This window comes from Schistocerca nitens, chromosome 6 (genome assembly GCF_023898315.1).
Source record: "Schistocerca nitens isolate TAMUIC-IGC-003100 chromosome 6, iqSchNite1.1, whole genome shotgun sequence".
In the NCBI taxonomy this organism is placed as follows: domain Eukaryota; kingdom Metazoa; phylum Arthropoda; class Insecta; order Orthoptera; family Acrididae; genus Schistocerca; species Schistocerca nitens.
This window is the reverse complement of record NC_064619.1, coordinates 539315718-539604075: the sequence shown is the minus strand read 5'-3', so window position 1 is coordinate 539604075 and position 288358 is coordinate 539315718. Positions and strand designations below refer to the sequence as shown.

Sequence of the window (288358 nt, the reverse complement as noted above, 5' to 3'; positions counted from 1 at the left end):
AGCACATCCGACAAGTAATTGTTTGTGGTCTCGCACATTGTAACTAACTATATTAGTGATTGTTAATAACATCATTCACATAATTATTTATCGAGGTTTGACTTGTTTTTTTCTAAGCATGTCCCTCATCCTTGAAAATTTAATTACAAGTTTACAAATAGTAAAAAGTCAAATAACACATGAAATTCACTACAACTTCATGAAAATGCACATGGGTTGTTTTTTCATTATATTATCCCTCAAATGACATACAAATTAAATAATGTGACCAGTGATGAAAAAAATACAGATTAAAAAGTAAGTGGTTGCAGGATTTGAGTTGTCACCTCGTACACAATCCGCTTGCAACGTGCATACACTAACCGCTTGACCACAGTGAATTGTAATGATTGGCGCCTTCGCACAGATACATCAGTTACATAATAGACGCGTAAAACTTCTCTTACTATTTGCACACTATGTTGTTTCAATTGTTCAATAAAGGTGTACAAAGTTTTAAGTAAAGTCGTGATCTCAACATTGTGGCCTCGTCTTGTTAAGAAGTAGTTAAAATGTAAATGTGAAACACACAAAAGTCATTTGTTGTATGACACACAGTTTTAATTATTTCATTTGCCATAGAGTCCTTAGAAGTTAACTACCCACACTATCATATTAAATAACATATTTTGTCAAAAATGACTGACTAGTCAAACAAACAGCAATTTCAAGTTTCAGGGAATCATTCATATAAGTCTTAAATTTGCTTCGGTTACTTACTTTACATCTGTAATTGTGCTTGTATGAGCAGGGAAACTACAAACACGGTGCAGATTACAGACATCATACAATACTAGTGAGTAGTCTGAGAGACCGAGTGCCACCGATTTTCCGGACCTGAAAAATTGTGAGTATTACATTTTTTTAATTATATGCAATGTGGAAATTTTCAGTTAACTGCATTGCAGATTTAAAGTAGGCACAAGGAAACAGCTAGTGGGAAAGTAATCAATGATAAGCTTTGTTGGTTACCTAGGAAACATACCATGATCAGATGAAACAAAGTCAATAAAATAACATTAGCAACAGAGCACATTTACAAAATTGAGACACTTTAACAAATTTATCAGTTGCTATTTGTTTGATATTTTTTTATATGCCCATAACATTTTGATTGATTCAGTCATTCATGCATCACATTCAGTAAATCCTATCATGTAGATGATTTTCCAGGGACTTTGAACAAATCTGATTATATGCTGAAGTCACAAAAATCATGGGATGCCTCCTAATATTGTGTCAGACCTCCTTTTGTCTGGCATGGTGCAACATCACAATGTGGCACGGTTTCAAGAAGTCGTTGGAAGTCTCTGCAGAAATACTGAGCCGTGCTGCCTGTATAGCCATCTATAATTGTGAAAGTGTTTCCAGTACAGAATTTTGTACACAAACTGGCCTCTCAATCATGTCCCATAAATGCTCAGTGGAATTCATGTTGGGGGATCTGGGTCACCAAATCATTCACTCAAATTGTCCAGAATGTTCTTCAAATCAATCATGTACAATTGTGGTGTGGTGATATGGGGCACTGTCATCCATAAAAATTCCATGAAGTCCATGAATGGCTGCAAATGGTCTCCAAGTAGCAGAAATAACAATTTCCAGTCAATGATTGGTTTAGTTGGACCAGAGGACCCAGTCCATTTCATGTAAGCACAGCCCACACCATTATGGAGCCACTACCAGCTTGCATAGTGCCTCAATGATGACCTGGGCCCATGGCTTCATGAGGTCTGCACCACAGCTGAATCCTACCATCAGATCTTACCACCAGAAATCAGGACTCATCTGACCAGGCCACAGTTTTGCAGTCATCTAGGGTCCAAGTGATTTGGTCACAGGCCCAAGAGAGGCACTGCAGGCGATGTCGTGCAGTTAGCAAAGACATTCGCATCGGTCGTCTGCTATCATAGCCCCTTAATGCCATACTTTGTCATACTGTCCTAACAGATATATTTGTTGCACATCCCACATTGATTTCTGCATTTATTTCATACGGTGTTGCTTCTCTGTTAGCACTGACAACTCCATGCAAATACCGCTGCTCTTGGTCATTAAGTGAAGGCTGTCAGCCACTGTGTTGTTCGTGGTTAGAGGTAATACCTGAAATTTGGTATTCTCAGCATGCTCTTGCCACTGTGGATCTTGGATTATTGAATTCCCAAATGATTTCAAAAATGGAATGTCCCATGCGTCTAACTTCAACTACCATTCCACATTCAAAGTCTGTTAATTCCTGACATGTGACCATAGTCTTGTTGGACACCTTTTCAGATGAATCACCTGCGTACAAATGACAGCTCCACTAACCTTGTGTAATCGATACTTCGCCAACTGTACATGTGCATATCGCTATCCCATGGCTATTGTCACCTCAGTGTACATTAACTGTCAGATTATTTCTGTTATCCTAACATCAAATTATGAGTAATGTAATTGGATAGATAAAAAACTACTAACCAAATGGCGGCAGAACATACACATGAAAGACAGTTATAATTAGGCAAGCTTTCGGAGCCAGTGGCTTCTTCTTCAGGCAAGAGGAGGACTGGAGAGATCTAGGAAAAGGGGTAGATTTCGGGAAAGTCACCCAGAACCACAGGTCAAGGGGGGGGGAGGGGGGGGGGTCAGAGTAGACTTACCAGATGGGATGAGAAGGAAAGACTGATTTCTCAGAACTCCGCAGGTATGAACTATTGCTACAACAGGTCTTTGGTTCTCACCAACCACCTGGGCTTAATTTATGTTAATTTCTTCCATCTCAGCAATTCTTCACAGTAACCATTCCTTTCTTCACTCCATTTTAGTTTTCTATATCTTTCATTTTCTTACTTGTCTATTTTCTGCTGCCCCCATTCCACCTCTGTTATGTACAACGCGCTTAGCTTTTCACAGTTACTAACGGGTGCATGATATTTAAGCAGTAATCTCTGTCTTGTATATTACCCTATCTTCCACCTTTAAGCTCTCAGGTTTTCAAATCTCATTCGGTGAAAATTTATGACTACCACCAAATCATAAGTTAGGATGAATGGGCATAGACAGAGGGTGTATATTGGCAACACCCAATATCCTGTTGCAAAGCATGCTCTACAACATGACAATCGTGACCTAGGTGCCTGTTTCACCACACGTGACATCTGGATTCTTCCCCCAGACACTAGCTTCTCAGAACTCCACAGGTGGGAACCATCGCTACGATGTGTATTTAGTTCTTGCCACCCGCCTGACCTTAATTTACATTAATTTCTTCTTTCTAAGCATTTCTTCGAGTAACAACTCCTTTCTTTGTTCTGTTTTAGTTTTCTACATTTTTCGTTTTCTTACTTGTCTATTTTTTGCTGCCCCCCCCCCCCCTCGTCCTACCTCTGTTACATACAATGCACTTAGCTTTTCACTCTTATTAACTGTTTGTCTGCTTAGCTGAGGGGTAAGTGTTTGCAGTGGGTCTGGGTTCAATTCCCGGGCGGGTTGGAGATTTCCTCCACTCGATCTCATCATCACCGGCACACAAGTCACCCAACGTGGTGTCACCTGAAATAAGACCTGCATTCAGTAACCGAACTCCCACCAGTTGGGGCCTCCAAACCAACAACGCCACACGATCACTTCTTCCCCCCCTCCCCTTATTAACTGGTGCACAATGTTTAAACAGTAATCTCTGTCTTGGATATTACCCTGTCTTCCACCTTTCAGTTCTCAGGTTTTCAAATCTTGTCCAGTGTAAATTAAAATACCAACAATCAGTCAGTCTTTCCTTCTCATCCCATCTGGTAAGTCTCCACTGACCCATGGTTCTGGGTGACTTTCCCGAAAGCAACCCCTTTTCCTAGATGTCACCAGTTCTTTTCCTTCACCATTCTTCCTTCCCTTTCAAACCTTCTACCTGAAGAAAGAGCCACTAGCTCGGAAAGCCTGCCTAATTATAACCTTCTTTTATGTGTGTGTTCTGCCACGATTTGGCGAGTAGATTTTTTTATCTATCAAATTCCATTATTTTGTCAAAAATTGATTCTTTTTGTGGTGTCACCGCCAGACACCACACTTGCTAGGTGGTAGCTTAAATCGGCCGCGGTCCATTAGTACATGTCGGTCCCGCGTGTCGCCACTGGCAGTGATCGCAGACCGAGCGCCACCACACGGCAGGTCTCAAGAGACTTACTAGCACTCGCCCAGTTGTACGACGACGTTGCTAGCGACTACACTGACGAAGCCTTTCTCTCATTTGCCGAGAGACAGTTAGAATAGCCTTCAGCTAAGTCCATGTCTACGACCTAGCAAGGCGCCATTAGCCTTAGATTGCTTGTATCTAAAGAGTCTCACTTGTATCGCCACAATCTCCAGATGTCTCATCAAGAACGATGTATACAAGGATGTATTAAAAGTTAAGTATTCAAGGAGCTACGTACTTTTCTTTATAACATTCATTATGTATCCTGTTTCAGACCTCACTCCATCCTTCGTGAGTTAGCGCGTGCATCTTGGCCGCCTCTTTCAATTAGTGTGCGTAGTGTTGGCAAGTCTGCCGACACTATAATTTTGGTGCCGAGAGTAAAAAGGGTCTTGTTCTTTCTAATTGCTTACATTTCCTTGTGTCATGGCTTCGCCAGATGTACTGTCCGAATTTTATCGCTTGCAGAATCAGCAGACGCAGGCGTTATTGGATGCCCTTGGACAGCTCGTCCAGGGTCAACGTGCACTGCAAACCGATGCGGCCGCCGCCGCTTCACCGCTACCGCAGCCACAACATGCAGTTGCTCCCCCGTTTCGTAGCTCTGACCCAGCCACCGAAACCTGGACGGAGTGGTCACACCAATTTGGATTTCATCTCGCCGCCTACAGAATTCAAGGTAATGAGCGGCAGCGGTTTTTGCTTTCGTGTGTAGGTGTGTCCACCTACCGTGTGATAGTGAAATTGTTTCCCCGACGCGACGTAGCAACTCTGTCCTACGAAGAAATTTTGTCGGCGTTAGATGCCTATTTCAAGGAAAGAGTCAATGTTGTTGCAAAACGGTATACGTTCTTTCGTACGAAACATACGGCCGGTCGGACTAATAGGGAGTGGGTTGCAACATTGCAAGGACTTACTAGGGATTGTGCTTTTGAGTGTGAATGTGGACTCCCTTATTCAGATACTATGGTGCGTGATGCAATTGCACAGAACGTTTCCGATGTTCGTATACGAGAACAGATTTTGAAACTAGTCAATCCCTCCCTTCAACAAGTGATAGACATATTGGATCGGCAAGAGACACTTGACTTTGCACAAGACTCGTTTGAAACTTCGCCAGCCGTGTGTCACATTACCCGGCCCGCCGGGCGCGCTGCACGGACCGCTAAACAGCCCTCGCGCACGTCCGCGCAGCTGCGGCCTAGCTCTCACACACGTGTGCTGCGTAGGCAAGCAAATGCAGTGAAATCATGCCCGCGGTGTGCAACTAGACATTCGCGTGCCAATTGCCCGCCACGACAAGCTATTTGCTTTTACTGTCATAAGAAAGGACATGTTCAAAGTGTTTGCCAGAAAAAGCTCAGATCAGACAATCACAACCATTCCAGGCCCTTTGCTTCGCGCCGGAATCGAACCACGAATACTCAGGCTCGTGAACCTTCGCCCATGGATATCCATGTAGTTCATTCCACCCCGTCCAGTGCCACTCTCTCCAACAGTGACTGTGTTCGTCCCACAAACTGTGTGCGTCGACGTCGCCGGAAATCCCGTCAAGTCGCAAGTGCTTCTGCACCTGTCTCAGTTCAAATTGCACGTGAAAGTCGCTCTTGTCGTCAGCAGGACAATAAACTTTTTGTAGACTTGGACCTTGAAGGCAAAGTGATACCATTCCAGCTCGATACCGGAGCTGCAGTTTCATTGATCAATCACGACACGTACAAACAACTGGGCAAACCTCCGTTGCGTGCCACACATGTTAAGTTAAATAGTTATTCAGGACAGAATATCCCTGTGTTAGGACAGTGCACTCTTCTTGCAACGTACAAGGGACAAACAAAACTTGTGTCGTTTTACGTCCTTCGTTCTTCTTCTGCTGTGAACTTGTTTGGTTTAGATTTATTTCAGTTGTTTAACATGTCTATAGTAAATCAGGTCCTATCAGTGAACGAGACTGTGCCTTCCGCCAGTGTTTCTAGTCTATGTGAAGAATTTGCAGACATTTTTGCACCGGGCCTTGGTTGCGCTAAGCACTATGAAGCACCTTTGGAAATGAAAGTAGACGCGCAACCGAAATTATTCAGAGCGCGCAATGTTCCCCACGCATTGCGTGATGAGGTCGCCAACCGCTACGATATCTTGTATCGGTCCACTGCTAAGCACCGAAATGCTGATGCGTTGTCCCGTTTGCCTGTTGCTGAGGATAGAACATTCGATTCTTCCGAACTTGCTTGCATGTTCATTGATTCGGAAACCGATGACGTGGTTGAATCGTTTCCAATTGATTTTCGTCGTGTAGCTGCAGCCACAGCTGCTGACCCTGTCCTTGCTAATGTTTTGCGTTTTGTTGTTACGCAATGGCCCTTGTCAAAGTCACGGATCGAGGATCCGTTGGTTCGCCGATTTTTTGCTCACAAGGAGAGACTTTTTGTACGACGTGGTGTTTTGTTGTTGCGTTCTGATAATGATCAGTCCAGAGTAGTGGTCCCACGTTCGTTACAGTCCTCTGTCTTACGGCTTCTTCACCAAGGACATTGGGGTATAGTGCGAACGAAACAACTTGCTCGTCAGCACTGTACTTGGTTCGGAATCGATGCTGCGATTACGAATATGTGCTCTTCTTGCATGGCGTGTGCCGAACAACAATCCGCCCCGCCGCGGAAATTCTTTGCATGGCCAAAAGCCACTTCCCCTTGGCAACGCTTGCACATAGATTTTGCTGGCCCATTCTGGAATGCTCGATGGTTGGTTGTGGTCGATTCTTTCAGTAATTTTCCTTTTGTTGTCCGGATGTCTTCCACGACGTCATCTGCCACCGTCCAAGCGTTATCTGCTATTTTTTGCATTGAAGGTCTTCCGCAGACTATTGTTTCAGACAATGGCCCACAATTCATGTCCGCAGAATTTCAGTCATTCTGCACGGCCAATGGTATTCAACATCTGACGTCCGCGCCGTTTTCACCTCAGTCCAACGGTGCCGCTGAACGATTGGTCCGGACTTTCAAGTCACAGATGTTGAAATTGAAAGAGTCGCATTCTCGGGAGGACGCGTTATTGCTCTTTTTGTCTTCGTATCGCTCTCAGCCCCGAGATGGTCGCTCGCCGGCTGAGTTGCTCCACGGTCGTACTCAGCGAACCTTGATGTCTTTGCTGCATCCGCCGCATCAGGTACCTGTGCAGCGGCAGACTCCTGCTTTTGCTCCTGGCAACGTTGTCTTCTATCGCAACTCTCGAGGTTCACGGCGTTGGCTCGCAGGGCGCATTCTTCGCTGCCTCGGCCGCGCGATGTATTTGGTTTTGGGGGCCTCTGGTGAGGTGCGTCGGCATCTCAATCAGCTGCGCCTCTGTCGTCGCCCGGGTTCTGCCGCTCCCCGTCTGCTTTCAGCGACGGTGCCGTCCGGTCAGCGCCCTGGGGACCCATCTACTGGCTCGCCTCATCCCCAGGTGTTACCGACGATGCCTTCCATTTTGCCCCATGGCGACACGCCGTTGCCGCCGCCGCCGCCTGTTCTCCCGCCGGCACCGCCCGCAGTGGACGCTTCGCTGCAGCCGCCCAGCGCCTCCCTGGGTCACGCGCCGCCGGTCGCTTCCGGTGACCAGCTGTCCTCCACCGTGGAACTCTTGTCCGCTCCGGACCAGATGTCGTCTTCGCCCGTCGGGTGCCCCGACGCAATGGAGGTCGACCCTTCGGCCCCTCCTGTCTCTCTACGGGCGCATACACCGCATGTTGACGTGCACCCTGGACTAGGTTTTCAGGCGTTTCCTAGCTCCCCTCGGACCGAATGGCAGGGTGCGGGTGGCACAGCCTTGCCTGTTGTTAGGCTCCCCACCTCGTCGCATACGTCAACATGGGGTCCTCCCCACGGTGGGCGGAAGCCTTATCACACGACCGTCCGCCGATTTGCGGGGGAGGAATGTGGTGTCACCGCCAGACACCACACTTGCTAGGTGGTAGCTTAAATCGGCCACGGTCCATTAGTACATGTCGGACCCGCGTGTCGCCACTGGCAGTGATCGCAGACCGAGCGCCACCACACGGCAGGTCTCGAGAGACTTACTAGCACTCGCCCAGTTGTACGACGACGTTGCTAGCGACTACACTGACGAAGCCTTTCTCTCATTTGCCGAGAGACAGTTAGAATAGCCTTCAGCTAAGTCCATGTCTACGACCTAGCAAGGCGCCATTAGCCTTAGATTGCTTGTATCTAAAGAGTCTCACTTGTATCGCCACAATCTCCAAATGTCTCATCAAGAACGATGTATACAAGGATGTATTAAAAGTTAAGTATTCAAGGAGCTACGTACTTTTCTTTATAACATTCATTACGTATCCTGTTTCAGACCTCACTCCATCCTTCGTGAGTTAGCGCGTACATCTTGGCCGCCTCTTTCAATTAGTGTGCGTAGTGTTGGCAAGTCTGCCGACACTACACTTTTCATTGTTAAATTATGAGTAGTGATATTCTACTCAAATGGATAATTACTGGAATTACTAGTAGATTACTTTGTATATGTATACTGGAAGGAAAGCAACTAGTTTGATGAAAGCCACTGCTCCTTCTCTTATACAACTCAGCTGCTTTTTTTATTTAATACTGGCTACGTCAAGCTCTGTTTAATACAAACACTACAGTTACGTGAAATTTACGTCCCTGACAGATATTCTGACAAACTGTACAGCAGTGGTTCTCAGGCTTTCTGAGACCATTACCCTAAGGGTAATCAGACACTGGCTAGTAATCTCCCCCCCCCCCCCCCCCCCACACACACACACACAGATTATATCAACAACATTAGCACATTATTAAACCCCTTTAGAACGAAAAAGAATTTTCTGTGAACACTTATTTCTGAAATGACAAAAGATAAATTATTATTTAGCTTCTGTGGGTGTTTTATTAAATCACAAGCTAATGAGTCAGTGAGACAATTGGTGCTGCTTATTTCTAACAATCTTTTAATATAGAATGATTATGCAATTCTCAGCGCTACCTACAGCACCTCAGAAAGGAAAGCTAGCTGTCTATACTGAGACTAGACACTTATTACAAAATATACTTTCTTTGCACTACTCCTCCCCCTAGCAACACTTGCTTCATATATACCCCACACTCTCATTTAAAAGCAATAAAGTTAAAATGTGTGTACTATACTTATTGTTTGTACATCACTTTATAATTGCACTCCTTACTTCTGAACTGACTGAAATTGGAAGACTTCGGGCTACCCATGCTTTGTCTCTCACCACTGCCACTAACAGTAATAATAGTAATATTAATAATAATAATAATAATAATAACAACAACAACAACAATAATTCACTGTAAGCCCTACAGCAGTGTTGTAGCATTACATAGCTACTGTTGGGCTCACAACTAGTTTGTTTATCTGTTGCTGAGTGAATAATAGAACAACTTCAGGTCCATTGTAGGAACTAACTATGACTCGAAGTATGTATTTTCATGAGATATTTAATTACATGTAACATCTAAGTGTCAGTTTTACCATCAGAGATGCTCGAATGCTATTGTTTTCACCCCTCACAAAATTTCATTTTACCCATTGGAGGGTAAGTACCCACAGGTTAGGAACTGCTGTTGTGGAAGAAGTGACTAATAAGGTAATTTTTACATTGCTTTTTGAATAGTCAGGGATTTTCAATTATTGCCTGACATCTACTGGCACCTGCTCTATAACTTTACATCAGAGTACAAACTCCATTCAGAACTCTAGATAAGAATGCACAGTTTATCCGGAAACTATTTTTACTTCTACTATTGAGGTTAAATTCACTTTTGTTACTAAGCATGAGTACTATTAAGAAGTACATATATTGGCATGTAAGTATAAGAAACCTTAGGTCCCTGAAGAGACTTCTGCAAAACATTCGTTTATCAATGTGAATTAGGATAGAATCCTACTCACCACACACAAGAGGCACTGAGCAACAGATATGCACAAAATAATAAATAAATAAAAATATATGTGCAACAGTACTTTTCAATGCGCTTTTCTCCTGTTTTACACCTCCTCGTGCTGAGAACATTTTATCCTAATTCATATTGTTAATCCATCTCAGATTCCCCATGTTAGTATATGAACTTTGTGCTGTGGCAACACCCCTCCAAGCAGACTTCACAACAGATGAGCAATGCAGGAAAGCTACCTGCCTGTGAAATCCTGCTGCAAGTACTGGAAAATTCTGAGGCAACATGATGTAAGACAACAGTCAACCACAGTGGCGAGCTGAAGTATCTCATGTCATGGTTTGACGCTGAGCTGTGTCAGTCCCCTAAGTGATCAAGGTGAAGCCCAGTCATAGTAAAGCTGCACAAATTCACTATAAATACCTAGCATCTCAGACCTATCATCTGGTATGTGACTAATACCAATGCGAAGGCCTACTCCATGACAGCCCCATGTGAGCCAACTAGGTTGGTCCACATCTAGCAGCTTCATCCACTAGCCACCGGTCTACATACAGCTGCTTGACCTTGTGATTCCAAGGCTGAAGTCAGAGCCACCTTGAGGGTGCTACCTCCAGTATGACTTCATCCAGTTTCTGGACATCTCTAAGGGGTCTTGGGTTCAGTGCCTGAACTCCAGTGTATCTCGGGTTCAGTGCCTGAACTCCAGTGTATCTCATACCAGACCCACGGCCAGAGCTGACAGCTTTCTAGTGCACATGTGCCCTACTGCCACAAAAACATGTGACACCAATCCCATGCCTGCAAGGCTGCTGATGCTCTTACTTTCTTGAGGCTGTTTGCCTGGCTCGCACCTGTGCACCACTGCAGCTAAACACACCACTTTATGTTTTTTTGAGCCAGACTCTGATGCCCGGTATCAATGCATGCCTTGAAGTCACCATCACCAACCACTATATGACCAGCTGGCAAAATAAAGAAAGTATCTCCATCTGAGCTCTACTGATTCCACAACTGCCGAGTTCCTGCAATTACGCAACCCATCATCCTGCACCTGGGGTTAAAAGACGTCCATGCTGGCAACTAATCATGGTCCACGCTGCCATCCTGTTACAATGGTGTTAGAAGAGATAAAGTGACAACAAGTGATGTCACGTGTCAGTGTTCAGCAACGTCATCGCAAAGTGCTGAGTGATAACAAACTGTTTTTGACTGCTTTCCTTTCGAGTGATTGGCAATGACACAACAGTTGGATTGGAGGGTTGGTTTAAAGGTTTGATTCTTGAAATTGGACTCAGGCAATGATTTGGCTGAATTCATGGAGAACACAACACAGAACCGGTGGAGGTTTACACCTGGTTATGTGTAGGCAGTATAATTTGCTGGACCATAGTGCTCCACATGCCCAGTCATAAGTGTTGATATGTTTTAAATGTAGAAGGCCAGTGTATTATGCCAGAGACCTTAAAAAAATGTTTGTGGTTAACACTCAGGCATATGGACTAGGTGTATTTTTATTCAAGAGTGTGATGTAACTAGTATTAAGTTTTTTCTCTACAGTTCTTGTCAAGTGTCAGTTTTTCGTGAGGAGATTCCACCACAACGAAAAGTGCCTTTGTTTTAATGACACCCACCCCAAATCCTGTATCATTTCAGTGACACTCTCTCTCCTATTTCGCGATAATACAAAACATGCTATCCTTCAGTGAACTTTTTCAGTGTGCTCTGTCAGTCCGATCTGGTTAGGATCCCACACCATGCAGCAGTATTCTAAAAGAGGACGGACAAGAGTAATGCAGACAGTCTCTTTAGTAAGATCTGTTACATCTTCTAAGTGTCCCAACAATAAAACGCAGTCTTTCGTTAGCCTTCCCCACAATATTTTCTATGTGTTCTTTCCAATTTAAGTTGTTCGTAATTGTAATTCCTAGGTATTTAGTTGAATTTATGGCCTTTATATTTGACTGATTTTAGTGTAATCAAAGTTTAAGATTCCTTTTAGCACTCATGTGGATGACCTCACATGTTTCATTATTTAGGGTCAATTGCCAATTTTTAGACCATACAGATATCTTTTGTAAATCGTTTGGCAATTTGTTCTGATCTTCTGGTGACTTTACTAGTTGATGAATGACAGCATAATCTGCAAATAACCTAATACAGCTCCTCAGATTGTCTCCAAAATCATTTATATATATTAGGAACAACAGAGGTCCTATGACCTTGGGGAACACCAGAAATCACTTATGTTTTACTACATGACTTTTTGTCAATTACTATGAATGCTGACCTCTCAGACAGGAAACCATAAATCCAGTCACTTGACTGAGACGCTATTCCATAAGCACACAATTTCACTACAAGTCGTTTGTGTGGTAGTGTCAAAAGCCTTCTGGAAATCTAGAAATATGGAATCTATCTGAAATCCCTTGTCAATAGCACTCAACACTTCGTGTGAGCAAAGAGCTAGTTGTGTTTCACAAGAACGATGTTTTCTAAATCCGTGTTGACTGTGTCAATAGACCATTCTCTTTGAGGTAACTCATAATGTTCAAACACAATATATGTTCCAAAATCCTTATGCATATCAACATTAATGATATGGGCCTATAGTGAATTACTTCTACTACCCTTCTTGAATATTGGTGTGACTTGTGCAATTTTCCGGTCTTTGGGTATGGATCTTTCGTCGAGTGAACAGTTGCATATAACTGTTAAGCATGGAGCTACTATATCAGCATACTCTGAAAGGAACCTAACTGGTACTCAGTCTGGACCAGAAGCCTTTCTTTTATTAAGTGATTTAAGTTGCTTCACTACTTCGAGGATATCTACTTTTACGTTACTCATGTTGGCAGCTGTTCTTGATTTGAATTCTGGAATGTTTACTTCACCTTCTTGGGTGAATTAATTTTAGAAGGCTGTGTTTAGTAACACTGCTTTGGCAGCGCAGTTGCATATAGTATTTCCATTGCTATCATGCAGAGAAGGCTCTGATTGGTCTTGCCACTAGCATACTTCACGTACGACCACAAACTCTCTGAATTTTCTGACAGGTTTCAAGACAAAGTTTCATTTTGGAAACTATTATAAGTATCTCGAATTGAAGTCCACATTTAATTTCGAGCTTCTGTAAAAGATTGCCAATCTTGGAGATTTTGCGTCTGTTTAAATTTGGCATCTCCTTTCCATTGTTTCTGCAACAGTGTTCGGACCCGTTTTGTGTACCAAAGAGGATCAGCTCCTTCATTCGTTAATTGATTTGGTATAAATCTCTCAGTTGCTGCCGGTATTATTTCTTTGAATTCAAGCCACATCTGATCTACACTTACATTATTAATTTGGAAAGGTTGACGATTGTCTCTCAGGGAGGCGTCAAGTGAATTGGTGTTTGCTTTTTTGAATAGGTATATTTTTCGTTTATTTTTGGAGGATTTGGGGTTACAATATTCAATCTCCCTACAACAACCCTGTGTTCATTAATCCCTGTATGCATTTTTATGCTTGTTATTAGCTCAGGATTATTTGTTGCTAGGAGGTCAAGTATGTTTTCACAACCATTTACTATTCGTGTGGGCTCATGAACTAACTGCTTGAAATAATTTTCAGAGAATGCATTTAGCACAATTTTGGTTTATGTTTTAGACATACCTTCAGATTTAAACATGTATATTGCCAACATATTGAGGATAAATTAAAGTCACCACCAACTATAATACAATGAGTCAGGTACATGTTTGAAGTCAAACTCAAGTTTTCTTTGAACCTTTCAGCAATTGTATCATCTGAATTGGGAGGTCAGAAAAAGGATCCAATTATTATTTTATTCCGGTTGCCAATAATGACCTCTACCCATACTAACTCACAGGAACTATCTACTTAAATTTCACTACAAGATCCTTTCTGAACACCGTTAGGTTCTTCTCAAAAATTTGAGCTGAACTTATCTCTAGCTAGCTTTCAGCGCCTATAACAATTTGAGCATCAGTGCTTTCTATTAGCACTTGGAGCTCTGGTACTCAATTCAAAGGATTATGATTGAAGACTCTGATTCTTCTTCTTCTTCTTCTTCTTCTTCTTCTTCTTCAGAACCACTTTCCTTGCCATAGTCACTCTACACTTTATATCCTCTCTACTTTGACCACCATCAGTTATTTTGCTCCCCAAATAGCAAAACTCATCTACTACTTTAAGTGTCTCATTTTACGTAACTCTAATAAACAGGGAGACCACACGAAACTGGCCATAATGTCCGTATCTCAGAGCCGTAATTGACTGAGGCAATGTTCAAAATGAGCAGAGTGTGCGAACATGTTTACTCTTCCCCATATATTCACTGAGAATATGTGTTATACAATTTGTGTCGTTATCAGGAGAAGGAAAACTAGCATCCTACAGAACAGTGTGTGGAATGTCAGATCCCTTAATCTGGCAGGTAGGGTAGAAAATTTAAAAAGGAAATGGATAGGTTAAAGTTAGATATAGTCAGAATTAGTGATGTTCGGTGGCAGGAGGAATAAAAAAAATAGGAGTGCAGATAAGCTACTAAGAACAGCGTAGGGAAAGCATTATCATAGCCAAGATAGACATTAAGCCCATGCCTGCTACAGTAGTACAAGTTAATAAGCCAACTAACTCCGCAGATGATGAAGAGATTGAAGAAATTTATGATGTGATAAAAGAAATTATTCAGATAGTTAAGGGAGATGAAAATTCAGCAGTCATGGGGGAGTGACTGGAATTCGATAGTATGAAAAGGAAGAGAAGGAAAAGTAATAGGTAAATATGGACTGGGGGTAAGGAATGAAAGAGGAAGTCGACTGGTAGAATTTTGCACAGATCATAACTTAATCATAACTGTCCCTTGGTTTAAGAATCATGAAAGAAGGTCATATATGTGGAAGAGGCCTGGAGACACTGGAAGATTTTAGATAGATTACATAATGGAAGAGGTTTTAAATTGTGTGGACTTCGCTCACTATTTATTGGTTATGAACTGTAGATTACAACTGAAGAAACTGCATAAAGGTAGGAATTCAAGGAGATGGGACACAGATAAACTGAAAGAACCAGAGGTTGTAGAGAGCTTCAGACAGAGCATTAGGGAACGATAACAAGTACAGGGGAAAGAAGTACAATAGAAAAAGAATGGGTAGCTCTGAAGATGAAATAGTGAAGCCAGCAGAGGATCAAGTAGGTAAAAAGACAAGGGCTAGTAGAAATCCTCGGGTAACAGAAGAGATATTGAATTTAATAGATGAAAGCAGAAAATACAAAAATGCAGTAAACGAATCAGGCATAAAGGAATACAAAATGTCTCAAATATTAGATAGTGCAAAATGGCTAACCAAGAATGGCTTGAGGACAAATATAAGGATGTAGAGGCATGTATCACTAGGGGTAAGATAGAATACTGCCTACAGGAAAATTAAAGAGACCTTTGGAGAAAAGAGAACCACCTGTATGAATATCAACAGCTCAGATGGAAAACCAGTCCTAAGCAAAATGAGACACTTAAAGTAGTATATGAGTTTTTCTATTTGGGGAGCAAAATAACTAATAATGGTCGAAGTAGAGAGGATACAAACTGTAGATTGACTATGACAAGGAAAGCGTTTCTGAAGACAAGAAATTTGTTACCATTGAGTATAGATTTCAATATAAGGAAGTCTTCTCTGACAGTATTTGTATGTAATGCAGCCATGTATGGAAGTGAAAATGGGCAATAAATAGTTTAGACAGGAAGAGAATAGAAGCTTTCAAAATGTGGTGCTACAGAAGAACGCTGAAAATTATATAGGTAGATCACATAACTTATGGGGCAGCACTGAACAGAATTAGGGAGAAGAGGAATTTGTAGCACAACTTGACCAGAAGAAGGAATTAGTTGGTAGGACATGTTCTGAGGCACCAAGGAATCATCAATTTAGTACTGGAGGGAAGAGTAGAGGGTAAAAATCATAGAGGGAGACCATGAGGTGAACACACTAAGCAGATTCAGAAGGATGTAGGTTGCAGCAGTTACTCGGAGATGAAGAAGCTTGCATAGGATAGAGTAGCATGGAGAGCTGCAGCAAACCAGTCTCTGGACTGAAGACCGCAACAACATGTGTCGTGTGTTTTGCCAGCTAGTATATTAATAACTATGGGCCTTAGAGGAATGCCTTCCTTGTATGGCTCAGGAAGCACTTATATTCATGGTAGCACAGCTGCTCATGTTCCACGACATTTAATTACATTTCATGGCAAACATGATGCACTGAAAAGAGTTATCATCTACTTTTCAATTATATTCGGAGGTTCAAAAATCATCTCGTAGTGCACATGACATTCAGTCCACAGCACTGGCATCATTGGCTGCCAGTATTACAGTTGAAACTTCCTGGCAGACTATAACTGTGTGCCGGATCAAGACTCGAACTCGGGACCTTTGCCTTTCACGGGAAAGTGCTCTATCATCTGAGCTACCCAAGTACGACTCACAACCCATCCTCATAGCTCCAATTCCACCAGTACCTCGTCTCCTACCTTCCAAACTTTACAGAAGCTCTTCTGCAGAATTAGCACTCCTGGAGGAAAGAATATTGGTGTAACATGGCTTAGCAACAGCCTGGGGGATGTTTGGAAGGTAGGAGATGAGGTACTGGCAGAATTGAAGCTGTGAGGACAGGTTGTGAGTCATGTTTGGGTAGCTCAGATAATAGAGCACTTACCTGCAAAAGGCAAAGGTCCCAAGTTCGAGTCTCGGTCCGGTACAAAGTTTTAACCTACCAGGAAGTTTCATATCAGCACACACTCCACTGCAGGGTGAAAATCTCATTCTGGAAACATCCCCAGGCTGTGGCTCAGCCATGTCTCCACAATATCCTTTCTTCCAGGAGTGCTAATTCTGCAAGGTTTGCAAAAGTGCTTCTGTGAAGTTTGGAGGTAGGAGACAAGGTACTGGCAGAATTGAAACTGTGAGGAAGGGCCGTGAGTCTTGCTTGGGTAGCTCAGATGATAGAGCACTTGCCTGCGAAAGGCAAAGGTCCAGAGTTTGAGTCTCGGTCTGGTGTACAGCTTTAATTTGCCAGGAAGTTTCATATCAGCGCACGCTCCACTGCAGAGTGAAAATCTCATTCTAGAATTACAGTTTCTTTATCTACCTGGAGATTTCTCAGTGCTACTCATGCTTTAAAGGAAATGTTTGATCTAATTACTGATAAGCATTCTACAGGCCTCATGGTGATTCTCTTCAATTGTTTCCAGTGCAAACAAACTAGCAACCTGTTACACACAGCTAACATAATCTGCTATAAGTAGCATCTTTGGAGTACATGTAAAATTTAACCCTTTACCTAGGCTCTACATTGTATGTAGTTCGGTGTGAGATTAGTTATTTCTTGGCCCCAACATCTTGCCTTGGCTTTCTGAGTTAATAGAGAGAACAACAGACAGATTCCTGGATCACAGTGTGTATACAAACCCCACACTAACATCTTAACTCCACACCTCAAAGTCATCAGTATCCATCACAAAAAATTCCTTGGTAAAGACTCTTGTCCTTAGAGATTGGGTGTTGTCAGACAAGGAGAACTTCACTTAAGAATTAAGCCTATAAATAACATTCTGAAGGAATAGGTACTCAGACTGACAAACCGAGTAGACATTTCAGTCAACATCCAAAATTGGTAAATTCTCACCTAAACATGGTATACAATGTATTTTGCTTCAATCCACAAAGTTAAAAAAGTTAAAGATGACCTAGGTCTCCTAAAGCCGAGTGCGTACTGCATTCCACGGGAATGTGGCACAATTTATGTGGCACAGACTATGTGATCTGTCGATCAGAGGTGCAAGGAACGTCAATGATACACCTAACTAAAACAATCATACAAATCAACTGTTTCTGAGCTCTACCTCAAGCATAATCAAGAAATGAAATTTGATGAAAACAATAAAGTACAAACACTAAATCTTTGGGATGAGCATCAAAGAATACACACTTCACAGTCTGGATGGAGTACAGGCGGTGAATATACGTAACAACATCACTCACAAAACCTGAAGAAGAAACCAGGACCGTTTATTGAAATTTGTGCAGAATAATGGAGTCAACAACTTGGCAGTACACCTGAAAGCACGCAATTAATAAAGGTTAAGTATGGGTGGTGACAGGTGTCAACCTTACTGAATTATCTATTTAATAATTTGTAGCTGCAAAAAACAACATTCACACACATTTGGTACTGGCTGCGCACACTACAGTCAGCTTTTGACAAGTCAGATGAAGGTGCTTGCAATGCTACTTGCTCAGGCACAGCAGCATTTGCAGCAGGATAGTGCCGCAGATCTTATAAGTACAATGCAATGTGACAGTGACCAGGGCAAGCAACTCGATGGCAGGATGAGGCAAAGGACAATAACTACTCATGCTCTGAAGGTTGTTCTAGTACTCCTGAAGAGTTTCTACATCACATCAGAGACATTTTACATGAAAAAATGCCACTGAATCTACTTTCAAAGAAGTCAATCACTGAGCTTAATGCAGACTGTTAAATGGACTTTATTTCAAGCCAAACTTATGGGCAGATAATCTTTCCAAAACTAGCTCTCAGGTGTTAACAACACATGCTGAACCATTACAACAGGAAAACTACAATTTAAAGAAGGAAATGAGCAACATGGTGTCCACTTCTGCAGCAACAGTCACATCACGAATGTAGATGTCAACAGCAGCTGTTCAGATCCACCACTTGCTCACATTACAAACAAACAAACACTGTATTCATAAGATTAGTGGACAATAAAGACACCAGAGAAGTAAAATTTAAGAGACGCTATAGACCCCAGGGAAGACAAAACCAGAATTAAATCAATCAAAGCTGTTAACAGTGTCATCAATACTGAATTAGAAAATGAAGAGGATTGCAAGAAATTACACAAAAAAGCAAAACAGATAAAGATCTCAAATGCGAGCCTCCAAAAAATTGCAGGTCCCAACTCATCATATTGTCAAGAGACAACCAAAATCATGTCCAAATCCAGGAGCATGGTTGTCAATAGAATACAACACTTATTGCTGAAATCACATTTATTATGAACACCAATGGACAGCAAGAACAGAACTGACCTCCTGGATGTATATTGCCGCTACACACACAAACTTCGAATATTCCAAAATGCTGGTATTTATACATTTACTGAATATTCCAGAATATACAGATATTACAAATGTAACATATTTAAAGAATCTTCCAGAATTGATAAATGCTACATAACACACAAATGATGGTGGTCAGGTTTGAATTTGTGACTTGCACCACACCAGCTAGCGATGCTAACCACTGCACAACACTGCATTCACCACAGATCACAGCAATGTTCTCTCTCCTGGAGTAACAGCAACCTAGTGTTTCAGGAGTTCTCACTGGAGCTGACTACAACCACCATGGATCTAGATCTTGTAACTGGTCCTCTGTAAGGTGGCACTGGAGGATCCTCACACTCTGATAATCTTGTCACATACTTTTCACTATGATGAGCATTCTAGGTAGCACTTTCAATTACAGCTTCATGATCGTCAACTAGGTCTTCAGCATCATTGACCTTCCCATCATCAATGTGTACCTTTGGACTTTAGTAAGACTCATTTAGAGGACATTAGTGATGACTCCGTGATTTTGTCTTCTTGTTGAAAGGTAAGATCTTGGAATTTGTGTGTGTCATGTGGAAAGCAACGAAGGATACAATACGGCCCAAAGTAGCACTCAGAAGCTTTTACAACAGTCCCACTTTCTGCACAAATAATCCATGTTTCACATGGCCATTCTGAGTATCAGCTGGTTGAAATGGAAACAGCACATACTTTGTCGCTCCACCCTTACAACTGTGTTAGAATGAACAGTGTCTAATGTCTTGCATCACTGTGTTGTATTCAAATATCACCTGGGCAGTATCCTAGTTTCTCTGTACATCATCAATGTATGCCATGAGCACATTTGCCAGTGTCTTATTTAAGTGAATTGAGGCCATTCATCTGTGGATGGTAGGCAGTTGTCAATCTGTGGGTGATATCACAACATGAAATTACCTCTGATACTGGTCTCAATTGAAAAGCTTTTACAAGTTCAGAGAGCATCACATAAAGTGCTCCACACTTTTACATTATGTTTTCTACACATAACGTTGCAAGGGCTTCAGCAGTTAGCACAGTTTTGGTGACAACAGGTAGTCAGTGTGGACTATTATCCAGTGATTCTCATTTGTCAATTTTGAGAATCTGTCCAAGAGATTGATTCCAGTTCAGTGGAGTGACGCTGCTGCACATGGATTAGTACAAGATGCCCCAAGGTAATTACGGCACCTGCTTCCATTGTTGAAATTCCTTACTATTGTGTCTAATGGATCGACAGAGATTCGGCCAGAGTTGGACGGTAACTACATCTGATTCTGTCTAGAGTGTTCACGAATCACAGGTGACTGGACGTTGGAGTTTTGTGGAAATATCTCAGGACAGCTGGCTGTAAATGAGCTAGGATGATGAGCAACCATTTCCACACCATCAGATCATAGCTCCTCTTATACAATGCTCCAGTATTTAATTGGAATTCTTTGCTGGTCAGTTCCTTCTTCTTCACGGCTTTATAGTTTTCAGCAGCTCTTCCCTGTGTTCAGCAGTGATGTCATTTAGTGTGGCAACGACTGAGATTTCATCCTCACTGGTGTTTTGCTAAAGGATTCCTTGAAAGGCCAAGACATCCTTGTGTTTATGACCACTTCTGTAAACCACTGTGATGTTGTACTCCTGAAGTCTCCGTGCCTATCTTACCAGCTGACCCGACGGATCCTTCAGGCTAGTCAGCCAACAGAGAGGAAGGTGATCCATTACATCAGTGAATGGTTTGCCAAATAAATATGGCCAGAACTTTTTTTGTTGATGGCCCAAGTAAATACAAGGCACTCTTTCTTTATTGTACAGTAGTCTCTCTTGAAATAGCAGAGTACTCTGGAAGTACAAGGCTATCATCTATTAAGCACTTCCCTGAATTTGCACTAGAACTGTCGCTACCTCATAATTACTAGCATCAGAGTGAATTTGTATATCAAAATTCTCATCATGTGATTCTAGGACTGGAGAAGATGTTACCGCCTTCTTACGGACAAGGAAAGATCTTTCTTGCACCTCATTCCAGGAAAATTTGGTGTCTCCCTGCAACAATTCTTGCAAGGGATGTGCATTGGTATGGAAGTCCTTTAAGCATCACTGATACTACAAGCATATTCTGAGAAAACTTCTCACATTAAACATGTGCTCAGGACAGACTCATCACCATTCATTAAATGCCCCAAGGCTTTTAATTCTTGGGTTGTGAAAAAACATTTTTTTTAGATTCAGATGGGTGCTTGTATTCTGAATACACTTCAACATGGTTGTCAGAGAGTTTAGACATTCATCAAATGTGTTTGAAAAAAAAAAAAAAAGACAATGTTATCCACATAGCAAATACACATCGTCCGCTTTAGGTGTTGAAGCAGGTTGTCCATCATATGTTTGAGGCTGACTGGTGCATTAAATGGTCCACAAGGCACAATTTCAAACTCATAGAGACCGTCAGGAGTTATGAAGGCAGTATTTCCCATGTGAGCGTTGTTATTCTGGATTTACTAGTAGCCTGTCTACATCTCTGTAGCTGAGAAATATTTTGCTGCTTTCCAGCTGCCTAAGGTCTCACTGATGGCAATGAATACACATCTTTTATCATGATCATTTTCAGTTTTCAATAGTCAAGGCAGAAACACATTGCGCCACCCGTCGTGTTCACAAGGATTACAGGAGAGGCACAGGACTCTCTGAAGGTTCAATGATATCATCTTTCAGCTTCTTATTTACTTCCTCCTGGACTATCCATCATTCAGCTAACAACATTCTATACACGAGCTGGCTAATTGGTGGATGCTCCCCAGTGTTTTACCATAGGCCACTTCTTGTCTTTTCTCCACTCTGGATCTGAAAGCAAGCAAAAATTGGCACTTAAAAGGTTTTCACTCACCAACATTTTTCCTTGGTCAGAGCACATACCTTTGGATATGAGTTGTGGTTGCTCGAGGCAATTAGAGATCCAAAGTTCTCCTTAACCACCTACAATGCTTATGATCATCACTGGCATGTATATTTCTTTTGTGAGCCTGAGTAGCTTTTTGTAATCGAAAAAAGCTTCACAGTTTAACAGATCATCTAAAATCATGTCTGGAACACATCTCGTTGATGGTTACAAGATATCAATGTCTTTAATGGCAAAGAACAGCCCAGACAGAACTTTGTTATTTGTGCTATGTCAATCTGGTGCTCTCATCTGTTTTAGGACCATTTGTGATGCCTGCAAGACTTTCCTCCAAGAATAACATCATGACTATATTCTGTTAAAATAAGATATTCAAAGGGCTGTGATCTGTCACTGTTAAGTTATTCTTGCAATACATGTTCCTGTTGGCTGTATGTCTTTCCCTATTATGATTTTTGTCACAATTGCTTTTGTACCAAGGAACAAGTCTTCTTTAGCTGGCAACAATTAGCATTCCATACTACAATAAAAAAGCTACACCCCCCCCCCCCCCCCCCTCACACAGAGTCAGTTAGCTCCCAGACAGGTTGGTCACTGAAGAGATTTTCCTCTCACCTTAGTAACTGTCATCCATGGAGGACTTTCACCTGTGGCAGCCTCTACTTCACAGATGGTCTCCTCATTTATCTTTCCTGAATTCCAGCTGGATGGTACAGCTATACAGGAATGAGGAATGGCTATGGCATGTTAGGAAGTACCCTCATCCAGTATATAGTGATGAGCTTCATCTCGAAGTCAACACTAATCATCTGCATTTACTGGTGGGAATAGGACTGTTGTGATGGTCGAAGTCTTGGAGCACAATAGTCTTCTTTGTCTGTGGTAGTGCTTTCGACTATAGTTTACTATCTACCTGAACCCCTAGAAATTTGAACTGTTCAGTTTCACTAATCATACGCCCATTCTGTGAAATTTAAACATCAGGTTTTGTTGAATTGAGTGTTAGAAACTGTAAAAACTGAGTCCTACTGTGATTTAGTGATAGTTTATTTTCTACAAGCCATGAAATTATGTCATGAACTGTTCTATTTGAAACTGGGCCAATGTTGCACACAACATCCTTTACTAACAAGCTAGTGTCACCAGCAAACAGAAATATTTTAGAGTTACCCGTAATACCAGACGGCATATCATTTACATAAATAAGGAACAGGAGTGGCCCCAACACTGATACCTGGGGCACCCCCCACTTGACTGTACGCCACTCAGATCCCACCTCACAGCCATTCTCAACATTGTGAATAATGACCTTTTGCTGTCTGTTGCTAAAGTAAGAGGTGAACCAGTTGTGAGCTACTCCCTGTATTCCATAATGGTCCAACTTCTCGAGCAATATTTTGTAATCAACACAATCAAATGCCTTAGTTAAATAAAAAAATACGCATAGTGTTCGAAACCTTTTGTTTAACCCATCCAGTACCTCACAGAGAATAGAGAATATAGCATTTTCAGTTGTTAAATGGCTTCTAAAGCCAAAATGTATATTTGATGGCAAATCATGTGATAAAAAATGATCAATTTTCCTTGCATACACAACCTTTTCAATAACTTTAGTAAACACTGATGGCATAGAATAGGTCTAAAATTGGCTTTACTACTGAGTACTTTAATCATTCAGGAAACTGATCCATCCTAAAGGAAAAATTACAAATATGGCTAAATACAGGGCTAACATGTGCAGCACAGTACTTTAATATTCTGCTAGACACTCCATCATATCCATGAGAGTCCTTAGTCTTCAGTGATTTAATTATTGACTCAATCTCCCCCTTGTCCGTATCACAGACATCAATCTCAGAAAGGCATTTGCCAAGAAAGTTATATGATTCCCTGTAGAAACTAAATTTTTATTTAATTCACCAGCAATTCTCATCATTTATGATGGATGTTTGTTTACTCTACCAAATTACTATACACGTGTAACCCCACCCCTGATTCTTTAAAGAATAAACTCCCATGAATAAAACATTATCAAACACAGGATGTGTGTAGTTGGGATAATTTGCGCTTCATTTTAAGAAAACTGGTTTTTAATGCTTCCCAATGCTTATGACATCATATCTCCTGAAATACATGTCATACAGTGATATAATTGGATACTGTCTGGAAAATGTGTTACAAGTAGAGGTAGCAGTAAAGAAAAACTAAATTAAAATGGTATGTCTGATGTTGAAGTTTCGCTGCATGAACAATAAAAAATATAGTAAGTGCTAAACTATTTCAAAAATGTGGTATGTGATAAACTACTTTCCTTTCACAAATTTGTGGATGGCAGGGTATGGAAGAGTGGGGGTGGGGACTGTCATCATCATCATCATCATCATTTAAGACTGATTATGCCTTTCAGCGTTCAGTCTGGAGCATAGCCCCCCTTATACAGTTCCTCCATGATCCCCTATTCAGTGCTAACATTGGTGCCTCTTCTGATGTTAAACCTATTACTTCAAAATCATTCCTAACCGAATCCAGGTACCTTCTCCTCGGTCTGCCCCGACTCCTCCTACCCTCTACTGCTGAATCCATGAGTCTCTTGGGTAACCTTGCTTCTCCCATGCGTGTAACATGACCCCACCATCTAAGCCTGTTCGCCCTGACTGCTACATCTATAGAGTTCATTCCCAGTTTTTCTTTGATTTCCTCATTATGGACACCCTCCTGCCATTGTTCCCATCTACTAGTACCTGCAATCATCCTAGCTACTTTCATATCCGTAACCTCAACCTTGTTGATAAGGTAACCTGAATCCACCCAGCTTTCGCTCCCATACAACAAAGTTGGTCGAAAGATTGAACGGTGCACAGATAACTTAGTCTTGGTACTGACTTCCTTCTTGCAGAAGAGAGTAGATCGTAGCTGACCGCTCACTGCGTTAGCTTTGCTACACCTCGCTTCCAGTTCTTTCACTATGTTGCCATCCTGTGAGAATATGCATCCTAAGTACTTGAAACCGTCCACCTGTTCTAACTTTGTTCCTCCTATTTGGCACTCAATCCGTTTATATTTCTTTCCCACTGACATTACTTTCGTTTTGGAGATGCTAATCTTCATACCATAGTCCTTACATTTCTGATCTAGCTCTGAAATATTACTTTGCAAACTTTCAATCGAATCTGCCATCACAACTAAGTCATCCGCATATGCAAGACTGCTTATTTTGTGTTCACATATCTTAATCTCACCCAGCCAGTCTATTGTTTTCAACATATGATCCATAAATAATATGAACAACAGTGGAGACAGGTTGCAGCCTTGTCTTACCCCTGAAACTACTCTGAACCATGAACTCAATTTACCGTCAACTCTAACTGCTGCCTGACTATCCATGTAAAGACCTTTAATTGCTTGCAAAAGTTTGCCTCCTATTCCATAATCTTGTAGAACAGACAATAACTTCCTCCTAGGAACCCGGTCATATGCCTTTTCTAGATCTATAAAGCATAGATACAATTCCCTGTTCCACTCATAACACTTCTCCATTATTTGCCGTAAGCTAAAGATCTGGTCCTGACAACCTCTAAGAGGCCTAAACCCACACTGATTTTCGTCCAATTGGTCCTCAACTAATACTCGCACTTTCCTTTCAACAATACCTGAGAATATTTTACCCACAACGCTGATTAAAGAGATACCTCTATAGTTGTTACAATCTTTTCTGTTTCCATGTTTAAAGATTGGTGTGATTACTGCTTTTGTCCAGTCTGATGGAACCTGTCCCGACTCCCAGGCCATTTCAATTATCCTGTGTAGCCATTTAAGACCTGACATTCCACTGTATTTGATGAGTTCCGACTTAATTTCATCCACCCCAGCCGCTTTATTGCACTGCAATCTATTGACCATTTTTTCCACTTCCTCAAATGTGATCCTATTTCCATCATCATTCCTATCCCATTATACCTCGAAATCTGAAACATTACTGATCGCATTTTCACCTACAGTGAGCAACTCTTCAAAATATTCCCTCCACCTGCCCAAGGCATCCACAGGATTCACCAGCAGTTTTCCTGACCTGTCCAAAATACTTGTCATTTCGTTCTTACCTCCCTTTCGAAGACTGCTAATTACACTCCAGAATGGTTTTCCAGCAGCTTGACCCATAGTCTCCAACCTGTTTCCAAAGTCTTCCCACGATTTTTTCTTGGATGCTGCAATTATCTGCTTGGCTTTGTTTCTTTCTTCAACATAACTTTCTCTGTCTACCTGGGTTCTGGTTTGTAGCCATTTTTGATACGCCTTCTTTTTCCTTTTACAGGCTGCCTTGACTGTATCATTCCACCAAGCTGTTTGCTTCATCCTACTTTTACACACTACTGTTCCAAGACATTCTTTAGCCACTTCTAGTACTGTGTCCCTGTACCTTGTCCATTCCTTTTCCAATGACTGTAATTGACTACATTCAACTAACTGGTACCTTTCTGAGATCGCTGTTATGTACTTGTGCCTGATTTCCTTATCCTGAAGTTTCTCCACTCTTATCCTCCTACATATGGACCTGACCTCCTGCACTTTCGGCCTCAGAATCCCAATTTCACTGCAGATTAAATAATGATCAGTGTCATCAAAGAATCCCCTGAATACACGTGTGTCCCTCACAGCCTTCCTGAATTCCTGATCTGTTATTATATAGTCAATGACAGATCTGGCTCCCCTGCCTTCCCAAGTATACCGGTGAATATTCTTATGTTTAAAAAAGGAGTTTGTGATTACTAAGCCCATACTGGCACAGAAATCCAAGAGTTGTTTCCCGTTCCTGTTGGCCTCCATATCCTCTCCAAATTTACCCATAACCTTTTCATACCCTTCTGTTCGATTTCCAATCCTGGCGTTAAAATCACCCATGAGCAGAACACTGTCCTTGTCCTTTACTCTAACAACTACATCACTGAGTGCCTCATAAAAGTGACTGTCAGTGAGAAAAAATTTCAGAAAGGTTTGAAATTGTGAGTTCAAGGTAGTCACTTATGACACAAAAGCTGTGGCTCATTAGTTCATCTTCATCCTTATAATAGCATACAAATGGATGAACTGTGGCCTTTTTGTTTACCCAGTGGTGCCCTTGTACTTCATCTTGAACAACAAAGGAATAATTTTCTGAAAAGCCAACAAGAACTAAGCATTCATCAGCTGCCAAGGTTTGCTTTTTTGTCTTTCAAAAATTTACTTTGAGCTATTGCAAAAAAAATTATGCATTTTCAGATTTTCAAAGTTAAACACCAACACTTCAAAAAACTCTTCTCGTGATTTTATGACTGTCACCATTTCAGTTCTGTCTTGTGTCACCCATCGTTTGTATTTTATACTGTCAGACATCAAATTGTCTTCTTCAGATTCTTCAAACATGTCAAATAAGGCTTGTTTGCCTGGACAATCTTCACATTTTCCCTTGATCATACAATCGACAAATAATCGTTAGCTAGTTAATGTGGTGTGTTACATTACGCAATTGGTATACTTTATTTGATTAGCCTACCAGATATCGCAGGTGTTGAAAAATGTATTTTTGACTCATATTTGTAATCTTTTTTCCATAACTTCCAATTGAATCTCAAAGTTGAAATTTATACTGAAGTTTGATATCATAAAGGTCTATGAACTGTGAAATTTTCAGATTTTTATCTGGTCCCCCAACAAAGATATTGCAGGCCACAAATGGTAAAATTAAAAAAAAAATCCATTTTTTAAAACAGTGTATTTTTTTTAAGTGTAAGCTGTTCACCATTGACACTCTATGAAAAGTAACTACACCATATACAGTGTAATAGTAGGAAAAATATTAAAGCTGAGATATTAATCTTTCTTTGTAAAACTACTGTTCAAAAATTGAGTTTTTTTTAATTTGCGGCTGGTAACTTTGAACTATTCAAATATATTAAAGAACACATTCAGCTAAGTGACAATGATGTTCATTTGTAGCCCAGAGTATGTTGAACTAAATGTATTTTATCTGAGAGGCTTAGGACAATCCACTACTGAATAATTGTAAAAAATGTAGACGCTACATAATCTCATATGCCCCAAATCAAGATGGCGTTTATCAAATGCTGTTTTCTCCAACCATCCAATTCATCATTAGTAATGTTCCCTTCCCACCATTCAAAGTGCCAAAAGTTAATAACTGCAACCTGTGTGAACAGTTACCAATTGCAGTATGCAACAGAAAAACTGCCAACACTGAAAATGCCATTTTACTTACAATGACTTGAATATCTAAGATAAAAACACGGAACAAACCTCAAAATCATAAAGGTAGCTACGTACATACCACAGGTCACAGGTAGAACGACAGTGGTACCAGACCAATAATTATTAATCTGACAAAAGACTTCTCCCATGACTCGTCTCCCTGTCTTCCACACAAATTGCTGACAAATTCTAAGTAAGCCTACTAGGTAGTACTAGGTAGATTATGAGCAGGGTACTATAATTAAAGCCCTTAAAATGCAATAAGGGTTGCACACTTGCGGTATAAATGTGGTTTTCATTAAGCTAAGAATAAGATAGTAATAAACATACCTTTGGCCACAAATATGGAGAATACACTTCTGTTCCAAGGAAACAGCAACTTCATCAAGTAGCTTATAGGAATTTGTCACTACATTATCATCAGTGTTCATGGGGTTCTCAGTTCCTTCCCTTCCCTCCACTTTCATTCCAGTCATACCTATTAATAAAATATACATATTTCAATGCACATCTAATCAATTCAGTGTCAATTCAACATTTTTAATTGTTACACTGCAATCATATCATGATCATTTAAGGAAATGTACAATTCTCCACATATTTTTGTAATTTCATAATTTAATATAATATTTTCAGAAGTCTTCTGTAAGAGAAATTATACAATTGTCAGATTATCAGAACTACTAACAATCCTAAAAACTGATAACATCATAAGATTGCCATCCACAACCTAACTTTTGGATTTGATTACATAAAATTACTTGTTTTAGTTCTTTGTGAAGAAAACATATGCTGCAAGTAATGCTCAGTGATTTGAACATTTTATAATTGGAAAATCTGAAATTATAAATGACTTCCCAAGAGATTTGATCTTACACCACCCAACCATACTGTGTAGGTCAATGAGCTCTCATTTTGTTTAAGGTGAGAGACTTGGTTTTTTTTCTGATAATACAAGAATTACTACAGTACATATACGATAAAATAGCTACAGAAACACATATGCATAAGCAGAGTTCAGAAGGCTCTCACTAGAAAATCATGTGTTTCTGATATAGTAGAAAGGAGCAGCACAAATTTCCTACTTTTAAGTAGCACTCCTGGGAGAGGTTAGCAGCTGCAGGAAAATTTAGGTAAAAATTACTACAGTCTCTGTCAGATGATACAATATAAATAGAATTTCCAATACAAATAGAACTTCCAAAACATTTGACACAGTATCGCACCAATGCATATTATTAAAAGTACAGTTTGTGTGGGGTATTAAGCAAAATATGTGACGAATGAAGACTTGTTTTAGTAGGGAGGACGCAACATGATACACGTACTCCACAAGCAACCATACAGCACATGGCATAGGGTACCCTGTACCACTACTTAGTCATTTTCTTTCCTGTTCGACTCACAAACAGAGCAAGAGAAAAATGACTGTCTATATGCCTCAATACGAGCCCTAATTTCTCATATCTTATCTTTGTGGTTATTTAACAAAATGTATGCTGGTGACAGTAGGATCGTTCTGCAGTCAGCTTTAAATGCCGGTTCCGTAAATTTTCTCAGTGTGCCTCCAAAACAATGTCGCTTTCCCACCTGGCATTCCCATTTGAGTTCCCAAACCATTTCCATAACACTTGTGTGTTGTTCCAACCTAGTAAAATATCAATGAGTCACAGTTGGAATTGGTCAACTCATACAAATATTTGGGTGTAAAAATTTGTAAGGATATGAAATGGAATAATGATAAGAAAGTGGCAAACTTCAGTTTATTGGTATAATTTGGGAAACACAATCAGTCCACAAAAGAGACTGTTTACAAATCAATGATGCAACCCATCCAAATTTTGCTTGAGTGTGTGGGACCTGCACCAAATAGGATTAACAGAAGGTATTGGACATGTACAGAGAAGGGCCAGTATGAATGGTAACATCCACAGGACAGTGTCATAGAGATGCTGGAGAAACGCAATTGACAGATACCTGAAGATAGCTGCAAACTACCCTGAAAAAGCGATTGATTACATATATAACTTAACATAAAACTCAACTCGCATAAGCACTCTTTGATTAACATCATTGGTATGTTATTGTAACTGCTAAAATACTTAGAATTTGACTATTTTGTGATGGATGCCACTTCTTTGGGAGATGTGAGTGTCATTTCCATTTTACTGAAGTTAATTGTAAAGGCTGGTCCCAGATACTCCATTGCACTGTTTACTGAACCTGATAACCCCAAGCTGTCAGTAACAGAAATAAAGTACTTGTTTAAGAGGTTTGCAACACCACATGCACCAATGTCTCATTTACTTTTAGTAATACCTGTATATCTCTGTTTCCAACCAAAAATCAATACACATTATCAACACTAGAAATAAGAACAATCTACATAATGACCTAAAATCACTTACCTTGGTCCAAATAGGGGTCTAATATTCAGGAATACACATTTTCATTAAATTGCCAGCGACAATTAAAAACTTGGTTTCATATAAATCACAGTTTCAACAGAGTTTGAAAGACTTTTTGACAGGCAACTCCTACTCTAGAGATCTCAAGGGCCAAAACTAACAATACGGTGTGGCACCGCGGGCTGCAGATTTCCAGATCTTTTTATTAACTGGTAAACCATGTAAATGGTGTGTTATGAACCTCCAACAGACTAGCTATAGAAAAGAAGCGAGAGGTCTACCACTGACTTTCTAGCACTTATCGTTAAAGTCAATACCATTCGGACCACTATCAAACTGTGGCCCGTGGGCCGCATGCAGCCCGGATCATGTTTTCATGTGGCCCGCAACCCTTCTCAGCTCTTTTAGTGCTATCTGTTCCTCTTCCTTTCTGGCCCCATCTGTCTCTGTCTTTACTATATCCCATACAGTTTTTTACTTTGTTGCCTGATGTAATTATCTTTTTCTCATAATAAAACTGCTTTGATTTCTGGATTACTGGCTTCAATATTTTGCAGTATTCTTTGCAATATATTATAATGTTAACATCAGTGCTGTTCCTAGATAGTAGGTACAGTCTCCTTTTTGTCCAACATATCTTTATCCCTTGTTTAATCCATGGTTTATTTTTAGACTTCTTTTTGATTTGAGATACCTTTAGGGGAAAACAATTTCCAAAAGAGGAAGTAACTTTATTAATCAATCCTTTGTATTTTCTATTTGAACCAAAAGCATTGTAAACATCTATCCAATTCATGTCTTTGAGCAATCTCCTAAAATTCCCAATTTTTTACTTATTTATTCCCCTCCTGTACTCAGATTTAATAATTTTTTTCATCCTGACAAATTGCAACGTTTAACACAAGATGTTGCATGCCATGATTAGATAGCCCATTTACTATTGGTTTTGTGATATTACCTTTTTTACTAGGTATGTCTACAAACATATTATCAACAGCAGTCTCAGAGCATTTACATACTCTAGGTGCAAAGTTTACAGTAGGAATTATATTGAATGACAGTGTCACTGAGTGCATTAATTCTTCACTGGCAGAGCTTTTCAATAAATCCACATTAAAATCACCAGCAGCCACTCTTTTCTTTTTATTTATTTATTTTTACTGTGAGATGGGACAACGGAGCTTCCAGATTTTTTTATGAAGATGTTAAACTTTCCTGAAGGTGCTCTGTAAGTACTTACTATTATAAAGGACTTGTTATGAAATACTACTTCTGTTGCACAAGCTTCTAAGTGGTGACTGAGCAAAGTTTATTAATGTCAATATTCTTTAAACAAAAAGTTTCCAACAATGCCAAATCCTGCTTTCTCCATATTTTCTCTACAGAAGAAAGAAGTTAACTTGAATACTGTAACACTACTTAACTACAAAACTTTCGTCTTCTTCACAACTTTTTTTGACTTCTTGTTTCTCAAACACTTTTTGAGAGTTTGTTGTGTCCTGTCTACTACTGCAACTACTTGTGGTTCATCAGTTTCCAACTGTGGAAACAGATCAAACCTGATTTCCACAGTGATGACACTGTCCGATTCCTGTTTCTTCCATACACTGTTGTCACTTCACACTTCTCTATTCCCTACTCTCCCCTTAACCTTTCCAGATCTTCCTTTGTTTCATGTGGTACTGCCCGAAGGGCAGCAATCTTCTCCTCCCGCACAACTATCTTCCTGTCTCTACAGCAAATCCTACACAACCAATGTGACACGTTTATTTCCACAATTCCCATGCCGCTACAGCCACCGACATGAAACAAACTGCGACAACCCGTACACCACATCCCGGAATTAACAGTCCTACGGCAAGTCATACAAACTCTCATGGCATACAAAATTTTAGCTTTAGTGTAAGTTAACAACAAATATAACTTCTTAGGGTACTCAATTAATGTATTAAATTTATTAGAAAGTTTAGGTCTAACGTTCGGATACTAATTCAAAACTTTAGGAGAAATAGAAACGATTAAACCTTTATTGTTTATGTGACGAAACAAAAGTAAACAAAGATCTGAGCCTACACAAAATAAACTTTCACTTGTTGTGAATCTTCAGGTGTGCGGCCGCAAGAATTCTTCTTCTCCTTCTTCTTCAGAAGGCTGCACACCCGAAAATTAATGGAACGAACTTTCACTTATTTACGATCTTTTCACTTAGGCTGCTTACTTGAGAATCAAATGGATAGCGTGTAAGAATACACTAACAACACAACCTGTACTTTATTGAAATAATCACGTACTTTACAGAATATGATAACATAAACAAACCTATTCCTAAATTGGCACCTATGACATCTTTTCTTTTTCCGGGAAATACCCCAAAAAATGTGAAAATTTCAATTGATAGCTTACAACAGATGTTAATTTATTTACTTATGACATAATATTGTCTTAATTAATAGTTGTTATTCAATTAATTAATTAAACACGGGACCTCTAAATGTACACAATACCAATAAACGCTGCCCCAAAATTATAATGCCTTTTCATAATTACTTATCTACTATTTAGATTAGTAAATACGTTTACGTACTTTCATAATATGCACCTTTATTGCGTCCAGATGAAAGTAAAAGAAGTTATGTTTTCACCACGTGAACTTCGTAAACATAAATACAACACAAACTGAAGTTCGTCAAAGATATTCGTTCTACGAAAATCCCAGTGATCTCAATACTAAATTTTAATTGAGCTCACTGGAAAATCCAGACCAACGAGGTTAAAGGCCCGTCCACACGCTACGATCTGTCTGCGCAAATGTCTGCGCACATCACATCTGCGCAGACAGATCGTTGCGTGTGGACAGAAGATTTGCACCAACCTGAGGTGTGTGCAAACCTGGAAGTTGGAGTTGGAGGTTTGAGCGAAACCTCTCAAATCTGTGGGTTCAAACCACATCTGCGCAGACAAGTTGGAGCGTGTGGACAGGAGATCGCCGCAAATCTGGCGCGAAACAGCTGTTTGCTCAGTCTAGTGTTTGTATTTAAGTGCATAGGGTATTAAAATGACTGATACTCGTCAGTGTTCTCGAGAGTTTGTAAGTGAATGCATTGAAATATATAGAAACCACCCATGTTTGTGGAAGATTAAAAGGCCCGTCCACACGCAACGATCTGTCTGCACAGACATTGGCGCAGATGTCTGTACATGCAAAAGATCGCTGCAAATGTGGTGTGTTCACACGACACAAACCCCAATCTACTACTCGCCCGCCACCTGTCGGTGTAGAAAAGAAATATCCGTGGCAAGCGACTACGCTCCCCGTAAACGTAAAAAATTTAATTCAGTTATTTTGAAATATAGAAATGGAGGAAGTTCTGTTGTGGTCTGTGTTCGCTACTTGTGTTGCAAAAAACATTCAGACCAACCACAGGAAACAGAGAAGGCGGTCAAAATGGTGTAGACAGTGGTTGCTAAGGCGAAAGCAGTTTTCTCACGTACATTTACTGCGAGGGATGCAGGGCGAACCTGTTTTGTTTTACATTACCTCGTGTTCCATTTCCTGGCACATTGACACTCCAATTTCATCTTCAGTTGTACTCCTGCTTCGTCTTGGCGTTTCTTGATCACTAAGAAATCCAAGCAGATCAAAATACCATAAAATTGGCTGGTATACTTGATCTACTCTTACCCCAGATCTTCTAGATTTCTGAACTTTGGGTAACTCTTTTCGGTAAACAGTTCGCTGACAGACTGAATTTACTTGACTTGCGTTCATGAACTCATCCTTCAGGACAGCGTAAGTAGCTTCACATGTGTTGGGTATTATTTTACTCAACGCTTGTTTCGATATTGCAATTGAAAATTCCAAATCCTTGTAGCTCCTTCCTGCTGCTAGGAATCTTAATGTTACCGCCAGCCGTTCATGAGGAAGAATTGCCCTTCTCATACGAGTATTTTTTCTCATAATACGAAGGGTTACAAGCTTTAAGAGATAATTATAAGTTTCGACATCCATCCGCAAATAATTTCGCCAGTTTGCAACGAATTTTTTTTTTATTACCGTTTCTCTGTTTGCCGAGGCGTCAACTGCCCGCAATTTTTCAATTAGAGCATTGTATGCTGCTGTCTTTTTGTCTCTGGCACTATATTCTTTACTTTTAATCTTCCACAAACATGGGTGGTTTCTATATATTTCAATGAATTCACTTACAAACTCTCGAGAACACTGACGAGTATCAGTCATTTTAATACCCTATGCACTCAAATACAAACACTAGACTGAGCAAACAGCTGTTTCGCGCCAGATTTGCGGCGATCTCCTGTCCACACGCTCCAACTTGTCTGCGCAGATGTGGTTTGAACCCACAGATTTGAGAGGTTTCGCTCAAACCTCCAACTCCAACTTCCAGGTTTGCACACACCTCAGGTTGGTGCAAATCTTCTGTCCACACGCAACGATCTGTCTGCGCAGATGTGATGTGCGCAGACATTAAGAATCTAGCTTCAAAGGGCCCTCACATTTCAGTAATATTGTCTACCCGTCAATATATTGGCTGTCTGAGGGCGTATGGATGCGTTGTAAAAATCAGAAATAATGTCGAGCAGTACTGATGTCCTTCAAAATATTCACAGTATTGTCAATAGAAAATGAACGTGTGAGATCAAGTGTTAACAGTGCTTCACGTATCAGCCAAACGTCGTTCGTGTGCACTGTTGGATTTCAATTCGACTTCGAGCTTTCGAATGACCTACATGTCGCCAGAAATCTTATAGTTAATCCCAATCTCTCGTTGACTGCGACTGCTTCGCTCATTAACGTACCGTCCTTCTCTGTTGTATCCCCTTTGAACATTAGTAACTTGATATAGCGGTACGGTACATGACTCCTCGAAAAAAAAAATGGAACTTTCAGGTGCATGATTCTATTTGTCAGTAAGTTAACATGTGGCCAGTAGCTCTTTTTTTTTTAACCTTTCTCAAACTCATTACCTCTTTTTCGCTATTTTCTGTTGCTTGCAAGCTATAGCTACCGTATTTGCAGCATACGCTTTCTTTTGGGTCTTCTACTCATTAGCCTTGTAAAACTGCGTTGTCAACTGATGATTTTTGTCATTATATAAAAGGTTTGACAAACTATTTTTGTCAACAAATATCGAACGTGGGCAGGGATCTTAACCTCCTTGAACCAGTCGAACCTCATTTATCCAATTATTGCACCACAGATACAACCAGCGGATTTAGTACACTGGGCGACGGATTTCTTTTTGGTAAAGGACAATTCATACTCCGCTCAAACTATCCGTCATGGCACTGTCACGTCTAGGTGTTTACACACTGTCCATTATGTCGCGGCACGTCAGATCAATTCAAGTCACATGATCTCAACTCGCATCGCTGTCCTCAACTGTTCTTCCGCGGGGACTGCGATCGTCACAAAATGATTTTAAACAGTTTTTAAGGCCGGAGTGCACTGTTCTTCCGCGGGAACTGCGATCGTCACAAAATGATTTTAAACAGTTTTTAAGGCCGGAGTGCACATACACAACGCGATGACTTATTTGCATATATTCTGGGGTCCACATTTTCACGAAAATGAAATTTATTGGACTTAAATAGTCCGCAGCTTGCAGGGATAACTTGCCTATTTGAGAGAGCTGACAGAAGTGCAAAACAACACCGAGAAAGTGCGGTGGCCCGAAAAAATGTCATCTCGTGTTACAGAAGAGGAATGTAACACACCATACAAGAAGTTTGTGAAAGAGGAATTCGCACGCTATATTTTGGAAAGTCGACACATCAGTTTTTCCATTTATTACCTTAAATTGCACCTAGAGCTACTTAAAGGAACACTGTCTTCCAGGTTGCCATCACATCTCATGAAAATCTAGTTTGCTTTAAAGTTAACTTTAACTGCTAGCCCAGTGCAAATTTTTATACAGTAGTCATGTTATCGTTAATAACTTTTCCTTCAAGATATATAACCTTTATTTACATGTTGTATTTGGATTTTAATAGTTCAAGTGAAGGAAACAAAAGAAAAATTTGGAGTAGGTATTAAAGTCCATGGAGAAGAAATAAAAACTTTGAGGTTCGCCAATGACATTGTAATTCTGTTAGAGACAGCAAAGGACTTGGAAGAGCAGTTGAACGGAATGGACAGTGTCTTGAAAGGAGGATATAAGATGAACATCAACAAAAGCAAAACAAGGATAATGGAATGGAGTCGAATTAAGTCAGGTGATGCTGAGGGAATTAGATTAGGAAATGAGAAACTTACAGTAGTAAAGGAATTTTGCTATTTGGGGAGCTAAATAACTGATGATGGTCGAAGTAGAGAGGATATAAAATGTAGACTGGCAATGGCAAGGAAAGCATTTCTGAAGAAGATAAATTTGTAAACATCGAGTATAGATTTAAGTGTCAGGAACTCGTTTATGAAAGTATTTGTATGGAGTGTAGCCAAGTATGGAAGTGAAACGTGGATGATAAATAGTTTAGACAAGAAGAGAATAGAAGCTTTCGAAATGTGGTGCTACAGAAGAATGCTGAAGATTAGATGGGTAGATCACATAACTAATGAGGAGGTATTGAATAGAATTGGGGAGAAGAGGAGTTTGTGGCACAACTTGACAAGAAGAAGGGACCGGTTGGTAGGACATATTCTGAGGCATCAAGGGATCACAAATTTAGCATTGGAGGGCAGTGTGGAGGGTAAAAATCGTAGAGGGAGACCAAGAGATGAATACATTAAACAGATTCAGAAGGATGCAGGTAGCAGTAGATACTGGGAGATGAAGAAACTTGCACAGGATAGAGTAGCATGGAGAGCTGCATCAAACCAGTCTCAGGACTGAAGACCACAAAAACAGCAACAGTTCAAGTGAATATCTGTACAGGGGTCAGCTAGTGGAACCACATAAATCTTGACCACTGATGTTGACAAAACTGTTTCACACTTAAGACAGAGAGCTACTTAACAATAAATAGGCCTGCCCACAAATACATATTTACACAAACAATTTGAAGTGTCTGCTGGTTTCATTGCATTTCTCTATGTAACACAGCAAATGGCTGACAACATATTAATAAATTCCAAATACTATTCAGTTTGATTCTACCGACAGTACTTTTTTCACTTCAAATGGAGACATGTTGCAATCCATTTCATTGTAAAATATTAAATACAGTCCTGGAATCCACATAAAAATGTAGTAGAGACAAGTAATTTAGTATGCTCACGTACAATTCAGATGGCTGTCTTACTGTTGCAAATAATCTCTCGTCATTTATTATAATTTTCAGCCAAAGAGACAATGAAATGAGACAATTTAAAGCAGCTAATGAACAATAAACAGCCGGCCAGGGTGGCCGAGCGGTTCTATGCGCTACAGTCTGGAACCGCCCGATCGCTACGGATGCAGGTTCGAATCCTGCTCAGGCATGGATGTGTGTGATGTCCTTAGGTTAGTTAGCTTTAAGTAGGTCTAAGTTCTAGGAAAGTGATGACCTCAGAAGTTTAGTCCCATATTGCTCAGATCCATTTGAACCATTTTTTGAACAATAAGCAACTGACATCAACCAAGCCAAAACGAAATATGGATATCTGTGCATGGCTGTTAGCTTGAGAAAATGAGTTCGTGGGTCATGTGATCAGCAACGAACAGATGATGTCAGCCAACAAAACTTTCCTCCAGAGAAACCTTGATGGTACTGCGACGCGTCGTGGCATGATGTGACGGGATGGCCAGTGTGAATTGGCCTTTAGACTATTAAGTCTGCATGTGTGCTATATTTCAAACTACAAACTTTATACTCTAAAGTATTTTTAAGGCAATTTGTTCAGCAAAATAGTGTCAAGCAAACGCTTATTCGGAGTAAACAGTGCTACGACAACCAACAGGAAATGTGAGGAAAAAGTTTTGCTCACACTTTATCTGCACCAACAGTGAGTGGTAACAGACTACTGAAACCAAAACAAACCCTGGTATTTTCGATCATGGTAAAACTGAAATTGAAACTTTACGTTACTAGCAAGGGTTGGGAGATACAGTCTGGTAATCAGATGCACAAAATTTTAAAGAAATGAAGTTTATGAAAGAATCAGTGCATTTCCAGACATGCTGAGAACGAATAATGTTTACAGAAAAAACTACTAAAGTCACATGTATATGAAATGCACCAGTGTTATTGATGAAAGAACATTTCGGATTAATCTGCAACAAAATTTCAATTCATTGTACACAACACTGCAGGGAGAAAATTAATTCTAGCGTATTATTGATGTATACAAATCATTTCACATGTCTGTATCAAATTTTAATTTGTTTCATATGGTCCAGATCTGAAAATAAAATAATGTTAATGTCAGTGGAAAACTGTGATTCAACATGTGTTTGTTATAATTTCCACATGCCCAAAAATATAGAATTGCAATAAAATCACCATGACCATCATTTATTAGATTAATGGTCCTTTAAGGCATACAGCAGAGAAAACAACAAAATAAATAACCACACTACAATGACAAAAAGAATATCAGTACACTACAAAAAGTTGTAAAAGAGCGAATTGCAAAAAACAATAAAAAGGAGGCAGTAAGTCACAAAAGAGGTGGTCTATAGCTTCATCTTCCACCACAACTGGCTCCATTTGTTTGAGGATCGTTAATATCCAGTCCTTCCATTGCGTTCTTCAACATCCCATTGGGCCTTTTCCAGCAGATTGGGATTGGAGGCCCCAGTTTGGGAGGGATCCATCAGCTTGAACGATGTGACTCGTCACTGTAGCCTGTTCTGCCTTAATATTTCACCAACATGTGGCCTTCCAAACTGATGGTACACGTCTTCTTTTATTCTTTGTTCCTGCTTGCCTCCCATGACATTGTAGATAGTTCAACGATCTTTTGAAGTACCTTCCTCTCAAAGGTACAGATTGTTTCTTCAGTTTTTACTGATGTTGTCCAGGTTTCACCACCATATAAAAGTACAAGTATTATTAGCATGATGTACAGCTGGATCATGTAACAATAAGCTACCAGTCATGAATTCAATGAATTCTTCAGACTAAAGAACATACAATTAAAGCTTATTATTCGTTGATCCACTTCTTTCATCACTTCACTTTCATTGGACAGTGTGGCCCCAGCTACTCACATTCTTGAACTTGTTCAAAGGCATGGCTGTCACCAACAATGGAACAAAGGAGAGCTTGACAGTGGAATACAACGAGATATTTGGTTTTATCATTGTTGACCATCAGCCTAATTGTCTTCGCATTGTGCAGAAATATCAGTACATAGTTGCTCTAGGGTGTTACCAATAATCACAACATCGTCAGAAAACACCAATATTATGACTGCTCCCACCATTCTCTATTTCTTTCATTAGACCAGTGCGACAGCTTACTTTTTCCATGGCTAAGTTGAATAGTATGGATCTCCAAGTCTGAATCCATTTCGAATACTGAATAATGGCGATAGATTGCTGCCAAAGTGTACTTGATAAGTTAACAAAGAGTAGCAAGCTGCAATTAGTCAGATGTATTTCGATGCAATGTCTAATTCCTCAAACATTTTCCTCAACATGGAATGGTCAATGGTGTCAAAAGGAATCTTTTGTCACCAGACACGTTCAGCTACAGTCATTGATGTAACATGCCCAAAATCTTTTATGCTTAAAATACTCAAAAATCAAATCATCTCATTTTAAAGATAACTTTTTTTAATTTTTATTTTTTAAAATTTTGTTGCACTGGTTTAGCAAATTGATGTCATCCAAATCCTATAAATATACATACAGAAAATCGAACAGGGCCACTCCATAAGGTCCACTTGTCAGATAAAACCTCGTACATGTGTGTACAGGCATGAGTCTATACAATCGTCTGTCTGGCCAGAATGCAAACACATACAGAGTGTGCAACAAATCCGGTACTAGCTCATATACATTGGTGTCATTTTCACAAATTCTGAAAAAAACTACTCAGTAACATCTACTGGCAGCACTAGATGCTTGATGTCCTTACATCATGAGCCACAACCCCAGAAATCGCAGGGTTTAAGGTCTAGTTCTTTCCTGTTGCCGCCCTTGTCTTTGTGTTTTTGTTGTTGTGTAACCTGTATCTTCTGTTGAGCATCAAACTTGTATTTCTGATGTATTAGTAAAGGGTATACTGTGGTGTATGCAGGACTGCACCCCAAACATATTCGGCCACGAAACGTACATATATGATTCGTAGACCAGGTGCTGCCTTTGCCTCACCCCAGAGGTTATTTGTCAACAGCAGAATTTTGAGCTGTTTACCATCAAGCGTTCTGCAGCCTCTCGCAGCGTCTGGGAGTGCAAGTCATGTCAATACATAGTGCTACAGTCATAGTAACCTATTTGAGACCCTTCGGTCTTGTACTTGATAGTTGTTGTATTTTCTGTATAGTTTTGGCCATCCATTCATGCAGTGTTACAACAGTCATTTTTGTAGTAATTGATGCTGTCGGTATGTTTTGTTTTCAGTAATTAATGTTTTGGTTCCAGCCGGCTGACACTGTATTTTTGCATGAGGTTTGACTACCCTTTTGAATTATCATGTCTATCCAACCGACGGAGCCGTCTTTGACTGAAGTCATTCAGTTATGGGGTCAGCAAGTTCAGAAACTGCTGCAAATCGTAACAGAGCTCACTCAGGTTTTGTCTATGAAGCAGCTATTTAACAGCCAGAAAGAGGACTGGACCATATATAGACCACAACTGGAGATGCACTTCTTAGCACACACCATATAGGGTATGCAGAGCAGTGCTCACTTTATTATTACCTTTATTACCAATTCTACGTCATTCACCAGCCACAGCTGGACAGATAGCGTCAAGATACAACATTATCAAAATACATGAATACAACTCTACTATGATAGTAATTTAATACCGCAAGATATATTTGAGTTATAAATTAGATTACAATAATATCACAACTATAAAATAGATACAAGTATATAATGAAATTAAATATAATGGTTGCAGTTGGAGTCATGGAACTGAGGTGCAGCTCAAGTAAATACTATGCTATTACTAGAGAAGAATTCTTTAATATTGTAGAAGGGTAGCTCTTCTAGATTACACAAAATAGTAGTTTTAAACTGCTCCCACGGTAAAGACTGAATTTGATCAGGTAGAGCATTAAACAATTTTAGGGCCACCATTGGGAAGCTCTTTTGTGTCTTTGCTAATCGCCACCTTGGCATGTCAATACTGTCTTTGTTGCGAGTGCTGTATTTGTGAACTTCATTTCTCTTTCTGTAAATATCATGGTTTCTCTGAGGCTGCATATCATCCTCTGAGTTTTTTCTTCATTAATTTTCATTTTGTTCATGATAAACCAGGCCTTACCTTCACTGAACAATACTTCTGCTTGTTGGACTCCCTGTTCGACATTCTCTCCTTTTGAGAACAAGGTTGTATCATCCGCAAACTGCAAGGTGTGCCCATTGGAGCCTATGTCGTTGATAAAGATAAGGAACATCAGGGGCCCTATTACCGATCCCTGTGGCGCACCATGCTGTAGCTTCTTCTCACCTGAATCAGCTCCTTGCACGGAGACAATCTATCATCTGTTTCTCAGGTAGGATTCAAGAGTTTTCAGGACAGATCCCACTATACATGTGTTTTTAGCTTTATGAGCAGGGCCTTATGTTGGATGCAGTCAAATGCCTTAGGTCATAGAGTACTAGTGCTATAGACTCTTGGTGTTCAAAACACTGACTTATGTTTGTAACTAAGTCAAGCATAGCTGTTGATGTTGACCTGTCCTTCCGAAAGCCATGTTGCGCATCATAAAAGAGACTATTTCCTTCAAAGTAACTAAATAGTTGTTCTTTCATTATCGATTCCATCACCTTCACTAGTACTGGTATTATAGATACGGGCCTGTAGCTTGACACTTCATGTGGACTGCCTTTTTTGTAAACAGACACTGTGTGTGCTACTTTCAAGAAGTCTGGAAATTCCCCTGCACGGTGGCTTTTATTTATTACTACTGCTAATGGCTGTGCAATTTCACTGATTATCGTTTTTTTAACGTAGTACAGGACATGCCATAAATATCAGGGCTCCCTGAAGATTTGTAGCTTTTTAAATTTTGTTTTATTTCTTTTGGATACACTCTCATCCACATTACCATGCTGCATTTATCCTCAAATTTCACAGCAGTTTCAGGATCTATTCCAAAGTCAGGAATTTCATCTACTCTGTTTTCCACTATTTTTTCCTTTGCTCATTAACCAGGTCCCATGCTGCTTTACAAGCATTGTGAGCTTCTTCAATAAATCTGGCAAGGCGTTCCTTCTTTGCTTTTTCTACTTCCTCTCTGTAGACCCTTTTGGTTTGTAAATACCTAGAGTTGAGTCTATCCTTAGTATCTATATCTTTAGCTGCTTTGACCTTGTCATTTTGTATTTGGACAATACATTTTATTTTTGCTAGTCTAGGAGTGTACCACCTCTTTACTTTGATAGTTTTTTGTCTACATTTTGATTTAGCATTTGAATATCTCTTGGGTTTTAATGGGAAATGTTCATCAAATTTCACTTTAAGGGTCTGGAACATGTGATTGAATGCAGAATTTGGTGGCAATTTATCAATTATTTGGTGCCAATCTATAGAAGACACTATAGTTTTGACATCATCTAAGCTTTTCTTTGTAATAACTCTATTTCTGAATACGTAATTTGAATGCCAGCTGGGAATTTGTTGAGTACTTACTGAGTTTGTCCATAACTTCATGAATGCTGCACGGTGATCTGATAGTATAGGGTGCACCACACTTACTTGTGTCAAGACAAATAGCTCCTCTTGTTGGTAGAGAGTTTCCTACGAATAGCCCATAGCTGCTTATTAAGTTCATGAAAGCTCTTTCTTTGTCATACTTTCTCCAATATAATGCTGAAGTCTCCACATAAGCAATTTTTGTCCCTAAGTGCACTAGGTGACACAGACAGCTTTCCAACTGGTTGAGGACATTTTCAAAATTTCCATCTGGGGAACGGTAGACAGAACCAACAATTAAGTTGGCATCTGACAGTCCCAAAGGAGCTTATTCTAGGTCTAGATCTACACAAAATTTACTTAAGTCAATTTTATTGGCACTGAGTTTGCTATTTACATAAACAGCCACACCAACATGCATATTAGTTTCTCTACACCATGCATTCACCATTTCTAAATGGTCAATGTTTCTGTAGTATTCTGTTTGCGATTGGGCTAGCCAGTGTTCACATACACATAATACATTAGGTCTCACTTCGTCAACAAATAGTGATAATGTATCAAGTTTTGTTCTGAGGCACTGCACATGTACACTCGCTATAACTAAGACAGCATTTTCTTCAATGATATCATTTCCTTTTTCACTGGAATGTTCTTTGTCTTGGGAGTTTATTTCACTGGTGCACTGGGCACCCTCTGGAATAAAAAACATTTTATCACAATGTTCTTTGGCCATATACTGTTGTCCATTATTATATCTTTTAGGTCGAAATTAACACCAATTTTGAAGCTATTATGTATTCCCTTTGTTTCTAGTTTTTCAATTGTAATATTGTTGTGGTTTGGGAAAGTGTTCTGTAAGAAGTTAGTTACAGTTTCAGCTGTGGTGCCACCTGTTAGTTTGCTTAGGTGGAACCAGGCTGTTTTGTCACCATACAGCATTCCTTTTTCATCGCCAATACCTATTATGGCTTTGCTTCTGGTTTTAGTACTGGCATTCACAAACATTTGTAGATTGGGCCTCAAACACTGTTCACCAGATTTTCCATTTTGTAGCACACTCTTGTAAGATGTTTCGTTTTCTTTTCCTCTGTCTTCAGTAGTTTTGGCCAGTTCATTTTCTTGTTTCGCTACAGTCGAATTTCTTCTGCCTCCTCGCTTGTTTTTCACTTCTTGCCAGTCTGTATTGGTGCCTTCCGAAGAGTTTTCGTCCTTCAGATTGTTTACGTCTGTATTTGGTTTGTTTCTAATGTGGGGTTGAGTTTCAGTGACACTCTCATTGTTTACATTTAAACTAGATGCCACTCTAGCAATGTTTGGGTCTTCAACGTTATTTCTCGTGGGAAAATTACTAAGTGACGAATTTGCAGGCTTTGTGCTGCTGTTTTGATTGGTGATAGTGGTAGGTGCTGCTTCTCTGACACACTCCAGACCAATATTTGAACTTTGCCTCAGATTAGCGATGTTTACCTCTTTATTTCCGCCTATAATACATGCATAGTGTTTTCTACATCCTCTGCACACTGACTTGCTGTGTTTCTCGATGATTGAAATGCTTCTTCACTTCGTGATACCAATATTTCTAACTTAGAGTTTGTGGCAATCACAGTGTCTAGTTCTTCTTTTATTTGTTTGTTACCGATGGTAAGTTTTTTCACAATTTGCGTAAGATTATTCACTGATGCAACTAGATCAACAGTGCATTGATGCTTAGAGTACAAGATTTGTTCATGTTTCGCTGTATTAATGTCTTCTGGAATTTCGTCAGCTAACCTCACTTCACAGTTGTCACAAATGTATTTTAAGCGACCTTTTGAGCAGTTTAGAATGCGATCTTCGCTGTTGGTGAGCCCCACACATTCCGTGTGAAACGATTTTCTACACCACAGTCCATACAAATCACTGAATTCCTTGTTTTTAACGTTTTTCTCGCACTTAGCACAAAGGATGCTTTCACTGGACGCCATCTTTCCCACTTTATTGCAGGCGCAGGTACACAGCTCTTACGGCTTTATTATCAGTTTTTCCAGACTCTCATCCATGTGATGTAGACTGTGATTGTTGGTTCTACAGTTAGATGTGCATTTTTAGTGACATTCGTCTCCAGTGGCTAGTCATAGTGCTCGAGTGATGTATTGGTACGTAGGAAAAGCCAAGGAAGCGCCCGCAAAAGATGTATTTTGCTACACCGGAAGGCGAGAACAAATGATAAACACCTCATTCAATTTTTTGTCACCTTGTGTCTTGAGGTCTCGTGGAGAGGGGACGTGTTTAGATATGCGATGCGTGTAGTAGCATTCATGGTATCTGAATAATAATTTTTCTCAGTGCAAAGATATTAAGCCTTTTTATTTTCTTCCACACACCACGAAAATGTCATGTCACACCTGCTGCCTGTATGTGAGGAAGAAGTCCGATAAATGAAAATTGCATTACCTACATGGTTAAGTTTCGCGGTGTCAGAAGAAGAAGCACCTAACAAAGTGTGCAGATTTCGACAATATGGAAGTAAGTTCAACTTAATATGGACTCAAAGGAGACAAGATATAAAGTTACAGAATTTGGCCATTATTTGTGGGTTGGGTTGTGTTGAGCAGGACACCAGACAGCGAGGTCATTGGTCTCATCGGATTAGGGAAGGATGTAGAAGAATGTCGGCCATGCCCTTTCAAAGGAACCATTGCGGCATTTGCCTGGAGCGATTTAGGGAAATCATGGAAAACCTTAATCAGGATGGCCGTACGTGGGATTGAACTGTTGTCCTCCTGAATGCGAGTACAGTGTGCTAACCACTGCACTACCTCACTCGGTCCATTAATTGTAAAACAAAATAATTGGCTTCTGATTACAAAAAAAATTAACTTCCTTATTTAGGTAATTCTATTATAATTACTACTAAAAAATGCACAACTGGCGACCTGGTGACATGACACTGAAAAGCCCATGAAACAAGTTGTGTAAATTATGCAACATTATTTACGACATTCTATGAAAAAATTATTCATGAACTAATAATTTTTTTTTAAATTTTCATGTCCAACATCACAATTGGTACAAAATAAGCAGAACCAAAAATTCTTGTGAAGAAAACAAATCCAAAAAGGAATCAAAGGAACCGGAATTTACGGTAAATTTTGGAAAATATGCTGTTTGTTTCATAGCAGTAAAGATAGGACTACTACGCAGCCGCTTGCTTAGCTATGCTTGGTAGCACCTCTGGCATAATAATTAGATATACCTTTCCTTAATTTCCCTTCCTAAATGCAATGTAGTGAATTTTTCTGAAATTTTTCGTAATGAGTAACAAGAGAAAAGTTTGAAGTTTTTTGTGTTACAACATTCGTGCATCATAAAAGTATAACACTTGACGACGCGTAAATCGTATGTTTAAATTCACAAATAATATATTTCAATTTTCTGTTTTCCAATAATTTTAATTTTAACATTCAATCAAATATGGCACAAAAATCAGTTTCCATTATTGTTAACAATGGCGAAAACGCTATGAACCTAGATGGCATACAATTTCAGAAAATAACATCTGAAGTATCAGCGCCATGTCTTTAAAAATTAGGCGTATTAAATAGTTCCGAGATAAACATGACTGAAATGACAAGTGCTAGTGAGCTTTCACAGAGCTCTAACTTTGATGATACGTTGATGACAATAGATGAAACTACATCACGTATCCTCGCGAACAACATTCTGTTTGCAGAGGAAAACATAGAAAGCGCAGATAACATGATTTTTGACATCCCTTTACTGTCACCCATCATACGAAGTTCAAATATTGATTTGCAGAGTACAGTTGTGAACAACCAAGGTACATTAAATAAAAACCAAAATGATGCACTTGATGTAATACTTCAAAAACTGGATAGTATGAACACCAATTACACCAATTTGCGTGCAGACATGCAAAATACAAACATCAGTTTTCATGCAAAAATTAAAAACATAAACACCAATTTGGAAACGGACATAAATACAAAATTTGACAGTTTGTCGCAAAACATTACGTTAGTAACACAAGACATAAACAAAATAAAGCAAGAGCAGAAACAAGTTTTAAAAGATTTTTAGCATACAGTCACACAGCAGATCAGTGATTTGACAAAGAATTTTGACCAGGAAATGATAGTAAAATTTAAAGACATGGAAAAACATCCGAAACAAGATGCACTTTCCAAAGTAAACTATGACATTACTGAAATAAAACAAAAATTACACACTCTTAATGAACATAACGATACAGTAGAGCGGCAAATAAAAACGATGAAAGACACACACACAAACCTGGAAGCTACACAAACACAATTAACTTCCATAGTAAAGAACATCTCTACTGTAGTAAACAAACTGCACAAGTATTACGAATATATACCAGCAGCAATAGATGAACTCACTTTAAAAGTAGCATCACTTGAAATCGAATCTATCTGTGCCAAAAGGGAAAGAGACAAAATTAATGAAAATTTATCTGATGTAATTTGACAAGCTGAAGCAGGTACTTTAGAAAAAACCTGTACTGCAGCGGAAAAGGTAGTGAAGGAACGTAAATTAATAATTATATAGTTGAAAGGCTTATCAATGGAAGGAAACTGATATTATCGACAAAGTAAACACCAATTTGCATGCTACAGAGCACAGGATACGCAACTACTTAGGTGAAACTGATACAGAGACAAAAGTTGTACCCGTAAATAAAGTGCCATCCACAGCAAGCCAAAGTAATGTAAGCACACAGATAATTGCAAACCCTACAAACAATGCCAATAGTAATGGCAGACCACAAAGTGTAAGTTTACTTGGCATGACACGAGAACCAGTAGCTACAAGATATGTTAACAATTATGACAGCTATGTAAACACAGCACATAGCGTAAACAGCTGCTCCACTATATTTGCTGAAAAAGGTCTATTAAGACACCATCAATTTCCGACATTTACGAACGAATGTAAGAAGATGAATCCTGTTGTATTTATTAGTACTTTTCGACATGTGTTTCCTAGAAATTGGAAGGAAGCGTAAAAGATCAAGTTTGTTGTAGGGTACACACAAGGTGGTGTACTTTTGTGGGCGACCGAGGTATCCGAGCGTTGTGCCACGTATTTACAATCTGACGGGCATTTCTTGACAGATACTGGTCAGAAGCCATACAGGAGAGACTTAGGCGAGAGATTTTTAACCCCGCCCCTTTTAATAGCAAATACAGTAGCTTGCGAGGGTATTTTAAGAAGTCTATCAATAAAACACGTTACTGGACGAATCCTATTTCTCATGTCGGTGTTGTAAAAATTTAAAAAGTCGTTTGCGTCACAAATCAGTGAAAAATTAATAACTACACCTGAGCACGGCACAGAATATTTTCTATCCATTTTAGATTCAACCGAATTAATATATGAAGAGAAAGTTGTAGTAAATAGGGTGTCAGACAGCCAAACGCCACAACAACATAACTTGAATGGTCAATACAAAAAGCAAGACACGAATACACAGCAAAGCTGGTACCCGCAACTGCAAGGATATGTTAACCATGGCAATGGATATGGGAATGGAAATGGTAGGAACAAGAGCTTAAAACAAAACTTTCCATATAACAGGAATGATTGCCATTCACAGGCTAATTTACATCCCTCCGCTTAAAATTATGCACCACGTGTAAACAAAAATAGTCAGACGTACCAGTGGCTGGCACAATAATAATGTACAACACGCCGTACTGCAACCGACCTTTGCGCAGCAAAATCACAATGCCGCAAAATTTCACAACAGGCATATGAACAGACAAGAAAGCATGTCGCGAATTGGAAATGATTCACACTGGAGAAACAATCACACAGTACAACTGACAGAAGTTGACCCATGTACCGAAGTAGATCAGACTACACCGCAGGCAAACCCGAATCAGTCGTCGTTGAGCCCCATACTATAGACCTTGTAAGTGATGGGGGCAATCCAAATTTTCAAACATGTTTCGCACGATTCCATGAACAAGGAGACATAAAATACCACCTATACCAACATGAACCGAAGTAGGTGAAAATACACTGGAAGAACAAGTGCAAGCAGTAATCAGATTGAAAATTTTTGGTATATAAACACAGTTAATACTTTATACAGGGTCCATGACTAATTTAATGTCTGAAGCATTTTTCATTGAATTAAAAAGACGGAGTATATTTCATGTTCTGCCAGTACAAAGCTCCAAAGTACAAACCATTAACGGCGGCAAAACCTAGTTAGTAAAACACCAAGCTCTTATCACCATGCACATTGAACAATTTTCTATGCAGTGTAATTTCTTAATAGTAGACAAACTTATAGTCAACTGCTTGATAGGTATGGACACATTTAGAAGCTACAAAACTCAAATAGACATAGGTAATGGTAAGTGCCATTTCCTTTCTATCAGCCTGCTTACCACACCAAAGAAGTATGACAAAGTAAACCCAGAACTGGATATCACTGTACAATATTCATATCATACCGCGTATTTTAATAACAAATGTGATAACGAACACTAGACTGACACTGAAGTTAATTAGGAATTAGTAGAACAAGAATTGAACGAATCAAATATTCTAGATACTACACAAAGACATGAGCTTTCTGACTTACTTTTTAAGTATGACAATGTTTTTAATAAGAATCCAGAAGTCATCCAAGATTAAGAACATTATCTTAATGTCTATCCTCACAAAACATTTTGTATTATGTCTTACCCTACACTGTGGAGAAAGGGTGAAGCAGTTAAGCAGGAAATCAGTAGAATGCGCAAATGGGATATCATACAGCCATCATTTTCACCATATTGCAGCCCAATACTATATATTAGCAAATGTGATGGATCAGTATGACTAGTTTTAGGTGCTAGAGGCATAAGCAAAATCCTAGTACCAGTAAGAGCAAAACCAGATAATTTAGATGAACAATTGATTATATATCATAACACCAAATATTTCAGCACACTCGACCGTGAAAAATCCCGTTGGCAAATAAAGTTACATGACGACAGCAGAAAATACACCGCATTTGTCTGCAATGGCAGGAGTTATGAATTTCAAGTTCTACCCTTTGGCTTAAACATTAGTGCAGCCGTATTTATATCAGCTTTGGACGGCGTATTAGGACCAGAATTGCTCAGTAAAGTTACCATTTATGTTGACAATACGTTAATAGCCACATCAGCTTGGGCAGAACACATCAGTATAATGGAAAGGGTATTTCAGAGATTTACAGAATATGAAGTAAGAGAAAATCTAAAGAAATTTAACTTTGGCAAAGAGCAAGTAAAATTTTTAGTACATATCATATCTTAACAGCTATATTACCAGACCCAAAGAAACTAGATGCCATATGTAGTGGCCCACCCCCAAGGAATAGAAAACAATTGAAAGCATATCTAGGACTAACTTCCTTTTTCCGTAAATTTATACCATGGCAGCTTATGAATAGCGATGCCCTACTTAACCTGTTGAGAAAGAATAATCCTTGGTTATGGGATGAGAGATGCCAGGAGGACTCTACCAAAATTAAAAATGCATTAATATTCGCAAACATTTTGAGTCATCCTAACATGTCTACCGACTTCTGTTTAAGCACCGAAGCCTTGTCTCAGGGACTGGGGCCATGCTTGTTCCAGATGCAAGAGGAAGAAGGAAAAATATTACACAAAGTCATCAGCTTAGCCACCAGAACTTTATGAGAGGCAGAAAGATCATATTCCATATCAGAACTGGAAATTAGCTGTAATTTGGGCGTTTAAGAAATTTAAGTATTTTCTTTAGGGCAAAAACACTAAAGTCTATTGTGATCACCAATCACTATCTTTTCTCTTAACATGTAAGCTGTTACACAGAAGACGAGCGAGATGGTGTTTGTACCTGCAGGAATTTAATTTTGAAATAATATACATAAAGGGCAGTTAGAATATTATCACAGATGCACTATCCATGCTGCCGCAGGTACTAGACGAGTTCAGAGAACTGTCTGAATACGATTCAGAAATCCAAACGTTATTGATGGAAAGTAGTATACAAAAATCAGACTACAAAACATTTTGTAAACAGATGGGAATAATACAACAGCAAGACAACAGGTGGGAAAAGGTAGTACAAAATATTATCCGAAATGCAAACCACAATGTAAGTAAATGGTATCAGTTATAAAAAGCCGTTTTGTTTCACCGGGAGCACGAAAATGCTAACCATTGGTGTGTATGCCTTCCAGAGGAGTATATCAATGAATTTATCAAACATACACACGAAGTTTGGGGACACTATGGAGTAACAAAATGTACAGATAAGATTTCCAAATTTTTTTATTTTCCTAATTTACGATGACGTGTTTGGCAAATATTAAGAAAGTGTGCTATTTGCCAAAGAACAAAACCATCCAATATATCGAAGTTTAGAGAACTGCACCCCATACTAACCAAAGCCCCACTGGAAATGGTTTCTCTAGATACCGCAGGACCATATCCCAGAGCAAAATGTGGTGTCAAATACATAATAGTTCTTTACAATATTTTCACAAAATACTTCAAATTTTATGCTATCAAAACCACTACAGCCAGTATTATCATAAGGAGAATTGAAGAGTATTGTTTATGATGACTGGCGAAACCAAAGTCATATTAACAGACAACACAGCCTATTTTGTGGGAAGAAAATGGAAACAATTCATGAATACACAGGGCATTAGACACATCGTGGTGAGGTTTTTCCACCCACAAGCAAGTCCCGTGGAAAGAGTGTTTAAGGAATTCAATAGATTTATAAGGACACATGCTCATAATAAGCATTCACGATGGATTGAATACGTGACTCCATTTATGCAAATAGTAAACAATCTCCCCCACTCTTCCACAGGTTTCACTCCTAATGAACTTATGTTTAACACAAAGCAAAATGACGAATGGGAAAACCCATACCAAAATTAACTACTATAGAGTTAACTTTACAGGATAAAATCAAACAAGCAGTAATTACACTAGAGAAAAGAGCAGAATACAGAAACAGAATCTACAACAAAAAGTTAAAACGAGCTACACAAATTTTTTGAAGGGCAATGAGTCCTCTTGAGAACACATTCCAAATCAAGAAAGATCGGTAAGTTAAACAAAAATGGCAGTTACTATACTCAGGACCCTATATTATTATAAAAATACCTTATTCTGGAACTTATAGATTAGTATATGAAAGAGTTAGGAGAGACAAAGGTTTCCTCCCTCACAATGACATAAAAGCTTTTCATGAGCAGTGACAATATCACAGCAGTTTTCTTGTCATAAAATAAATTTATAAGTAATGTCATAGTTTTGTATGTAAAAATTTTTATTATGTGTATTTTTGAATGGAATGTGGATAGACTCAAGCAATTTTCTTGTTTTATAAGCAAAAACTGACATTCAACAAGAGGGAAGTGTAAAAACACAGCTTCATGTGAAGAGAAATGCAAATGGGAGCAGGGTACAAATCAGTTGTGTGTGCTCTACAATGCATATTTACGTCACTACTAGGGAAGAGACATTGACCTTGTGCAAGCGCAACAGACTAACTCGCTGCGCATCCAGCTAGGAACACAAAGCTACACAAGTGTCAAACTCAGTTTCAAAATAACTATTAACACGTAACAACCATATTTTACTGTCAGGGAATGAAAGAATATAATGTTCTATCAATATGCAAAGTCACGTCAACACTAAAATATATACATTATAAGTAATAGTAAAAGAAATCATTACAACAAAACGAGATTTACGGTGTTATAGGTACCAAATGAAAAAACAGTCCACACCTCAAAGAAATGATTTATTTATTAGTATGTGTTTGGTCATCAAGCAAATGAAGAATAAGAATATACATCGTCGCAGTACAACCACGAAACTTTTTTCCTATACACACTGACTACAAAACGCACATAAAGACGGAGGCATATGATCTCAGATAAAACTAATCACCTTTTACTGTATCAAATATGGACATAAACAACGGCATTTCCCCATGATTGTAAGAGATAAGTATAAAGTTAAGCAAAAGCTTTTTCGTTACGAACTCAAAGATACACGTATAAATATATTTACCTGAGGCAGTAATGTGTTTCGTTTCCATGAATCAGGATTTCCTTTACAACTGATTTAAGAAAGAGCCAAAGCATAGTTAAGCCAGCTATGCAATATGTAGAAGCCTGATGTAAATGTTTTTCTCTGTTTCTCGCAAGGAAAATATTAATCTCTCATAACTGATGTATGCATGAACAGAAAATAAAATGTGGATTCATTAAATGCATATGTAGCAACAGAATCTAATGAAATGTGAATAAGTTATTTGTATTTATGTACAAAGGAATTTTTTATTTTGAGGTTAACTAACGAACTGTACTAACCAGTAACGATAACTGAAGAAGGACAATAGTAATGCTTTAGTATTTAAGAATTTTCTATGTTTGATGCAAATAACGGGCGGAATGTCAGTTACAGATGTAAACCATTGTAATATGCATTGTTATGTCCAAAATGTTTATGTGAATTTTTGTGTACGTCGAGTCATGTGTAAGGAAAAAAACATCAAGGACTAAAAGCGATTCTCACATCAAAGTGAACGACGAAACATGTAGTGGTACCCAAATGCGTGTGCAATAGTGGTGCGAATCAATTTTTCGTGATGTTATTCTACGCAACGTCTGATATACTAATCAGCAAACTACAAATGCCCAAGCGTCAATTACCGTGACGTCGGGTGTTGATTTGCAGCGTTCACCCCACTGAAAATGTGGATACGATGGAGAAGATTCTTCTCGGGCCATATGAAAGGTGAGTAGTCTCCCACAACGTCGGTTCTTGAAGAGTAAAAGCACATGCACCGCATTCATGATGGAAGACCACGCCACAGCAAGATATTCGGCGAATAGTACGACATTCAGTGTGAAAACGACACTAAAAGTACGAGTGGAAGCGCGGACAATAATTCGTGAAACATTAACGGCTCTTGCACAGCCAACAAACATATTTCGTGCACATGCGCACATAGACAAGCAATATTGCCAAAAGGACAAGTAACCGCTCTTGGAGCGCTCACATGTAAATACTTGGTAAATTATCATTCCGTATGTAAGTTGTGTATTTCCTGTAAGATAATGTGTAAGTAAGACAAGCTGACATCTCCAACCCAAATTACAAAGAAAAATACGCCGACAAATAAAGGTCGTTGTACCCCTTCTGGCTCAAACTTAAATTTAAGCTATACATGCAAAACACTGTGGCTTCGATTGCATGTCACTGCACAGTATGGGGGCAATTCTTTTGGTATGTAGGAAAAGCCAAGGATAACCGCTGTAAGTGCCCGCAAAAGATGTATTTTGCTACGGCGGAAGGCAAGAACAAATGATAAAGACCTCATTCAATTTTTTTGTCACCTTATGTCTTGAGTTCTAGTGGAGAGGGGACGTGTTTAGATATGAGATACGAGTAGTATCTTTCTCGGTATCTGAATAATAATTTCTCTCAGTGCAAGAATATGAAGCCTTTTTATTTTCTTTCGAACACCACGAAAATGTCATGTCACACCTGCTGCCTGTATGTGAGGAAGAAGTCCGATAAATGAAAATAACATTATGTACACGGTCAAGAATGAGAAGTTTTGTGGCCTCGGAAGAGGAAGCACCTAACAAAGTGTGTAGTTTCAACTTAATATGGACCCAAAGGAGAGAAGATATAAAGTTACAGAATTTGGCCATTAATTGTAAAACAAAAAAAATTGACTTCTGGTTACAAAAAAACTTTCTTATCTTGGAATTTTTAATTAATATTATAAAAAATTGCACAGGGAGTGTGATTGTGAACAGTGTCCATACTGGATGTCCAAGAATTTCGTGTATGGGAACTGCACCGTCTTCAGTCACATTGTTTGCTAGGTTGTCGTGCCATGTGGCACTCGATTTCTTGTACACAGAGTTATACAAAAATGCTCAAAGGGCTCTGAGCACTATGGGACTTAACTTCTAAGGTCATCAGTCCTCCAGAACTTAGAACTACTTAAACCTAACTAACCTAATCACATTACACACATCCACGCCAGAGGCAGGATTCGAACCTGTGACCGTAGTGGTAGGGCGGTTCCAGACTGTAGCGCCTAGAACCGCTCGGCCACACTGGCCAGCCAGAGTTATACAGTGGAAGTCCATCTGCTCTCAGCCCAGCACTTGCATGTGACGCCATCAGATGTCAACACTCCTGCATTTTTAGTATCATCGCCGACTTTTCTCTTGTCGCTGGTAATACTTTTTTGCCAATCTTGTCATCGCCAGCCCTCCTGCTGTCTGCAGCCACTGTCGTCGCCATCTCCACAGCCATCATTGCGGTCAGCCTGAATGTACCCGCTGGCACCTCCAGGGACACCCCAGCACCCAACCCACCATCGCGCCAGTCTTTCCATCCCCAATGGTGCCACCGATCCCATCATGTTATCTCCTGGGCCTTGGGTTGCACCTTCATAGAAATTTCACCACAAGCTCTGCCTGTGCCTGCCCCTATCCATTGCCTGTGGCAGCCAATTGCAGTTCCCCTGCACTGACACAGTGTGCTTGTTTTGAGGGTATTCTTCATAGGTTCAGTTCCTTATACTTACATGCCTAGCACTGAGCTTTCTGACGTTATTGTGAAATAGTTTTATATGATTTTACTATTTTTGTGTGTAAGATGTCAAGGTTATGCAACACATGCTCAGCACTGAGCGAAGTGGCGCAATGGTTAGCGTACTGGACTGACATTTGGGAGTACAACATTTCAAACTCGCATCCAGCCATCCTCATTTAGGTTTTTTGTGATTTCTCTAAATCGCATTAGGCAAATGCCTGTACGGTTTCTTTGAAAGAGCTCAGCCAACTACCTTCCCTATCCTTCCCTAATCCGATGGGATGCATGACCTTCTGTCCTTTCTGTTTGATCCCTTCCCCCAAATCAACCAACCAACATGCCAACAGTTTTATTCATTGTATCTAGCATTCTTATTAAGAGATTTGTGCAATTTCAGGGGTTCTTATGTACAGGGTGATTTTTGTCCACTGTGTACAAACTTTAGGGATTGATTGATGAGAGGATGTGGAATAAAAAACGTGTAATGAACTTATGTCCAGGAATGCATGGTTTCCGTGCTGGAGACAATTTATTGAGTCATATATTCTTACAGAGGTTGGTGTTTAATACACACTGTACCATGCAGCCACTGTTACAGTAGATGCTGGGAGGGTTCCTTGGAAAGGGCACATCTGACTCCCTTTTCCATTCTTCCCTAATCTGATGGGACCACCGACCTCACTGTAGAGTGCTTCAAAGCATGTGTCTATGCGCTGTAGAGTGTTCTGTCTCACACTTTCACATCAGTCTGGCTGCATTCGAACAGTGTCAAAAGCAGCATGAATTTACTGTTCCAGTGTTTCCACACAAGGAATGGGCTCTGCATACACGATAGTATAGAGATTGCCCCATAACCAGAAATCATACTGGGGTGAGATCCACTAAACGAGCAGGCCATGCAACGATTGAGATGCGTCTGGACATAAACAGCGAAGTACGCTGAGGCACCTTCATATAGCTGCTACATAAACCTTCGAATCTTCAATGGCACTTCTTCCAGCATGGGAGGCCAAGTCACCTGCAAGAAACCCCGATAGCTCTGGCGTGTTAAGCGACGTGTAAGGAAGTATGGTCCCAAAATACAGTCGCCAATTATTCTGGCCCACACTTTCCAGCTGCACTGATGCTGATGATTCGCTGTCATCATACCATGGCGGTTCTCCATACTATCACACAGATGACTGTTATGGAAGCTGAAGATACCACTCCACATAAATGTGGACTCCTCTGTAAATAGAATAGATGACACAAATCCTGGAATTGTGATTGTCTGGTGAAGAAACCAGTGGCAAAATCGCCTCTGATGTGGAAGTCTGTCGCACGGGTGTAAGTAGACTGCTTAGGTTTTTTTATTGGTAACGCCACCTCTGTATGATATATATATATATATATATATATATATATATATATATATATATATATATATATATATATATATATATATATATATATATGATGACTATTAAGGTAAATACAACGTTTGTTCTCTATTAATATCTTTCATTTGCTAACTATCCCTATCAGTAGTTAGTGCCTTCCATAGTTTAAATCTTTTATTTAGCTGGCAGTAGTGGCGCTAGCTGTATTGCAGTAGTGGGAGTAACCAAGATTTTTGTGAGGTAAGTGATTTGTGAAAAGTACAGGTTAATGTTAGTCAGGGCCATTTTTTTGGTAGGGATTTTTGAAAGTCAGATTGCGTTGCGCTAAAAATATTGTGTGTCAGGATAAGCACAGTCTTGTAAAATTGTTCAAAAGGGGACGTTTCATATGTCGACCCTTAGCCTAGGATACCTCACTGGAATCTTTTTTTTTTCTTGTAGTTTGTGTAATTAGTGTAGATTTTGTTTATTGCTAGCGCGTAATTGTAGAGAGAATCTCCTTTGTAGTTGCAGTCTTTCATTGTTGTACAGTAAAACAGGTGTGGCATGCATGTAGATTTGCACCAAGTATTTCGCAGCTGCAATTAACTAGATATTATTTTCAGTGTTATGTTAATGTGTTCTCTTATTTTTGCTCTTCAAATTGTGTTTTTCTGTGTTGTCGTGTGAAATACTGTGATAATAATGGCGTGTGAAAAACGTAATACTAGGCTCCAAAGTAAACTGAGAAATGACAGTGAAAACGAAAGCAGTGTGTTAGCGCCACCGAGTAATGAATTAACTGATGTTCAAAGTAGTAATTTGGTAATTGTGCATAGGGAAATGGAGCGGGCGGCAAACAATGGCGTAGACAGTGAAACAGTTAGTGAGCAGGGAAGCATTATCGATCGGTCGGTCGGCAACAGCTCGCCTCAGGAATCCGAAATGACAGGACACAATTTCGCAAATACTGTAGATTCAGGTTCTGGGTCATCACCGTTTACTCAAATGAGTCAAGACACATTTTCTGCTTGTCAAAATGTGAATGTTGCCGGTGAAAATGCACTACCAAAAAGCATAGAGAAACAGATTCCAGACACTAATACATTATTATTGCAATTAATGCAACAAATGGAACAAAATCAGAGACAGATGGGACAAAATCTCAAAAAGTTAGACACAGTGGAACAAAATCTCAAAAAGTTAGACATAATGGAACAAAATCAGAGACAAACACAGCAACAGTTAGACACAATGGAACAAAATCAGAGACAAACACAGCAAAAGCTTCAAAAGTTAGACTCATTGGAACAAACTCTTGAACAAACACGTGAAGATTTAACTACTGAGTTACATAACATTGAATCAAAATGTCAAAAAGTCTGTAATGACGTAAAAACACAAATTTGTGAGCATTTCCAACCTATTTTTTCGCGGCATGAAAATGCACTACAGAATCACGAAGCAGCCATAAAAGAACTGCAAACTACTGTTCACGAAAATAATGAGACCTTGCAAGCTAAATTTGACTCAGTTGCATCTACCGATTCGGTTACGCAACTTGCAAAAACTCAGGAAAACTTAAAGGACACAGTAGATACTCTGAAACTTGGTTAAGAAAAACACACTGAGGAAATGTGTTCACTATCGGAGAAAGTAGCCGAACTTTCGGATCAGTTCAAAAAGTGGCTCTGAGCACTATGGGACTTAACATCTATGGTCATCAGTCCCCTAGAACTTAGAACTACTTAAACCTAACTAACCTAAGGACATCACACAACACCCAGCCATCACGAGGCAGAGAAAATCCCTGACCCCGCCGGGAATCGAACCCGCGAGCCCGGGCGTGGGAAGCGAGAACGCTACCGCACGACCACGAGATGCGGGCTCGGATCAGTTCACTAACTTATCTACGAAGGTAGATGATAATCTGAATGACACAAAACCGGTAGTCTTTAATGACACAGAAGAGAGCGAACAAATTAGGAAACTGAAACAAAATCTGAATCAAATTAATACGCAACACCAAAGAGAAATCCGCGAAGTACAAGATCAGCTGACACAGGTAATACAAGAATTACGTATTTCAGAGGACACTCGTGCCCCAACACGGGAAGAGGGACTTAGAAACACGGAAAAGACGCAAAATAATAACACAGGGCATTTCGGAAGTTATGAAAGAAACTGGCAATGTGCACCGAATTTTGAGATGGAACGGCCGACACGAACTAACAATGACCGATATGCGACTCGCCGACATGATGATTTTGACTATAAGCTGTTCATTACTACACGTAAATTCAAAACATTTAAGAATTCTGGCAACGACATTCATCCACAAGCATGGCTCCATCAATTCTCTCATTGTTTTCCTCCCAACTGGTCATTAGAACACAGATTAGAATTTATGTGTGGCTACTTAGAGAATGAACCAGCTGTAAGAATGCGATCGGTCATTCACGATTGCCACAGTGAAGGAGAACTTTACCATGCCTTCCTCTCAGCATATTGGTCTCAAGCCACACAAGACCGAGTAAAATATAGCATCATAATGATGAAACGTTTCGAACAATCTGAATTTTCCAGTATTATGAAATATTTTGAAGACATGTTGCACAAGAATCAGTATCTTTCAAACCCATACAGCCCCTCAGAACTCATCCGCATTTGCTTACTCAAATTTCCTGAACATTTACGACATATTATTTTAGCAGGACGTTGCAAAGACGACATTGAAGCTTTCCAGGGACTCCTACAAGAATTAGAAATTGACACAGACAGTCGCCGGATGCGAAAACAGGAAAACAAACACTACAGGTCACATACGTCACAATTCCGTGACGACAGAAACAGTAACTGGACACGACAAGGCTATTCTTACAACGCAAATCGTGACCAAAACAGACATCACCCGTATGACAACCGTTGGCAGAATAATAGTTACAGAGAAAGATCGCATTTCCGTAGTAATGAATATGACAGAGATAACCACATAAACAGACAATACGGGAACCAAAACAATTATTATCAAGGGAGACAGAATAACTTCAGACGCAACAGTTCGGCGTACAGTTACGATTCAGGGAGAAATCCTCCACAATGTGACGGACAAGAAAGAAATTATGAAATCTACCGACATGAAGACAGACGAGATAATCATAACGACAGACCTGAATTTCATCAGAACTGGCGGGATTCAAACAGAGCAGGGCACTTTCGACAACGTGAATTTGTAGAAGCTAGGTCTCCTAATCCCAATAACGGCGCGCGCCAACAAAGAGACAGACAATGACTCGCACAGCAGGCAGCCGCGTGCGCCCGCTGGCTCAGGGAAAAATAACATAGACGCTAACCTTGAGAAAAATTCCAGTATTCTTTACCGACGTATACCACTTGACAATTGCGTTAAAGTTGAAACTCTGCATACTAGGAAGAGCAAAGGGTTACACCATATTTCACATGTAAAACCGTTTATTGAAAAATAATCTGCTTTTTAACTTTGACTTTGCCATAAAACTTTTCACTTCACATTTCTAGTATGCTTTGTCAGACTTAAGAAACTGTTAAATTGCAACAATGTTTGAAGTTAAATATTCAGTCAAGAACCAAGAGAACTTATTTCAACAGAAATTGCGAATGCATTGTTATAGTGAACAGACGACACAGTGTTATTGCGTGTGTGCATTCTTGCTTGTTTGTTGCACGATTACGTAACGACTATAAGGCTCACATACTTAGAACATTTACCAGTACTGTTAATGAGATTTTAATGCAACATTTTGGTTTATTTGAAAATACATTCTGAAATTAAAGTGCTTTCTGAGAGATACCAGATGACACAGAGGTTAGTTTATGTGACAGCTACACGATTTTATCACGACGCTACTAATGAGAGACAATTTACAATGTTGCTTTTGCGGTGTATCTGTTTTATATCTGCTATCTGTTTTATATCTGCACAGTTTTCTGAATTCTTCTGGAAAGAAAAACATGTTTTAGTAGTAACTTTTGTGGTATAGCTACAATGAGACAGCCTTTTCCGTAGCACAACAATACGTTCCATTATAGTACTTTCTTGATCACAATAAGGTACGTAATAGCTACGATATCTATACGCAAAGAATTTCACTTTCATTTATGATGAGGTAAGTACATTGACTTCTGCAGAACTTAGCTTTCGGAGGAGGATAACTACGACACTTCCACAGAGATTATCTTACAACAAGATGCACAGTTTAGCGCTACAGTACACGTATTTGAGTGATTAATTTCGCACTTAAAACATTTTTGTAAGATATTTGAAGTGCAATGATACAAGGGTTTTCCGTGATACATTTCATTCCATTGCTGTAATCTGTAACATCTGAGGGTATAATTACATTAATCCTCAGGGGGGTACACACTTACTTTGTGTATCATGTGTTTGGCAAGCACAAGGAGCCCTAGCTAATATGGTATTTGCTTATACAACTTTACACATCGGTACCATATTTCTCCAACACAGTATTACACAGCTATCAGATCATTTAACTGAGAGACAAACATTTTTTTTACTACGTCAGTGACAGATGTTTACGCAATTACACAGTTGGATACCTTCACACTTATGAAATTGTATTTTGTCTGTACTTTGTAAACTGTTCATATTTTTTCGGAACCATTGTGATACTATGAGAGCTTTGAATGATGTATTTGGTATGAGATCATGATTTTTAAGGTACGTTTGAGGTAGATGACACTATTGAAATGAGCAGAGAATATGTTTTAGGGTTTTGAAATTATTGCAGAAAGCTACGACGTTTTTGAGATTTGACTGAGGTGTTATGATGTTAGTTTTACGACGACGATGTGTATTATGCTGTTGAGGTATGTTTATGATCAATAAGCTGATGCTATATAAAGAATGTGATTACGTGTTTATATGTATATGAATAATGAATAGAAGTTAGGGACTATGGTTTGTGAAAAAGGTTGTTGGAAACCAAGAATCGTACTTTAAGAGTTATGAAATGTGTGTATATGCGTGAATGTATCACAATGCTGGCGAAAATTTTTTGGACGCTGTTACATTTATAGGATTTTGTTTCTACAGATTTGTAACCCAAATTATTGACCTGTGAAATATTTTATACGAGACTGCCACTGTAGCGGAAACTGTTGTTGTAAATATTTCGGTAAGAAAGGTAAGTGACCTTGACGTAATGCGCCTTGAGCGGCCACCTGTGCCAGCCGCCCGAAGAAAAAGCCATTAGGTGGAGAAAAAAAGAGGCCATTAACCTCGCTTCTGACATTCCTTTGTAGAGAGCGTCGCAAAAACGACACAGTCGAACTTGAAAACATAAGATTAGACTGTGGAGCTCTTAATTTATTATATTTACTTAAATGCCTAATGAAACGATGAGAAACATTTCACGGTTATTGTCTTGCAAATTGAGAGAAATGCCATATGGCTTGCTTTATGTAGATATTTGCTCATTTCGTTTAATATCTAGTTTCTAGCTGCACTGCAGCATTGGTTAAAATAAAATTTTATAGATGTACTAATACAAATATTTTCTGTCTACAGATCGAGTAAATAATAATTTTTTTTTTTTAAAAAAATGAGGGAGAACAAAAAGACATTTACCTTCACAGGAACTGCATACATAATTTTCTTTTCTAGTACTTAGTAATTTTTTGTATAATTAGCTTTTGTGGTGCACCACTTTAATTACATAGACATTAAGATGTGAATAGACATTTCCCTTATCTGCATTGTTGTCTTTAGTGTACTAGCTTGCGCTTTGTCATGTTTAGATATAATTTATTGTTTCTGCTGTTTGCCAGGCATAGTGCTACTGAATTTTAATTTGTGTTACTCTGTTAAGCCAGTTTTACTACTGATTTATTTTTCTTGTTTGCTGCTCATTGCCTTATATTAGTTGTAATTAATGCTGCTTGCTTCGCCATTTGTATTTTTGATCATTGCTGTTTGTGTTAATTGTTTTGTGCTGCTGCATTGCCTCATCCCTTAGTTTAGCATCTGAGCTCAGTAGCTTTAAGTTAGCTTAAGAGGGGGTAGACTATATAAGAGACTGCGTTGCGATGAATTGGAAGAAATGCATTGAGAAATCATACGAAAAAAGTACAGAAAGCAGGTATAGATAGCACTTTTTGAAATAATGAAGAACGATGGGAGATCTCCAAGTAGTAAAGAAAGTTTTGTTTGCAAAATACTGCAGTAAAACAAACCCTGTCCTTTCCTTTTGTGTTATCCAACTATGTGTTTGTGTACCCTTGTGTATTTGTTTTCTTCCATTCTTTGTGTAGTTGCATAGAATTTTTTCTTCTTCTACAGCTACATGAACTATGATGAGGAATACTGTTATCCTCAAATATAATTTGCATTAATAATATGTTATTTACTTTGTAAAGATGTTTAGACATTATTTATCTATTCTGTTTTGTTGTTCATGTGTGAAGTTGATGTTTCAAAAGTTATTCTGATCTTTTTTGCATGTACTTTTGTCATCATTCCTGTGACACTGATGTATATGTTATTTCGATTCTTTTGTAAAGCCCGTATTACTACAAATGTTATCTGTATTATTATGTTTTTAATGATGTATTTTGTGCCATTATTATTGTATTCTTATGGTATAAAATTGTAATTGACAGCAGTTCATCAAATTAAGTAACTTGTAAGTTACATTTCACTGCACATATTTCTGTTGGTCATAGTATATGGACAATATATGAGAAGTAGGGACTGTTAGTGTTTGCACGTGTGTTAATAATTCAGCAAGGGACTGGATAACAGCATTGCTGGTTCTAAGGACAATTCCAAAAACTTTGTGAGTGCACAAGTGGTGGTTATGGACTTGCTATATTAGCCGCAAGACTCTTCAATGGTGATTGTGCACCTGCACAGTCACAACAGATGGCTGCTGGCCATCTCTACAAGGACTACAGTGGGTCTACATCTTTGATGATCCATCAATACCATTATTTCTACAAGGACTGCAGTGGGTCTGCGCCTCTGGTGGCCCACCAATACCGTAATCTCTACCAGGACTGAAGTGGGTCTGCTCTGTGATGACCTACCTACCAATCTTCTTCAAAACGTCGAATGACTCTGCTGTGGGTTTGCTCTGTTGTGGCCCATTACCTGTCAGCATGTCAAGAGTCAGCACTGTCTTTCCGTTGGAAGGGCAACACTACTTCTTCAAGACTGCATGGAAATCCACTACGTCTATGTGCATTGTCTTTTACTGCTCAGATTTTGTGAAAAACACAGCAATTTTACTGTGATCAACGATCAGGACTGTCTTTATGGACTGTGAGAAAATTTTAGCTTTTGACCAACATTGTATCAATTGTATCATTGTATCAAATCATTTGATTTCTTTGTTATTGTAATTACGATTATGAAACATTTTAACAAATATGTATTGCCCAGTGCCCAAAACAATTTGAAAAATTTTTTTTGGGGAGCATGGGGGCTATGTAAGTAGACTGTTTAGGTTTTTTTATTGGTAACGCCACCTCTGTATGAAAATCACTGGCTGTGCTGTGTGCAGTCTGTGGCTGCTTTGCATTGTTGTAATACTCGCCATTGTAGTGTTAGGCAGCTGGCTGTGAACAGCGGGTAGCGTTGCGCAGTTGGAGGTGAGCCACCAGCAGTGGTGGATGTGGGGAGAGAGATGGCGGAGTTTTGAAATTTGTCATGAACTGCTATATATATATATATATATATATATATATATATATATATATGATGACTATTAAGGTAAATACAACGTTTGTTCTCTATTAATATCTTTCATTTGCTAACTATCTCTATCAGTAGTTAGTGCCTTCCATAGTTTAAATCTTTTATTTAGCTGGCAGTAGTGGCGCTAGCTGTATTGCAGTAGTGGGAGTAACCAAGATTTTTGTGAGGTAAGTGATTTGTGAAAAGTACAGGTTAATGTTAGTCAGGGCCATTTTTTTGGTAGGGATTTTTGAAAGTCAGATTGCGTTGCGCTAAAAATATTGTGTGTCAGGATAAGCACAGTCTTGTATAATTGTAAAAAGGGGAAGTTTCACGGGTACTAACAATTGTCATGGAAAATGTTCCACACGGACGTCTGGCTTAGCCTGTACTGACAGGCCAACTGCCTGGTACTGACATGGCAGTCACCTTCCACTGTATTAATCACATTTTCCTCCAAGTCTGGTGTTTAAACATTTCTAGTATGTCCTTCATAATTTCCTACTTCCTGAAACGACCCTGTCCCAGTCGAATGGAGAAACACTGTTGTAAACAATGTGGTTGCTGTCAGTGGGGATGGGTCTCCTGATACAACCTTGCTGCCCACTGCCAATTTCCATTTGCCTTTCCGTAAGTAAATACCTAGTCGACAAGCTCTCGATTCTAATATGGAACCATTGTGTAAAATGTTGTGTCACACCTACTACAAGGTGAGTCAGAAAGAGAAATGAATTAGACACAACATTGCCAATTACTATGACAGCAGAGAGCGTTAGGACAAGACATATGGGAACAGTACCTCCCTGTAGGATGAAACCATGCATATTGTAACTGTGGCTGCATAGTACAGTCTCTGTAACAAAATATGATTGAATAAATGGTCTCTACCATAGAAAGGATGCATTTCCGGATGTAAGTTCATTAGATCTTTTTTGTTCTGTATCCTCTCATCAATCAATTCCTAGAGTCTGTATATGGTGGAAAAAACCACACTGTTTAGTGTTTTGGTTCTGTTCAGGGCCTTTGAAATGCAACGTTGTTTTACAGTGACAGGTAATTTTTTGGTAATTCCTCAGGCACGTGTTCACGCATTCGCTGATTGTACTGTTGTTTTGTTTCAGTCGTTGGGACAGTTTTTGCTGTTGACTTTGTTGTGCTTTCATCCTTGGGTGCTGTGACTAACTGGGGTGGTTGCACCATCTCTTTTAAGGGGACAGGGGTGTAGTGTATGGAGGACTGAAACACTGTATATTTTGGCCAACAAACTTATGTATACGATCTGCAGGCAATGTATGGCCCCTGTCTCACCTCAGAGGTTATTTGTCAATAGAAGAGCCACTGAGCTGTTTACCATCAATACTCCAGCAACCACAACAGTGTTTGGGGGTGTAAGCCACACTGATACGTAGTGTTACAGTCACAAGTACATATTTAATCTGCATGGCCGTGTGTTCTTGTGAAACGTCACCCACAGTCTTCTGTAGATGCATTCTTGGGTCGTGCATCTGCCACTCGAGAGCCATTTGCATCCAGGCTCAAGCTAACAGCTGCCATTATACTCTGTTATGGACTCAACACTTACCTATGCTGTCGCCAACCAAGGTGTTGTCTCACCCTCGCTGAGAGCTCAATATGATGATGGACTTCCATCAGCTACTCCTGAGGGCACCTCTTTGCAGGATCTGCACGATGACTGCTGATAAGCTCACAGTCTCGTGGGACTGTGTGTATGGCGCCTTGCTGGTCAGCAGTTGATGCCAGTGAGCTCCCAGTGTTATGAATTCATGCCATTGTTTATCCTCCCTGCTCCTCCCACTGTGACGTATGGGTACTTCATCCCAACAGGCACTTGTTAGGCATCAGATCGACAGTTCAGTTGTTTTGTGAACATTCATCCTCAAAAGCTGTACTTAATTTAGTTTATGTGAATGAACAAACAGTTATTATTGGAAAGTGCTTATTTCAGTACTGTCAGTTATACCTCTTGGTCAAAGGATATCTCCATGTATTACTAATACTTCTCATCGACCAATAGAACTAATAATTTCAAATCAGTATATACCTTCACCTCACTAGTAAACTACAGACAATCACAGGTTAGTGGATGGCATCTTCAGTTTAATATTGGCTATAACGAAGCAAATGGAATCAGCAGGTGGTAAAAACATACAACAACAAGAGATCAGAAAAAAACATCTAATACCTTATAAAACAGAATAATGTTTAAAATTTTACATAGGAGGGCGTGATCAGTGGTATTCAAAATGGAAAATATGCTATGAGAATAACATTGAAAAGAAGTAAATGTTGCAGCACTGTCAGATGCATGGTTTAAGGCTACTTTATGTATAGTATTTCCTGCATGATACGTTATAAAAAAGGACAACACGGATGGGAGAGGAGGAGTAGCAATTCTTCTCTAGAGGAATCTTTATAGCACAATTTGATCTACACAACTACTACCTGACGAAGAGCTTCACATTGTAGCAGTTAGAATTCATTCACATATGAACAATTTTTAGCTAATCTCCAGATGTCGCTGGCCCAGAACCAGACTTCAGCAAATAATATGGATAAATATGTTGATCCAGTCGCAACCTTCATATCTAGTGTGTGATGACTTAAGTACATAATGTTTTGTGGTGATGTGGAGTTGCAGATGGCTTTGGAAGTAATGTGAAAAAGGTAACTGAAGACTGGATATTATCTAGTCTCGATAGATAACTGACAAAGGTACACCTGACCAAATGTTCACCAGAGTTGGCCACATTAACTCAATCGACAGTTCGGAGAGACACTCAGGATTCAGAGCACCTCCAAATTGATATTAAGCTAGGAATAACTCCTAAGATGCGCAATGAAGCAGAAATAAGTGGAAGATGGCGAATAAAACAAGCTCTGTGGTATGACATGGACTCAGGACCGAATTTCTCACCTGAAAACATACCACAGAGTAGAGGACGATAACAAAGAATTTATCGAACACATAAACAAAGCAGCTCTCGAAACAACGCCAATGAATAAAATATCGAAGAAACCAAAGAAAACTTCAACTACATGGTGGCATACTGACGGCTGAAGAGCAGTTGTAGCAAAAAGAAAAAAAAAACGCACCAAGGGAATTTCATGCAAACCAGTTACTAGATATTTTAATTAAAATATTAGAAAATAGATTCCCAAGTGATGCATGTTTTAAAGAAAAAGAAGAAGGAGAGCCGGTAAGCATTTTGTATCAAATTTCATAAAGATACTAATGCCATAGGTATAACAAGATGTATTAAGGTTCTTCAGCATAGGAACTAAGGAATTATCAATTTTAAAAGCATGTAAGTATCACGTACACACACATTCTTAGGCAAAATAGGTCATCCATCAGTACCATCAGAACCTCTGAGTACTCCCTGAACAATATTACATCATTCTCTATGCTCGTCGTTTCCAAAGAAAAAACTGTCAATTGTCTTAACCCACGCAGCAAATACAGCACCAGGAATGGACAATATTTATTGTACAATGCTATTGAATTTATCTGAATCTGAAAAGGAAGGCTGTTGGAAATTTACAATTGAGTCTGGTTATATGACTCATTTCTTGAAGACTTGACTTATCAGATCATTATATCAGTTCTGAAAAGGATCCAGAGGCTGCTGAATCCAACAGACCCATAGCATACTCATCATGCATTTTGAAAACCATAGAACAGATAATTAAAAAACCATCTTGAATGGTTACTAGAAAATAATACTATCAGAATGGTTTTCGGAAACGTTACACGGATTAGATAATTAGACACCTCAATTTAGATGTGTGAAAAGCATCTGAGAAAAGACAGTTTGTGGATACTGATATATTTGTGAATATGTCATAATTCTGTTATTATGGCTTAGAATCATAGAAACTGGACAGCTCTACAATTTCGTTTATGGTGTAAGCAAATATTTCCATAGAACGATTGTCCTCCGACGCCTAAACAATAAAACTTTAGGCCCACAGTGTGCCACTATTGGTCTTCCATATTAAGCTGTACTCTCTTTAATGTTTTCACAGGAGACATATGAACCATACTGCCAAGATCTAGTGAAGTACTTCAATATGCTGATGATATATCTACATGAACTTTAGATACCGGCCTTGAAGAAACAAGCAGAATAATGAGTTCAACAATGTCCCAGTTAGAAGCGATACTACAGTTTCTTGGTCAGAAGTATAATGCAAACTTCCTTTGGACATGCAAGCATTTTTGTAATTCCGTTATACTGCTGACGGTTGTCCATATTCGAACTGTGAATACATTTCAAGCAGTTGGAAACCTGGCTGCCATTGAGAGACTTAAAGCTTCCAGTTCTTAAGGTGACTATTGTTAATTTGGGAGGTGAAGGATTCCACAGGTACTAACACTTGTGGGATTAAATTATCAGATTTTCCCAGTGAAGAGCAAAACTAAATTTCTAGGAATGATAATGATCTCACAGCTATCATTTATGAAGCAATCTCATAGAGAAGATTTAGCCTCTTCTCAGTGTGTTGCGCTGAGTTATAAGAGTCATAACAGTTTACTGTTAATATACAGCAATCTAATAAAATGTACTAAGGTAGCACGACGTTTGCAGAGGTACCAGGAAATCAATTTAGAAACTGTAAAAAATTCCAGTTTACCTGCATCAAGACTTGCCTGGGATCTATGCATTCCACTCTAACAATTGCGTTTTAGTGGTAGTTACAGAAAGCGATGAAAATTAATGACGAAGACTTTTTGTAGTTGACCACCCTTTGATACTGAAACTCAACGTATTGTTCCAAGAAGGAATAAACAGACAGGGAACAACCACTGGCGTAAAAACACAATGCTATAAATCTTGATAGAATTTTTCCTAACTGAAAAATATTACAAAAGTCTCACTCAGATTACTAGTATAACGAAAGAATCATCAGCTGATGTTTTCTACTCCCCAAAACAAACAAACAAACAAACGCTAGAGCACATCAAAATCTGGAATGCTGATAATTTCCCTAAATATTCAAGATTTAGACTGGCAGCTTCAAAGCCCCAAATAATGGCAAAGTGGGTTGCATGTTCCTATGCCCAAGCACATGGTGCAGGGAATTGATTTCGCTTCCAAGTGAAACTTCTAGTTTTTCTGCAGAAGCTGCAGCTATACTCCCAGCTTTAAATTACTTGCCGAATCACGCAATAAAAATCATTCTTATTTTAACGTATTTAGAAGTTTAGTCTAATATATGCAGAGACTAGCCATTCTCAATAAAAGTAATCCATTGCTGTTGGACATCATCAAAGCTAACAAGTAAAACAAAAGTCTCAGAAATCAGATAAAATTTGTGTGGATTGGAGGAACACACTATCATCAAATATAGTAAAAAACTATTGCTCACAACAGATCGTTTAAAAATATATTAGTGTCGCCTTCACAACTGAAGACTACACAGTATACAACAACAAGTCATCAAAGGGAAGACAAATAACGATCACTGATATGCATGAAAGAGGAATGTTATGGACATTAACTCCCAAACATTCCTTTAAAGCCCTATTTCCACCCAATTAAGACGAATAAAAATTTTCTAAGTTCATGGATCATTCCCTAGCCTTCTTCATCAAACACATGTTCGAGATAATACTTATTCTGAATGTTATGGAACTTCTGTATATCTACCACTTCTTTTTCAAATGTATGTGCATATGTGGCTGACTTAAGTAGCACTATAATCACTGCAAACTTAGGAGGGATAAATCAGTAAATTGACTTATTTTGCATATTATCATTCAATAATGTCATATGGAATAATCTTCTGGGATAACTTATCTCCGAGAAAGAATGTCTTCATTTTTCAGAAATGTACTGTAAGAATAGTATATGGTGTTCTCCCATGGTCGTCTTGTAGACCTCTGGTTAAAGAGTTGAGCATTCTGCCTAGACCTTCACAGTATATTTATTTCCCTGTGAAGTTTACTGTATGTAATCCACTGTAATTCAAGAAGAATCAATGAGGTATCTAATTACAACACAAGAAGGAAACATGACATTCATCACACATTAAGGTTGTCTTTATCACAAAAGGGGGTGCATGATGCCACACCCAAAATTTTTTGATAACTTACCCAGTGATGTAAAATGTCTGACAGACAGTAAAGTAATATTTGAAAACAAACTGAAAGGGTTTTTCTTGAATACTCCTTCTTCTCTGTAGAAGAATTTCTGTCATTTGAATAGTGGCATATGAGTGGGGGGATGAAATAGTAGAAACTGATTAATAATTGCTGCTTGAATAATTAAAAAAATGATTGGAGGGGATAATTGAAAGAAACTAGAAGGTAATTTATAAATTTGTATACATATCTTGCGTGAACTTGATCTGGTACTAATATCAACAGAGCTTCAATGTCAATACATTTAAGATCAATATTTAGATTTTGAGTTACATACTGCTTCACATTAGTTCTACTGGGCATAGTGCTGATAATGACAATGCACATATAAGATCGCCCCTCTGCTGCTGGCACAAATTCCTCTTGCCTGCTTCGAACCTCCTGATACGGGATTCTCGGTGTAGGCGAAATGATGAATAGACAGGTATTATCGTTGTAAATATACGAATAAACTTGGCCTTCCTATTAACTTTTACAACACTGTTTAATATACAGTTGGAATACACGTTTTTAAACAATACTGGCACAATGGAGCAAGTCATATGTCCACCCTCTACCACTTACAGGAACACGCAGGCTGAGGTAGTGGAATTGATCAATTGAAGAGCGTATCTGTTTTCCTTTTTGTTTCAAAAGATTACCTTTGCCAAAAAAATAATTTCTTAGTTTAGCGTTGTGCATGCAACGTAACGTCTGTTATCGTCTCAGTTCGCACTCTCATGTTTAGTACAAAGCCAGGGTGTCTATGTCATATGTTTACAGTAGCTTTCACTGCACAAATTCGCGAAGCCCGAGTTCATAGGGATGATCCTTTGTGAAATCTTCGATGCTGTGACAACTAGTTTCCATATCAGTGGCACGGGGAATTTAGTTCACCTCTTTGATCTCACTTATTCAATGAGGACACCAGCCGTACATCTGACTTCCATCGACAGGGTAAGTTTCTTGCCGCTTTTACTACATTGTCAAGCACACAAAATTCATGTCACTCAAAGTATCGCCATCTTTAGATTATCACTCTCACACAAACGTGTATCACATGCATACTTAACACTTTTGTATGTTCTTGCGCTTTAATTTTTTTTGTCTTTCATATAGTTGCATTCTTTGAAATTTGTGTATTGTCCTTTCGACACACTATACATATAAGAAAAAAAATACAATTACAAATACACTTATTCTATTTATTTGCTGACACGCCTATATCGATGCCTATATACATTATAGTCTGCTTGTCGTTTTGTTTCAGTACATTTTGTTAAATTGCAATTTCGTTACATTTTTCGATTCCAATTATATGAGTACACTTTTTACTCTCATTTGGTTATACATTCTTCATATAACTTTGATACAAGAATAGATCCTGTTTTGCTTAATGGCTTACACTGACATGCATAACTTCTTGTCAGAGCATATTTATCAGTTCCAAAGAATTAAAGAAGTACACAATAGTCACGACAATAGACACTACACGCCGCTCATTTAACCACGCATGGCCTTGCCTCTTTAGTATTCTCCAAGAAGGATCTACATACTACAGGGTTGAGGAAATTCCACAGAAAGGCAATTATGTGCTCAGTTGCGTCTCGTTACTAGACTTAACTGTCATCCCAAGAACAAAATAGTTTGTTGTTCATAAACACAAGTCAAATCTGACGATACCAATCGTATCAAATACTTATTCAGTGTCTAAAAGCGCAACTCAATATTTACTTGTTATGTTCATTGTATAAAGTATAACCATGTCACATGCTGAGGTATACAGAGTTGTATCATCAATATGACATGTTATGTACAATGAGCATTAAAAAGTGTTTACATAAGTAACAAACATGCATAACAATTTCAGTGTAAATCAGGTGTTTGATGCTTTCATGGGTAGTCAACGCTCACAGTAGTTATGTTTCGACCCCTTGATTATGTGGTAGTGCTCAATCTTAGCTTAGCTTCATGATATGTGACGTACTGCAACTGCAACCTATAATTATATTTATCTTTCGGTGTAGTCCTTTCTTATTTTTATATAGTACCTAACACTCTACAAGAATTTATCTTTCTTCACTTTAGGATGTGTCAATGCGTCGTTACCTGGAAGAAAAGCTTAATACTACTTAAAACTAAATCTTCATAGATAAGTGTATAGTGGCTCAATGGCTGCTAATGTGTTTTTCATATATTCTGCCATGTATTCATTCACTTCAGTGTGCAGTCATGCTATCACAAAACTTACTTAATGTCATGTGTGTGTGATTCTACTTACCTCATAAATCTGAAAGATAAAGTGTATTATAGGCGTGGTGTGTACTCTTATTCAGTTTGCCACGTATCTCGCTTGTTTACCTGCAGCAAGACTTTTCTGGTCCATCAAATATAATTAGTGTGTGTACTTTCAATACTTAAATTTCTAAATATTATAGATATAATGTATATAGTAGCATTACTTAAGTAAATATCTCGTAGTTTAGGGTCCCTTTCCATGTATATTATCCCTTAGCTTATCTTTGTATTTGTGTATTGTGTAGATAGTCGTAGTTGTAGTGAAGACTCTCCATTATTTTCTATGTCCCTGTTTATGCAATAGGCTTTACAAATGCTAGCGCAGGCTGTAGTTCATAGGGTTTGTTTGTTTTGGGTGCTCCATCACTCTGAGCTGTATCTGTGTGGCGCACTAGCACTTGCCGTTTGTTGACCATTTTGCTCCCTAATGCACGTGCGCTGCGCCGCTCTGATACCACTTACATCACAGTGAGTTGTATATTGCACTGCGTGCTATCATGCGTTTCACAAGTTCGCTAATTTGCTTACAACTGAGTCTCGTGTGAGGTGAAGTGTTGTGTTTGGAGTATCGTCGTCTCTAGACATATGAGAGTAAAATTCTTCATTGTTACATACATTCATCTTATCGTTTACACATTTGACATACAAGAAAAACCACAAACGAAAATTTTCATTATCAAATAACAACATAAATTCTGGAATGCGATTTTCCAGCATCCTAAATCTAATATTATTATACATATATAAAACTTGAAGGGTATACATCTCTTCTTCAATATATAAATGTTTACAAGTCTTTGTGTGGATAGAGGCTCTTGTCTTTACCCATGTTCATGTGTACCAACCTGTATGCTCCTGGGTAGGAGATTTTAGTAATTATGTATGGTCCGGTGTATACTAGTTGCCACTTACGCTTCAGTTTTCCAATTTTTGCGGATTTGGGATGTGTTCTAAGTAACACCTTTTCTCCTATATATAACTGTGTTTTACATTTCAGTTTTGTGTCTTAAATTCTTTTCCTATATTTATCACAGGTTTCAACACTGATCACTGCTTGTCACATTTTATAATCCAGTGATAATACTGGCATCAGTGTCTTGGCAAAGGTCTTTCCCACTCGTTTACTTGTTTTCAATTGAATATCAGCTCATTTTGTGTAAATCCAGTTGATGTATGGGGAAGTTTGTTAACAAGTTGTAAGAAGAGAGTAACATATTCAATCCATTTGATATGTTTATGAGGTATTTAGGTCCTCACTAATCTTTTGAATTCCTTAATCACCCTTTCTAGAAGGAAAGCTCTAGGATGAAATTTGGATACTAAAATGTGTTTGATTTGTTTGGAATCTACAAACTTTTTCCATTTATATCCAACAAAATATGAGGCATTATCTGTTAACAAGACTTCTTGTTTTCCTACTCTTGCTAAATAATGCTCTTTGATTCATCTTATAATTGAACTGGATGTAATGTTCTGTACAGCATACAGTTCTGCACTTGTTGGAAATGTCATACATATATTTTACACCGCCCCCCCCCCCTTACCTACGGGATAGGGTCCAGCTGCATTTAAAAATTCCTTTCCTAGAATTTTTTTGCCACAGTGGGCTGTAGATGTATCTGTTTGGAGATGTTGGAGTGTTTTGCTTTCTGGCAAACAATATGCTTTCTTACCACCAATAGTGCTCTTCGTCTAAGTTTGGGGTAATAGCAATATTTACCTATTTTGTCAGTGCTTTCTACAGTGCCATAATGGCCCCAAATATTGTGTGTGTATAAGACAAAATTATGCACATATACCTCTGGCTAACACATGTGTCAGTTTTCTTGTTGGTTATGGTTCCTACGGAACAGAGGGACTTCGTGAATAGTGAAAACGTTTTTTAACTTTTCATCACTGTATTGCGTAAGTTTCGCTCTTACCTTACTCCAGCGTCTGCCTTCCTGCTGTAATTGCTCCATGTGTTTACACGTGTGGACATAGCATGATCAGAGTGTTTTGTCCTCCATCAACATAGCTCTTATTTCACTTTCCTGCTCTAAAACATTGTTGAATTCCTCTAAGCATTTTGGTAATCGAGAAAGAGCATCAGCTATTATTTTTTGATTTCCTTTTATACACACTATTTCAAAATCGAATTATTGAAGATACATACACCATCTGGCTATCCGTCGCTATAGTAATTTACAAGTTAACGAAAAAATAGGGACTGATGTCACAGTATGCTTTTGTGTGTTTATCCCAAAGTAAATATTCAAACTTTTTAAATGATCAAATTACAGCCAAACCCTCCAACTCTGTGACTGAATATGAACGTCCAGCTTCGGATAAGTTGCGGCAATTGAAGCTAATTACTTTAGGAGTGAGATTTCCCTCTTTTTCCACCATTTGAAAAAGGCATGCAACCAGACCTTGAGAAGACGTGTCGGTGCATAAACAGAAATCCTTCTTAATGTTTGGTTGTGATAAAATATTAGCATTTAATATGGCTTGCTTGAAGTTCTCGAAATCGGTTTGACATTGTTTGTCCCATACGCAAGGTCATTTTTCCAGAGAAGATTGACTAAAGCATCACAGTTCATAAGTTGGTTAGCGATGAATTTCCTGAAAATGAGACTAAGCCTAAGTGTGCCATTAATTGTCTCTTGTTTTGGGGGACAGGGCAGTTCCTAAAGACATCAAATCTTTTAGGATCTGGCATTATGCCTTCCAAAGAGTTTAAGTGCTCTAAAAATTTTAACTTTCCTTGTCTAAAATTAGATTTCTTGCGATAAGCTATTACTTCATGTGCGGAAAAGCGGCTCAATACTTGTTCAGTTAATCTCAAGCACTCTACCCAAGTGGATGTAGCAATTAAAAGGTCGTCTAAGTATACTGTTACCTCACTCAGAAGTTTGGGCCCTAGTACTCTGTTCAGTGCAGAGATAAATACACGCACACTTAAGTTCAATCCAAACTTCAAAAATTCGAAGCTCCTACCCCCACATTCGAAGGCGGTATACCTCTGACTTTCTTTGTGTAGTTTTATTTGGCAATATGAAGACTGGAAGTCGATTATAGTAAGAAATGTAGCATCGTGGAATTTCAGTTCCCTAAGTTCCGTTCGCTGCTCTTGAGACAAGCACCTTGATTCACTTACCTTTGTACTTATTGTGTCGATATTTACTCTTTCTGCTGCTGACTGTTAATTATTGTATATGTTGACAAACATAACTGTAGGAGTTACCAACTGAACTTCAGAGTTGTGAGTAACTTCGGTATTATGTCTATTAGTACTTCCTCTGATTAGGTCTATTACAAATAATTGGTCAATCTGCACTGGTTATATCCTAAATGTATCCCTAATGATTAAATAATCGTCTATTAATTTCTCGATTATCAAAAAATTGCATCCTACAGAACACTGTCCTAACTATACTTGAATTAAGGTTTATATTTTGACTCCTTTCGATTTCTGACCAGTGGCAGTTTGTACCTTGCAATTTTGCACTGGCAGTGTGGGTATACACCCACGTTTCTTCAGTTTTTGAAAGCTGCTCTGTGACGACGAATTAGTCGTAGCACCTGTGCCAAGTAACATGTGTACATCAAGGCCACATACTTTTGCTTTAATAGTAGCTTGTACTTTGCTCACTGTCAAATTTTCCTGTGTACCCTCATTACTTTGATACAGATCATCTTTCACATTCCTGTAATTTTGTATTCTGTTGTGTTATTAGTTGCATGAGTTGTTTGAAATTGTGTACACATCCAGTAACTATTTCGCCTAAATCTCTTTCAGTATCTGAAACTGTCTTTTTCAACTGTGAGATTCCATGTTGGCATTCGTTTTCGATCTCAGTTTTAAGACCGAAAACTTTTTCGTCTACTTTTGTTTCAACTAGAGGCTCTACTTTCTCTTGGATGTTGAGAATTTCAACATCAAAGCTACTGTTAATGTTGTCAATTTCCCCCTGCATAGTATTCATATTTTTATTAATTGCGTCAATTTCAGACTTCATAGTATTTACTGCAGAACTTAAATTACCCACTTTTTGTTCTACCTGTTCTATTTGTTTACTAATTTTAATTCCTTGTTCTTCGACCTGTGCTTTAAGCTGACCAACTTGTGTTTTAAGCTGCACGTCAACGTGTGTTTTAAGCTGATCATTCTGTGTTTTAAGCTGCTCACTCTGTCCTGCAATTTGTTTGGTTAATCGTTCAAATAAGTCGTTCATGCTTAAAATTTTCACACTGTTTTGTTCTACGGAATCGATGTATTCCGATCCTATTTCAAAATTTTCTTTCGGTTCTTTCTTTATCTGTGGTGAATCAAACATGTCAGTGGATTCGTTCACGTACCCACTATCATCTACAAAGTCATCCTCTACTTCCTGTTTTATTCCTTGCTGTGTTCGAGGCAATCTCGACATTTCAATCTGTTCGTTAACATGTTCGTGGTATTGTATGTACGCCAATTGTCTACCGCTAACGCCATCTGTTACCTGGCTGCGTAAACTTCTGTCATTGCCAGCCACATCTTCCATTACGCTCGGCGCATCTACTGTGGCTACGTTCTTGTCCATACTGAACGCAAATTACACCCCACTACCGTACTTGACGTTCACTGCTATTTACTTTACTAAATAATATTGCAATTCGTGCCGCTGAACATCCACTGTTCGGTATTCACGTTAATTTGTGACCGACAACAACTGGATGTCCTGTCACCGGGAGCCACTTGTAACGTGCGCGTGGGGCACACAATACTCATTAAAGCCTGTACTATGGTAAGTGAGTGGTGTTCACCTTACAAGACAGGATTTTCGTATAGATATTGACCGCGTGTCCCTGAATGGTGGCAAATCAGACTTACACCCACTCTATAATAACAATGATCCATCAAGTAAGTTCAAAATGCAATTACATGTCAGTATGTACCAAAAGTAACACTGAAGATGCTACCAATTTAATAATAATACGGTGGCCAGCCTAATTAGGCATTAACTGAGTTTCTTCCCTGTACAAGTTGGCAGATATTCCTGCAAAGCAAAAAGTAGTAACACTGCATAATATAGTAGAATTTTAGAACCAGAAAATATATTGAACTGATAGTTTCACGTTCTGTACTGATATGGAAAGACCATAAATACATAACACCACACTATAATGTATACTACCAAACTTCGTACGGTCTATTGATCTGATTAAAATCGTGCATAGGTTACCCTAGAAACAGCACTTTCGAGTCACACACACCATGTCAATTTTGATAAAGATAAAACACTGATAAATTTTGGCTTTTATATCGACTTTAACTTTTGCTGGTCAAATCAGTTTAGAACACTTCAGAATTCACATGAATAAAAAGGGGGGGGGAGACCCTGAAACTGTTATGATCACTGTATTAAAAAAATTGGTTATTGAAATTATTATGCGCTCCAGATTTCCAGTATATAAGTTACTACTCTTTTTATCTTATTTACTTCTCATTTAAATACCTTTATGTCTGTCTCGAAATAATTAAACTTTAGTACTATATAAATATTAAAGTTATCTTTCAACTTCGTTAGACCTTCGTTATTCGTTTACTGGTTCATTAACAAAACAGTTCTTTAAACACCATTCTAACATAGTTAGGTCTGCAAGTAATTATTATTAGCACAAAAATTCAATTTTTCATTTCAGGACACTCGGGTTGCACAACATTTGGAAAGGACCCTGTCTAGGTTAGTTGTGAGGATAATTAAATAAGGGGAAAGTTCTGGTAAAATTTAAGTTATTATTAGACAATTCATTCTATGGTCCATACGAATACAGTACTAAAAGTTTCAACTTGCTTGAATCGATGCGGCAGTTGGCAAGCGGCGAGATGGCGAAGCACAGAGCACACATACAACCACAGCTATGGCTCTTGACGTATCGGCACTTTAATTCTTCTTAGCGTCACAATACTTTTCCATTTAGTGCCTATGGAATTTTGCCATGCCGTGTGGGCGTTGGAACGGCATACCCTGAGGCTCAATGAAGCTACGTCTTCCAGGAGAGCCTCCTCGCTCCAGAAGGTGTTGCTCAGACCAATGCCAAACTCCAACTACTACTGCTGAGCCCGTTATGCCGTGCAGTGCCCGTGCGCATTTTCCCGCGCTTGCCTGCCATCCACCTTTTACCACTCCCTTACAGACAGGGTATTCACCCGAGGTTTTGCATTCTACACATCCTAACACATTGCCTACGTATGGACCAGACACACAGTTACAATTTTAAACATGTTACAACAGTTTCAACATTTGTTACATTTCAATTCTATTACAATATTACTTGACATTTGACATAAACATTAATATTCACAATGAAACTTATTTACAGTTTTCTTAACACAATGGCATGAAACAAAAAAGAAATGAAATCAGAACATCAATTACACTAATTTATCGAAAAATTAGAAGAAAAAAAATTTACTTATTTGTACAATAGTACAATGTTGTTGTTGTTACAGCACGAACCGGAACCAAATAATCATATGGCTTAGTAGCTTCCTAACTTTACCGTTGAAACTAGCATTCCTGGTGCGTCTCGTTTTTAGGCAGAATTTATTTTTAAATTGCTCCTTCAATGTTTTTCTTATTCCCAATCTCACATATATATAACAAACACAATCAAGGATGTATTAGTTTCTTCTGACAATAAAATGCATCATTTATCTTAATTTTTTTATCTCAACAAATGAAATGTCTGTTAATATTCTGCTCGGGGCCGCTCTTTAAACGATCGTCATTGAATAGTGGCATATGTGTGGGGGGACAAAATAATAGAAACTGATTAATAACTCGTGCTTGAATAATAAAAAAATGACTGGAAGGAATAATTGAAAAAAATTGAAGGTGATTTATAAATCTGTACTCATATCTTGGCTTGACTTTAACTGGTACAAATGTCAACAGACCTTCAATATCAATACATTTAAGATGAATATTCAGATTCTGAGTTACATACTGCTTCACGTTAGTTCCATTGTGCGTAGTGCTGATTATGACAATGCAGATACAGAATCGTCCTCCACTGCTGGCACAAATTCCTCCTGCCTGCTTCGAACCTCCTTTAGCAGAATTCTCAGCCTGGGCAAAATGATGAACAGAATGGTATCATCGATGTAAATATATGTAAAAATTTGGCCTTCCTAATAACTTTTTTAAGACTTTTTAATATATGGTTGGAATACACATTTTTAAATAATACTGGCTCAATGGAGCTAGTCATATGTCCTGCCTGCTACTTGATGGAGTAGAAGGAGTTGGCCAACAGGAAGTTCGCTATACAATCCAGTCTACTATACGAATAGTTTTCTCTTATTGTACTTATGTTCTTATTTTTGAATTTAACTAAGCATGGGCCTTCTACAACACGTAGCAAAGCAAAATAAGCACTTGTGGCTTAGCTGTTTGCTCTCACCGCCGCGTTCATCCTCAAACTCACGAAGGAAGAGAATGAAAGTGTGTCATAGTTTAAAAATTTTGCGTGATTCTGGCCATGGTACGGTCTTTCTACAGGTATAATGTATGAGTGTCTCTGCTTACGAAATGCAAACTATTCACACTAAATCTCAGTGCCCACAAATGGGTAAAGTGCCTTTCACATAAGGCTGGTTTTGACAGCTAAGGTGGCTCTGACGAATACAGTAATTAAATCCAAGTACACACATAATATTTGTGCGTAAAATACTTTTAAAAATTATATAGCAAACAGATCTTAGTAATTTAAGCAACTTCTATGGTAGTCCTTCAAATAAGCTGTTGGCAGCGCTGTTTGTCGTCACTGTACCAGAGTCTCTGACTGTACTCTAGTGTCTATGGGCGATGTAGTCGTTTGTCAGTTGTTGTTGTGTGTATATTTGTTGTTGTTTTGATTCAAGATATTTGTTATTGTTTAGACGTTAGAAAGCTACAGTGGGGTGTTAAGTTGGTACAACGCGAATGATGTAAGATGACATCTCAGCGGGAATATGCAGCTTGTCTTCATTTGTAAGGCGACGAAAGAGACGCATAATGTGATAACCCAATAGGAGTTCTGAGCTTTCAATTATGGAGGTACGAATTTAGAAAACAGTTCTTATGTCCTTCATGTAACTTATGAACTGTAGTTGTCTGGATAAGTTTTATCGCCATTCTTGAAGACAAAAATAATTTTCCCTCTCCACCAACTGTGTGTCAATTATAGCTGATGGAGTCTCTCTGGTGCACAGTAGCGGACAGCGAGACACAGGGAATTTTATGAGAGAAACTGCTATGAACAGTGCTGACAGCCTTCGAGCTGCCCTTTGCCGTCGTAAATGTAATATTATGGTCTTACGCGATTATGGTCAAACCTTCCAACTTCCTTGGAACATCACACTATTTTGCTGTTGTCAGTGAGGATCTCATCCATGGCAGTGTACATGCTTGCTACACTGTCAGCATGATAATTGATGACATAGCATGTGGAGGTCATGCATTTCCTAAACATGTGTATGTGACTGATGGTGCAACATCTCATTTTAAAAACCGCTTGAAGCTTTATGAACTTGGTACTGTAGTACAGGTATTAAGATAAAAAAATAGATATTTTCAGCAACAGGTCATGGAAAAACTGAATGTGATTGGGTACGAGGTTTTTGTAAACATATTGTAGCAAGATTTGATCTCCAGCATGAAGCTGTTGATGCCATAAGAGATGCTACGGGGTTTTTACGCACCATATCAACATTAGTAACAATCATGAAACTATTAATTCGAAATGAAAGCAGATGAAGAAAAAAAATGAACTCTTTTCATCAATGCAGCGTTGATTGTTACAGTGTAGGCAATTTAAATTCATGGAAAGTCATAAAGAAGTAAAATCGTGACACGAGACAACAATAATTTGTGAATAATATTGGCTATAAATATTCTGTTTCTCATTTTTGTTATAAAACGGTTTTGAACAAAATTATGAATTGTGTTCCCTCTAACTTATGATAATGTAAAGTACTTATTTTGATTCAGAAATACCAGTGTTGCATTAAGTTTACTTAAAATCAGGGAACAGTATAAATATTGAATTGCCCATGACTGTTTGGCCTTGAGACTAGAGCTAGGTCCACCTAAAAGATTTCTCATATTTTCTGTGGACAAGTATTGCCCACTCTGATTGTACCTTCCCTAAGTACAATGACCAACTAACATACTGTGAAATTATTAGAACATTTAGGATGGGGGTTATGGAGAAAATAATTTCTACACAACCAAAAAATTTCAGATTCTTTCATCTTTATGTACAAATATTTTGACAGTTTAAGAATTTCATGCAGATTATCTGACCATTTTGGCTGACCGGGACTAAACTGCTAAGGTCATCAATCCCCTCATGTGTCTCACAGCATCCAGAGCTGGTTTTGTGAGATCAAAGAAGAATTGTTGCATCTATCCTGGATACTAGATCTCAATGCTATGGAGCTTTTGTGATATACTTTGGAGAGCAGGGCGTGTGTCAGCAATCCACCTCCATCATCGTTCCTTAACATGCTCCTAATTTGCTGGAAGAATTTTATAAGATTCCCTTGACAACCATATAGGACCATATTGAGATGACAGGAAGCTGTTCTGAATGTCATTGGTTTTACTGCGGCGTAGTAGGAATGGTAATGTTGTTGTTTTTGTGGTGTTTCCATATTTTTGTTCATCTCCATGTACGTACAAATATGTAAGGTAATCTAGATGCAATTCCAATTTCAATTATCAGTAGTCATAATTTGTTGTAAATATGCTTTACAGGTGTAGCGTGCGGTCACTGTTTCTGCCTGTTACTGCAAAACTTGACTCATTCTACAAATTACATGGCAATATTCTAAGAAAAGATTTTGGGGAGGCAAGCAGTATGTCTAATTAGTCTGAAATTGATGCTTCCAATAATAGAGTAAGTCAACTGGATAGATAAAAAATCTACTTACCAAGCGGCGGCAGAACACACACATAAAAATTGGCAAGATTTTGTAGCCAATGGCTCCTCCTTCAGCAGAATGAAGAGGGGTGAAGGAAATGGGCTGGAGAGGTCTAGGAAAAGGGGAAGATTTGAAGAAAGACACACTGAACTGCGTGTCAGTTGAGACTTACCATAAGGGATGAGAAGGAACGACTCTTTCCTTTTCATCCCGTATGGTAAGTCTCCCCTGACCAACAGTTGTGGGGGCCTTTTCCGAAATCTACCCCTTTTCCTAGACCTCTGCATTCCGTTTCCTTCACTGCTCTTCCTTTCCCTCCAACCCTTCTGTCTGGCTCTAAAAGCTTGCCAGTTACAACTGTCTTTTATGTGTGTGTTCTGCCGCCGCTTCTCAAGTAGATTTTTTATCTATCCAGTTAAATAATTTTGTCAATAACTAATTGTTTTTGTCATTACAATAGTAAAATAAAGACCATACAAGATGCTGTATAATAAAAGGAGAAACAGAAAATTTAATAAGACATCAGTGAACTCAGACACAGTATATAAATATGAGCGAGGTTCCTACGGCTGCTGCCGCCTCTCGCATCCCAATCTCCATCGTTCATGGTCATTCCAGTCTCCTTCATTAAGACCTCTCACCGCCATTGCTTCGTTGACGTCGTCTTTCCAGCATCTCACAGGTCTACCGCGCTTTCTTCCTTGATGTGGAGTCCATTGCCATACCCGTTTTGGCCATCTTGTGCCTGGCATACGCTGTAAGTGGCCATACCAGAATAGGCACTTCCTTTCTATGTAGTCTAGGATTGTGCTTTTGATACATAACCTCTCTGATCCTATCATTTCTAATATGGTCAAGTCCGGAGTATCCACAACTCCGTCTCCAGGAATCCATCTCAACATCCAGCAGGCGATCTTTCTGCTTCTGAGTTAGTTCCCACAACTCTGCACTATATATTGTGATACTATCAATAATTGTGTGGTAGGTGGTAAGTTTTGTTCTGCGCATTATATTCTTGTTCCAGGGAATACCATTTAGTTGTTTTATGGCTCGCTTGCCCTGGCCTATTTTATTGTTTACATCATCCATACTTCTACCATTGGACGACAGTATCACTCCCAAGTACTTAAAATTATGACCCCTTTTACAGTATCAGAACTGAGCTGTAAGTCGTTAACAGTATTTCCTCCCACTTTCAGATATTCTGTTTTAGATACATTTGTGACAAGACCCCATTTTTCATATTCTTCTTTTAATTTGTGGAGCATGTAATTTGCATCTTCCTCATCTCCAGCCACTAACACTTGGTCGTCAGCAAAAAATAGAGTGAACAAGATCTCGTCGTGTATAGGGACACCAATTCCTTCGCATTTTCTTTCCCATGATTTTAGTGCCTCCTCTAGGTAGATTTTAAAGAGTGCAGGGGCAAATGTGCATCCCTGGGGTAGTCCCTTTGTCACCTCAAACTCTTGAGATAGTTAATTTCTCACTTTAACCATTGCCGTACAACCTTGGTAGAGGAGTCTGACAGCTTTCACATAGCTCGGTGACAGACCATTATCAATTAGACTTGTCCATAGCTTGTTCTGTGGAACTGTGTCATAAGCTTTCTGGAGGTCTACAAAGACAAGGTGGGTTGTAAGGCCCCTTGCTGCCCTTTTCTCCACCAGGTTTTTGAGGGTAAATACTCCATCAGTACAGGAGTGACCAGATCTGAATCCATTTTGTTCTTCAGATTCAGTTATTTCTTCTTCTATACTCTTTTTTTTTAGGATACGGCCATAGACTCTCGCCATGGATGGCATCACACTAGTACCACGATAGTTTGCACAATTCCTCCTGTTGCCCTTCTTAAATATTGATGTAATTGTTGCCTTTTTCCACTCCTTTGGGGCTTTGTAACCTCTAAGGCATTTGTCAAAAATCACTGCCAATATCTCAAAGAGTTTGATGGTGCTGCTTTAACCAGTTCTATATAAATTAATCCTGGACCTGGCGACTTTCTGTTTTTCATGGTGTTCATTTCATTTAGGACTCCCTTTGGGGTTATCGATGGTATATTATCATTACTGATTTCAATGCCTGGTGGGTTCTCAGTGAATGCAGCTCTGTTCTCAGTTAGTATTCCTTGGTAGTGTTGTACCCATTCCTGCATGCTAATGAGGTTTATATTTGCTTTATCTTTATTCTGTTTTCTCATTGTTTTTAATACCTTCCAGGCTTTATTTGCTCGTCTGTTCCCCATGCTTTTTTCTCTGTCTTCACTGGTTTTCTGCCAGGCTTCGTTTTTTGCCTTAATTATTGTTTTCTGTGCATCTTTTCTCCGCTCTCTGTATTCCAGCCAGTCATTGTCTGATCTTGAGTTCAACCATTTATTATAAGCTTTCTTCTTACTTTCTACCTTTTCTTGTACTGAGTGGTTCCACCACTCATCACGTATTCTATTACTCTATTGGATTTCTTTAGTTCCCAGTGCTTCATAAGCTGCATTATGGATGGCTTCTTTAACCAATCAGATGATTTTTAATAAAACTAGAGAAGTAGCAGAGAATTTCAACTATAATTTCCTGTCAAATGCATACCAAATTGGATGTAAGGGCTCTATTGATAACGCCATGGCTCTTAAGACACAGTTGTCTCAAGTGTTAACTAGATTCGGATGTCTCCTGTCACTGTAAATAAAATTGAAAGATCAGTTAGTAAAATGAAAAATAAAAAGTCCACTGATTGATGAAAGAATCATCATAATTGTTAAGCACTGTTGTTATCTTATAAATGGGATGCTGTGCCATATTTTTAATGTATCATTGTAACAAAGAACTGTCACAGATAGACTTAAGTATGCCATTATTAATCCTCTTTCTCTTCTCCTCTCTATATTTTATGGCCTTCACTCGACCACTCTAGCCAACTTAATACAAAGAATTTTTCAGTTTCCTGTCAGCCCAGTACTTCTTCATTCTTTCAGATCTCATCCTTCTTTCTTCGTCAGAAACAACCCTTTCTATTGTCTGTCTGTTGATTCTCGTTTGCGGTCTGGTTTGTTTGTCTGTGAGTTTCCTGATTTTGTCACTTTTGCTTCTTAGATCTTCCAATGTAATCTGTAGCTCATCCACATCTTCCTTGATTTCTGTAATCCACTTAATGTTGCGCTTACTATTCCACAATTTTTCTGTTATTCTCCTAATGATCCTGTTCTCTGGTGTTCTGATTAGATGTCCGAAAAATGAAATGCGTTTCTTCCTGATTGAACTCATTACCGGTTCTATATCCTTGTAGACTGTTTCATTTGTAACTACTCTCCAGTGTCCATCTTTCTGGTATGATTCGTTGATGCACATTCGGATGATTCTTCTCTCTATTTTGAGTATTTTGTTTATTTGTGCAATGTTAGTTGTTTTGAAGATGGTTTCACTTGCGTATGTTATTTCTGGTTGAGTGACTGTTTTGTAGTGTTTTAATTTTGTTGCTATTGACAGGTTCTCTTTGTTGTAGGTTTTCTTGGTGATATATTGTGCTCCAGTCAGTTTGTTTATTCTGTTATGCCATGTTGGCTTTTCATTGAGGTTATGTGTTATGATTTCTCCCAGATATTTAAATTTATCTACAATTTTGATTTCTTGGTTTCCTATGGCAATTTTGTAAGCGTAGGCTTCTGTGGCCGTTGTCTTCTTCAATAAAATTCTTCAGGGTATCAGACCGCATCATCATAATTTAAAATGCGCCAACGTTTCAGCCAGCGTTGCAGCTAGCCTTCATCAGGGCCTTACGTTAACTGCTAAATGAACACACTTGGTTCCTTAAATAGCTGCACGAGAAAACCGTGTCATTACTTGATTGGCTGTAAAAGGAGGAGGAGGAGGGGTGAAAGATATGCTTTATTGGTGTTTCCTTTATTATCTGTCATTGGCTGAAATAGCTGTTTTCTATTGGTCTTTATTTTAATCCACCCCATTGGAGGAGACGGACGAATAGCGAACAGGTGATGGCTGTGACGTCACACTGTTTCCATGCTGTCCAGAAGCCGGCTGCGGCGTGCCATTGCTTTGTGTGCTCGCGACCACTACTGCGGCTCTCCGCATGTCTGCATGGGCCGCCACGGCTCTGCCGCCGCTCCGTAGCCCTGCTATTGCAGGCAGCCAAGACCTCGGAAGCTTGTACCCGTCCTCTCTATTCATGTTGGCGGGTCTTTTGGCTATTTCTATCGCCTCTCTAATCTTTCTTTTGAAAGTGAGAGGCTGTTTCGCCAGGACGCGGGCTTCTTGAAAAAATATTGGTTTCCCGCACTCGTCTCTGTGTTCCGCCACTGCTGACTTAGTGTGTTGTTTCAGGCGGATATATCTTTCATGTTCCGAGAGCCTTCTGCTAATCGGACGTCCCGTCTCACCTATGTAGACTAATCCACACGCACAACCAAATTCATACACGCCAGCTGTGTGTAGTTTGTCAACTGCATCCTTGGTAGAACCGAGCATGTCTGATATTTTGTTTCTGCTTCGGAAAATTGGTTTGATGTCGGCTTTTCGTAGAATTTTGCCAATACGTTCGGTGACCCCTTGTACATATGGTAACACAGCAATGCTCTGTGCCTCCTTCTCCTCTTCCCTATTAGTCTTCTCCCTTGTCGACATGGTGCTGTCTATCATCTGCTTCCCATAGCCATTAGTTCCGAAGATGGACCTGAGGCGTTCAAGTTCTGTCTTCAGATGTTCTTCGTCGCTTATCCTGTACGCTCTCTTCGTTAGCGTGTGCAGGGCGAACTTCTTCTGCATGGGGTGACGGTGGGAGGAGGCGTGAAGGTACCTGTCCATATTGGTTGGTTTCCTGTACACTTTGTGGCCAAGTTTACCATCAGGTTTTCGATAAACTTCCACGTCGAGAAAAGGCAGCACCCCATTCTTCTCTGTTTCCATTGTAAACTGAATTTTCCTATGCTGTTGGTTAAGGTGCTTGTGGAAGTTCTGTAACTCCTCTTCTCCGTGGGGCCAGATGACGAAAGTATCATCGACATAGCGAAGCCAACAATTTGGACGTAATGGTGCGGACTGGAGGGCTGTTTCCTCAAATGCCTCCATGAAAATTTCTGCTGCGATAGGCGATAGGGGTGAGCCCATAGCTACACCGTCAGTTTGTTCATAAAATTGACCTCTCCACTTGAAATAGGTGGTTGTCAGACAGTGGCGCACAAGCTCACATATATCAGGTGCCACGCGTTCTTCTAGGATGTTCACAGTATCTGACACTGGGACATTCGTGAATAGGGATTTGACGTCGAAACTAACCATCAGATCTTGGTCCGTAACATGCATTTCCTTTAGGAGAGACACGAAGTGAGTGGAATCCTTAACGTGGGACTCGGTTTGATGCACTAGGTGTCGGAGCCTAGGTGCCAGTTCTCTCGTTAGGTAGTAGGTCGGCGAATTTATACTGTTTACTATGGGCCTTAAGGGGAAGTCGGTTTTGTGTACCTTTGGTACACCATATATCCTTGGTGCCTGTGTCACTTGCGGGATGAATCTTCTGGCCTTGTCGAAGTTGATTCTAGAGTGCTTGAGCAGTGCCTGCGCCGTTTTGATTACCTTGGCCGTCGGATCTCCCTGAAGTTTCTTGTAGATAGGTTCTACGAAAAGCCGACATCAAACCAATTTTCCGAAGCAGAAACAAAATATCAGACATGCTCGGTTCTACCAAGGATGCAGTTGACAAACTACACACAGCTGGCGTGTATGAAATTGGTTGTGCGTGTGGATTAGTCTATATAGGTGAGACGGGACGTGCGATTAGCACAAGGCTCTCGGAACATGAAAGATATATCCGCCTGAAACAACACACTAAGTCAGCAGTGGCGGAACACAGAGACGAGTGCGGGAAACCAATATTTTTTCAAGAAGCCCGCGTCCTGGCGCAACAGCCTCTCACTTTCAAAAGAAAGATTAGAGAGGCGATAGAAATAGCCAAAAGACCCGCCAACATGAATAGAGAGGACGGGTACAAGCTTCCGAGGTCTTGGCTGCCTGCAATAGCAGGGCTACGGAGCGGCAGCAGAGCCGTGGCGGCCCATGCAGACACGCGGAGAGCCGCAGTAGTGGTCGCGAGCACACAAAGCAATGGCACGCCGCAGCCGGCTTCTGGACAGCATGGAAACAGTGTGACGTCACAGCCATCACCTGTTCGCTATTCGTCCATCTCCTCCAATGGGGTGGATTAATACGAGGGTTGCCCAGTAAATAATGCCCCATATTTTTTTTCTCCAGAAGTATTTATTCCACAACAATCAAATTTACATATGTGAAAGACTGATGTTTTGTCTACTTGCTTTATTTTTCCACATAATCTCCTTCAAGTTCGACGGCATTTTCCAGCGAGACACAAGAGCGTGTATTCCCTGCCGGTAAAAATCTTTACTCTGCCTACGGAGCCAGGTTGTCACTTCGTGAATCACTTCTTCGTCATCGGCAAAACGTCTTCCACGAATGAAATTCTTCATTGGCCCAAACAAGTGAAAGTCTGAAGGAGCCAAATCGGGGCTGTAGGGTGGATGGGGTAACACTATCCAACCCAGTTTCGCGATGTGTTCACAAGTCCTCAAACTTGTGTGAGGACGAGCGTTATCATGCTGAATCAAAACATCCTGTGGGTTAACATGACGCCCAAGGCGCCGGAAGCGCTGCTTAAGTTTGTCTAATGTTTTGACATAAGCCTCTGAATTAATGGTACTGCCTTTTGGCATCACATCAATGAGAATTACGCCCTCGCAATCCCAAAACACAGTCATCATGACTTTTCCGGCTGAAGGACCTGTTTTGAATTTTTTCTTCTGTGGAGAATAAGCATGACGCCATTCCATCGATTGTCTTTTTGTTTCGGGCTCAAAATGATGCACCCAAGTTTCATCACCTGTCACAATCCGTGACAAAAAGGCCTCCCCGTCAACGTGAAAGCGTCGCAACAAATCGAAAGAAATGTCTTTTCTTTGGGATTTGTGATCGACAGTAAGACACCGAGGAACCCATCTTGCACACACTTTTGAGTATCCAAGCTGATTGATAATCACATCCACACTTCCTTTGCTTACTGACAACTCCAGTGCCAATTGTCGAGTCGTAATGCGTCGATCCCGTCGAATGAGAACATCAGCCCGCTGCAACATGTCAGGCGTGACAGCCGTGGGAGGCCTTCCCGACCGCGGCAAATCTCGGAGCTCCGCAGCACCGCCCTCTGATGCTTTCACCCTCTGTGCCCAGCGACCAACAGTACTCCTATCGACTGCAGATGTTCCGTAGACGTTGCACAAGCGTTTATGGATATTGCCCACGGTTTCTTCCTCTGCTACGAGAAATTCAATCACTGCACGTTGTTTCTGACGGATGTCACTTGCAGACGCCATTTTAGAACATTCCTACACCACCGCTCTCTGTCGGAGGAAATTGAAACTTTGCGTACACACGCGGGAAACTTCAAATAACTCGCACCTAAAGTTTCACATTTCTAATATTTTTTATTTCGGAGAAAAAAAATATGGGGCATTATTTACTGGGCAACCCTCGTATAAAGACCAATAGAAAACAGCTATTTCAGCCAATGACAGATAATAAAGGAAACACCAATAAAGCATATCTTTCACCCCTCCTCCTCCTCCTTTTACAGCCAATCAAGTAATGACACGGTTTTCTCGTGCAGCTATTTAAGGAACCAAGTGTGTTCATTTAGCAGTTAAAGTAAGGCCCTGATGAAGGCTAGCTGCAACGCTGGCTGAAACGTTGGCGCATTTTAAATTATGACGATGCGGTCTGATACCCTGAAGAATTTTATTGAAGATATGGCAATTTTGTTTATGAGTGGTGTGTCAGTTAACGTGATGACTGTTTTTTTCAAAGGATATCCCAAGACCAATTTTCTGTGATATTTCCTGTAGTGAGGTAACTTGTTGTTTGGTTTCCTGAATACTGTTGGACAAGTGAGCAAGGTCATCAGCAAAATCCTAGAAAATTTAAACTTATGTTGTCTTTGGGTCTTCCGATTTGGATGTTCTTTGGATTAGTCTTGTACTATTTCCCCCCCCCCCCCCCCCCCCTGAACTTGATACAGTGATGGTTAAGGTGAGTAATATCAGTTTGATTAATTTTGTATGGAGCTCGAAATGTCTTAAGATTTTTAACATTGAAGGTCTATGAATACAGTCATATGCTTTTTTAAAGTCCACGAAGGTTATTACAAGAGGTTTATTTCGTTTCTTGTAATATGATATGGCTAATTTTAAAGTGATGATCTGTTCTGCACGGCTTCTCCAAGGTCTGCAGCTTCCTTGGTATTCGCCTAATTCTTCCTCTAGTTGCTCTTTGATCCTCTTGTATAAGATTCTGGAGAAAATTTGTATGTGCAGTCTAAGAGAGAGAGAGAGATAGCTCTGTAATTACCTGGGTTGCCTTTATCTCCTTTTTTGTGGAGTGGGTGGATTATAGCTGTGGTCCAATGTTCGGGAAACTTTTCTGTTATCCAGATTTTTGTTAGGGCTATGTGCAAGGATTTTAAACTGTATCACTGGCACATTTTCACATTTCTGCAAAAACTTGGCCTTCTCTGCATGCCTTATAATTTTATCTTCTCTGCATGGATTATGATTTTTCATCTCTCTAAGTGCCGTTTCCACCTCTTGAATTGTTGGAGGATTTATGAGATCATGTGGAGTCTTGATGGGTGATTCTGTATTAATTGCTAAAAGTTCCTGGGGTTCTTCATAAATCAAAAGTTTACTAAATGCTTTTGCCATGATTTCGGCATTTTCCTTGTCATTATGTGCCATTTTTCCATCTTCCCTTTTCAGCTTTAACATGGGAGGGGCAAATTTTTGTAATTGTCTTCCAAACATTTTGTAAAAGTCTCCGGAATTGGTTTTATGGTAATTTTCTTCTGTTAAGTCGATTAGATCTTTCTGTGATTGTCTCTTGGTTTGCCTGATCATTTGTGTGAACGTTTTCCTGATATTTTTGAGTTTGGTTGCATTTTCTTCTGTTTTGTGCGTTTGAAATTTTAACCATGCATGGTGTCTTTCTTTATGAATTTTGTCACATTCTGAGTTCCACAAGACATGTCTTTTTCGGGGGCTCAATGGGGCTAAATTTTCTGCTTGTTGTCTGAGAATTTGAACCAGTTCTTCTAAATTATCTGTCGGCTTTATGTTTTGTGTGACTTGTCTATATTTATCATTTCTAATTAATTGGTGGGGATCAAAGTTCCTCTTTCGTTTATTGCACTTTGGTTTCTTTTCTTAGTGGTGTGAACTTAATTTTGATTTTGACAATGTAATGATCTTGAACCTGTAGGCCAAACACTCATTTCCATTAACATTGTAGATTTCTCTGTGGAAGAATTTGTTGATAAATACATGATCCAGTTGCCATTCTCCTTTTCTCCAATCAGGATGTTTCAAAGTTTTAAGTTTGTTTGGCCTCCTTTTGAAGTATATGGACTTTGAGATCAGTTTGTGTTCCCTACAGAGTTCAACAAGTCTTGACCATTATTTGTTTGTTTATGTGGAGCCCATTTCCCAGTGATAATCCGGTATTTCTTTTCTCTTCCGAGTTGGACATTGAAGTCCCCTAACAGGATCTTAACATTGTTAATATTTACTTGGTTTATTGTTTGGTCAAGGAGATCCCCAAACTTTTCCAATTCTTTCCTAGTCTGTCAGAAAATTCTTTTCATTAGTAGGGGCATGAGCATTAATGATGGTATAAATTTTATTGGATGCTTTTAAACTCAAAGTTGCGATTTTAGGGGAGATGTCTTGAAAATCGATAACTGAATCTTTTATTTTCACATTGACTATAAACCCAGTTCCAAATTGGGGACATTCTTCATAACCCTTATTCCAGGTTTCCCGTTGTAAATTCTGTAGCCTTGCGATTTGAATGGTTCTTCTGTAGTATTTCTCATTTCCTGGAGTCCTGGTACTAAAATTTTGTGTTTATCTAATTCATGCATCAAATTCTTTAGTTTTCCTGCTTTAAGTAGAGGATTAATATTATAAGTTGCAGTGTAGTTGAGCTTATCTTGTTTGATCCCGTTCTTATAAACTGGCATAAGAATTGGTGATCGCGAATTCTCCGACTCATTAACGCCTTCTAGGTGGCTACCCACTGAATCTGATGTAGCCATCTCCTGCATTCTTGGACAAGATGGTGGAAATTTTTTCCTAGAAGACCTTTCCATGGTTGACTTTCGAAGGTAGTTGACCTTGGGTGGAGCAAGCTCTGATTTACAACTACGGTTGTTAATCCTCTTTATAAAAAGGGTGATAAAGTAAAAGTAACTAATTACTATCCGATTTCCCGCCTAATGTGCTTCTCAAAAATTTATAGGAACTTGTTCAAAGAAGGCTAGTCAATCACCTCAACAGCCGCAACTTACAGAACAAAACTCAGTTTAGCTTCCAACAGGGTACATCAAGTAAACAGGATGTATTCTCATTTACCAACCAAGTCATAGAATCCGTCAATAGAAGAATGTGTCTCATTGAAATTTTTTGTCATCTGTCCAAAGCCTTCAGATGAGTCAAACATGATGACCTCTTATGAAAAAGTTTTATGTTTTAAGTTGGTCGCCTTGGATGTGGATTACATTCTAACTGAAGAACAGAAGACTGTTTTGTTGAATATCACAGAAGCAGTATCTGTGCATGTAAGTGGGGCACGGTGAACTATGGAGTCCCAAAACTCTAATGTGTGTCAGCTTTGAGTCACATTTTACCCTTTCTGCTGACACAAACATTTTGGTTAACAAAGTAGACAACAGTAATCTTGAAGGAACTGCAAATACTGTATTTATGGAAGTTCTAAAGTGATTTGTTTCAAATGGAGTCTCTCTGAAAGCAGACAAAACATGTTACATTTCTTCATATGTGAGCAAATAGTTTTAAAGTTAGGTTAATATTAAATTCTATGGTGTAATGAGTGTGGGATCTTGAAAGTTTTTGGGTCTGTAGACTGACAGTAATCTTAAGTGGAACTGATTGTATTCTTCACCATCAATGCAAGATTAGTTCAGCCTCTTTTGCTCCCATACTATTATTTCTCTTTGTGATACTGATGCTCTCAGTACTGCATACTGCGGCTACTGCCACACTCTACTATCTTATGGCATTATATTTTAGGTGAATGAGCCACAGAAAACAAAAATTTTCACCACTCAGAAAAAGACTGCTAAAAGTCATAATGCAGACACACTTTGCTTGAGAAATTGACTAGTGTCTGCGTATATGGCAGCAAGGGGGGAAAGACTTTTGAGCCAGTATCTAAAGAAATAGCATAACCCCATTAAGGAATAGACATCGGAAATACGGAAGCGTCCGATCCCGCCCGTCTGCTTTGACCCATGACATCACAAATATGGCGGAAACGACCATAAACCACGATTGCAATATGGCACATATAAAGTCGGTACGTACACAATATGAGGATGAAAATACATCGAAAAACAAACGCACCCACTTTCCACAAAAAGCCTAATGACACTAATGGGACAAGCGCAGGAAATGGGGTGTTTTTGGGTGGGGGCAAACTAAATATAAACAAATTTAGTCACCCCATCCCCATACAAAACCACACAAAACCAACATCACAAAACTCCCCAAATGCCACTAAACACAATATCTGGAATCGGGAACTTCCCTTGACCTATGTAGCTCAACAGCAGCTCCCGATCCCATAAATTAGGATCAAACACTTCCCTTGGCCTATATAGCTCAAAAAACATCTCCTGATACCAATAACATACACAGCCACACATTGGGATCAAACACTTCCCTTGACCTGCGCACTGTTAATTTTATTCGTCATATCTATTCCTGAACAAAAACAACAACCGATTAATTTTACTAAAATTACCACACAATGTACAGCGTACAACACTAAATTAACCTTCACACAAAATCGTTAACTCACTGAAACGAATTCCACTACAAACACAGCCGATACTCGAACAATTCTGGATAATGAGCAAAAGCAAACTGAGCCCATTACACTACACAAACGAAAACCCTGAACATACCACCAGAGAGCACAACAAACCACAACACGACGACATCTACAAACACGCCACACTCACAAACCAAACCCCGCACCGTCATGACGGCACACATGACAACACCCCTACGTCACTGGTCAAAGCTGACGTGTGGGATCGGACGCTACTGTCAACCCTAGACATCTTGTAATTCCAGATCAGGCGTGAACTGCGATAATTTGAGTAAAAATTTTCCACTCAGGTATTCATGACATAGATGTAGGGTAGGCCCATTTGCTTTAGCTAAAACCATGTTAGTTGGCATAAACTGCATATTGCACACTGACATTTGTATAACTGTCTTGGACATGTGTTTGGAGCTGACCCCGAAACAAAGAGAAGTGTAATCCATGTATGGGTGTGCCAAAGCATGATACAGTCTTAGTCCAATGTCTGCATCTGCTATCAACAACAGCTTCTGTAATATGTGTCTTCCATTGAAATTTGTGCTCTATATTGAGTACAAGGTATTTGACTACTGCCTTGGCTAGTAATTTGTATGGCCCAGGCTTCAGCATCACTATTGGAAGAACCCTGTGTCTGGTGAAGAGTAGAACCAAGACTTTGCTAGGTGATCAATCAAAACCATTCTTCACCATATACACATGTAGCCTAGACATAACTTGATCCACCTTCAGCAGGCCACTAGAAAGGGTCTCACTGTGAATATACAGGGTGAACATTAATAAAACCAACATACTGCAGGAACTGATTCCTGACTGGAAATGTAGGAAAAAAGGTCCTATGAACATGTGTCTGGAAATGCATTTGTGCCACGGTAGACGGTGCTGACAAATGACATTTCTTTTGACCACATGCTGTGTGTTCCTTGTGTGCTGCATGCTGTGTGATTTACGCAGAGTACTGTAAGCAGCAGAATGGCCCGGTATTCATGTCAGGAACAGGCCAAGCAGATAGGAATGGTTGAGAGTCCACATAGCTATATGAGAACAAGTACCCTCACAGACACCAACCACATCACACAACATTTCAAGCCCTTTCTTTGCATTTGTGTGATCAAGGGCCCTTTCAGACAGATGAACATGGAGGGAGGCGGTGGATTGTGGATACATCAGATTTGTAAGATCAGGTTCTACAGGATATTGAGATGAACCCTAGTACAAGCTCCAGGCAAATGGCTCGCCAACAGGTTGCAAACCAAAGTAAGATTATGTGTGTTCTGTATGACAACCGCTACTATCCATGTCACCTGTAACAAGTGCAATGATTATCAGCAGCAGATATCTCTCTGCAGGAAGGAATCTGTTTTTGCACCAGAGCATCACAATTATGGGATTTCTGTCATCAGTTCTGTTTTCTGATGAAGCAACCATTACCAGAACTGGCATCGTCAATCTGCATAATTGTCATCTGTGGGTGACAGACAACACATGTGGCCAGAGGGACTTTCATTCGTCAGTGCCATATACTGTGGCAGTGATGCATTTCCGGACATAGGACCTTTTTTCCTCCAGTCCCAGTCAGGAGTCGGTCCTTGCAGTTTGTTGGTTTTATTAATGCTCATCCTGCATATTCAAGTCATCAGCACCCTGTAAAACTTACATTTTGTGGCAAACAAGTGTGCAAGTCCAGTGTAAAAGGGTTGAAAAGCAGAGGGGGGAGGGAGAATTATTCCCTGGGGTGATCCATTGCTTATCATTCTCAGCCTGTTGTGTGGTGTCACCACCAGACACCACACTTGCTAGGTGGTAGCTTTAAATCGGCCGCGGTCCATTAGTACATGTCGGACCCGCGTGTCGCCACTTTCAAAGTGATAGCAGACCGAGCGCCACCACACGGCAGGTCTAGAGAGACGTACTAGCACTCGCCCCAGTTGTATGGACGACTTTGCTAGCGACTACACTGACGAAGCCGCACTCCTTTGCCGAGCAGATAGTTTGAATAGCCTTCAGCTAAGTCCATGGCTACGACCTAGCAAGGCGCCATTAGCCTTACATAGCAATTGATACTTATCGTATAAAGCATGTCTCATCAAGAACGATGTATCCAACAAGGATGGATTAAAGTTAAGTATTCCAAAAGCTACGTACTTTTCTTTATAGCATTCATTACGTATCCTGTTTCAGACCTCACGCCATCCTTCGTGTGTTTTTAGCGTGCATTGCGGTCCCCTCAAATCACACTGTGTCGGCACTTCTGTCGACACATCATGTTGAACTGTTAAAAATGTGTGTCCACCACTGCTCAGGTCCACCTGTCACATGGGGAAGTTTATTGGTCTTGTGAGCAGCTTTGCTGTTTCATGGGTGATTGGTGACAAGCGTCTCTCGGTTGTCACCTAAGTTGACTTCATTGATGGATTCATACATTTGGTTTTCAAAAGCGTTCAGGAGCTGAAGAGCACTATAAATGGCTTTGAAGTCCCTGTGTGGGACTACTGAAAAAACAATTCCAAGTGTTCAGTAGTTCCCTGCCATTTTCCATCACACATCTGCGGCAGGATGCACACATGAAAAATAGCTGAGATACACTGTTGTCACAAGAAAACGGAAATAATAACTCATAATCAGTTACAAGAACCTGAAGAGTGAATTTTTAGTGCAATCTGTGGTGATTGGTTGTTGCTAAGTAACTTTACATGTTCAAAGTTCCTAGACTTTCATGTAGAGACCTGTTTAGAACATTAGGTATTCTAACAACAATATATATACTAACTGTTTTTTTGTGTTGTATTTGGAAAAATCAGCCTCAGCAAATCAAATATCTCATGCAATAGTCACAATATGAGGAGAAATAGTGATCTATGGTGTGAACTAAAGAACCTTAGCATGTTGTGAGAATTATTGCACAATCAACTTAACAGCTTACGCATCCAAAAAGAATGAAAAAGGTGAGGATCTGTTAGAAGACAGTCAGTTTGGCTTTAGGAAAGGTAAATGCAGTAAGTAGATAGGCAGTCCTGACATTCTGCTTGATAATGTGGAAGTATGGGTGAAGAAAAATCAAGACTCATTTGTAGGTTTTGTCAACCTGGAAAAACCTTTCGACAATGTAAAATTGTGCAAGGTGTTCAAAATTCTGAGAAAAATAGGAATAGGCAATAGGAAAGAATGGGTAGTATGCAATATGTACAAGTACCAAGAGAGGACAATAAGATTGGAAGACGAAGAACGAAGTGCTCAGATTAAAAAGGATGTTGTAAGACAATTAAAAAGGATGTTGTAAGAAAAGAATGCAGTCTTTTGCCCCTACTGTTCAATGTGTTCTAGAAGAACCAATGATGGAAATGAAAGAAAGATTCAAGAGTGGGCACTGATGACACCAGTCAAGATGAAAAAGAATTACAGAATTTGTTGAGTGAATGGAATGAACAGTCTAACGAGTTCAGAATATGGATTGAGGGTAAACTGAAGAAAGATGAAAGTAATACGAAGTACCTGAAATGAGAATAGCAGGAAATTTAACATCAAAATTGGTGATCACAAAGTAAACAAAGTTAAGAAATACTGCTACCTTGGAAGCAAAATAATCCATGATGGACAAAGAAAGGAGAACATAAAAAGCAGAGTAGTACAGGCAAAGAGGGTGCCCCTGGCCAGAAGTAATGTATTAGTATCAAACATAGGCCTTAATTTCAGGAAGAAGTTTCTGAGAATGTATATTAGGAGAACGGGATTGTATGATAGTGAATCATGGACTATGGAAAAAACCAAAACAGAAGAGAACTGAACAGTTTGAGATGTGATGTTACAGAAGAGTGTTGAGAACCAGGTCGGCTGATAAGACAAAGAATAAGAAGGTTCTCCACAGAATTCGTGGAGGAAGGACATATCGAAAACATTGACAAGAAGAAGGGTCAGGATGATAAGACACATTTTAAGATATCAGGGAATAACTTCCATGGTGCTATTTGGAGCTGTAGAGGGTAAAAACTGTAGAGGAAGACAGAGATTGGAAAGCAGCCAACAAGTAGTTGAGGGTGTTGAGTGCAAGAGCTACTCTGAGATGACGAGTTCGGCACAGAAGAGGAATTTGTTACATGTCGCACCAGTTCAGTCAGAAGACTGAAAGCTCCAAAAAAAGTCTAATGTTATTTGGTGGAATCTATTAATAATTGATGAAGTATTGATGCTCACTGATGGTTCCTTACTTTTAAAAAGTCTCTGTTTTCCTTTCACTATCTGTTAACCTGCATTGTTTGTTTATGTTGCATACAATGGCTTTGTGTTAATTATCTTCTGTACTGTACTGTTGTTGATTAAACAGTTTCTTATTATCTTATTTCTTATATTCCATATACTATGTAATAGTATTTGAAGTAATGTTTGTGAAATGTACTTTGTGACTGACACTATGTCCAAGCAAATATCACCAGCTGAAAAACGGGATATGAAATCTGTATAAATGAAAGTGTAAAATCATAAATGTTTGAAAGTTCTTCAGCAATTGCTTTGAAATTTTGACCCAGCATTGCATTCAAATATGCATATGTTTTTATGTACCTTCTGGAGTGACGGGTACATACGCGCGCGCGCCCAAACACACACACACACACACACACACACACAAACACAAACACACCATATGGCATTCCAGAAGGTATGTAAAATACATGTGTAATTCGAAGGTGAAGAGTTTTGGGAGATTTAAGATTTGGAGTGAATGAAAATTTACATAATAGACAGGCACAACAAAAAGACTACTAAATGTGTGAGCTTCTGGCCAACACACACACACGCACACACACATATTCACACAAGCACAACTCGTGCAACACATGAGCACATGCATCTTCCATAGTTTGCCTGTTGTAGGATCACAGCTGTAAACTTCAGTCTCTCAGAAACTTGAGTGAATGAGACCAGAAACAAGGTGAGAGTGAGTAATGAGTTGGAATAGATGCTTCAGCCATGGTGTAAAAAGAAACATAAATTTCAACCTCAGAATTTGGGCCAAAACATAACTAATTCTATTTTTCAACTGAACAGTGAATAAAATGATACTATGAACATGAATACAGAACTAGAATGCAGCAGCTTCAGGTGAAGCTCAGCACTCAGAACAAAAGATAATGCATGGAATGAGATTGCTTTTACCTTTGGAAGAGACTAGTGATCCCGATATTTAAATAAATTATAGAATTCGCTGTATCACATTTTGTTTTATTTGCACAGATAAACAGTTTTGGCTCTGCAGCCATCATCAGATCTACAAGAAGCATATAAAACATGAACCTGTTAAATACAGAAATAAGTATGTTCTTTTTGCAAGTATTCTGAAAGAGTTCTTGTATCAATTGCTATACATTTCTCTCTCTATTTATAGTTTGTTAACAACTGTATCACACTTCCTGGCAGATTAAAACTGAATGCAGACCGAGATTTGAACTCAGGACCTTTGTCTTTCTTGGGCAAGTGCTCTACCATCTGAGCTATCCAAGCATGACCCACAACCTGTTCTCACTGCTTTAATTCTGACAGGACTGCGTGTCCTAATTTCCAGACTTCACAGAAGCTCTCCCACAAACCTTTCAGGACTAGTGCTCCTGGAAGAAAGGGTATTGTGGAGACAAGGATTAGCCACATTCTGGGATGTTTCTGGAAAGAAATTTTCACTTTGTGCTGGAGTGTGTGCTGATACGAAACTTCCAGGTAGATTAATACTGTGTTCCGGACCGAGACTCGAACACAGAAGAGCACTTGCTTGCAAGAGGCAAAGGTTCTGATTCGAGTCTCAGTTTGGCACACATTTTTAATCTGCCAGTAATTGTCATATCAGTGCACACTCTGCTGCAGAGTGAAAATTTCATTCTGGAAACAACACCCAGGTTGTAACTAAGCCAAGTCTCTGCAATATCTTTTCTTCAGGAGTGTTAGTGCTGCATGTTTTTGCAGGAGAGCTTCTGTGAAGTTTGTAAAATAGGAGACAAGGAACTGGTGGAATTAAAGCTGTGAGGACAGGTCGTGAGTCGTGCTTGGGTAGCTCAGTTATTAGAGCCCTCACCTGCGAGAGGCAAAGGTCCTGAGTTTGAGTCTTGGTCACACGGTGGGGATTTTCATACCAGCACACACTCTGCTGCAGAGTGAAAATGTCATTCTGGAAATATCCCTCAGGCTTTGGCTAAGCCATGTCTCCGCAGTGGCCTTTCTTCCAGGGTTGCTAGTGCTGCAAGTTTCACAGGAGAGCTTCTGTGAAGTTTGGAAGGTAGGAGACATGACACCACCGGAATTAAAGTTATGAGGATGAGTCGTGAGTCTTGCTTGGGTAGCTCAGTCGCTAGAGCACTTGCCTGCAAAAGGTTCTGAGTTCGAGTCTCGGTCCGGCATACAATTTTAATCTACCAGGAAGTTTCAAATCGGCGCACACTCCACTGTGTGAAAATTTCATTCTGGAAACACTATCACAGTATGCGAGCACAGCGTTTAAGTTATTGTTCAACAGCAACCAACATATACAGGATGCACACATGATGTTTTTGTGTAACTTACAAAAAGATAAGCACAAGGAGTAGTTATTGATATAGGTAATCACAAGAAAAGTTACTCTTTCCGTGTAGTTATAAACATAGTTTATTTAGTTTTTTCCCAGAGAATTAAAGTTACAAATTATAGTTTTTTAAATAGAACATTATTTTTTCTGTCATGTAGCCAAGGTATTTAAACCACTAGTGTGCAGATCAGTTTAAATCGAAGTTCTATCAATTTTACTGAGAAAACTAGAAATGTTTCATATTTTTGGTGATGGATGCAATATACTGTACATAATTGGTTGTGTTGAGATGGATGTTCTGGTGGTGGAATGTTTATTTAAGTGTTTGAATGAGAGTCCATTTTCCTGAATTAATAACGTAATGACTGATGGAGTTCTTTGACCAGGATAACCAAAAGGATGTACACCTTTGCCATGAGTTGATGATACCTTGGACTGTCTGATGATAGTGAAATATTTCTTCAGTATGAACATGCAAAATTGCTAGTCACAGATAGAGGTTGATGTGGCTGGCTAGATAAAGACTGCAGGAAATAAAAATCTTGAGGCATCTACTTAATGGAAATTGGGGCTATCCTGATTCAGAAAATGTAATTTTACCTACTCCTCGCCACATTTGTGTTGTGAGTGGCTCACTTGGAATGTGCCCCCTCTATAGGTGCTTCTATTCAATGCTCTATGTTTTGTAACATTGATCTAGTTAATTTTGATGTTGTTTCACTTTTTACTCAGTTACCTTTGGAGGAGTCTTTGTTGCTAATTGGTCAGCCTTGGATGATAAAACTACTGGGCTGTGCTGCCTTGTATTGAAGAAAACTTATTTTTTATGTAATGATACATTTTTTTGAACAAACTGATGGTTTGGCTGTGGGGAGTCCTCTTTCCCCTATTGTTGCCAGTCATTTCATGGAAGATTTTGAAGATACTGCACTCAGGGCTACTTCTCTTAAACCCACATTTTTTTTGGATTTGTGGATGATATTTTTATCATTTGGCCTCATGGAATGGAAGCTCCTCATTGATTTTGGATCATTTTAACTCCCTTCATCCATGCATCAAATTTTTGATGGAAATTAAAAAAGATGGCAAATGACATTTTTTGGATGTTTTAGTACATAAAAAAGAAAACAGAACTTTGGTACAGAGCGTATACTATAAACCTGCACCCTATGTTTACGGACCGGTGCCTCCATGCTACTGGTTATCATCCACCATGTCAACACATGAGAGTTTTACATACACTGGCCTAGAGATCCTATGCTATTACAGATTATGATAATTTGATGCAGAACTGGAGTATCTTAAGGAAGTTTTCATACAAAATAGATGTACTGGTCATCAGGTTGTTTGTGCTTTTCAATTTGGACCACCATGTGAACCAACAATGGACACTTTTAAAACTGTTGCTTTTTTACCCATTACAGGGAGTATTTCTTTGAAAAGTTGAAGAATCCTCAGAAAATATGATATTAAAAATTTCCTTTTGCTTTTGACTAAAACTAGAGCCATTCTTGGATCTGTTAAAGATTGGGATTGAGGAAGCCTGGGGTATATAAAATTCCTTGTCAGTGCGGAAAGGCTTATATTGGACAAACTATTTGTACGGTTCATGAATGTTGTAGGAACATCAACGTCACACTCATTCGCTCCAGCCTGAAAAATTTACTGTCACTGAACAATGTCTCAATGAAGGGTGTAATATCTTGTTTAAAGAGATGCAAATTATTGCTCTGTCTTCCCGATACTAGGATTGTGTACATCGAAATAAGATTATCCAATGACATTATTAACAGAGGTAAAGGTTTTCCTTTAAGCAAGATATGGCATCCTGTTTTATCAGATATAAAATAACAATGATCTGGTTTTCAGCCCGCTGTGTCTTAGTTAGCGATTTATCACTTTTGTTAGTTTCTACCGCTGGTGGCGCTGCAATTCCTTGCTTCTTGCGCATGCGCAGCAGCCTGTTTCTGTGGTGTAAAGGAGCTGCTGTATCTGATGTTGCCTCAGTTCTGTTGTGACTGTGCACCTGCAATCTCACCTGAAGATATCATGTCAGGACGATGCTATCCGGCTGCATACCCTTGTAAGAGCATTAACCATTTCCAACCCTGTTTGTACAATAGACCGCTCACTGACTGACCACCACCATGTATGGTTGCTGACAAAGCTGAAGGATCTGTCAGACAATTGGCAATACGGGCTCTAAAGCTTCAAGATTATATTTTTATAGAAGTATACAAAAATGGGTGCAACACAAAAATGGTGTGGGCTTTTTGTGGAATCCATTGGAAGAACATTACATTTCTGGTGATATCCCACTCATTGCTGCACTAACAAACATTCTAGCCGAGTGAAACAAAGATGTACTGTTAATGAAGACCATCTTAGATATGGAAGAAACTGTCGAAAGAATATTCAGAATAACAGATGAATAATTTCATCACAGGAATTATGACCTAATGTTACAGAAATGGTTGCTTGTCCTCCCAGTTTATTTACAAACAGGCCTACTAAAGTATTTGAATGACTATCGAACATCAGCCCATGTGGGATTGGCAAAGATCTTGGACAGGATCAGGAGCAGGCATCATTAGTAGTGAATCTGTAGTGATCTTTCAGATCAAGGCTCTTCCAATTGTTGAAGCTCTGGGAACCACCAGGTTTGTTATGGGAGACATAATTTTGAAGCATGGAGTAGCATGTATAATTATCTCTAACTGTGAAAGAGGGCCATTTTGTGTGATGAAATGGGACATTTACATAATATGTACAGTAACATGTTTCACATTCCAAAATGTTTTTGAAATTGAAACAGGACTCCCTGTCCGTGGCTATAAAATAGTATAGGCCTAAATATAATTTTTGCAAAATAAACTTATAGAAATTGTGTTTAATTCTGCGTAAATAAGTAAAAATAGATATGATTGTATAACTCCAGAGTGATTCATTAACGAATATTAGTTGGGACCATACACATATGTACCCACTTAACACTGCTGTTTTGGACAGACATTTTACTTGGTAAACATTGGTTGATTTGAAAATGGGCATAGCCTGAAACCAGTCATGGACTAAACATCCATGTCTAAAGTGCTCTGGACCTACTAGACAAACAGAATGAACTGTGTTTTAAAGGCTATATGTTTGCAGAATCTATATTTATTTTCTTAGAGGAGATTTTCATCCTCCAAATAATCACAATGGACATAAAACACGTCCCATAATTCTGCAGGTGATTGAGATCAAACAATGGAAAATCCAGGATGGACTGTAACAACATTATGAGAAAGAAAGTTGCTACTCACCATATAGTGGATATGCTGAGTTGTTGATAGGCACAACAAAAAGACTTCCACAATTAAAGCTTTTGGCCATTGATCTTTGTCAACAAGACACACACACACACACACACACACACACACACACACACAAATCACACACACAATGTACATATGTCTGACAGCCCTTCCAGAAAACAGGAGAGATGTGGGATTTTTCCCAATTGCTTTGTTGGTTCAGCAACCTGTGATAAACTGCTACTAGAAGGGGAGTAAATTCTTTCGTATAATGTATGGAGTATCTTACAAGTACAGGTCTATATGCCTTTCCACTAATGAGTGATTTTAGTTGATCTTCTGTTGCGCAATTACTTATATCAATATCTACCATTTTGGCATGTGTGCGATGAGAGAAATAAGGAACTTTACTACAATCTGCAGTAGTGAAACAATTTTGGAAGAAGGGTTTCAGTAGTTTGGACTTGTCCCTATTATCTTCTGTCTTGGTGCCATTTTGGTAACCCAGTGACCAAATAGATGATTTCGAACCACTTATAGAAGTCACGTAATACCAAACCACCTTAATATTTTTATTCAGGTTGATAGTCAAAATTTTGCTTTCAAAAGCATTAAATTCATGTTATATTGTTCTCCTTGCATTTATTTTGATCTTTTCCAACTTTTTAGTTTGTCAGCCAGGCTTGAGCTTCACTTAAGTCTGTGCTGCTTTCATAGCAATATTCTAATATGACTGCTGAATGATCATTCCCATCCTTCACAACCTTTTTTGGCATGTACTATATTAAGGTGTGTTGTACAGTGGTTTCATTCACATTTATTTGTGCCTCACATCTTTATCCTCAGTGCTGAATATTTGATGTTGATGCTCAGTTACTCTACAGTTTGCTTCCAGACACTCTTGCTATGCACAAATATTTTCTTACCTTTCTGAACATTCCTTGTAACATCTTTAGTATCTGATGCTGTAACAGCTGTATGGTCAGTGATTCTCACTGATACATTAACTGACTTAAAAATTCAGGTCTCTTCATTACTAGGAGCTCAAAGAATTTCCTCACACAGCCCCGTAACTTACTGTGCGAATTACTTTTTTTTTTTTAAAGACAACATTCAGAATGTTGTGCATACTCTGTCTCTCCTCCCTTAGTAGGTAAAGTTGTTACAATCCCCCGGCCTCAGTAAGTGTAATGTGCCAGGATGACAGAGAGATGGCTCAGGAGAGAGGGTGAATCGTGCGAGGGCATGTAGAGATACACAGACAAGTTTGGCATTGGCTTTTATTACTCCGAAGAATACACAATGCCACTGCTGATCCAGATGATGGCAGCATGGCATGTGTACAAGTGCCAGCGCAAATGCCAGCACCAGAATTTGCTGCCATGGCACCGTGGCACTCTGTTTGTGTGACGTAACGGCTCCTGCCCTTGCCTAAGCGGCATGGCCGGCAGTGTCTGTCATCCAAACCAGAAGTGCTGTGCCCATCCTCCAGAGTGTGGCTGGCTGACTATTCTCACAAGTACTACTTGTGGTCACCATATAGAGCATCAAAGGGTAACAGCCAGCAGCCGTCATTCGTCACTGTAGTACAGCCTTAGCAGCTCCCCCCCCCCCCCCCCCCCCAACACCACCCCCCAACCCCCCTCCAGGTGGCTTGGTCGGGGATTGAGGAAGCCTTGAACCTGGAAGGCCGTGAGATTGCACTCCATCTCTGCCCTTGCAGACAGTAGCTTGCAGTCTGTCTGATGACATCACCCAAAGTGCGGAAGCTCGCCGCTCCCATGCTCCTTGCACCATGCAGTGCCGAATTTCGAACCAGCTTCGCCATGACTGTGGCTTGTCCGTACTGTGGATCTTGGCAGTTGATTCAGTGGGCTGGATGGCTGTCGAAATCCATCACCAGGTGGTTGTCATGGTTGACCTGCAGCTTAAGCAATCGTCATTCTTTCTGGTTCCATCCGCAGGCAGAATGGTGACATGACTGCTTACCTTGACCCTCTGGGCTCCCTTATCTATACTCCTTTTCCTACGCCTCTGACGCGGACCCTCTGGAGCTTATTCTAGTTCATTGTGGCCCCCACATACAGGTTGCTAGGTGCTGTTGTAGCTGTAACATACATGTTTTTATAGCATGTTGGTGTCCTGTATTACACCTGATTACTCCACACCCATCTCCATACACGATTGTAGTGCCTGCCAGGCCATGGTTCCTCACTTGCAAACATTGTCATAAACCTGCCTCACAGAACCATTCCCCAAATATATGTGTGTACTTATTCATGGCACAGCAAATTGAAGTCTTTCTGTACTATATTCTTTGGCACTTCACATTCTGAGGAAATGGTCTACAAAAGCATCCAATTACCATGTTTACGAGATCCTTATGACAATAAATAGGCCAACACCGTTCTGCCTATCCTTGTGAGGTGTGTGTGTGTGTGTGTGTGTGTGTGTGTTTTTATATATGAGTTTGGTATTTTACTGGCACTCACTTCTGGTTTCAGCTAGGTTTCTCTCCCTAATACCATATGGACATTGTTCCCTTTAATAAGCAAGATCAATTCTGGGCCCTTGCCATGTATACTTTTGCAGTTTAGTAATAGCACACTGATATTTTTTTCTAATCAGTAAAGATTAAAATTCTTCTCTGAGAGTAATGTGGCTGAGCTATCGCTGTAATTCATCTCTGATGCTATTTAGGGGTGTCTCTAACCTAAAAAAAATTCCATTGGATGATACACATGCTCTGCTATGAAGCTGTGAACTTAGCCACTGAACAATTCAGAAATTGGGCTAAAATCAACAGATTAACTATCAACACCAAAAAGACAGCTTCCATGAACTTTCACACAACACAAAATGCAAATTCCTCTCAGCCATTTGTCACTGAAAATAACCAGCCAATAGATACCGACACTGTTTTCAAGTTCCTGGGTCTGTGGGTTCAAGATAACCTGAAATGGAATACACATACAGGAAAGGTAAATGCCAAGCAGAAAGGTGGAAGGAGTATATAGAGGGTCTACACAAGGGCGATGCACTTGAGGACAATATTATGGAAATGGAAGAGAATGTAGATGAAGATGAAATGGGAGATACGATACTGCGTGAAGAGTTTGACAGAGCACTGAAAGACCTAAGTCGAAACAAGGCCCCGGGAGTAGACAACATTCCATTAGAACTACTGACGGCCTTGGGAGAGCTAGTCCTGACAAAACTCTACCATCTGGTGAGCAAGATGTATGAGACAGGCGAAATACCCTCAGACTTCAAGAAGAATGTAATAATTCCAATCCCAAAGAAAGCAGGTGCTGACAGACGTGAAAATTACCGAACAATCAGTTTAATAAGTCACGGATGCAAAATACTAACGCGAATTCTTTACAGACGAATGGAAAAACTGGTAGAAGCCAACATCAGGGAAGATCAGTTTGGATTCTGTAGGAATATTGGAACACGTGAGGCAATACTGACCTTACGACTTATCTTAGAAGAAAGATTAAGGAAAGAAAAACCTACGTTTCTAGCATTTGTAGACTTAGAGAAAGCTTTTGACAATGTTGACTGGAATACTCTCTTTCAAATTCTAAAGGTGGCAAGGATAAAATACAGGGAGCGAAAGGCTATTTACAATTTGTACAGAAACCAGATGGCAGTTATAACAGTGGAGGGGCATGAAAGGGAAGCACTGGTTGGGAAGGGGGTGAGACAGGGTTGTAGCCTTTCCCCAATGTTATTCAATCTGTGTATTGAGCAAGCAGTAAAGGAAACAAAAGAAAAATTTGGAGTAGGTATTAAAGTCCATGGAGAAGAAATAAAAATTCTGTCAGAGACAACAAAGGACTTGGAAGAGCAGTTGAACGGAATGGACAGTGTCTTGAAAAGAGGATATAAGATGAACATCAACAAAAGCAAAACGAGGATCATGGAATGTAGTCGAATTAAGTCGGACGATGCTGAGGGAATTAGATTAGGACACTTAAAGTAGTAAAGGAGTTTTGCTTTTTGGGGAGCAAAATAACTGATGATGGTCAAAGTAGAGAAGATATAAAATGTAGACTGGCAATGGCAAGGAAAGCGTTTCTGAAGAAGAGAAATTTGTTAACATCGAGTATAGATTTAAGTGTCAGGAAGTCGTTTCTGAAAGTATTTGTATGGAGTGTAGCCATGTATGGAAGTGAATCATGGACGATAAATAGTTTGGACAGGAAGAGAATAGAAGCTTTCAAAATGTGGTGCTACAGAAGAATGCTGAAGATTAGATGGGTAGATCACATAACTAATGAGGAGATATTGAATAGAATTGGGGAGAAGAGGAGTTAGTGGCACAACTTGACAAGAAGAAGGGACCGGTTGGTAGGACATGTTCTGAGACATCAAGGGATCACAAATTTATCATTGGAGGGCAGCGTAGAGGGTAAAAATCGTAGAGGGAGGCCAAGAGATGAATACACTAAGCAGATTCAGAAGGATGTACGTTGCAGTAGGTACTGGGAGATGAAGAAACTTGCACAGGATAGGGTAGCATGGAGAGCTGCATCAAACCAGTCTCAGGACTGAAGACCACAACAACAACAACATACTGAAAACATGTGCTAGCCTGAAAACAGTAACCAGCGCGTACTACGCTTACATACAAGCCCACCTAAAATATGGTGTGATATTCTGGGGAAATTCTCCAACTGCTCTGAGCACATTCAGAATCCAGAAGAGAGCAATGAGGATTATTACTGGGAGCAAACCCAGAGACTTCTGCAAACCCATCTTCAGAAAGTTGGAAATCCTTACACTGCCTTGCCTATACATTCTCGAGACTCTAAAATTTTTCAGAACCCACATAGTGCCAACTCACACCAGAGTCGTAAAAAATAATGAAATAAATGAATCTGCATGTTTTACGTACAAACACTCAACTGTGTAAAAAGGGAGCTTTCCACATGGGCCTCCAACTGTTCAACAATCTTCCCACTAGTATTAAGTCCATCAAAGACAACATAAAATTTAGCAAAGCCATGAAGTCATATTTGTTGTGCCACTGTTTTTACTCTGTAAATGAATACTTAGAACAGTAATCTTGCTATTTGTGTTAAATTGAAAACATTGAGGAATATAATACATTAAGATACTATAGGCCTATGTTAATATATGTTAACAATGTTAACTGATATATTCTGACATCTGCAACACACTGTGTACCATCAGATCACATGGAATAAATAAATAAATAAATAAATAAATAAATAAAACCATTTCCTTTGTGTAGTGGATGCTTCACCTATTTAGAGAGCTGCCAGATTGAGAAATATATCTCTGAGATCATTGTAATATCATCTGAGCCTCTTGTTTAGATGGTCCATTCAAATTGTAGTCAGACAAATGCAAACATTTCTGAATGCTATGCTGCAGATAGTGACCTTTGCTTCCTCCCTTTTGTGAGATTAGCTGCCTTACCCAATTCAGCTGACTATCACAAGGAAACAAGGACAACCAAAGAACCAAGTGTCATTCATGCTGGCATGAGATAAGATGTGAAAGTAATTACACCAAATGTGTTAAATAGCAGTCAGCTGAACCTCTTCCACATCTTGAACAAGACTTCTCAGAGAACATACTAGTGCACACTGACTGTTGATGGTGGTGGTGGTGGTGGTGGTGGTGGTGGTGGTGGTTAGTGTTTAACGTCCCGTCAACAACGAGGTCATTAGAGACGGAGCGCAAGCTCGGTTTAGGGAAGGATTGGGAAGGAAATCGGCCGTGCCCTTTCAAAGGAACCATCCCGGCATTTGCCTGAAACGATTTAGGGAAATCACGGAAAACCTAAATCAGGATGGCTGGAGACGGGATTGAACCGTCGTCCTCCCGAATGCGAGTCCAGTGTGCTAACCACTGCGCCACCTCGCTCGGTACTGACTGTTGAGCACACAATGACTAATATACAGGGAGTTACAAAAAGGTATGGCCAAACTTTCAGGAAACATTCCTCACATACAAAGAAAGAAAATATGTTATATGGACATGTGTCCGGAAACGCTTACTTTCCATGTTAAAGCTCATTTTGTTACTTCTCTTCAAATCACATTAATCATGGAATGGAAACACACAGCAACAGAACGTACCAGCGTGACTTCAAACACTTTGTTACAGGAAATGTTCAGAATGTCCTCCGTTAGCGAGGATACATGCATCCACCCTCCGTCGCATGGAATCCCTGATGCACTGATGCAGCCCTGGAGAATGGCGTATTGTATCACAGCCGTCCACAATACGAGCACGAAGAGTCTCTACATTTGGTACCGGGGTTGTGTAGACAAGAGCTTTCAAATGCCCCCATAAATGAAAGTCAAGAGGGTTGACGTCAGGAGAGCGTGGAGGCCATGGAATTGGTCCGTCTCTACCAATCCATTGGTCACCGAATCTGTTGTTGAGAAGCGTACGAACACTTCGACTGAAATGTGCAGGAGCTCCATCGTGCATGAACCACATGTTGTGTCGTACTTGTAAAGGCACATGTTCTAGCAGCACAGGTAGAGTATCCTGTATGAAATCATGATAATGTGCTCCATTGAGCGTAGGTGGACGACGAAACTAAAATGAGCTCTAACATGGAAATTAAGCGTTTCCAGACACATGTCCACATAACATCTTTTCTTTATTTGTGTGTGAGGAATGTTTTCTGAAAGTTTGCCCATACCTTTTTGTAACACCCTGTATTAATTTTTTGATTTTTGTCTACACTCTGCAAGAAATCAACCACTGGCCAGTAGACAACAAGTCCCATGCTGACTCAGATGTGTTATCAGCACTGGACAGCATTCATCTCTGTTGTGTAAGGGGACAGCCGTACAGCCAATACAAACATTCACGTTCTGCCCAAAGGTACAGGATACCAGTGCTGTCTGCTGCTCACCCTTGAATGAGGACAAATCAGCCATATTTGTTGGAAGGTGTAGTAGCACTGGGGTTTTCAGCTTTTATCACATACAACCCAATGCTGTTGCAGCTTAGGGCAGCAGCGTAATTTGGTTCGAACAGGGAGTTATAAACCAACAGTGGACACAGCTCACTATTTGCCACACCAAAATGGGGTTTATTGTGTGGCTTCACTCCCTGTCATTGTAGCAGGGCCAACCAGTACCCTGAAAGAGCAGTAAAAGAGCCTTTACTAATTCTTAGTTAAACACAGTTTCTTCAGAACTTGATAACCTAATTTTCTGTGCCTTTAATCTCCTATGCTTCACATTTGAAGATTTGGTTGGGTGCAGTTTCATCACACTCACCGCACATTCTACACTTAGGGGCTTTTTTCTCTGTACCCATTGCGCGTAGATGTTTCCTAAAATTCCCATGGCCTGTCATTAGTTCTACCATGAGTTTATCTGTCTCTTGTTTAAACCCAGGATTACAGATTGTTTCTTAAAACATGGCTTTGGCACCATTAGTGTGCCACATTTTCGTTTTTGGATCATAGTCCAATATTCTAAGTCCTGCTTTCGCATCCATCCTCGTAGTTTTGTTTTAGCCGTCACCTTAGTTCTGATCCAATAAATGGAGCCATCACACATTTCTGACCAATCTATCAGCTTGTTCATTGCCACTGATTCCTAAGTGACCAGAGATCAACAGCAGGTTTACCCTGTTGCTTTCCCCTAGTTTCACAAGGGCTCATTGCAGGGGCTGATAAAGGTTTCAGAGCTGCTTGGATGTATGAGTAAATACAAGTGTTATGATCTTAGTATTGGAGGGCAGCATGGAGGGTAAAAACCATAGAGGGAGACCAAGAGGTGAATACACTAAGAAAATTCAGAAGGATGTAGGTTGCAATAGGTACTGGGAGATGAAGAAGCTTGCACAGGATAGGGTAGCATGGAGAGCTGCATCAAACCAGTCTCAGGACTGAAGACCACAACAACAACAACAACAACAACATGATCTTTGTAGCACCTACGCAAATTCTCCTCCATGCACACCCTAATAGTGAATATTTTTTCCTGAAATACCATAGCCAGCTTCCATAGAGATATTTCACTCTTAGTCTTGGCTGTATTTTGTATATCCTGGCTCCATGGATCCAGTGCCTCTGTATGTCTTTTTTTATCCATCAGTAAAGCAGACTATTCTCTTGCACAGTGTCATGGTTTATTCTTCCACTGTTCCTTACTTCCAATTGTTACATTGAAAGGTTTGTTGAAGCAGCTGGAAGTTACTGTATAATTGACCGTTCCTATATTTGCAAGATTCCCTGTATTGGTGTGGAATTCTGGATATCCTAAAGGTATCCAATTATTTCCAGGTTTTAACCTGATGATGCCCTTGGTGCTGCATTCACTTTAGCCCAAAAGTGTAATGAGGGCATGTCCAGCATGGTCTCCATCCCAGCAGTGGATGTGCTGCTAATACTGCCTGTTATGGCTAAGCAGGCCACTCTTTGTACCTTTGCCAAGCTCCTTAAAAGCCACCTTCAGTTCTACTTTGTTCCACCATATTGCAGCCCTATAAATTATCATAGGTCTTATTACTGTGATGTATATCCAATATGTACTCTTGTGGTGTAGACCTAAGTTTTTCCATAGGCTTTTCTGGTGTTCATCAGAGTACCTTTCACCTTGGAATATGTACTCCTTTTGTAAAGGATCTGTGGCAATTTTACATACAGGGTTACTCCTAAATATTTCACAACCCCCCCTACAGATAGAATTTCATGGAAAAGCTTAAAATTCCTGTGTATGGGATAGACGTCCTTCCTCATAAATGGTGCTACAACCAATTTTTTTAAAGTCTGGACCTTAGATCCTGTTTTCTGCACCAGTTCTGCACAATGTTCAGTGACATAATGCCATTGTTATAACAGTGCAAGCAAATTTGCCAAGTATTACTGCGACTAAGTCATCTGGGTATCCTTGGCAAAAGTAGCTTCTAGTGTTTAACTCTTCAATGAGTTCATTCATCTCTAGGTTGCATAGTAGTGGGTACAGAACCTCTCCTTGCGGACACACTCTGGTGATATTGATCACCATTTGTTCGTTCTTTGTGGTGGCTTCACCCTTTCTTCTGTTTAACATGATCCTAATCCACCTACATATGGTAATCTCAATGCCATGCTCTTCTGTAATTATAACCATGGGTTCAAAGGTTGTATAGCTAAAAGCCCCATCAATATCCAGGAAGATGCAGAGAGGAAGTTCTTGAAAATGTAAGATTTTTCCACCTTCCCAACAGGTTCGTTAGTTGCTGTTTTACATGCTGTGCCTGGTTGATATGCATGTTGGTTTATATGTAAAGGAACCTGTGTTAGCCTCCTTTCCTTAATGTGCACATTAAGAAGTTTTTATAATATCTTTAAAAGGAATGATAGACTGATCGATCTCATATCCATCGCTTTGGTATGATCAGTTCTCTCGGGTTTCGGAATGAAAACAATCTTCACTGTATTCCAAGCATTAGTAATGATTCCTACTGGTACGCTAACCCTAAACAGCCTGCATAGGAATCTAGTTAAACTCTATCCTGCTTGTTGCAGTGGAGTGGAAAGGCAGCAGCTTACATACAATTAATTGTGGCCAACACAGCTTCTAGCTGTTTCTGGATGGCAGCTATTTCCCCTTGTGTTGACACGCAAGAAGCACAGTCTGTACCCATTTCCTACTTTGCAAGACAGCATAATATTACAGAAACTCTAACCGTAGAAATCACAGACTAATTGAGAAATTACAGGGAGACTGATATACCAAGAGAACAAAGATTGTTTGTTCTTAGCCAGACATCTTTATATGTGTGCATACATGTCTCTATGTAGATGAAGCTTGGCTGTAAAATAAGGTCTCCATTTTTTTCCACATATGAAAGACATTTATTGGCAATGAATGTTACATTAGTGGAAAGATTGCACTTTCAGCTATTTTTTTGTTGTAGTCACCATTGTGATTGGTGCATATTTACATGTGCTGTGGCATTTTTTGTCTACCCTTGTCATAGAACTCGCCTGCCACATTGCGCACTTAGTACTTGACCTTGTTGGTCTGGAAATGCATTACAACCAGATGTGACTTCGACTCAGGAAACAGATGAAAGTCAGTAGTTGCTCTCTCTCTCTCTCTCTCTCTCTCTCTCTCTCTCTCTCTCTCTGTCTGTGTGTGTGTGTGTGTGTGTGTATATATATATTGGTGAGGATACCCCATCCAGACGGAGCCAGGAGATTAGCTGTTGCATGGGCAGTATGGGGTCATACATTGTCATGATGAAAACACACTCCCTTCGTCAGTATTTCCATCCTTCAATTCCAAGCGGCATGATACAGTTTTTTTAAACTCTCATAATAGTGATCAGCATTAATGGTTGTGCTGGTAGGCTTTAACTCACACAGCAATACACTTTTTCTATCCCAGAAAACACTGGCTATAACTTTGCCAGCAGACCGTGTTTGTTTGAACTTTCATGGCTTCGATGAACTCAAATGCCGCCACTGACGAGACTTTTCCTTACTTTCAGGTGTTGTGTAGTGTACCCAGATTTTGTCATCATTGATAATTGAATCCAAAAATTCCTCGTCCTGTTCTTCATTGTGCTCCAGGAATCCGTGGACCGCTCCAACATGTTGCCATTTATGATCTTCGATGAGCGTTTTGGGGATGCACCTGCACACCTTGCGATAGTGCAAATGTTTGGTCAAAATCTTGTCAGTCGTACTCTTACTGACTTCAGGGATCCATTTGCACAGCTCACAAACTGTCTCTCACTGATCTTCAAGCATTTCTACCTCCAAATTTGCAACTGTTTTGGCCAAAACTGGTGAAGGTGAACTAGGATGTTATTCGTCATGGATGTCTTTATGTCCATTCTTGAACTCTCTGACCCACTTCTGCATGTTTTTGACGTCCATACACTGTGGCCCATAGACTTTGCGTACTGACAATGAATGTCAATGGGGATAGTGTCCTTGGCACTCAAAAAACTTATTACTTCATACAACTTGCACCTGGCAGGAGAAGGGGAACTCCATCACAACGCTGCCCAGTTAATACTCAGTGTCACAGTAAGTTCATGTCGGTAGGGATTTGAATGGGGCGAGCCAAGCTACGTACCAGTGTTGCTGGAATTAACGTAAAAGCATTTTATCACAGCTCTAGCATCTTGGAGACCATATTTTATGAACACATCTCGTATGTTTGTTTTTGGTAACAGTTTCTCATAGTAATAGTTCACACGCTTTGTAAGTATGTGAACTTTATACATGTGCTTTCCAAATTGTCATAAGATTTGTATATAATATCTGTGTTGTCATGATTTGATAAGGTTTAAAAGTTTTTATGTTTTACAGGCTGAGAAAATCAGTCTTCGACCTCGACCAATTGCACCTAAACCAGTAATGTTCCTAATATCACCAGAGACTGCAGTAGCAGGCACAGATAGTACACAAGACAATCCGCCGTAAGTGCTTGCTTAAAATGCAAAATTTATAAGTTACATTCAGTAATTTATTTTTTGTTTTATTGAATTAGCATGAGTTCCATTTGGTACTATTTGTTGTTATTTATATCAAAGTAGTTATTGATGACCTGGGCGGCTGGCTGTGGCCATTACCAGACTGACCTCTGCTAACATCTCTGTCAGGCATGAAGATTGTGTAAATGTGCTCCAAGGTTTGGCTGGCTGTATGGGCAGGTGCTACATCCTATTGGATGTAACTGGAGGTCTTTTCCTCTTCTGTTAACGCATGCATTCATGTCCAGTCATATCTACTTGTCTGGGCCACTTTTATTTGCCTCACTCTGTAGTTTTATACCTTAACACATTTGATGAAGCCATGTTAATAGATACAGCTGAAATTTTCAGATTATGTGAGGCAGGATCCATAGTGGACATGTCACAAATATTTCCAGTGCACATTTGGACCTGCTCATACATGCACTGAAACTAGCAGATCAAGCTCATAACAGTTTCGTGTTGCTGTTGATTTGCTAACTCTGAGAGCTGTTGGAATAGATAAAAAAAGACACAAGTAATTTTGTATTACTGTTGTTGTCAACAGCTGATAGTGAGGCAGTGTTTTAGGGAACAAAGTTTTTTTGTAAAGATTACCTGCATCATTTTCCCTTATTTAGCTAAGTTAGAGAGTTTCAGTCATAATTTCAGCCTTGAGGATAATCCTCACACTTATTAACCTTTCATTTTAGTTATAGCTAAGGTATAATTAATGAATTAATTTAAAGTTAATTTAGATAATTCAATAATTTGATTCCTCATACTGAAACAAGCTTTAATACCCAACCACACTACAGAGCAACAATTTGACAAATGCAAGAAGCTACCTGTTGCCAGACAGATTTAGAATGTAGGTTAATCTTGCCTGTTTTATAATGTATTTTCCAGGATGGAAATGACAAACAGAAATAAGGAAAGACAGCTTTGTATGCCTGCTTCTTCAACAACACAGATTTTATTGAATACCCATTAAGTACAAATAAATCACAGCAAATACTAGATTCTGACTCTTTGTGAACTAAACAGAAACAAAGACTTCTAGACTTTATAATAAAAGTACTCCAGCAATTTACTGAATAATGCAAATGTTGTGCTGGAGAACATTGTAACTTTATCAAGTTGGGAAGCATTCTAATACAAATCACTCTCTCGGTGCATACATGTTGTTTGGTGCTCTTGTGGTAGCCACAACATGCAGAGGATGAAGGAAACTGGACTGTATTAGGAAAATAGATATATCTGTGTGAAGGCCAAACATCAATAGGTGGAAATAACAAGAGTCCCAAATTGTCCAGAAAGTAGATAAGTATATGCAGCACTCTCATAAATAAGTTGTATGGAGAGCATATAGTACACATCAGCAACCTTAAACCAGTGAGACCCAGTCCGTCAGTTGCAGTCCTTAAATCTGCTGCTGCTGTTGTTTAGCCATGCAACTTTCTGCCAGCGGAGTTCTCTCTCCATTCTGCACATAGTGACCTCAAGAGACGTATGCATAGTTCAGTCAGTGTAAGAAGACACAGCAGTCAGTTGCAACTTGCATGTATTGCAGCAGATCCAGATTTTGGTCATGGAGTAACCATCTTCAACGCAGCAGATAAAGTTAATACATTTCAGCCATTATTTGACATAGTCCCTCTAGGACTATATACATCAAGAGTTAACAAATTGAGTGCAGTTTGAACTCTTGATGTGTGTACTCCAACAGAGACTATGTCAGATTATGGCTGAAATGTGTTAACATTATCTGCTGCATTGGAGATAGTCACTCAGTGACCAAAGTCTAGATCTGCAACAATAAACACAAGTTGCAACTGAATGCTGTACCTTCTTTCACTAGTTGAAAGAAGTACAGTCACTGAGTGCTTCCAGGTACCAGATGGAGTAAATTTAGTATGTATAATTACATTGATTGATCCGTCAATACATCTGCCAGTACTACAAGAATAACTACTTACCATCAGGTGATTTATATGTGGACTGTAGATACATGTATGTCCGAATTTCTGGTCTGTTTTGTATATGTAAGCGCCACGCAGCAATCATCATCAGGTCAGTGGTTTCCTTGACTCATTTTAATGTGTAATTTAATTTAAATATTTCTACTGTAGGTTAAAATTAATCATGTAAGAACTCTGTCAGCTGGAAGTAAACAAAACTGTCACCCCTCCCCATAAGGGATTTTACACAAGAACATACTTACTGAGGTCTACAGTTAATCCCACTTTAAAAAGACTACTATGCATACAGTTCTATGTAATGAATCTGGGAGTAGACTGACATATGCATTACATTTTCTTTGATGTTAACACCCAAAGTGTTGTATCAAGATTGTTTCAATACAGCTTTCTGTATTACATATTCCAATCAAGTTGCAAGACATACACCTACCTAGCTGATTTATATCAGCAGATATGAACTTGATACATTGCAATTAAATTGTATTCTCAAGTTATTGATGTCAAGTTTACATTAACTTAAGGAAGTCAAAATTGTAGAAGTGAATGTTGCTCTGAAATGTTGTGTTAGGGGGACTGTAGTGAGACAATGCTCTACCAGGTGCTAGCTGATGTCCCAGTACACCTAACTACATCTACATCTACATATATACTCTGGCAGAGGGTATGTCCCATTGTACTGTTTATTAGGGTTTCTTCCCATTCCATACATGTATGGAATGTGGGGAGAATGATTGTTTGTATGCCTCTGTGGATATGTAATTATCCTGATCTTGTCCTCACAATGCCTATGTGAGTGATACATAGGAGACTGTAGTACATTCCTAAAGTCATCATTTAAGCCAGTTCTTGAAACTTTGTTGATAGACTTTCTCTGTTGATAGACTTTCTCTGTTGATAGACTTTCTCTGGGTAGTTTATGTCTATCATCGAGAGTCTTCCAGTTCAGTTCATTCATGATCTGTCCCACAAATCAAACATGTGACCATCCATCTCTGTATATGTTCAGTATGCCTTGTTAATCCTGTTTGGTCCCACACATTTGAATAATATTCTAGAACGGGTTATATGAGTGATTTTCAAGCAGTCTCCTTTGTATACTGATTGCACTTCCCCAGTGTTCTACCAGTAAACTGAAGTCTGTCACCTGCTTTCCCCATGACTGAGCTTATGTGATCATTCCATTTCATATCCCTAAAAAGTGTTACACCCAGTATTTGTATGTGTTGGCCAGTTCCAACAGTGACTCATTGATGTTCTAGGATATTATGTTTTTTTTCATTTTGTTAAGTGCAGAATTTTACATTTCTCAACATTTAAAGCAAGTTGGGAATTGTTGCACCATTTTGAAGTCTTATAAAGATTTGACTGAATATTTATGCAGCTTCTTTCAGATAGTACTTCATTATAGGTAACTGCACCATCTGCAAAAAGTCTAAGGTTTCTATTAATATTGTCTGCAAGTTCATTAATATACAATGTGAACAACAAGGATCCCAACACACTTCACTGTGACACACCTGAAGTTACTTCTACATCTGACAATGACTTTCCATGCAAGATAACATGCATCATCCTCCCTACCAAGAAGTCCTCAATACAGTCACAAATTCCACTTGATACTGCATATGATTGTACAGGTGTGATACTGAGTCAAATGCTTTTTGAAAATCAAGGAATACTGCGTATACCCGGTTGCCTTGATCCAAAGCTTTCAGTATGTCATGTGAGAAAAGTGCGAGTTGGGTTTCACATGACTGACATTTTCGAAATCTGTGCTGGTTGGAATTGAGGAGGTCATTCAGTTCAAGATGCATCAGTATGTTTGAACTCAGAATATGTCCTGAGATTCTACAACAAATCAGTGTCAAGGATATTGGATGATAGTTTTTGAGTTACTTCTACTACCCTTCTTGTAGATGGGGGTGACCTGTGCCTTTTTCCAAGAACCGGGTAAGGTTTTTTGTTTGAGGGATCTACAATACATTATAGTTAGAAGAGGGACTAACTCGGCTGCAGATTCAGTGTGGAATCTGACAGGGATTCCATCGGGGACCGGAGCTCTGTTCAATTTTAATGATTTCCACTGTTCCTCAGCACAACTGATACTAATACTTGTTTCATTCATCTTTTCCATGGTATCAGGATTAAATTGGAGCAATCCTCCTGGGCTTTCCTTTATAAAGGAACATTTGAAAATTGAGTTAAGCATTTCAGCTTCAGCTTTTGCTCTGCAACCCTCAGCCTTATTTCCTGTCTCATTCATTAGGGACTGGACTCTAACTTTGGTGCCATTAATAACCTTTGCATATGACCAGAATTTCTTGGGGTTTTATAAAAGATCACCTGACAATATTCTGCTACAATAGTCATTGAAAGCATCGTGCATTTCTCCCTTGACAGCTAAATGCATTTTATTCAGCATCTCTTTATCTATAGCCCTAAGCTTTGTTTTACGCCTACTATGCAGTAATCTCTGTTTCTTTAGAAGTTTCTTTGCAGTGACTGTATACCATGGAGGTTCCCTCCCATTATGAACTGTTTGACTGAGTACATGTCTATCCAGTGCATGTTCAACTATCTTTTAAACTTGAGCCATAGTTCCTTATATGCTCCTGCCCTGTGTTGAAAGTTTCGAGTTCCTATTGAGATATGGAATTACGGATTTTTTAAATCTAGTTTACTGAACATATGTACCTTTCTGCTTGTTTTAGTTGTCTTTGTACCTTGGTAATCATTGTTGCCACAACTGTGCCATGGTCGCTGATGCCAGTTTTGGTGCGAACACCTCAAAGAAGTCAGGTCTTTTTGTTGCCATTAGCTCCAGCATATTTCTATCATGTACAGGGTTCCTATCTGTACTAGGTAGTTTCCAGAGAATGCATTTAGTAATGTTTCACAAGATCTGTTATCCACCGCTAACAAAACTGTAATTTTTCCAATTAATTGTGGGATAATTAAAGTCACCACCAATGATTAAAGTATGATTGAGGAACTTACATACAATGAACTGAGGCTTTCAGTTGCATCGAGAAGGATCCAGTTATCATTTTATTTCCACCCCTGATACTGAGATATGTGCCCAAACAGTCTCAGGTGCGGCTTCAATTTCTTTCTTGGTGGATTTGTGTTTCTTGTCTACTGCGGCAAATACACCGCGTCCATTTCCCATTTGCGTATCCTTTTGAAATGTGCTTAAATTTTCCTCAAAAATTTCTGTACCTAGTATTATGTGAGCTTCACTGCTTTTCATGAGAGCTCCAAACTCTGTCACTTTATTGCGATCTTACAATGATACTGGATTTCCGAAGCTGTTGTTTTCTGGATTGGATGGAGACTCACCTAATCTAAGAAACCATTGTGTGCACCCCACACACAGTCAATTACTTGAGTTGCAGCCTCTGATGTGTAGGGCACACCTGACCCATTTAGGGGGACCCTACAGGTCTCAACCACGTGGTGCAAGTCCAGGAAGTCTTCAGCCTAGCTTGTCGCAGAACCTTTGAAGTCTCTATTTCAGTCTTTCCACTCGGCTGAGAACCAAAGAGCCTTGATCAGTTTTGGGGACAATACTGCAAATTGTGAGCTTTGTTGAAACTCAGTGCACAAGGCTGGTCTTCTCAAACTTCTCTGGCAGTTGGTGGACTGACCCAAGACAACAGGCATCATTTGTTCCAGCGTGCACCACAATCAGCAGTTGACTGCATACTGTTCCATCAATGGCTGCAGGAATAGCCTCTTCAACATGTTGAATGAGGCCCGCAGGCACACACACTGAGTACATGTGGTGTCCTCTCCTGTCCCTTGCTGCCATTTCCCTAAGGGGTACCATCATTCACCATATGTTGTAACTGCTGATGATTAATAGGCCCCTACCCTTTTGCGTTTGCCTGCTCTTAACACCAGACAAACAGGTGTTCCCGGTCTCCCCCCCCCCCCCCCCCCCCTCCGTCCCGACAAAAATCCACCATGGATCCTTGCTCCTTACATTTGCGTCAATACACAAAAGTTTCCTTCTCTAGCCAGATACCAGTCCCATATACTGTTCCTGTGTTGTTGCTTGGCTCATGAAATCCCTCCCAATGGCCTTACCATCAAATTACCCATCTCTGTCTCTGGTTGCCACCCCTCCTTTGACAATGACCTCCACCTGTTCAGATTCCGCCAATCCTTAGCCCTCACCAACATAGTCCTGCAAAACCATATCAACCAATCCCAATTTTCCTTGCAGTGCCTTCACTCCAACTGCAAAATTCTCCTGCTATGTAATCCCAAATTCCTGGAACCCATAACACACATTGAAACTCTTGCCCTGCAGGAACTTGAGCAACATGCACAACGTCACCTCAAAAAGCTCTCCATCCTACTCACTTCCTACTCCCGCCTCGGAGTACCACTGTCCACCACTTCTACAACAACCTCCAAACCTCCCCCACACCCCCTCATAGCTGACAAACCCTGTCTCGCAGACCTACTACACTTACCCACCATCCAAAACTCCCTCCCACCACCACACAGAACCCAAAACCTAAACAGACCCGCGACACAGTTATTGACCTTTCCTCCAGAAGCCTAAGTCCCACAGAAATATCAGTCCTTTCCAAAGGCCTCACCTTTTGCCCCACTCCCAAATCCAACCATGCCGGACTAGTTAAGGACCTTCTCTCCTTCTCTCGGTTCCTACAGTGGAAACACTTTTTCGCCACCAACCCGACCAGTCAGACTCAACCAAAGACCAATATTGAACCTTGCCTAACGCAGTTCACTCCTCCATCCAACCGTGATCCACCCCCACTGCACCGAGCGAGGTGGCGCAGTGCTTAAACACTGGACTCGCATTCAGGAGGACGACGGTTCAATCCCGCGTCCGGCCATCCTGATTTAGGTTTTCCGTGATTTCCCTAAATCGCTCCAGGCAAATGCTGGGATGGTTCCTTTCAAAGGGCACGGCCGACTTCCTTCCCTGTCCTTCCCTAATCTGATGAGACCAATGACCTCGCTGTCTGGTCTCCTTCCCCAAAACAACAACAACAACATCCACCCCCACTGCCTCCAGACCACCCCCTGTTAACTTTCCAGAATTTCTTAACCTCGAACCTTGCCTCAACATCATTCCCCAAATCCCTCAACATTCAAACTAACCTTACGTCCACAGAAAGAACCGCAGTCCACCATCTAAAAACTGATCCCGACCTTATAATCCTACCTGCTGACAAAGGCTCCACCACTGTTGTTTTGAACCGCAAGGATTACATGGCAGAAGGACTCTGTCAGCTGTCAGATACTTCCACCTACAAACCATGCCACACTGATCCCATTCCAGTAATCCTGCAGGATCTCCACTCACTACTCAAATCCTTAGGCTCATCCCAGAACTCCTCCCCAGAGTCCATCTCTCTACTTACCCCTACCACTCCCCACACTCCCACCTTCTACATGCTTCCTAAAGTCCATAAACCCAAACACTCAGGACACCCCATTGTGGCCGGTTACTGTGCCCCCACTGAGAGAATCTCTGCTTTCGCAGACTAACACTTTCAACCTGTTACTCGGAACCAATCCTCCTATATAAAAGATACCAACCATTTCCTCAACCGACTCTCCACAGTTCCTTTCCCTTTACCACACGGTGCCCTGCTCGTCACTGCTGATGCAACCTCCCTGTACACTTAACATTTCTAATGCCCATGGCCTTACTGCTATCGAACACTACCTTTCTAGACGCCCTATGCATTCCAAACCAACAAACTCCTTCCTAGTCTCCATGACCAACTATATCCTTACCCACAATTACTTCTCCTTTGAAGGCATTACCTACAAACAAATCCGCAGTACGGCTATGGACACCCACATGGCACCATCCTATGCAAACCTATTCATGGGCCATCTAAAGGAATCCTTCCCAAAATCCCAGAATCCTAAACCCCTTACCTGGTTCAGATTCATTGATGACATCTTTGCTGTCTGGATTGAAGGTGGGAACACCTTATTCACTTTCCTTCAGAACCTCAACAACTTCTCCCCCATTTGCTTCACCTGGTCCTACTCAACTGAACAAGCCACCTTCCTAAATGTTGACCTTCACCTCAGAATGGCTACATCAGTACCTCCGTCCATATCAAACCACCAGCAGTACCTCCACTTCGACAACTGCGACCCATTCCATACGAAGAAGTCCCTTCCGTGCAGCCTAGCCTCGCTCATCACATCTGCTGTGACGAGCGGTCCCTCTCAAAATATACTGAGGGTCTCACTGAAGCCTTCACTGACCTTAATTAACCTCCCATCCTTGTACAAAAACAAATCTCTCATGTCTTATCTTTCCAGTCTCCCACCACCTCCCGAAGTCCCACAGTCCGGCCACAGAGGAGCATTCCCCTCATAACTCAGTGCCATCCGGGACTGGAGCAACTGAATTACATTCTGTGCCAGGGTTTCAATTACCTCTCGCCGTGCCCTGAAATGAGAAATGTCCTGCCCACTATACTTCCCACCCCTCCTACCTTGGTATTCCGCCGTCCACTGAACATACACAATATACTCGTCCATCCTTACACAACCCCTCCTCCCAATCCCTTACCTCATGGCTCATACCCCTGTAATAGACCTAGATGCAAGACCTGTCCCATACATCCTCCTACCACCACCTCTCCAGTCCAGTCACTAACATCACCTAGCCCATCAAAGGCAGGGCTACCTGTGAAACCAGTCATGTGATTTACAAGCTAAGCTGCAACCACTGTGCTGCAGTATATGTAGGCATGACAACCAACAAGCTGTCTGTCCACATGAATTGCCACCAACAAACTGTGGCCAAAAAACAAGTGGACCACCAAGTTGCTGAACACACTGCCAAACATGATATCCCTCATCTCAATGACTGCTTCACAGCCCGTGCCATATAAATCCTCCCAACCAACACCAGCGTTTCTGAATTGCGGAGGTGGGAACTTTCCCTGCAATACATCCTACGTTCCCGTAACCCTTCTGGCCTTAACCTTCGTTAGTCACTGTCCTCACCCATCCAGCCCCCTCCCAGTTCCCATTCCAGCACTACACAGCCGTCATTTCACCGCCACACCCAGTCTTTTAATTTCTTTTAATTTCTTTTTATTTCTCTCCTTTCTGCTACTTACCCCCTCCCCCCCGTGCACCTTCTCTCCTGCCCTCCGTATAAACTGCAACACTTCACTGTCTGCCCCTCCAACCATACTATCCCTCCCCCTCCCCACCCTAGCCTCCTCCTTACCCCCACCCAGTCGCCACTCCCATCATGCACTGGTGCTGCTGCTTGCAGTGTGGTTTCAGCTCTCTGGGACTGCAGACGTGTGTTAAAGTTGCATTTGTGTGTGTGTGTGTGTGTGTGTGTGTGTGTGTCTACTGCTGACAAAGGCCTTAATGGCCGAAAGCTATAATTGTGTGAATCTCTTTGTTGTGTCTATCACGACTCAGCAGTTCCACTATATGGTGAGTAGCAACTTTCCTTCTCTAGTATTGTTGCTTTTTCCTTTTGTATGATAGCACAATGAGCTCACACAAATTAGTTGGACAATTTGTCCTGTTTATCCTATTTGAACATTCTCATCTATTACTTCTATTGTATAAGACACATGAATGTTAACACAGGGCTGGAGGATGAAATTGGTAATAACTTCCTAAACATTCTGAACAATTTTAGTGGGGACACAAATGATAAACACTGCATCAGTGAAAACTGCATAATTCCTAGTCCTAGTATGAGGGCTTGTTGAAAAGTTATGCCTCTGGTTTTTATTAATGTTCTACATCTTTATTCTTAATGTCTGCATATTTATTTCTGAACATAGTCACCCTGGTGATGAACAAATTTCTCCCAAGTAGAGACCAGTTTGTGGATACTGTCACTGTAAAATGTTTCACTTTGTTGACGGAGTCACAACCTCACTTCTGCTTGCACAACTTCATCACTATCAAAGTGAAGTCTTCAAAGGTGTTCTTTAAGTTTTGGAAACAGATTAGAATTGGTCGAGGCTAAGTCAGAACTGTACATAGGATGATTGATGACCCAGAGCATCCAATAGCTGCAAGTGTCACAGTGTCATGTGTGAACAGACTCTTCAAATTCATGCTTTCAAGTTACTGAGGGTCTCTCATACACCGACATAGTTATGTTACACACTGCCACGTTACATGCTACAATTTGGAGCCTTCTAACAACAGAATGTTGCAATTTGTGTCAGTGAAATGGGGTAGTCAACCGAATAAAATGCAATACCTCAACCGATATTCAGAACAAAACAAAAAATTTGGAGGCATTACTTTTTAGCATGCCCTCGTACTTTACAGTTCTCGATGGGAAAATTGTGAAGTATTTATAAAAGTTCTTAACCTCTCTGATCATTACTTTTAGATTATAAAGCTAAAGTTAGTATTGGTAAAACCATAATCTAACATGACAGTCACAATACTCCTGCTCATTTTTATTATACATCATTACAGCAGTGCTTCTGAATACGATATCAGGTGAATGCGAATGGTATTATTTATATTGATTTGTAACATAGCTTTTACAATGGGTGTTTTAAGTAATGCCATAAAAATCTTCAGTAACTGAAAACTGACGCCACATTTGTCTTTCTTCAGTTTCCAGAAACACTGAGATACAGTAAATTGTACATTACAGAACTGTCTATTATTATTCTTGTGTAATATAAAGATACTTATTGAAGAATGTCACTTTCTTGTCAGCAACAGTACACTTGACCTTGTGCAGAAAGATATCATGTATCTGCTCAACAGTGTGAAGTTTTCTTCATTACACTTCCAGCCAAATCAGTGAATGTGGAACATCGTACACTTGAATGGAATACCATTCCTACATTATTCAACATACCAAATAAGGTACGGTAACTGTAACTGAAGAGAAAGCCACACAGCCCCGACAATAAAATGTCAAAAGCAATAAAACTGTATCTCAACATAAAAGGAACTAATTCCACAATTGTTGCTACATCCAGTCCACAAATGGCAAAAATTTTCAACACATTCACTTTTGAAGCAAAAGTAATTACGTACACAAATATATTTGTGGATTAGAAACTCGAGTGAGGTGTAAGAATATGTGAATCGTTAGACTCCATGCAAAACTGTTACACATCAAGGAAGTTGCCTATCATAGGAACAAAAGGAAAAATATATACTTCTCATGCATGAAATATGTGTTTATGTTCTCTTACTTTTAGCAGAGTAAGCTGCAGTTATTATACGCATATCTGAAAATATTTTTACTTGAATAAGTTATAGTTTGCCACTGTATCAGTGAGATTTGGCTAGTTTCACATTTATTTCATGATCATTCATGTGTGTTGATAGTTTACAGATTTTTGGAATGCAAAAGTATAGTAACCATTTGCTAATTAAGTAGAGAAATAATTAAAGACAAACATTAATCTTATGGCTTTCTTTCTCACTGCTAGGAGTGCTACTGTCATCCCAAGTGTGAGAGGGTAAGAAATTCCACAGCAGTGAGTGTCGTGACTTGTGTATGGCAGCCTGTTGCAAAACCCATAAAACTGTAGGCCTACAAAAGGATTTCCTGGGAACATAAAATACATACTGTTTCTAGTGCATTGCAAATCAGACCTGGGATGAGGCATAGATGGGAACCATTGTAGATGCTAAGTTTTCTAAATTATGTACAATGTTTAAATTAATTTTTGAGGAGACTTCCAAAAGTAACCACTTGTCAGTAGCAGCTAAGGAAAATGTATCGATAACAGCAGATTTTAGAAAATCCTCCCAGATGCTTAAGTTCCTTACAAAAGTACTACAGTACTCCATAGTTCCTATATTACTATCACGGTATAAAATATATACAGGAGGGTGCTGCTTGCTACAGTAAAATCATTCAGAACAAAAAATATATAAGGCAGAATGTAAAAGTGAAGTGTTATGGGATGTCATAAAACATGAAACTGAAAAAGGCAAACAGTAGTGTAATAATGTAAAAATCAAAAATCTACATCTACATCTACATCTACATTCATACTCCGCAAGCCACCCAACGGTGTGTGGCGGAGGGCACTTTACGTGCCACTGTCATTACCTCCCTTTCCTGTTCCAGTCGCGTATGGTTCGCGGGAAGAACGACTGTCTGAAAGCCTCTGTGCGTGCTCTAATCTCTCTAATTTTACATTCGTGATCTCCTCGGGAGGTATAAGTAGGGGGAAGCAATATACTCGATACCTCATCCAGAAACGCACCCTCTCGAAACCTGGCGAGCAAGCTACACCGCGATGCAGAGCGCCTCTCTTGCAGAGTCTGCCACTTGAGTTTATTAAACATCTCCGTAACGCTATCACGGTTACCAAATAACCCTGTGACGAAACGCGCCGCTCTTCTTTGGATCTTCTCTATCTCCTCTGTCAACCCGATCTGGTACGGATTCCACACTGATGAGCAATACTCAAGTATAGGTCAAACGAGTGTTTTGTAAGCCACCTCCTTTGTTGCTGGACTACATTTTCTAAGCACTCTCCCAATGAATCTCAACCTGGTACCCGCCTTACCAACAATTAATTTTATATGATCATTCCACTTCAAATCGTTCCGCACGCATACTCCCAGATATTTTACAGAAGTAACTGCTACCAGTGTTTGTTCCGCTATCATATAATCATACAATAAAGGATCCTTCTTTCTATGTATTCGCAATACATTACATTTGTCTATGTTAAGGGACAGTTGCCACTCCCTGCACCAAGTGCCATCTGCTGCAGATCTTCCTGCATTTCGCTACAATTTTCTAATGCTGCAACTTCTCTGTATACTACAGCATCATCCGCGAAAAGCCGCATGGAACTTCCGACACTATCTACTAGGTCATTTATATATATTGTGAAAAGCAATGGTCCCATAACACTCCCCTGTGGCACGCCAGAGGTTACCGTAACGTCTGTAGACGTCTCTCCATTGATAACAACATGCTGTGTTCTGTTTGCTAAAAAATCTTCAATCCAGCCACACAGCTGGTCTGATATTCCGTAGGCTCTTACTTTGTTTATCAGGCGACAGTGCGGAACTGTATCGAACGCCTTCCGGAAGTCAAGAAAAATAGCATCTACCTGGGAGCCTGTATCTAATATTTTCTGGGTCTCATGAACAAATAACGCGAGTTGGGTCTCACACGATCGCTGTTTCCGGAATCCATGTTGATTCCTACATAGTAGATTCTGGGTTTCCAAAAACGATATGATACTCGAGCAAAAAACATGTTCTAAAATTCTACAACAGATCGACATCAGAGATATAGGTCTATAGTTTTGCGCATCTGCTCGACGACCCTTCTTGAAGACTGGGACTACCTGTGCTCTTTTCCAATCATTTGGAACCCTCCGTTCCTCTAGAGACTTGCGGTACACGGCTGTTAGAAGGGGGGCAAGTTCTTTCGCGTACTCTGTGTAGAATCGAATTGGTATCCCGTCAGGTCCAGTGGACTTTCCTCTGTTGAGTGATTTCAGTTGCTTTTCTATTCCTTGGACACTTATTTCGATGTCAGCCATTTTTTCGTTTGTGCGAGGATTTAGAGAAGGAACTGCAGTGCGGTCTTCCTCTGTGAAACAGCTTTGGAAAAAGGTGTTTAGTATTTCAGCTTTACGCGTGTCATCCTCTGTTTCAATGCCATCATCATCCCGGAGTGTCTGGATATGCTGTTTCGAGCCACTTACTGATTTAACGTAAGACCAGAACTTCCTAGGATTTTCTGTCAAGTCTGTACATAGAATTTTACTTTCGAATTCACTGAACGCTCCTCGCATAGCCCTCCTTACGCTAACTTTGACATCGCTTAGCTTCTGTTTGTCTGAGAGGTTTTGGCTGCGTTTAACCTTGGAGTGAAGCTCTCTTTGCTTTCGCAGTAGTTTCCTAACTTTGTTGTTGTACCACGGTGGGTTTTTCCCGTCCCTCACAGTTTTACTCGGCACGTACCTGTCTAAAACGCATTTTACGATTGCCTTGAACTTTTTCCATAAACACTCAACATTGTCAGTGTCGGAACAGAAATTTTCGTTTTGATCTGTTAGGTGGTCTGAAATCTGCCTTCTATTACTCTTGCTAAACAGATAAACCTTCCTCCCTTTTTTTATATTCCTATTAACTTCCATATTCAGGGATGCTACAACGGCCTTATGATCACTGATTCCCTGTTCTGCACTTACGGAGTCGAAAAGTTCGGGTCTATTTGTTATCAGTAGGTCCAAGATGTTATCTCCACGAGTCGGTTCTCTGTTTAATTGCTCGAGGTAATTTTCGGATAGTGCACTCAGTATAATGTCACTCGATGCTCTGTCCCTACCACCCGTCCTAAACATCTGAGTGTCCCAGTCTATATCTGGTAAATTGAAATCTCCACCTAAGACTATAACATGCTGAGAAAATTTATGTGAAATGTATTCCAAATTTTCTCTCAGTTGTTCTGCCACTAACGCTGCTGAGTCGGGAGGTCGGTAAAAGGAGCCAGTTATTAACCCAGCTCGGTTGTTGAGTGTAACCTCCACCCACAATAATTCACAGGAACTATCCACTTCTACTTCACTACAGGATAAACTACTACTAACAGCGACAAACACTCCACCACCGGTTGCATGCAATCTATCCTTCCTAAACACCGTCTGTACCTCTGTAAAAATTTCGGCAGAATTTATCTCTGGCTTAAGCCAGCTCTCTGTACCTATAACGATTTCAGCTTCGGTGCTTTCTATCAGCGCTTGAAGTTCCGGTACTTTACCAACGCAGCTTCGACAGTTTACAATTACAATACCGATTGCTGCTTGGTCCCCGCATGTCCTGACTTTGCTCCGCACCCTTTGAGACTGTTGCCCTTTCTGTACTTGCCCGAGGCCATCTAACCTAAAAAAACCGCCCAGTCCACGCCACACAACCCCTGCTACCCGTGTAGCCGCTTGCTGCGTGTAGTGGACTCCTGACCTATCCAGCGGAACCTGAAACCCCACCACCCTATGGCGCAAGTCGAGGAATCTGCAGCCCACATGGTCGCAGAACCGTCTCAGCCTCTGATTCACACCCTCCACTCAGCTCTGTACCAAAGGTCCGCAGTCAGTCCTGTCGACGATGCTGCAGATGGTGAGCTCTGCTTTCATCCCGCTAGCGAGACTGGCAGTCTTCACCAAATCAGATAGCCGTCGGAAGCCAGAGAGGATTTCCTCCGATCCATAGCGACACACATCATTGGTGCCGACATGAGCGACCACCTGCAGATGGGTGCACCCTGTACCCTTCATGGCATCCGGAAGGACCCTTTCCACATCTGGAATGACTCCCCCCGGTATGCACACGGAGTGCACATTGGTTTTCTTCCCCTCTCTTGCTGCCATTTATCTAAGGGGCCCCATTACGCGCCTGACGTTGGAGCTCCCAACTACCAGTAAGCCCACCCTCTGTGACCGCCCGGATCTTGCAGACTGAGGGGCAACCTCTGGAACAGGACAAGCAGCCATGTCAGGCCGAAGATCAGTATCAGCCTGAGACAGAACCTGAAACCGGTTCGTCAGACAAACTGGAGAGGCCTTCCGTTCAGCCCTCCGGAATGAGGGGTAGAGTAGTAGAAAATCATGAGGAATTCACAAATTTTGTAAGTGACTGTTTCTTTGATACTGCAGAGACATTGCAACTAAATCTTTATGAAACAATGCAGGAGATTCTAATCAATGTTTAAAAATCCCCAAGGTGATGTAGACATGTAATTTAATATAAGACATATGGGGCTGCAAATGTCAGGAAATATCCCAAAAGTGGAAGACAAATGTTGACTATGTGACATCACCAGAAGATGTATCTGACCACATGTGCAGCGTTGGAGCCTATCGATCTGTCGCATCTGATCATCTCAAACCAAACCAAGTATTTATGTCAGTGTGGCTCTGGGCCTACATGTGTAACTTTAGCATATGGGGCTCAGGGTTCGAGTCGTGCAGCGTATGGGGCTTAGGGTTCGAGTCGTGCATTTTGCAGGCAATTCTTTTTCTATGGCATTAGACAGTTGTGTATGTATATTGAGGTAAAATTTATTATTTTATGTACAGGTCTTGTGTTCTCCGCTGATTATTTGCGAAATACAGTACGACAAAAATCTACTGCTCTTCATCACAAATAAATAAGTATAAGCTTCTGAATTGTATGGCTACCAGTAAGTGACCTGCATATTCTTTACTAAATAAAGTCTGTAAACAAAAAGAGAAGGGCGCAACAGAAAGAAACACAAAATTAGAACTGCTTTTGCTTTTTTACAGCAAGGACAATAATTTGGTGACTTCTACGTTTACAACAGATCACATTTACAAAAGTATTTGAAAACAGAGCCGCATTGTGGAACAATATGTAGCACTGCCCCCTACCAGCGAAGGTAGGATCCACAAGCCCAGTTGCAACATGTGCGACGAGGTATGTCACCAGGCGATGTCACATTTTCAACTTTTGTCATCCACCTTTGGGGCATTTCCCGACATTTGCAGTCCCATGTGTCTTATACTAAATAACTTGTCCCAGTGTCATCTATGTTGTTTCGAGGATTTTTAAACATTAATAAGAATCACCCTGTATATCACCCACAATGATGTACACAGCAAGCACAGTGATGTTGTTTTCCACTACAGAGCTGGAAGTCAGGAAGAAAATTTGAACATTAAAAAAATAAGAAGATGACAGCTAAATATCAGGCTCCAGTCCCTGCACAAAAGGCATTCATATATAACACACAAGCCCCATTATAAAACATAGTAAATGAGTTATTTACTTCAGTTATTTTTCCAGCGTAACTAAAACACTCTTGAGTGATGCCCTTACTAAAGAGAGGAGATGCCAATGGTACTAAAAACTACATCTCAGTTTCACCACTTTCTGCATTCTCAAAAATAATTGAGTTATAAAAGATGCACTGATGCATTACATGAATAAATATACACTGTAATATTTTAAAATACATGTTGTGTAACCACTTCCAAATGTTTCATTTGTGTTTAGTCATCATCACATTATTTGTGTTTGATTTAAACAGTGATCTCCAGCACTGAGTATGGAACATGTACATTGGTTGTAAACCACATGTAGATGGACACAAGCCCGAAACCAGTCGTGTTAAATAAAATCACATTCTAATGTGATTGGTACGCTCAGTATTCTACACCCTGTAACAGTCATGGAGTTCAACTGCATCAATTATGGATAAAGTACATTAAATATAAAACAGTTTTAATGAAGCGTAGTGTGCCTTCTGAAGCTAGTGAATTGTAGTATCAGTCATTATAGGGTTCACAAAAGTGATACTTGGAGCTCTTGACAAGGAATTTTGTGTTACAGGCATATACTTAGACTTGTCCAAGGCTTTTGACACTGTTGGCCAAAAAATACTATTAAATGAAGCACAAGTTGTAAAGGGAATAGCAAATTAGTGGCTCCAGTCGTATCTGGAAAAAACGGAGCAGAAGATAGAAACGGTTTACACATTTACTGATGGTAAATTTCTAGTAAAATAATTGTCAGACAAAAAAGATGTACAAATGTAGTGAATCCTAAGGGCAGCACATTGGGTCCAATTCTGTTCTTAACACATATCAGTGACTTTCCAGACAACATGGAGAAATAGTTCTCTTTACTGAAGATAACAACATCATAATCGGTGATAAAATGCCAGAACTCTTATGAGAGAAGTCAGATGAAACCCTTAAGGATGTTTATGTTTGGGCACTATGTAATAAATTAACAGATGGTTAATAATAATTAATGAAGCAGTTTTTAAGTTACAGTTGGTATTGCAAGTGTGGGACTACATAGCCAAGATGCTTTTGAGACACAAAGATGGCTGATGTGGGACTGAAATCAACTGTGTTCCCTAAGAAATAGTGGTACAGCGGTTTATTTTATAATGCAAATTTGTAACCTTCCTAAAAGCTGTTCAACATTGCCTGCACAAAATATTTCTAATAAATTAACATTGAACATAAAGAAGACAAAGCATAAAGAGGGAAAACAATTCTGTTGCATTAAGTATAGATCATAAATCTAGAGATTGTGTAACAAACACCAAGTTTTTAGAGATGAATATTAACTGACAAACTGCCTATTGGCTTCTGTCTCGGGTTCTTCGGCCGACGTTCATCTAATGATTTTTCTGACGTTTCGCCAGCACGAGTGGCTGGCATTGTCAAAGCTTCACCCTCCATTGCCGGTGGTGAACTGGAGCCGAGCTCGCGGGCGCAGACTATATGTACCTGGCGCGCCAACGTCCGAGGGCTTCTACGCGGTCATTTCCGGTGCGGTTCTCCTCTTGCTACCTGCGATGGTCGTTCGCTGCAGTACGGGAAGCCAGGATCCGTTGACCTTAAGGCTTTCCTCTTTCTTGTTCAAACTGTTCGCGTGTTTTTGTATTTCTACAGCTTCTCTGAACAAGCGCGTGTGATAGTGGTTCTCTACAGCCAGAACTTCCGTGTCGGCGAATTTTATTACGTGGTCGGTCTCATTCAGTGCGTGTTCTGCCACGGCCAATTTCTCCACCTGCCCCAACCTGCAATGTCGCTTATGCTCCTTGATCCTGGTGTTAATGGATCGTCCAGTCATCCCGACATAAACTTTTCCGCATGTGCATGGTATGCGGTATATTCCCGACATTGAAAGTGGGTCTCTTTTCTCCTTCGCCGATCTAAGACACTCTTTGATCTTCCTTGTCGGTTTGAAGATCGTCTTTACGCCATGTTTGCGCAATATACGGCCGATTCTGTCCGTCACTCTGGGAATGTATGGCAGAAAGGCCGTACCCGACATTTCTTTTTCTGGTTCCTTACTTCGCCGAGTGTTTGGCTCAGTTACACTTCTAATATAATTTGTGGAGTACCCATTGCTCCTCAGGACTGTTTCCAGGTGTTGCATTTCTCGTTTGAGGTGTTGCGGCTCACATATTCGTCCTGCTCTTGTTACGAGCGTACTAATCATGCCCCTTTTCTGGCTCGGGTGGTGGTTTGACAGTTTGTGCAGGTATCGGTCCGTGTGAGTCGGTTTTCGATACACGCTGTGTCCCAGGTTTTCGCCGTCCCTTGTGACCAGCACATCTAGAAATGGCAGTTTCTTGTCCTTTTCTACTTCCATGGTAAATGTTATGTTGGCATGGAGGCTGTTCAAGTGTCTTAGGAAGTCAACGAGCTGTTCTTCACCATGGCTCCACACCACGAAAGTATCATCGACGTACCTGTACCACACCTTAGGTTTGCAAGTGGCCGAGTCCAGTGCCTGTGCTTCGAATTGTTCCATGAAGAAGTTGGCCACCACTGGACTGAGAGGACTACCCATGGCGACGCCTTCCAGCTGTTCGTAGAAGTCGCCATTCCACGTGAAATAGCTCGTGGTGAGACATGCATGGAAGAGCTTTCTGATGTCTAGCGGGAAAATGGAACTGATGTGCTCCAGAGCGTCACTGAGTGGCACTTTCGTAAATAACGAAACAACATCAAAGCTGACCAGGATGTCGTTTGGTGCAAGTTTCAGTTTCTTCAGCTTCTCAATGAAATGTCCTGAGTCCTTAATGTATGTGTCGGTCTTCCCCACGTGTGGTTGGAGCAGAGAGGCCAAGTGTTTTGCCAGCTTATATGTCGGTGATCCAGGAGCGCTAACGATCGGTCTCAGTGGAACGTTGTTCTTATGGATCTTGGGTAATCCATCCAGCCGAGGTGGTAGGGCTTCTGTGTTGCGCAGGTTTCTCTGTATGTCCGCCGGCAGAGAAGACGCCTTGATCAATCGATTCGTATTCCGTGTGATACGTTGCGTCGGATCTGCGCTTAGTTTTCGGTACGTCGTCGGGTCTAATAGGTCTCGGATCTTTTGCTCATAATCTTCGGTCTTCATTACGACGGTCGCATTCCCCTTATCGGCAGGCAGTACCAATATACTCTTGTCGGCGTTGAGTTTCTTAATGGCTTGTACCTCTTCTTTCTTCAGGTTGCAAGCTGGCGGTTTTGCTCGGCGCAGTATCCTGGCTGTTTCCGTGCGTATTTCCTCTGCCCTTTCACAAGGAAGGGCACGAATGGCTGCTTCGGTGTTGGCAATGATGTCCTCCATAGGTATGGTTCTCGGGATGATAGCGAAATTCCCTCCTTTTTGAAGAACAGACACTTCCGCTTCGGTCAATTGTCGTTCAGTGAGGTTGACCACTGTGTGTGACATGTCGGGAGTCGCCTTGTCGGTCTGCTTCCGGCATCTTTCAAACTTTTTCTTCTGTCGCTCGGTGCAGCGCTCGAGTTCGTTCTGCATGCTCCTGTGAGTGATGCTGTCGATCTTGTCCCAGTCGTCTCGATGCATTCTGCTACTTAGTTGATAGAAAATGTCCAGAAGTTCCTGATCCGTTCTTGCCAAGTCTCTCCGTGTTGTATGTATTCGCTCACGAAGAAACGCTCTTCGTGAGCGAATACATACAACACGGAGAGACTTGGCAAGAACGGATCAGGAACTTCTGGACATTTTCTATCAACTAAGTAGCAGAATGCATCGAGACGACTGGGACAAGATCGACAGCATCACTCACAGGAGCATGCAGAACGAACTCGAGCGCTGCACCGAGCGACAGAAGAAAAAGTTTGAAAGATGCCGGAAGCAGACCGACAAGGCGACTCCCGACATGTCACACACAGTGGTCAACCTCACTGAACGACAATTGACCGAAGCGGAAGTGTCTGTTCTTCAAAAAGGAGGGAATTTCGCTATCATCCCGAGAACCATACCTATGGAGGACATCATTGCCAACACCGAAGCAGCCATTCGTGCCCTTCCTTGTGAAAGGGCAGAGGAAATACGCACGGAAACAGCCAGGATACTGCGCCGAGCAAAACCGCCAGCTTGCAACCTGAAGAAAGAAGAGGTACAAGCCATTAAGAAACTCAACGCCGACAAGAGTATATTGGTACTGTCTGCCGATAAGGGGAATGCGACCGTCGTAATGAAGACCGAAGATTATGAGCAAAAGATCCGAGACCTATTAGACCCGACGACGTACCGAAAACTAAGCGCAGATCCGACGCAACGTATCACACGGAATACGAATCGATTGATCAAGGCGTCTTCTCTGCCGGCGGACATACAGAGAAACCTGCGCAACACAGAAGCCCTACCACCTCGGCTGGATGGATTACCCAAGATCCATAAGAACAACGTTCCACTGAGACCGATCGTTAGCGCTCCTGGATCACCGACATATAAGCTGGCAAAACACTTGGCCTCTCTGCTCCAACCACACGTGGGGAAGACCGACACATACATTAAGGACTCAGGACATTTCATTGAGAAGCTGAAGAAACTGAAACTTGCACCAAACGACATCCTGGTCAGCTTTGATGTTGTTTCGTTATTTACGAAAGTGCCACTCAGTGACGCTCTGGAGCACATCAGTTCCATTTTCCCGCTAGACATCAGAAAGCTCTTCCATGCATGTCTCACCACGAGCTATTTCACGTGGAATGGCGACTTCTACGAACAGCTGGAAGGCGTCGCCATGGGTAGTCCTCTCAGTCCAGTGGTGGCCAACTTCTTCATGGAACAATTCGAAGCACAGGCACTGGACTCGGCCACTTGCAAACCTAAGGTGTGGTACAGGTACGTCGATGATACTTTCGTGGTGTGGAGCCATGGTGAAGAACAGCTCGTTGACTTCCTAAGACACTTGAACAGCCTCCATGCCAACATAACATTTACCATGGAAGTAGAAAAGGACAAGAAACTGCCATTTCTAGATGTGCTGGTCACAAGGGACGGCGAAAACCTGGGACACAGCGTGTATCGAAAACCGACTCACACGGACCGATACCTGCACAAACTGTCAAACCACCACCCGAGCCAGAAAAGGGGCATGATTAGTACGCTCGTAACGAGAGCAGGACGAATATGTGAGCCGCAACACCTCAAACGAGAAATGCAACACCTGGAAACAGTCCTGAGGAGCAATGGGTACTCCACAAATTATATTAGAAGTGTAACTGAGCCAAACACTCGGCGAAGTAAGGAACCAGAAAAAGAAATGTCGGGTACGGCCTTTCTGCCATACATTCCCAGAGTGACGGACAGAATCGGCCGTATATTGCGCAAACATGGCGTAAAGACGATCTTCAAACCGACAAGGAAGATCAAAGAGTGTCTTAGATCGGCGAAGGAGAAAAGAGACCCACTTTCAATGTCGGGAATATACCGCATACCATGCACATGCGGAAAAGTTTATGTCGGGATGACTGGACGATCCATTAACACCAGGATCAAGGAGCATAAGCGACATTGCAGGTTGGGGCAGGTGGAGAAATCGGCCGTGGCAGAACACGCACTGAATGAGACCGACCACGTAATAAAATTCGCCGACACGGAAGTTCTGGCTGTAGAGAACCACTATCACACGCGCTTGTTCAGAGAAGCTGTAGAAATACAAAAACACGCGAACAGTTTGAACAAGAAAGAGGAAAGCCTTAAGGTCAACGGATCCTGGCTTCCCGTACTGCAGCGAACGACCGTCGCAGGTAGCAAGAGGAGAACCGCACCGGAAATGACCGCGGAGAAGCCCTCGGACGTTGGCGCGCCAGGTACATATAGTCTGCGCCCGCGAGCTCGGCTCCAGTTCACCACCGGCAATGGAGGGTGAAGCTTTGACAATGCCAGCCACTCGTGCTGGCGAAACGTCAGAAAAATCATTAGATGAACGTCGGCCGAAGAACCCGAGACAGAAGCCAATAGGCAGTTTGTCAACAAGTGGCCACGAAAGCCTCAACAATTTTGTATGAATATTAACTGTTGCTTAACATGGAATTAATACATGTAGATACTGCCAAAAAGAATGCCATTAGCTTGTTATGCTCTTAGATGCGTTCTTACTGAGACAATATGATATGCGATACAATACATGATGTGACTCGGGATACGACACAGAAGCAACCTGCATTGGTGGAGCTCATAAGAAAATAATTGAAGCTGCTTAACTGGTACACATCGGGATGACAGCAATATGACACCGACTTGTATGTCTATCATATTGTCTGGAGCAACAAAGTGTGCTGCTTCCTCCATGCAACTTTGTCATATGATGCACTTTCCTTGCACTATGTCTCATTTACCTTATTGATAAAGGTGTTTCTCGAACTTAATAGCCACAAAGTATTGGTTTGAGTTGATTTCATTGCACCTAGTGTAGACAGGTGCTTTTGCAGTGAAATAAAGCTGGAAACTGATCTAAGCATCTCTCTCCCAGAAACTGGAACAGCACTGCAATACACACAAAATTTGTATCTAGATTTCAAAAATACAGTTACTGTTATGAAAAAATTTCACATACAAATTGATATTTTAGTAAAACTTGGGGTCAAAAATATCTTGCTATCAGTTGTGCTTTTTATATATAACAGCTGAATATTATGAGACAGAATTATGACAAGTACCTTCAGGAGACGAAAGGTCTGTACTGCTGCTAGACACATTTAAAAGCACATATACTTTTATAGCTTTCTGAACTAATTATACCTTCATCAGGGAGGAGAGAGGGACAGTTTGGGGAAGGTTAAAAAAGAAGAGGTGACAAAAGATCATCACTCAAGGATGAGAGCAACCCACCTGTTGTAGGAACAAGGGATACGAAGATTGTATTTGTCTTCTGTCATCCTCTCAGCAAGCGAGTCTCTCTTGATACCTGAGTGAACTGCCTCACCAATTTGACCTTCCACTTAGGTTAGTGTATGTACTTTTATGTGTGTCTATCAGCAGTAGAGACACTTTACATCATGAAGGTAAGTACGGGCCATCAGTTCCTTGTATTCTTTCTTCAGGTGTTAGGTATTTGCCTGTTACGTCCTCTTGTTGCCGGCAATTCTGTCTCATAATTTTAAACTTTTCTTAAGTGCAATTTGCTTTTCAACAGTGTATATTTTCATTGTTTATCAGTGGTACCCTGTGTGTAGTGAAGTAAATGCGTGTTGTTGATGTAGTTGAAAATTCTCTTCATACTATTTGTTTTCAGCAGTATCCGTCTTACTGATTTACCTTCCATTGATGAAACTATGGAAAGTGCTCCTCTTGTTGAGGAAAACACTGTTGATGACATCAAGAACAGAGACAAAACATCCTCAGTGAATGAAAATGATTTTGCAGAAACAAAGGTTAGTGATGAGTCAAGTTTTAACTTTGCCATGAAAGGTTTTAATGCTTGTGTTGACAAAAAATTTACCAGTAGCTTTAAACCTACTGTTGATTGAAAAGAATCAGAATTATTATTATACATGCACTCATTTTTATGAATTTAGTTTCTTTACATGTATTTTCTGTTTTCTGAAGGATAATGAAGATGATATTACTGCGTTAGTTGTGGCAAGTTCAAATATTCGTTCATCACCTAAAGGGAGAACCAGTGCTGCTGGCAGAAAGAAATCTAAATATATAAGAGATGTAGAAACATCACTTTCATTATTACTCCCAGACAGCATAGAAGTAGCTGAGGAAAAGGCATTTAGTAAGTGTAATACTGATGTATGTAATTGTTTAATTCCATGGATGTCCTGTAGTATGCTGTAAGAGTGTTTCAATACTTTGAGAGGGGGCATAGTGCATATCAGTTCAGGCAGGCTAGGAAAAAACCTTACTTTCATAGTCTCAGATGTTATTGAATTTAGCACATGTTAAAACAAAGGAATAAGTAAGGAACACACATTTTTTTGTTTTCTCCAAAAACATTTCTGCTCTGAGATACAGCCCTCCAAAGATGACATTGCGCATACGATTTTGAAGGTGCGAATTTTGGAAAAAAATTTTAACTACTGTATCTCTGGAAAATTTATAGATATTTTGTATTTTTTTTCTTTTCTTTTCAAAAATGCCAATCCATAAAACTTTGCTTTTTTTCTGTTGATTGGTACCATATAGTTCTACATTCCCTGAAAAGGAGAGCTTCCACTTTTTGTTTGAACGGGTTTTATAAACAACTGAAAAATTAGCCATACATAAAACCTATTTTATTACCACATTATCACATAAAAGGCTCATAAAAACCAAAACCTAGCCTTATTTAACATAATTTTAGTTTTGAAAGATGAGTAAGAGACTTATTATTCAAGCATTTTAAATGGTTCCAAAATGTATGTGAAAGGTCTGAAGACGTGATGGTTTCAGTTTATACAACTTGTGTGTACTCTGTTTTGAGTACTGTCTTCCTGTTGAATCAATAGGAACTGAGGCACTTACGGTCTTCAAAACATTGTGAACAGGAAGTGAGCACTGATGGCATTGTTGCTGTCCTTCAGCTGGAAACCTATATCCAGCACCTGGTCCATGTGGTAGCATAAAGTTCACTACAATTTCATTTGAAGCATAACTGGTGTCTATGATCTCTGCAATCCACCGGTCTCAGTCATACACACACACCACAAACATCCCCATTCTCAGGTTATGAATGTGAATATTATCCTGCTGTTTCTGAGGTGTTGGCCGAACGAACGAAATTTCTTCTTTCTTGCTCTTTAAAGTGGATGCAATATGAGTTTGCCCATCACTTTTGAGTCCAAATATGTGTCGTTTGAATTCCTTTCACAGGAGTAGTTTGTTTGGACCACTCTTCTTTTTTCTGCTCGTGGAATTCTTCGGTTTCCTCTTTGGGCAAAAGAATGAGGGCTGTGAATGTGTAAGATTTCACGACTCTCGTAAAACCCTCAGCATTCTGAATCGCAGCTACATTTGGTCTGGGAAGATTATGTTTTGTAGCGTGGTGCTTCAGCAGGCCTCGTACACCACCACAAGGCCCCTTTCCATGACCAGTAGTACTGTATACCCAGTCAGTTGCCACAAGTGACTTACTCAATTCAACCAGCTGGTAACGGTTTTTAAAATGACTAGGAGTACCATCTGAAATAATGAAGATCTTCTCTGCCCCTGTTTCCAGTTGAAGAATTTTGCACATTGCTACCAAAGCATGTGCTGAGTCATGTCCTGTGACATCACTTATAATTGGCAACACTTGTGGTCTTGTTTTGAAAATATGTCACCCCTGTAAAAATTGAAATCTAGTCATTACTCCAATGATACCCTTGTACTTCTTGTGGGAGAATTACAGACCAGTTCTCAGCAAAATCATAGTGAAGCAGTAAACACAGTTCTTCAGCCTGTACACACCATTTCACTTCTGCAATGTGTTGTTGTTGCAATTTCTTCAGATGCTAGTTTGTTGCTTCTTTCACTGATCATTTACCCAGTTTATCAATGAAACTGTCAAAGACAACAGTTTTCTTAATTTGTTTATTTTCCTCCCATGTCGCATATGTAATTTCTACAGGGTTATCTGCTATGTCTTCCAGGCCAAGTGTCTGTAAAGACAGTCCTCACTTTCCAAAGCAGTCACCACATTCTTGAAACAAACAAGTCTCTCGCTTTATAGCGAAGATGCTGAGTCGCGATAGGCACAATAAAAAGATTATTGTGCGTATCGTGACTCAGCATCTCCACTATATGGTTAGTAGCAACTTTCCTTCTCTGGTATTGTTACATTTCATCCTGGATTTTCCATTGTTTGATTGAAGTATCTCGCTTTATGTCACAGACTACTAATGACTTCACATGTCCAACCAAGGTATCATACATCATGTGCTCCAGTAAGTTCTTCAAAGTTACCACATAAAGTTCAAAATTCATGCAGTACACACATAAACAGATATCACTAGGTGGGTGTGGAATTTAGGTTAGTGCATAAAATTTTGATCTTCCAGTATGTGAAGTTACATAGTTGCTTTTATAAATTGCAAAAGTTTCAAATTTTGTTGGCACTCTGCGGAGAACAGTCCCATTTATCTTTCAGATAAAATGACTGAATGACTGCAAGGAATGTGGTTCAAAATTGTTTTCTTTAAAAATGTGTCTGGAATAATTGTTAAACTTGCACCTTTTGACTGTAGAATGCGCAATATTCAACAGCTGAATTGATATTTGTGAAAAATTCCTGGCAAGAGGTGCAAGAGTGCTTTGGTTCATTTTCTTCTGAAGATGGAATTTCTACTTTGAGGAGTGAGGTCAGTTTTGTTGTAATGTATTCATCCATAGCTTTAGTAATTTCTCTACACTTTCTTGATGCGTAAAGCTTATGACTCAACTTCACTGTCCATGGCTTCTTAACAGAACTAACACCTAGTTGACTGATTCATGGTATTTATTTGTTCCTCTATTGATGCAAAATCTGCATCATCTGCACCATGGGAGGCTTCACCTTGTTCGTATACTGTCATTGTTGTTATTATGTGCCGGCCGCGGTGGCCGTGCAGTTCTGGCGCTGCAGTCTGGAACCGCGGGGCTGCTACGGTCGCAGGTTCGAATCCTGCCTCGGGCATGGGTGTGTGTGATGTCCTTAGGTTAGTTAGGTTTAAGTAGTTCTAAGTTCTAGGGGACTTATGACCTAAGATGTTGAGTCCCATAGTGCTCAGAGCCATTTGAACCATTTTTTTGTTATTATGTCAAAACATTTAGAACACAAGAAGTCATCACTGGTAACATCTTCACTTTGAAACAGAGTCTTCAAATGAGAACACTTATTCCCAACCTGAACAAAGTCTGTTTTTTTGTTTGTCTGCATCATCTGCACCATGGGAGGCTTCACCTTGTTCGTATACTGTCATTGTTGTTATTATATCAAAACATAGTCAGCAGACATTTCTAACAGTCCTTTTCACAAAACACACAGCAACTGTGTCAACTGGCAAATTCCTCACGAAAACACAGAACTCAATGGATGGTCTCATATTTCTTAGAAGCCTCTTCAATAAACAAATTAGCACTGAACAACTACATACAGAAACCTGCAATGAACAACCATGACAACCTGCAATGAAGAACCACGACAAAGAAACTGATAAGAAACTACAACAAAATGTAAGAAATACCTGCAACAGTGAAAGTGAAAAGAAATAACTGCAACAAAGAAAGTGATAAGAAATAACTGCAACAAAGACAATAGAAATAAACATCGTAACAAAGAAATTAGTAAGAAACAACTTCAATGAAGACATACATTACCCTTGAAAGTTAAAAAAAATGATTTTGTAAAAATAATACCTTTCCAACTTAAAAGTGGAAGCTCTTCTTTATGAGAATATAGTACTACATGGTTCTAATCAACAGAAAAAAATCCAACTTTTCTGGATTGGTATTTTGGGAAAAAAATCTGTAAATTATAAAAAAAATTCAAAAGGCGACAGTAAAAGAACTTTGACAGATATGTCCAAACAGAGGATACCGTTGTAATCATAAAGCAATTATCTTTCAAATCAAAAAAACTAACAAAATATCTAGAACTGTTACAGATATACAGCACTTAAAAAAAATTTCCAAAATTTGCATAGTCAAAATGGTGTTCACAGTTTTTTGAATAAAACAGAAAAGTATGTGTTTCTTACTTACTCCTGATTTTTAACATAGGCTAAATCAATTAACATCCGAGACTATGAAGGTAAACCCCACCACCCCTCCCCCCCGCCTGAAGTGATACGGATTATGCCTGTATTTCCCCACTGAACCAATGTTAATCAAGCTGAACTGAAGGTAAAAAGATAGAGTTACCTATTGGGTGGAGAATCAGGTTTCTGCTATTCTTTCAAATTAATTTTGTTTCACAGTGAACATAAATTACTCAAATTTTCTTTCTGTTTATTTTTTCCTATCGCCATATCTTCATATTGTCATCTGGAATTGGTAACACAAATAAGAAAGGACATTTAACAGACATGTAAAAAACCATGAATCGCTAGAGGGATGAAGTATATTGTGAAAGGAAAAGGGCAGTGTACCTATTGCCAAGAATAAGTAAAGATCCCGCAGTAGTTGCACACTATAAAAACTAGTCAAAAGCCCTAAGCAAATTTATTAAAAATAAAGGAAAATGCACATTATATCTGAAAGCAGTAGCACCAGTAACATACTTAAGCCTGTAAGGAACATAGTAAAACGAAAGACAGGGCAGTAGGCCACAGAGCAGCATATCATCACCATTGATTTAAATGAAAGGGCTATACATGATCAGTCAGAGGTAGCAGATATTTCAGATATTTTTAATAATTATTTCTGAAATGGAGTAGAAAATGTAAGGATAAACAACCCAAGAGAAAAATCAAAGCAGTATATTAAAGAAGCAAATCACATATAATTCAATCATATTAATGTCTCACAAACTTCTTCTTCTGAAATTAAGAAAAGTAAACTTTCTCTCAAAAATAAACCAGGGTGTATACGACCCGGGACAACCGGGAGATCCGGGAAAAACCTGGGAGTTTTTTCATCTGGGAGAAAACCGGGAAAAATCCGGGAATTTTTTAGAATTCCAGGAATTTTTTGTTGTTTTAGTTTTCAGTTAAATTTTTGTAATTTTGACTGGTAAGAACCATTACTTTATCCTGCTACTGCAGAATAATACTGCAGCATTAAAACATGAACGAGAGAAAAACGAAATTCAAACTTAAATTGCAAAGGAAATGCGCCATATAAAATAACACAGTGCTTGTACAAGCGTCTGCCAACAGCAAAATGTGTCAAAGGCTTTTGGACTATTCAATACTTCATAACAACAAATTGCCTTCAATGAGCGTGACATCATAACTGTTTACATTAGACTCATTTAATCAGTTACTAGTGGGCTCATGCACACGCGCAGTTGAGTCACGTATGAGTAGTACCTTCTCCCACTTCTGCCTACAGAAATGTGGCTGTTGGCTGTGTAAGCAGCAGTAGCAGCAACCAGCCACATGATACCCGGAAAAATTTTACTGGCGCACCCAGGCTGCCAGTTTCACACATGTGCCCCAGGCCCGGATCTAGTGGGGAGTGATGGCAAACCGGGGAATCTGAACTGGGTGGCAATTTTTAGGGAAGGGGGAAAATTAATATTCTTGAGAAAAAAAAAAAAACCACTTGTTTCACAAAGCACCTAGCATCCAGCGCACGTCGGTCTATCGATTATTCATATGATTTTGAAACGCACCCCTGCTGGTTTTTGAACATATTCTAAGTTGATATCTGAATTAATTATAAGTTGATTTTTGAATGTGTGCATAGTGTACGTGATGGCTCTGCCAGGAGAAGCCTCATCATATCTTGAAATAAACTTTCCTGCAGACAAAACGGGACAGGGCTATACGAGCTGAGCGGAATAAGGCCGACCGATTAATGCCAAGTGCTGCTTATTTATGTGGTTGATTCAGTTTGCAAAAGTTCAGCGTTGTTATAATTACTAGCGAAATCCATAGATTAAGAAAAAAAATGTGTGTGTGAAATCTTATGGACTTAACTGCTAAGGTCATCAGTCCCTAATCTTACACACTACTCAACCTAAATTATCCTAAGGACAAACACACACACACCCATGCCCGATGGAGGACTCGAACCTCTGCCAGGATCGGCCGCACAGTCCATGCTGCAGCGCCTTAGACCACTCATGTCATAGATTAAGACTACTGGAGTGGATATAAATGACTAACAGCTAAGAAAGATAACGTATTATCTTCTCGGTGTATCCAAGAAAGTGAAATTTTGACAGAAATTTTTTGCCAGATCGCTACATCAGACAGAGCCAGTAGTAGTCCCAGGCTAACAGCCGCGTAAGTTCCATTCTGGGAGTAGCGCGGAAAACGCATTGTACGAGCGTGTAATAACGCGTAACCGGAGACTTGTCACTGGATAACTAAACCGGTGATTGTGGCAGGGTTAGTGAAGTTAACCAGAGAATGAGTTTTGACAGAGGTAGGAATAGTTACAGAATTAATGATGACAAGACTGTTTGTTAGAATGAGGAAGGAGAAGAAACGGGGACATCACACAAATTATGGAAGAATATTACAATTCCAAATTTATACAAAAATTTTGTTCTACTACTTGCATGAGAAACTGGAGCGTATGAATGAAATGTGAAACTATTTCCTATGGTAAAGCTTTTTGCTTGTAGTAGGACAAATAGGTATTTCTTATTGGTACTTCGTAGATTATATTCTGACGTATTATAAAAATGATCATTATTGCCAAAACAGTCTCGCTTATTTGGTGTGTGTTCCAATTGCTGAAATATTAGAAAGGCCGATTTTGTTTTCTCCAGCACACAGTGACAAAATAGACGTAATCATGATCGAGAAACCACACCAGTCTTGGGTACTATTTGTATTAACGGCTTTTTCAGTATCAGACAATGACATTTCTATTTTTCATATAGCAAAACGTATGATGAACTTTGATAAGGTGATAGTCCTTTCCCAGAGAGGAAAGCACGCCATGTAAAGCTGTAGCGAGATTAGAGAGAAAAATCACTAGGACCTAAGGATTGAAGAAATGTGTACTGTCTTGCCTGTCTCTTGTCTTTACTGGTTTAAGGTGTCCTATATTTAATTTTATGTCACACAGAAGAGCAAGAGATCAGTAACAGGTAATAAAGAGTCCAGTTTTTCTGAAGAATTCTTGTTCTCCTGGTTACAAATAATCCTATCCAGTATTAATTACAAGGTATCTTTTTTTTTTTTTTCTTCAAAATAAGGGGGGGGGGGGGGGAATGGGGGGGGGGGGGGGAAGGACAGAATGTCAAACCGGCTGACAGGGAGCAGGAGAGGCGCTTCAGGACATTTTAATTTCCACTGTCCTGAAATAGTTTGATGGTGTCCATTACAAAATATTCATATTTGAGTTCCACAGAGCAAAATACAGTGACGTGCGGTATAACAAAGTTGTTTGAAGATGCGTGGCACCTCACTGCACACTTTAAGACCAAATAACATGTCTTACATTTCTTTGAAGATATATCTTTTATGTATCAGACTCTTCAGCAGTGCGGGATTAGCTGAGCGGTCTGAGGCGCTGCAATCATGGATTCTGCGGCTGGTCCCAGCAGAGGTTCGAGTCCTCCCTTGGGCATGGGTGTATGTGTTTGTCCTTAGGATAATTTAGGTTAAGTAGTGTGTAAGCTTAGGGACTGATGACCTTAACAGTTAAGCCCCATAAGATTTCACACATTTTGAACAATTCTTCAGGAAGATGTGCGCTACAAAATGAACTTATTTTTGAAAATTTTTTTTTTACGTTCTGGTGCGCAGAGCAGTCTGAGTTATAGTTTGGGGGGGGGGGGGGTTGTGGTAGTCTCCACGTGGCCCGTTTTTACATTTAGTGATTTTTCTGTTTCCTCTTCGTTTACTGTTCTCACGTCAAATGAAAACAAGACAGATTTCTTTGGCTGGGAGCTATCAAGTGATACATTCATGTAATTACAGAAGGGCACACTATGTTACTAGTTTCAGATTTTATTTTATTTCCACCTTTCTGACAGTCAAGCATTAATCACCTTGCAGAACAATGAAGTTATTTTTGTCAGTCTTATACATAAATTTGGCTTTAATTAAACTTTCCTGCTGAGACAGTCAATTTATTCCACACTTTTGGCTACTTTCAACTGTTTGCTGCATTTCAGGTGCACGTTTTCAACTTCTAGCACATATGGCATTATGCCATAATAAGGAACCAAACATGAGATAATACAGTACTGGTACTGCAAGAAAATTTACGTCCCGAAAACCACACTGAAAAGTTTCACAACTGGTCGAGGCCTTCGTCATTGAGAATCTGGACATACGAATGTGCACTGTAAGACGAACTATGCATTTTAGTATGGTTCACGAAATTCTGACGCTCTTGGAGTATCCTCTGATGTATTGTTTCTTTTATGACATAATGTAAGATCTTTTAATGTTTTACACGTACGAACATACGGGCTTCCTACATCACCGTAGCTGTGCAAGTGTGGTGACGCTTCTTATCTGGTGCTCTCTGACAACTGCTGAAATGAATCTATTTCTAACAGGTCATGGGAAAATATTGCGAATTGTTGTTCGGAAAGCACTATTTTCAAAGTAAATTTCCCTTTACGCAAGATGAACTATGTACAAGAATGTACGTTGGATTTCTTAAATCACAGTGTGTTTGGTCTCTATTAAAAATCAACTCCTTGATGATGAGCCGTTTTGAAGAATTTCGAGCCCAGGAGATCAGAGATTTATGTCGGTATTAAAAATTTTGCTGGCATATTTGTGTGATGTATCTGAAAGTGTAACATGCGCTAAACAGGTCTACATTAAAGGTGAAAGCTTAGCTTCTCCTGTAGCTTATTAATCTTCGAGACAAATACTATATGCAAAAGCTTTGCTTTTCTTGTAGCGACACTATGTATATTAAATTGAAACATTAACTTTTCCTGTTGGTGGAATTCGAATTTATACTTTTGTAAGACGAAAATATGCAGCGTACATGTTGCTGCACATCAAAGATCTTTCCAAAACGTGTTTTTTCCCCCTGAGTATCGTTTTCTAAAGCGCCGGGAAATTCTACGCTGCTGTATAAAACCATATCCTATCAAAGGATAAGTTTTACAGTTCCGAGGGAAAGTATACTGTCACTTAACACGTATTTTTAACCGGGAGATCAGGGAAAACTCTGGGAATTTTTTCTCCTTGTCCGCGTATACACCCTGAAAAGCTCATCTGGATTTGTTGGTGTCTCCAGCACAATACAGAATTTTTGTTCCCATGTAATAAGTGCTGTATTTTCTGAAATATGTACTGCACCACTAATGCATGACATTTTTCCTAAGAGATTGAAATATGCCATTGTAAAAATTCTGAGTAAGTAATAGGAGAGCTATCGATAAATACTGACCAATCTCACTACAGATATCATTTTGCAAAATTTTTGAGAAGGTGATTTATTCTAGAATAGTGTCCCACCTGAGCAACAATAATCCAGTTCGGATTTCAGAAGAGTTGCTCTACTGAGAATGCCATTTACACATTCACTCACCAAAGTTAACAAGCATTAAATAACAAAAGAGCTGTGGTTGCTGTTTTTTATGACCTACCAAAGGCATTTGACTGTGTAAAACACAATGTTCTCCTAAATAAAATGAGGTTTCTGGAATTAATGGTATAGTCAACAAATGTATAGTGTCAAGTTGTACTTCATAATTCAGTTAATGTAAGCAGGGGGGATTTTTGTGACTGGTGGGAAGTCATTTGTGGGGTTCCACTGTGATCAGTCTTAAGTTGACTATTGTTTCTCATTTGTAAATGACCTCCCATCTAATATATGATAAGCAGAATTAGTTCTTGTTGCGGATGACACTACTGTTGTAATCAATCCAAAAATAAAAACAACAGAAGAAATAGTAAATAATGTTCTTGAAAGTACTATTGAGTGTTCTGCGAATGCTCCCACTATCAGTTTCAAAAAGATGTAACATACACTCCTGGAAATTGAAATAAGAACACCGTGAATTCATTGTCCCAGGAAGGGGAAACTTTATTGACACATTCCTGGGGTCAGATACATCACATGATCACACTGACAGAACCACAGGCACATAGAGACAGGCAACAGAGCATGCACAATGTCGGCACTAGTACAGTGTGTATCCACCTTTCGCAGCAATGCAGGCTGGTATTCTCCCATGGAGACGATCGTAGAGATGCTGGATGTAGTCCTGTGGAACGGCTTGCCATGCCATTTCCACCTGGCGCCTCAGTTGGACCAGCGTTCGTGCTGGACGTGCAGACCGCGTGAGACGACGCTTCATCCAGTCCCAAACATGCTCAATGGGGGACAGATCCGGAGATCTTGCTGGCCAGGGTAGTTGACTTACACCTTCTAGAGCACGTTGGGTGGCACGGGATACATGCGGACGTGCATTGTCCTGTTGGAACAGCAAGTTCCCTTGCCGGGCTAGGAATGGTAGAACGATGGGTTCGATGACGGTTTGGATGTACCGTGCACTATTCAGTGTCCCCTCGACGATCACCAGTGGTGTACGGCCAGTGTAGGAGATCGCTCCCCACACCATGATGCCGGGTGTTGGCCCTGTGTGCCTCGGTCGTATGCAGTCCTGATTGTGGCGCTCACCTGCACGGCGCCAAACACGCATACAACCATCATTGGCACCAAGGCAGAAGCGACTCTCATCGCTGAAGACGACACGTCTCCATTCGTCCCTCCATTCACGCCTGTCGCAACACCACTGGAGGCGGGCTGCACGATGTTGGGGCGTGAGCGGAAGACGGCCTAACGGTGTGCGGGACCGTAGCCCAGCTTCATGGAGACGGTTGCGAATGGTCCTCGCCGATACCCCAGGAGCAACAGTGTCCCTAATTTGCTGGGAAGTGGCGGTGCGGTCCCCTACGGCACTGCGTAGGATCCTACGGTCTTGGCATGCATCCGTGCGTCGCTGCGGTCCGGTCCCAGGTCGACGGGCACGTGCACCTTCCGCCGACCACTGGCGACAACATCGATGTACTGTGGAGACCTCACGCCCCACGTGTTGAGCAATTTGGCGGTACGTCCACCCGGCCTCCCGCATGCCCACTATATGCCCTCGCTCAAAGTCCGTCAACTGCACATACGGTTCACGTCCACGCTGTCGCGGCATGCTACCAGTGTTAAAGACTGCGATGGAGCTCCGTATGCCACGGCAAACTGGCTGACACTGACGGCGGCGGTGCACAAATGCTGCGCAGCTAGCGCCATTCGACGGCCAACACCGCGGTTCCTGGTGTGTCTGCTGTGCCGTGCGTGTAATCATTGCTTGTACAGCTCTCTCGCCGTGTCCGGAGCAAGTATGGTGGGTCTGACACACCGGTGTCAATGTGTTCTTTTTTCCATTTCCAGGAGTGTATTTAGTTCTGCACCAATGATCAGTGAAAAGTGTGACACATGGTGAGGAAATAATAATGAGTGGAAACTTCAGAGTTTGTAGGTACCCATATTGATGAGAATTTAAACTGGGAGAAACATGTTTTGGAACTCCTAAAACTATTTGGTTCAGCCACATTTACACTTCAAATTACAGCAAATTTTGGGGAGAGACAAATCATTAAGTTGACTTATTTTGTGTATTTTCATTCAGTAAAGTTGTATGGAATAACCTTCTGGAGTAATTAATCTTTAATAAAGAAAGTCTTCATTGCTCAAAAATATGGTGTAAGAATAAGATTTGGTGCTCACCCATTGTCAAATTGTAGATATTTGTTTAAAGATTTAGGCATTTTGAGTAATGCTTTACAACATATTCCCTCGTGAAGTTTGTTGCAAATAATTCACTGCAGTTCAAAAGGAAAAATGATGTACATATTAAAATTCCAGAAGAAAAAATGACATTCGTTACTCCACATTAATGATGTCTTATGCACAGAAAGGGGTATATAATGCTGCAACTAAAATTGCTGCAACTAAAATTTTAGATCATTTACCCATTCATATAAAGAATCTGACAGACAATGCAGTTAAATTTGAAAACAAACTGAAGAAGTTCTCCTTGACAACTCCTTCTGTTTTATAGAAGAATTTCTATTTTTGTGGCCTGTAAAAGGTGATGAGTAGGAATTACTAACTCACATCTGGAGGCGAAGAAGAAGAAGAAGAAGAAGAAGAGGAAGAAGAAATGATCAGCATTAGCTATATCTACAAATGAAATCTACATTGTGTTGCACTGCAGCTCAACTGGGGAGACGGGTTTTAGTAAGTGGAGTGGGCAAGGGGTAATAGAAGGCAGGGAGCAGGAGGAAATGTTGGGGAAGTGTGGCTGCTGACAACTGACACTGAGAGGCAGTAGGTGCATGGGATAGCAATGTGGCACCAGATAGCCCTCATTTTTAGTGTGCAGTGCACAGTGACATGGAGGAGTGGATGGATAGAACAGAGGAAGATGGATATTGCAGAGAGGGGGATGTGAGTGCAGGATGAGTGAAGTGGGGGTCACAGAGCAGGGATGGAGGTAGGTGTGAGACAAGTGCTAGTAATATTGAGGTCAGGAAGAGTACGGCATCAAAGGATGTGTTGCTATGACAGTTGATAGAAGCTAGTATAATGGGGACTGCTGCAGATGGTACAGGTTGTGAAGCAGTCATTGAAGATGAGCATGCTATGATTTGCAACAAATTACACCACTGTGTGGTCAACTCTGCTCTTAGCTACAGTTTGGTGGTGGCTACTCATTCAAGTGGACAGCTTGTTGTTGGTCATGCTCACATAAATTGCTGTGCAGCAGTTACAGGGGAGTTGGCATGTGATGTGATTACTTTCAGTCTCTGATTGTATACAGTATGGCTGTGATGAGAGTGGAGTATAATGTGCCGGGTGGTGCGTAGGACAGATCTTACATGTGTAGCTTCCATAGAGGTGTGACCTATGTGGCTAGGTTTGGAAGAAATGATTATGTAGGGATGTAGTAGGCTATTTTGTAGATTGGGTGGACAGCAAAATACCACTTCATGAGAGGTGGAAAGGATTGTTGGAAGGATGTTCCTCATTTCCAGGCACAGTTGTAAGTAGTCAAAGTTCTGGTGAAGCAAGCAGTTCAGTTGTTCCAACCTAGGGTGATACTGGGTGACAAGAGGAGAGTGCTTCTTTGCAAGTTTTTCATAGGGGTGGACAGAGGATGGGGAGTGTGTATGGTTAAGGCAAGGGAAATCGGTGTTCAGACTACAGACTAGGTAGCATGAGAAGGGGATGGGGTAAATGCCTGTCTATGAAGAACTTCTGCATGTTAGACAAGGGAATACTCATCACTGTAGACGTGCTGTCCATGATCAGCAAGTCTATATTAGGGCTGACTTTTTAGAGTGGGAAGGCATGGCAGCTATCAAAATGCATGTACTGATGATGGTTATATTCCACCAAGGACTTTGTTATCAAGTTTAGTAGTCCGTTTTATTTTTGATTTATGGGAACTACTCAGGAGGAACTCATCAGGAAAAACAAAACTAGTAATCTACGAGCTGGAAGTTTGAATGTTAGAGTCTTTATTTGGGTAGATAGGTTAAAAAATTTTAAAAGGGAAATGGATAGGTTGAAGTTAGATATAGTGGTGATTAGAGAAGTTTGGTGGCAAGATTAACACGACTTCTGATCAGGTGAGTACAGGGCTATAAATGTAAACTCAAATAGGGATAATGCAGGAGTATGTATAATAATGAATACATAAATAGGAATATGGGTAAGTTACTGTGAACAGCATAGTGAATGCATTTTCATGGCCAAGATAAGGTCCGCACCTCGTGGTCTAGTGGCTAGCATTGCTGCCTCTGGATCACAGGGTCCTGGATTCGATTCCCAACGGGGTTGGGGATTTTCTCTGTCCGGGGACTGGGTGTTTGTGTTGTCCTCATCATTTCATCATCATCATTTGTGACAGTTGCTAGATTGGATTGAATTAAAAATTGGACTGTGTAAAAATTGGACTGCGTAAAAATTGGGACTTCGTACGGGTGCTGAAGACTGCACAGTTGAGCGCCCCCCAAACTAATCATCATCATTGTGGCCAAGATAGGCACAAAGCTAACACCCTCCACAGTGGCAAGCAGTAAGGGAAACCAAAGAAAAATTTGGAGAAGGAATGAAAGTCGAGAAATACAAACTTTGAAGTTTGCCAATGACATTGTCATCTTGTCAAGAGACAGCAAAGGGCTTGGAAGAACAGTTGAATGGAATGGACAGTGTCTTGAAAGCAAGATATAAGATGAACTTTGTTCTTGTTGTTGTTGTTGTTGTCTTCAGTCCTGAGACTGGTTTGATGCAGCTCTCCATGCTACTCTATCTCCCAGTACTTACTGCAGCCTACATCCTTCTGAATCTGCTTAGTGTATTCATCTCTTGGTCTCCCTCTATGATTATTACCCTCCACGCTGCCCTCCAGTGCTAAATTTGTGATCCCTTGATGCCTGAGAACATGTCCTATCAACCGGTCCCTTCTTCTTGTCAAGTTGTGCCACAAATTCCTCTTCTCCCCAATTCTATTGAATATCTCCTCATTAGTTATGTGATCTACCCATCTAATCTTCAGCATTCTTCTGTAGCACCACATTTTGAAAGCTTCTGTTCTCTTCTTGTTAAACTATTTATCATCCATGTTTCACTTCCATACATGGCTACACTCCATACAAATACTTTCAGAAACAACTTCCTGACACTTATATCTATACTCGATGTTAACAAATTTCTCTTCTTCAGAAACGCTTTCCTTGCCATTGCCAGTCTACATTTCATATCCTCTCTACTTCGACCATCATCAAGATGAACTTTAATAGAAGCAAACTGTGGGTGATGGAGAGGAGGCAATGCTGAGAAATTAGATTAGGAAATTAAACACTAAAAGTAGTGGATGAGTTTTGCTATTGGGTAGCAAAAACAGAAGATGGCCAAATTAGAGAGGATATAAAATTGCCCCACATCACTGTTGATCTGCAAGGTTGGGAACATATGATTAACCAAGTGCACTGTCAGCCCAAAGAGTTCCGATTTCTGTCAGTTCAGCACTAGGGAGATAACAGACCAACGTATTATTGCTTTGATTTTAAATTTACTTGCATTTTCCATCACAGTTATGCTAGAATTTAAATTTTGTTAAGAAAACTTTCTTAAAAGTAACAACGATGTTCAGTTTATTTCCACTGACAAACCAGTAAGAATGATACATTGTGGTGATTGAGAATGGATGCAAATCACAGGGACACATGGATCCATAAGTCTGTCTTTCACAGCTGGTTCACGTAGGCATAATTTTAATTTAAGGGGCATTAATGAGCAAAAGTCATAAATAACTGAGCAACAGGAAAAAATTTGGCGTTGTGAAAGCAAATGTTCCTAGTGGTATCACATGAAGAATAAATTAAAGAATGGCAGTATTGCACACTTAACTTTAGGGACCCAAAGCTGAGACGGTTTTATGAATTGGAGCATCAGGTAGTGTAGTACATTTGAGGAAAATGTAATGAAATTTCCCCAATAATTCAAGACAGTATCAGAATTATGGCACTGGAGATAAATTAAAAGCTTTCCAACATCAGATGGCGTAGCATTCATAGCAAGTACAGATGCATGAGAATGATGTGAAAAGGTTGGGGGGAGCTTATATGGTTGAGAACAAGTCAGCAGACACATTTTCTTTGGTGTTTCGGCATATATTTTCAGTTTTGGTTTTGCAGTGTGTTGATGGAATCAGCCCAAACAAATGCATTTCATGCAACTAGCAGTGTCTGTGGAAAACATTGGATTGTTTCCAGTTGCAAACAGAATGATTTTCGAAGTGGAATTTTGTGTGTCTATTCTTTAGAATGGTTCCAAATTAGTGTGATATTTGGTTTAGCAATATGTATTAACAAGCATAGTAAAATACAAAGAATAACCAGTACCCCAACAAGGACTGAGTAGAGTTGCTGCATGGCGGTAGCAGACAGTGGGGCCAGGGCGGCACATGAGACGGGCTAAGTCAGGCAACAATATTGTGGTGAACAAAGGTTTTACTGTATTTTGCTGTCCCTGTTAATAAATTTCTCTAAACTGTATACTTCATTGAATAATTTGGGACCACTTTATCAAATGGACATGTAAAATTCTGCTTTAAAAGTAATTTTGTTTATAATGGGAAACAAACCGACATTTTCCGTAGACACTGAGTGTTGCATGAAAGAAATGATGAGCAGTTTTTTTTGGCTGACTCTACCTACACATTACAAGAACAAAATTGCAAATACCTGCAGGAGCACCAAAAGAAATGTGCTTGATTACCCATAGGAGAGAGACTTGGTGTATTGTCACATAAAAAAAAAATCTTAGATCCATAAAATTTTTATTTGTGCATCTGCTCTCAAACCATGAATTTCCAAAATGTGGATGATTATATGTAAATTTGGTTCCATAGTGTACACAATAAATGCTCTCCTGAAGATATTTGTTGTATAATATTGGCTTGATTTGTGCTCTGACTTGCAAGTGATTAAAATGTCTTGCAGGTGATTAAAATGTCTTCGAGTTTGAATATGTTGAAGAGCTGAAAATTTTCCTTTATGGCATCAGATGGGTTTAGGATGATCTGCAGTCAAAGATCTGTGACAAATTTCATAGATGCTGGACTGAAGCTAGTAACAATGGAGTAATAATTACTTATTCCAAACACAACTACTTAAGTTCTCAGAGACATTTAGGCTTGTATGGAGGTAACAACAGTAGTGCTTTCAGTGCACAAGCCAGGAACTGGACAAGTATGGCCAGGAAATGGCAATAGTTTCAGAAATACTCTTTCTCATATGTTAAATATGATGTGGAGTTTAGCAATAAGTAGATATTTGTAAAAACTGCTGTCATGAGCGGTATGTGAACATGGATACATAATACCACAAAATTTCTCAGATGATAATATGTTCTGCAGCATTTCTTGATTCGAGCTGGCCAGCTAGTCTCAAACCGTGTTAGTTTTTCTTATTGTTTTCTGCCTTCTCAGATTTATTTACTGAATTTCCATTACCATTTTTTTCCTTTCTTGTCCCTATTGTGTTACTTTTCTCCCCTTGTTCCCTTGTACTTGACTTTTTGCTCCTCTTTTCTCTTTTTTCCCCTTTAGCTACTGCCTATATTTATATCATTTTTGCCTCCTGTCTCATTATCCTGAGTTGGCAACTGTATTTATTGTCTTCTCAGATTTGCAAATGTTCTTGATTCCTTCTTGTTTTGCTCTCTAGTGACTCTCTCTGTGTACAGTGTATTGGATGATTTCTGCCAGCTATACTGAAAAAGTTGTATTTCTTTTAATCCATTCCTCTGGTCTGTAGACACAAGAGTTTCTGTTTCTAAAAACTAGGAGTTTTGTTAATTTTATTTGTGTATATTTCTATGTGCACATCCACATTTGCAGCTATATACAAACTCAGGGTTGCCACAAGTTCTGGAAATCAGGGAATATCAGGGAAATATGAGGGAAATTTGGGAAAAAAAACCATTGGCAAAATCTTGTTTTTGTCTCAGTAGATGAAATGGTTTGTTTACTGAGATATCATGCATCGTCACTGGCTGGATGCAACTGAGTGCGTGCGCTGCTTCCCTACTGCCTCATTCTTACTGCTTTTCCCTCTTCTACCACTCCCTTCAGCTTATAGTCAGTGCTGCAACCACGTCTTGCCACTAGCCTAGTAGCTGGCAACGAGAGGCAGGGAGGCGTGAGAAGTGGTTTGTTTGGAGCTGATTCTCAGAGACTGTTGACACAGCAACCATAGATGTGCATAAGATGCATCTGAATGATTGTGTAAATGTGTGTGCACTCTTGTTTTCTGACAAAGGCTATTGGCAAAAATTTAGTTATGAGAGTGTGATTATCATTTCTGTGTGCCTATCGGTGGCTCAGCAATCATCTTTACAGTGAGTTGCTACCTATCCTCATTAGTATTGTTTCTCAGAGTATTTGCACAAGTAATCTGTTGCATGGATTGATCACTGCAGTCTCATTTCATTAATATGGTGTCCATGGCAAGTGAATAGCTGGCCACAGGAGTAGACTTCCATGATGGGCAAAAACTACAGGTCATTGCTGCGGTCATCACTTAACGCATCGGGCCTGCCGATCTGAAGCCCATAGTTACCCACTAATGTGCTGGCCCTGCCTGTCGGATCTAGCCTCACCGATCTGCCCACAGGCCGGGACTGTTTGTGTGGGTCTTCATGATTTGTCCATGGACCCAGGAATGTGGTGCTCCTCGCCAGGCCAGAGGCCATGGCTGTTTTGACACTTCGATAGTAGTTTATATAGTAGAAAGTATGGACCATAAGAAAAAAGAAATGTGGTGGTCGCTGCCAGTTTGTACGCTATGTACTCACGTATTTCTTGAAAGAAAAGTCACACAGTATCTGTAAAATAATAGACATAACACAGTACCCCCCCCCCCCCCCCCCCCCTGCTTGAACAATGTACCTTGCCGTTGATGGGGAGGCTTATGTGCCTCATGGAAGGGTATCTGTTGAGAGGCCAGACAAACATGTGGTTCCTGAAGAGGGGAAGCAGCCGTATCAGTAGCTGCAGGGGGGAACAGTCTGGATGATCAATTGAACTGGCCTTGTAACATCAACCAAAACAGCATTGCTGTGCTGGTGCTGCGAACAGCTGAAAGCAACAGGGAACTATAGCTGTAATTTTTCCTAAGGGAATGCAGCTTTACTGTATGGTTAAATGCTGATGGCATCCTCTTGGGTAAAATATTCTGGAGGTAAAACAGTCCCCCATTCAGATCTATGGTCAGGGACTACTCACGATGACATCGTTATCACCATAAACAAAACTGGCGTTCTACAGATTGAAGTGTGGAATGTGAGGTCCCTTAATTGTACAGGTAGATTAGAAAACTTAAAAGGGGGAATGGATAGGTTAAAGTGAGGTACAGTGGGAATTAGTGAAGTTCGGTGGCAGGAGAAGCAAGACTTCTCGTCTGGTGAATATAAAGTTATAAATACAAAACCAAATAGTGGTAACGCAGGAGTAGGTTTAATAATGAATAAAAAAATAGGAATGAGGATAAGCTACTATGAACAGCGTAGTGAATGCATTATTGTAGCCAGGATAGACACAAAGCCCATGCCTACCACAGTAATACAAGTTAATATGCCAACTAGCTCCACAGATGCTGAAGAGATTGAAGAAGTGTATGATGAGATAAAAGAAATTATTCAGATAGTTAAGGAAGATGAAAATTTAATTGTCATTGGGGACAGGAATTTGACAGCAGGGAAAGGAAGAGAAGGAAAAGTGGTAGGTGAATATGGACTGGGGGTAAGGAATGATAGAGGAAGCTGCCTGGTAGAATTTTGCACAAAGCATAACTTAACTGTAGCTAACACTTCGTTTAAGAATCATGAAAGAAGGCTCTCTATGTGGAAGAGACCTGGAGACACCGGAAGGTTTCAGATTGATTATACACTGAAGCGGCAAAGAAACTGGTATGGGTATGCTTATTCAAATACAGAGATATGTAAACAGGCAGAATATGATGCTGCAGTCAGCAATGCCTGTATAAGACAACAAGTGTCTGGTGCAGTTGTTAGATCTGTTACTGCTGCTACAATGGCAGGTTATCAAGATTTAAGTTGGTTCGAACGTGATGTTATAGTTGGCACACGAGCAATGAGACACAGCATCTCCGAGGTGGTGACGAAGTGGGGATTTTCCCATACGATCATTTTACAAGTGTACTATGATTATCAGGAAACCAGTGAAACATCAAATCTCTGACATCACTACAGCCAGAAAAAGATCCTGCAAATATGGGACCAACAAGGACTGAAGAGAATCATTCAATGTGACAGAAGTGTTGTGACTCGCCGATCTTTCAAAGTGCCACCGTGCAGTTACGCGTGTCCTCTACATGCGGCGCTGTCTGCCAGCCATGCAGCAGCAGCCGCCACCTAAGCGGCCAGCCAACCAGCGGCCACTAGACTTGGACTCAGTTGTGATTTGACTGTTAAAGTGTACACACGTCTTACTCTGTTTACTTGATCTGTGACTTTCATGTATTGCGTCTTCCTTGAAATATATTTGTTCAACTTGAAGTTATTACAATTGGCGACGAGGTAGTGATTTTTCTTTTCCATCGTTGACCCACATGTTTCCATGACTACTTTAGAGCAACTATTGCTAGGTCTCATAGAACACCAAACACTTCTCACAAATGCGATTCGTGATTTCCTCCTTACGACGAGATGGCAGAAGACTGGTCTGATTATGAAAAACGTCTTCAACAGCAGTTCTTGGCATTTCATGTCGCGGACGAACAAACATGCAAGTCTCGGTTCCTTTCATGGATTTCACCTCAAATGTATCGGTTGTTGTCGCAGTTGGCTCCTTTGAAAGATCCTACATCTTTGTCCTTTGCTGAAATATGCTCACTTCTGTCCGTCTATTTTAAAAAGCAAATGCATGTGGTAGCCTCTCGTGTTGCCTTTTATCGTTGTCAAAAACAACCAAATCAATCCTATCGCGCTTGGGCTGCTGAACTTCATGGCCTCAGTAGAAAGTGTCAATTTGTTACTGAAGTTCACAAAGAATCCTACGCCGATTCCATGGTACGGGATGCTATTATCCGATCAGCATGCGGCAAAGAAGTTAGGCAACGTGCCCTTCATTTGGCAAATCTGACTCTAGATGAAGCCCTATCCATCGCTCAGTCTATGAAATTTCTCACACCACTGGAGCGCAAATAGAGGGATGGGGCGACGTCGGGGAAATACAACCTCTGTGCGATGTTGACGAAGCATGTGGCATGTCCCCGCCAGCTGATGTGGCCGCAGTACGCTCCCAAGCACAGCCTCAGCCTAACCGTAAACAAACCTCTAAGAAACTGCAGCAAAACCCATGGCAACTTCCTTCATGTCCGCGGTGTTTTACGAAACATTAATGAGAAGACTGTCCACAATGTTGGGCCGTGTGTCACAAATTAAAAAAAAAAGGGTCATGTGTCATCCGTTTGCAAATCCGACCGCATACATGAGGTTCATGAACATGACGCTGATTCTGATTCTGTGTTGTCTGTCAATTGTACTTCTTCCCTTTCAGGGAAGTTATTCCTCACTGTCCAAATACTTGGTCGAGATGTTCGCATGCAAGTGGATACCGGTTCTCCTGTCACTATAATTAATTCTCAGACGTATCTTCAGTTGGGTTATCCACTCCTGTCACTTGCCACTCGGCAATTACGGACGTACAATAAACAGAAGATTTCTCTCTTGGGACAGTTTAATGCTGAGGTATCTTACAAATCCGTCGTTCGCACTGTTCCCATATTTGTGGTCGACCAGAGCAACGCAGAAAATCTTTTTGGTTTTGATGCCTTTCGCGTTTTTGGGTTCTCCATAGATGACTCTGTCAATATCGTCTCTGATGCTACTCCTTATGCTAAACTGGATTCCTAATCGACGACATTTTCGTCCCTTTTTTCTCCTGGGTTAGGCTGTGCAAACGACTTTGAAGCTCATATCACGCTCAAACCCACTGCTCGGCCTAAGTTTTTTTGGGCTCGGCCCATTCCTGTGGCCCTTTGTGATCAGGTCAAATGGGAGCTGGATTGTCTCACTGCTCCGGGGGTCTTGCTTCTTGTCACTTCCAGTGAGTGGTCCTCTCCTGTTGTTGTCGTTGCTAAGCCAAATGGTGATATTCGTCTCTGTGGCGATTTCAAAGCCACTGTAAATGCTCAATGCATTATCGACACTTACCCTATGCCTCGACCTGACGAATTGTTCACTAAATTTGCTGGAGGCCAGTATTTTTCTAAACTTGACCTGTCAGAAGCTTATCATCAACTTCCTCTTGACGCTGCTTCCCGGCAGTTTCTGGTCCTTAACACACCTTTTAGCCTCTATCAATACCAACGATTGCCATTCGGGGTTGCCAGCGCCCCTGCTCTCTTTCAGTGATTCTTGGAACAATTATTGCTCACTATCCCTGGGTGCTTAAATTACCAGGACGACATTGTTGTCACTGGCTCCACCACTGATGAACATCTTCAAAATCTCCGCACACTTTTTCATGTCTTACAGACTGCCGGTCTTAAGTGTAATCTTCAGAAATCCAAATTTTTTCAGGCATCTATCATGTACTTGGGGTTTCAACTCTCTCGGGATGGTATTCGTGCGCGTCGGCAAACTGTCGCTGCGATCGATGCCCTTCCTCGCCCTACATCTGTTAAGGAACTCCATGCCTTCTTGGGGAAAATAACATACTATCACAGGTTTTTACCGTCTGCTGCTTCGGTGGCTCAGCCATTGCATCGCCTGTTGCATAAAAACATGCCTTTTCACTGGTCCGCGTCATGCGATGTGGCTTTCCAGAAATTGAAGACTATGCTGCAACAGGCCCCGTGCCTGGCTACTTATCAACCTGGCCAACATCTTATTCTTGCCACAGACGCCTCTCAATACGGGGTTGGTGCAGTCCTTGCGCACCTTTTTTCTGATGGTTCTGAACAACCCATTGCTTATGCCTCCAAAACGCTCACAGATGCTCAGCGAAATTGAAAAAGAAGCTTTGGCCATTATTTATGCTCTTCGTAAGTTTGGTGTTTTTCTCTATGGATCCAAATTTCATCTTGTTACGGATCACAAACCACTTGTTTCCTTGTTTCATCCATCAACGTCACTTCCCAACAAGGGTGCACACCGCCTCCAGCGTTGGGCTCTTTACTTGTCTCGTTTCAATTATGAGATTCATTCCCGGCCGACGGCTCAACATGCGAATGCTGATGCACTGTCTCGCCTTCCCATGGGTCCTGATCTGGCATTCGATAGGGATGAACTTTTGTGTTTCCACCTGGATGTTGCCGAGCAGCGGGTTGTGGACAGGTTCCCCATCACTGGGGACCGGCTGGCGGCTGCTACCGGTTCTGACCCCACCCTCTCCTGGGTTTTACGCTGTATTCAGAAGGATTGGCCAGATCGTCTGTCCACTAAGACTTCTGATCCGTTGCGGAACTACTATGCTTTGCGTTGCCGCCTCACGGCTAGGGATGGTGTTATCCTCGTTTCCAACGAAAATGCTTCGCCGCGTATTGGGGTACCTGCGTGCTTCAGTCTTGCGCCTCCTTCACCAAGGGCACTGGGGTGTCTCTCGCACAAAATCTCTGGCGTGCTGTCATGTGTACTGGCCCGGCATCGACTCTGAAATTGCACACATGGTCGCTTCCTGTGGCCCTTGTGCGTCACAGGCCGCCACCCAAAAGTCATCTTTGTCACCGTGGCCTTCGCCTGAGAAGCCCTGGGAGCGTATTTGTGCTGACTTCGTTGGACCTTTTTTAGGTACTTATTGGCTTCTCGTTATTGACGCCTACTCTAACTTTCCTTTCATTGTCCGTTGCACGTCGCCGACCACCGCGGCAACCACCATTGCTCTAGCTCGCATTTTCTCTATGGAAGGCCTTCCCTCTACTCTTGTTACTGATAATGGTCCGCAATTTGCCTCTTCCGATTTTGCGGATTTTTGTGCCAGTCACGGCGTCATGCATGTGACGGCCCCTCTGTTCCATCCACAGTCAAACCGTGAGGCTGAACGACTGGTCCACACATTTAAGGCTCAGATGAGGAAACTCCTGACTTCTTCTGCTGATGATGCACTTCTCCAGTTTCTGGCTTCTTACTGTTGCACACCCATGGGCGACCACAGCCCGGCTGAGCTCTTACATGGCCGACAGCCCCGCACACTACTTCATCTTCTGCGGCCTTCCACCTCACGGCTGCGGGTGCCTTCGCTTGGTCGGTTCACCGCCGACGACCTTGTATGGGTACGGGCATATGACTGGCGGCCAAAATGGAGTCCTGGCTGCATTTTACGACACCGTGGCCGACACCTGTATGAAATCCAGATGGACACGGGTGTTGCAGTGCGTCATTCAGAGCAGCTTCGGCCTCGTGTGCCGGCAACGCCTGTTTCAGATGCCTCTAGACCACCTTTGGCTCTACCTGACACTTGGGATACTGGAATCTCTCATTACTCACAATGCAGTCCTCTCACCATCATATCGGTGCCAGCACAAGAACTGACGCCACCAGGAGACGTGCCCATGCAGGAACCAGATGATGATCATCTGTCGGAGCAACTCTACTCGCCTCCTTCTCCTACGGACGCGGACACATCGCCCATGTCTCCTGTTATAACAACCGGACTTGCCGCAACGTGCAGATTGGTGCACAGGGCCCCAGCAGATTCGACCCCCACGTCTCGACCCGTTATCATCGGGGACACTTCCGTTCGTATGGGAAGCCTCGCAAAAAATTCAAAGGGGGGAAAGTGTTGTGACTCGCCGATCTTTCAAAGTGCTGCCGCGCAGTTATGCGTGTCCTCTACATGCGGCACTGTCTGACAGCCATGCAGCAGCGGCGCCACCTAAGCGGCCAGCCAGCCAGCGGCCGCTAGACTTGGACTCAGTTATGATGTGACTGTTAAAGTGTATACACGTCTTACTCTGTTTACTTGATCTGTGACTTTCATGTATTGCGTCTTCCTTGAAATATATTTGTTCAACTTGAAGTTATCACAAGAAGTGCAACCCTTCAGCTAATTTCTGCAGATTTCAATGCTGGGCCATCAACAAGTGTCAGTGTGCGAACCATTCAACGAAACATCATCAATATGGGCTTTCGGAGTTGAAGGCCGACTCTTGTACCCTTAATGACTGTACAACACAAAACTTTACACCTCGCCTGGGCCCATCGACACTGACATTGGACTGTTGATGACTGGAAACATGTTGCCTGGTGAGGCAAGTTTGGTTTCAAATTATATTGAGTGGATGGATGTGTATGGGTGTGGAGATAACCATGAATCCATGAACCGTGCATGTCAGCAGGGGACTGTTTAAGCTGGTGGAGGCTCCGTACTGGTGTGGGGCATGTGCAGTTTGACCGATCTGGGACCCCTGATATGTCTAGATACGACTCTGACAGGTGACTTGAATGTAAGCATTCTTTCTGATCATCTGCATCCATTCATGTCCATTGTGCATTCTGATGGACCTAGGCAATTCCAGCAGGACAATGCGACACCCTGCATGTCCAGAATTGCTACAGAGTGGCTCCAGGAACACTATTCTGGGTTTAAACACTTCCGTTGGCCACCAAACTCCGCAGACATGAACATTATTGAGCATATCTGGGAGACTTGCAACGTGCTGTTCAGAAGAGATCTCCACCCGCTCATACTGTTACGGATTTATGGAAGCCCTGCAGGATTCACGGTGTCAGTTCCCTCTGGCACGACTTCAGACATTAGTTGAGTCCATGCCTCGTCATGTTGCAGCACTTCTGAGTGCTCGCACGAGCCCTACACGATATTAGGCTGGTGTACCAGTTTCTTTGGCTCTTCAGTGTATAACAGTAAGACAGAGATTTAGGAACCAGCTTTTAAATTGTAAGACATTTCCAGAGGCAGATCTGGACTCAGTCCACAAGTTATTGGTTATGAACTGTAGATTAAAACTTAAGAAACTGCAAAAAAAGTAGGAATTTAAGGAGATGAGACGTAGATACACTGAAAGAACCAGAGGCTGTAGAGAGTTTCATAGGGAGCGTTAGGAAATGATTGACAAGATCAGGGGAAAGGAATACAGTAGAAGAAGAATGGGTAGCTCTGAGTCATGAAATAGAGAAGGCAGCAGAGGATGAAGTAGGTAAAAAGATGAGGGCTAGTAGAAATCCTTGAGTAACACAAGAGGTACTGAAATTAATTGATGGAAGAAGAAAGTATAAAAATGCAGTAAATGAAGCAGGCGAAAAGGAATACAAACGTCTCAGAAATGAGATCGACAGGAAGTGCAAAATGGCTAAGCAGAAATATCTACGGGACAAAATGTAAGGATGTAGAAGCATATATCACTAGGGGTAAGATATATGCCACCTGCAGGAAAATTAAAGAGACCTTTGGAGAAAAGAGAACCACCTGTATGAATATCAAGAGCTCAGAGGGAAAACCAGTCCTGAGCAAAGAAGGGAAATCAGAAAGGTGTAGGAGTATTGCAGATGGTGACTATTGGGAGGCGTGGCAGATGGATAGTGTGTCAGGAGGCACTCTCCCAGTTCGCCACTTGCTGGTTCCTCAGGAAAGAGGAGGTGATTGTAACCTGTTTTGCCAGTGGGCACAGTAAAAGCAGAGTGACCTAGGAGGTCCTTGATACACTCCTGTAGCTGTGACTCATCTCTGCTCTCTGAATTGTGATGACGGTTGTCATGCGGTCGAGAAATGTGCCGACCCTGGTCGGCCGTGCAGATAGGCCCCGTGGCTCTGCTGAAGTGTCAGGAACACTGGTGTCCCAGTCCAAGTCAACATGGAAGACTGCCAAGCCTTCCCATCTGCATTGGAAGCTGTCAGCAGCGCTGAACTTGTGACTGGTGCTTACGGAGAGGAAGACATCTCTCCAGTGGCAGTTGGCGGTGTTCAGTACGAACAGGAAATCTACAACAGACTTATACCCAGCATTAATACTGTGTCAGGGAATTGGTAAGCACGTCCTGTACACCATCGATCCTTCTGACCAACTCCCTTCTGAACTCAAATGCTGGAGTATTTATAGTGGGAAATATCGGCTGGTGTTGACCCAACATCTCATAATGATTGCACAGGCTTTCCTAATATGAATGTATCAGCATTTGTATCGCATGCTATTTGCTTAACGTATTTATTATACCAACAGACTGGCCCGTAACAATATTCAGTTCGGCTTCTTGTGTTAGCGACGCGGCTTCTTACTTCACGTAACAAGGTGACATGATACTTCACAGTCGTATTGCTTTACTAAGCTCCTGCTGATGCTAGCTACCCAGTTCATGCAAAGCACTGATGTCCTGTTTTCCGCCTGACTTGCTAACGTGATGAAACGCTGTTGTTTCATGTCGTGCTTGTTGACACTCCTGCAAGAAACACAGAGTGAATGAGGTCTTGCAATTATGAAATTTTGTGGCCAGCTGCCTGATACGATACAAGGTTGGTACGTAACAGTATATAGAGGGTCTATACAAGGGTGATATACTTGAGGGCAATGTTGTGGAAATGGAAGAGGATGAAGATGGAGATGAGGTGGGAGATATGATACTGTATGAAGAATTTGACAGAGTGCTGAAAGACCTAAGTCAAAACAAGGCCCCGGGCATAGACAACATTTCGTTAGAGCTACTGTTACCCTTGGGAGAGCCAGCCATGACGAAACTATTCCATCTGGTAAGTAAGCCTTATAAGACAGGCAAAATACCCTCAGATTTCAAGAAGAATATAATAATTCCAGTTCCAAAGGAAGCACGTGATGACCGAATTACAGAGCTATCAGTTTAATAAGTCATGGTTACAAAATATAATAATGAATTCTACACAGATAAACGGAAAAACTGTTAGAATCTGACCTAGGGGAAGAACAGTTTGGATTCCAGAGAAATGTAGGAACACGTGAGGCAATACTGAGCCTACAACTTATGTTAGAAGAGAGGTTAAGGAAAGACAAACTTACATTTGTAGCAGTTGTAAACTTAGAGAATGTGTTAGACAGTGTTGACTGGAATACTCTCTTTCAAATTCTGAATGTGGCATGGGTAAAATACAAAGAGCAAAAGGTAATTTATAATTTGTGCAGAAACGAGATGGAAGTTATGAGAGTTGAAGGGCATGAAAAGGGAAGCAGTGGTTGGGAAGGGAGTGAGACAGGGTTGTAGCCTATCCCCAATGTTATTCAATCTGTATTTGAGCAAGCAGTAAAGGAAACAAAAGAAAAATTTGGAGTAAGAATTAAAATCCATGGAGAAGAAATAAAAACCTTGAATTTTGCCGATGACATTTTAATTCTGTCAGAGACAGCAAAGGACTTGGAAGAGCGGTTGAACGGAATGGATGGTGTCTTGAAGGGAGGATATAAGATGATAATTAACAAAAGCAAAACAAGGATAAGGGAATGTAGTCGAATTAAATCAGGTGATGTTGAGGGAACTAGATAAGGAAATGAGGCACTTAAAAGTAGTAGATGAGTTTTGCTATTTGGGGAGGAAAATAACTGATGATGGTGGAAGTACAGAGGACATAAAATGTAGACCGGCAATGCAAGGAAAGCGTTTCTGAAGAAGAGAAATTTGTTACTATTGAGTATAGATTTAAGTGTCAGCAAGTCTTTTTCCAAAAGTATTTGTATGCAGTGTAACCATGTATGGGAGTGAAACATGGATGATAAAGAGTTTAGACAAGAAGGGAATTGAATCTTTTGAAATGTGGTGCTACAGAAGAATGTTGAAGATTAGATGGGTAGATCACATAACTTATGAGGAGGTACAGAATGGAGTTGGGAGGGGGGGGGGGGGGGAGAAGAGGAATTTGTGGCATAACTCGACCAGGCTAGAAGAAGGGATCAGTTGATAGGACATGTTTTGAGGCACCAAGCGACCACCAATTTAGTATTGGAGGGAAGCGTGGAGGGTAAAAGTTGTAGAGGGAGACCAAGAGATAAATACACTAAGCAGACTCAGAAGGATGTAGATTGCAGTAGTTCCTTGGAGATGAAGATGCATGCACAGAATAGAGTAGCATGAAAGGCTGTATCTGTATCAAAGCAGTTGTTGGACTGAAGACCACAACAACAATAACAACACAGTGGGTAATGACTGACCAGTAACGAACACAGTAGAACCAAAATTTTATTGATGGTCCCCTATAGTGTTAGATTACAAAACTTTTCCTCACCTTATTCACTTCTTTCAAGAGGCCTACTTTTTTCTGAGGATATTTCTGAAATAAGTGAAGGTATTTTAAATCTCTCTTGTGACTCCAAGGTAATATGTATTTTTGTCACCAAGTGTGTTTTGTTTTATTCAAATAAAATAACATAGTGGTCTTAATGAAACATGTATGTCATTTGGTTTGCTTTCTTTATCTAAAAACATTTAATTACAGAAGATGTTGATGTTAGTAATTAAGATTTTTGCCCACGTGGTTAGAAATACAGAAGTTCTTACATTTTTTGTCAATTTATGTCTTTACTTACCCTTGAGATCTCAAAATTTATCAGGGAAAAATGCTAAAACTTGTCTGCAAATCAGGGAATTTCACTTGGGGAATCTTGTGGCAACCACGATTAACTCTTCAAACCACAGTGAAGTACCTGGCGTAGGATACCTCCTGTTGTATCAGACATTAGCATTTCCTCCCAATTCATTTGCATGTGGGCCATGGGAAGAATGACTGAAGTGGGTCATAGAAATGATTCATAGACTAGCTACATTGTCATTCTATGCTACCAATTAACTAAGTTTCCTATCTGTGAATTCATTCTGTTTCATACACCCACAAATTACATCTTAAGTATTTGTATGAATTGACATATTCCAGTTGCTATTTACTGATGTTATAGTTGTATGCTACTACAGTTTTTTGTGAACAACACAGTTATTCATATATGAACATTAGTGCATTTTTCTTGCAGATAGTACTACATTTTAAATAATTGCATTATATGAAAAATTCTGTTACATCGTAAAGAGACCAAGCCCAAATCTGAAGACAGGGTTGTTAGTGAAGTACAGCCATTAGCACTGAAAGCATGTTTATTATGGATACCAGAAAGAGTAGAACGAAAGTGAACTCCTGGATGGAGGACAGTGCTACTATTTACACAGATATTAAATATTCCAGGATATACAAACGTTAGGAACATAAGAAATTTTGAGAACCTTCCATAAATGGTAAATACTATAGGACAAATAATTGCAGGTAGTCATATTTGAACTTGTGACCCACATCAAGCCAGCCAATTATGCTAACTGCTACAAAACATTGCTTACAGCACAGCTCACAGAATTGGCTGTCTCTTCTGAAGAAACAGTGACCCACTGTTTCAGAATATCTCTTTGGAGCCAACTACAGCACCCTGAATCTGTATCTAGTCAGCGACCCTATGTGTGGCTTTGCATTCTGGTCATGGTGTCACACCCGGTTCACTCAGCTAAGAATTGAAAATATCCCCTTCCATAAAAGTTTCATGATCATCAAGCCAGTATACAGTTTCCTTGAATGAGAAGCCCCCATCATAGATCTATGCTTCAAGAGTGTAATGGGGCTTCATATGGAGGACAGGGATGAAATTAATACACTTTTGTCTCCTTGATGAGGACTCATAGTCCTCAACTTTGTATGTGAAGACTGACAAGTGACATAGGATACGATATGCCCAAAGTAGCTCTTTAGTAACTTTTCTGATATTCTTACTGTCTGTGTAAGCTATATCTCACTGGCTGGTGCTTGGCACTGTAGAGCTGTCGGTCTTTTTCCTAGACATTCATGTTCCATATGCGAGCCAGTTGTCATGCTTCTTCGATCCTGGTAATAAGGCATTTCAAGTAATCATCGTGACTATTGCCTGTTTGAAACAGGAATGGTGTATCCATTGTTATTTTGGTGTAGCAATTGTGTAGGCAAAAGAATGGTGTGAAGTGTAGTGTCTTACTTCACAGTGGTATAAGCAAATGTCACAATGGGCAGTATTATATTTCAATCTCCCTGTTTGACATCAACCTACTGTGAGAGAATATCTGCCAACATCTTATGAAAATGTTTGGTGAGACCATTCATCTGTGAGTGATAGGCAACGTCATCTTAAGGGTGATATCACAACATGAAATTACCTCTGAGAAGCCTATTGTCGATTGGAAAACTTTTCTGTGATCAGATATCACCTCATGGGGTGCTCTGTGCTACAAAAAGATGTCTTCTACAAGGAACTTTGCATTTTTCACACCTTTGACAGTCGACTAATTCTCTTTTCTCTGTGAGGTACTGGATGAATTAAACAAAAGGTTTTGAATGCTTGGCATATTTTTTTATTTATCTAAGGCATTTGATTGTGTTGATCACAAAATATTGCTCAAGAAGTTGGGCCATTACAGAATATGGGGAGTAGCTCACAATTGGTTCACCTCTTGCTTTAGCAACAGACAGCAGAAGGTCATTATTCATAATATTGATAATGGCTGTGATGTGGGGTCTGAGTGGGTTACGGTCAAGTGGGGAGTGCCCCAGGGATCAGTGTTGGGGCCACTCCTGTTCCTTATTTATATAAATGATATGCTCTCTAATATTACAGGTAAATCTAAAATATTTCTGTTTGCTGATGACACAAGTTTGGTAGTAAAGGATCTTGTGTGCAATATTGGCTTGGTTTCAAATGGTGCATTACATGACCTAAGCTCATGGCTTGTAGAAAATAATCTAATGCTAAATCACAGTAAGATTTAGTTTTTACAGTTTCTAACACACAGTTTGACAAAAGCTGACGTTTTAATTTCAAAGAATGGGTATATAATTAGTGAAACTGAACAGTTCAAATTTCTAGGTGTTCAGATAGATAGTAAGCTGTCGTTGAATACCAACGTTCAAGATCTTGTTCGAAGACTTAATACTGCCATTTTCACTATTCAAATGGTATCTGAAGTGAGTGATCGTTTGACATGAAAATTAATCTACTTTGCTTATTTTCATTCACTTATGTCATATGGTCTAAAGGTGGCAGGGGTAAAATACAGGGAGCAAAAGGCTAGTTACAATTTTTACAGAAACCAGATGACAGTTATAAGAGTCAAGGGGCATGAAAGGGAAGCAGTGGTTGGGAAGGGAGTGAGACAGGGTTGTAGCCTCTCCCTGATGTTATTCAATCTGTATATTGAGCAAGCAGTAAAGGAAACAAAAGAAAAATTCAGAGTAGGTATTAAAATCCATGGAGAAGAAATAAAAACTTTGAGGTTCGCCGATGACATTATAATTCTGTCAGAGACAGCAAAGGACTTGGAAGAGCAGTTGAACGGAATGGACACTGTCTTGAAAGGAGGATATAAGATGAACATCAACAAAAGCAAAACGAGGATAATGGAATGTAGTCGAATTAAGTCGGGTGATGCAGAGGGAATTAGATTAGGAAATGAGGCACTTAAAGTAGTAAAGGAGTTTTACTCTTTGGGGAGCAAAATACTGATGATGGTCGAAGTAGAGAAGATATAAAATGTAGACTGGCAATGGCAAGGAAAGTGTTTCTGAAGAACACAAATTTGTTAACATCGAGTATAGATTTAAGTGTCAGGAAGTCGTTTCTGAAAGTATTTGTATGGGGTGTAGCCATGTATGGAAGTGAAACATGGACGATAAATAGTGTAGACAAGAAGAGAATAGAAGCTTTCGAAATGTGGTGCTACAGAAGAATGCTGAAGATTAGATGGGTAGATCACATAACTAATGAGGAGGTATTCAATAGAATTGGGGAGAAGAGGAGTTTGTGGCACAACTTGACAAGAAGAAGGGACCGGTTGGTAGGACAAATTCTGAGGCATCAAGGGATCACAAATTTAGCATTGGAGGGCAGCGTGGAGGGTAAAAATCATAGAGGGAGATGAAGAGATGTATACACTAAGCAGATTCAGAAGGATGTAGCTTGCAGTAAGTACTGGGAGATGAAGAAGCTTGCACAGGATAGAGTAGCATGGAGAGCTGCATCAAACCAGTCTCAGGACTGAAGACCACCACCACCACCACAACAACAACAACAACAACAACAACATGTCATATGGTATTATATTTTGGGGTAACTCTTCCCATTCTAAAAGGATATTTTTGGCTCAGAAAGGGGCAGTTCGGGCAATAAGTGGTGTAAGTTTCGAGTCTGGGTATTTTGACATTGGCCTCTCAATATATATATTCCTTACTGTCATTTTTTGTTGACAATATTATCTTATTCCCAAGAATAAGCAGCTTTCACTCGATTAATACCCAGCAGAAATCAAACCTGCATTTGGCTTGGGACTTCCTTAACTCTTGTGCAGAAAGGTGTGCAGTATACTGCTGCATCAATTTTCAATAAGCTACCACTCGAATTCAAACATCTTAGCAGTAATCCATGTGCTTTCAAATTCAAACTGAAGAATTTCCTCATGGGTCACTCCTATTCTGTCGAGGAGTTCTGTGAAAAATTAAGCTGACTCTTGTTGTATTGTTTATTGCGTTTACTTAAACTTATGGACTGACTTTTTTCAGGTTCATAAACATTAATTTTTATCTGTTATTACCTTTATGTTGTAATTTCATGTACTGACATGTTCCATGACCTCAGAGATTTGCTCCTCAATTTGGTCCTACTGAAATTGACGTGTAAATAAATAAAAATAAAATACAGAATTGGTACCAGATGCTCTGGAGGTAATTACGGCATGTGCTTCTGTCTCTGGCACACGTAGTGCCTAACAGTTCATTAAAGAAATAGCCAATGATATGTGTGTCTGATTCTGTGTAGAATCTTCTAGGTGACCAGATGTTAGAGCCTCATGGAAAAACTTCAGAATAACTGGCCGTAGAGGTGCTGGGATGATGAGCACCTGTTTTCACCCCATCAGAGTAGTTCCTTTTATACAATGTTCTGTTTCATAATTGGAATTTTCCTTTGTCAGTTACTTGCTGTTCAGCGGCAATGTCATTTGATGCAGCATTGACTGAGATTTTATCCATGCTGCTGCATTCTGCCACAGGCTTCCTTGAAAGACTTTCTTCAACCTTGTGTTTGCTTCCATTTTTGTGCATCCATTTTTGTATGCCACTGCCAGCACAGAGAACGGTGGTTTGCCAAATAAATAAGGCAGGAACTAGTTGTTGTCCCAGACGACTGCAAAGCACTCTTTCTTGGTCATAGATTAATTCCTCTCAGACATGGAAAATACTCCAGAAACATGGAAAGTACTCCTGAAGCATAAATGACCACTTTTCAGCACGTTCCTGAATTTGTAATAGTCTATCTCATAACTGCTAGCATCACTGTGATGTTCTGTCTCGGCATTTTTGTCATACAAAGCTGAGACTGGAGAAGATGTTAGTGCCTCCTTAAGGACAAGGAAAGATCTTTCCTGCACCTCATTCCAGGAAAATCTGGCATCTCCATGCAGTATTTCTTGCAAGGGACATTCCTTGGTACAGAAGTCCTTTATGAAGTATGAACCCATTCTGAGTAAACTTCTCATATAAGAAATGTGCTGAGGAGTTGGAAAGTCAGCGACTGCCCTTATTTTCTCTGGATCAGGATGAACTCAATTGCAATTTACTACTTACTCAAAGATTTTTATTTCTTTAACAGTGAAGGGACAGTGTTTCAGGTTTAGGTGAAGTCCTTGAGTCTTAACATAGTTGTCATGTGGCTTAGATGTCCTTCAGATGCCTTCAAAAGAACTATTGTGTCATCCAGACAACAAAAACTTGTAGTCTGTTTAAGGTGTCGGACCAAATTGTTCATCACATGCTCAAAGATGGCTGGAGTGTTACATAATCCAGAGGGCATAACTTTGAACTCATAGAGGCCATCAGGTGTTATGGAAGCAGTCTTTCTTCAGTCAGCCTCATCAGCCTTGATTTGCTAGTTACCTGTCTGCACATCCATACTTGAGAAACACTCTACGCCTTTCAAGCAGTCCATGGTGTCATCAGTGTGTATCAATGGATAGAAATATTTTTAAAGACCTTTTCTTTTCAGTCAGTGGTAGTTGATGCAGAAATGCCAAGTGTCATCCTTCTTCACAAGGACCACAGGAGAGAACCAAGGACTTTATGTAGATTCAGTGATGTCATCTTGCAGTATCTTGTCAGCTGTCTCCTCGATTATTGGACCCATGACCTCGCTGTTCGGTGCTCTTCCCCGAATCAATCAACGTGGATTATCTTTCATTCAGCCAACAATACCCTATATGGACAGTGGCTAATTGGTGGATAATTCCCATTGTTGATAAGGTGTTTTTCCATGGGCTGTTGGTCTGTCTTGACTGAGAACAGATAATACTTGCCGACACTCTTCCTCTTTCGAACCAAACCCTATTGGCAATTTGACACTACCTTCCTCTCCGTGTTGTCTATGGTGGTAGTGGAGCATGATTCTTTGTTGATGTCATTAAGCTGCCCTTCCTGGGCTGGTTCAGCTATTTCTAAGCACATATCCTATGGCATGAGTTGTGGTTGCTCATGGTAGTTAGTGATCCAAAGTTCTCCTTGATGACCTGTGATGATCATGTTCACCATTGGTGTGTAGATTTCTTTTGTGAGTATGAGTAGCTTTTCGGAATCAACAGAAGCTTCAAAGTTAAGTGGACATCTAGATTGCTTACTGGAACTTGTCTTGTTGATGACAGTAGGATAATGTCTTCAATGGCAAACAGCTGCCCAGAACAATCTTTGTTATGTACTTGTTGAAATAGCTTTGTTAGTCTGGAGCTCTGCTCTTCCACATTCTGTGACTGCTTGTGATGCCTGCAAGAAGTCCATTGAAGAATCTGCTCTTCCACATTCTATGACTGCTTGTGATGCATGCAAGAAGTCCATTGAAGAATAATATTACGATTACATTCTGATAAAACAACAAATTTGAAGGGTTGTGTTCTCTCATTGATATTTATTCTTGCAGTACATGTTCCTCATGGTGGGATGTATTTCCCACTTGTGAATTTCAGGGAAAATTCACTTTCATGTCATAGAACATTGTTTAGCCAGTGGGGAAAACGATTCAGCATTATATTAAGGGGACCGGAAATAATGTCTTTTTTTACACTAAATTCAGACAGATAAATTGTTAACAAGGTTCTATTTTTAATTAATGATGTAATCACAGTTGTTATCAATGCCTTTTTGTCATCTAGTGTGCAAATTTTTAATGCTGGATTGATGAAAATCAACTGGTTTTTGAGAAAAATATCTGGAGATGACATTTTGGACATCATCCACATTTTCAAATTTTTTGCCACAGGATATTCTGTTGTAGCACTTGGAATAAGTGGAAATCTGATGGACAATATTGGGCAAGTATGGTGGGTGAGGCAGTTACCTCTCACCACACTTCATTAATTTTTCCAGGGCTTATCTTGCGTAATGTGATCATGCATTATTGTGTTGCAGAATAATGCCTTTTCTATTGACAATTGCTGGGCACTTTTCAGTTAAAGACTGATTTACGTGATCCAGTTTTTCACAGGAAAGGTTTGTATTCACAGGTTTCAGCACTTCAAAATGAACAACCCCCCCCCCCCCCCCCTCTGAATACTCCAGCAAACACATACAAGAGCCTTTTTGTGGTGTGAAACTGTCATAACTGTACTCCTGCACTTTGTGGCAATTCACTTAGGAGAGAGCCATTGTCTTTTGTGTTTTGGATTATTGTAGAAGACCCATTTTCCATCTCCAGCGATCAAGGGATCAAAACTGCTTCTGTATTGTGCTGCTGAAATTGTGTGTTGGGTGTGGTGGATTGGTTAGCTTTGTTTGTTTTTACCAACTGTCGCATATGCTCTTGGATGCTTGACCAAGGTTGATTAAAAGTGTTCGACAGTTCCTTGATTTGAACTTAGAAAACCATCTTTGGCATTTACGAACATCTGATGCACTTGGATAAACAGTGAAAATGTTTTTGGTAGCAACTATTGCATTGCTGAGCTTGCAAAACTTGAAAAGCATACGATACTGGATGTGTACCTCTTCTGTTATTTGGCTGCCCATTTCAACATAAACTGCAAAATAATAATAATAATAATAATAATAATAATAATAATGATGATGATGATGATGAAACCTACTCATTTGGAGTAGTGAAATGGAGTAACACAGACCTAGAAGCACACAATACACTTACACGATCACAATGCTACAAATATAGAATACATCACCTACATTCAGAAACAGAAAGATTCACATTAAGCAGAAAGGAAGGAGGAAGGGGATTTATCGACATAAAAAACCTACATTATGAACAGGTAGACAATTTAAGAAAATTTTCTAGAACGAGCAGAAACTAGCAAAATACACAAAGCAATCACTCATATAAATACATCGGCTACACCACTGCAATTTCATAACCACTTCTACAACCTTTTAGATCACATAACATCAACAGATACGAAGAAAGTAAATTGGAAAAAGAAAACACTACATGGCAAGCACCCGTATCATCTAACACAACCACACATCGATCAAGACGCATCCAACACATGGATAAGAAAAGGCAATATATACAGTGAGGCGGAAGGATTCATGATTGCAATACAGGATCAAACAATAAACACCAGACATTAAAGCAAGCATATTATTAAAGATCCCAATACCACAACAGATAAATACCGACTTTGCAAACAACAAATAGAAACAGTAGATCACATCACAAGCGGATGTACAATACTAGGCAAATACAGAATACCCCAGAAGACATGACAATGTAGCAAAAATAATACATCAACAACTTGCCATACAACATAAACTAATAAAACAACACGTTCCCACATACAAGTACGCACCACAAAATGTACTGGAGAATGATGAATACAAATTATACTGGAACAGAACCATTATAACAGATAAAACACCACCACATAACAAACCTGACATCATACTCACCAATAAAAAGAAGAAATTAACACAACTAATCGAAATATCCATACCCAATACAGCAAATATACAGAAGAAAACAGGAGAAAAAATTGAAAAACACATCCAACTGGCTGAGGAAGTCAAAGACATGTGGCATCAGGATAAAGTTGACATCATACCAATTATACTGTCAACTACAGGAGTCATACCACACAATATCCACCATTACATCAACGCAATACAGCTACACCCAAACGTATATATGCAACTACGGAAATCTGTAATTATTGATACATGTTCAATTACCCAAAAGTTCCTAAATGCAATGTAACATATACTGTACAGTTAAAAGGAAATCACGCTTGATCAAGGTCCGCGTCACTTTCCATTTTTAACCAGACATAACGTTTGAGACAAGAAAGAGAAATAATAATAATAATTTAAGATTTAATTATGTATGAGTAAACAAGCCACTGTAACCTTACTTTTTGATCAGTGTGATAGAAAAGTAGTTGACTAGCACCTGGTTACATTGACTGTCAATGATGAGATCAGTGAGATTTCCTGACATCTTCATAGTCCATGGAGGATTGTCATCTCTAATGGTTTCACCTCCATAGTTCGTTACCTCATTTAGTTTTCCTGATCTCAGCTGCTAGGTGAGCAGCTATTACCTCTGTAGGGTAGTAAAGAATGGTTGCAGTGCATAGCAGAGTGACCTTGTCCAGGACAAGACGATGTGCTTTGTCCTGCAAATCAACTATAATTGCCTGCAGTTGACTGATGTAAGTGAAACTGTTGGTGAAAACTTGCTTTCAGTCTCTACAATGTGTCCAGCTTGTCCACAATGGAAACATAAAGGCATTTTGTCTTCTGTCCTCCAAATCTCTGTTCTTCTGTGGGGTGCTGCACTTGGCAGAGTAGATAGTTGCACCTATGTTGTTCAGGTGCTGGGTTATTGTTTGGTGTCTGTGACATAAATATGAGTTGGTCAAATCCATTCTTTGTGGTGCATTGTACTGGTGATGGAAATTGGTGTTAAAGATTAATACAACTCTTCTTCAGCTTTGTCTATTACCTCCTGATGTATGGAGTCAACATTAGTGGCTGCTCTCTCTCACTTACTTGGTCTAACAGTACTGGATTATAAAATGCTATATCTCTTCTCTTACAACCTGGTATGTGAGAGAGGGAAGGTGATGGCAGTCTACCACAACTACAGTAGGAACCAAAATTAGGGAATTTTTCTTTTTAAAATTCAGTCTTGGTCGCACCACGTATGCTACAAGAACATAGGTGACCGGTTTCGGTCATATCACAGGACCATCATCAGTCCCATGGCATCCTTCGAAGATGGTAGGTGGAGCACTCTTTTCAGCTGCTGTAATGTCAACTGGTTAGACCAGACTAATGATGATCATGTGATATGACCGAAACCATTCACCTATGTCCTTGTAGCATACGTGGTGCAATTAAGACTGAATTTCAAAAAGAAAATTTTTTAAAAAATTTTTGATCGCTGTTCCAAAAATGTTTATTAAAATTGTTCAAAATTAGGGAGTCAATCATACAACTTTCATCCGACTCTTTTTCTGCCGTATTTAGGTACTCAACACATGGCACCACTTGATGAATTCCTCAGTTGCTGTGACATCCTTTACCAGAAGAGCAAACAGTGTCTTGTGCAACTCGTTAATCAAATGTGAGATTGTGTCAGCTTCTGTCGTATTCAGATTCAAAATGTGGCACAGGGCAAAACAAGCTATATGTAGCACTGTGACGTTTCTGCTTGATGTTGGGACCTATTCTTCGATTGCTCTACTACTAAGCAGATTTGCTGCTGATTGTCACCAAATGTTTTCTTTTGTTCGGGCTGGAATGTGTCAAAGCTGCTGAATTTCTTCTCGTTATGTGTCAAAGCTGCTGAATTTCTTCTTGTTGCTTTCATACCACTGCTGGGCTGTACTTTCTAGTTAGAAGTACACATTTGCCAAACATGTTGTGTCTTCCCATTTGTTGTATTTGGTGACTGTCAAATCCCTTCAGCCATTTCATTAGGTCCCTTACCAGTGTCTCTCCTTGCATGATGTGCAGCTGACTTACAGCCATTTTGGACTGTGTGAATGATGTTCTGCTTTGTATTCTGATTCCTATCTGTGAAGTGAATGGATTTTCTGTTACCTAATTGGAGCAACAAATTTAAGTAGCTGCTCACCATCTCCATACCATAAACAGAATCAAGCACAAATCTGAAAGCAGGATTGTCAGTGAAGTACAACACTCAGCAGTAAAAGGACATTTATTACGTTCATCAATCAACAGGCAGAACAGAAGTGAACTTCTGGATAGTGCTACTGTTTGTACAAACATAGAATGTTTCAGAATAGGCAAACATTACAAACATAAGACATTTTGAGACACTTCTATAAATAATAAATTCAGTAGGACCTTGATAATCCGACATGCTAGTGCATCTGCAAATGCCACATTACCAAATATGCTGGATTTTCAAGGTCATTTTTAAAAACCTGGTTTAAAACAAGGGATATAAGCAAAATTAACAGGTCTAATGTACAAAAGAAGTTTCTGTTACTTATTAAACACAACAGTAGACATTATAGTACTAAAATTGAAGTATCTATTACTTTCCAGTAAAAACAAAATAAAATTGAAAGTCAAATAATGTACTGCTGTATTAAATCAGTTTAAGACTCAAGGTTTTAGAAAAGTTCAATATATGTAAATAATTTTCGTGTGATAGATACAAAATAAAATACGCACCACTTACTACCAAGAATTTGGTGCAGTTTAATTGCAATTACTGTCTTTAGGACTTGTACAAATATCTGACATTTCTAGGGTGTGGAATATGTCAAACTGGTATGTACCACTGATGGTTTATCTGAAATTTTCTTCTGAGTCCTCTGGAACATTGTAGAACAGCTAACTTGTGTCTTGGATTGATCTCCATTTGACAAAAATTATTTTATTTGATGTGCAGATTCGTAACTTCAGAGCATTGCATTCTTGGGTACTCCAGTGAATTTCTCATAAGTATTTAAGGCCTCTGAAGCCTCAATGCAAGGGATGTGAGTTGTAGGCATTTCTTTCTCATAATTTTCAGTTAATGGTGCCTTCTGTGTTGGAAACAGTTTGTGAAATCACATCATCAGTCAGATCTTCTTCAATAGCTAAATTCATATTAATGTTCATTCCTTTGCCAACTTCTTCTGCTGAAAATGCACTCAGTTCATTAGTGGATGTAGATGTTTTTCGAAGGCATCTGACTGTTTTGCCAACTGTGCCAAGCTAAAAAAAAATATGGGGAAATTTCTGATGTGTGCCGGACTATCGGATCCTCTGGATTATCGAATCCTGGATTTGTCGAATAAAAAAATAATTTTTGGTGGTTGGTTTTTGACTGATGATCTACGGCATGCCCAGTGGTTGATTCCAGCTGCTACACCACCCTGCATGCAGCACAGCTCGCAGTATTATTTGTATTGCTGGTGATATTTGATTTATGGGCATTATACCACAGTTAGAGGCATAATACTGTGCCTAACATTTGTCTTTCAATGCTGGAGACATCATCAGAGGCATAAACATCTCAGAAAGCACTTACAGCCTGAAACAAGTTCAGCAATCAAACTGTTGATGCATATCCATGCATCAGGTGGTTCATGACGTCTTCAGACCACTGCTTAAGGTTACGGAGTATGTTATGGGGCATGCAGTGTGGAAGAGTTGGTACTGTTTATTTAATTTGGCCCTAAGGCCTACAACTTGCCTAATTTCAGTTATTCTTCTTTTCTATTAAATTTTTTTTGTGCTTTTGAATTTCAGTGGCCTCTGAGTACAACCTAGTATGTTGGTAATTACATCTTGCCAAAACCACTGTGTCAAATAAATTAATTTGGTGGTTCCTCGGTCCTGGTGCATGATCTGCTACTGCTGGGTTATCTGTATTGTCTAGGTGATGATTGCTTGTGTTGCTTAAGCGGATGTTAATGTATCTTTTCGCAGTTCCTATTTACACTTGACCACAAGTTCAAGGGATTTTATATGCTGCTGCCGTGGCAAGCGATGGGATTAGGTCCTTTGCAGTGTTCAAATATTCACACACCATTCTTATTAGTTTAAACACTGTACCAATACCATGTTTTCTGGGTGCTCCTCTGATGTGATCTGTGACAATTTTTACAAATAGAGGGAAAACTTTCCCTTTAAATGGTTCTTTTTCATTATAAGCTCTAGACCTTGTAGGGTGTAGTGCCCTATTTCTCTCTTTCCCAGACTAGTTGTTTTTTCTGAAGGCTGTTCGTAAATGATTAAGCTCGTCCTCCAAATATTGTGGTTCACATATTTTTTCAGCCTAGTCCACCCATGTTTTGATAATGTCTCTTTTCTGCTTGAGAAGGTAATTGGAGGTTTTATGAAGGTGTCTCTTCATGTGAGTGGGCATTCTATATACTTTATGCCCTGAATTTCTTATAGGTTTTCTAAGTATCTGTACATCCAAAAATTAAATATGACCATCTTTCTGTTTTTCCATAGTGAACTTGAATTAATATTACTCAGAAAATTTAAAAATTCTGAGAATTTATTTTCTTCATGGGGTCATACAATGAAAGTATTATCCACATACCAAAACCAAAATGAGTGTTTCTTCTTCACCATCTGAAGGACTGCTCTTTCAAATTTTTCAATGTGTGGCCTCATGGAGAAAAGGAACTCTCAGAATTTCTGAATATTCTGAATAATATTTATTCTGATATAAAGTTCACCGTGGTAAGAGAAAAAAAGGTAAAATTTCACTTTTGGGTTCCAGATACTTAGAAAACCTGACAGAAGTATAGAAGATATCTTCACAGAAATTCCAGTCACCATCTCAAGCAGAAAAGAGGAGTAATCAAAACATTGGAGGACAGGGCTAAAATAATCTGTGTAACAATGTTGCCTTAAGTAGAAACAGCTACTCTGACAAAGAGATGAATAGGGCACTGCCCCCTGAAAGGTCTAGAGCTTCTAGTGAAAAAGAACCAACTAAAGGGAAAGTTTTCTTGCACTTTGTAAAAACTGTTATTAATTGCATCAACAGAGTACTCAGAAAACATGGTGTTGGTACATTGTTCAAACCAACAAGAAATTTATGCAAATAGTTGAACACTGCAAAGGATGTTGCTTGTTGTTTGCCACAGTAAGAGTATATAAAATCCCTTGCATTTATGGTCAAGTGTACATAAAAACTGCAAAAAGAAGCATTAACACTTGCCTTAAGGAAGCAGTTGTTGCCTGGGCTGTATGGATAAATTAGCAGTAACGGATCATGCACTGAGATCAGGGAACCACCAAATTCATTTCCCTGACATTGTTGTTTTGTCAAGATATAATCATTACTATGGTAGAGTAGATTAATTCAATAGATAAAAAAATCTACACACCAAGCAGCAGCAAGAGAACACACATTTAATGATAAGTGAAATTTGCAAGCTTGCGAGGGCAGTGGCTCCTTCATGTGGCGGAAAGGGTGAAAGCAAAGGAAGAACAGAGAAGGAAAAGGACTTGTGAGGTTTAGGAAATGGAGAGAATCCGAAAAAGTTGTTCAGAACTCTGGTTCAGGGAAGACTTACCATATGGGATGAGAAGGAAAGACTGACTGTGGGAACTGCACTAGAGGAGATTTGAAAACCTGAGAGCTTGAAGGTGCTCCTTGAGGCAATACACAAGACAGAGATTACTGCCGAAACATTGTGCATGAGTTAATAAGAGTGGAAAGTTAAGTACAGTGTATATCATAGGAGTGGGAGAGGGGCAGGGAAAAATAGACAGGTCAAAAAGTGAAAGATATAGAAAACTCGAAGAGAGTGAAGAAAGAAATAGTTACTGTGAATAAATGTTTTTGTTTGTTAGTAGGTTTAATTTGAACAGAAATGCACAACTGACCTTCAATGAGGATGAGGTCAACATCAAGAAAAGTAGTATGAATTCGGAATAGAACCATGTGAAATGTAATTGGGTGACTGGATTAGATATTCCAAGAATGTTAACACTTCAGCCTCATCATGACTCCATAAGGCAAAGATGTCATCCGTGTTTCGAAACCAGACAGGGGTCAACATCAAGGAAAGTTGTGTGGGATTTGGAATGGGACCATCGTCACTGAAGGTCAGCTACATCATTCTGTTCACATTAAACCTACTAACAAACAACAGTACCACACACATCATCTGGATTGTTCCAACCAGACATCTGTGTCTCAATCTCCACAGGAGGGAACTGGCGTTATGATAATTTCTTTGGTCTCAGCATTTCTTCACAGTAACTATTCCTTTCTTCACTCCCTTTTAGTTTTATATATCTTTCATTTTATGACCTGTCTACTTTTCCAAGCCCCACTCCCTCCCTCCCACCTCTATCACATGCAACATACTTAGCTTTCTGCTCTTATTAACTCATGCACCGTGTTTTGGAAGTAATTTCTGTCTTGCGTATTACCGTCTCTTCCACCTTTAAGCTGTCAGGTTTTCGAATCTCGTCTGGTACAGTTCCCACCAATCAGTCTTTCTTTCTCATCCCAACTGGTAAGTCTTCCCTGACCCAGGGTTCTGGGCAACTTTTCCAAACTCTCCATGTTTCCTAAATCTCACCAGACCTTTTTCCTTCATCCCTCTTCCTCCCCCTTCAATCCTTCTACCAGAAGAAAGAGCCACTGGCTCTGAAAGCTTACAAATTTCAATGCATTTATAAGTGTGTTCTCCTGCCAGTACTTGGTGAGTAGATTTTTTTATCTATTCAGGTACATTATATTTTCAAAAACTGATTATTTTTGTTGCTATGCATTTTTATGCTAGAATGTACAGAGAGCCTATATAAATATAAAAGCCAAAAACAACTTCAACAGAAAAGAAGACAGTTTGAAATTAGATATGTTGTGAGCCATAGCTCTAAATAAAACAAACAGTGCCAACTCTTCCACCCTGCAAGCTCCATATCATACGTCGGCATGATTCTCTGACCATTGTGTGGATATTTATTTGGCTTGTTGAGCTTGTTTCAGACTGGCTGAAACTGCTTTCTGAGTCTTTAAAGACTGATAAAACTGAAGTAACAGCAAAAAGGTGGGAATTTAAGGAGATGGCACCTGGATAAACTGACTAAACATGAGGTTATACAGAGTTTCAGGCAGAGCATAAGAGAACAATTGACAGGAATGGGGGAAAGAAATACAGTAGAAGAAGAGTGGGTAGCTTTGAGGGCTGAAGTAGTGATGGCAGCAGAGGATAAAGTAGGTAAAAAGACGAGGGCTACTAGAAGTCATTGGGTAACAGAAGAAATATTGAACTTAATTGATGAAAGGAGAAAATATAAAAATGCGGTAAATGAAGCAGGCAAGAAGGAATACAAATGTCTCAAAAATGAGATTCACAGGAGCTGCAAAATGGCTAAGCAGGGATGGCTAGAGGACAAATGTAAGGATGTAGAGGCTTATCTCACCAGGGGTAAGATAGATATTGCCTACAGGAAAATTAAAGAGACCTTTGGAGAAAAGAGAACCACTTGTATGAATATCAAGAGCTCAGATGGAAACCCAGTTCTAAGCAAAGAAGGGAAAGCAAAAACGTGGAAGGAGTATGTAGAGGGTCTGTACAAGGGCGATGTACTTGAAGGCAATATTATGGAAATGGAAGAGGATGTAGATGAAGATGAAATGGGAGATATGATACTGCGTGAAGAGTTAGACAGAGCACTGAAAGACCTAAGTTGAAACAAGGCCCCAGGAGTAGGCAACATTCCATTAGAACTTCTGACAGCCTTGGGAGAGCCATTCATGACAAAACACCACCATCTGGTGAGCAAAATGTAGGAGACAGGTGAAATACCCTCATACTTCAAGAAGAATATAATAATTCCAATCCCAAAGAAAGCAGGCGTTGACAGATGTGAAAATTACTGAACTATCAGTTTAATAAGTCACAGCTGCAAACTACTAACACAAATCCTTTACAAACAAATGGAAAAACTAGTAGAAGCCGACCTCGGGGAAGATAAGTTTGGATTCCGTAGAAATTTTGGAACACGTTAGGCAATACTGACCCTATGACTTATCTTAGAAGAAAGATTAAGAAAAGGCAAACCTACGTTTCTAGCATTTGTAGACTTAGAGAAAGCTTTTGACAATGTTGACTGGAATACTCTCTTTCAAATTCTAAAGGTGGCAGGGGTAAAATACAGGGAGCGAAAGACTATTTACAATTTGTACAGAAACCAGATGGCAGTTATAAGAGTTGAGGGACATGAAAGGGAAGCAGTGGTTGGGAAGGGAATGAGACAGGGTTGTAGCCTCTCCCTGATGTTATTCAATCTGTATATTGAGCAAGCAGTAAAGGAAACAAAAGAAAAATTCGGAGTAGGTATTAAAATCCATGGAGAAGAAATAAAAACATTGACGTTCGCCGATGACATTGTAATTCTGTCAGAGACAGCAAAGGACCTGGAAGAGCAGCTGAATGGAATGGACAGTCTCTTGAAAGGAGGATATAAGATGAACAGCACAGCAATGACATGGCAGACAATATAAGGACCAAAATGCAAGCTTTCACTGCCAGTATTTGCATTGTTGGTGATATTTGTTCTATTGGCTTTATGCCAGGGTCCAAGGTGTAATTCTCTCCCTAACATTTCATCTTCCAAAGCTGGAGACATCTTCAGAGTCTTTGTTGTTGTTTGTTGTGGTCTTCAGTCCTGAGACTGGTTTGATGCAGCTCTCCATGCTACTCCATCCTGTGCAAGCTTATTCATCTCCCTGTACTTACTGCAACCTACATCCCTCTGAATCTGCTTAGTGTATTCATCTCTTGGTCTCCCTCTACAATTTTTACCCTCCACACTGCCCTCCAATGCTAAATTTGTGATTTCTTGATGCCTCAGAACATGTCCTACCAACCGGTCCCTTCTTCTTGTCAAGTTGTGCCACTAACTCCTCTCCTCCCCAATTCTATTGAATACCTCCTCATTAGTTATGTGATCTACCCATCTACTCTTCAGCATTCTTCTGTAGCACCACATTTTGAAAGCTTCTATTCTCTTCTTGTCTAAACTATTTATCGTCCACGTTTCACTTCCATACATGGCTACACCCCATACAAGTACTTTCAGAAACGACTTCCTGACACTTAAATCTATACTCGATGTTAACAAATTTGTGTTCTTCAGAAACGCTTTCCTAGCCATTGTTGTTGTTGTTGTGGTCTTCAGTCCTGAGACTGGTTTGATGCAGCTCTCCATGCTACTCTATCCTGTGCAAGCTTCTTCATCTCCCAGTACCTACTGCAGCCTACATCCTTCTGGATCTGCTTAGTGTATTCATCTCTTGGTCTCCCTCTATGGTTATTACCCTCCACGCTGCCCTCCAATGCTATATTTGTGATCCCTTGATGCCTCAAAACATGTCCTACCAACCGATCCCTTCTTCTAGTCAAGTTGTGCCACAAACTTCTCTTCTCTCCAATCCTATTCAATATCTCCTCATTAGTTATGTGATCTATCCACCTTATCTTCAGCATTCTTCTGTAGCACCACATTTCGAAAGCTTCTATTCTCTTCTTGTCCACACTAGTTATCGTCCATGTTTCACTTCCATACATGGCTACACTCCATACAAATACCTTCAGAAACGACTTCCTGACACTTAAATCTATACTCGATGTTAACAAATTTCTCTTCTTCAGAAACGATTTCCTTGCCATTGCCAGTCTACATTTTATATCCTCTCTACTTCGACCATCATCAGTTATTTTACTCCCTAAATAGCAAAACTCTTTTACTACTTTAAGTGTCTCATTTCCTAATCTAATTCCCTCAGCATCACCCGACTTAATTCGACTACATTCCATTATCCTCGTTTTGCTTTTGTTGATGTTCATCTTATATCCTCCTTTCAAGACACTGTCCATTCCGTTCAACTGCTCTTCCAACTCTTTTGCTGTCTCTGACAGAATTACAATGTCATCGGCGAACCTCAAAGTTCTTACTTCTTCTCCATGAATTTTAATGCCTACTCCGAATTTTTCTTTTGTTTCCTTTACTGCTTGCTCAATATACAGACTGAATAACATCGGGGAGAGGCTACAACCCCGTCTCACTCCTTTCCCAACCACTGCTTCCATTTCATGCCCCTCGACTCTTACAACTGCCATCTGGTTTCTGTACAAATTGTAAATAGCCTTTCGCTCCCTGTATTTTACCCCTGCCACTTTGAGAATTTGAAAGAGAGTATTCCAGTTAACATTGTCAAAAGCTTTCTCTAAGTCTACAAATGCTAGAAACGTAGGTTTGCCTTTTCTTAATCTTTCTTCTAAGATAAGTCGTAAGGTTAGTATTGCCTCACGTGTTCCAACATTTCTACGGAATCCAAACTTATCTTCCCCGAGGTCCGCTTCTACCAGTTTTTCCATTCGTCTGTAAAGAATTCGCGTTAGTATTTTGCAGCTGTGACTTATTAAACTGATAGTTCGGTAATTTTCACATCTGTCAACACCTGCTTTCTTTGGGATTGGAATTATTATATTCTTCTTGAAGTCTCGCCTGTCTCATACATCTTGCTCACCAGATGGTAGAGTTTTGTCATGAATGGCTCTCCCAAGGCCATCAGTAGTTCTACTGGAATGTTGTCTACTCCCGGGGCCTTGTTTCGACTCAGGTCTTTCAGTGCTCTGTCAAACTCTTCACGCAGTATCTTATCTCCCATTTCGTCTTCATCTACATCCTCTTCCATTTCCATAATGTTGTCCTCAAGTACTTCGCCCTTGTATAAACCCTCTATATACTCCTTCCACCTTTCTGCCTTCCCTTCTTTGCTTAGAACTGGGTTGCCATCTGAGCTCTTGATATTCATACAAGTGGTTCTCTTCTCTCCAAAGGTCTCTTTAATTTTCCTGTAGGCAGTATGTATCTTACCCCTAGTGAGACAAGCCTCTACATCCTTACATTTGTCCTCTAGCCATCCCTGCTTAGCCATTTTGCACTTCCTGTCGATTTCATTTTTGAGACGTTTGTATTCCTTTTTGCCTGCTTCATTTACTGCATTTTTATATTTTCTCCTTTCATCAATTAAATGCAATATTTCTTCTGTTACCCAAGGATTTCTACTAGCACTCGTCTTTTTACCTACTTGATCCTCTGCTGCCTTCACTACTTCATCCCTCAGAGCTACCCATTCTTCTTCTACTGTATTTCTTTCCCCCATTCCTGTCAATTGTTCCCTTATGCTGTCCCTGAAACTCTCTACAACCTCTGGTTCTTTCAGTTTATCTAGGTCCCATATCCTTAAATTCCCACCTTTTTGCAGTTTCTTCAGTTTCAATCTGCTGATCATAACCAATAGATTGTGGTCAGAATCCACATCTGCCCCTGGAAATGTCTTACAAATTAAAACCTGGTTCCTAAATCTCTGTCTTACCATTATATAATCTATCTGATACCTTTTAGTATCTCCAGGATTCTTCCATGTATACAACCTTCTTTTATGATTCTTGAACCAAGTGTTAGCTATGATTAGGTTATGCTCTGTGCAAAATTCTACAAGGCGACTTCCTCTTTCATTTCTTCCCCCCAATCCATATTCACCTACTATGTTTCCTTCTCTCCCTTTTCCTACTGACGAATTCCAGTCACCCATGACTATTAAATTTTCGTCTCCCTTCACTACCTGAATAATTTCTTTTATCTTGTCATACATTTCATCAATTTCTTCATCATCTGCAGAGCTAGTTCGCATATAAACTTGTACTACTGTAGTAGGCATGGGCTTTGTGTCTATCTTGGCCACAATAATGCGTTCACTATGCTGTTTATAGTAGCTAACCCGCACTCCTATTTTTTTTATTCATTATTAAACCTACTCCTGCATTACCCCTATTTGATTTTGTATTTATAACCCTGTAATCACCTGACCAAAAGTCTTGTTCCTCCTGCCACCGAACTTCACTAATTCCCACTATATCTAACTTTAACCTATCCATTTCCCTTTTTAAATTTTCTAACCTACCGGCCCGATTAAGGGATCTGACATTCCACGCTCCAATCTGCTAGCCATTGCCAGTTTACATTTTATATTCTCTCTACTTCGACCATTATCAGTTATTTTACTCCCTAAATAGCAAAACTCTTTTACTACTTTAAGTGTCTCATTTCCTAATCTAATTCCCTCAGCATCACCCGACTTAATTCGACTACATTCCATTATCCTCGTTTTGCTTTTGTTGATGTTCATCTTATATCCTCCTTTCAAGACACTGTCCATTCCGTTCAACTGCTCTTCCAACTCTTTTGCTGTCTCTGACAGAATTACAATGTCATCGGCGAACCTCAAAGTTCTTACTTCTTCTCCATGAATTTTAATGCCTACTCCGAATTTTTCTTTTGTTTCCTTTACTGCTTGCTCAATATACAGACTGAATAACATCGGGGAGAGGCTACAACCCCGTCTCACTCCTTTCCCAACCACTGCTTCCATTTCATGCCCCTCGACTCTTACAACTGCCATCTGGTTTCTGTACAAATTGTAAATAGCCTTTCGCTCCCTGTATTTTACCCCTGCCACTTTGAGAATTTGAAAGAGAGTATTCCAGTTAACATTGTCAAAAGCTTTCTCTAAGTCTACAAATGCTAGAAACGTAGGTTTGCCTTTTCTTAATCTTTCTTCTAAGATAAGTCGTAAGGTTAGTATTGCCTCACGTGTTCCAACATTTCTACGGAATCCAAACTTATCTTCCCCGAGGTCCGCTTCTACCAGTTTTTCCATTCGTCTGTAAAGAATTCGCGTTAGTATTTTGCAGCTGTGACTTATTAAACTGATAGTTCGGTAATTTTCACATCTGTCAACACCTGCTTTCTTTGGGATTGGAATTATTATATTCTTCTTGAAGTCTCGCCTGTCTCATACATCTTGCTCACCAGATGGTAGAGTTTTGTCATGAATGGCTCTCCCAAGGCCATCAGTAGTTCTACTGGAATGTTGTCTACTCCCGGGGCCTTGTTTCGACTCAGGTCTTTCAGTGCTCTGTCAAACTCTTCACGCAGTATCTTATCTCCCATTTCGTCTTCATCTACATCCTCTTCCATTTCCATAATGTTGTCCTCAAGTACTTCGCCCTTGTATAAACCCTCTATATACTCCTTCCACCTTTCTGCCTTCCCTTCTTTGCTTAGAACTGGGTTGCCATCTGAGCTCTTGATATTCATACAAGTGGTTCTCTTCTCTCCAAAGGTCTCTTTAATTTTCCTGTCGGCAGTATGTATCTTACCCCTAGTGAGACAAGCCTCTACATCCTTACATTTGTCCTCTAGCCATCCCTGCTTAGCCATTTTGCACTTCCTGTCGATTTCATTTTTGAGACGTTTGTATTCCTTTTTGCCTGCTTCATTTACTGCATTTTTATATTTTCTCCTTTCATCAATTAAATGCAATATTTCTTCTGTTACCCAAGGATTTCTACTAGCACTCGTCTTTTTACCTACTTGATCCTCTGCTGCCTTCACTACTTCATCCCTCAGAGCTACCCATTCTTCTTCTACTGTATTTCTTTCCCCCATTCCTGTCAATTGTTCCCTTATGCTGTCCCTGAAACTCTCTACAACCTCTGGTTCTTTCAGTTTATCTAGGTCCCATATCCTTAAATTCCCACCTTTTTGCAGTTTCTTCAGTTTCAATCTGCTGATCATAACCAATAGATTGTGGTCAGAATCCACATCTGCCCCTGGAAATGTCTTACAAATTAAAACCTGGTTCCTAAATCTCTGTCTTACCATTATATAATCTATCTGATACCTTTTAGTATCTCCAGGATTCTTCCATGTATACAACCTTCTTTTATGATTCTTGAACCAAGTGTTAGCTATGATTAGGTTATGCTCTGTGCAAAATTCTACAAGGCGACTTCCTCTTTCATTTCTTCCCCCCAATCCATATTCACCTACTATGTTTCCTTCTCTCCCTTTTCCTACTGACGAATTCCAGTCACCCATGACTATTAAATTTTCGTCTCCCTTCACTACCTGAATAATTTCTTTTATCTTGTCATACATTTCATCAATTTCTTCATCATCTGCAGAGCTAGTTCGCATATAAACTTGTACTACTGTAGTAGGCATGGGCTTTGTGTCTATCTTGGCCACAATAATGCGTTCACTATGCTGTTTATAGTAGCTAACCCGCACTCCTATTTTTTTTATTCATTATTAAACCTACTCCTGCATTACCCCTATTTGATTTTGTATTTATAACCCTGTAATCACCTGACCAAAAGTCTTGTTCCTCCTGCCACCGAACTTCACTAATTCCCACTATATCTAACTTTAACCTATCCATTTCCCTTTTTAAATTTTCTAACCTACCGGCCCGATTAAGGGATCTGACATTCCACGCTCCAATCTGCTAGCCATTGCCAGTTTACATTTTATATCCTCTCTACTTCGACCATTATCAGTTATTTTACTCCCTAAATAGCAAAACTCTTTTACTACTTTAAGTGTCTCATTTCCTAATCTAATTCCCTCAGCATCACCCGACTTAATTCGACTACATTCCATTATCCTCGTTTTGCTTTTGTTGATGTTCATCTTATATCCTCCTTTCAAGACACTGTCCATTCCGTTCAACTGATCTTCCAAGTCTTTAGCTGTCTCTGACAGAATTACAATGTCATCGGCGAACGTCAATGTTTTTATTTCTTCTCCATGGATTTTAATACCTACTCCGAATTTTTCTTTTGTTTCCTTTACTGCTTGCTCAATATACAGATTGAGTAACATCAAGGAGAGGCTACAACCCTGTCTCACTCCCTTCCCAACCACTGCTTCCCTTTCATGCCCCTCGACTCTTATAACTGCCATCTGGTTTCTGTACAAATTGTAAATAGCCATTCGCTCCCTGTATTTTGCCCCTGCCACTTTGAGAATTTGAAAGAGAGTATTCCAGTCAACATTGTCAAAAGCTTTCTCCAAGTCTACAAATGCTAGAAACGTAGGTTTGCCTTTTCTTAATCTAGCTTCTAAAATAAGTCGTAGAGTCAGTATTGCCTCACGTGTTCCCATATTTCTACGGAATCCAAACTGATCTTCCCCGAGGTCGGCTTCTACCAGATTTTCCATTCGTCTGTAAAGAATTCGTGTTAGTATTTTGCAGCCGTGACTTATTAAACTGATAGTTCGGTAATTTTCACATCTGTCAACGCCTGCTTTCTTTGGAATTGGAATTATTATATTCTTCTTGAAGTCTGAGGGTATTTCGCCTGTCTCATACATCTTGCTCACCAGATGGTAGAGTTTTATCAGGACTGACTTGCCCAAGGCCGTCAGTATTTCTGATGGAATGTTGTCTACTCCCGGAGCCTTGTTTCGACTCAGGTCTTTCAGTGCTCTGTCAGACTATTCACACAGTATCATATCTCCCATTTCATCTTCATCTACATCCTCTTCCATTTCCATAATATTGCCCTCAAGTACATCGCCCTTGTATTGACCCTCTACATACTCCTTCCACGTTTTTGCTTTCCCTTCTTTGCTTAGAACTGGGTTTCCATCTGAGCTCTTGATATTCATACAAGTGGTTCTCTTTTCTCCAAAGCTCTCTTTAATTTTCCTGTAGGCAGTACCTTTTTTACCCCTAGTGAGATAGGTCTCTACATCCTTACATTTGTCCTCTAGCCATCACTGCTTAGCCATTTTGCACTTCCTGTCGATTTCATTTTTGAGACGTTTGTATTCCTTTTTGCCTGCTTCATTTACTGCATTTTTATATTTTCTCCTTTCATCAGTTAAATGCAATATTTCTTCTGTTACCCAAGGATTTCTACTAGCCATCGTCTTTTTACCTACTTGATCCTCTGCTGCCTTCACTACCTCGTCCCTCAGAGCTATTCATTCTTCTTCTACTGTATTTCTTTCCCCCATTCCTGTCAATTGTTCCCTTATGCTCTCCCTGAAACTCTGTACAACCTCTGGTTTAGTCAGTTTATCCAGGTCGCATCTCCTTAAATTCCCACCTTTTTGCAGTTTCTTCAGTTTTAATCTGCAGTTCATAACCAGTAGATTGTGGTCAGAGTCCACATCTGCCCCTGGAAATGTCTTACAATTTAAAACCTGGTTCCTAAATCTCTGTCTTACCATTATATAATCTATCTGATACCTTTTAGTATCTCCAGGATTCTTCCATGTATACAACCTTCTTTTATGATTCTTGAACCAAGTGTTAGCTATGATTAGGTTATGCTCTGTGCAAAATTCTACAAGGCGACTTCCTCTTTCATTTCTTCCCCCCAATCCATATTCACCTACTATGTTTCCTTCTCTCCCTTTTCCTACTGACGAATTCCAGTCACCCATGACTATTAAATTTTCGTCTCCCTTCACTACCTGAATAATTTCTTTTATCTTGTCATACATTTCATCAATTTCTTCATCATCTGCAGAGCTAGTTCGCATATAAACTTGTACTACTGTAGTAGGCATGGGCTTTGTGTCTATCTTGGCCACAATAATGCGTTCACTATGATGTTTGTAGTAGCTTACCTGCACTCCTAATTTTTTTATTCATTATTAAACCTATTCCTGCATTACCCCCATTTGATTTTGTAGAACTTCACTAATTCCCACTATATCTAACTTTAACCTATCCATTTCCCTTTTTAAATTTTCTAACCTACTTGCCCGATTAAGGGATCTGACATTCCACACTCCGATCTGTAGAACGCCAGTTTTCTTTCTGCTGATAAAGACGTCCTCTTGAGTAGTCCCCGCCCGGAGATCCGAATGGGGTACTATTTTACCTCCGGAATATTTTACCCAATAGGACGCCATCATCATTTAACCATACAGTAAAGCTGCATGCTGTTGGGAAAAATTACTGCTGTAATTTCCTCTTGCTTTCAGCCATTCGCAGTACCAGCACAACAAGGCCATTTTGGTTAGCGTTACAAGGCCAGATCAGTCAATCATCCAGAATGTTGCCCCTGCAACTACTGAAAATGCTACTTCCCCTCTTCAGGAACCACACGTTTGTCTGGCCCCTCAACAGATACCCCTCCGTTGTGGTTGCACCTACTGTACGGCCATCTGTATCACTGAGGCATGCCAGCCTCCTCACCAACGGCAAGGTCTATGGTTCATGGAGGTACAGGTCATTAACATACAGTGTAAACAGCAGGGATTCCAACACTCTTTCCTGGAATGTGACAGAATTACTTCTACTTCTGTCAATGGGTCCCCATCCAGCTTAACAGGGTGTCTGTGCTTTCCCTACCGAGAAATCCTTAGTCCAGGCAGAAATTTCCCTTGCTACACCATATGAACATGTTTTAGCTAATATGTGTTGATGTGATCCTTTAGTCAGATACTTGTGGAAGTCATGGAAATTGCTAGGACCAGTGCTTTCAGGATGTCTTGTGAGAATTAGTTGGGTGTCACATGGCGGAAGTTTATCAAATCTGTGCTGGTTAGCATTGAGATAACTCATTATGCTTTCACACAGAATATTTTCTAAGATTCTATAACACATGGAAGTCATTGCTATTGGGCAATAGTTTTGCCGATCATTTCTGCTACCTACCTCTTTGAGGTATGTACGATGTATGATGGTTAAGAGAGGGACTAATTCAGTTGCAAATTCTGATTAGAATTTGACTAGGATTCTGTCAGGCCATGAGACCTTGTTCAGTTTTAGTGATTCAAGCTATTTCTCAATGTTGCTGAAAATAATCTTCATACCAGAACGAAATTTTCACTCTGCAGCAGATTTTGCTTTGATTTGAAACTTCCTGGCAGATTAAAACTGTGTGGCAGACTGAGACTTGAATCTGCCAGGAAGTTTCAGAACAGTGCACACTCTGCTGCAGAGTGAAAATTTCATTCTGGAAACATGTCCCAGGCTGTGGCTGAGCCATGTCTCCACAATATTCTTTCTTCTGGTAGCGTTAGTCCTGCAAGTTTTGCAGGAGAACTCCTGTGAAGTTTGGAAGATAGGAGACGTACTGGCGGAAGTACAATTGTGAAGATGGGGCATGAGTCATGTTTGGTAGCTCAGTTGGAAGAGCACTTGCCTGCGATAGGCAAAGGTCCCCAGTTTGAGTCTCGGTCCGGCACACAATTTTAATCTGCCAGGAAGTTTCAATCTCCATACCACTCACCTCTGCGGTAGTGTGAGAATTAAAATGGGATAATATTCCTGAGTCTCCATTTGTAAAGGAACATTTGAAACTTCGTGATTTCTGCTTTTACTCTTTCAGTTCTTATGTCATCTGTGAGCATTCGAACACTAACTTCTCTGTTCCTAACTGATTTTATGTATGACAAGATTTTCCACTAACTGCTGCGTTACCAACTGACTTTATGTTTGACCAGATTATCTTTGGGTTTTGTGAGGTCTTTTTGATAAGATTCTGCTGTGGTAGTCATTGAAGGCTTCACATATTGCCCTTTTGACAGCCAATTGCATCTCATTCAGCACCTTTAGTATTATATCAGAGATCAGTAATTTTTTTATAGAGATATAGTTTTGCTATTTGTGTATACTTAAAACAAAAAACTATGTTTCCTCTTCTACAATCTATTTCTCTTGTCAGATTGCAACTGCTTTTTGAGACAAAATTAGTCCTAATGCTGAGTGTAATAATGGTACTGCATCAGAATTTATAATGTGTTTTAGTTAGAACTGAAGACACCCAAGTAAAAAAATAATAAAGTTAATTAGGTAGTTTGATAACTGAATAATTATCATGTTAAAATTACCAAGAAACAAAAAGATCAGCTACTACCTACCTTTAGGGGTGCAGTTCCTAGTACTGTCTGTTGTGACAAGGAAGGTTTCAGTTGGGTGAAGAGTGAAAATTGATTTGAGATGTCCCATGGGATAGTTGGTACCTTTTGTAACAGTGGATGTGACCGTTGTTCTGCACCAACATACCACGTGCACAAAACCTATTAACCATTGAGCAGTACCTGTCTCAACACCTACTTGAAAGTCTCCCTCTTTCATTGTTACATTAGCCATCTTCATCCTTACTCATAACTTTTTCACCATTGAGGGCCATACCTACAAACAAATGAGGGAGACATCTATGGAAGCCATGATACCTCACCTTACATCGACATTGTCATTGACTACATTGAAGAGGTATTCCTCAGCACTCAGCATCTGTGCCACGATAGCTTGGTAAAGTTTCATTGGCAGTCCATTTGTGATGTGGATTCATGGTGAAGAACAATTCCTACATTTCCTGCAACAGCTTAATTTCTTTTCCCAACTTAAATTTACATGTTAATTCTCCAAAATTGAAGTCACTTTTTTGAGCGTTGATCACCATCTAATTGCATCCAAAACTCAATCCGTATCAAACCAATCAATAAGCTACAATTCTCCACTTTGCCAGCTGTTATCCCTTCCATGTCAAACACCCCCTTCCCTATAGCCTGGCTATTCGTAGTAAAAATATCTGCCCCAACACCAAATCCCTCTACATATCTCTGAATAACCTCTCCCAGGCCTTTGTCTGCCACAACTTCCCCACTGAAAGCATCCATAAATAAATTTCGCAGTCAGTCTCCCCCTCTGGCCTTCCAACCAACATAACTCCCACTCTCAGAAAAGTTGTAAGCACCTTCTTTGTCAACAGTTTCTGTCAGAGTCTTGAATGTCTCAATAGATTAGTCCTCCAGGACTATAGCTTCCTGAAATGTGGTTTAGAAATGAGAACATCAGTCCTTGATATCAATTCCCCACTGCCAACTGTCACCTCCCATTGCCGTCCTAACATCCTCGACATTCTTATAAAATTGTGATTTTCCCTAAACATTACCTCTACCCTTAGGTTTCTAACCCTGAAGTAGCTCCCACTGTAAAATCTGCCTGTGCACACACTCACTACCATTGATTCCAGCCCCACCACAGGTAAATTCTACAACATTAGTAGCAGCACAACATTTGAAACTATTATTTTCACAAACTGGTATGTTCACTGCCTGGCTTATTATGTAGCATGAAAGCATAAATGGACCCAAGATAACAGTCTGCCAGTTGCTGAGCAGATTCGGCAGGATGACCGAAGAGACCTGAAAGAGTGCTTTACAATGTGGGCCATTTGTATTCTCCCATTCCTCATTAATTTCCTTAAACTCTGTGCATGGAAGCTTGCTATTGAATGTACACTCCATCCCTCCAAAATCCTGTGCTTAATTACCAGTAATGAAAAGCCCCCTTCGACCTTTATGGTAAATTTTCAACATTTATTGTATTATTTTCTTATTTATTTACTCTTTTACCTTTATTTTCATTTCCCCCCTCCTTTTTTCCACTCTACCTTCTCTCTTCTTTTCTTCTCTGTCCCACTATCTACTTTTCTCTTTTTATTCCTTAACTCTCAAATAGGTGTGCCAATTTTCTTAACACAAGTGGATGCATTGCATACTTTGTACACATGTAAAGAATATCTGTGTTTATGTTACCAAGGCATACATACTGAGCAAAATCAGAGTTTAATCTTAGTTTAATTCAACAACAATAAAATGAACTTACGTGAGGTAAACCACTTACTAATTTAACAGTAATAAAATAAACTTCCATTGTATCACTCTGTTGTTGCATACAAGTAAGTGTTACTCCACAGTAATGATCCCCTCAGAGCATTAAACAGCGTAGTTGCATCGGATCCCTGCCAAACGCTTAATTTGATTACTAATGATCTCGTAGACAAACACCTTCTTGTGGGATTGTACTGCTAGCTGAGTATCTGGGTTATTTTCATGCATGGATCATAATTTTTTTGTATAGCTTGCTGCTCTCCTGGATAAAGGACAAGACAACTTAACAACTTTGTTAGCTGGAACAGTGATGAAGGAATAGGTAGGGGCTTACAATTGTAAAACAAAGATGGACTGGTACAAGACAATGCTATTTGTAGTTGGAGTATCCACTGGAGGGTAATTTTATTTTCTTTCCACTTTTCATTTCTCTCATTTGTCTCTATCTTTTAATGCTTTATGTCTATCATTTCTATTATCTCTGTACCACAGTTGGCACATTGCTTACCAATATACCACCTTTCACGTCCTCTATTGACAATTTTTTCACCATTGTGCCCTTACAACGAGCATGAATCTCTCAACCTAGAGTCTGAGTGACTTGCCCTCTCTCCCCTAATCCAACCTTCCTTTGTCAGTCCCTCTTTCTATTTTGCTGAAAGAGTGTTTAATTCTGAAAGCTAGTATTATTATTTTCTTCTCAAGTGTTTGTGCCAGCAGTACTAGGAATTGTGTCTGATGAATGTAAGTGCAGACTAACCTTTTTGTCTGTGATTTTATCAATTTCTGTGATTGAATTTGCCATTTAATTCAGTAATTATTCTGTGTTATTTGTGTCACTTGAGCTTGTACCTATTAAGCCATCGGTTCGATCTACATTTTTGTTAAGCACAATTTGCAGATGAAAATTGGTATTCTTTAACAATAATCATTTACATTATCAATGTTTACTTTAATGTTTTATTAATAATAGCTTGATTTGTCTCTACTGTCTCTAAATCATTTAAGATGAATGCCTTCAGTGATGGACCCTGGTTGATTGACAATTCATTTATCGTGGTCTCATTCAGTTGGTGTTCCATGTCTAAATTGCTTTGATTTCATCCCTTCCTTTTGTCTTGCCTTCACAGAGCATACCTGAAGTAATTCGTCCCTTAGGGTGCTTGCTGTAGTTATTCTCAGGATATTGCTACATGAATAATTATGTGCAGATAGAAATTTATCTGATGATATGTACATTTCATTTGCAAAACAGGTTTTGCACAGGCCTATTTCCTGAAGGTGAAAGAGACATTGGAAGGGAAGGATAGTGATACTTATCAACTGTTTTTGGAAGTTCTAAGTGATTTTGGAAGCAAAATAGCTACTGTTCCTGACTTGTACAGGAAGGTGTCTTCTGTTCTGCACAACTACCCTGATCTTGTCTCTGAATTTGTAGTTTTCCTTTTGCCAGAGCAAGCAATGCAGTGTGGGAAATTAATGGAATATTTGATACTCACAAAGATGAGCAACTTTTTCAAGAGGCTGGAAGTAAGTATTCACAAGATTTGCATTTTAAAAATGTAGTGTAAAATTAAGTAAATAATTTGTTGTGCTGAAAGGGCTGGGGAGAAGTTTGGGCATGGTAATATCTATAGAATACAATAAACAGGTTTGAAAAGTAGGAAGGAATTTTCATGTATTATTAAATATTGTTTTTCAGTCAGACTTTGTAACATTGACCACAGCCATTTATTCTTCCAGTTTAAGACTTTGCGACATCTAAGGAAAAATGCAATTCAGCTGCAGTCAATCAGTCATGACCATTGTGTATGATTTGTTTTGCTGTATCTAACTTTTTCTTCTTCAGGGTTTGATATTTTATACCATATTCTTTGTCAGTGTTTTAATCACTCCTGAACACTATGTTTATTCATTATAGTGTCCACATTTCACATTCTTTGCCTGAAAAATTGTCAGAATTTTGCTGAAAATTATCATGTCCTACAATTTTGGATGGCCCACAAATGAACAACTGCCCACTGGCAGTCACCAGTAGTCTGTGATGCTGCTATTAGGGCTTTAATCTGTTAGCTTAGTGCATCCATTCATGTTCAGTCAGCTTAAGTTAGGAAGTGAACTGGGCACTATGGTGTCCTCATAGGCATTTGTCCACCAGGATAGCCCCATGTGATCAGACATTGTCAACCATCAGTTGGATCCCACATCTATTTGCAAAATAACCATTTCAACATATCAGCCTTGTGGACCATAGTCTTCACAATCCTCACTCTCCGGGGTAATCCACGACTCATTCATGAACAGGAAATTACTCCACTGTTCTCGGGTTTAGTCCCTACGGGTAAGACACAACATTGTTTCATTCGTACAAGGGTTTAGTAACTGCAGAACGCATGACTAGACCACTACTCGACTCGATCGGAGACTTGGTAACAACTGGGGAAAATAACCCTGTGAATGGGACTAACTCGCTGTGCAAATAGAACTGTGAGAAGCATAGCACCTGTGCCCTGGGGGATATGTGAATGACAATAACTCAGCACACAGCTGGTGTGGGCAACTAATGACTGAGCACATGACAACTCTCAGCATGAGTGCTAGAATATGTCCACTGCAGTCTAGCTCTGCAGGAGCACTGACTCATGCTGCTTACTGCCACTCACAAGTAAACATTGACAGTTCTTCCGCCTCCATCAGGACAGGGGAATGCATCTAGTGAAACCTCTTAAAGCTGATGGTACAGTATAAAGGGAGCTATTTGATCCAGAGGTTGTCATCAGTTCTGTGATGGGGGCCAGTACTGTGATGTCTTTAGAAAAACAGACCAAGATACGTAATGATCCTGGCTCTGGATTTTAGCATATCTTCAAGATTGCCCCTGAAAACTTTAGAGAACACGCAAGATTGCTAGTGCATTCCCTAGTCATATTGTCATCATTGGAGAAGATTTTAATCATCCAACAGTCAGCTGGGAACATTATGGCTTTGTAAAAAAAAATTAGATATAAAGTAGGTTGCATAGATCAACAACTTGATATCTGTCATTATATTCCCAGTGGATGGATTTATTTGGTACATTTGAAGAGCTTGAAACTTTAAGTAATTAAAAAAGTATCCACAGCAGTTGTTAAATGAATTAAGCAATTTATGTAACAAAGCATGTTTCAAAATATTTTCTGATCTTTTACAGTGTGTCTTCTCCCTGTATTTTGGCTTTACCTTTGTAGTGTTTCCTTTTGTGCAGTTTACACTTAACTTTATTTATCAGTTGGTTTATAGAGCTTGCCTGTCAGTGACCAGCTTGCCAACCACAGATTGCCTCTGCAAGCATACATAATCTATTCTGCTTCTAGTTCACGTCTAACTCATCTACACTAGTAGTTAAGTGATTTTTTCTCTAGCTTTGACATCAGAAGACTTACCTTCACAGCGTTTTTTTATATTGTACATATTTTTAACCTTATATTTGTAATTTAAGATTTAACAATTTCATACCATTATGTAGTTAACTGTAGCTTTCAGTTATGACAATCAGAGCACAGATATATGAGTGCCTGTCTTGAGTCTGCACAGTTGATGGGTTACCATATAATGTATTCAAGTACGTGTAGTTGTATATAGAAGTTATTTTGGTTTGCAGTTTAGTTTCTTAGTCACTTACGAGTCGCATTTTGTTTGTTTTTAAATGGTTTGTCTGATGATGAATTGGTAATAACTCAAAACCAGTGATGTTTCCATTTGACGGTTTTGGCCACAGCCTTTGTCAGAAAAAAAGAAACACACACCATTCATTCACACATGCAAGCACACCTCATGCACACGACTGTCGACTCCGGCAGAATGCAACTATCACATGGGATGGAAGCAGCAGTCTCGATGGGGCAGGGAAGGGGAAGTGATAGCAATGTGCGGCTGGGGAGAGAGAGAAGCACTGTGTGATGGAGTATACAGGGACTAGATTCCACCTTCAGAAAAGATTTCCCAATATTTAAATGTATTTTAGATGTTAATGAATTTCTCTTTTTCAGAAGGAATTTTGTGCTATTTTCAGTCTGCATTTTACAACCGATCATTATCAGTTATTTTGCTGCCCAGGTAGCAAAACTTGTCTACTCCTTTAGTGTCTTGTTTCCTGATTTACATTTTCTCCCTGAACTTTAATTCCTACTTCAAATTTTTCTTTAATTTCATTTACAACTTGTTCAGTGTTCAGATTGAATAACATGGGGGATAGGCTATAACCTTGTCTCATTCCTTCTCAATTACTGCTTCTCTTTCATGTTTCATTTGACTCTTATAACTACAGTATGGTTTCTGTACAATTTGTAAATAACTTTTCACTCACTGTATTTTATCTCTGCTACCTTCAAAATTTTAAAATGTGTAGTCAAGTCGACATTGTCAAAAGCAAACAATGGAAAGTCCAGGATGGAATGGCAACAAAATTTTGAAAATGATTGACTGCTATTCACCATGTAGAGGAGATGTTGAGTTGCAGACAGGCACAGTGACAAGTGTTGTAACGGCGATCGGAACAGTCAGGGGTTGAAGTGACTGAAACGTGGCGGGACCCGCAGAGCGGCCCACGAACAACAACACAATGGGAGAGGACGGACACGACCAACGAAGGACCTTACGACAACAACAAGAATGGAACAACAGAGTCAAGAAAACCAAACAAGACAACCACGTCCCCTCGTAAAGAAAACATGAAAGTGAATACGCTGTCTAATGCGACGCGATATGTACTGAGATGTACACAAGGTTAGACTGGCAGGCTGAGTGACAGGCAGGCGCTTAAGTATTGTATCGGGGACGCCGCTATTGGCCGCTGCAACCGCGTGTTCTACTGTGGTGCCCTGACTAAATGCAGGCCAGGAGGCACGCGGCCACAGCTTACGGCACGATGGTGCAGAGACCTCTGTGGGTCTCCGACGTCCATGACGTCAGGCGGGGATTCAATTCCGCAACGCGCGGTACCAGTATAAGACTGTACATTTTAGCTTTTGGCCAAAAGGCCTTCTTCTGAAGTAGAAAACATACACATTCCCACAAGCACAACTCAGACCCACATGACCACTGTCTCTGGCTGCTCTGAGTTGTAACTGTGCCTGATTGGAACAGCAATCAGATGTTAGGTATTAGGATGAGATATGGGATGGGATGCGGAGGGGATGATAGCAGAGTGGGGTGAGGGAAGCTGTAATGCTGCTTGTGGGAGCATGCAGGGGTGTGGTGGAAACAGGTTAGGGCTGCTAGATTTGGGGGGGTGGGGGGAAAGGGGAGTGGAGAAGGATAAAAGTGAAGAAGGGGAAAAAAACTGTGGGTGCATTGGTGGAATAGAAGGCTGTGTTGTGATGGAGCAGGGGCAGGGAAGGGGATAGGTAAGTGGAGGACTGGGAGTAGAAAAGGTAGAGGCCAGGGGGATTATGGAAACAAAGGCTATATTGCAGGGAGAGGTCCCACTTGCGCAATTCAGAAAAGTTGTTATTGTTAGGAGGTATCCTAATGGTGCATGCAGTGAAGCAATTGTTGAAATGAAGCGATGTGTGGATGGCAGCATATCCTGCAACTGGATGGTCCAGCTGTCTCTTGGACACAGTTTGCCGATGGCTATTCATAAGGACAGACAGTTTGTTAGTCATTGTGCACACACAGAAAGCAGTACAGTGGTTGTAGCTTATTTTGTAGATCCCGTGACTGCTTTCACAGGTAGCCCTGCCGTTGATGGGATAGGAGATGACTGTTGTGGTGGTGGTGGGGATTTTGGTGGTGGTGGGAGGATGTATGGGACAGACGTTGCATTTAGGTTTATATTCAGGGATATGAGCCATGAAGAAGGGGTTGAGGCAGAGGTGGAGTATGGATGGGTAAGCATATTGTGTAGGTTTGGTGGGTGCCAGTAGACCATTGTGGGAGGGATGGGAAGGATAGTGTGTAGGCTATTCCTAATTTCAGGACAAAATGAGGTAGTCAAAACCCTATTGATAATTCAGTTACTGCAGTCCTGGGTGATACTGAGTCATGAGGGGAGCACTCCTTTGTGGCTGGAGGATGAGTATGTGGGAGGTGGTGGGTGACTGGAGAGGTAAGGCACGGGTGATCTGTTTCTTTGCTAGGTTAGGTGGGTAATTTTTGTCTGCGAAGGCCTCAGGGAGACACCTGATATATTTGGAGGGGGACTGCTCATCACTGTGGATGTGATGATGATGGGGGGGATTGGTTGTGTGGCAGGAACTTCTTGGTATGGAATGGGAGGCAGCTGTTGATGTGGAAGTATTGCTGGTGGTTGGTAGGTTTTATATGGACAGAGGTACTGAAGTAACCATCCTTGAGGTGGAGGTCAACATCGAGGAAGGTGGCTTTTTGGGTTGAGGAGGACCATATAAAGTGAATGGGGGAGAAAGTATTCAGGTTCTGATGGAATGTAGATAAGGTGTCTTCGCCTTTGGTCCAGATCACAAAGATGTTGTAAATGAATCTTGACTAGGTGAGGGGTTTGGGATTCTGGGTGGTTATGAAGGATTGCTCTAGATCAGGCCTGTTTACTACTCTGCTCGTGCCAGCTGGCTCACGTTCATACCTTTAAGGAGTGAGTGATCGGCTGGCTGACAATGAGTAATTGTGGGGGAAGGGGAGGGGAGGGGCACAAGAAGGAATCGGAACAAGGCAGCTCAGTGTGAGAAACTATTGTCAATGAGTCTATTCTGTAGTTACTATTGTTAGTTCTACAGAGATGTATCACTTCATGGTGGCTAATTAAAGCCTTCATGATGGATTTATTTCCTAAGATGGTTTCATTGATGAGATATCACAGTGAAATGAAACTTACATTTCTTTCAGTTGATGAGGCAAAGAATACGGGGCAGCTAAGTACGGAACCAGGTAATTCTTAAGAATGTTGTGGACGAAGTTTAAACTGACATCAACATGTATTTTGTGACTATGTTATTCACACATTAAACATAAAAATACTGGATGTCAATCAGTTCTACTAATTTTGCATTTCACTAAAGCATCTATGTCTGATGCCACTTTCTGAGCACTGCTAATTCAAAGATAACCTATAAAGTTGCAGTCTGTGAGTGAGCTTGTGGGGATAGTCTTTGTTCTGTTTACTGTGGAGTAGCTGCAGACTTAAGTAGTGATGGTAATTGGTTTTGACAAAAAATTTTATGTGAATCTACAAGACTTATGAAATTTATCATGCAGCTCCCTGTGACACTATACGTGTATAAATTCTAACTGTGACTAGGCATCCTGCATTGATCACTTGTAAGTTGAAGTTACTGTGTCTGACATTCTCTTTGAAGTTCATAATTTGGCCACAATGCTACTTTTTATCAATTTAAAAAGAGCTACTCTCCACTTTAAGCACTGTGTCATTAAGTGTATATAGTTACATCTAAGGGTACGGTGAACTAAACAAGCAGCCATTTCTGTGAAGAAAGCACACAGTTTGCACTTTTCCTGCACTACATAGTGACGTCTGACCATCCCATTTTACCCTGAGCACTCACTGCCCATGCAGCAAGCGAGCATGAGCACTCATGTTCGCCTAGCAGCCTCATAACTGTCATGCTCTAAATGGCCCATGAATAGGTTACCATAAGATGGTGCCAAGCAGGTGTCCATTGCTGTACCATAGATTTCATTTGTTGTATGTGATACCATCAAAGGAGAAGTAATTGTGGGTGAGAATATAGTTGGTCAGAGTGACCATGAAGGAGGTTATAGGTGTGGAGTCAGTTGGGCGTAGCAGCAAGGCCATGGGCATTGGGGATGTGTGTAGAGTAGGTGGGATCAACAGTGCTGAGCAGGGAGCCATGTGGTAAAGGAACAGTAACTGTGGAGAACAGATGGAGGAAATGGCTGGCGTCTTTTGTTTAGTAAGGTAGGTTACAGGTAATAGGCTAAAGATGTTGTTCTGTGAGAGTAGAGATTCTCTCAGTGGGGGCAGTAACCAGACACAATGGGGCGTACTGGATGGTTAGGTTTATGGACTTTACGAAGTACGTAGAAGGTAGGAGTGTGGGTAGTGTTACCGATTGAGGAATGAGGTAGACCATGGGTAGAGATGAGAGGTTCTTGGGTGGACCTAATGATTTGAGGAGGGAGAGGAGATCCTGTTGTTGGTTTCTGGCCACTGTGACAGGGTTTGTAGGTGGATGAATTTGACAGCTGGCGGAGTTCTTCCACCAGGTAATAGCTGCGGTTCGAAACCATGGTGATGGAGCCTTTGTTGGCAGATAAGATTAGAAGGTTGATATCAGTTTTTAGGTTGTGGATTGCAGTTCTTTCTGCAGTGGTAAGGTTGGTTTCCATTTTCAGGGATTTGGGGAATGATGGTGAGGCAAGGTTTAAGCTTAAGAAATTCTGGAATGTTAACAGGGAGTTCTTATGGGGCAATGGAGAGGAGTTCTTAGTTTGTTTACACCTTTCACTAATGGCCCTACTCCCTAAGGTTTCACACCCCCCCCCCCACCCCCCACCCCCCACCCCTCCCTCATCCATTCTGTCCACAAAGATTTTTCTGCATATTTCTATGGATTTTTATGAGTTTTTCCCACACTTTTATGTATTTTACGTTGTTTTGCATATTTTTTATCCTCCACTATGGAGGACCCTCTCACCACCATACAGAATGCAGAACATACAGAGACCCAAAACAGCCACGAACCTTTCCTCCAAAAGCCTTAGTCCCACAGAAGTAACACTCCTTTCCAAAGGCCTTATCTTTAATCCCACTCTCAACTTCAATCATACAGGACTTGTTAAAGATTTCTCTCCTTCTCCCGGTCCCTACAGTGAAACACTTTTTTGCCACCCTATCAGTCAGACTCAACCTAAAACCACCCTCACATATCATGACAGCACCTAGCAGCCCCTTCCCTGTCCCCACCACATCCCTGCATGCTCACACAAGCAGCACTACATCATCCCCCATTCCGCCCTTTGCCCTCCTTCCTGCTCCATGCCTCCTCCTTACTCCCACCACTGTGCTGGTGCTCTTGTTAGGCAAGTTACCACACAGTCTACCCACAGAGGCCAAAGACAGTGGTCATTTGTGCGTGTTTTGTGCTTGTGTAAATGTGTGAGTGTTCTGTTGTGATGCTAGGTACAAACAATAGTGCAGCCACAAAGAACAAGGGCTTATTTATCCACAATTAAGTAAACAACAAACACAGATACAGCACAATAAGCAGTAGAACATAATCTGAGGATTGGCACCTACTGCACTGTCCTTATATAGAAGAGAGCTCCGGCAGACAGCACGGCAGGTGTAATGCCATGTGCACAAGTTGTGGGCAGTCTCTGGGGGCTGGTCCATGGAGGTACTGTTTGCAGAGTATTTGAGTGTAGTGTGCCAGTGGGCTGGTGCCATGGCTTGTATGCAGGTAGGAATGTGGGGTGTGTAGGTGTATAGGGCTATTGCACCCCTCCCTTCTTCGAGAAAGGGCGTTCCTCTGATGCATGTGTTGGAGTGACAGATGACACATCCATGGCATCAGTGGTGGGCGCTGCAGGTGATGATGGCACCAGAAGGAGATTCTGAGCTGAAACAGGTGAATAGGGGCAGAACTGGTGCAGCCGCAGACACGTGCAGAGCCCACTCCTCCTGTTCCCCCCCCCCCCCCCCCCCCCCCCCCCCCCCCCCGGTCTCTGCAAATTACCATAAGGGAGGACCAGCAATAAGAGCACTGTTAGCATCGTGACGTGGTAGAACTGCACTGGCAGTGTACAGTGGAGGTGCGGTGGACACTGGTGGCGAAGGACTTGACAGTACTGACCAGCACAGTAAATTGAAGGAATGAACCACAATTTATACTCAGTGACAGCCTTAAATTGCCCCAAAGTTAGGTTATAGTGCTTGATGTAACTCACGAAACATTGAGTAACTGGAGATAATGCCAGAGATCCCAAGTCTACGTAAGTTTGTGAGTTCAGTAGTGCCACAACTGCACCCGTGTCCACTTCTAGTCTGAGCACTTTGTCCATTACTTGCACTTCAATAAACAGTTTCATAAGCACTGGAATCAAACAATTAACATCCATGTCCATATCTGCAGGGGACATCTGCTGGGGATGACACACAGGCACTATATGTCTGTACATTTGACTAATGACAGTTAACTAGATCTCTACTGTTCTGCCATGACATGACTCGCCATTGGCATGGTACATGCATTTCCTGGATGGTGCACTATGCTATTCCAAACTGGGATGCTGATTCATGAAGGTCAACAATGATTTATCCAATTTATTGGTTGAGCTCTGTGGCTTGGATTATAGCATTTTCAGAGATACAGCAAACAGCCACTTTTTTATGTATTTTTGTTTATACCAATAAGGATTTTGGCCTCTTACCCAATTTCAATTGGTGTAATCCATATTTCAGTCTTAAATTAGTACATCATTAGAACACTGACTGCAATTTGGATGCTGCAGCTAGCCTGCACAAAAGAGCAAATTTGTTTAGCTAATATACTTTGTGAGTTGTATACGAGGGTAAGTCATTATTATCCACAATTTAGTTATATTTTTGTTTATTTTGGTAGTACTGTCATTTTATGTTGATGATGCATGGGACGAAAATCTAATAGTCATGGGCGACTGGAATGCAGTTGTAGGGGAAGGAGTAGAAGAAAAGGTTACAGGAGAATATGGGCTTGGGACAAGGAATGAAAGAGGAGAAAGACTAATTGAGATCTGTAACAAGTTTCAGCTAGTAATAGCGAATACCCTATTCAAGAATCACAAGAGGAGGAGGTATACTTGGAAAAGGCCAGGAGATACGGGAAGATTTCAATTAGATTACATCATGGTCAGACAGAGATTCCGAAATCAGATACTGGATTTTAAGGCGTACCCAGGAGCAGATATAGACTCAGATCACAATATAGTAGTGATGAAGAGTAGGCTGAAGTTCAAGACATTAGTCAGGAAGAATCAATACGCAAAGAAGTGGGATACGGAAGTACTAAGGAATGACGAGATACATTTGAAGTTCTCTAACGCTATAGATACAGCAATAAGGAATAGCGCAGTAGGCAGTACAGTTGAAGAGGAATGGACATCTCTAAAAAGGGCCATCACAGAAGTTGGGAAGGAAAACATAGGTACCAAGAAGGTAGCTGCGAAGAAACCATGGGTAACAGAAGAAATACTTCAGTTGATTGATGAAAGGAGGAAGTACAAACATGTTCCGGGAAAATCAGGAATACAGAAATACAAGTCGCTGAGGAATGAAATAAATAGGAAGTGCAGGGAAGCTAAGACGAAATGGCTGCAGGAAAAATGTGAAGACATCGAAAAAGAAATGATTGTCGGAAGGACAGACTCAGCATACAGGAAAGTCAAAACAACCTTTGGTGACATTAAAAGCAACGGTAGTAACATTAAGAGTGCAACGGGAATTCCACTGTTAAATGCAGAGGAGATAGCAGATAGGTGTACAGAATACATTGAAAGCCTCTATGAGGGTGAAGATTTGTCTGATGTGATAGAAGAAGAAACAGGATTCGATTTAGAAGAGATAGGGGATCCAGTATTAGAATCGGAATTTAAAAGATCTTTGGAGGACTTACGGTCAAATAAGGCAGAAGGGATAGATAACATTCCATCAGAATTTCTAAAATCATTGGGGGAAGTGGCAACAAAATGACTATTCACGTTGGTGTGTAGAATATATGAGTCTACATACCATCTGACTTTCGGAAAAGCATCATCCACACAATTCCGAAGACGGCAAGAGCTGACAAGTGCGAGAATTATCGCACAATCAGCTTAACAGCTCATGCATCGAAGCTGCTTACAAGAATAATATACAGAAGAATGGAAAAGAAAATTGAGAATGCGCTAGGTGACGATCAGTTTGGCTTTAGGAAAAGTAAAGGGACGAGGGAGGCAATTCTGACGTTATGGCTAATAATGGAAGCGAGGCTAAAGAAAAATCAAGACACCTTCATAGGATTTGTCGACCTGGAAAAAGCGTTCGACAATATAAAATGGTGCAAGCTGTTCGAGATTCTGAAAAAAGTAGGGGTAAGCTATAGGGAGAGACGGGTCATATACAATATGTACAACAACCAAGAGGGAATAATAAGAGTGGACGATCAAGAACGAAGTGCTCGTATTAAGAAGGGTGTAAGACAAGGCTGTAGCCTTTCGCCCCTACTCATCAATCTGTACATCGAGGAAGCAATGATGGAAATAAAAGAAAGGTTCAGCAGTGGAATTAAAATACAAGGTGAAAGGGTATCAATGATACGATTCGCTGATGACATTGCTATCTTGAGTGAAAGTGAAGAAGAATTAAATGATCTGCTGAACGGAATGAACAGTCTAATGAGTACACAGTATGGTTTGAGAGTAAATCGGAGAAAGACGAAGGTAATGAGAAGTAGTAAAAATGAGAACAGCGAGAAACTTAACATCAGGATTGATGGTCACGAAGTCAATGAAGTTAAGGAATGCTGCTACCTAGGCAGTGAAATAATCAATGATGGACGGAGCAAGGAGGACATCAAAAGCAGACTAGCTATGGCAATAAAGGCATTTCTGGCCAAGAGAAGTCTACTAATATCAAATACCGGCCTTAATTCGAGGAAGAAATTTCTGAGGATGTACGTCTGGAGTACAGCATTGTATGGTAGTGAAGCATGGACTGTGGGAAAACCGGAACAGAAGAGAATCGAAGCATTTGAGATGTGGTGCTATAGATGAATGTTGAAAATTAGGTGGACTGATAAGGTAAGGAATGAGGAGGTTCTACGCAGAATCGGAGAGGAAAGGAATATGTGGAAAACACTGATAAGGAGAAGGGACAGGATGATAGGACATCTGCTAAGACATGAGGGAATGACTTCCATGGTACTAGAGGGAGCTGTAGAGGGCAAAAACTGTAGAGGAAGACAGAGATTGGAATATGTCAAGCAAATAATTGAGGACGTAGGTTGCAAGTGCTACTCTGAGATGAAGAGGTTAGCACAGGAAAGGAATTCGTGGCGGGCCGCATCAAACCAGTCAGTAGGGGGGGGGGGGGGGGGCGGTGGGAAAGGTGCATGCTTTGTTTATTTGTTGTTATATCTTTGCAATTTACAAGCTACTAGGTTAGTTTCGTTATCGCTGCCTTGCTGTTAATTATGGCTGCTCTGCTGTCTATTTGCACCAAAGAAGAGCAATGTTCAGTGATCCGAATTTTGTGGTCGGAAGGCATATCAGGGGCCAAAATTCATCAAAGACTTGCAGTACAGTACGGGAACAGTGTTTTGCCACAACAGAGTGTCTACGAATGAATTGAAAACTTCCAAAATGGTCGTATAAGTGTTACTCACGATGAAGGAGCCGGATGACCGTTTACCGCCACAAATGAAGAAACAATTGAGCATTCACATGAAATGACAGGCAATTAACTATTGATGATGTGGTACATCGGCTGCAAATCAGTCATGGTTCTGCCTACGAAATCATCCAAAACAGACTTGGGTTTCATAAAGTTTGTGCAAGATGGGCCCAAAACAACTCACACAGTTGCATAAACAAATGCACTTGGACATCTGCAAAAAACATTTGGATCGTTATAATAACGAAGGGGACAGCTCCTTAGACAGGATCATTACTGGTGATGAAACATGTATCCGTAATTATGAGCCGGAGAGTAAATGGCAGAGTATGGAATGGAAACATCCAAATTTGCCACACAAGAAAAAGTTCAAGACCCAACCACCCACAGGAAAACTGATGCTTATGGTTTTTTGAGATGCACATGCTCCATTACTGGAACATTATGGGGAAAGGGGCACAACAGTAAACAGTGTATATTACAGTGAGATGCTGACTGCCAGGCTAAAGCCTGCAGTTTGAAGCAAACTCCGAGGATTGCTGTCAAAAAGTGTTGTGTTGTTGCATGACAATGCCTGTCCATATACTGCTGCCCACACTGCTGAAATGCTCAAGAAACTCAAAAGTTGAAGTCATCCTCCATATAGTCCCGATCTTGCCCCTTCTGACTATCACTTGTTTGGTCCACTCAAACAGGCATTAAGGGGGGTAGGACGTCAAACGGGATGACTTGGAGCAGGAAAGGCATTACAGGACATAATGCAATAAACTATACTGGAGAAACAAACATTTTGGCCATAGTTTCAGTGGTCCTCTTCTGGGTCTACTACTCATTATGGTGCAGTAGGATATTCAATAAACTTTTATGTGAACTGACTCTGGCCATGAGAGCCTACACAGTAATACTTTAATAGTATTTAGTTCATCAGATTGGTCAGCTATTTCTAAAGAGATTTTGTGTATCCTGTTGAGGATTGTTCTATATGAATCTGTTTGTGCTTTTCTAGATGGGAGGAGGTTTTGTAACAATATTCTGAGGAGGAAAGTTGCTATTCACCATATAGCTAAGATGCTGATTTGCAGATAGGCACAACAAAAAGATTTTACTTTTTTGTTTTGCCTATCTGCAACTCAGCATCTCCGCTATATGGTGAGTAACAACTTTCCTTCTCAGAATATTGTTACATTCCATCCTGGATTTTCTGCACAGCTGCTTTCAGTGTCTACAACATATTTCATAAATGTCGCTATGGCAGCGCCTCTTCATTGCTCCGTAAATGGCTACCGGTTTTGCCTACAGCCATTTGTGCTTCACAGTTGAAAGCTGTGAGAAATGCTGCCAGGTGTCAAAGATTTCCATAAATTGACTTGACTGTAGGAGTATCTTAGTGGTAAAGAATAAACATATTCAAACGTCATGCATGATGTGGCATTTTTTCATACATCTCAGTGTTATGACTCATATCTCCAGAGCTGTGAGTGGTACCATGATATAATTTTCTAGGTGCATTGAGCAGTGTATGTGGATACTATCTGCGAAATATGTTGCAGTTAGAGTCGGTAGTAAAGAAGTAATAACTTTGTATGTCATGCATAACGTGACAGTTTTTCACACACCTTAGTGTTTATGACATTATGTGCCATGTGTGGTTGAAATCAGTCCAGTTGTTTAGGAAGAGATGTGGTGGTACATTTTGTCATTAAAAGAAAAGCTTATGTGATTGTGCTAGTGTTAACAAATCAGTCAAGTTATACATTTCTGGTAAACTCAAGTTTTTTTTGTGCTTAAGCAAGTTGTTCTTAATAAATTCTATTGTTTCTTTGACAGGTATGTTTGTGTAGAGGTTAGTGATGTCAGGTGATGCGAATTTAAGTCTCAGTAATCTGAATGTCCTTCATACAATAATTGGTTAATAACTAGTTTGTTCATAACTATTCTTAATCAGAGACTATAAAGTATAAGTGGTACAGTAATCTCCAAAGAATAATAGGGCATCAGAAAGGGATGTTCATATAATGATAAGATATTTTTGGTAAGACATATTATTGAAAAATGTCAGGAATTTGGCTTAAATCAAGGTGTTAGACAAGGGTGTAATCTATTACCCACTTTATTTAATTTATATATTGATGACCAAGTTAGGAAGTAGAAAGATGAAATTTAGTTTGGAATTAAAGTAGGCTCTAGTATACCATTAAATACCTTGTTATGTACTGATGACCAGATAGTTATATGGGAAACAGAAGATAATTTACAAAGAGCAGTATGCAGATTGAGCCAAAAGGCAATATACTACAACTTAACTATATCTCCAAATAAGACAAAGACACTGACTTTCAAAGAGAAGAATCCAGTCAGTTTAAAAATAATAACAGAAAATTTTAGAACAAGTATCCCATTTCAATTACCGAGAATGTGATATTAGTTTTAACCATGACAAAGACATTGAGAAGCACATTAATATATATATATATATATATCTCAAGCTATCTGCAGAACAATTGGAAGAACATAGGGAATAAAAACCAGCATCATATAAGATACTTCACCTCTAACTTTAGGTAAAGGGCAAATAAATTTGCAACTCTTAGATCATTTAAGACTTTGGTGTTACTGGATATATTTTATAAGTTACTGTACTGTTATCTTTGATAAATCACCTGTTTAATACTTGCACTGAAGAAATAAATTTCTATAAAGTTGATGGGCTGTAACTACTCATGTATATTGTTCTGAATCATGGACAGTAACAAAAAAGAAAACACATGTATACAGGCATCAGTAATAAAGGTCATGCTACACATATGGGGCTGTAATAAAAAGGTCAAAATAAGATCAGATTTAAAAATCTTCTCAGTTAATGACAAGGTAGAAGAGAATAGATTGAAATGGAAGGACCACATTGGTAGAGTAATAGACGATAGATTGCCAAAAAAGATAATGAATTATTGGTTGACTGGAAAGAGATAACTAGGTAGACCTTGTAAGAGATGGAGAGATGATAACAGGCTGGAACACCTAATCCTTGGAAGGAGAAGATGATGAACTAGACAGATGATACTTTTGTTTTAATTGAAGATGTCGATGCAGAAAAAATTCCGAGATCCATTGTAAGCACACTGGATATCTTAGAAAACTGGTTCCATTAAATGGGTTGAAACTGAACATTGCAAAAACCCATATGGTACATTTCAAAACCAAACATTCAAAATGTGTGCAACTTAAAATACGACATAACAATCAACCTATGAAAGAAGTCGACACAGTAAAATTCCTGGGACTAAATGTGGACAAGAACTTAAGCCGGAATACATAGATTGATTTCATATCAAATAAACTAAGCAGTTTTGCATTTACAATTCAAATACTAGCAAAGTCCCCTGACTTAAGTACGTGAAAAATTGCTTATCACAGTTATTTTGAATCTGTCATTAGATATGAGACAATTTTCTGGGGACATTCAAGTAGTGTATCTCGAATACTGAAACTGCAAAAGAAAATTGTTGATACATGTCTACTGCACACCAAACAGAGTATTGTCACCCATTATTTTGGACATTTCAAATCCTAACTGTTCCCTCCATATACAGTTATGAAATTATAATCTTCCTATACAGCAGACAAAATACTCAAGGAGAATCATGTTAACGATACATACAACACAAGAGATAAAAATAATTTTATGCTACCCACACACCAGTTGAAATTACATGCACGGACTCCACAGTATATGAGGACGACAATGCATAACAAGTTAATGGGCAGAAACATATTTAATATGAAGCCAGAAATTTTAAAAATAAGGCTACAGCAGATTGTGTGAGAGAAATGTTACTACTCAACAGAAGAATTCATAGAGGATGAATGATAATTTGAGCAAGGGGTAATTAAGTGTTATATTTTATTGTACGCATATATAATGAAATTGTATTATTATTATTATTATTATTATTATTATTATGCTGTCTGATAATCTCAGCTGTTCTTTGTTTATGGTCAAATTTTACCACAATTTGACTTGTCTCCTGTACCTGAATCAAATGATTTAGATTATTACGTTATGAGGGGGAAGAAAAAAATAAAAATGAAATAAAATCTGTACTGAGTATGTATCAGTGGTTCACTGAAAAAGGTAGGAGTAGTAGAGGGAAATATAATTTACAGTAGACAGAATAGTAAAACATGAAGGATTGTTGTACAGAGACCAAAATCTGAAGACTATTATGATCGACTAGGGCCTCATAGGTGTCGCTCTACAAAATTCACACAAATCGTGAATCCCTGAGATCTAATTTGTACATAATAAATCTCTTAATTAAATCTATGTTGTATAGTCCTTTGTCTGTGACATTTATGGGATCTTTTATAAACAATGCCTTTGGATGTGGTATGTCTGTGATTTTACAAGGACTGATGTATTTATGAAAAAAATTATTCATCTTCTTGTATGAATTTTTGCCTATACCATGTCTCATACCTCAGATTCTTACAAGTATGTTAGTAAAATACCTTGTAACTGACTCCATTGTTCCATCATTAATATATTAGATTTGTGTGATTTTCATTTTAAACTCTCCAGTAATACTCCTGCTTGGTTTTATTTCTTCCACTGTGTTGATGTTAGCCATAGCCACTGAAAGAACCTGTTTGACCCATTGTTGTTCTTGCTTAAAAGTTACTGAATTATTTTTAAGAGGTAATGTTTAGGCATTATTCTCTCCTTCTCATTTTACTCTATTCTTATAAAGTCTTGTGACACTTTGTTGTCAAGTAATCAGTTTAAACCTTAGAGATGTATGTCTAAGTTGAGATTAGGTTCTACTAATAACATTTTATAAAATGTAAAAATATCAGTTGTGATAGGTAGCATCATTTTGTATTATGCTCTTTTACTTTTTATTCTACTCTTTCTTTAAGTAATTGCTTCTCTTCCCTTGCTTGAACAATGTCACTGTTGTAAATTACCCCATCAGGCCACTTATGCAGCTTTAACAATGGTTCTTTGATAAATCCCTTGTTTGACAAGGTAAATCCACCAGGTAAATGTGGCAATTCATTTAATATAAGCAAAAATTCTGTTATCATTTTAGCACAGGTGGTATATCTGGTTGAACAATATGTACAACAAAGTCTTTCAATATCTTTCATAAATTTTTCTGATGGACTGGATTGAGGATGGTGTTCCCCATGTTAAAAATTCCTTAACCCTTTCAGACCTGAATTTTTTCTGGATGAAAGAAAATTTTTCTTTATGCTCGTAAGTGGTTTTTAATGATTTTAGACACATGATTTATATAGATGTATGTATCCATTTTCAGTACATGCTTTGAACATTTCGTTTCTTTTTATGGACTAAAATAAATAATTTTGTGATATTTACTGTTGTAATAGATAAACTGATAATTCGAGAACTACTATGCAAAATAACAATAATAATAATAATAATAATAATAATAATAATAATCAGTTATGCAGTACAATATAACAAACCAACTACTTCTGTGAATTCTGGCAGTCACAAGCTGCTGCACACTGCTACATTCATTTGTTGATATTTTTACAGTGATGCCCAACAGGTGGGAGCCCTTGTGCATAATGAAAAGGTTGAACATTCACAGATATCTCCATTTGATCACTATTTCAGTTAACTTGATCACTTTTGACATTCTGGTTTCGTTGTGCAGAAACCTCATTTTCTGTGCCAGGATTCTGTTCTTGCAGCTGTTCATGCTGTACATGTTGTTGAAAGGGTGCTCTACTGCATCTTGTTGAGTCATCTGTTCTGTGTTAAATGTACACTCATGTTCTATGCAATGGATCTCCATTATGCCAATGTTCTTTTCTACCTCCACATCTCGCATAACTAGCACACTTTACCATTTAATTATGTACCACTTCTTAATGTTTTCTGTAAACACCAAAAATGTGTTTTACTAATTTTTTTATATTATAAAGTTTTCTTTCATATGTAATTGTTAACTAAACTTCACATTTCAGATTCTAATCATCATTTTTATTATTATTATTTCGTTTCTAGGTATATTTTAAAAGACAGCCACAACAGCTACGCAAAATCTACACTGCTCTTACACTTCTGAGCACACAAACAAATGTAACCATGAATGATGTGCGCAGTGCTGTTTTACCATTATTGAGAGGTAACAGCTTTCTCATTGAAAGTTTATTGGAAATTATACCACAAGAGCACCTTCCAGACAGGTATAAAACATTTATTTTGATAGACTTACAGAAAATAAATTTTCAATGCAGCTGTTCATGTGTGACAGTGGAGTTTAATTCATTATTGCATGTATCAGTACAAGCCTACTTTCCGTTTTTAGTCTGTCGACTGATTTTGATGAGATGGGTTGTGCTGAAGTTGACAGTGACAACTTGGGAGATGATGATCAAATGGAAACATTAATTGTTCCTGATCAAGAAGACAAATATGGCAGTGATACTTGTATATGTACATGTCACAACTCCACCAAACAAAAGTATCGTTCCCGAATACATCATTGTGTACCATGCGGAACAAAGGTATCTATCTGTCTGTCTATCTATTCTTTAAAGCGAGGATATAACTCCAGGTCAAGTAATTGTTACAGGAATGTAATTAAAACTTTAGTACAAAATAATTAGGAATTGAGAGTTCATTGTGTGATGTATTGTACACAGCATTTGAATTGAGTGTTAGTATGATGCTACTGGAGGCTATGATTATTTTCTCTCTACTTTTTTAAGGCAGACATATACCAAAAACTAGAATAAATAGTTAGATTGCATTAGTGTCACTCTTCTTCATCATTTGAGAGCTGCATCTATGTATCATGAAAGAAATGAATGCAAATCCAATAATTCTGTGTGTGGCCTACAATGCTGAATATAAATGTTACAATTACAATACATAATGTAAACATTATACAATAGTACCTGTTGTTGCTCACAACATTGTGAATAGATGTTAAATGGGTTCCTATGTTATTTATTATCTATTGTATAACAAGTCTGTAAATAAAATCATCACCATAATTAAAATACAGTTGAATGCAGATCAAAAAAATCTACTTATAAGAGGCAGCAGATGTAGAAGTAAATTTTTGAACTATTTGCTCAGTATTCTTATTTTCGTAATCTTTCTTTACTAGTTGAAGAAACCTTGAGCTCTGAATGCTACTGATTCTGTAACTTTTATGTGTGTCACTCTTTGCTGTCCCTTGAATAGTAGAAATTTTTGTAGTAATTATGGTAAGATTTGTACATGTAAGAATATTAATTACTGTTTGTGAAAAGTTGCACATTTATATTACACAAGGCTGTGCTTACTGCTAAAACTGCACATAATTTGTTGCTTTATCTTTTCTGGAATTCTGCTAAAAATATACGTATCATCAGTACCAAAGTACTAACCATAGATGATAGAGAAAAACATTTAAACACTAGATTCATTGGAAGTTCCTTAGGAGCCCTTTATTAGGTCATCAGTTAGGACACAGGAAAACAAAAAGAGGAGGAGGAATGAGGAAATTTAAAGCAAGAAAGAGAAGCAGTTGCAGAATTTTTGAATAATATGAAAAGGATGGATTGCTACCCATGACATAGAGGAGGCATTGAGTCAAAGGCAGGTACAATGAAACTGAATTTGAGAAATATTGAGCTTTTGGACTAAGCCCTTCATCAGATGAAGAAAACTCACACACATTCACACAAACAAAAGTCACAAAAACACACACTGGTTACTATACATGACAACAGTAGCCATATATGTGTTATGCCATCCTGTATTTTCATCACAGTGAGAACCATATTATGAACTAATGGGATTACATGTTACATGGTGATGACATGAAAGTATACACATATGTTAAACATACAAAAATGTTCAAGCACACAAAATATTTAAATGACCTTATTGTAAATAATTTAGATGTAAAGGAGATAACTCACCAAATAGTAGAAGCATTGAGTTATTAACAGCTACACGAAAAAAGAATGAAAACTTGGGTAGCTTTTGGATGTATCCTTTAATGAACTGGAATATCTCTCTCTCTCTCTCTCTCTCTCTCTCTCTCTCTCTCTCTCTGTTTCCCTATTGTATATATATATAAACAAAGATGATGTGACTTACCGAACGAAAGTGCTGGCAGGTCGATAGAAACACAAACATACACACGGAATTCTAGCTTTCGCAACCAACGGTTGCTTCGTCAGGAAAGAGGGAAGGAGAGGGAAAGACGAAAGGATGTGGGTTTTAAGGGAGAGGGTAAGGAGTCATTCCAATCCCGGGAGCGGAAAGACTTACCTTAGGGGGAAAAAAGGACGGGTATACACTCGCACACAGACACATATCCATCAGCACATATCTCTCTATTACTACGTTGTACTGGCTGATTGTATGGCCTACAGAAATCAAGTAAAAATTTCAAAATTTACTTGTGCTATTACTCAGTAGCATCTCTGAGTATGTCAGAAATCTTTTCTTAATTGTAATTAGGGTTGGTGTTGGACTGGTTATTGAAATAGGAGAAATTTTCCCATCTGGAAAAGTTCCTTCCTACCTCTGCATATCTTGAACACTGTTAAACTCACTTACATGACACCTTATGTTTCCCCAAAATAAACTCTATTTAAAATGCAGTGTAACTTACCAAAAGGAGGTGATGTCAGGTGGCTGAACAGTATTCCTTAGTCTCGGTGGAGGGGACTCCGTCTACAGGCCACAAGTGGCCCATCAGGACCATCCGACCACCTTCTCATCCTCAGAGGAGGATGTGGATAGGAGGGGTGTGGGGTCAGCACACTGCTCTCCCGGTCGTAATGCTGGTGTTCTTGACCGAAGCCTCTACTATTCAGTCGAGTAGCACCTCAATTGGCATCACGAGGCTGAGTGCACCCTGAAAAATGGCAACAGCGCATGGCGGCCTAGATGGTCACCCATCCAAGTGCCGACCACACCCGACAGCGCTTAACTTCGGTGACCTCATGAGAACTGGTGTATCCACTGCGGCAAGACCGTTAGTCTCGCAACAGAAAAGTTAAATTGACAAATGGACAACACAAGATTTAATCAAAGTAAGAGGTTTGTCAGGTACAATGGACACTAATCAGACAAGGGGAAGACACTGCTTATTTCAGAGTCAGTGGAACTAGCAGTGTCACTGCTCATAGTGACAGATGTAATCAAGTCTTTGACGGACTGTTGTAATATGCCTTTATTATTCCATTCTTCTTGTATAACTTGTTCGTATGTTTTACTTCTGTTTGCCAATCTGTGGGTGCACTTTTTCTGTTGTGTCCTTCAAAAGATGCTCCACTTCAGTCAACATAATATTTTATTCTCTGTAGCAATATGTTGTCTGAACTGAGCCCAAATGAGTTCTGTTGCATTGAAATGGCAATGATGTGGATGTAGTCTGACCTCTTCACACCCTATATTTTTGCCATTTCATCCACAAGGTAAACTAGATACTTTGGATTGTGTTCCAATGTTAGTTCTAATAATTTTGCTCTTTTCAAGTTATTGTCAACCGGTATGTTGTTTCTCCAGCCAGCAAAGAATGCCTTTATGGGCTCCTTACCTTGTATAACCGACTGATACAGAATGTTAACCATAACAGTCACAGGGTTTTCGTTAAGGTTTGGAGCACAGAGCTTTGACCAATTTCACAAAAGTTCTGTGATTCATCTCTTCATGATAATCAGAGGCCTTACTTGAAATAATAACAACAATTGGGAATGAAACCTTTTAAAATACAATTACTCTTTTCCTTCTGCTAATCGGAGTTTCCATACTACTGCTTACGATATCGTGTGTCCAGCCATTTTTTAAGTTGTACCCTCCATGTAGTTGTGTTTCATCAAGTCAAACACTATTATCAAAATGTGTCCCTATCAATTTTTTCAGATAATGATACTGCCAGACTGTAATATCTCAATGTTCCATTAATAACTTGTGCTGACAAATAGTTTTATAGCACAATCCTAACTTTTACACAACTTGTAGCAAGGATTATTTACTGTTCTGAAACAGGCCCATGGCACATACCTTTTTAAGTGTTGACTGCTCCATCCCTGAATAATATGCAGATATTTCATGACAAATTGCATCTTCCTGTAAACTCTTGAGATATGTGACCTTCATCTTGAGGCATCTCTTCTTTCCGGGTGTCACCAATTTCGATCATTTACTTGATTCTTGTTCACAAGTTTCTCCTTGCTGACACTAGTAAAGTAAAGTAAAGTCATATGACATGAATGGCTGGGAGACCCCAAAGGCCAGGTTCAGCCACCTAATTGGAAAAGTATTCACTTCGCGCACACAGGCACCTTTCTGTTGGGAGGTGTGAGCTGTGTATGTAAGTATAATTCTTACGTTTAGGTGACTGTAATGAGTGTGCATGTAGCATGTTGTAGTGTAACATCAAGTGCTGGCACGTCATCCTGGAATGTAATGGCAGAGAAGGCTGTGGGACGACGTCAGCCAGTAGTACGCTGATTAGGACCGCACCACGACAGGAGCGGCCTTTATACGAATAGTATATAAGAGCCACTCCATGCTAGCCGCAGCTTCACTAGAATATGAGCCATGACTTGTGAACAGTATTATTTGCTTGCATGGAAATTGTATATATCGAAGGACATTGATTTTTACTGTAATAAACTCCATTAATATGATTTGTTATCTATCTATCCGAGATAACCGCTTCCTAGTCACCCTATATTGAGCTAGTGGGCCGGACATGACGTAGTGTACTGTTGTATCCAACGAGCTTAAAATCCCCATCTGACGAATGAATCGCCATCAACAGTGTCACATGCCCTCACTTCTTGAGGCACTACGGAGAAGCTTGAAATTTAATCTGTGGTGTTGCTGTGAAGACTGGTGGTCAAGAGCTTTATGCCACAACCTCTGCTTCCCCTGCCGACCAAATACTGGCTGTGAAAATTTCATATACCACCAAGATTCAAACAGGCTTACATCCAAGTTGAGTGCTGCTGCACAAATTTGTGTTAGTGAGCCTGGCTATGGAGGCAGGTTTGCTAATGCTTGTTAGTGATTGCTCACTGATTTGTAGAGCAACTTCAGTTCCCTCCACCACTCTTTTTTGAAAGTATTCCAGGAATGTGCAGTGTTGGTCTACCCCCGTCCCACTCCCCATTTTAACTGTTTTCGTCACGCATCATAAGGCACGAAACACTAAAGAATATCTTACTACAATGGCTCACAGATGAATGGCAGAGTACAGACTGTCAAGTAAAATGCTGTATGAAGCGCAGTGCAGTTGAAGTAGCAACAAAGTGCCAGCCAACAGTGTCAGCCATCATTGCCAGGCTCTCATTGGTGTTCTGGTGGCAGGAGCAGTCCAGCCCACTATCTATCGAGTGATAATTGTTTTAAATCAGACAGTACTACTGCTTTTATTGCTGCTACTCCTATTGTTTTTGGGACTACTGGCTGCTAATATTTGTTATACAGCTAGTATTGTCTAGTTCTTCCTCACAATTATCTCCTCTCAATCTGCAATTTTTGCTTCTGATTCTTTTATTGCATCGATAGTAGATTCTTTTGCTGTTATGATTACCTTTATTGTTATTTGCAAAGAATGATAGTCACACATTGTGATTTTGCCTGCAGAGATTACCCATCACTTTACTGATTTTTTTCATCTACATCTACACCTATACTTTGCTAATCGCTGTGATGTGCATCACATAGGGTATTACGTATTGTACCAAGTATTTGGTTTTCTTCCCTTTCCATTCACATATTGAGTATGATAAAAATGACTGATTAAATGCCTCTGTGCACTTGCTTATTTGTATAATCTCACCTTTTTGGTAGATTTGCAGCATATGCTTAAGCATGTATCATCAAATTAATTATTGCATTATTCTCAGCACAGAGAAGTCCCATGCTGAAAAGTATTTGCAAACTTCTGTTACTTTTACCACTGACAGTACACTTACGATCTCTATGCTGCTAAACAACACTTTGCCACAAGGTGCTATATGGGCAATTGTAATCATAATACAGTGAAAATAGGTAGCTCAAAATACACATTCACAATTAGTGTACGAGTTCGTTTTTACAAAGGTAGGACAGGTTGTAACCTTCGAAATTTTCCCTGTGTATCTCTTCTTCTAGTAATTTTCTGGTGTGCAGTCAGATCCTGTTGACATTCTGCCATGATATTTCAGCCTAGAGATGTCCGGCCATCTCCAGGTGACTAAATAACTATTGAACAGCCCAGGTGCATTCACGGTATGCCAAATTCCATGCATGCGAAAAGAGCTGGCATTTTTTGACGTATGTGTCAAGTGATGTGTTGTGCCCAACAGTCGAGTTGTGTGTGCTACCCTCAGTGGTGGAAATGAGAGATGATCTAATTATTTTAGTATCGAATGACCCTGTCAATTTTGCTGTGACTGGATAACTTTAATTATAGGTTTCCAATATGTATCCAGTTGAAAGGCGTTGTCATGATTTACAAGATTAGCAGCAAGATGTATTTTCACCAGTTCTTTATTACTGAATCCCAAAAACCAGAAACTGAAGCTAAAATTTTTGAGCTGTTGTATTCCATTGATTGCCCCAAGGAAATACAGTGTTCTGCTACTGCTAATTTTAATGATTGCCAAAGACGTGTGTATCTTTTGTGTTCCGTAGAACGCTCCCGGACAGTGTGTGTCGTTGGCCTATGTATGCAGCACCACAGTCACAGGAAATTTTGTAAACACCCTCTTTTTTCAGTTGTAAGTGACCTTTAATGGATCCAACCAGGGCCAAGCTTGTCACTGGTGGATGGAAGATAACCTTGATTTTATTTCTCCTAAGCAATCTTCCTAGTTTGCAAGACACATTCCCTGCACGTGGAAGGAACACAGTTGATTTATAGTCATCATCAGTGTCTTCAGTGTGGTGCTTCTTGTATTATAGCTCTTCATGGCCTTCTGTCTGGCATGAAGTGTAGCTATTCTCTTTAAAAACCTTCTCCAAGTGTTCTAATTTTGCGTGGAGGATTTTATCATCCAATATTATGCGCTCACAATGTGTAAAGAAACTAAGAACACCAGCAGTTTGTGCAGGTTGACAGTAAGTAGATGCCTGGAGATATAGACCTGCATGCATGTTTTCTGTACACAGAATGCCCCAATGATCTATCATTCTTACCGCATATTAGCATGTCTAGGAAGGGTAAAGGCCCATCTTTCTCAATTTCAATCATAAACTTGATGTTCTCATGTAACGAGTTTAGGTGACAAAGGCATTTCTCCAGTTCTTGTCTGCCATGAGGTCATACGGCAAAAGTACGCTAAGTGATTCTACATACCACAAAATCAAAGAGGACCCATTGAGCCATATATCTAGAAAAACTGCTACTCTTCTGAATTGGGCATTACCAATAGTCAGTGCTAGAGGATGAAAACTGAGGTTGTAGATATCTGTTTTTCCTGTTAATTCAGAGTGCCAATTCTTCTGAAAAACCTGGAATTTTCAGGGAATTACATTTTACCTGCAAAATCAGGAACATCTCAGGAAATTTCAAGAATATAATAAAATTTAAGGGAAATCTGCATTTGTAACTTCGTATTGAAATTTAATTTTAATTGAGTTTTATAAATCACAAATTTTAAAATACTTAATGTTTCAAAGTGTGTTAATTATACATTTATTATTCCATATAAATTATTGATGTTTAAAAGCTGTTGTTGAACTAGTGCCTATGGTTTGTGTATGTAAGCTGAGAGGAAAGGAAAGTTGTTGTTGTGGTATCTCCACTCCCTCCTCCTGTTCATTGTTAATTTAACATGATTGCTCATGACACCATCTTCCTCCTCATACCTGGAATTCTCAGATGATTTTTTTCCCCCCTGTGTCTTAGTAGCCAAGTAGCCACCCTTAAATTTGTCCGTTTTCAAGGACTACTAGCAGATAGAGGCATATTAGGTAGACACTTGTAGCAGATCAGATACTTTCTATTTTTATTATATACTATGAATGAATTATTGTTAAATTTTGAATTTCTTACTGCTACCGTAATTTCTTATTTCTTTGATTATTCTATAGAAATGGCGGAAAATTTTTTAATCTTTTAAAGTAAATGATGTGTTGTACTTCTTTGCTACACCACTTCATACAAATATTCCCAGGCTAGGATTGGTGTCATTCTGCAATAAAACAGATGTCCAGTGATGACAGCTACCATACAGGCCAGATGAGGCCAAGTCTTGCAAATTGCACTTACATGCGTATCTTAAGCCATGACACATGTCAACAGGAACATTATTGTCCCAGCAATGCTGTACCAAGTATTAGGACATGCATTTGTTGCTGCTCATATCTTGATGGCATTGTTATTAAAGTAGCACTGAAGGCTTTTCCCATTTTATATAATAACACAATATTTCAAACCAATGTAAATTTTACTCAAACCAATGTAAATTTTACTCAAACCAATGTAAATTTTACGGATTAAAAGTACTCTTCTCCTTCTTCTTCTTTTTTTTTTTTTTTTTTTTTTTTTTTTTAAGAAAAAGGTTTATTTAAAAAGGAAAAATTTTAGCACTTCTACTATGGCTAATCAATATTTCTGGTTTTTTACTGGGTTGTCAAAAAAACACCTGTTATACTCGAGACGAAATAAATAACCAAAAACGCCTTGTTATTCAGTTCTATTATACTGGTATTGGTTGTAACCGGTTGTTTTTCCCATCCCTAGTCCTGCAGGGCAGCATTGTGTACTATCCCGCAATGATACTCAAGCCAGCTCCATTGCCTACATCTCAATGTCTTGGGTGAGGACTCCGCCACTGATGAGCAAGGGAAAAAGGACACCATTTCAAATTCTATAGTCTCCTCAGTGGGAAGTGCAAGAGAAAAGTCTCACTGGCCCTGTATTCTGTAGTTGAAGTTAGGATGGCGGAGGGTGCAGGGAAAAGGGGAGGGGGGTGGCAACAGGAAAGTATGCTGCCACTATTGGGAGACTGCCACCAGAACAATGCTGTGACTGATTCCATCAACCAGTTGGCATGGAGATGGCAGCATTGAAGGTCCAACAGGTTGTCGCCGCAATTGATTGGAATGACAGATCAGCTACTCCCGACTAAAATCCATCACAAACAGCTGCTGACCCTTGTGGCCCACCACAACACCTGGCAGCCAATAATCATTAATACATATGCTTAAACTGACTGTGGCCAGAAGACTAGGCATAGAGTGCAGCCCCAGGAGAAAAACATGGGCTGTGGTCAGGTATGTGACTCGGGTTGCAGCAAATCCAAAAGACCTCGCAGATGACACCTATGCTAACATTCCAGACTACGTCCTTTAGCCTTTGTCACCCAATACATAGCCAGGAAACTTGATAGGGCATTATTGTAGATGAGGCAGACACAGACTTTTTTCATTTAGGTCTTGAACCTAGGCATGAAGCACTCCACCTCCAAGTTAGACTCTGGGTGGAACTGGTTGGTAGTCAGATGTTGGATACCATTGTGAATGCAGAAATCTTCTAACTCCTCTGAAACAAATTGACAACTTTCCAGGAGGAGCCCTCATAGCAAAAATGACCAATAACGTGCGAACAGTTGCTGGCAATATCACTGAGGATAGCGTGGTGATGTATGGGAAATTTGATAATGTATTGACCACCAACAACCAGATGCTTCCCAATAAAAGTGGCCCACAAAATCAAAATGCATCCTGTTTCAAGGGTTCTCCAGGACTGACCAAGGGGAAAACTGACACGGCAGTGCAGCCTGGTTTCGTGCACAGGCTGGCAAGCCATCACTGGTGTTTGATGTTGTGATCGATCATCGCCGAGTAGACATGACCATGTGCCAAAGCTTTCATACGAGTCATACGCTAGTACGACAGCTGCAGTAGCTCAAGTATGCAAGGATGCAATGCAGGAGGGACAACAAGTATACAGTGTTGTGCCTCTACAGCAAGTGGAAGGACCCTCTAATCCGTGTTGAGTTGATCATTTAGGGGGGGAGGGGGGGGGGGGGGAACGCCCACCATACCAAATCCACTCCAAAAGAGCCCACACCACCTGAACAGCAGAAATGACTTTCCAGAAAAGGAGGTTGTGGTCTTGGCAGCCACGGCCTTATGCACCACCAAAGGAAAATCCAGCAAGGTCTGCTCCAAGACATAATCAAAGGTGGAAATGAGAGCATTGTGCTGGTCATACTCTGGATCCAGTTCCACTGGCAACTGCAATAGTCTGTTAGCATTGGCATTGCTGGACGTTGGACTGGTACAGAGTTTCATAAGCGTAATTACTGAGGAAAAGCACTCATCTTCACCCCAAGCCAGAAAAGTGAAATATTTTAGTTCTGAAATCGATAGCCAGTGAGTAATATGTTGGGCTGTGAAATGTGTCTTTGATGTGAATGTATGGTACACTTGGTGCCATCTGGATTCCGATGTGACAGGACTGCGCGAATGCCTCTCTGGGATGTGTCACAGGCCATGGTCAAAGGTTTACCTGGTGTAAAAAGAAGCTAAACATAGAGTGGAGCACAAACACTGCTTGAGGGACTGAAATCCACAGATCAGACAACTTTGATGCCCATTTGGTGAAGCCAATTTAGAGGGTGGCAGATGTGTGCGGCCTGGGGAATGACCATACCGTAATACGAAATCTTGCCCATAATGAACTCGAGCTCCTTCAGGTTCTCATGTGCCAGCCAGTTGACAATGGCTTTGGTGGTAGTCTGTAGGGACAAAGCCTTCTTTGCTGAACACGACCCAAAAAACGTATCATTGGGGAAAAAACTACATTTTTCCAGTTTGGAGCAGGCATTGGAAAACTATTTGCAGATTCTGCAAATGCTCAACTCTTGGAGGCCGTGACCCAGATGTCATTAAGGTATTTCACACAGTAAGGAGTGTCCTGATTCAACTGCTCCAAGTAATATTAATAACTTTCAAATGCAGATGAGATTTCAGTAGGCAAGTGATTAAACTGATAGAGCCCAGAGGTGGTTTCCAGCACCAAGAAACTCTGAGAATTGGTCTTCAGTGACAAGGGCAGGTATGTGTTGTGCAAATTGTCGTGCAAGAAATACCGATCCCCTGACAACTTTGTCAACAACTCCTTAGGCTGCAGAATGGGACACGAGTCTGCGACACGTTGCCCATTGATTGTCTGTTTAAAATCGTTGCAAAAGTGGATAGTGCCTTGTAGCTTCTGAATCTCAACTGAAGGAATGGCCCACTGACTCAGCAAAATAGAAGAAACAACACTGATATCCTGTCAATGCTGCAACTTGGCCTTGAACTTATTGCACATGTCAAAGGGAATGGGGCAGGGCTGACAAAATTTAAGGATTGCATATGGCTGAAGGGAGCGTGTGCCTCCAAATTTCCTGCTCAACCCAAAGTTTTCTTGAACAGCTGGTTGTACAACTTTAGTAAAAAGTCTAAATCTTTGGAGGGAGCTGATTGAGACAGTAAATGTATTTTGTCAACTATCTGGAAGTCAAAACAGAAAAAGTCTCTAACCTGAAAATATTTTGAGCCATCAGCAAATTAACCTCTAACAGTCTAAGTTGCTGTTCCACATTCTTATAATGTGCCAAGAGGGAGAACTGCCCCCAGAAAGGAAAGCACTGTTTACTACAAGACACAACTTGACAGAATGGCCAGTGCAATGCAGAACAACCCAAAAGCTGGTACATATCTAAGTTCATTAGGCTGAGGGACATTCCTGTGATATGTGAAACTCAATCAGTCACCCATCCACTACCAGTGACAGCAAAATATTCTGGGGCAATACGTGTGGGCCGTTGGAGGCAGCCTCAGAAACCAGGGAAAACATAGGGTCCTCCGACAACCACCCACACATAGTGACGACTGACACAAATTTCTTGTTATAGTGGAAATGCAGCTGATGTGCTGCCATAATGGCATGGGTACATCTACATCTAAATCCATACTCCGCAAGCCACCTGACGGTGTGTGGCGGAGGGTACTTGGAGTACCTCTATCGGTTCTCCCTTCTATTCCAGTCTCGTATTGTTCGTGGAAAGAAAGATTGTCGGTATGCCTCTGTGTGGGCTCTAATCTCTCTGATTTTATCCTCATGGTCTCTTTGCGAGATAATGGCTGGCTGTTGACTTGGACAGGATGAGAGTAGATTCAATAGCGGAAACAATCATCCACAGTTTAAACACACCACAATAGATGAACAAAAAACAGAACTGATATTCTAGTGCTACCAGAAGTGCAGGGTGATTCAAAAAGGCCGTTAAAACTTTGGAATGATATAAAAATGTATTGAGATAACTTACAGAACAGTAGATGTGTCATTTTGTAGCAAACAACCTCAAGTTTGATTCAAGTAGTGCATCAGTACCCCATTACACCAACAGTAGCACCAGCGTACTGCACAGTTAAAGTGACCACTTTCGCTGTTGTGGAGCGTGCTCCCTGTGTGTTTTGGTTTCATGAAACTAACTGTGCAACAAATATTCAGCATAAATTTCACACTGAATAAGCTCAAGAATCTCCAAGCAGGCCTACAATTTACTCTGGGCACAAGAACTTTGCTGAGGTGCATTGTTCACTGTGACATGACAAACCATCTGGTAGCTCACATGTTGATGATTATGTCAACTAGGTTTGGGAGAGCTTTGTCCACAATTTGCAAAAATCAGTGTGACGTGCATCTCGCTATTCTCCCATTCCACAATACACTGTTTGGCAAGTACTGCATACACATTTGCACTTGAAATCAAACAGATTCACAGTGCCACAGCACATTAGTGATGCAGATAAGATTACTCGTGGGAAATTCTGTGTGAAAAATGTTGCATTGAATAGAGGATGATGAGACATTCTCAACACAATAATCTTCAGCAATGAGCCAGCATTTCATATCAGTGATATGGTGAATACACACAACTGCAGAACATGGGGCAGTGAAAATCCATATGCATCCCTGGAACACATTCGTGACAGCCTCAAAGATAACATGTTTGGTGCCCTTCTTCTAGAAGAAAACTGTCACTGGTAATGTGTATCTGGATAGCCTTGAAAACTTCTTAATCCAACAGATCAATGAAGATGACTCAGAGGGAATGGTTTACTATGAGCAAGATGGTGCACCACCTCATTTCCTCATGGAAGTTTGACATTTCCTTGATAATTGCTTCCCAGGTCAATGGGCTGGCCATGAAGGGCCAGTCGTCTGGCCACCTTGCTCTCCAGACTTGACATCACTGGATTACTTTCTCTGGGGTTTCGTTAAAGACCATGTGTATGTTCCTCCCCTATCAAACAATTTAGCTGACCTAAATCTATGCCGCTGTTGCTCAAGTTAAGCCTTATTTGCTGCAATGAGTCTGGGAAGAAACTGATTATTGGTGGGATGTTTGCTGCATCACAAATGGTACTCGCATTGAACCAATTGGAGTTCCAAATCGGGAACTGTTTTATGTCCAGAATATTCTGAATCTTTTTCCTAATTTCTTGAAAACCAGCACAGAGCTTTTTTAATTCGTCTACCATCCATTTGATTGACTTAAAGTTCCTGCCATTGTCATTTTATTTCCATTACAATCATAATTACATCTGCTACTCTAGTCTGTTCCCTGATCCCTTCACTGTTTCTCATTATTATTCCAAATAAGCAACTCTCCATTGCTAGCTGGGCAACCCTCAGTTTCTATTGATTTTTATATTATAAATCTATATCTCTTGACCACAGTCCAAAACTGGTGGTACACATTGATTATAAATTTTCCACTCATTTCATTCAGAAACTTAATTCTCTTCGTGTCCAATCATTTATTGTCTTCAACTGTTCTAAATAGAAAAACTCATTGCCTATTTTTTCAGTTAACTGTTAATTTATACAATTATTTAAAATATTACTCATATTTTAGTCTTACTGTAATCAGGTCTACTTTCAAGTTTGCTTTTTTAAGTTTGCCCATTAGTTATTAAAGTTGATCTGCATGAGAAGCAAACAGTACAGTGTCATCAACAAACTGAAGGAAGGTCAGATATGTTTTTATTAACCCATATTCTGCTTAAGAATCTGAAAATTTCCTATAGGGCTACTAATAATAATTTTGGTGCTGTGGAATCATATTGCCTAACTCCATTTTCAATTCTGAATTTTTCACTGTCTTGATTAAGTTTTATAAAAATTGGAATTGACATATTTATTATTTAGTGTACTAACATATGGTGAATCAGTGCCAAGTTTACAAACACATGTCAGTAAAAGTTTCTTTTTGCATCTATTTTATTATTTTGTTGAAAAAAATCAGAAACTTACTCAAATTTATAAATCCCAGACAAAGTTGTAATTGTTATTTATTGATTACTCTGTTCTATAACTTCGTGTAGAAGCCACAAATGGGCCATTGCCCCATGTATTACAGAGAGATGTGTCTGGCATGTCTATAATTGTTTGTTTATGGCCTCTCTCTCTCTCTCTCTCTCTCTGTACTTAATATGGATCTATACACCTCATATGACTTTTCTTCTGGAATACTGTGACTGTCATTATTATCCCTCTGTTTTCCTGAACTTTACAAACATTAAAAGTGTCCATTTGGGTGTTCAACTGAGTTGTTGATTCCATTTTATGCACACTATTTTGTTGACCAACCTATTTGTCTTCTTCAGGTACTGCAAGTTGTGTTGCTATGTTGTTATGTGTACTCGCTGCCTAGACTCCATCTAGACTGGATCGGTTGACAAAATATTTTGAACAAAGTGGAGTCATCAACTTGACTAGACACCTGAAGGCACACCATTAATGATCCATGAGGAGGAAAACTGAGAGATAACAAGACAAACACGTAAAGAAATTTTTGAATGCTTGAACAGTTTCCTTACTTTCTCTTATTAGTTACTGTGCCACCTGTCATATTAATTAGTGCAATATGATGTTTACCCAACATAAGTTTCTCTTATTTTGTTATTCCTCTTTTTGTTTCAGTTGTTCCTCTTGATAAATTTTCATAGTGCCTTTTCATACCCTCTCAAAGATAGTTCCCAAGGGGTTTTGTTGATAACAGCTTATTGTACAAAGTTTCTATGCGTACTTGAAACTCTCACTTTCTCTTTGATAGCTGCCTTGTTTCATTTGCTTTTTTCTCATCCCCAACATCTTTTGCTGTTTGCATTACTTGCTTTTGTGAAATAATTACTACCTTCATCTATGTTGGTATCTGCATCATTTTCTAAGATGCTGAACTTTTTGCATAATTTAATCTGGCTCACTTCTTTCTCGTGCTCTACAGTTTTGACATCCTGTAGTTACTAATTATAAGGTTATTTAAAACTGTCACGTTCTCTCCGATAGCTACCTTGTTTCAATAGCTTTCGTCTCACCTGCTACATCTTTTGCTGTTTGCACTAGTGCTTATGTTAAATAATTACTACTTTAATCTATGTTAGTATCATCATCATTTTCTAAGATGCTGTACTTTTTGTGCATAATTTAATCTGGTACACTTCCTTCTCATGATCTACAGTTCTGACTTCCTATAGGTAATAATTATAAGGGGCACTCAAAAACTTTCCACTTGAAGGACTTACAGTTCAGATGCGATATGCCAATCAGGCAAAATTGCCATGGACATTGGGGGGAAACATCCCTCTGGTGCACCAGGTTGAAGATACTTGTTTGGTAAAACACTGTGTTCTACTCCATGAAGAAGTCTGTAATAACCTGCAGCACATCCTAGTCTGATAGGAATCATCAACTCTTCAAGGTCTTTTTTAAGAGGCATAAGATGTGATAACCACAAGGGCAGAGATCAGGTCCATAGGGCGGGTGCTCGAGTGTCTCCCACTTGAGTCGGCATGACTTCTGCATTAGACATTTCCAATATGTGGATGTGTGTTATCATAATGCAGCAGCACCCCTTGTCACAGTTTTCTCAGATGTTTTACCTTAATTGCATGCTGTAATTTCTCCAGCTTTGGGCAGTACTGTACCCCAGTGATGGAGACACTAGGTTCCTTGAAATGAGGGTGACGTCCCAGATCGATCGGCATCTTGTGTTGAATCATGTCCAGTATGGAACTTGGTGCACTGTTCCTCAATGATGGTTTTTGACAGACATGCTGCGGAATATACATTCTTCATTCTCTTGTGGGTGTCTACCAGTGTTTGTCCCTTGGCAGCCAAGAAAAGAATAATAGCATGTTAGTCCTGCTTGGACACAGTTGGTAATAACTTCACCATAGTTCTCGTTTCAGCAGGTCTGCATGTTGGAAAGACATGAATGCCACATGTCAGTGTTTATATGACTGCATCAGAGTCACAGTTTATAGCATGTATGCTGCAGCAACACCCTCAAATGGAATCTTTTTGGCCACTCGTTGTTCATGGAAAATGAAAGTGCTGAAGGACCAGCACATCCAGTACAGTTTCTTTATAGTTTTATTTGGTTCTTGCTATTCTTCCGATTTTTTCTGGAAGAATATGATAAGCAGCATTATATTATTTTTCAGAAATTCTGTTAACAAATGGCTTTCATCATTTCTGGTGACATAGTCCTGTCAGAGTTTCTAACTAAATGTTTGTTCTTTGGTTTTCTGTTGCTAATGCATTAAAGCCCCTTTCTCCATTATCATATTGTAGTGCTGTTTGCTGTTATTTATCAGTTTCTGTTACTTTTTATTGAGACCTCCTTCCTCATTATAAAAATATATGTTGCTGCTTAGATTTGCGTGATTTTTGCGGAATATATTTTGTTTATTTTTAAAATAAGTCTTAATATTATGTTTGAGGTTCATTCAGTATCTATATCTCGTTCCGTATATATTCCTGCTTGTGTTTTAGCTCTAAAACAATCTGATGTTAAGAATGGTTACCTATTGTATTGATCATTCTTTGTTACAGTTCATTCATGGAAGAGTCTTCATGCAAATAGGAAAGGTTCTTCGACCAGCAAAGGTAATTTTTCCAGATTGTGACATGACAGCATGTATTGAGAGACTGGCACCTAAACAGTGTATTAAGAAGACACGCAAGAAAGATAGTGGACACAATGAACCAGGTGCTTTGAAGGAAACATCACCATCCAAAGCAACACTGAATCCAACTGTGGTGCAGCACAACAGCTGCTCACAGTCAGATGTTAGCAATTTGGCAGGCAAGGACGCAGTTAAACCAAAAAATATTAAACCACGAGCTGTGAACAAGAACAACAAAGTTCTTGAAGGTATTCGTCCAGATACTAGCAATACCAGAAACAATCTTCGCTTTTCTCAAGCTACCAGAAGCAGCAGAAGTGGTACCCTCAAAGTGTGCATCAAAGTTCCAAAACTAAGTGGAGAAAATAAAACTGGTAACAGCTCCTTGTCCAAGAGAGGTTCTGTAAAACGATCAAGAAGCAGCTCCAGAAATAGAGTTCGACAAAAGTCGCTTGAGTCAGGAACTAAATCACCACCGCCATCTGATAAACAAACTTTAGATGATGCTTGTTCCACGTGTATATCAAGCACCCAAGAAAAGAATGAGAAAATTCAAGATTGTCAGCTACATAAACCACCCGCCAAGAAACAATGTAGATTAATTGACAATGTGTCTGCTGTGGAATCAGTTGTGCATAACAATTCTATAGAAGTTTCTCTTAATGAGGTGGGTAGCTGTAATGTGTCCTTAGACATGCAGTTGCTAAAGCAGCCATCAGTAACATTAAAATGTATAACTGAAAGTGATGAAACAGTCCATTGCAGCCCTGATGATAATACTCTCAGTGTTGACAGTACATTACCCAGAAATGAAGATAGTTTCAATTGTGCTGATTCTTGTGCATCATCTATAATGAACAAAGTAACTGACCCTGCATCTGTCAAGTTGGTTGCTGAAATGGAACAACATAATCAGCAAAATGAAGGTACTTCCCCATGTTTAGGAAGTGATGAGGTACAATCCAGCTCAAAAGATTCTAACGTTATTGAGCCACTTGAACAAGAATATGAAAAGAGCACTGAGGAGAGTGTTAGTGTTTCAAATTCTCACCAAGAAATAGTTGAAAGAAACACTAGAGATGACTTGGCCTTTCATGTATGCTCTTCTGATTCAATATCAGAGGACACTACACAAATGACATGGACAAAAGAAGAAGATAAAGTTATACTGAAAATGTTTCAGCAGGAATGTGCTACAGAAAGAATACTTTACATGATACGTCAACAACTGCCTCAGCGATCTGTAGAACAGGTAAGACTCAGAGAAATAATTTCTTGTTTATGTACTAGTGACCTGTCCTGTCTGGATAGTATTAAGTATCTACAGCCAGATGACTTGGCTCGTATAAGGGGTAATAAGTTATATACACAAACCTTCCTTGTGAATCAGTCTATGCGATACCCAGTGCCCTGGAAAATTGGGAAAACTCAGGGCATTCTCCCAGTTTGTCCAAAAAACCCCGAAAAACACACGGACCCTATTGCCTTTTGGGTTTAAGCATTTGCTTGCCTTCTGTCTGACTCATTGCAGCACTGCGCTCATCATTCACCATCAGCTCGGTGTTGTGTGTCTGCTTGCTATTGCTGTTTTGGCATCCACTAACATCTCCCCTTCCTCAGTCTAGTGCAATGGAGGACATTGTGTGCATACTGAGAAACTTAAGTGTGATGTCATTATGATGTGTACATGCTGTATTGAAGATGACAAAAGCCACTTATTGACTTTTGCCGTCGAGATGCTTCACAGTGGTAGACATTTTAACAGACGAAATAAAAGAGCAGCTCATTATATCTTGAGTGAGTTGCATTGCAATTTTGGAGGCTATTGCTGTCTTTTCTTTCTTTGAAAGTTAGAAACTGCCAACTTTACCAAAGAGCCCTAACAGTATTGTGTGTGAACGCTAATTTAGAATTTTCAGATGTTATGTCATTGTGGCTCAGTTAGTAGAATAATGTTGTATGATGGTAGAGGTACTGTGTCATAACTAATGGGAATTGGACTCTTTTTTTCTTTATTTTAAAAGTGCTGCCAAGTTGTGTTTGTATGGCTACATTCAACCAGACTATGGAGTGAGTATGTGCACTACTGTATTTTGACATATTCGACAGCTGAAAACAACACAGTGTCACGGTTTGTCTGTTTTTCACCAAAAATAGAAATAAAAGGAGCTGGGTTATTAATATAAATATTCATTACATTAGCCTTGTAAACACCACAGAACTGCTTAAAATGACAGAAATTTTGATTTCTTGTAGAGTGCAGTTTAAAGAAAAGTATTGATAATTGTGTTAAAAAAAGCACAATACATGCTTAAGGACAAACTCAGATATTACAGTAACTCAACCCTGTCAGAAAATAAAGTACATATTTTTATGACAAGCCACTAGTGGCTGCTGGCTGCATGTAAAATCTGAAGGGTGTCAAAATGGTTGCCTATCCTGCCAGCAGCAGGAATTGGTAGACAGGTAGGCATGTACAGAGACATTATTAAAGTGTGAAGATATTATTAAAGTGCCCAACAAAGGTGCATGGGTGGCACTGATGGTTTTGCTGAAGTGCGGGGGTGGGGGAGTCTTAGAGAGGGTCTGCCGTTTTATTCATATGTGTGGTAATATTGTGTATCCACACCCCCTTCTCCCCGCCCTCCCATCTGCAGCCCCCCCCCCTCCCCCCCCTCCTCAATGCAAAAGAAGAGGGATGAAGAGTAAACATTTTCTGCTTTTGGTCATGTTCCAATTTAATTGGATTGTGTTGAGTGGTCCCTACTGGTTCCACCCTATATATCAGAGCAAAAAATTGTGGTCACGCTGTATTCCAAAGGGGTGAGATCATGTTCAGTGGTATTGCTGCCCCGCCATGTTTTTAGAGGACTGTTGAATCAGCCAGGAAGTGTCAACAGCGTCAAAGATTGTCAAGAATGTCATCTTGTTGCACATCACAATGAAAATGGTAATTTTTTACTGTGAAATGTATGAAAGTGAATGCCCCATGAGAAGGAGTAGTTTCATTTACATCTTTTATGACCTTTTCATGTTGATTCTTGGCAGTGGTGAGTCCAAAATGTTTTTCTTGGCCGTTCCATAAGGAAAGCACATAATTTCAATCCTGGGTGTCAAGAAAAGGGGTGAGATGTGGGTAAGGGGAGATGTGACAATGTTCCCACAGTGTAACACGTCAGTGGTAGTGTTGGGTGGAATTCTGGTGAAATGTGGCACCAGTGTGGCATCATTAACCCTCTTTAAATGTCACCACATGAACCTCTGAGTTCTAACCCTCCAGGGCACCACACTTTTGCAACATTGCAGAGGTAGGTTGTAGGCACCTTAGAGGCAAATTTGGAACTTGTGCATCATAGTGGAGCACTATGACAGTGTTTCAAGAAAGCGACCCGTTAATTTTGTTGCATAGTATATGATGGCTGTATTTTACACTTGCTTTCAGTCTTGCTGCAGTAACTACATCACTAAGTCGTGTTGGCTGATTTTAAAATGCCAATTCAGGCAGTTCTACAGTGGAGAACAGGGTGAGGAGTCAGTTGCCTTTAAATTTTAGGTAGAGTGTTCCTTTTTAATTTTTTGAGTGTTTCTTATATTTTGCATAACTGTTATTAGTGTCAGACAATGCAAAATGCAAAATAGAATAATGACAGTATTATGAAAAGTGTAAATTGCTGATCACCAGAGACCGGATTATATGCACCATAAAAACCTTAAAATATGCATGCAAATATGCATAAAAATGCACAAAAAATGTCGAAATATGCAAGATCAAATAATAAAAAGACATGGTAGTTACTGGGGGAATAATATCTCAATATTGAACCTGTGCAAATCAGTTACAAGGAAGAGTGCCAGCCACAAAAAAAAAAAATCGGTACATGTAGAACACTGATATCATTTTCCGAATACTTTCTGGTAGAGGTTAGGAAGGGGGCCTTTCTGGGATTATTTTCTAAAAATTTGCAAAATGGGGATTCATACCATGTTTCAAGAATTGCTCCTTCTTTGCTATTGTTGTCGGTAACAATCGGATGGGATATGAGTGAGTTGCAGTGAAATAATCGATATGTACAGGACCACCTTCGAGATATATCGCATGCCGAGGGGCACGTTCAAAAACTCTGTAATATTTTATTTAAAAAACAACATACAAGCATGAATTTTTTTTAACAGCATTAACTTTTAATTAATACTATTGGACCAAAGCATCATTTACAATTTTACATTTTTCTACTGTTGTAAACATAAACAACCAAGTACAGTTCCAAATGTTCAGTAGTAAGATTGTGTCTTCATTCATGCAAAACATTTTTATAGGCAGAAAAGGACCATTCTACATCAATTGAGGTAACTGGGCTGTATTTGAATTTGGGTGCTATGTTGGCACCTACTGTTTCTGGTAAAAACTCACCCGTCCCATTAATAAAACTATCAATTTGACTCAAGGGTTCAAAGCCTTGGTTATTGTTTAAAATGTTTTCAAACTTTTTTTTAAGTTTTCTTGGGATATCTCCAGCAATGAGGAGTTCACTAGAATAATTTTATTCATTACCAGACCTTGAGTTTCAAGCTTTTTAATAATTGCAAGTATATGAGGAAAATGAGTGCTAATGTCTTTTTTAACAACTGAGTCATTAAGGGCTTCCTTGCATTGGCAAACTTCCAAAGCCTCTGCACTGTTGAAGTTGTTTATTACCACTCTAATGGCATCAAAATGTTCATTGGAAAAAAAGAAAAACACAGCTTCGATCCACATACCCCAATGAGTTACCACTGGTTCAGGTGTTAAAGGCACATTTGGTAATTTTTCTTTGTAGCTCTTGATGCGAGCTCTTTCTTTGTTGATGAAGTCAGTTTATTTACATTCTCAAATGTGGAACATACTACTTCAGCAAGGCCGTGTACTCCATGAGCAAAGTACGTCACATGAATCAAATTAGGATAAAATACTTGGAGGGCTTTTCCTGCTTTGATTGTATAGGGAGCAGCATCTGAAATAAACACAAACACCCATTCATCTGCAGAAGATCTATAAATATTTTTCTAATACTCTCATTCACAAATCTGATGACTGTAGAATGATTTACTTTTTTAAGTTCTTTGCAGGCCACTAAATAGGAAGAAGAAGGCCCTTCTTTTAAAGCACCAACGAATTTGCAATGTAACAGCCACAAGTGTCTTTAGTTTCGTCAGCTGAAATCCAGATAATGCTGTCCTTGAGCTCATTGCGTATTTCTTCCAGAACGTTTATGTAAATTGTTGGTGTGTGATTTTTATGCAATGTTGATTCATGTAGTATATTTTGATTTAAGCAAAATATTTGCACAGGAAGCCTTTGAGGATAGTGTTTGTAAGTTTGTGAAGAGGAATATTGCTTGAAATGAATGCTTTAGATCTATGTTAACCATCTTTTTTGGTTACCTTTGGACAAATCCCTGCTACTGCAACTAGCTGTTGTCAGAAGTTGTTGTTGTGGTCCTTTCTTCTGCATTGCTGTGACATGCAGACTTCTCTTAACATGCTGGTCTGTTTGAAACTTTTTTTGCCCTAAACGTTTTTCTTGCAAACTCGACAATATACAATAATTCCATCATATGTAAATGTTCCAGGATGGTCAGCTATCCATGAAACTACATTTCTTTTTTCGGGTGGCATGTTGCATAACAAATTACACATGACACATCATAAACACGTTCAACTGTGTACAAGTAAATAGAAAGCTAAACTGAAACAATGAACGTGCAACTAAAAGCTTGTGTAATTTAATTTAATTGTTGCTGATGCGTACGGTATGACAGCAGAGGGGATTAACCAAGGGCGTGGGCACAGGACAATTGACTCTGTCTGGCTGTTCCAGTTCTGTAATGATTTCGCTAGGCAGTGGCCTCTCTGTTAGCAATTGACCACAGTTCTAGGTCTTCAGTCAATCTGTTAGACATCAAAACTAGATCGAGCTAGAGACTGCCTGTCTAAATTTTTAAAATATTGTAAACATAGAGCAAAAATATGCATCCTCTCTAGTTTTTAGTTAAAATGCGCAATAACTGGTGTAAAGGAGCCAAAAATGTAAATGCATATGCAAAATGCAAATGCATATAATCGGTTCTCTACTGATCACCATATAGCAGAGAGATGTTGAGTTGCAGGTAGGCACAATAAAGAGACTGTCAGCAAGTAACCTTTCGGCCAAAAGGCTTTTTTCTGAACTAAACAAAACACACACACACACACACACACACACACACACACGTTCACATTCACACAAACAAAACACACACACACACGTGACTACTATCTCTGTGAGCAGAGCCCTCAGAAGACAGAGACAGCAGTTTTTTTATGTGTGTGTGTGTTTTTTATAATTCAGAAGAAGGCCTTTAGGCCAAAAGCTTATTTGTTAATAGTATTTTTGTTGTGCTTATCTATGACTCAAGATCTCCACTATATGGTGAGTAGCATTCTATCCATTTCATGTTACAGTGAAATCTCTGTTTTATTTTTTTGTGTAGTCCAGACTTAAAAAACACAAAATTCAGGAAGATCCAGAATCGAGGAAAATTTTAAAACACCAAAATATAAGCAAAAACATATGTAATTGGCATATATGATTAAATCTTCTCCGATACATTGTATAAAATCTGTAGAAGTGAAGGAAATTAATGTATAGTACAATGTTTATACAATAATTTGTGGTAATGAACTTCATCAGTTCTTAAAGAAAGTGCTGTATAGCAGCAAGTACGAAATCTGTTCAGAAAATTATGGAACTTCGTCCACAAAAGTTTTCTATGCTTACCTTTCACTTATTGTGCAAGGTCTCCTTCTAAATACTCTCCTTCGTAATTGATATACCACTCCCAATGCCCTTTCCACTTCCAGAAACAGTCCTCATTCACTTCTTTCCTGGATAGCGTGAAGCTCCATCTGCGTGTTTTATTTTCTCTCATCTATTGTTGCAAATCTTTGTCCTTTCATTGGGGTTTTCCACTTTGGAAATAAAAAAAAGGCTGCAGGCTGGAGAGTACAGAGGATGAGGCAGCACAGTGATGTGGTTTTTTTGTGCAATAGTCATGCACCATTTGGAACGAATTTGTTTTATTGTGATATAAGAGCCATGAATTACCTCACCATGTTACAGTCCATTTTTTTCTCACATTTTCTCGCAGGCATCGCAACAGTTCCAGACAGTACCATCGATCAACAATTTGTCCCCATGGACGAATTCATGATGAACTAATCCTTCACAGTCAAAGAAAAGTATCAGTTTGGCTTCGTCATTTGACCTGACCTCATGAGCTTATTTTGGTCTTGGAGAACCTTTCCTAACTCATTGTAATTACTGAATCTTGCTCTCAACATCATAACTGTAGATCCACACCTCATCATCATTTCTGATTCTCTTAACAAACATCTCATTCTCATTTGTGCGATCCAAAATCTTCAGAGATTGCAAGGCATAGGTCTTTCTGGTCTTGACTCATGAGCCATGGGGCAAACTTGGCAGAAACATGCTGTGTCAGAATTTCATGACGTGAACCAACTGAAGTGTTACATTCATCTGCAATCTCTCTGACCGTCAGTCTTTGATTGGCATGCACAGTTTCATTGACACTCCTGACATGAGCGTCATCAGTTGACATTGAAGGGTGTCCTGAACCAGGGTCATGTTTAACTTCTGTCCATTTTTAAACCATGTAAACCATTCATAATGTCAAGTACGGCTTAAGCATTCATCACTGTAGGCTTCTTGTGTCATTTGGTGTCTCTCTATAAAGGTTTCTGTGAGTTTCATGCAAAATGTAATGCAGATGCATCACTTCTGTGACCCTGCCATCTCAAATTCGCAAACTGTGTGGCAGACTGAACGATAACCAGGCATACAACAATGAAACTTACGGCAGTTACACATAAAAACACAGGTGTGTGCAGGGAAGCCAACCGCATTTCGCTGCAACACACCATTGGCACAAAATTACAAGTGTTCCAGAATTTTTTTAACAGACTTCCCAAAAACTGGTCAAAAAATTGTATTGTTATCTGCATACAAGGTACTCTAGCTATTTTCCAACATGTTGTGACCACAAATTATGCATCAAAACACACATTTTTGAGATATTTTTCCTGTGTGCTTATGCAGAAAAAAAGCAAATATTGATGAACATGGTGAATTAAATAGAAAACTGAAGTACGGTGAAAGGCGTTGATATATAGTATGTGGGGATGTGTGTTGTTACTTCATAGCCAATGGCAGTGCAGCATACTCTGGTGATGTGAGTACAGTGACCTCTACTGTATTGCTTTTAAATTTTCCTTGTTCATCCTGCTGAGGGATCAAGCCCATTTCACAGTACTTTTTGCAGGAACTGGCACGATCGTGGCATAGTGGCACCGTGAAGGCGACCAGAAATGATGCTATAGATTTATCGATAGCTATAGTGCCGAGTTGATGTTTATGGATGTGTTATTGACAGGAGAATCACAGTTGTGGTGAGAGCTCTTTAGAGGAATGTGTTTGTGGTTATGCAATGTGTGAAATATTTGTGACTAGAAAGACTATGAATGTTCCTGCTCATCATTTCACTTGCAGCAATTTAAGCTGTCCTGTTAGGTTCCTGCCTAACCACATACTCGGAAATTGTCACATACTCAGAAAAAAAGAGCCAATTACTTCTGAGAAGGAAGTATATGAATTTTATTGCTACTCTTTTCTGTCTCAGGAATTAAAGCTGTCTCCATGGCTCCTGACTAACCATACACTCAGAAATCGTCACATTTTCGGAAATAAATAGCGATTTATTAGTGTCAAGGAAGAATATGAATTTTATTGCTGCTCATTACATTCATAGCAGTATAAGCTATCCTAAGGTTCCTGCTGAACCACCCACTCAGAAATCACCACATGTTCGGCAATGGACAATCAGATGTTTATGTCAACCTTTGTTCTCTAATCAGACAGAAATGTTAAATAAAATCGAATATTGCAGTACGTACTTGTATTACATTCATAACAAATTCCCAGAATATAATGATAATAAGATGGAAAAATTTTTTAGTATGCAGCAGGATGCAAATGTACCACCTGTAAATGTATAAGCCACGACATTATTCATTACGCTACAGATTAATTCATGAATTTTTTCTATTGTCTTATTTATCAAATGTCTCTCGAACCCTTATATCTTTGATGCTTTATTAAGGAGGGATGTAACGGAAATGTAAACATTTATTTAAAAAATCATTACAGCCAAATTTATTAATGTACAAATCTAAAATTTTGCATGTGTAGAGGAAGAGAGCTGTGTTTGAATGGAAAAATATAATAAAATATGTAGGATTAATATTTTGCCAAAAATTTGAATTTTTAATTTTTTATTGTCTTTTTTATAAAAAGCAAACTCAAATTCTAATCATGCAATTAATCTGAAAATTTTACTGTAGTGTCCTGAGAAAGTTGTAAGACCACTGAGTGACAGTTATTAATTTATGGTACAAATTGTATCGTTAACAGAGTTTTTAATTTTGCACATCCAAAATTAACTTTTTTTCTACATACAATCATCTAAAAATCAGAATGTAATTGCAGGAACTCATAGTTTTAAGTTCCAGGGAGACAGCAACACAATGCAAACCGTCCCTGAAAATTTAATAGCATTGGCACATATACTTTTTGAGAAATGGCTTCTAATAACGTAAAAAAATGTAAAACAGAGAAAATGAGGTTCACAGATTTTCTTCTCATACTTGTACATGTAATAAGCTTACCTCAATTTTAAAATCCTCCATACTGATACTCCTCATCCTCCAGGTTTTTCTTCTCTCCTCTTCGAATTTGCAGGGCCTGTATTTGCAGGTAAGACACTGATCTGCTAGCTTTCTTGACCCTGCTCTCATCAATGGTGTAAAATGCTTTTGTTGTAAACACACCTTCAGCACTTCAATTCTGCCATTATTTCCGTTATTGTAACATAAAACTGCATCATAGTCACCGATTTTGAGTACTTCAAGTCCCCAGAATGTCCTTCTGAACATCTAATCCAAATTAAATTATTGAGGCTTTCATTTGCATTTTGTGTCTTTCTGTGCAGACACTTCCTCAATAAATCAAGGTTTGCAAGAAACCTGAATATGGGCTTAATTGCATTCATAACAGGTTCTGGTAATGAGTGTTTATGTGAATACATCTCATTTCTGTTGTTGAACTTACACCAGTCATCTTTTGCACACAGATTGTGCATTGGTGTTTGGTCAGTGGATAATTTGTGGGAAAATTGCCCGCACAGCACACCTCATTGCCTCTAAATTGTGTGTGTTTTTCCTGATAGCTCTCCCATAAAATAATTGAAGAGAATCAATTTCTTTCAGAGCAAGCCTGCCTTTCCATCCTCAAGTACCTCACCTTTCTTCTCTTTCAGCAAGTGATGATGCCTACCACCAAGCCTCTTTTGGATGTGGCCAACAGATTCCAACTTTTTTTATTGTTGTATTGTATGGATTTTTACCTGTTAGTGCTTTGAACGAAGAGGAGTCCCCATCACCAGGGTGTTTAGTATATCTAACACCATACTGGTTCTCAGATCTGAAGAACATCCTCACAACTGCATCAGCTTTTATGTCCCCACTTGAGCCACTATAATTTTTAGAGCATGCTACGGCATATTTTTCTTGCCACAGTTTCTCACCATCTTCATTGTTGGACATGTTCCTTGTTGCAAACTGGTGGCAGTATTTAGACATAATTTCTACATCTAAAACTTTACCTGAGTCAATACCAATAACAGCTGAAACTCCTTAAAGAGATGTGTGACCCTTTTTCATCCAGGTCCCATCTACAGGCACATACAGGTTAGTAACATTTGAAGGAGATTCACTGTCATGAATATTTACCCAGTATCTATTTCTTTGTTATTTATTTCCACAACTTCCTCCACTGCTTTCTTCATAGAAACTTTGGCAGTACCACATGCTGCATCAGACATTTCTTTATTTAGTTTTTCAAACCTAGCACAAGGTGGAGGTATGTACAGAAAACCAAACAATAAATTACCTCCTTCCCTGCCCTGTCAAAGACATCTGAGAGAATATGCTAACCTAAAATTGCTTTCATAGGTACCAGTGTCTGTTTTTTTGGAGGAGGATAATGAAAATTCATAGCCACAAGAATCATAAATTAATTTAAAATTAAAAGCTATTCCCACTATTCTTTCTTCAACAACAATCATGCATTCTATATTTTTACAGGTAACACATGAACATGAGAAATTTATAGCCTGGCAGAGAATCTCGAAACCAATAAGTCTGAATCCAGTGGAATCCATATCATCATGATTCACGCACCTGTGCAATTCTCCTGTCCCAAGTTTCGATGCTGAAGCTGAGAGCTAATGTTCTTCATTTCAAGCTGCTTCCTCTTTTTTGTTTGTGAACCGATTTCCATGAAACCTCCGTTTCCTAAACACAGTTTTTCCACCACCCATTATGCATAAATCTTGACTTCCGTGTAAAGGTTTGCGAATTCAACCTTCCACCTACTAATATGTGTGCTACTATTGTCAAAATGTAAATAAACCACATGCAAGAAAGTTTTCAGGCAAAGATGTAGATGTCAGCCAGAGATATGGGTGTCAGCCAAAGATATCGAAAGAAAATAGCCTTCACATTGACAAAAATTCCGCTGAAGCAAGCAGTTTCCCAAAGGTGGAAGTGACTGCCAGTGCAGAGTTAACCAGTTTATCAAGTTAAAGGCATTTGTAAAGCTACTATTATGATAAAATTCACACACAACATGGATTAAACTGTGCAGATCAAGAAAATAATACTTGTGAAAAATCGTTTTTTGCACCAAAATCCATTACATCCCCCTTCGACTGACTATTAGTGATAAGGGTGATGTGTTTGTAATAAATTTTCAATGTGCTGCTGCTTTGAAATGGTATACTGTGGCACACACACACTACAAAGGAAATGAATAATAGAAATGAACAAAATTCACACTGGAATTGTTCACACGTGCTCACAAAAATTGATAGTCGAAAGCCCACTAGTGATGTCATGACTGAAGAAAGTAGTGTGAAGTCTACTTGACTCTGTGCTGAGTGGTTGAATTGGAGCATTCTGCAGTATTACCAACTCATGCCACTTGCACTTCAAATTCGCTACTTGCTGTAGTGTAAACAAAGGAGGTTTCATGAAAGGACACACACACACACACACATACAAGTTTTCCTTCACATACCAATGAATTTGAAATAAAGTTAAGCCTGCTGTGATTTCAGCATTTATATATCCCAGCAATCCATTACATTTATAACAATCTGTCTGCCATCGCAATGCATTAAACAGTAGTGGGAACTGCAACAGATATGAACGAGCCATTGCACAACTGTTCACTGAAAACATCCTGTTAATTGTGGAGACACACATAACAAATGAAGTAGCCTACGTTGTCTGCAATTGGTAGAGGTATGATATGTTCCGGATTCTGTCAACAGGCTCTGAGCAGAACTACTGTAAGTAAAATGGATACACGGTAGTGGAGGGCATATGAGGTATAACTATAGAAATTAAACCTAAATGGAAGGCACGGTCACTCCATTTGCTGTACACCAATCACATCAGCCATGCTTTGGAACAAGCTGTCAAGTAAGCTTGCTGTTTATCATTCTCTATGCTTGAAGCTATTGCATCAGTATGACATCACCTTCTATACGGCTATTGGCTGCAGGGGGTAAGCAAACAGACTAGAGGTTACAAACATCTGAGATGTTATAATCTAACAGTTTTCGTAGTATTTCACAGTCATCAGTTTATTTCACCATGTAGACTATAAATTTTTGCTATTTTGGAGGTGAACATAAAATGAAATAACCCTAAAAACTGTGTGTTTTAAGGTCTAATTTGTGGCACTAGTGTGTTGGGAAATGGCTCAGTTATCTCATACCTCATTATTAGCAAAAGTGATAGTTTTTTCAAGTATGTCCATACAGTATTACTAGTGGTAAAACCCACTGTTTTTCCTTATAGGTCTATTATATGCTGTAAAATTTTGAAATTTCTTTCTTGTTTATTTATGGATTTGCAATTTGGTTATGTCAGTTGACGTTATGAATGTTGGTAAAATTGCTATCTAGGACGAGAAAAATTAAATTCTCGCACCAACTTTGATTTATAGCTTCTGTTTGTTTATACTTCATAATCCAGTACTTTAGGTAGTTGCAAATGTTTCGTAGGCAAAGGTCCGTAAAGTTATTACTTAGTGGGCTAAACAAAGTGTTAAGCTCATTTTACGAGTGTTGGTGTGGTGTGGTGGCTGCACTGGCTGTAGAGTGATGTAACAAGTTGTCAGTCAATAAGAGCTGTCTAGCCAGAAATGGCCAATGTTTCCTTGATTCTGACCAAGCATGGTCTTGGAGACTCAGTGTTTGAATTTGAAAGGTTGACAATCTATGTTGTTGCTGAACACAGTACATTGGAAATACATGCAGAAAGACAAGACTAAATCATAAGTAGCACAAGGAAAGGTGGCAGCTGGGCTCCTTTGCCAAATTGTGGCTCGGTCCTGAACATTTCTCTTCAACTGTCATGTTTTTCCATTGCTGCCGCAACCTATCACTAGTTGTATCATAATTGGGTGGTGAAGCTAAACATTGCAAGTTGTGTTGGCAACGTCGATCATAGATTGTGTTATCATTTTCTCTCTCACATCTCCCTTCTCCGCATTGGCCTAAAATATTCCATCAGCTTCACCACCACCTATGGTGCAAACCGTTGTCTTTTGTGCTTCTTATAACTTATTCAGTCACATAAGATGTCAACAGAAAGAAAATGGTACAAAGTCAAGCAAGGTGTCGAGTAAGAACATAGGATTGAGTTAAATCTTACTAGGAAGAAACGTAAAATCAAGGAATATTCAGCATTGATCTTATGGGTTTTTCACAGGGACTATGAATAGTCTTCTGTTCTATTTTTGTGTCAGATTGTAATTTTGCTGTACTAACAAAACTGATGCTGTGATACTCTTTTCAGTTTTGAAAATAAACTTTTCAAGATGGTAAAATGCAAATTCTGTAGTAGCTGGCTTGAAAATACAGACAGTTTGAAAAACAAAGTCACTGTGTGGGAAAGAAGTTAGTGAAAGTGAACTATTTTGCAGTGCGTCTTCTTGCTGTATTACTATTGGGAAAAAAGTTTTTTGCACAATTTGTAATCTCTCACTTTCAACAAAACATAAATGTAACTTCAAAATTAAATTCTTTCAGATCACACACAACCTTCAGATTTGGTACTGATGAATTGGTTTGGACAATGAATTCAGTGTTTTCCTGTTACTGTTTGTATTCATCAAATGATATTTACAACAGTTTTAGGAAGATGTCCCCAGATAGTGTTCTGGAACATTTTGTCTAAGAAAATGAGGTACCGTACGTAACAACTGGTGGACTGGCAACATATTTATGGGCACGTATGTTAGAAGAAGCATGTTCATTATATTATACATTCTGTTTCGATGAAACTACCATTTTAAAGACAAAAAAGAATTACAAACAACTATTACATTTTGTTATGAATGCTTGGTGTCTATTCTTTCAGACATGCTTGAAAGAACAGACACCACACATTCATATAACTGATATGCCTAGTTGGACAATAGATTTACCTTCTTCAGTGTGGCTGCACAAATACATCCAATCTCCTGTGGGAATCTCAGAATAGCAAACATAGAGTCAATGTATAGGGACTGCGGGAAGGTGGCACTCAGTGGAAGTGTGGATTGGCCTTGAGGCTTGCCAAGATAGTTCGCACAGTTGCGATAACACTGTGACCTGGATGGCACAGTGGTTAAACGCACCTGCGTAGTAAGCAGGGTATCCAAGGTTCAAATGCCAGTCTACTACACAATCCCACTTATCGCTGCTGAGTCCACTTAATGTCCCGCTGTAGCTGACAGCAGAGGCCTTCAGTTCACATTACATTTTGGTCAGAAAGTGTTGCATAACAATGTGTCACTTAAGAATTTTCTTTATTGGCAAAGCAAATGGTGAAATGTTACATCAGAAATTATATGAAGCACTTTCTGAAGCTAGCTTATTCCTGAATAAATGCCATGTGCTGGGATCAGATGGATAACATCAATCAGTAAGTGTTTAGGCATTTACATAGTAATTCGAGGTGACTCGAGGTGTGTTACTTATAAACATTTGAACTTGCAACACTCATACAATATTTAATGCCTATATAAAGGCTTTAGATTATTTAAATGAAGAAGCATACAAGTTTCTGGTCAGCATTTACTATTATTTTGACAGTTGACTTATTCACTGGAAAGAATTTTAAGTAATTTAGTGTAAGTTTAACATTCCACATCACATTCTGAGGCCTACAACCACAAGGTTATGACCTTCAGCCAACAGAATTAGGGAACAGTGGGATGGTATTCAACATTACTTTGTTAATTATGTATCTTAAAGAGAATTCTGCACCTGTTCAGTTCAAATCATACAATGCCACTGTGAAAGCTGTTAAAAATACATAAAAGGTCTTACAAATTAAGTACTGCAGTAGGTTTGGAAGTGCAGAGAGAGCATCTACTCTTTCTTGTGGTTGTGATATTCCTTGTGAGTTGGTCTATACCTTCTGTTGTTATAGAGGCACATTTAGAGCAACTGGTCAGCTTACCATGTTCTTGTAATACGGTGAGTAACCCTAGGAGACCAAATAACATTACATAACATAATGAAAAGGTCATTATTAACATGGAGATGTCAGGATTACTAGTTATTTCATTCATTAAGCATAGAAGTGTCTCTCAAGCATTGCATATCTCAAATTTTTATATTTTAGTGAATCCAAAACATGCAAGTGGAGTGCAGTCAGAAGTTCTTGTAATGTTTCAGGACCTATGGGATGCAGTGAAATGCAAGGACAAGGTCATTGGTTGAGAGCACTTACCACCATTTTTTTCTGTGAATGTTCACAATGAAGTCCTCAATGTGTGGGCCCAGATAACAGACAGACACACATCAAGAAATTAAGTATCACACAACTACATATCATTATTCATTTTTGTTACAACGAGAGGTGTGAATAACCAGGAACTGGCTGAGTGATAGACTACCCCATAGGCAAACATAGAGGGGAAAAAATCCAGCTTCGTCACTTTGTGATGTTGGGGGAGGGGGCAGGGGTGTTGGTAGGTGCAATTTTTCATTTATCCAAGTATTGTGACTATACTCTGAGGTGACAAAATCATGGGACGGGGATATGCACATGTACAGATGGCAGTAGTATTGCATACACAAGGTATAAAAGGGCAGTGTGTGGGCAGAGCTTCATTTGTCCTCGTGACTCATATGGAAAGGTTCCCATTGTAATTATGGCTGCATGATGGGAATTAACAGACTCTGAATGTGGAATGGTAATTGGAGCTAGACACATGGGACATTCCATTTAGGAAAGCATTATGGAATTCAATGTTCCTAGATTCACAATGTCAAGAGTGTGCCAACAGGCATTGCCTCCCACCACAGACAGCACAGTGGCTGACGGCCTTTACTTAATGACTGAGAACAGCGGCACATGCATAGTGTTGGCAGCGCTAGCAGACAAGCAACACTGTGTGAAATAACTGCAGAAATCAAAATGGGACATATGTCAGATGTATCTGTTAGGACGATGTGGTGATATTTTGCATTGATGGGGTATGGCAGCAGTTGACCAATGTGAGTACCTTTGCTAACAGCATGACATTGCCTGCAGCGTCTCTCCTGGACTCATGACCATATCAATTGGATCATAGCCAACAGGAGAACTGTGGCCTGGTCAGATGAGTCCTGATTTCAGTTGGTAAGAGCTGATGTTGTGGTTCGAGTGTGGTGCAGCCGCCATGAAGCCATGGACCCAAGTTATCAACAAGGCACTGTGCAAGTATGTGCTGGCACTGTAATTGTGTGGCTGTGTTTACACTTAATGGACTGGGATTCATGGACTTCATGTTCCCAAACAACTGTGGAATATTTATGGATGACAGTGCAGCATGCTATGTTCTGGACAGTTTCAAGTGAATGATTTGGCCACCCAGATTGCCCGAAATGAATCCCATCAAACATTTATGGGATATAATCAAAAGGTCAGTTCATTCACAAAATTCTGCACTGACGACATTTTCACAGTTGTGGATGAGGCAGCATGGCTCAATATTTCTGCAGGGGACTTCCAATGACTTGTTGAGCCCATGCTACATCGAGTTGCTGCATGATTTTAGTAGGTATTCTATGAGTCTTGTCATCTCACTGTATAACAGACTGCTAAGTGTGTAGTGCAGGTGTTGAAGTTTGTGATGGCAGCGGATCTCTGGAACTAGTGGAGCACTTCATGGTACAGTGATCCACCAGCAATTGTATGGACGTTTGTATTGTATATTTATGTAAGCGCCAAGTGTTCGTGGAGGTGTCGTTGAATCAATAAAACATTAGTGGCAGAGATCTGACAATATTACCTAGAGAAACAGCAAGTCAGTTCCAATAGTCAGCAGTGAATCAAAAGGTGTAAATCAGTTAATAGCACTGTATAAACGTAGTTTGTAGTACTTGAATATTTTGCATAATACAGGTGATTATCATCTCGAGAGACAGGGCAGGGGAACAGAGATGCACACTTCAAGAATTTTATTCATATCTGCTATCAGTCTGGCAGCCAAATGACTTTCCTTCTTCTTCTTCTTCTTCTTGTTTTGAGTAACCCATTTGGAGGGACGATGAATCAACTTTGGCTACTCTTCATTGTATTAGGTTTCCTTAGTTTCCAAATTTCCTTCAGCCATTTAGAGTGTTGTTCCCTTCCTTCTTGAGTCCACTTTCGTTGGTTGTTTTCTTTCTCTCTTGAAATTTTGCCTTTTGAACTGCCTTCATGAAATGTGTTCTGTTTTCAGTCTCTATGAACCATGCGAACTTGGATTTGTAGCTATTGAGTCATGTGAATATCTGCTTGGTTAGTCTGTTGGTATCGCTGGCCGCGGTGGCCGAGCAGTTCTAGGCGCTACAGTCTGGAACTGCGCGACCGCTACGGTCACAGGTTTGAATCCTCATTACATCAGTTAGTTTTTCAATTTTCAGGTATAGCTCTCTGCTTGGTCTTAACCTGTATTCAGCATTATCATTTCCTTTAGTGCCCAGTAACTTTCTTAAAATTCTTCTTTCGACCTTCTCTAGTTTCTCAAGATATCCATTTATTGTTAGTTTCAGTGTTTCTGCTGCATACAGAGCTTCAGGACTGGCCACTGTTTGGTAGTGTTTTAATTTTGTGTTCCAGGACAAGGATTTTTTTTTATAAACGTTTTTGGTCATATGAAACATTGTTTCTATTTTGTGCACTCTAGTTTCTATAGCTGTCTTTTCTTTTGCATTGTATGTAATCCACTCTCCTAGGTATTGTATTGTTGTCAACTGCAATATTTTGAGGAGCATCACAGATATTTGTCACAAACTTTGTTTTTCAAAGGATATTTGTAGTCCTACTTTGGATGCTTGTTTTTGCAGTCCTCTTATGTGTTCTTGGGCATTATCTAGTGAATCTGTAGTCAATGCCATGTCATCAGCGAAGGCTAAACAGTCAACAGTGATGTTGTTTGGATTTCTCCCTAGTTGAATCCCTTTAGTATTGATGGCCTTCCTCCATTCTCGAACTGCCTTCTCTCACACACACTTGAAAAGCAGAGGTGACAAACCATCTCCCTGTCAGACACCTGACTTTATTTCAAACGATTTGCTTTAATTATTTCAGTTGTTTTAGTATCGAGTCCCAATTCTTTTAAGATGCCTTCTGATATTAAAAAGAAACCACCACAGCTGTGCTGATAGGTATTTATTATTTACCAATTACGTATCAATGTGGTTGTTGTGGTTTCTTAATAATACTAATAAAAATCAGCTGTGGAGCACATGATGACCTATATTTCTTTCAGGATATCTCCAATTACTTCACTTCCTTGGAGCACGTTGAAATGACGAAGCAGCTGCAGTAGTATTTGATTACCGAGTTCCTCAGTATGCAGTCCAAACCTCTGTCCGTCCATCCTGATTTAAATTTTCCATTATTTCCTAAATCGCTTCAGACAAATGCTGGAATGGTTCCTTGAAAGGGCATGGCCTTCCCAATCATTCCCTAATCTGAGCTTCTGCTGCGTCTGTAATGACCCCATAGTCAATGGGACGTTAAACACTAATCTCCTCCTCCTTCTCCTCTGTGTTGTTGTTGTGGTCTTCAGTCCTGAGACTGGTTTGATGCAGCTCTCCATGCTACTCTATCCTGTGCAAGCTTCTTCATCTCCCAGTACGTACTGCAGCCTACATCCTTCTGAATCTGCTTAGTGTATTCATCTCTTGGTCTCCCTCTACGATTTTTACCCTCCACTCTGCCCTCCAATACTAAATTTGTCCTACCAACCGATCCCTTCTTCTAGTCAAGTTGTGCCACAAATTCCTCTTCTCCCCAATTCTATTCAATACTTCCTCATTAGTTATGTGTTCTATCCATCTAATCTTCAGCATTCTTCTGTAGCACCACATTTCGAAAGCTTCTATTCTCTTCTTGTCCAAACTATTTATCGTCCATGTTTCACTTCCTTAAATGGCTACACTCCATACAAATACTTTCAGAAACGACTTCCTGACACTTAAATCTATACTTGATGTTAACAAACTTCTCTTCTTCAGAAACGCTTTCCTTGCCATTGCCAGTCTACATTTTATATCCTCTCTACTTCGACCATCATCAGTTATTTTGCTCCCCAAATAGCAAAACTCCTTTACTACTTTAAGTGTCTCATTTCCTAATCTAATTCCCTCAGCATCACCCGACTTAATTCGACTACATTCCATGATCCTCGTTTTGCTTTTGTTGATGTTCATCTTATATCCTCCTTTCAAGACACTGTCCATTCCGTTCAACTGCTCTTCTAAGTCCTTTGCTGTCTCTGACAGAATTACAATGTCATCGGTGCACCTCAAAGTTTTTATTTCTTCTCCATGGATTTTAATACCTACTCCAAATTTTTCTTTTGTTTCTTTTACTGCTTGCTCAATATACAGATTGAACAACATCGGGGAGAGGCTACAACCCTGTCTCACTCCCTTCCCAACCACTGCTTCCCTTTCATGCCCCTCGACTCTTATAACTGCCATCTGGTTTCTGTACAAATTGTAAATAGCCTTTTGCTCCCTGTATTTTACACCTGCCACCTTCAGAATTTGAAAGAGAGTATTCCAGTCAACATTGTCAAAAGCTTTCTCCAAGTCTACAAATGCTAGAAACGTAGGTTTGCCTTTTCTTAATCTAGCTTCTAAAATAAGTCGTAGAGTCAGTATTGCCTCACGTGTTCCCATATTTCTACGGAATCCAAACTGATCTTCCCCGAGGTCGGCTTCTACCAGATTTTCCATTCGTCTGTAAAGAATTCGTGTTAGTATTTTGCAGCCGTGACTGATAGTTCGGTAATTTTCACATCTGTCAACGCCTGCTTTCTTTGGAATTGGAATTATTATATTCTTCTTGAAGTCTGAGGGTATTTCGCCTGTCTCATACATTTTGCTCACCAGATGGTAGAGTTTTGTCAGGACTGGCTCTCCTAAGGCTGTCAGTAGTTCTAATGGAATGTTGTCTACTCCCGGGGCCTTGTTTCGACTTAGGTCTTTCAGTGCTTTATCAAACTCTTCACGCAGTATGATATCTCCCATTTCATCTTCATCTACATCCTCTTCCATTTCTATAACATCGCCCTCAAGTACATCGCCCTTGTATAGACCCTCTATATACTCCTTCCACCTTTCTGCTTTCCCTTCATTGCCTAGAACTGGGTTTCCATCTGAGCTCTTGATATTCATACAAATGGTTCTCCTTTCTCCAAAGGTCTCTTTAATTTTCCTGTAGGCAGTATCTATCTTACCCCTCATGAGATAAGCCTCTACATCATTACATTTGTCCTCTAGCCATGCCTGTTTAGTCATTTTGCACTTTCTGTCGATCTCATTTTTGAGACGTTTGTATTCCTTTTTGCCTTCTTCATTTACTGCATTTTTATATTTTCTCCTTTCGTCAATTAAATTCAATATTTCTTCTGTCACCCAAGGATTGCTACTAGCCCTAGTCCTTGTACCTACTTGATCCTCTGCTGCCTTCACTACTTCATCCCTCGAAGCTACCCCTTCTTCTTCTTCTACTGTATTTCTTTCCCCCATTCTTGTAAATTGTTCCCTTATGCTCTGCCTGAAACTCTGTACAACTTCTGGTTTAGTCAGTTTATCCAGGTCCCATCTCCTTAAATTCCCACCTTTTTGCAGTTTCTTCAGTTTTAATCTGCAGTTCATAACCAGTAGATTGTGGTCAGAGTCCACATCTGCCCCTGGAAATGTCTTACAATTTAAAACCTGGTTCCTAAATCTCTGTCTTACCATTATATAATCTATCTGAAACCTTTTAGTATCTCCAGGGCCCTTCCATGTATACAATCTTCTTTCATGATTCTTGAACCAAGTGTTAGCTATGATTAAGTTGTGCTCTGTTCAAAATTCTATCAGGCGGCTTCCTGTTTCATTTCTTAGCCCCAATCCATATTCACCTACTACGTTTCCTTCTCTTCCTTTTCCTACTGTCAAATTCCAGTCACCCATGACTATTAAATTTTCGTCTCCTTTCACTATCTGAATAATTTCTTTTATGTCATCATACATTTCTTCAATTTCTTCGTCATCTGCAGAGCTAGTAGGCATATAGACTTGTACTACTGTCGTAGACGTGGGCTTCGTGTCTATCTTGGCCACAACAATGCGTTCACTGTGCTGTTTGTAGTAGCTTACCCGCATTCCTATTGCTAACCTACCTGCCCGATTAAGGGATCTGACATTCCATGCTCCGATCCGTAGAACGCCAGTTTTCTTTCTCCTGATAATGACGTCCTCTTGAGTAGTCCCCGCCTGGAGATCCGAATGGGGGACTATTTTACCTCAGGAATATTTTACCCAAGAGGACGCCATCATCATTTATCCATACAGTAAAGCTGCATGCTCTCGGGAAAAAATTACGGCCGTAGTTTCTCCTTGCTTTCAGCCGTTTGCAGTACCAGCACAGCAAGGCCGTTTTGGTTAGTGTTACAAGGCCAGATCAGTCAATCATCCAGACTATTGCCCCTGCAACTACTGAAAAGGCTGCTGCCCCTCTTCAGGAACCATACGTTTGTCTGGCCTCTCAACAGATACCCCCCCCCCCCCCGTCGTGGTTGCACCTACGGTACGGCTATATGTGTCGCTGAGGCACGCAAGCCTCCCCACCAACGGCAAGGTCTGTGGTTCATGGGGGGGGGGGGGGGGGGGGTTCTCCTCCTCTGTACACATTACATTCTTGTGACATCTTAATTCAGGTTATACTAAGCAAGAAAAGAGAGCTTGCTTAGTGATGAACCTATTAATAATGGTGAGGTGATGAACTTATAAATATTGGTGAGGAAAAATAAATTGTCCTGAACTTCAGTAGCCATCTATACATTGAGTCTGGCAATCCTGCAGCTTTGTACCGTCAATGCTAATAGTAATCAAAACAAACTATTTCTACAGTTGAACAAGCACAGCATGTATTGTGTGCTAGAACAGTAATTTTTTTTCCTGTAAGACTAACCATCATATTTGATCATGCTGCATTGGCTGTATAATGTTCCACTTGGCTGCCATGGCAGTGTGATTACATGCACCGAATGATAAGCGATAAAATATTCTGAAATTAATTAACTTTCTGTGCATTATTATGTATACAGCTTCCAGAAGAGCACTAATAGTTGTTATGTCTCAGTCATCAACGTTGTAAATTAAACTTTTATTCAAACAGCCATGACTAAATAATACTAGAACTTACAAAATCACAGAGTGGCAAATTTTTGGGATATGTATGTTTATTGTTCATGGTGGTGATGTAAATTGAAAGTCATAAATTTGATATGCTGTCTGTTAAGTAAGAGTGTACTTGGCATTACACACAGGTGGTAAAAGACATCGCCTTAGTTCTTTCACAGTCCTGTACAGAGAACCTTTGTATTTCTTGCAATGTCCATACAACATTAGTTTAGTTTGAATTGTTGACAGAGATACACGAGAAGAGACATGATTGCATCTTACATGTCACATTTTGAGGATATGTTTATGTGTAGCCACACCAAGGGTTCAAAAATGGGGTCATGCCACAATATCTAAATATATGGGGAAATCAAAATCATTTGTGCAAATGTGGGTAACACGCTATTATAAGTGATTTGAAATTTGGGTGACTGTGAAGAATATGGCTCAGTTGGTAAAGTGACTCCAAAATCATTATTAACCTTTCTTTGGGAAACCCATTCTTAACATTGCATCTGGTGCAAGCAAAATTAACTTTGAAATGGCTATCAACAACAGTTTGTTGCATTTGGAGATATCTTCCATGTGAATACATGGAAAATTTGGTTTCAAGCATGCATTGGAGATACCAAGCAATTATTGAGGCAGTTGATGAGCGGGCGTATTATTAATTGTATTTGCATTTTTCTTTTGTTGTCAAATACATGTTTCTACTGATTAACCCAATTGTGATCTTATTTAACTAACTGTAGTATAGAATGTACCAGATTCAGTTCCAATCTCTGAACTTACACTCAAACTTTGCATATCCATTTATTTTAGCACTGTTTCTGTTAAGAGTTTTACTTGCTGAAAGTTTATTATGTATGCCATGTTGTGATTTGTGCAGCATGTTTCTCAACAGCATGTTGTGAGAATCCCCCATTATTTGGGCGCAATATGGAAAAGCAAAAAAATGAACAAATCCTTGGGGAACTTAAGCTCCAAACAAAATGTCTGATTCTGAACTTTACACCTGGACAGAACATAGGTGGAACAAGGAATAAATGACACATAGAGAGACACAGAAATTCTTATGTCTATAAAGTGGCGAATACGCCCTTGTAGCAGAATAGATCTCTTTTGCACGTAGCCCCAAACAAAATAAGATAGTCATAAATGGTGGTGGTAGGGCAGTTAAGTACACAGAGAGACAGCACACATCTTAAAATCTCAAATCAAGAAAAATACATCTTTGTCATTTGTTTTATTAATGATGTTTGTAACTACTGATAGTGTATTTAACTCATTTCATTCTGATTGTATATATGTTCAAATATTACTGTTTCATATGTCTGATATTGGAATTATACAATGTGATGTTCTGTTTCTTTCCAGATTCAGAACAGATTTCAGACGCTGATGAATCTATTACAGAAAATGACTGGAGTTCGTATGGATGATGATAAGGGAGTGTGAATGATTTATATTTATTGTTTTGTAATTTGTGAAATTAAAATTATTTATGTAAGTTATTGACATGATTGCAGTGTTTGGTTGATTTTTGTAAGTAATTAAATGTGTAGTATTTACGGTGAAACTCTCCCTGTATGAATGTGTACCATTTTTAGGATGAGTGCTAATTTGACATATTATGACTTGGTCTCAGAAGGTGAAACCCCCAATGCAGTACACATATAAAAATGCATTGCTTGGAGCTTTCAGAACCCGAAGTTCCTTCTTAAGGATTGAAGTTAGTATTATAGGTGGACATGATAGGGGAAGGAATATGGAGTACTGAAAGCTGGGAGTACTGTCTACTTATATTTGTGGGTGTCTGCCAACCGTTCTGAGTAGTGCCTCCTGAAAGCGGGTACCAATCAGATTGACTGTCAGTTTGTAATGCAATAAACTTCTAAATTGAATTTTTCTTTTGATACTGATTGAAGCCTGCTGTAGCATTTTTGATTTAATTGTTTTGGGTAATTAAAATTCTTCAGAACTTTCAGTGACAACACAAGCATGTTCAAAAGGAAACCACACTTTTGCTGTAACACCTTTATTGCTTATTGTACATTTTAACCACTGTTCCCTTCAAAATACTCCTATCTACTGGGAAGATATGGTTCTTATTGTTTCTTCCACTTATGGAAAGCCTCCTGGAACACCTTTTCTGGGATAGCATACAGATCTTATGTCACATTGGCCTGTGTTCCCTATATGCTTTAGAAATGACATCCTTTCAACATGGTTTTAAGTTTAAGAAACAGAAAAATGTCTGCTGGGGCTAGGTTGGGGAATATGGTGGATGGTGCAAACAGGAATGTGATGTTTAGTAAAACAGCTGCAGACAAGGAGTGATACATGGTCTGGCACATTGTAATGATGATTAGATTAGATTAGATCCAGCTTTCATTCCATAGACCCAGCAATGAGATTATTCTCATGGGTGTGGCACAAGTCAGAAAGTATAATATAAATAACACAAAACATTTGAATATAATACTCACTATCCTGAGCATTTGTCAGGAGATTGTCAAAATTGGTGAATACATTACAGGAAACTGGAACTGCTAATATTTACGGAATTAATACACTGTCAGAATGAAACATAGTTATGCACTTTTAATAAATTTATCATACACAAAATACCTAATCTTGACTGTTATGACCAAGTGCTGTCAAAACTGAAATCTAACACACATTTTTACTAAACCTGGCGTAACAGTTCCTGTTAAGATATTCATCTACAGAGTAGGAGGAGTTGTCTGTTGAAAAGTCTTTCAAACTCTGTTTACACTGTGCTTTATCTGAAACCAAGTTTTTAATGGCTTCTGTCAATTTATTGGAAATGTGTGTCCCTGAATATTGGATCCTTTTTTGGACCAAGGTAAGTGACTTTAGGTCTTCATGTAGATTGTTCTGATTCCTAGTATTGATGCTATGTATTGAGTTATTGGTTTGAAATGGAGATATATTAATTGCAACAAATTTCATTAAGGAATAAATATACTGAGAATCAGTACTTAGAATACAAAGTTCTTTGAAAGGTTTCTACAGGATGTTCTTGAATTTACACCACAAATGAGTCTTATTACACGCTTTTGCATGCTAAAAACTTTTGCTTGGTTTGAAAAGTTATCCCTGTGAAACGTAATACAACGAAAGTAAACAAAGTATGCAAGTTTTTTTTATATTTATATCTCCTACATCTGACATCATTCTCACTGCAAATACATGTTTGTTTATGCACTTCAGCAGTTCTGTGGTATGCCCTTCCCAACTGATTTTATTGTTGAGTTGTAATCCCAGAAATTTAACACTGTCAGTCTCTTTGGTCTGTATGTCTTCATATGTTACCCACAAGCTTGATGGAAATTTTTACGGGTTCTGAAGTGCATATAGTGGGTCTTTTCGAAGTTTAATGACAGTGAATTGACTTTAGACAATTTGATAATGTCAGTGAAAACTTGATTAGCAGCCATTTCTAAATCTGTACTTGACTTGTTACTGACAACAATGTTTGTGTAATCTGCAAACCAAACAAACTTAGCATCTGGCAATATAACAGACGAGAGTCTGTTAATTCAATTCAATTCAATTCAATTTTATTATCACATAACATGCCATATACAATCAAAGATTGTGACATAGGTGACTTGTCAGTTTTACACTATATATAATAATACTAAAAATAGACAATAAACTAATAATATATTTGGTGTAACATCTTCAAAGAGGTATTTTAATTACAATTATAATGCATTGTTGCCATTCATGAAATCTTCTACACTATAGTAACATTTGCCTTTCAGATATTTTTCCAGGTCTTTTTTGGTACCTTTCACATTTGGGCCATCCTTATCTTTCCATATTTTATTTACAAATGTCATGCCCATATAGTATGGGGTTTTTTCATATGATTTTAAACGGTGGGTAGGTAACATGTAGCTCGTTCTATATCTAGTATCATATTGATGCAAGAAGAAGTTGCCCTCAAAAAGTTGTGGGTTTCTTTTCGTGAAAGTGAGAGTTTCATAGATGTATATGCTTGGAATTCTCATTAGATCTAGTTTTACAAATAAAGGTTTACAATGTTGCTTTGGTTTTGCTCCCACCATTACATGGATGATTCTTTTTTGTAGTCTAAAAGCTCTAAGTAAATTTGTTTTTTCAGACCCCCAGAAAATTATACTATACCTAATGACTGAAACAAAATATGCATTATATACAGTTTTTCTTACAGCTAAATCAGTAATACTATACAAGATATTCATAATATATACAAGGCTATTCAGTCGACCCAGTATGTTGTCCACATGGTGACTCCATAACAGGTTTTTATTGGCTAACACGCCAAGGAATTTGACACAGTCTGCAGTCTCTAATTTTTTGTCCATATGCCTTATTTCACTTATAGACTGTGCAGATTGTTTTGTGGTAAAATGAACAATTTCTGTTTTTGTAAAATTTAATGTCAAGTTATTGTTTTTGACCCATGCCTCCACTTCCCCAAGTGTTTGTTCAATATGATGAATTTGGTGTACCTCATTTTTACAACAGACTACAGCTGTTGAGTCATCTGCATAGAGGATAGTATCAGACTGGACCTGACATGGCATATCATTAATATAATATAGAAAAAGCAGTGGCCCTAATATTGAACCTTGTGGAACACCTAATTGAGTGTTTTTCCAGCCAGAGAGAAATTTCTTGCCATTGATGTTAATAAGTACTCTTTGTTTTCTGATTGCCAAATATGATGACATCCAGCTAAGAGATTGCCTTGAAAACCATAGCATGCCAATTTTTGGAGAAGCAGGTCATGATTTACTGTGTTGAAGGCTTTGGACGAGTCACAAAAGATGCCTGACACACACATTCTATCATCAAGACATCTGCTGACTTTTGTGACTAATTCATTTATTGCATGGATTGTGCTGTGGCCTTTTCTGAAACCATATTGATTGCCTAAGATAATGCCATTAGATGAATTGTGATTTTCGATCTGATCACAAGCAGCTCTTTCAAATATTTTTGAGAAAATTGGTAACAGTGAGATTGGCCTATAGTTGCCCAATTCATCTTGTTTGCCTTTTTTATGTATGGGCCGAACTTCTGCATATTTTAATCGATCTGGGAAACATCCCTCATCAAAAGATTGGTTGATTATGAGAGAGAGTAGATGTTGTGTCGATTCCCTAAGGTCTCGACACAATGAGTGGCTAGGTGCACGCGAAACTAACGCAGACGGGCGTAAATTCTGAAACAGGAGACTGGATGAAAAACTATAAAGAAAAGAAGAGAGATTGTCATCTACTTAACTTTTAATGATGTTCTTCTTGTTGAAATACATCTCTTGCATAGTAGTAAGCAATTAGCAATGATACACATGGCGCCTTGCTAGGTAGTAGCGATGGACTAGCAAGGCTATTTAATCTGTCTCTCGGCAAATGAGAGGAAGACTTGATAGGTCTTGTCGCAAGCTATGTCGTCCGTACAACTGGGCGAGGTCAAGTCCGTGTCTTGTGACCTGCCCTGTGGTGGCGCTACGTTTGCGAATACACAGTGGCGACACGCGGGTCCGACATGTACTACAGGACCGCGGCCGATTTAAGTTACCACCTAGCAAGTGTGGTGTCTAGCGGTGACACCACATTCCTCCCCCGCAAATCGGCGAACGGACGTGAGATAAGGCTTCCGCCCGCCGTGGGGAGGACCCCATGTTGACGTATGCGATGAGGTGGGGAGCCTAACAACAGGCGAGGCTGTGCCACCCGCACCCGGCCATTCGGTCCGAGGGGAGCTAGGAAACGCCTGCAAACCTAGTCCAGGGTGCACGTCAACATGAGGTGTTTGCGCACGGAATGATATAAGAGGAGCCGCGGGGTCGACCTCCATGTGGTCGGAGCACCCGACGGGCGAAGACGACATCTGGTCCGGAGCGGGCAAGAGGTCCATGGCGGAGGACGGCTGGTCACGGGAAGCAAGCGGCGGCGCGTGACCCAGGGAGGCGCGAGGCGGCTGCAGCGAAGCGTCCGCTGCTGGCGGCGCCGGCGGCGGCTGCGGCGGCGCGACGCCATGAGGCAAAATGGAAGGCAGCGTCGGTAACACCTGGGGATGAGGCGAGCCAGTAGATGGGTCCCCAGGGCGCTGACCTGACGGCTCCGTCGCTGAAAGCAGACGGGGAGCGGCAGAACCCAGGCGACGACAGAGGCGCAGCTGATTGAGATGCCGACGCACCTCACCAGAGGCCCCCAAAACCAAATACATCGCGCGGCCGAGGCAGCGAAGAATGCGCCCTGCGAGCCAACGCTGTGAACCGCGATAGTTGCGATAATAGACAACGTCGCCAGGAGCAAAAGCAGGTCTCTGCCGCTGCACAGGAACCTGATGGGGCGGATGCAGCAAAGACATCAAAGTTCGATGAGGACGACCATGGAGCAATTCAGCCGGCGAGCGACCATCGCGAGGCTGAGAGCGATAGGAAGACAAAAAGAGCAACAAAGCGTCCTCCCGTGAATGCGACTCTTTCAACTTCAACATCTGTGACTTGAAAGTCCGGACCAATCGTTCCGCGGCACCGTTTGACTGAGGCGAAAACAGCGCGGATGTCAGATGTTGAATACCATTGGCCTTGCAGAACGACTGAAATTCTGCGGACATGAATTGTGGGCCATTGTCGGAAACAATAGTCTGCGGAAGACCTTCAATGCAAAAGATAGCAGACAAGGCTTGGATGGTGGCAGAAGACGTCGTGGAAGACATCCGGACAACAAAAGGAAAATTACTGAAAGCATCGACCACAACCAACCATCGAGCATTCCAGAACGGCCCAGCAAAATCGATGTGCAATCGTTGCCAAGGGGAAGTGGCTTTCGGCCAAGCAAAGAATTTCCGCGGCGGTGCGGATTGTTGTTCGGCACACGCCACGCAAGAGGAGCACATATTCGTAATCACAGCATCGATGCCGAACCACGTACAGTGCTGTCGAGCAAGTTGTTTCGTTCGCACTATACCCCAATGTCCTTGGTGAAGAAGCCGTAAGACAGAGGACTGTAACGAACGTGGGACCACGACTCGGGATTGATCATTATCGGAACGCAACAACAAAACACCACGTCGGACAAAAAGTCTCTCCTTGTGAGCAAAAACACGACGAACCAAAGGATCCTCGATCCGTGACTTTGACAAGGGCCATTGCGTAGCAACAAAACGCAAAACGGAAGCAAGGACAGGGTCAGCAGCTGTGGCTGTAGCTACACGACGAAAATCAATCGGAAACGATGCGACCACGTCATCGGCTTCCGAATCAATGAACATGCAAGCAAGTTCGGAAGAATCGAATGTTTGATCCTCAGCAACAGGCAAACGGGACAACGCATCAGCGTTTCCGTGCTTAGCAGTGGACCGATACAAGATATCGTAGCGGTACTGCGAGAGAAAAAGAGACCAGCGAATGAATTTCTGCGCCGTACGTGGAGGTACAGGTTTGTTCGGATGAAAAAGCGATGTCAAAGGTTTGTGGTCCGTGATGATTGTAAAGTGACGACCATACAAGAAGTCATGGAACTTTGTTACACCAAACACGAGAGCCAAAGCTTCCTTCTCTATTTGTGAATAATTTCTTTGCGCAGATGAGAGCAATTTGGACGCAAAGGCAATAGGGCGATCATGCGAGCCATCCTTGTGCGCAAGCACAGCACCGATCCCGAAATCCGATGCATCTACCATCAACAAAAGGGGTTTTCGGGGATCGAATGGCGTAAGGCAAGTATTTGAAAGTAACGCCGATTTCAACTGGCGAAAGGCGCGTTCGCATTCCGTCGTCCAGACGAACGGAACACCTTTACGGCGTAAGCGATGAAGCGGAGCTGAAATGGAAGAAGCATTGCGCACAAACTTTGAATAATAATTTACCTTACCCAGCACACTCTGTAGCTGTTTTAAGTTCTGCGGTGACGGCAAGTCCTGAATGGCACGAAGGTGCTCTGGACTCGGATGTATTCCTTGGGCATTTATGACATGCCCCAGGTACGGTAAGTCACGAGCAAAAAACACACATTTGTCCTTCCTCAAGCGAAGACCATTCTGACGCAAGACCTGAAATAATGTTCGGAGATTCTGCAAATGTTCGGCTTCTGTCTTTCCTGAGATCACAATATCGTCCAGATAGTTCGCAGCCGTAGGGACCGACGCACAAATAGTTTGTAAATAGTGCTGAAATAAAGCAGGGGCGGATGCACACCCGAATGGCAGTCTTTTGAAGCGATACAAGCCAAGATGCGTGTTAACCACTAAGACGCGCTGGGATTCTTCGTCCACAGGTATTTGCAAGTACGCATCTGCTAGGTCCAATTTTGAAAAATATTTTCCCGGGCACAGTTTGTCAAAAAGATCTTCCGGGCGGGGCAAAGGAAAAGTAGCAGTCACAAGTTGTGGATTCACCGTTGCTTTGAAGTCCACGCAAAGTCTCAATTTTCCGGAAGGTTTTTGGCAAAATTACTAAGGGTGAGGCCCAGAGAGAAGCCTGCACACGTTCAATTACACCTTGAGATTCTAATTCGGCTAATGTTTTTGCGACCTCATCACGCAATGCGTGGGGAACATTGCGCGCTCTGAAAAATTTTGGTTGCGCGTTGTCTTTCAATTCCAAATGCGCTTCATAGTTCGTAGCGCAACCAAGGCCCGGAGCAAAAATGTCTGCAAATTCTTCACAAAGACTAGAAACACTGGCGGAAGGCACAGTCTGATTCACTGATAGGACCTGATTTACAATAGACATATTAAACAATTGAAACAAATCTAAACCAAACAAGTTCACGGCACTAGAGGAACGAAGAACGTAAAATGATACAAGTTTTGTCTGTCCCTTGTATGTGGCAAGAAGGCTGCACTGTCCTAACACAGGTATATGCTGTCCTGAGTAACTAGTTAACGTAACATTTGCGGCACGCAATGGCGGGGCGCCCAGTTGTTTGTACGTGTCGTGATTGAGCAATGAAACAGCAGCTCCGGTATCGAGCTGGAATGGGATCACTTTTCCTGCAAAGTCTAAGTCCACAAAAAGTTTATTGTCTTGTTGACGACAAGAGCGACTGTCTCGTGCAATTTGAACTGATACAGGTCCAGAAGCACTGGCAACTTTACGGGATTTCCGGCGACGTCGACGCACACTTTGGGTGGGACGAACACAGTCACGGGTAGCTAAAGTGTCACTGGACGGGTGGGCATGAACGACATGAATGTCCATGGGCGAAGGTCCACGAGCCTGATTGTCCTGGATTCGATTCCGGCGCGAATCAAAAGGCCTGGAATTATTGCGAGTGTCTGATCTTAACTTTTTCCGGCAAACACTTTGTACATGTCCTTTCTTGTGACAGTAAAAGCAAATAGCTTGGCGTGACGGGCAATTTTCACGCGAATGTCTAATTGCACACCGCGGGCAAGATTTCACTGCATTTGCTTGCTTACGCGGCGCACGTGGTTGCAAGCTAGGCGGCCGCTGTGAAGTCGGGCGCGAGGGCCGCTTAGCGTCCCGTGCAGCGGGCCGGGCGGGCCGATTAACGTGACACACTGCTGGCGAAGTTTCAAATGATGCCTGAGCAAAGTCAAGTGTGTCTTGCCTGTCCAATATGTCTATCACTTGTTGCAGGGAGGGATTAACTAGTTTCAAAATCTGTTCCCTTATGCGAACATCAGAAACGTTCTGTGCAATTGCATCACGCACCATAGTATCTGAATATGGGAGGCCACATTCACAGGCAAACGCGCAGTCTCTAGTAAGTCCTTGCAAAGTTGCTACCCACTCCCTATTAGTCTGACCGGCCGTACGTTTTGTACGAAAAAACGTATACCGTTTTGCAACTACATTTACTGTTTCTTTGAAATAGGCATCCAAAGCAGACAAAATTTCTTCGTAGGTCAGAGTTGCTACGTCGCGTCGGGGAAACAATTTCACTATCACCCGGTAGGTAGACACACCGACACAAGAAAGCAAAAACGGCTGCCGCTCTTTACCTTGAATTCCATAAGCAGTGAGGTGGAAGTTGAACTGATCGGCCCACTCAGTCCAGCTTTCGGTTGTGGCCTCGAAGGGCCTAAATGGCGGTGCGACAGCGTTGTGTGGCTGCGGTAGCGATGAAGCGGCGGGTGCCGCATCGGTTTGCAGCGCACGTTGACCCTGGACGAGCTGTCCAAGGGCTTCCAATAACGCCTGCGTCTGCTGATTCTGCAAGCGAAAAAATTCGGACAGTACATCTGGAGAATGCGGCGAAGCCATGACACAAACAAATTAGAGCAAGTATAACACAAAGACTGCAACGTGGGCGCGGCACCACTCCTCGGCGCCAAAATATTGTTGTGTCGATTCCCTAAGGTCTCGACACAATGAGTGGCTAGGTGCACGCGAAACTAACGCAGACGGGCGTAAATTCTGAAACAGGAGACTGGATGAAAAACTATAAAGAAAAGAAGAGAGATTGTCATCTACTTAACTTTTAATGATGTTCTTCTTGTTGAAATACATCTCTTGCATAGTAGTAAGCAATTAGCAATGATACACATGGCGCCTTGCTAGGTAGTAGCGATGGACTAGCAAGGCTATTTAATCTGTCTCTCGGCAAATGAGAGGAAGACTTGATAGGTCTTGTCGCAAGCTATGTCGTCCGTACAACTGGGCGAGGTCAAGTCCGTGTCTTGTGACCTGCCCTGTGGTGGCGCTACGTTTGCGAATACACAGTGGCGACACGCGGGTCCGACATGTACTACAGGACCGCGGCCGATTTAAGTTACCACCTAGCAAGTGTGGTGTCTAGCGGTGACACCACAGTAGATATGCAATACTGTGATGGACTATTTTTATTATTTCGGTGGGGACCTCATCCCACCCCACAGATTTTGAATTTTTTAGGGACATTATGATTTTGATGACATCTGAGATGGAAACATGAGAAAACTTAAAACATGGGCAATTGCTATCTGTCATATAGGGCTTTGTTTTTGGTGGCGAACAGTCACCAAATTTGTTACAGTTTATGAAAAAGTCATTGAATGATTCACAAATGGCACTGGGTTCTGTAACAGCTCTACCATTTATCACTATTTTAGAAGGGCAGAAGTTAATGTACACAAGAGAAAGCAATGGAGCCAGGATGGAACCTTGAGGAACATGAACATGTTCAAAAGGATATTGAAAAGGAAACCACACTTTTGATGTAACACCTTTATTGCTTATTGTACATTTTAAGCACTGTCCCCCCCCCCCAAAATACTCCCCTTTAGGGGCAAGATACGGTTTCTATTGTTTCTTCCACCTGTAGAAAGCCTTCTGACTTCTTATTGGATAGGTATTTCACAATGACACCCTAATATTCTAATTTATGCAAGAGAATGCTGTGATCTACACAGACAAAGACTTTTGACAGGTCACAGAAAATGCCATTAGCTTCTAATTTGTTATCTAATGACTTAAGTACATTCTCACTGTATGTTTAAATAGCTTTCTCTACATCGGAACCCTTAAGAAACCCAGACGTTAATTGAACAACATATTATTTACAATCACATGCTGAAGTAGGTGGTTGAACATAACCTTTTCAAATATTTTTGAAAATTCTGGCAAAAGTGAAATTGGTTGCTGGTATGTCTTTAGCCCCTTTTTGTAAAGACTTGTGCGCAACTTCTACGCCTGGTTTTCCCAAAATTCAGGCCTCTTCGTGCCCCTCTGTAGTGTAACAGTAGCGATACCGCCTACCATGCAGGGGCCCGGATTCGATTCCTGCAGGGGACTGGGTGTTTGTGTCCATCATCATTTTCATCATCACCAGGACAGAAAGTTGGCTGAAACCAGATGTTGTATACAGTAATGAAATTCTAAATTCAGATTGGAATGTACACCGCAGAGACAAGCTGGACAGTGAAGGGGGAGGCGTGTTTATAGCGATAAGAAGTGCAATAGTATCGAAGGAAATTGACGGAGATCCGAAATGTGAAATAATTTGGGTGAAGGTCACGGTTAAAGCAGGCTCAGACATGGTAATTGGATGTGTCTATAGGCCCCCTGGCTCAGCAGTTGTGGCTGAGCACCTGAAGGATAATTTGGAAAATATTTCGAGTAGATTTCCCCACCATGTTATACGAGGTGCATTCAAGTTCTAAGGCCTCCGATTGTTTTTCTAATTAACTACTCACCCGAAATCGATGAAACTGGCGGTACTTCTTGACGTAATCGCTCTGCAGACGTACACATTTTTCACAACGCTGACACCATGATTCCATGGCAGCGTCGAAGGCTTCTTTAGGAGTCTGTTTTGACCACTGGAAAATCGCTGAGGCAATAGCAGCATGGCTGGTGAATTTGCGGCCACGGAGAGTGTCTTTCATTGTTGGAAAAAGCCAAAAGTCACTAGGAGCCAGGTCAGGTGAGTAGGGAGCATGAGGAATCACTTCAAAGTTGTTATCATGAAGAAACTGTTGCGTAACGTTAGCTCGATGTACGGGTGTGTTGTCTTGGTGAAATAGCACACGCGCAGCCCTTCCCGGACGTTTTTGTTGCAGTGCAGGAAGGAATTTGTTCTTTAAAACATTTTCGTAGGATGCACCTGTTACCGTAGTGCCCTTTGGAACGCAATGGGTAAGAATTACAACCCTCGCTGTCCCAGAACATGGACACCATAATTTTTTCAGCACTGGCGGTTACCCAAAATTTTTTTGGTGGCGGTGAATCTGTGTGCTTCCATTGAGCTGACTGGCGCTTTGTTTCTGGATTGAAAAATGGCATCCACGTCTCATCCATTGTCACAACCAATGAAAAGAAAGTCCCATTCATGCTGTCGTTGCGCGTCAACATTGCTTGGCAACATGCCACACGGGCAGCCATGTGGTCGTCCGTCAGCATTCGTGGCACCCACCTGGATGACACTTTTCGCATTTTCAGGTCGTCATGCAGGATTGTGTGCACAGAACCCACAGAAATGCCAACTCTGGAGGCGATCTGTTCAACAGTTATTCGGCGATCCCCCAAAACAATTCTCTCCACTTTCTCGATCATGTCGTCACACCGGCTTGTGCGAGCCCGAGGTTGTTTCGGTTTGTTGTCACACGATGTTCTGCCTTCATTAAACTGTCGCACCCTCCATATCTCCATCACCACGTCTCCTTCAACTGTCGATGAATTTCAATTGGTTTCACACCATGCAAATTCAGAAAACGAATGATTGCATGCTGTTCAAGTAAGGAAAACGTCGCCATTTTAAGTATTTTAAAACAGTTCTCATTCTCGCCGCTGGCGGTAAAATTCCATCTGCCGTACGGTGCTGCCATCTCTGGGACGTATTGACAATGAACGCGGCCTCATTTTAAAGTAATGCGCATGTTTCTATCTCTTTCCAGTCCGGAGAAAAAAAATCGGAGGCCTTAGAACTTGAATGCACCTCGTAGTTCTGGGTGGAGATTTTAATTTTCCGGATATAGACTGGGAGACTCAAACATTCATAACAGGTGGCAGGGACAAAGAATCCAGTGAATTTTTTTTTTAAGTGCTTCATCTGAAAACTACCTTGAGCAGTTAAACAGAGAACTGACTCGTGGCAATAACGTATTAGACCTTCTGGTGGCAAACAGACCCGAACTATTTGAAACAGTTAACGCAGAACAGGGAATCAGCGATCATAAAGCGCTTACTGCATCGATGATTTCAGCCGTAAATAGAAATACACTCCTGGAAATTGAAATAAGAACACCGTGAATTCATTGTCCCAGGAAGGGGAAACTTTATTGACACATTCCTGGGGTCAGATACATCACATGATCACACTGACAGAACCACAGGCACATAGGCACAGGCAACAGAGCATGCACAATGTCGGCACTAGTACAGTGTATATCCTCCTTTCGCAGCAATGCAGGCTGCTATTCTCCCATGGAGACGATCGTAGAGATGCTGGATGTAGTCCTGTGGAACGGCTTGCCATGCCATTTCCACCTGGCGCCTCAGTTGGACCAGCGTTCGTGCTGGACGTGCAGACCGCGTGAGACGACGCTTCATCCAGTCCCAAACATGCTCAATGGGGGACAGATCCGGAGATCTTGCTGGCCAGGGTAATTGACTTACACCTTCTAGAGCACGTTGGGTGGCACGGGATACATGCGGACGTGCATTGTCCTGTTGGAACAGCAAGTTCCCTTGCCGGTCTAGGAATGGTAGAACGATGGGTTCGATGACGGTTTGGATGTACCGTGCACTATTCAGTGTCCCCTCGACGATCACCAGTGGTGTACGGCCAGTGTAGGAGATCGCTCCCCACACCATGATGCCGGGTGTTGGCCCTGTGTGCCTCGGTCGTATGCAGTCCTGATTGTGGCGCTCACCTGCACGGCGCCAAACACGCATACGACCATCATTGGCACCAAGGCAGAAGCGACTCTCATCGCTGAGGACGACACGTCTCCATTCGTCCCTCCATTCACGCCTGTCGCGACACCACTGGAGGCGGGCTGCACGATGTTGGGGCGTGAGCGGAAGACGGCCTAATGGTGTGCGGGACCGTAGCCCAGCTTCATGGAGACGGTTGCGAATGGTCCTCGCCGATACCCCAGGAGCAACAGTGTCCCTAATTTGCTGGGAAGTGGCGGTGCGGTCCTCTACGGCGGTCCCCTACGGCACTGCGTAGGATCCTACGGTCTTGGCGTGCATCCGTGCGTCGCTGCGGTCCGGTCCCAGGTCGACGGGCACGTGCACCTTCCGCCGACCACTGGCGACAACATCGATGTACTGTGGAGACCTCACGCCCCACGTGTTGAGCAATTCGGCGGTACGTCCACCCGGCCTCCCGCATGCCCACTATACGCCCTCGCTCAAAGTCCGTCAACTGCACATACGGTTCACGTCCACGCTGTCGCGGCATGCTACCAGTGTTAAAGACTGCGATGGAGCTCCGTATGCCACGGCAAACTGGCTGACACTGACGGCGGCGGTGCACAAATGCTGCGCAGCTAGCGCCATTCGACGGCCAACACCGCGGTTCCTGGTGTGTCCGCTGTGCCGTGCATGTGATCATTGCCTGTACAGCCCTCTCGCAGTGTCCGGAGCAAGTATGGTGGGTCTGACACACCGGTGTCAATGTGTTCTTTTTTCCATTTCTAGGAGTGTATTAAGAAAGGTAGGAAGGTTTTTCTGTTTAGCGAAAGTGACAAAAAGCAGATTTCAGAGTACCTGATGGCTCAACACAAAAGTTTTGTCTCAAGTACAGATAGTGTTGAGGATCAGTGGACAAAGTTCAAAACCGTCGTACAATATGTGTTAGATGAGTATGTGCCAAGCAAGATCGTAAGAGATGGAAAAGAGCCACCGTGGTACAACAACCGAGTTAGAAAACTGCTGTGGAAGCAACGGGAACTTCACGGCAAACATAAACATAGCCAAAGCCTTGCAGACAAACAAAAATTACGTGAAGCGAAACTTAGTGTGAGGAGGGCTATGCAAGAGGCGTTCAATGAATTCGAAAGTAAAGTTGTATGTACTGACTTGGCAGAATCCTAAGAAATTTTGGTCTTATGTCAAAGCGGTAGGTGGATCAAAACAAAATGTCCAGACACACTGTGACCAAAATGGTACTGAAACATAGGATGACAACCTAAAGGCCGAAATACTAAATGTCTTTTTCCAAAGCTGTTTCACAGAGGAAGACTGCACTGTAGTTCCTTCTCTAGATTGTCACTCAGATGACAAAATGGTAGATATCGCTCAAAAGAGGAAAGGCCTCTGGACCTGATGGGATACCAGTTCGATTTTACACAGAGTACGCGAAGGAGCTTGCCCCCCTTCTTGCAGCGGTGTACCGTAGGCCTCTAGAAGAGCGTAGCGTTCCAAAGGATTGGAAAAGGGCACAGGTCATCCCCGTTTTCAAGAAGGGACGTCAAACAGATGTGCAGAACTATAGACCTATATCTCTAACGTCGATCAGTTGTAGAATTTTGGAACACTATTATGTTCGAGTATAATGACTTTTATGGAGACTAGAAATCTACTCTGTAGGAATCAGCATGGGTTTCGAAAAAGACTATCGTGTGAAACCCAGCTCGCGCTATTCGTCCACGAGACTCAGAGGGCCATAGACACGGGTTCCCAGGGAGATGCCGTGTTTCTTGACTTCCGCAAGGCGTTCGATGTTGTTGTTGTTGTTGTTGTTGTGGTCTTCAGTCCTGAGACTGGTTTGATGCAGCTCTCCATGCTACTCTATCCTGTGCAAGCTTCTTCATCTCCCAGTACCTACTGCAACCTACATCCTTCTGAATCTGCTTAGTGTATTGATCTCTTGGTCTCCCTCTACGATTTTTACCCTCCACGCTGCCCTCCAATGCTAAATTTGTGATCCCTTGATGCCTCAAAACATGTCCTACCAACCAATCCCTTCTTCTAGTCAAGTTGTGCCACAAACTTCTCTTCTCCCCAATCCTATTCAATACCTCCTCATTAGTTACGTGATCTACCCACCTTATCTTCAGCATTCTTCTGTAGCACCACATTTCGAAAGCTTCTATTCGATTCTTGTCCAAACTGGTTATCGTCCATGTTTCACTTCCATACATGGCTACACTCCATACAAATACTTTCAGAAACGACTTCCTGACACCTAAATTTATACTCGATGTTAACAAATTTCTCTTCTTCAGAAACGCTTTCCTTGCCATTGCCAGTCTACATTTTATATCCTCTCTACTTCGACCATCATCGGTTATTTTACTCCCTAAATAGCAAAACTCCTTTACTACTTTAAGTGTCTCATTTCCTAATCTAATTCCCTCAGCATCACCCGACTTAATTTGACTACATTCCATTATCCTCGTTTTGCTTTTGTTGATGTTCATCTTATATCCTCCTTTCAGGACACTGTCCATTCCGTTCAACTGCTCTTCCAAGTCCTTTGCTGTCTCTGACAGAATTACAATGTCATCGGCGAACTTCAAAGGTTTTACTTCTTCTCCATGAATTTTAATACCTACTCCGAATTTTTCTCTTGTTTCCTTTACTGCTTGCTCAATATACAGATTGAATAACATCGGGGAGAGGCTACAACCCTGTCTCACTCCCTTCCCAACCACTGCTTCCCTTTCATGCCCCTCGACTCTAATAACTGCCATCTGGTTTCTGTACAAATTGTAAATAGCCCTTCGTTCCCTGTATTTTACCCCTGCCACCTTCAGAATTTGAAAGAGAGTATTCCAGTCAACATTGTCAAAAGCTTTCTCTAAGTCTACAAATGCCAGAAACGTAGGTTTGCCTTTTCTTAATCTTTCTTCCAAGATAAGTCGTAAGGTCAGTATTGCCTCGCGTGTTCCAACATTTCTACGGAATCCAAACTGATCATCCCCGAGGTCGGCTTCTACCAGTTTTTCGATTCGTCTGTAAAGAATTCGCGTTAGTATTTTGCAGCTGTGACTTATTAAACTGATAGTTCGGTAATTTTCACATCTGTCAACACCTGCTTTCTTTGGGATTGGAATTATTATATTCTTCTTGAAGTCTGAGGGTATTTCGCCTGTCTCATACATCTTGCTCACCAGATGGTAGAGTTTTGTCAGGACTGGCTCTCCCGAGGCCATCAGTAGTTCTAATGGAATGTTGTCTACTCCCGGGGCCTTGTTTCGACTCAGGTCTTTCAGTGCTCTGTCAAACTCTTCACGCAGTATCTTATCTCCCATTTCATCTTCATTTACATCCTTTTCCATTTCCATAATATTTTCCTCAAGTACATCTCCCTGGTATAAACCCTCTATATACTCCTTCCACCTTTCTGCCTTCCCTTCTTTGCTTAGAACTGGGTTTCCATCTGAGCTCTTGATATTCATACAAGTGGTTCTCTTCTCTCCAAAGGTCTCTTTAATTTTCCTGTAGGCAGTATCTATCTTACCCCTAGCGAGACAAGCCTCTACATCCTTACATTTGTCCTCTAGCCATCCCTGCTTAGCCATTTTGCACTTCCTGTCGATTTCATTTTTGAGACGTTTGTATTCCTTTTTGCCTGCTTCATTTACTGCATTTTTATATTTTCTCCTTTCATCAATTAAATTCAATATTTCTTCTGTTACCCAAGGATTTCTATTAGCCATCGTCTTTTTACCTACTTGATCGTCTGCTGCCTTCACCACTTCATCCCTCAGAGCTACCCATTCTTCTTCTACTGTATTTCTTTCCCCCATTCCTGTCAATTGTCCCCTTATGCTCTCCCTGAAACTCTCTACAACCTCTGGTTCTTTCAGTTTATCCAGATCCCATCTCCTTAAATTCCCACCTTTTTGCAGTTTCTTCAGTTTCAATCTGCAGTTCATAACCAATAGATTGTGGTCAGAATCCACATCTGCCCCTGGAAATGTCTTACAATTTAAAACCTGGTTCCTAAATCTCTGTCTTACCATTATATAATCTATCTGAAACCTGTCAGTATCTCCAGGCTTCTTCCATGTATACAGCCTCCTTTCATGATTCTTGAACCAAGTGTTAGCTATGATTAAGTTATGCTCTGTGCAAAATTCTACAAGGCGGCTTCCTCTTTCATTCCTTCCCCCCAATCCATATTCACCTACTATGTTTCCTTCTCTCCCTTTTCCTACTGACGAATTCCAGTCACCCATGACTATTAAATTTTCGTCTCCCTTCACTACCTGAATAATTTCTTTTATCTCGTCATACATTTCATCTATTTCTTCATCATCTGCAGAGCTAGTTGGCATATAAACTTGTACTACTGTAGTAGGCATGGGCTTTGTGTCTATCTTGGCCACAATAATGCGTTCACTATGCTGTTTGTAGTAGCTAACCCGCACTCCTATTCTTTTATTCATTATTAAACCTACTCCTGCATTACCCCTATTTGATTTTGTATTTATAACCCTGTAATCACCTGACCAAAAGTCTTGTTCCTCCTGCCACCGAACTTCACTAATTCCCACTATATCTAACTTTAACCTATCCATTTCCCTTTTTAAATTTTCTAACCTACCTGCCCGATTAAGTGATCTGACATTCCACGCTCCGATCCGTAGAACGCCAGTTTTCTTTCTCCTGATAACGACGTCCTCTTGAGTAGTCCCCGCCCGGAGATCCGAATGGGGGACTATTTTACCTCCGGAATATTTTACCCAAGAGGACGCCATCATCATATAATCATACAGTAGAGCTGCATGCTTTCAGCCGTTCGCAGTACCAGCACAGCAAGGCCGTTTTGGTTAATGTTACAAGGCCAGATCAGTCAATCATCCAGACTGTTGCCCCTGCAACTACTGAAAAGGCTGCTGCCCCTCTTCAGGAACCACATGTTTGTCTGGCCTCTCAACAGATGCCCCTCCGTTGTGGTTGCACCTACGGTATGGCCATCTGTATCGCTGAGGCACGCAAGCCTCCCCACCAACGGCAAGGTCCATGGTTCATGGGGGGGAGGCGTTCGATAAGTTCCCCAAAGTCGTTTAATGAACAAAGTAAGAGCATATGGACTATCAGACCAATTGTGTGATTGGAGTGAAGAGTTCCTAGATAACAGAACGCAGCATGTCATTCTCAATGGAGAGAAGTCTTCCAAAGTAAGAGTGATTTCAGGTGTGCCGCAGGGGAGTGTTGTAGGACTGTTGCTGTTCACGATATACATAAATGACCTTGTGGGTAACATCGGAAGTTCACTGAGGCTTTTTGCGGATGATGCTATAGTATATCGAGAGGTTGTAACAATTCTACTGAAATGCAGGAGGATGTGCAACGAATTGACGCATGGTGCAGGGAATGGCAATTGAATCTCAATGTAGACAAGTGTAATGTGCTGTGAATACATAGAAAGAAAGATCGTTTATCATTTAGCTACAATATAGCAGGTCAGCAACTGGAAGCAGTTAAGTCCATAAGTTATCTGGGAGTACGCATTAGGAGTGATTTAAAATGGAATGATCATATAAAGTTGATCGTCGGTAAAGCAGATGCCAGACTGAGATTCATTGGAAGAATCCTGAGGAAATGCAATTCGAAAACAAAGGAAGTAGGTTACAATACGCTTGTTCGCCCACTCCTTGAATACTGCTGAGCAGTGTGGGATCCGTACCAGATAGGGTTGATAGAAGAGATAGAGAAGATCCAACTGAGAGCAGCGCGCTTTGTTACAGGATCATTTAGTAATCGCGAAATCATTACGGAGATGATAGATAAACTCCAGTGGAAGACTCTGCAGGAGAGACGCTCAGTAGCTCGGTACGGGCTTTTGTTGAAGTTTCGAGAACATACCTTCACCGAGGAGTCAAGCAGTATATTGCTCCCTCCTACGTATATCTCGCGAAGAGACCATGAGGATAAAATCAGAGAGATTAAAGCCCACACAGAGGCATACCGACAACCCTTTCCACGAACAATACGAGACTGGAATAGAAGGGAGAACCGATATTGGTACTCAAGGTACACTCCGCCACACACCGTCAGGTGGCTTGCGGAGTATGGATGTAAATGTAGATGTAGATTGACTTGCAATTCGCTGAAGTGGTGTCAACTGAAAATGACGTGCAATACGGCGGCCAAACTCCCCTGAATGGGGGCCTCCCGGCCAACAATGCCATACAATCATTTCATTTCACTTTCAGGCTTCTTGCTGTGCACAGCATCCCTCATGTGTGCTACGATTCATCAGTAAATTCTCAGACAGTTAAACAACAATTTCTGTGAATCACAGCATGAACTCTTGTGACATGGTCATCATATGCTGTGCATGTGCTCACTTCAGTGGCTGTAGGTCACTTACATATGGTCAGAGCCAAATGTGGCAAATGACAGTTTGTCATCTAAACCTGACAACACTGCTCCGACGCGGACTCTTCGAGTATTTGCTGCACTAAATAATTATAAAAAGCGTTGTTATTAAGCTATTTTTAAACGTGTACAGGTGTTATAAATATAAGTGTTGTCGAATTAGTGGAAGTTTTAGTGAAGTATAAAATAAGATTAAACGGGGTAAGAAGCGTATTTTTCTTCTCGCGCCTGTAGCACGAATCCTAGGCCTAATTTCACGCGCGCGTATCGTAAGTAAACAGTGAGTTATATGTAATCACCAGTTTTTTTATTCAGTACTCTTTCAATTTATTTATATCTGCCTGAATAGTTTCTAGGGTCCTTTGTTTACGTTTTAGTCACTACTTAAACCAGCTTATACGATTTCTGTTTTTACCATGAGTGAGAAGTGTGTGACATGCCGTAGGATCGTTAGTTCCGGGGTATGGTGTGATGGGTGGTGTAGTTTCTTCCATTGGGGCGAATGTAGTGGCGTGGGAAATGGGGACATAAATGAGGCTCACCAGTGGTATTGTAGGATCTGTAGTAGAGATAGGAAAATACTGGAACAGGAAGAGAAAATTGCAGCTCTTCAAGCTGACCTAGACAAGGCAAGGGAGGATCTGGACAGGTTAAAGAGGGAGAAGGGTGAACAGAGGTGGGAAGTGGCAACAGGTAATAGGGGGGACAGGCAAAGGAGAGCATCAGACAGCTTTGTCATAAATCATGAAAATAGATTTGACCTGTTGCCTCAGTCAGAATCGGATGAGCCTCATGTAGCTGAAGCTGTAGAAAGGGCACAACAAGCTTTCAAGGACTTGAAAAAGGTAGGGAAATTTGTATAGAGAAAGAAAGTTCTGTTGTTAGGTAGTTCCCATGGTAGAGGTGTTGGCCAACTACTGCAGGAAAATCTAGGACCAGAGTACCAGCTCACAAACTTTTTCAAGCCTATTGCAGATCTGGGTCAGGTAACAGAGGATGTAGGTGCTTTATGCAACGATTTCACAAAGAAGGATGCCATGGTTATAGTGGGTGGTCCGGGAAATAGCATTGGCAGAGACAGAATATTCCATAGAGAGTGACCTGGTGAAGACAGCTTCAGCAACGAGGCATATGAGTGTGGGATTTGTGTCTGTGTTGAGACGCCATGATCGGCCTCATTTGAACTCTTCCGTAGGGAGGGTGAACTTGGAGTTGGAGTGGCTGCTTAGGACGGATATAGGGTCCCATATTGGTTTGATTCCTGTGGATGCTATCGATAGGTGGGACTACACTAGACATGGCCTTCACCTCAATAGGAAAGGGAGGGGAAAACTGTCTGGGTTGATTGCAGAAAACTTAAGGGGGGACACTGGCACAAGTGGTAAAATACCAGTGGTCACAGGTGTCAGAGGGATGCCTTTTTTAGGATAGGGAAGGGGGAAAGAAAACGAGTTTTAAGAGAGATTGGCAGACACACTCAGTTTGAGAAAACAGATGAACAGGAGTCAGATTTTATCATACAGCCTCCATTTAAACAGTGTTTAACAGACAGTAATCTGAAACTGCCAGTTCATCTTCACGAAAGCAGTTACAGTCCCATTAGTATGCAGTGTCAGTTATATTTATTACACCAGAACATTCCGGGACTTAGAAATAAAGTTGATGAACTACTCATTTGTATCGATGAAATGAATTCATCTAACCAAATTGACATAATCTGCCTCTCTGAACATCAAGTGACAACTGATTAATAAATTCTGTTTAGAGCAGCATCTAGAAGCATGTGCAACAGAAGTAGAGTTCCATAACAGATCCTATATAATAATAACTATTTACCGAGCACCTGCAGGAAATTATAATCTATTCTTAGATCATCTAGAAGCTCTTTTGTGTTTTTAACAGGAAGAAACAAAGAAATTTTGTTGCTGGTGACTTTAATAGAGATTTTCTAATGCAATCTTCCAGTAAACATTCACTGCAGTTAGTAATGTTGTCTTTCAATCTAACTCACACTGTAAACTTTCCAACTAGGATCACTAAATCCTCAAGGACAGCCATTGATAACATAACATAACAGCCATTGATAACATTTTTATAGACAAATCAAAGGAACAAAATCATATCATAAAAACTGTTATAAATGGACTATCAGATCATGACATGCAGCTCCTTGTTTTAGATGTAAATGTTTTAGATGTAAATTCTAAGCAGATTATCAAGACTGCTAAATCTGAGTACAGGAGGGTAGTCAATCAACCAAAAATTGAGTGTTTTAGAAAACTGCTCAAAGATGTGAACTGGAAAGATGTTTATAGTGCTCATGACACGAACGAAAAATATAACACATTCATGAACAATGTCAGTACCATGTTTGAAAACTGTTTTCCTTTAAAAGTTACTCAAATTAAACAGAAGTCTATAATAAAACCATGGATTACACAAGGAATAAAGATTTCCTGTAAGACAAAAAGGAAAATGTATCTGTCGACCAAGAATAGCTCCAATGCTGATGATTTAGCTAAATACAAGGAATACTGTAAAACATTAAAAAAATTAATTCAGACGTCTAAACAAATGCACTACGAGAAGAAGATAGCAATGTCAGGGAACAAAATAAAAACAATATGGGATATAGTGAAAGAGCAGACTGGTAGAACCAGAAAGGAACAGGAGCAAATATCACTAAGGGTAGACGACACATTAGTAACTGATGGGCATAGTGTGGCAAATCTATTTAACAAGTACTTTATATCTGTTACTGATAGAATGGGACTTTCAGGATCAGTAAATAATGCCCTTGATTATCTTCACAAATAGCTTCAAGTACATGAATATATCACTCACTTCACCAAAAGAAATAACGTCCATAATAAAATCTTTAAAAACAAAGCATTCTAGTGGGTACGATGAAATATCAACAAAGTTAATTAAGGCATGTTCTTGTGAGTTTAGCACAATTCTAAGTTACTTGTGTAACCAGTCAATTATAACTGGGACATGTCCTGACTGGCTAAAATATGCAGATGTTAAGCCTCTATTCAAGAAAGGGGATAAAGAGGTATCATCAAACTACAGACCGATTTCACTTTTGCCAGCATTCTCAAAAATTTTAGAAAAAGTAATGTACAGGCAGCTGCTCAACCATCTGACCACAAATAACATATTATCAAGAACACAGTTTGGATTTCTGAAGGGTTCTGATATTGAGAAGGCTATTTACACCTACAGTGAAAATGTAGTTAATTCATTAAATAACAAATTACAAGCAGCAGGTATTTTCTGTGATTTGTCAAAGGCATTTGATTGTGTGAACCACAACATCCTTTTAAGTAAATTAGAATTCTATGGTGTCATGGGCAGTGCTGCAAAATGGTTCAAGTCATACCTCACTAACAGGAAACAAGGGTGTCAGTACAAGGGACTAGTGAATTAAGTCATCAGTCATCATCAGAATGGGAAGAAATTACATGTGGTGTCCCAAAGGGATCCGTCTTAGGGCCATTGCTTTTTCTTGTGTACATTAATGATCTCTCATCAGTTACACTGCCAGAAGCAGAGTTCGTTTTGTTTGCAGATGACACAAGTATTGCAATAAATAGTATGTCAAGTGTTGTTCTAGAAAGACCTGCTAATGATATTTTCATGGATATTAATAAATGGTTTAAAGCCAACTCACTGACATTAAACTTCGAAAAGACTCACTATATGCAATTCAGAATCTGTAAGAGGTTTCCACCCAGCATATGCATAAAATACAGAGAAGAGCAGGTAGAAGAGGTTGACAGTCTTAAATTCCTGGGATTACAACTTGATAATAAATTCAGTTGGGAAGAGCACACCACAGAAGTGCAGAAACGCCTTAACAAATCTGTATTTGCAATTCGAGTGTTAGCAGACATAGGCGAGATAAAAATGAAAAAGCTTGCATACTTCGCCTACTTTCATTCCATAATGTCATATGGTATAATATTTTGGGGTAACTCTTCAAGTCAAACAAAAGTTTTCAGAGTCCAAAAGCGTGTAATACGTATTATTTGTGGAGTAAATTCACAGACGTCCCATAGAAACCTCTTCAAAGAACTGGGTATACTAACTACTGCTCTCAGTAACTCACTAATGAAATTTGTTCTAAATAATATATCTCTTTTTCCAACAAACAGCTCAGTTCATACATACAATACCAGGAACAAAAATGATCTGCACAAGGACTTAAAAGCACTTACTTTAGTTCAAAAAGGGGTCCACTAATCAGGAACACTCATCTTCAATAATTTGCCAGTAAACATAAAAAATTTAGTTACAAATAAAGATCAGTTTAAAAGGAGCCTGAAAGACTTACTAGTGGCCAACTCCTTCTACTCCATTGACGAATTTTTTAATAGAAACAAATGATGTATTGTATATATTCATACTATTAGTATTGTTATTTCAGCTTAAAAAAATTGACATGTTCCACATCCATGAGGATCTCCTCAGCACGGATCTATGGAACGAAAACTAATCTAATCTAATCTAATCTCTAATCTAAACCCGCCGTTATGTGTGCTCAATAGGTGTAGTGTCTCCCTCTGCCAGTTATTGTGCTATTTCAAAAGTTAAGTTTCTTTTTGAACACACCTTGTATGTAACTGATGAACCTATTCGTGCCTTCAAAGAAGAACGAAAAAAACTCACATGTCAAAATTTCTTTTTTGTCTGATGTGTTGCTATGATGTCCCCATGTTCACTAGGTTGTCTGCCCCCTAGCTGTTGGGTCAGCATGTCTGACTGCCATGCAGCGGTCCCAGGTTGATTCCCAGCTGGATTGGAGATTTTATCTTCTTGGGGACATTGTCCTCATCATCGTTGACACACAAGTCACCTAATGTGGCGTCAGCTGAAAAGACTTGCAACTCAGCAACCGCACTTCCCCAGGTGGGGAAGTCCTGGCCATCAATGTTATACCATCATTTCACTAGAGTCTTAATGGTCAGAGTAGCGGAAGTAGAAGTCATAAGGAAGACAAATGGGAATCCTCTGCAGCTTCCACAGTGATGAGCCATAAGGAACTGAGGAAGGATGTGGCAAAATCAAGAGGGAGAGCATTGGAGTTGCTTGCTCACTTTGGCATGTAGGGCAGGTTGTAACAAGGTCCATGATGGCGGTATCCATGCCCCACCAGTAGACATGTTGTCTGACCAGTTCTTTCATGAGGACATGGCTGTGAAGGGCTCTGGGAATGACAACCTGAATGCGACCATTGTCACCATGTATCAGAATGATGCCATCCCATGAGGACAAATAATGTTGTCATGTCCAGAATGTCTGTAGATCCAGGTGTGCCAAGGGTGTGTGTTTGTTTGGACAGCCCTGCTGGACATGCCACAACACGCCATAGAGAATGGGGTCGCCATCTGTGTGTCATTGGATGAGTTGTGCAATAGTGGCTTCTGTGTCAGAGCCCAGGTGAAAGCACACTTAGATTAGATTAGATTAGATTTACTTTCATTCCAATTGATCCGTAGTGAGGAGGTCCTCCAGGATGTGGAACATGTCAGAAAAACAACAATACATGACAAGTATTTACAATTAAAACAAATAAGCTAATGTACCATTCCACAGGTCCCAAGTGGAATGATCGTCATTTTTTAATGAACACTAAGAGTAATTTTACAAATACTAATGCACTGAATTTAAAATAAAAAAGTTTTTTATTTATTTATAAGGTAATACAACTACTGTAATACTTATTTACAATGAACACATTACTGCACTGAAATGGTGCAGAAGTTAGATTATACTAACACACACACACACACACACACACACACACACACACACACACACACACACACAAATTTTCAATGAACACATTACTGCACTGAAATTGTGCAGAAGTTATGTTGTACTTATATACAAATCAGTTGGTTTTACTAAGAAATTCATCAATGGAGTAGAAGGAGTTGGCCACCAATAAATCCTTTAGGCTTCTCTTAAACTGAATTTCATTGGTTGTTAAGATTTTTATGGCTGCTGGCAAGTTATTGAAAATGTGTGTTCCTGAATAATGCACACCTTTTTGTACAAGACTAAGTGACTTTAAATCCTTGTGAAGATTATTCTTATTTCTAGTATTGATTCCATGAATTGAGCTGTTGGTTTGAAAAAGTGATATATTTTTAATGACAAATTTCATTAAGGCTCGGCATTAAACATCATATCTTGCCCCACCGATAACCTGGAATGTGGGTCTGCATTAGCATGCTGCATGGTGGGGCAAAACCTGACCCTGCAAGTGTAACTGAAAAGAGCTCAACATTGCTGCTGGCATGACATCTTCATGGGGATCAGTGCTGATGACTTGAGAAGAGGCAACAGCAACCGTACTTCCCCAGGTGGGGAACTCCTGGCCATCAATGATATACCATCATTTCACTAGAGTCTTAATGGTTAGAGTAGCGGAAGTAGAAGTCATAAGGGAGACAAATGGGAATCCTCTGCAGCTTCCACGGTGATGAGCCATAAGGAGGGAACATGAGGAGAGGGAACAGAAGACCATAGACATAGTCATGAAATTTCTTGATGCTGAAGATGACAGTTAAAGCTTCCTTTTTGACCTGCCTATGATTGCAGTGGGCTGCATCAGGAATTTCCTACACAAAAGCATCTGGGCATTACACACCATTGATTAGATGAGAAAGGACTGCACCAACTCCATAGTCAGATGGATCCACAGGTAGAGGTAGGGAGGGATCATTTGTCATCAAGCACGTGAGCTGGGGAAGAGCCTGTTTCAGAATCTGGAACACCCTGTCGCATTGTGGGAACCACTGTCACTAAACATTCTTGTGAAGGAGGTAATGAAAGGCTTATCGATGGCAACTTAATGTGGAATAAAACGCTAGTAGTAATTCAGGTGTCCCATCACCGATTTCAATTTTGGATTTTCTCCGAAGGACTGGTAATATTTGGATCGCTCCAAGGTCTTGATGAATAGGACGAATAACTGAAGCACTGAACGCATGTCCAAGATGGTCCACTTGTTGAACAAAAATGTCACTTATTTTTGTTACACTGGAGTCCAGCATGATCAGATACTAAGAACAAGATGTCAAGATTATGTGCCTGGTCGTCCACAGATGCACCAAGCCATTAATAAACCGCCCAGATAGTTACTAGTTCCTGCAAACTCACACAGTAAGCATTCAAGGTGTCATTGAAACATTGTCGGTGCACTTGCTATGCCAAAGGGATGGCGATTGTATTAGAATACGCAAAACAGTGTAACAGTGTATTTATCACCAACTTACTTTCCAGGAGGCAGTTTCTAGAGAAATCTGGAGGCAGGCTTCATAAAGGTTAATTTCGGCGAACACATCGCGTCTACCTATTTCTGACAAGATCTTGTCCATTTTTGGAACGAGGTACGAGCCAATGACTGACTGAACATTCACTGTTGCACTGAAATCTCCACAGAAGAGTAATGCCTCGTGTTTTTTGACGATAGCGATTGAGGTAGCCCAACAAATGTTGGATAAAGGCGTTAGGATGCCTGCAAACATTGAAGTTCCTGTTTCAGCTTGTACCTGAGGGTAAACAGGCCCATGAAAGCCCTAAGAACTTAGTAATGGCAGTCGAGGGGCCTTGAAAACCCCAGACGCCAGACGAGGGCGCTGAGAACACAACAGGATACTTGGTAGACAAGTCAGAAGCGTAGGAGCTGGCTCCAACCTGGCTCACTGGTGAGTCGGATTTGTGAATTTCCAGTCCTAGGGCTTCTAAGAGGTCAAGACCAACAAGACTGGAAGCTCCAGAAACGTTCACTACTAGAACGTGGCCTGTGATCGATGCCTCATCATATTTGCTGCAGGCACAGAAGGCACCTGTGACAGAAATGAGGTCATTAGTGAAGCTGTGGAGTGGAATGTCGAATCGCTGGAGAGGTGGTGCCCCAGTTGCTTGATAAATCTGCCAGTCGGTAATAGTGGTGGACAATCTTGTGTAGATTTGTAACTGGACCGGAAACACCATCCATCAATACCAGGAGAGACATGGACCTGTTCTAGTGGGGAAGGATGGGCTGGACAAAGTAAATGTCTGGTGATGCCACAGGAACTTCATATTCGGGGCATGGCGTGTGAGGAATGGGACACCTCCGCCTTGTGGCTTGAGTTTCCTCACGCGGTGCACTTCACATACCAGAAGTGACAGTGTTGCCATTGGTGGCTAACGATGCATTGACCACAAAAGGGCAGTTGGCACGGGTGGCGCCAACCCTGCTGGATCTTACCGGAGGGCCTGGAGAGGAAGGAGGGTTCCCATTGCGAGGTCTGGGAGTTGAACACCATCACCAGATCCTGAAAAGTCATGGGCGAATACAGGGATGATGCAGAGGCAAGGCTCTAGGGAAGGATTTTTCACTTTGAGAAGGTCATGGCAGAGAGCCTCACCTGGGGGATGTGCTAATACCATGTCCTGCGCCAGTGAAGAGACATAGGAATGTTTGCACTGTGCGTTTCCACACTAATAGCGACAGTCACGTGATAGTGCCAGCAGGTGTGCGATCCACTGCCAATTAGACTCATTGGGCAGTTTGTGGCAGCGAAAAAACTTGTAGTGGGCGGCTGCCACGTAAAACTGGAGTCCAAAAGACTGGACTTCATCACTACATAGGAAAGAGAGTCTGGGTCAGTCTCTGGATGTAGTCGCTGGATCAGTTGATAGATGGAGGGGCAGCCAGAAGGTAGGTGCGCTGCTGCGTATCACCTGTTATTCCAAGCGTGAGGAAATGTTGCTCCATCCACGCTACCAAGGTTCCACATTTCGGTCAAACTCATGGAACTGCGGTGTTGGCGACCAGAAGTTGAAGACTGAGGAATGGAACTGATTCAGGTGTCCTGCAGATTCCGACGCTGACTGCAGGAGCGCTGCGAATCTTTCCAGAAGCAGGTCTTCGTTGTGCTGCATATGCTGCAGCAGAAGGATGACTGAATGTCCACTGGCTCTTCAGTAGTTGCCATGACGAAAAAATGACACTAAAACACTACTTGGAACAGTCGAGTGAAAGTCTTTGAAATACATCGTCGGCAACTGCAGTGTTCCTCACTCAGAATACTTCAACAAATTCACAAGTAGATGTAATTAAACTTTGTTTAATTGAAGAAGTAAACTTCTAACATATACAGTCTGCTGTTTCTGATGCAGTACAACGAAAGAAA

At 40.3% G+C, this 288358-nt stretch overlaps 2 protein-coding genes across 4 annotated transcripts in view; one reads left to right on the top strand and one right to left on the bottom strand.

The window, feature by feature from the left end:
- The window catches only part of LOC126262826 (WD repeat-containing protein 89), a 265014-nt gene extending 231453 nt beyond the window's left edge, over positions 1 to 33561 (bottom strand). The window contains exons 1-3 of one of the 2 annotated variants that reach the window (XM_049959675.1): positions 33414 to 33561; positions 28752 to 28899; positions 760 to 876 (exon numbers count right to left, since the gene is read on the bottom strand). In XM_049959675.1, coding sequence (XP_049815632.1) covers positions 760 to 876; positions 28752 to 28897 — 263 coding nt within the window. In that variant the 5' untranslated portion in view covers positions 28898 to 28899; positions 33414 to 33561. The remainder of the gene's footprint in view (positions 1 to 759; positions 877 to 28751; positions 28900 to 33413) is intronic. The other variant, XM_049959676.1, reaches the window with a different exon arrangement.
- A 48005-nt stretch (positions 33562 to 81566) lies between these two features.
- On the top strand, positions 81567 to 259979 carry LOC126262864 (uncharacterized). Of its 2 annotated transcripts, none has more exons than XM_049959731.1 (9): positions 81567 to 81812; positions 116804 to 116913; positions 140950 to 141085; positions 141261 to 141435; positions 200489 to 200763; positions 218616 to 218797; positions 218920 to 219118; positions 235456 to 236781; positions 259778 to 259979. In XM_049959731.1, exons 1-9 carry the CDS (start codon positions 81807 to 81809, stop codon positions 259856 to 259858), a joined length of 2490 nt encoding a protein of 829 aa, XP_049815688.1. In that variant the 5' UTR covers positions 81567 to 81806; the 3' UTR covers positions 259859 to 259979. The 2 variants fall into 2 exon arrangements, with proteins under 2 accessions (XP_049815688.1, XP_049815687.1); XM_049959730.1 differs by having other exon boundaries at positions 140947 to 141085.
- Positions 259980 to 288358: the final 28379 nt, after the last annotated feature.

What these genes read in the sequence shown, in the direction of transcription:
- LOC126262864 (XM_049959730.1), top strand. An exon ending in CAAGAGCACCTTCCAGACAG is followed by an intron (nt 218,798 to 218,919) that starts GTATAAAACATT and finishes TTCCGTTTTTAG; the next exon opens with TCTGTCGACTGATTTTGATG. An exon ending in CTCAGCGATCTGTAGAACAG is followed by an intron (nt 236,782 to 259,777) that starts GTAAGACTCAGA and finishes GTTTCTTTCCAG; the next exon opens with ATTCAGAACAGATTTCAGAC.